This window comes from Bactrocera tryoni, chromosome 1 (genome assembly GCF_016617805.1).
Source record: "Bactrocera tryoni isolate S06 chromosome 1, CSIRO_BtryS06_freeze2, whole genome shotgun sequence".
In the NCBI taxonomy this organism is placed as follows: Eukaryota; Metazoa; Arthropoda; class Insecta; order Diptera; family Tephritidae; genus Bactrocera; species Bactrocera tryoni.
In genome coordinates this window covers 24,691,760-24,949,647 of record NC_052499.1, presented here as the reverse complement: position 1 = coordinate 24,949,647, position 257,888 = coordinate 24,691,760, and the positions used below count along the sequence as shown (strand labels likewise).

Genomic DNA, 257,888 nt, shown 5'->3' with positions numbered 1-257,888 from the left:
TTTAAAAAATATTAATTATTAAATCAGTGTTTCAAATTCTGAAACAGTCATTTTAAAAGCAATTTCAAAAATAATTTTTTAAATATTAATATAATATACAGTTTATACAAGAGTTTTGAAATTCGAAAATTCGTTTGATTTTCAAGGGAATATGATAAAAGTGGAAGCAAATACTAAAAAAATGTTGAACAAGATTTCTATAATATTTTTAAACATAAATATAATATATAAAATACCATATAAATACCATATATAATATATTAAATACTAATAATATATTTCTAAAAATGTACTTGAATTTAATTTTTTTAGCATATGCTTTCTTTTTAAGTATATTCTATTCGAAAACCAAATGAATTTGGGTATTTCAAAACTTGTTGCTAAATTTCGCTGCAATAAAATAATACATAAAACCTCCTAACTTCAATAGAGAAACAAATTGTTAAAATATCTCAATTCTAGCTCGCATAGTGTAGTGTTGTTTTTTTTTTTTTTTTTGATATTTACAACAACAACAATTAAATATCAAGTTGGTATGTTTGTATGTAAATAATGTCTAAACAAAACTAGAGTCTATTTTTTAAAACCGGCCACGTAAAGTCGCTGAACACACAAACGCAAGCAGTGATTGATATTGTTAATATGCTTAAATTACTATGGTGGCTGCTATGGTATTTGATTTGAATGAAAATACAACTAATTGAAATAGCAAAGTATATTTTCTTTTTTTAGCTATTCGAGCTACATTAGTCCATATTTTAATATTGTATATTACGTACATTTAAATATTAAAAATTATGCGGATTTTAGTGCAGTTTTCACAATTTTAATCGATAGCTGTTAGTTATAGTGAACGGTAATTATGCCTAAATGCATTAGATTTCACTATTTTCGTGAAATTTTCGAGAGTAAATAAACTCCAAAAAAAAAACAAATAAGATATTTTAAAATACACAGTTTTTGTATGTTGTATTTAAGTGAAGTGGCAAGTGTGTGATGAAAAAATGCGTAGATTTGATTTGGAGTTTGCGTAAAACGGCCTAAAAGTTTTAGTTCTTCAAAAAAAAAAAAAACTCGCATGAAATAATTTTTTACGACACTAAGTATTTATAGCGTGATTATTTTCTTATGATTAAAAAAGATATCTCGAAAACTGTAAAAGAAAAATGTAGCATATTGAATATTTAATGAAAATAGTTTTTATTCTGCCCAACTACGAATATCCACAAACCTTATTGAATACCAACTTTAATTACATACTACACACATACATATATTTTAATTATTATTTTTTATTACTCTTTGTATTACAAAAACATAACTAGGAATGAAAAAATTATAAATAAATAAATGAAAATTTATATTAAAATATATTGATCTGAATAAACGGATAAAATAATACTATACTCCATAATTGACTTTAATTGCTGGTGTGCCAAATGACATGTGCTTCTGTGTTTAATTGCTCTCAATCGCTCTCTACCTTGCTCTCTCTGTGGGGTGTATGCTGACCATGAAATGAAAGTATTTAAAGTAATCCACTTCAATCAAATGGCGAAAGTATTCTTTCACTTAAAGACATGCTAATAGGGTAACAGATGTTTGATTCTCACACAGTTAAAATAATTTGCTTTTAATTTTAGAAAAGTTTATAAATACTGGTAAGTATGTGACTGTCGCGGTAGAAGATTTAAGGAGTGTGCAATTTTTTTTAAATTGCCAACAGCATGAAGCTACAAATGCATTTGTATATACAATATGTAAGTATATCTTGACTGGAAATGTAAATTGGCGTTGCAAGCAGTTGTTGTTGTATCGGGTACCTAATTCCGTTAGGATGGTAAGGATTAGATAAGTTGTCATCGATGTCATCCAACGGTAGGCCCAGGAAACGTGCTGTTTCGGCTAGGTTGGACCAAATGGAGAAGGGTGTCAGATGTGTGGGGTTAGCAGGGCATACAAAGAGGTGGCTAGTGTCATGCGGGGACTCATTACACGCCGGACATATAATGTTTTTAATATGTCAGTGTCTATTCTGGATAAGTAAGAGTTTAACCTGCTCCAGAACGACCTCTTCGTCTGCAATGGGTGGTGGTTTGACTCCAACTACGCCATTCACTGAGAGGGAGTCGGTCAAGGTGTTAATGGCACCACTGTGAATGGCGTTAGTACATGTATAAAGTTAGTTGCGCCCGAAGTCTCATCGGCGTATTGTTTTATGTCGTCGACGTAGTTGAGGAAAGATCTCTTGATGCTCTTAGGAGGCGATTCCGCTCCAAGTAGGTGGCTCCAGGGATGATTTCTGTGAAAGCACCCCAGCAGGTACTGTTTGGAGGAGTTCATTATACTCCTTAACTTGAAGCATGCGGGCCTCACTATGCAGGTGTTCGATAGGAGATATCAAGAGGCATCTGACTAGTCTGGAGCTTTCTCGTCTGACTTTCACTGCAACCAGGCGACCATATTGCCTTGTATGTTGCCAACAACCTTTCTTTGTCTTTTCCCCATGTGCTGCCGGCTAGAGACTTGAGGATTTTGTTGCGGCTCTGTATTTTGGCAATAATCTTGGAAATGTAAGGAGGAAAGGAGCATAGGCAGTAGAGCGATTTAAGCTATGAAACTGCTGAAAACTGCGTATTTGAAAATTTGTATCTTCAAGCATAAAAAAACATAAAAATGTGCAAAATTATTCTTATTCAAACTCTTACTGACGAGTTGGATAGCAAAAATTGTCGATTTTTATTAGAAAGGTACAAAAAGAACCAATTAGAGATTCCAAGCGAAGCCAGTTCTTTGTCCACCTGGTCTTTCCAACGGAGTGGAGGTCTTCCTCTGCTTCCTCCGGCGGGTACCGCGTCGAGTACTGCTGGAGTGTTTCCATCCATTTGGACGACATCAATGTCGTCATATATCTCGTACGGCTCGTTGCATCGACTGCGGTATTCGCCGTTACCAATGCCCAAAGGACCATAAATCTTCCACAGAACCTTTCTCTCGAAAACTCGTAGCGCCGACTCATCAGATATTGTCAACATCAATGCCTAGGCACCGTATAGCAAGGCGGAGATAATGAGTGACTTGTGCGGTTCGGTCTTTGTTCGTCGAGAGAGGACTTTAGTTCTCAATTACCTACTCAGTCCGAAGGAGCACCTGCTGACGAAAGTTCTTCTGCGTTGAATTTCGAGGTTGACTGTTGATGTTAATGCTGGTTCCAAGATAGACGAAATTATCTACGACTTCGAAGATATGATTATCAACAGTAATGAAGGAGCCAATTTGCGAGCGTAACGACTATTTGTTTGATGACAAGTTTCCTCTTGCCGTCGTTCACTGTCAGACCCATTTGCTTCGTTTCCTTATCCAGTCTGGAGAAAGCAGAACCAACGGCGCGGTTGTTGAGACCAATGATATCAACATCATCCCTGGGGAGGGATGGTTCACCTTCCTTCAGAGAACTTTCCTCACTTGCGTGAACTTTCACACATGACTCCAACCTCCAATCTCTTTCTAGTATATCACACAAACATAATAAAACAATAATACTAAATTATATTTAACATAAATAACTTACAATGACATTTTAGGTAGCACAGTTATTTTTGGTGTAAGAGCCAATTCAACGACTGCACTAGAAAGCTTACTCAACCATCAATCGACATTGCAGTGACGGCGCAAGAGGAATTTTCCATAAGAACTTTCGAGTGTATTAAAACTAAAGATGGTAAATGACGCGACCCAGCAAAACTGCCAACATCTACACAGACGGTCGTCTGCATCTGTTGTGCAGAGCTAAAGCTCAGGCGACGCTTAAAGCTTACGGAATACTGCAATATCTTCCAGGAGGGACTTTCACCATTCTTATAGCGTCAGAGAATGTCCTTAGAAGCAGGGAGGCAGTAGTGGCTGCCGAAAATCGGCACATACTGGATTCTAAGCCGCAAGGGCTTTCTAGGAAATGAAATAGCTAATGACATTGCTAAAAGTGACATCCGGAAATACGCAAGTCGCTAAAAACAATTCATAATGAAATTTTCGAAAGGGCTGCGAGATGGATCAGGCTTAGGTAGAATGCCATGATCGCCAAGATCATGTGCAAGGGCCCCGAAAGAAAACGAGCATGCTTTTTACTGACCCGGTCTCGAAAATGCTGCAGGAGGGTTGTTGGCCTAGTGACATCTTACAACTTACTGCCATTACATGGAATCGAATGGGCATTAGTAACGATGTAAGTAGCAAGAACGACTCTGGAACCCATCCTTCGCTGTTTGTCCGGCTGAAACTCACCTTAGTTAACTAGAAGTTTCGCAATTTTAGGGACTAGATAAAGTATTAAAACCATTTGGGTCCGGTATGACGAATGCTTCAGCAATAAATTTTGACAGGATTTTTACTTAGTGATTTCGTGTTATTACAATGCTATAGTTGGTAACCTTAAATTAAATTTATTGAGTGAATGAAACTGAACCTCTCTCTGGCATTAAAATGACAAGAAGATCTATGTATGGCTGGACAATCAGCTCGTGCAACCAAACCTATTCTAACCTTCGTTTCTCTCGACGTATACAAACAAAAGTGGTTTCATATTAAAAAAAAATATATATATTAAGTTTTGCTTCACCTAGTACATATTTATTGGTATATGACACGAAAAGTTACTCTTTTCTGCGGGCCCACCACCTTTTTTTATAAGAATCGTAAAAAAATTTTCGAAGTTTTTTTGGATTCAAGATCATTGACATATTGAATATTAATAAAAAATGTACAAAAGTTAAAAGCCATGGTTAAAATGTTTTTTTTTTTTTCTTATTTTAACGGCAGGGCAATCACGAGCCTACATCTGTTTCATATATCAAAGCTTATAAAAGCACATAATCTTTCATTCCATTTGTTTTTAAAGCTTATGACATCACTTGGAAATTTGGTACAACAATTATTTTATTTATTTATTATTGCTCATTTGTTTAAACCGACAAGATCGGATCCATACAATCGATTTTTCAGATAGACGATTTTTATTTATGACATTTCAGATTTTTTGCATAAAACGTATCCTCGTTTGGAAAATTTTTAGATTTAAAATTTTAGGCAGTTAATTTAGATTTTCAAATTTTTCCTATAAACTAGGGGTAATAAAAAGTCAGGGGTTTATTTGGAATACCATATTAGTCATTAATTCATGTATTTTGTTGTTGGAACATTTTATATTTACATTTCACAATTGACGTGATCTCTTAGGTCACGCTAAAAGTTTGATAATATTTTTCCTTAATAATTTCATATTATTACAATGCTATAGTTGGTAACCTTAAGTTAAATCTATTGCATACGTTAAATCACAAACATCATGTATATTATGTGAGTTGAAGGTGTTGAAAATTTATTAAAAAAAAATACTAAACAAACGGAAATACAAAATTAAAACAACCCAATAAAAGCTGTACGATGCAAGAAATATAAAACTTCTTATACAGATGTATGTATGTAAATAATAGATTGGTACAAATTTGTTCTGCAGATGCGTGTGTAAATTTGCTAATATTGAAAAAATTGAGTTAGAGCCAAACGTAATTTTTGTACACCAGAAGAAATTGTAGAAATTGGTTGTATTTGCTATTTAAAATGCTTTGGGAAGCTTATAGCTTGAACTTTTTGTTCAAAAATGCGCTAATAGTTCGACCAAAGTATAGTAGTTGTCAATATTTGTGGCATAAAATGTAGGCAATAATCAAAATCTCATGTTATTTATAAAACTGCATAAAAAGCTTAACTTTCGACGCAACGAAATGGTAAAAATGAAAGAATACAAATGTCTTTGTTTTAATTAACTAAAAATAGATTATAATTGTAAAAATATATATGTATATATGTTTGTATACAGTTCCTTATATAATTATATATTATTAGATAGACGTATGTAGACAATTTGGTTGCTGTGGTGATATTATAATAGTTACTGCTTACACATTTAAGTTTTACTTGCAACCGTTTATTTTCCATTAATTTTATTTTTTTGTTAAACATTTGTTTTCTTTTTTATCAAGGTTATTGCAGTACGTATTTTGCATTTTCTTCTATGCTTACATGTACTTACATAGCGTTAGATGATAAAAGTTACATTCGTATTTTCCTATAACTAAGTATTGTTTGTATGTATGTGTGTCTGCAAGCATGCACACAAATTACCGATGCCAATATTAAATCACATTTTATGTATACACATTTTGTAAAATTCTAATCAAATAATTAAAAATTAATAAAACTATCAAATTTACAGTTGTTTCCACACACTCAGAGTCGCACAATTTCTTGTAGCTGCATCAATAAGCGTTAACATCTGCTGTGGGCTAGCAAGCAGCATTAGCACCTGACGCTGTGACGCGCTCCCACGCTCGTGGTCGCTTCTTTTGCACGCACGCACACACACACATAGTAATGACCACAGCTGTATATGCATTCAACTCACTTATTTCTACAGATCATTTTATTTAAAATATAAACGTTGCTATTCTCACTCCACCACACTTCGAAGGCTATGTCTGATTTGGTGCTAGCTCTTGTTGTTTGTGACGGCCACATCTGTGGAGTTCACACTCATATGCGTTGCGTGCGTGTGGCTGGTGCTGTTGCCTGTGTTTGCTGCTGCTGCTGTTGTTGTTGCTGTCGTCTTGGTGCAGCTGTTTCGCTGCTGTTCGTATTATTATTTTCATTACGTGTTATAACTGTGACTGGCTCATAAATCGACTGCTGCGGTAACTCATCATCGTCGTCGTCGTCATCATCGCATTCTTTAAAGGAACCAGCTAAATTCGGATTGAGAATGTTGTTCGAAGAATGGGCCACTGCTAGGGGGGCTGTGTTAACTAGTGGTGCACTACTGGCTGCATTAGCACGTGTTGTTGTTGGTGCTGTTGCTGTTGCAGCATCTATAGCTATGGCAACATTCATAAGTGGCTGAGGGACAACCTCCTCGAGGAAGGGAGGTGCTGCAACGCTTATAGACTGTGGTCGGCGGAAGAAGCTAAAAAATAAATGATTTCAGTATTTGTTGAAATATAATTAATCAAAAGATGTAATGCGCTCATACACACCTGAATAGTGGTAGCCGCCAGAAAGAGCGTCTAGTTGTGGTCAATTGCTCGACAACGTGCGGTGGAATATTCGGTCTACGATCGAAAGGATTTACACGACGTACACTACGGGCGGGGGAGTTTTGTGACGATAGTACTGAATATGGTAAAAGAAGAAGAAAAAATTGAAAATGCATTATAAACTATTACTGGAATTCAATTCATATTTATTAAATTAGTATATTAAACGAAATAAAAACAAGATATTTTTTTGTGATTTTATAAAAAAAAATATATATAAGATACTTAAAAAAGAATATTTCATAAACAACGTATTTTCTTTATACGAGGGAGTTTTATGTGTGAAGAATTTTCCACAAAATTAATATTTTATTATATTAGTTGGGTAATTCCGTTTTTTTTCTTATAAAAAAATCTTTAAACATTTTTCTACTAAACTAATATTTTTATAAAAAATTTGTTCTGAGCAACTACATATCTTTACCAATATTATAAAAAATAACGATTTGATTCTTTGTTTTTTTTTTAATTGAATATGCTTCCAAACTACTTAACAGATTGAAAAATTGGGATATACACAAAGTATAAAAACATTTCCTAAAAATTTCTTACATAGCAGGCAATGCGAATACTATTGGTTATAGAACAAAAAAAGTACTACGACTTTGCAGAATATATATGTTAATTATCTACAAAAAAATAAGTGTTATTTTATTAAAAAAAAGAAGGGCGTGGGACGGAGCAAGGACTAAGACGAGTAGGTCTTAGTAGCATTTACTACAGTGGCCATATAAAGGAGCGCAAGTTTGGTGTGGGATTACCCGTCTGTAGAACAACAAAGCGGCGGGGGCCGATGGATTACCGGCCGTTCTATTCAAACACGGCGGCGAAGAACTGATAAGGAGCATGCATCAGCTTCTTTGTAAAATATGGTCGGACGAAAGCATGCCCAACGATTGGAATTTAAGTGTGCTATGCCCAATCCATAAAAAAGGAGACCCCACAATCTGGGCCAACTACCGTGGGATTAGCCTCCTCAACATCGCATATAAGGTTCTATCGAGCGCATTGTGTGAAAGATTAAAGCCCACCGTCAACAAACTGATTGGACCTTATCAGTGTGGCTTTAGACCTGGCAAATCAACAACCGACCAGATATTCACCATGCGCCAAATCTTGGAAAAGACCCGTGAAAGGAAAATCGACACACACCACCTCTTCGTCAATTTTAAAGCTGCTTTCGACAGCACGAAAAGCAGCTGCTTTTATGCCGCGATGTCTGAATTTGGTATCCCCGCAAAACTAATACGGCTGTGTAAACTCACGTTGAGCGACACGAAAAGCTCCGTCAGGACCGGGAAGGACCTCTCCGAGCCGTTCGATACCAAATGAGGTTTCAAGCAAGACGACTCCCTATCGTGCGACTTTTTCAACCTGCTTCTGGAAAAAATAGTTCGAGCTGCAGAACTAAATGGAGTAGGTACCATCTTCTATGAGAGTATACAGCTGCTGGCGTATGCCGATGATATTGATATCATCGGCCTCAAAACCCGCGTCGTTAGTTCTGCTTTCTCCAGGCTGGACAAGGAAGCACAGAAAATGGGTCTGGCAGTGAACGAGGGCAAGACGAAATATCTCCTGTCATCGCACTCGCGGCTTGGCTCTCACGTCACTGTTGGCAACTGTCAAATGTGTTTTACGTGGGATCCTGCTTATGAAAAGCTTAATTCCACGGTGCTCAAAAGCACAACGGATCAATACAATGCGTCGATCAGCGCCCTGAAAATTGGGTAAGGATTTTCAGTACCAATTGGCAGTGCGGTAAGGACACACTAACCACCTTGGTAGGGCTCGAGGCCCATCTAAAACCTCTGCCGTACTTTGGGGTCCGGCACCCGGTTGCAATGCAACTCCACATTCGACTGACAAAGTCAGTTCTTCCCGCGATTTGGGTTTTAACCACAGCCACCACCACGAATCTCCACAAAGGGCCAAACCCAATGAGCAGACTGGAGCAGAACTCCAGGCTACTGCTCCCCGTGGTACCACAGGTTAAAGTCTTTGGTATTGACCTTGTAGCCGAAACTACGACCAGTTGAGCCTCCATACAGCCCTGGACTGGTGGCCAGGATCTTAGTCGCCTCTTACGACAGGCATGCCTTACCGCGGGTATATTCGGTTTCCCCTCGAACCCGGAGGGGCCCCCCGTACCCGCAGGGGGACATCACTGTTGACAGTCATAACTTTGAAGTTGCAGATAATTTCGTCTATTTAAGAACCAGTATTAACACCACCAACAATGTCAGCCTAGAAATCCAACGCAGGATAACTCTTGCCAACAGGTGCTACTTCGGACTGAGTAGGCAATTGAAAAGCAAAGTCCTCTCTCGACAAACAAAAACCAAACTCTATAAGTCACTCATAATTCCCGTCCTGCTATATGGTGCAGAGGCTTGGACGATGTTTCTTCCACTGAATAATGTTTTTAGGATCCTATAGCGCACATTAAGCAAAAAATCGAGTCTTTAAAAATCGTATACCAGCTAAACGTCATAATAACTGGTTGTGCCAAATTTCACATCCATTTTTTTAGCTAAAATGTTATTAATTTAGTTCATTTCAGCCTACTTTATTAAACTAAGCAAAAATAAGTTCAGAATGCTTTAATTGAACTAAATAGGAAAAATTACTTGAAAAAAATTAAATAAAAATTTAAAATGTGACGATTTTAAGTAAAATATTTTAAGGTAAGGCAGAATTAACAAACAAAAAAAATCAAATACCCCCAATAAAAATATGAGAAAAGCTTTTTGGAATCGGTCACTTACCATTCTCTTCATCGGAAGTGACATCGGTGACATAGTGGCTATCGTTCGTTGGTGCACGTCTAAAGGTGCCATGCCGTGTAGTTGTAGTGTTACGACCATTACGTCGACCACCAGCTGATCCAGCGCTGCGTGCACTACTAGCTGCACTATTGCTGCTTGTCGCATTGCCACTAGTCTGCCTGCTACCGCCGACCCGCGCCGGTTGTGTGGCGGGCAGCAGAGGTGTTGTGTCGTCGTCTGTATCAGTTACACTATCCAATGAAGATTGTCGATTCGTCCTGCTTGCGCGCGGCTGGCGTTTCGTAAAAACCTTCCGTTTACAAATGGGGCAAACGCGACGATTTTCCGTTAGCCAAGGATCAATGCAGTGACTATGATAAGCTGTAAGCATATGAAATTAAAAGTAAGGTTTTCGTTTCCTATATGGAGTACCAATCGGAGCTTGGAAGACTGCACTTACGATGCTTGCATGGCAACACACGCAATTTGTCGCCCTCGGCAAATTCATCCAGACAGATGACGCAAGTGTCCTGTGAGAGATCACAATTTTTTGTGTACTTCAATATCGGCAGTTTCTTAAGCATATTCTTTGGTAGGCGATGCCGGCGCAAGCGACGTTCTTCACGCACACACTTGTAAATCATGTAGAAGATCTGTGGGGACGAGCAGAAGATTATTATTATGATTATTTTTTGTTTGTTTTGTTTTGCTTTCGAAAAGTTAAATATTTAATGGAATTAATTGCGAATTTTAGCTGAAATCAGTTTTATGTTCAGTGACTATAGTTTATAAAAAAAATTATATTTTTATTCTTTTATAACATAATACAAATAGGGACTTAATATTTTTACGCTGATTAAATTATTTTTTACATTTTAATTTAATTTCAGTAAAATTTAAATATTTAACACAAAAACAAATTTTTATGTTTTAGAAAAAATTAACTAATTATCAAGCACCCTTTGAACAATTTCTGAGAAATTTACAATTTTATTAAAATGAAATCGCACTTTAAATGAATTCTATGAATTAAGTGAAATATCCTACAAATACAAACAAGTATACGTACATTAAGCAAACCAAAAATATAATTTTAACAGTTTTCTAAATTAAAATTTTATAAATTAGAAATATTAATAAATATAATAAACCTTCATTACAAAAAATAATAAAAAGGATAAAAAAAAATAAAAAAACAAAAAAAATAAAAAAATATTCTTAACCAATAAATTAAATTAAAGGGTTGGGGAAGTCAGAATTTTCAAAAAAATAAATTTTTCTTTTTGCATTTGTCGTTAAGTCTTGAAAATATTCTCTGAAAATTTCACGTTGATCCGATAATTAGTTTTTGAGTTATTCGACAAATAACAAAGAGAGCTCGGTCACTTCAAAGCGCTAGTGTGAAACTTTAAACGTGTTTTTCTCAAAACTATATTTTTTGAACTGATGACAACTGTAACTCGAAAACCGTTCAGTAGATTTTAATGAAATTTATACAGCTTTTAGAATACATAATAAATTCGGACCTGATGGAAGGATTTTTTTTTTCAAAAATTTCGATTTTTTCAGATCAATTAACTGTTAATTTTTTCCCAAAAGCTTAGACAAAAATTTCCTGAGCCCGCCATTTTGTTAATTTTTGAAAAAAAAAAAAACAAATCCTTCGATCAGACCCATGACTATTTTTTTAATAAAACTATTTTTTTTTGTACGATTGATTTTAGATGAATCTCCAAGGACTTACGGTTGTCACTGCAACTATAACTTTGGAAATTTAATTTTTTTTTTTAATTTTCGTGACTTCAAGTCAACACATTCTATAATAATGCCATATTACTACTTTTGTAAAATTACTCGATTTAATAGCAAAAAAATACTGAAAATTCTTATTTTTTCGTGGCTCTGACTACCCCTAACTCCTTAACCTTTTTTTTCAAAAATACACTACAACTTTCAGACATTATTGTTAACGATTATAGATGCTCTACTTGATCTGATATACATTCTTATAAAAATTATAGAAAATTATAATTCTAATAAAATATTCTGACAACGACGGTATATCAACTGAAAAAAAAATTTAAGTGAGATACATCGTGGATTACCATTATGAGGAAACAAAGCCCAATTAAAATCGAAAATGGTAAAATCAATTGCGTATTGATGTTGAATGGCAGCTCATCGTTTATCACCAATATCACTTCTGGCGTATAGAACGTCATCAAATTTATGCCGGTTGTGTGGCCAACAAACACTGCCGGTATATAGATGCCGCTCGAATTTTTCGCTGACATTTGCTCTGCAAATAAATGCGTAAATATTAAAAACATAAGGTTTGCTTGGAGATTATGCCAATTAACAAAGCGTTAATGAATGCAACTCACCCAAATCATCGCCATCATTATTGAATACGATGGCGGCATCGAAACCAGCCGCCTGCGCATTGCGCACTTTCTTTTCAAAAGTACAGTTTATGCCGCCTCCTCTGCAAATTTAATAAGTCGTATGATTTGTGATTTTCTTTGAATTAATGCAATTCATTTTGTTACCTCTCGATTATTATGACGAATTTTGCATTATTGGGATATTCTTTGCGTGGTGGCCCGGACACTGCACCGCAGGCGTATTCATCTTTAGCTGCTGGTATGGCGAAGACTTTTATGCCATTCGCCGGTAGACTCGGACCAAATTGCGCTGGCAGATCGTTATACTGTTCGATTAGCTGCGAAAAAGAGAAAAACTGAAAAATATTAATACAAGCATATTAGAAACCATGCAAACAAAAAGAAACTAAACAAAAAATGAGAAAATGAACACACACAAATATTAAAGAAACTTTAACATTCAATAAGCGAACATGCATTTAAATTAAATATTATGGTATTTACCAAACTATTTATTCTGCGATAGACTAGCACATGTGCCGCCGCCTCCTGGGTAAACAGCGAGAGTCCGCAAAATGCGAACAATTCCAAAAGCATCCACTTTGAACGCGTTCGGAGCTCCATCGTTGACTGCACTCGGTTTACGGTGTTTCGTATTTACTTTCGTTTATTCTGATTGTGATTGTCTGTTAGTTTTCTATTTTCCTGGTAATTTCATAGAATGCAGTGAAACCGTCAACCAGACTTCACACTATATTTTTCTTTGTTGATTTGGTTTTATTTCCAAACTTTAGTTATTAGACTTAAAGTGGATCGTATATTCGTTTCAGAAAGCGTTGATGTAGTTGTCGCTGCTGTCCCGCAAAACGATTTGCATGTCTCATTGGTAATGCGAATCGATCTGTATGTCGCGATGAATCTGAGTAATAAGACAAAAATGTTAGTTACAACAACAAATACAAATTGCTATCATTATTTAAGTAATACTTTTATTAACATTATTCCTATTATTATTAAGGAAGAATGCTTTCAGCCTGGACAAATAATTAAACAGTCCTGAAGACTTGAAGAATTGATCAACGTCAAATATATTTTTGCTAACTATAATTTCAAACGAGTGGATGCCCTCAACAGCCCTTATCTATCGGGCACATCTCTAGCGTTTACAGCGCTAAGTGAATGGGAAGTACCAAATAAGATAACCACAGGGTGGAATTCTGGAATTTTAGAAATTAAATCCGCTTAATGAATTACGAGTTTACTATTGATAAAATGAAAAAAGGAACTTAATTTTTCTATGAAATGAAAAAAATAAATCAACTTTTCTGATATCAATATGTAGATGTTTTATAAATTTTGAAAAAAAAAACAATTATAAAAAAAAATATTTATGTATATTATTTCTTATTTTTTTCCAAACAAATAACCCTGACCGATCTAGCAGCAGGATGTTCTTAGTTTTTTCGCAAAAAAACTCCTTTCTGGTTTAAGATAATGTGATGGCGTGCTTGGAATAGTTGTTACAGAGTATATTTTTATTCACCTAACGGTTGTTTGTATCATCTAAATATATCTATGTAGTTAAGATATAGGATAATATACATATGTACTTATGTATGAGCAAGATGAAGAGAGTCCGCCCTTCTAATTGAGATATCGTAATGAAACTTGGTACACGTGTTCCTTGGCAAAAAAACATTAAGGAATAGTTTGTAGATGGTCGTAATCGGACCACAGCCGCGCCAAAAAAACACCATTAAACGATAACCTGTAAAGTGCCATAACTAAACACTAATTAAGGCAAATAACAGTGATTTGGTATCGCAGTTGGGCAAAAAATTTTAAAAAGGGCGTAGTCACACCATCTAAAAGGTTTAAGCACCCTTACCAACATTGTAAGAATGCATGAAAGCCAATCCATCCAAAAGCGCGATAAATCAATAAATAAATTCGTCATAAATTTTACAGCCGAGATCATAAGAGAGGACTCTATAAGAGCCGCTGTCAAAATTTGACTATGGGCGTTGCAGCGCCAACATTTAAGCGAAAAGCCATATCTCGGAACCATCTCACATTCTATATTACAGTGCCAAAAAGGGGCCAAATCATGTCTGTTTATCATATAATATAATTTTAAATTCCATCTGATTTTTTTCATTTTCCAGTAATCAAATTAAGCACCAATGAATGTATTGAGCTAAAAGTTTGTCCGAATATTGCCCTTGAAGTATGCCAGTCTATGACCAAAAATTATCTATATCGGGTACCCGAATAAACAGTTGGTTTCATTGCTATAAAGACATTATATTTCTGCGAAATACTGAAACAACAGTGCTCACATTCCAAAAACGAATGATGTTATTTTAAAGCTCTATGGTATCTCTAACAATTCTACAAAAAAAAGTCTAACGGTACTTTTCCTACTATGGTAGGTAGTAAGCGGAATGCACTGAAAATATATAATGCAGTTTTCCTTTTTATTATATGTTTTAAAATCGCTATGGCATCAGAGTGATAGCAGAGGATCCTAACAACTCTTATAGATGGACTCAACACATTTGTGTTAATATTTTGCCTACGAAGGGTGTGCTAGACTCAAACTGAGTGTTTTGCAAAAAGGACGTCGAGGTCCCAGAAGAGATGCTTGGCATCGTAGCTAAAAGCACTACATTCATCAAATGCAGCCTTACTGGTGACGAAACGTTGCTTAATTTGTATTGTTATTATTATCTTTTGCATATGACATCGAAACTGTGCAACAGTCACGCGAATGGTGTTTCAAAAATGAGCCGAAACCGTACAATCAAAATTTGTTGACGGCACTGAAGACCATACCAACCGAGGCTTTTATTGGCTCAGCAGCTCATTTTTAAGGCGACAACAAAGATTTGTATTCAAATACTTGAAAATGCTGTTTTTTTTGCTAGCCCGTCAAAATCATACCAGCCAATAGTTCATAAAAATATTTGAAGAATGTATATTAGAGACCTTTCTTGCATTTACTTATAATGACTTCAGACATTCGGTCAGTTTTAAGCATTAACATACTTACAAATAACCAAGAAGAATATATATTTTCAGTATGAATACAAGTTTCAATGTCGCGTTTGTACTTTTATTAATATTTTTATATTAAATTACATACATTGTTATTAATTATTACTGATATGGAATTCCTTTATATGTGTCCACAAATAACACTTTGATGACAATGACCCTCTTGAAAATCATGTGCCTTATCACATATTCACAATCAAATATATGTAGATACATTGTTACATTGGAGTTATCAGACTAAGTAAGGTTTGGGACAAAATTTGATATTTTACATGTGCATATTATATTAAAACCCATTATTACTATTATAATAGGTAGAAAGTTGTCAACAGGTTCCTGGCCATAAAACATTGCAGTCATCCCTCTGGTTCCTCTGGTTCAAAAAGGTGGCATAAGCAATCGAATATTAGTGCACTCATGAGAAGCTACGGTGTATCTTTGAATATTGTGATACCCCGGTTATGCACATGTGTACAACAAACTAATGCTAAACGGTCTACAGAAGCACCCTCTATAAATTGCATTATTTTTCATGTAATTTGTTATCTATCTAGAGCTTAACTGATTACAAATGCAATCATTGAACGACCGAAGGCAACGATCCAATCAGCTTTTTGCTGAGTTGACAAAATTCAAAAATTACTACATATGACTGTTTAGATTTTATGCATACACATTTATGTTTTTATTATAAGAATTTCTATTTATTTGCATATTTACTACCACCAGTGCTGCATTGCAACATTGTTATTTGTTTATATTTTCGAGAACTTTTTATTTTAACTACATTATTAAAAATGAAGATTGTTATAAAAATATTGTTTTTTTATTTTATAAAATATTAGACAATCATAAAAAATAGTTTGTGTTTCTGATTGATCTCTTAAAATAATTAACATTTTTCATTTGTGTTAAAAGTAAAAAATTATTTGTCAATTTTTTTTTAGTTTTAATTATTTCTAAATTCAAGCAAGTCTTCTTTTACTGGCGTGGAAACAGCTTACGCGGTTATAGCCGAGTTAACAACAGCGCGCGTTCTTTTCGCTACGTGGCGCCAATTGGATATTCCATGCGAAACCAGGTCCTTCTACACCTGGTCCTTCCAAAGGGTACTGCGTCTAATACTTTCAGAGCTGGAGTGTTTTCGTCCATTTGGACGACATAACCCAGCCAGCATAGCCGCTGTCTTTTAATTCACTGAACTATTTCAATGTCGTCGTATATCTCATACAGCTCATCGTTCCATCGAATGCGATATTCGCCGTTGCTAATGCGCAAAGGACCATAAATATTTCGCAGAACTTTTCTCTCGAAAACTCGCAACGTCCACTCATCAGTTGTTGTCATCGTCGAAGCCTCTGCACCATATAGCAGGACGGGAATAATAAGTGACTTATAGAGTTTTGTTTTTGCTCGTCGAGAGAGGACTTTACTTCTCAATTGCCTACTTAGTCCGAAGTAGCACCTGTTGGCAAGAGATATCCTGCGTTGGATTTCGAGGCTGACATTGTTGCTGGTGTTGATGCTGGTTCCTAAATAGACGAAATTATCGAACAAAATGTTGATGCCTCCAGAATGCAACTTTTAAGATGAACTCCGTCATATCAAAAGTAAGTCCACCGTACAATATCCCTCCAAACTTACTCATATGAAATATCTTTCATCTGGTTCGATGACGTCGATTTTCGATTACTTTACGATTTTGATTCTTTTTCGGCTCGCCAGCTTTGGGATCTGCACTTTTGTCAAGGAGTATATATAAAGAAGGACAGTGAGTGGAACTCTGTACAAGAGAGTACGTAGATACATTATTAAACAATTATAATCGCTTTTGACAAAATTACCAAGTTTTTTATACCTAGAGCAAGTTATACCGGGGGTTTCAATAGGGCGGCTACAAAAGTATACCAATAGGGGCAGCAAACGGCGCCATATTCTTTCCCGCTCTTTGGACATATCTCTTCAATAGGATTTGCCATTTCATCATGGAAAGATATACGATCCAACAACGAGTCGAAATTATTACAATTTACTACCGAAATTCGGAGTCAGTGGCCTCAATTTTAAGAGGGCTACGTCCAATTTATGGTCGTCATAATCGTCCAGTCAGATCAACAATTGAGCGTATAGTGGCACAGTACAAAATGTCCCCGTGCCGGTGAGACAACGAAGTGCCCGTAGTGTCAAGAATATTGCTGCCGCTAGCGCATCAATTGAGGAAGATCCAAATCAATCTCTCACACGTCGTTCTCAATCGTAGGGCATCTCTGTGACGTCGTTGTGACGAATTTTGCGAAAAGATCTTGGCCTACCTCTTTACAAGATCAAATTGACGTAAGAAATGAAGCCGCTTGACCACCAGAACAACTTAAAAATAATCCGGATTTTCATCGAAAAATCATCTTCGGCGATGAGACTCATTTCAATAACCAAAATATGCGTTTTTGTCAGGCAGCAATTCACACTTACTCCATTCTATAGTCTACACCAACAAGCCAGCAATTGATTGATGAACTTCGTACGAATATTGAACGTGAAATTGCAGGAGTATCGGCCGATTTATGCTTGAAAACAGTCGAAAATTGGGTTCAGCATCTTGGCTTCTACAAACGTGCCGTGGTGGCCATGCCGAAAAGAACCGAGTTCTTTACATAAAAGCATCGAATGTACTTTCACAGGAATAAAGAATTTCATTGATATCCTAAACCGTTTTTATTTTATTTAAACTTTTGTAGCGGTCTTATTGATAAGTTTGTCAAGAAGTTTTTAACACCCAGAAATGTACATATAAATGATCAGCGTGATACTATAGGTAGCTGCTATACAAACTGAGCGATCGAAATCAAGTTGTATGGAAAACGTTTATATCTGATTAAATATCTTGACAAAATTTGGCAAGGATTCTTCTCCAAACCATTACTACAATATGGAGGACGGAGCCAAGTGTAGAAGTTCACGCAAGTGAGGAAAGTTCGAATTTTAAGAGTTCCGCCAGTATTTTTAAACACTTGGCTTAATATTTCAAGACCACTACTTTAACTCGAGGAATGGTGCACTGTCCCTCATTGATAACTCGTCACATGGCTAATGACATTCAGCACCCTTCATAATGTCCCCTTCATTTCATATGTCAAAACGACATATAGTTCGTGTTCTCTATTTTTAAGAGGCTTTCTACTACTCAATACAACAACGCCAAATTCCTTAAATTATCTTCCAGACCTTTACGTAACCCCCACAAAGGGCTTGTCATAAATACACAAATACATACATTGTGACAAAAAATTACCCGGAAATTCTAAATAAAACGCAAAAGTCTTCAAAGTAATCCCCACCAGACGTAGTACGCTTATGTCAACGATTTTTCCAGTCCTCGAAACACTTTTCATAAGCACTTTTTAGGATGGTCTTCAGCTCATTCAGCGAATTTTGTTTTATCTCTTCGATCGACTAAAAACGGATATCCACGGAGCGGCAATTTCAGTTTGAGGAATAAGAAAAAATCACACGAAGTCAAATCTGGTGATCGATAGTTCATTGCGTTTTTGGCTTAAAATTCGGTTATTTACTGAACTCTTTGAAAAAAGTTCACAAAATCATTCGAACGGACTCGCGAAGATGTCGAGCTTTCTTGCCACCTCTCTAACACTTGCCTTCCGATTTTCAAACACCATATCTTTGACCTTTCTAATATTTTCATCAGTTGAAGAGGTCGAAGGTCGTCCAGAACGTGGCATGTCTTCTACGATTTTCTCTTTCAAGGCCACTCGCAGGCTTGTGTTCTTCATAAAACTGAACCATAGTACGCCTTTTTCAACATTCGCATCGATTTCGCACATGATATTTGATTACAAATACAAAATTACTATCGACTTAAGCAGCTGTTGTAAACAAAATGGTTGACAGATCGCGCTCATGCTTGGCATAGTAATTAAGGACAGTCCTAACAACTTAGCAAAATATATTTTTTGAAATATCATTTACCAGAGGAATTTAAATTATTATTTCCGGAAACCTTTTTGTCTTAATGTATGAAATGGTTTATGTAAACAACGAACATTGAGTTTCAAGCGATTGCCTGATAGACGTCTCAATAAGCTAAATAAGTCTTAGAACTTGAATTTAATCTCACACTACATATTTATCATATAAATACACACATACATACTTATGTAATATATAGCTATATGCTGTAGAGTATTAGAAAACATAGCTGATAACAAAATTTACTGATTTTCTCGATTCATTTTATTTTATTTTGCACTAACATTGGAGTGGAAAGGAAAAAATTAGCTCATAGCGTTGATACTCACATGAAACTAAAAATGACGGCTCAACTACTCGTAAATTCATAAATGAGGATCGTAAATTGTGTTGCTATTGTGGACAAATCGGTTTGTTTATTCGACGCAATGAATCATGAAAATGTGTTATGGTGTACCTACCAAATCGCCATTCTAAACACATATTCACACAAAGTTACAATTAATGTTGAATTTATGATTGCAGAACTGAAAGTTGGTTACAATCGATATTAGAGCTGAACGTACGGCTAGAATTCAATGACTAGAGGCAATTAATATCGGACGAGAGTATACAAAAATTATGAAAGAGGTTTCGACAGACAAAATATAGATGGCTGGCATATTTCTGAACTGTAGAAGCTCCATCTAATATCAATTGACCTTCGGAAATGGGGAGACGGCTTAAAACTGCCAAAACAGAACAGATAAGAGTAAGAAGCTGCGCCCTAGTGTCTAAAATGTGTAAACACCAATAATATAGTAAATACACGTGCACATATAATAATACAAGCGAAAGTGAGACATAATAAAAACATAATTTTGACTGAAAAGTAATTCAATACGAAATTTTAAATGAATTAAAAAAGAAAATTATTAATCCAATTAGCAACAGAATTAAGTATAAACACTATTTATTGTAATTTTTACAAAATGATAGAACATATGTATATAAAAAGATTACCAGAGTGACAACGGAAGAAGAGAAAGAGCTAGTGAACTATAGTCCCATAACTGTAGGTTAAAGAAACGAGCTAGGCTTTAATCCCTTAGAGAGTGCTTGATGAATCCGTTTGAATATGAAGAAAAAGTTGTGGCTCTAGGTTGCGATCCCGTACTTAGTCATAATCGCATCATAATGATTTAAGTGAAATTCACTGTGATAGTTGCAGGAATTTTCAAAACTTAGAACCCCTTGACTAATTCTACTAAATTTCTAGGATTATTCTCGACTGAAGTTGACCGAATGTGAAGGAATTATAAAAAGTGATTTTCATCCTGATAAATACGGCAGAATAACTTAAAATTTTTTAGGGGAAGTTTTCTGCTGCTACATCAATAGGAATCTATAAATTTAATGCAAACCTAATATTTAAACTAAAACTTTTGCAATTTTTCTTAAATAAAAAAACTTCTAAAATAAAAAAGCTTCGCTCAACTTATGGTCAACAAAATCGGCTTATTGGTGTACTATTCGCAACACCATCACCCATCTTGAGACCAATTCATTGTTGGGTAATATTCGACCGAATAGACCACGTCCAGCACGCAGTGAAAAAAAATATAGCAGTCGTATCTGGGAGAGTAAACGAAAACCTTGGAGAGTCGATTCGGCGCCGTTCGCAGCAACTCGGTCTGACGTATGGAACGACTTGGCGTATTTTACGTCGAGATCCTAAATGAAAGCGTACAAAATACAGCTTCTGCAATAACTGAAGCCGCTCGACCTTCCCAAGCGGCATCACTTCTCTCTATGGGCTCTTTAAAAGTTCTCAGAAGATCCGACGTTTTGAAGCCAAATTTTTTCCAGCGATAAGGACCATTTCAGGTCCAATGGGTACGTAAACAACCAAATTCCCACATTTGGGATGAAGAGCAACCTGAAGAGATAACAATTCGCTGATACAGCCAAGTATGCTGGTTATGAAAGCGGTAAAAAATAAGCGCTGAAGTTATTTTTGGCAAAGTTAAGATATTAAAGTGGTTTTTCGACAAGAGAAGTGTGAAAAGCATTAGTTTAAATGCACAGTCCTTTGACATACGAGGACATGTTTTCAAATTACACATCGTCATATTTATATAAATATGTATACATACATATACTTTTTTTTTGCAGTGGATACAACTACACTATATTGGAATGCTTTCAGCCAAAACGCCTACATTTGGTATCATTTGGAAATACTCAAATCTAAAAGTTAATTATTATAGTGGAGTTTGTAAGTATTAAAACGGTTTTAATTTCTCCCCTTTATAAGAATGTACTTATGTATGTAGTATGTATGTACATATGTACGTGGGCACCGCCATCACTGTGAGTAATGCATTCAAGCAATGCAAATAAAATTAAATTAGAATCTGTTGCGTGATTACAAAGAAATTTATAAACACATACATATGTACATATATTTTTGTACATATGTCACCAACGAATATTTTCATTTAGCGTGGAGGTTTTAACTGGGCCTATGAATAAAATTATATTGCATATCAATTAAAACCGGATTAGTGAATTCAGTGACCTGCAAATAAAAAAGGCGAATATTTTGATTTACAGATTTACACCACAAAGACAATTAAACATGGAGGCACAAACATAATGGTGGTCCTGTCAAGGCGTTGGTCTTTTATTTTGGATAAAGGACACAATACCGCCTTTGGGTACAGATATATTTAGCAAAACATTACATCTACTACCATATGCTGAAGAAAACATGCCGCTGAGGTGGTGTTATCAACAAGATAACGACCCGAAACATAGATCGAGCTTGGTTTCTGAGTTGTATCAGGGATACAAATATGACCTGTATGTAATGGCCGAGATCCCAACCCATTGAGAACTAGTGGAGTGACCTTAAGAGGAGATTGGCAGCCTTTTCTTTGCAAAATAGGGAGCGATTGTGGCGAAAAGCAAAGGAAATTTGCGATGATACCTCATTGGAAGCCTGCCAAAAACTAATTCAATCCATGCGAATACAATTGGAAAACTTATGAAAAACCATATACAGATTAATAAAAACACGTGGACGGAATAAAGGATAGCTTGAATTTTTTTATTTAGAAAAAAATGTTTTACCCCTATTATTAGGACCAATGCTATTTCATATTTTGGAAAAACTGCCAGTTTTAATATTCGGAATGAAAGATTTCTGACAAATTTAGGTTTAATAAAACAAGAAAAAAATTATTTTACCTGCAACTATTTCAAAGTTATTAAGTAAAAACTGTTTACACCTACTATTTTGTCTATAGGTGTACATACATACATATATATGTACATACATACATATGTGTATACATTTGTGTATACATATGTATTTCAGCCTACATATGTATGTAGTTTTTTTCGAACTGTTCAAACAAAATTGAAATTTGTGCTTATTGATTGATGATTTGTTTATCATATACAATTCATTAATAGGGTGGTACACTATTTTTTTTTTTTTGATAACTATTTTTACAATGGCACCAAACTCATATTTATTTGTTTGTTTACGTAATTAAATTTGCGACAAATGTTCGTAGGCTGGCAAATTGTTACATTTAATTGGTCTTAAAAGCCATATGAAAAAAGCCATAGCTACAATACAGACAATAGATCCGCATATACATATGTACATACATATATACAAATCGATGAATTCTAATAAGTGACAGCATAACAACTTAGATTTTCTTTCTGTGTATTTTACCGAATCGTTTGTCACATTAACAACACGCTAAATTAAAAATGCAAACTACACATATACCCGAATAATAGATTTAAACACTCAAAAGATATAGACGAGCAGACGAGATCAGCACAATATTATATCAATATTACACACAGGTGGTTGGCACGATGGGTTAAGTGAGAATGTGGTAGCAATAGCTCATAGCTTTGTTGTGAAATGATACAAAAACATTTTTATTTTGAAAAAATCAGCGTATTCAGCGCTATTGTATAAAAAACGGGTAACACTTTAGGGCCAGGGAGAACTTGAACTTAAAACTACACAATTACAAGCGAAGCCCTTGTACTTGATATTACATGAATATTCCACGCTAGTTCAATAGCACGTCGCACCAACGGGTCATTTCATAATTGTCAAAGCAAATCAGCCATTAGCAGACATGGTGCTCATTGTGGTCATATGTTTTAACGATTGTTCTCTAAACTAAGAGAGACTATTACATACAATTTTCAGAGGAAATAAAAGATATATTAATTATTATTTTTCGAACATGAAAAATCCTTTAAATTTATATTGTACACATTTGTGCAAACTTCATTGTGGTAGAAAGCTAATCCAAAACACAAAGCAAAATTTTGTACGTGCTTGTTAAGACCACTTTTAATGCGTTGTACGATTTGCGAAGAAAGAATCACAAAATAGAGTAGAAACATGTTAAAAAATAATGTTGCTAAATAATATTATGCAAGATTCATGAACGTAAACGATTTGGAATGTAACATTTTGTACAGCATGCTTTTGTTTATTTTCATTTACTTCATCACTAATTTAATAATTGTATACCGTGTGTGCACAAAGATTAAACATATATCAAAACTTACAAAAACAATATCAAATGTTTTATCCTCCACTATGTCTCTAAAAGATTCAGTTTTATTTCCTTATCAGCTGCCTTACCTGTCCTTTTGTTCTATGACATTTTTAAATTTTAAGGCTTTTTGCTTTGTTCACTTTTTGCCCACCTTCAATTCCAAAAACGCCTTCCTGCCTATTTTGGTTTTCTTTAGCTTTTAGCAAATATTTCGTTGTTCTCACTTCACTCACTTTTCTTTATTATTATTTTTTAATTGTGGATTTGCTTGCGTTTTGACAAACACTTTAAACTTTTTCGCTTTTATTCGATTATCCACCGCACAATCGCAGACACCTACTCATATGTTTTCGTCTCTCTTATTATTATATTTCTGGGCTTTTGTTTTTGACTTTTCTCTTTACTCTCTACTTCGTGGATGTCTCCTTTGATGTAGCCTTGTTGTGTGAGCCCATTCGCAGCCGATAAATATATATATGGGCCATATATATATGTCTACCTTCTCTAATTCACGTGAATTTGATCTTTTAATTTTAATTTACTTTAGAAAAATTAAAGTTTTCACTCTTGCGGCCTTTTCTATATCGAGCAGGCTGCATTTTTATTAGCATCGCCTTTTTTACCACGATTAGAACACAATTGCTAAGATTTTTTAAGAATCTTTCGTTCCGTATGAAAAAGTGGATAACTTTATGCTTCTTCTCATTCGATTGACTGTGCGAGATTTTCATGGCTCATTCACAATGAATATAAGTATAAGATGCAGATATGTTACACAAACTTGAAATACTTTTTGTATTATTAAAAAACGAATGAGTTCGTTACTATATAATCCGTATATATTTACCATGAAAATAATTTTTTCATGTTGAACAACCAAGCCTATGTTTTAAGTTAAAATTCCAATTTTCTTAAAAAAACTATTTTATTTAGCATTGTTTACTGATTAACACAGCATAAAACAACTAAATAGTTTAACAGCTAATATGTTGCACATTCTTAACTATACAATTTTACGGCATGCTTTATCAAACCACGATCGTTGCACACTTCAATCACTTTGTTGGCTTGATGCTCAAGTACATCTTGTTTTGAATAGTTTGTTTAACAGGATTGATCTTCTTTAGGATTTGGGTCATTGTTTCGACAAGACGATCGCTGGAGACACCAGTCTTTTTATTTTTAAACTTCGTCAAGAGCTCTGTCGGTGTCATGGGTTTGCGCATTAAATAACGACGAACAGCTTCTTCAGTTATACCGTAATCACTGAAAATAAACAATAAAATAAAGATATTACTTTATCAAAATTGAAAAATCCTTTTAGAGCACTTACTCTTTATTGTTAGCATTTACTACACCGGCGAATGTTGATGGCACTATGGGTGTAGTATCTGTTTTCGTACGCTTCGCAGGTGTGCTTACAGGGCTGTTGCTGTTCTCCGAAGCTGTAAGATCACTAGGCATGCTATTGTTGACTTTCCGTTTAGTTGCGCTATTAGGCGATGTTCCAGTTGGTGTTGCAGAACGTGAATTATTGTTAACTGTATTCTTGATATTTGGCGTCTCCTTTGCCTTTTTCTTGCTACTGTTACTTTCATCTTCAGAGTCGCTACTATCTGAACTAAAATCACTGGATGATTCTGAAAAACAATAATATTTTAGTTGGCGATATAATCATTTTGGTATTTAGTACTGTCTACATTTATTATTAATTATAATTATCTTAATGTACCTTTCTTTTCGTCTTTCGAGACTTTCTTTGTTTTCTTTTTTTCTTTGCTACTTCCTTCTTCTTTAGTTTTATCCTTTTCCTTATCAGATTCATCCGATTTCTTCTCCTCTTCTTCGTCTTCTTCATCCGATGTCAGCAATTTGCGTAGGGCATCCTCCTCAGCTACCGATTTCATATCCTTGTCCAATTTAGACTCTGGATCTGGCTCACTATAAACACGAAAAATTAAGTTCGAACTCGTTTAAAATTTTTTTTAAACAAAAATTGAGCGTACTCTTCGCTAGACTCCGTATCATAGTCCATTTCTCGTCCTTCCTCATCACCATCATCTGATTCCTCAAAGGCTTCGTCATCTACGTCACGTTTTTTCTTTGGCTTCTTCTGCAGACCTTTTTTCCCCTTTTTCTTGCCACCGTCCTCATCGCTATCTTCTTCTTTCTTCTTCTTCTCTTCATCTTCATCCGAGTCAGACTCTTCATCAGAATCAATCCATTCATCCATTTCACTGATCTTCAATTCTTTCGGTTTCTTGGCTGCTCCTTTAATTTTCACTTCCTCTGGATCCTGTTCTTCTTCCTCGTCGCCCTTCAAACGCTTACGCAACATAAGCGAAAAATAATTCATAACTTTCTTTCTTCGTCCAAATTCCTGTTCTGCTTCTTCAGCGGATAGAGATTTATAACGCTGTATCGGTTGAAAATTATACCATTCATTCAATGGATATGCTTCTATTGCACCATCTGGAGCATGAGTGAACACATAGAATGCTGCATTTTCACTGACACCACCCTCACGAATTCCTTTAAATTTTTTACCACTTTTGCCACCGACTTTTAAAATCCAAGGTTGCGCTTCGGGTCTATATTTTTTGGCAATTATTCCGAATTTTTTTCTTCGTACTTCTTCGCGAAGATCGCGATTATATTCGGATCCTGCTCCAAATTTTGGAGTATCTTCCTCCATACCACGAAATTCCTTCATATTATTTTCACGTTCCATTTTAACGCCCCGCCATTGCGCAAAGTCGACGTTCAATGTGGCATTAAAACGCATAACATGATGCTTCTTTCGCAAATTTTTAGGCACACGAATATTGAATTCCTGTATGTTACTTGGAGGGGCAGGTGTCGACGTGGATGCTGTTGTACTGCTGGCATTGGAGCCGCTTGACTGAAAAGAGATCAGAGTATTTATGTTTGAATATTTCAGATTATATTATTTCTTTATTTACTCCAGGTTTAGCAATAGACGCCATAGTTAAAATGGCTAAATAAAACGAAAATTTGTGGCTTTTATTGCAAAATATTTCGAAATGCAGATGATTTGTGCAGCACGATGAAGCAATAAAGAATGCAAAATAATGAAATATGAAAAGAAGCCGAAGTAAACAATGTGTATAGTGTTGTCAAGTGTTTTTAGTTATTGAATCATAATTTTGTAATTACCAAGGATATAAAAATTCGTAAGTGTGCAGTTTTAGGAATAGAAATAAATAAAATTTATCAGAAAGCTTTATATAATTCTTACTAATTACAAAATATATTTGTATTAGCATATATTCGAAATTTTTAAAATTTGAGAAGTTAATTTGATGATTATATAACAATATTTATTATAAACACATTTCGCAGAATTTAAGACTTGTGTTGAGATGAAAACAATTATCTTTCAAACTAGTAAATATTTAGTTAATTTTTTTCGGTATCTTGATGAATTAAAATATTTAATGTAACTTAGCAATATTGTTTTGTAACAGCTGTTGTGAGAAGAAATGTCAAAAATAGGGTCATATTATTTTTTGCTTATTCTATCAAATTTAACTTTTGGACATACGTTAGCTTTGTCAATATACGTTTGTTCATCTAAACTTTTTATGTTGAAAAAGTTAAATCTCCAAAAAATAAAGTTTTTAAAATAGTTTTTAATTGGCTTCATTTTTATTTTAATTCAACTAATAGATATGGATTCTTTAAATGAAGATTGCTTGATTCAAATTTTACGATATTTATCATTGAAAGAACAAATAGCACTTTTACTCTCTAATAAAAGTTTAATTGATATTATTGGGAGTATGTGGAAAACAAAATATAAAAGGCAATTACGTTTAAAGTTACCACCTGAAATGCCACTCGAATTCCATGAGCTTAAACAATTTATATGCGTCGTGCATCAACATGTAGAAAATCTACAACTCGAACTTGACTCCAAAGATATGATTAGTCTGCTAAATGGATATAAATTTATCAAAACAAACAACCTCTGTATAACTGTGACAGGTTCAGAGATGTTGGAACACGAATTTGTAACTATCTTATATGATACTTTCCCAAACCTAAGACATCTGCGACCAAATGGAAAATTTACAGGTGCAGGCTTTGTATTGTGGAAACACTTGGAACAACTAACACTTAGTTCCTGTTATACATTTCAATTTAACTACTTAGAGCGGATACTGCAAGAATTGCCATTACATACATTAGTCTTGAAAAGTTTTAAAATGAAGGATCCACACCTAGCAGAGGATTCTCTGCAATGTTGTACTCTAAGCCATTTGGTTGTTAATTCTTATGAGTTGGCTTATTTTACGCCACAATTAAAGAATTTGCATTATTTGAAGGAGTTAAATATAACTGATTTATACTCGACAGCCAATTTGGATTCACTCCACAATAAGCTCGGAGAGCTGCACAACACACGGCACATTGAGGGGATATATTCACGTGACATTACAGCAATATTTCCAAAAATTATTAACTTTCAGATGCATACCCATTTGAGGCAATTAGTTTTGGCCTTCGATCCTTTGGCATTTTCCGATATGCTTGTTTACATCTCTTTATTACCTACGTTACGTGTGTTGCACTTTCATGCATGCTATGTACGTAGCGAGTTGGAATTTGAAAAATTGTTTTTGCTCTCTGTACATTTGGATGAAATAAGTTTAGAAGATTGCATTATCAGTTACGGTAGTAATCCGTGTCTAGATGTCAACGACGTTGTCGTGAACCGTACAAAGGCGCTTATATTAAATTTTTATGCAAATAAATTAGATTGTGACAACAAAATGGTAAATGCTTTCATACAAATGAGCCGCTTACATATGTATATCTAATAATTAACTTATTTCAACAAAAATATTTTCAAGGCTCAGCTGCAATTGAAAGGTAGTAGCAATTTGTTTCGACTGGAGTGTGAACAAAAATTGATGAAACGTTGTGGATACTTAGTTTATGGATTTAGTTAATTAAATATATCATAAATCATAGGAAAATGTGTTTTTATATTAAAAATGAAATGAATTTAGGCTCGAATACGTATTATATACATATATGTTTGTATGTATATAATTGTAAGCTTCAATTAAAAAAAACTTCATTATTTCCTACTATCAAAAAATCAACATATATATTTTAAATATACAAATTATTGAAAAACTTAAAATATATATAATTTCCATTAGGAGATCTAACCTATACATTTACCAAAAATATTTTTTTATAAATATTACTACAGTAACTGAAATAATAGAGTAAACAGTAAAGTAATTATCTTTATTAAAAAAAGTACTCATTTTTAGCAGAAAATGGTTAAAAATTAATGATTGGTAGACGTTGCGAAAATTATTTAATATAACTATTTTTCATTACAGTATGGGGATTCTCTTGCTCTTACAAGATTGCAGATTGCAAAAATCCTATACCGAAATATACAAGAGCACCAGAGCACCTATTGCAGAGTCTAGTGATATATGAACGGCTGATTCGGTCAATTTATTGTAAAAGACTATTGAAAAAAAACTGTAACAAATCTTTATAATTTAAATAGAAATTGTAAAATCCATTTAAAATCTACCTTCCTCAACAATTCAACGTCAAAATATGTATTTAAGTAAAATGACAGCTAGCACAGGGTTGCAATTATTTTTTAAGTGTGATTGCACGAAAATAAACATGGGTTTTGCTCTGACATATTTTACATCCATTGCAAATAATTTTTTGCGTCATTCACCGTCGAACTGTCATCGTAACCGGTTGCTTTTCGCTCTGTGCTTATTGAGTTTGTTAAAACGGTATAACGGTTTGTTCTGCGTTTATATTACGCTCGTGCTTTGTTTGTGAATTAATTTTTTATCGTTTTATATCTTTTCAATCACTTAATTTCTTAATTTGTTAAACTAAAATTCGCGTTTACTATGGCCCCTGGGGCCACCAAATTAGGGGATAATAGGTTTTCCCTATTATCTCCAATAATGAAAAAGAAAAGAAAAAAACCAAATCCGATCCCGTTAGACCAATTTCCAGAATTACCAGTCTCAAACACGGATGATCCAAAATTTTTGGTCATGTCATCGCTGGACGACAACAAGCCACTTAATTCGTCATCATGCTTCGCTACGTATAAAGGTATTCAAGCAATCAGTAAGGAAGTAAGTAAAGTTACTGAGCTACGTGATGGTAGCCTACTGCTCTTTGTAAATAACAACAAAACAGCTAGCAAATTTCTTTCTGCAAAAATTTTACCTGGCGGAGGTCATATCAATGTCAAGCTTCATAATACTTTGAATACGGTTAAAGGCACCATATACGCCCCATTCCTGAATAACTTATCAGAAGAAGATATTGTTGATGGTCTAAAGGAGCAGGGTGTTTCTGCTGTACATAAGTTTTCACGAATTGCTGACGGCTCCCGTAATCCTACGGGTGTAGTTTTATTAACTTTTGATAAATACAAACTTCCTGAAAGAATTGATGTTGCCTGGAGGAACCTCACTGTCCGTCCGTATTACCCTAATCCTATGCGTTGTAAGCAATGTCAATTAATTGGCCACACAGCAAAATACTGCCGTAATTCACCTTCTTGTGTCTCATGCAACCTCCCTTCCGATCATACCTCACCTACTGAATGTAAGAGAATAATGTGTGCAAATTGCTCGGGCGACCACCCGGCATCATCTAATACTTGCCCTAAATATCAACAATCCAAAGAAATATTAAAAATTAAAACTATTTATAAATGTAGTATGCGTGAAGCTGTTACCAAGTATAAAATTCAATTTTCTCATACAACTTCTAATGCAAACTCTTTTGCCTCTATAGCTAAAATTTCTAACAATACTAATCAAATCAATAATGAAACAACACCTAATAACAAATCCAACAATCCTACCAAAACTAATCTAACAACAACTACAGACATCAATTCATCTAAACAATCCCTTCCAACCCATCCTACCTCCTCTTCTGTCACTTCTCCTTCCCCTCTCTTTTCCCCTTTATCCATCTCTGACTCTCCTCTCAATATCCTTTCCTCCTGTCCTATCACACCCTCCCCCACCCTCTCCTGCTCGCAAGATCCTCTTGCATTACCCAATTTTCCTTCTTACAATGAAGACATTTAGTTTAAATAAAATATTCGTAGCTTAACTTTTTTCTTTTATAAGTTTACATATGATATGATTACACTTCTTCAATGGAACATTAACGGTTATGTTAATAATTATATTAACTTAGAGTTACTTATGGGATCGTACAATCCATCTATTATCCTGTTGAATGAAACTCACCTATCTTATAATGCCTCAGCTTTTACCCCTAGGGCTTATGTGGGATATTTTATTAATCTCCCACATAACACCACCAACAAGCAGGAAGTTGCCATCCTAGTTAAAAGAAATCTACCTCACGTATTACTTCCCATACCCCTTTCAATTTTTTCTTCTGTAGCTATTGAGATCCTCGCCCCCTATAAAATTTCAATCATCTGTGCTTATTCCCCTCCTGATCAATCATTTTCTACTACTGAATTTTTAAATCTTATTCCTTCCGGTTCAAATCCTTTTATCTTGTGTGGTGACTTCAATGCTAGGAGTCCCCTTTGGGGCTCTGCTTCGGCTAACTCCAAGGGACGTAGCATTGAGGATGCCTTACTAAGATCCAACTGCATTGTTTTAAATGATGGTTCCCCCACCCATTTTTCCACTCACTCTACCTTCACTAATATTGATCTTTCCATATGTTCTGCCTCCCTCTCCTCAAAAATATCTTGGTGTTGTATTGATGATCTCCATGGCAGTGATCATTTTCCCATCCTTTCCAAAATATCTACTTCTCGCCCTCATTCATTTTTTAAGCCCAGGATTCGGTTTAAAACTGATTCGGCTGATTGGGATAGGTTTGAAGAAGCCTGTTTTTCGCATTCACGTTATTTCCCCTTTTCTTCCAATATAAATCAAGAGGCTTCTAGAATCCAAAAAATTATACGTTCTGCTTCTAACTATTCTTTTCCCCTTTCTTCTTCTAAACCAGTCAAGCTTGCTCCTCTTTGGTGGAATAATGAGCTTTCTGCACTAAGAAATCTGAAACAGAACGCATGGCATCAATTTAAACGTTTACGTTCTAGTGCAAACTTAATAGCTTACAAAAAATCCAATGCACTTTTTCGCCATAAAGCTAAGGCTGCTAAGGTTCATTGTTTCCAAGAATTTACGAATAATATCACTTCTTCTTCGGATTCTAGAAAAATCTGGACTGATATGAAAAGACTGGCTGGTTTATCACCTTCTTCTCCTATCACTTATTTAAATACTCCTCGGGGCACTCTACTATATCCCAAAGATATAGCCTTAGAGTTTGCCACCCACTTTTCCAATATTTCTTTGGACTCCAATTTCTCTTCTGATTTTTCCTCTAGTAAACTTTCTTCTCTTTGCTCTCCTTACCTTCCTCCTTCCACCTTATCTCAATCAGCTGAATATTTAGATGCCGATATATCTGAACTTGATTTTAATTTAGCCCTCTCGTCAGTCAAGGGCAAAACTCCTGGCATTGATAAAATCTCTTACCTTATCATCAAGCACCTTCCTCCATTCCTTATATCCCGTCTAGTCAAACTTTACAATAGTATTTTTCTCAGTGGCAACTACCCTGTCCTCTGGAAGACTAGCGCGATTATTCCTATTTTAAAACCTGGTAAACCTCCTGGTGTGGTCAGCAGTTATCGTCCCATTTCCCTTCTTCCTTGCCTTGGTAAATTGATTGAAAAGATTATTGCTACTAGACTCGCCTGGTATGCTCAATCTAATAATCTCATTTCGCACAACCAAGTTGCGTTCAAGAAGGGGCAGGGTACGGTGGATGAAGATCTTCTCATGCATGGATCTATGTCTCTCGATACTATGTCCCACAAAGATCATGTTTCTATTCTTTCTTTAGTTTCCTCACGGCATTGGACAGGATTGGGATCATGTTAGAAATGGTGTTGGAGCAGCTTAGTAAGTCGGAGATTAAGGTTCTCGTATTTTTAACTTTGTCAAATCTTTCCTATCCAACCATCAGTCTAAGTGTTATCATGTCCAATGTTTTAATCCTCTGTTCTACCGTTAGATAATCTGGTACTTTACAAGAGTCTGCGCTCTCGGTGATCCTATTTACTATTAAATTTGATGAAATCAGTGCCATTCTATCCAGATTTTATTGCTATCCGGCATCAGATTTATGCTGATGATTTAATTATGTTCTCAAAAACTTCAAATTTGACTTCAGTAACAGTTACTATCTCTGAAATTTTATTGCGTCTTTCTCGTTGGTCCTCTACTTCAGGCACATCAATATCTTTTCCTAAATCGAAACTTTTTCATATTTGTAAAAAACATCAATGTACTATCCCAACGCTCACATTTGATAATACAAACATTTTGTGTACAGATAGTATTAAGTTCCTTGGTATTGTATTAGACTCTAAGTATACATTTAAGAAACATTGTCAGTATATAAGAAAAAGACTCTTTGTTAATTTAAATATTATTAAATACCTCTCATGTAAGCGCTCACTCATCGGCTCGGCTTTACTGGTCAACGTCACTAAAGCCCTCATCTCATCTGTAATTAATTATGGCTTGGAAATTTATGGACATCATTCTAAGAATCATCTAAAGATGCTTGCTGCGCCCTATCATTCTTCAGTTCGTTGTTCTCTTCGAGTGTTTCCAACATCGCCAATTAAAAACATACTGACGGAAGCTGGCCTACCTTCTCTAAAAGATGCAGTGGAAGATAGCTTAAATAAGCTTTATTCAAAACTCATACTCAGCACGAACTTTACTATAAAAAAGGACTTTCAATCATCACTTTGCAGAAAGAGGTCTCCTAAAATACCGTCTTCTATTTTTAAAAGTGCTTTGTTTGCAAAAACCAATGAGTTGCAAGACTTAAAATATTGCTGCCTTGCAGTAAATATATTCCACCGTGGAAAGTAAATGAATCTTCTTTCATTAGTGTCTTACTTTTCTTCATAAATCCATCACTCCAAGCACTGTGTATAAATCTCGATTTTTGGAATTATCTGCGCACTTCAAATCTTTTGGTTGGCAGTTTATATATACTGATGGCTCCAAATCGTCGCATACATCTTTTGCTGTAGTTGATGATAACCAACAAAGAATATCGTATGGTTTATTATTTCCATTTTGTTCAATTTTACCGCTGAAGCTACGGGTATTCTCAAAGCTGTCCAGTATGCCCAACAAAACCTTGGTAAATTCATCATCTGTACAGATAGTCTATCGTGTTTTCAAGCTTTAAAAAACCGCAGTAACTACAATGACGTCATTATTGGCATTAGATCGCTGTTGTTTTCGTTAGCACATAGACTAAAAATAATGTGGATACCCGGTCACTCTGGAATCATTGGAAATACTTTTGCGGACTCGGTGGCTAAGGAGGTGTGCATCACTCCAACAACTACATCTGCCTTTGTTTGTTAAGAGTGATATAAAACGGCTTATTATTCAACAAAGATCCACTAAATTGGCGCTTGATTGGATGAATTACAGACACCACTACTCTAAAATAAATTCAAATCGTATCAAACCATCCTTTCCGTCATCGCTTTCATCTAATTATATCATTCCATATATCAGACTTCGCATTGGCCACTCCATTATCACACACGCTCACATACTAAATGGCACTCAGATCAACCAATGCCCATTTTGTGATTCAGATTTAAATCTATTGCATCTTCTGCAACATTGTCCAGCACTTCAAACTCATAGACTGTCAAACTTCAATAATTGAAAGACAGCGACCTTCTTCGACGCATATAACATAACCAGTCGGCCGATAGCCCATGATGCTAGTGCTGCGTATTTTCTTAAATAATTTTTTGCGTTTATAAAATCAAAAATAAAAAAAAAAAATAAAAATAATAAAAAAAAATTTTCTGTGTTTGTTGTTGTGCCGTGGCACCTAGAGGAAAATTCTGCAATTCGTGCACCGTGCAAGGGTTTTGCAAGAGCAAGAAAATACCCCTAGTATAAAATAGCGTATAAATTATGAATTATAACATTTCAAGAATAAATTTTTGTTGGAAAGTCAACAAATATCATTTTATGTAAGATTTGGCAGCCCTGCTGATGATCCGCTGAATACACCTTTCTCTATCGATTAGTAATTTACGAAAGAGAAGGTAAAATAGACAACAAAGATTTCATCGAAGTTAAGAAAAAATTAGTAATTCCTTTACAAAACAAGGCTGTAAATTCCTTTATATCGATTTCGTTTTCTGTAATTTTTGTTATCTGTAGATAGCCAATTGGATATGGCCATGGACGTAATAAATAAATTCTACTCAACAGTACATACGACAGTATCACAGCTGTCTGGTGTTCTTCCAGGGAACAACGTCACCAGAGAATATGAAGTGCTGGAGCAGGTGTGTACAGCAGGTGTAGGTGAGTAATTTATTATGTAAAAAGGCTAATATACAATTTATTAACAACTAACTATTATTCAGGGCTTATGTGGAAGGTGTACAATGGCTACAAGAAGAGCACGAAACAGGAAGTCTCTGTATTTGTATTCGAAAAGAAAATGCTGGAGCGCTGGTCGAAAGATGATCGAGAAACAATGTTGGAAACATTAAGACGTGGGGTGCAACAGTTAACAAAAATACGACATCCACACGTGTTAACTGTTCAACATCCGCTTGAGGAGTCACGCGATTCCTTGGCGTTCGCAACAGAGCCAGTATTCGCTTCGTTGGCCAATGTTGTGGGTGATTCAGTACGTTCGGATAAAAAACTCTATGATGTTGAGATACGTCATGGACTATTGCAACTATTTGACGGTTTGTCATTTTTACATAATGATGCCAAAATCGTGCACCGTAATATATGCGCAGAAACTATTGTGATCAATAAAAATAGGAGCTGGAAATTATTTGGTTTTGACTTCTGCATAACTAATCAACCTGCGACCGATGGTAAACCCTTTTGGCCATGCCGCGAGTACTCTACTTCTGTTCATGTCCTAGCTCAACCGAGTTTGGAGTACTGTGCGCCTGAAGTAGCGTTAAATACTATAAATAGCACCGAAAGTGACCTATTCTCTTTAGGTATGTATCTATATGTAGTTGTTTTAGCAATAGTACAAAAAATTAAACATTCCCGTTACTTTGCTAGGTGTATTAATATTCACAATTTATTCGGGTAAACCGTTAAAAATGTTTGGTAGTGATTATAGTTCATTTCGTCGATATGCCGCCGATCTTAACCAACGAAAGTACCCGCCAATGAATAGTATTCCCAGCGATTTGAATGAAAGTTTAAGAGCTTTGTTGCATCCAAGTCCGCATATGCGCCCACAATTGCACGAAATGAAACAGGTAGGAAATAAATATACATCTACAAATATTAAATTTATAATATAAATTATTTAAATTTATAATATAAAATTGTATATAAATGCAACAGATAGTATATTTCCAAGACGTTGGAGTTAAGACACTGAGCTACTTGGATTCCCTTTATCAATGGGATAATTTACAAAAATCCAAATTCTACAAAGGACTTCCACAAATCATACCAACACTACCGCATCGCGTTAACTTACATTCCATATTGCCATATTTGGTAAAAGAATTCGTGAATTCGCCAATGATACCTTTTGTTTTACCTAATGTATTGCTCATCGCTGAGATGAGTAGTCAGAAAGAGTATTGCGAACACATACTTACGCATCTGAAACCCATTTTCAAATTGACAGATCCCATACAAATACTTTTAATTTTCATGCAAAAAATGGATCTCTTACTAAAGTTGACACCTGCTGAAGAAGTTAAGCTACACGTTCTACCACTGCTTTATCGCTCATTGGAATGTGATATGCCGCAAATACAAGAGTTATGCTTAGGTGTGTTACCGACGTTTTCCAATTTGATTGACTACAACGCCATGAAAAACGCTGTGATACCACGAATTAAGAAACTCTGCTTGCACAGCAGTAATGTGTCGGTGAAAGTAAATTGTTTGATATCGATTGGTAAACTACTAGAAGATCTTGACAAGTGGCTGGTGTTGGATGAAATATTGCCCTTCCTGCAGCAGATACAAAGCCGCGAACCTGCAATTATTATGGCTATAATTGGAATTTATAAAATCGCCATGACCAACACTAAGTTAGGCATAACTAAAGATGTAATGGCGCATAAATGTATACCGTTTTTAATGCCACTCTGCGTTGAGAACGGTCTCACTATCGCGCAGTTCAACACGATTGTGACACTAATTAGGGAAATGTTCAGTCGGGTGGAGAAGGAACAACGTGAGAAATTGGAGCAACTCTCAACTATCCAAAGGGAAAACAAGTATGTTTTTCAGTAATGCAGTTTTATGTTTATGATGTGTTTATGATCATGTACTCTTTCCGCAGGCCACGTGATGCTTCCGAGATTTTGACTACAGAATTGGAACAAAGTACAAAAACAAACACAAGTCTTAACAGCAGTGTAAACAGCGACGATGACATGTTTTCGGGCTTCTCCATAACGCAACCAACGAAAAAAATAAATACAACACAAGCAGGTCAACAACAAAAATTTAAAACAAACAACGATGTGCTTAAGTGAGTTTTAAGTATTTCGCTGCTATATTTTACTATTTCAATAATCTTTTATAGAATATCACACAACGCACCGCCCAAACCGGACATTCTTTCCTCTTTGATGAATTCGAATCTGACCAATTTGAGCAACTCCCCATCGCCAAAGTCTGCTGCTACAGCTACTACTGCAGTTTCACCCATTGTAAATCCGTATGCACTTAGTGGTGGTGGCAACCACTTGACCAGTCCCAACCAAGCGCGCTCAAATGATAGTTGGACCAACAACTGGCATAGCGCAAATCCTTTAGTTATGAACCATCAATTAGCCTCGCCTCAGGCTATTAGCAGTAATAGTAATAACAATGCATCGTCTTTAGACAATTTGGATCCCTTCGGCGGTAGTAATAAAATCGTTAACGCCAGCATGCAAAGACCGGCAGTGAATTATATTTATCCGTCTGGATATAATGGTGGTGGTGGCGGCGGTGTTGGTGCCAGTAATGGCAACGCTTTGAATAGTATGAATAATTTAACACCACTGCTACCACAGCAGAATGCCACGCAGCAACAGTCACAGGATAATAAGAATCTGAATACATTATCACAACAAGATATTTTAAGTTTTCTGAATTAGTTGACCATGCTAACCAATGCGGATTGGTGCAATTATTATACGGTGTCAGCTGCAATGCTTCGCATAGCATACGTTTGAAGCTGTGTAGACTTTTATAATGACAAGTGTAATAATTAATTCGCATGTATTGTTCATGCAAGTTTAAGTTATTTCACGTAGGCATATTTCAGTGTAAAAAGTGCAATTTTATTTTGTTGTAGTTTGTCTGTTAAATTTGTTGTATTCCGACTAAAGGGCAAATTACGCATGTCATTTTTATTTCTGTAGCTGAGGTTTCATTAATTTTACGAAAGAACTTCTTTAGCGTTTTTAAATGCCAAAGTATTCGTACTGAAATCCTAATAAACAAAAAAATAATAATTGTAGATTCGATTATAATTACATTACAATTTGCGGTGTGGTTTCATATGCATGTAACTTCGAATGGTGTAAAGAAAGTTGAAATTCGATTATGACGTTTGATTGCAAACAATAATATTTACAATTCCATTACACATGTTGCCAAAGTATTGGCAGTTTAAGGAGAACAAATTAAAGAACGTAAATAAATAAAAAGTCATGAACTGATTGTTGTATTAGACTAAGGAAAACTATTCAGCTATTGTAGTATATTATGTCTATGACGCAACGGGTACATGATCCTATGTGTGAATCCAATAATTTTACTGTTTTTAGACTATCATCGTGTGTGTGTTGAACATTAAATGAAATTGTAATTGCAAAACTTAACCCTTTTTAAATATCCCTACATCTTTTACCTGTTCATGTGTTATCATTTTTAAATAATTGTAATCTATAGTGTATACAAATAACTAAAGACATAAAAATAATTTCTTTATATTAATAAAATTTATAGATATATAACATATCTAAGAAATATCCCCATATATAATTATGAATATAAACCTATAACAAGAATGTACTGAACTTGCGCTCAAATAAATGCAACAAATGCGTTTAAAATGCTTATTTTGTTATAGATTTGTACGTTGGGACCTCATGAAGTTAGCAGTTACTCATTGCTAATTGTCATCCCTTCCGCATTTTATTGCTTTGTCGCCTTATAACTAAAGTCAGTTATTTTGAAAATAATTTACTATTCACTAGTTGAAATGTATGCCTTCGGAATTGAAAGCCAACAGCAATTTCATAAAATCGTCCAAATCCATTGAACGTGCACGCGAATTTTCCATTTCCAACTTCTGTAATATGGCTGAAACTTTGGCTTGCATATTGAAATCTGACTCTAGTGGCTGTAAAAAAAAATTAGATTTATATTATTTAATTACGTGTTTAGGATAATTCAAACTTACTTTATTATGCAACGACAGATGTAATTTGTAATTTTTTTCTAACATCTCAAGCACCGAATTGATTTTAAACGCCGCACCTAGTGTTTTATTCTTCCGCAGGAATGCGATACGTGTTAAGCCATCCCATTCTGTGAAATTGACAGGTGGTGGTGGATTCTTTGGTTCCAAGCGCACAACACTTGACTCAACCTTTGGGGGTGGTTTAAAATTATTTTTCCCAACTTTCATTAACATATCGACGCGTGCTAATAACTGAGTATTGATGCTTAGGCGACAATACAGCTTATCACCCGGTTTGGCAACTAAACGTTGAGCGAACTCTCGCTGAAACATTAGGACTGCACATCGAAATAGTGGCCGGTGTAGCAATAATTTGAAAATCAGTGGAGAACTGATTTGATAAGGCACGTTGGCAATACACAAATCGAAGAAAGGCAACTCCGCTTTGAGGAAATCGCCGATGAGCACTTGCAATTTCGGTTGCAATGGTGTAGCTTGCACACGTTTTTGCAATTCCGCAGCTAATCTTGTATCGATTTCACAGGCAATGACTTTTTTTGCTCGCTCCAACATGCGTACCGTCATATTACCAGTACCGGGACCGATTTCCAATACGGTATCTGTGTTGCGCAATGCAGCCTTCTCTAGCATACTCTGTATGACAAGAGGATTTTTTAGTATATGTTGGCCAAAATCTTTATTGAACACGATGCCTGGATGGAAATAAGTGTAAAGTAAACATCAATAAAACTGTGAGGAAGGCATTATATCTTTTATCACACTTACCTTGCTTTTGCACCTCTTGGTGTGTGCGAGTTTTCTTTTCAGTTTTTATTTTCGGCATTGTGTTACTATTTATTTATTGGTAAAACTATTATTCAGTTAATCTTTGACGGTGAAGGAATTTCATTTATTTCCGTCGATTGATTTGTTTTGATTTTTGACCATGTGTTGCTGGAGAGGAGTTCCCTGCTGAGTGTAACGAAAACAGAGTGGCCAACATTCTAATTTATTGACAATATGTTGGCGCTAGATGACGCCAAAATCAGTAAGTATTATTTTTAAAAACAGCGACCGTAAAATAATGCAGAGAACGTATATGATATACGGTATCTGCATCAGAGAACATAAAACATAGAGAAGGCAGAGAACTTAAAAACATAGAGAAGGTGCATGTTCGACTGCGAACATTTGATAGATTCAGATGGAGGAATTCGCCGCATTTGTTAACATTGTAGGTCGGAATTCGCCTCGCAATTTTAACATTTTTTACAATTCTCTCACATATTCTAACCGAGAATATGAAGAGACAGAAATATATGTATTTACGGCATATGATGACAAGGCATACTTATATGCCGAAGCAGAGAATATGAAGAGACTCCCAACGAAGAATTTCGTTTTGTTTGTTTATATTTTGTTTCATTTTTGACACCAAAAAATGTGTACAAAACACACCTCTCACACAGAGAACAAAAACAAATTTTTTATGTTCTTGTCTCAAATGCCCAAGAATATGCATGCTCCTTATGATGCTCCCAACAACAGCATTGTGATATTTTCATGCTTCAATTTTTCTTTCAACTTGGGAATCGCAATGTATGCAAATATGTATGCTTTTGCGTTTTGCCGTCGGCAATTCAATATTGACATGTAAACATAATTATGATATGAGTATATTTTGTACGAATGCATGCATAGTATAGTAATATTTATAGTCAATTTGGACTTGCATATATACATATGTATGTATGTTTGCATGTATGTATATCTTCTATCATATTAATCTTATGTCTCTGCACATGCTCATATCATAATTTTATTATGTATATGTACGCATGTGCGCATTCAGAAATTCAAATCATGATTTTATCACTTATCAATATAATATATTACATGCGCGCGCATTAATTTGCATGTTCATGCATTCATATACATATATTTATATGTACATCTGTATATTTGTATACACTTCCGAACAAATAATGCATAAGCATACAAACATACATATGCGTACACATGTGAATATGTCACCAACAAAAAATTGAAGCATTGCTCTACAAGAACAACAATTGTCTAAATAGCAAAAGCACCACAAGTCAATATGGCTGCCAAATTGGCGAAGTTCAAATGTAGTAAATTTTACAACAAAAACGATTTCATTCATAAACGCAGGCGCAAATTCTACAAGCGACCTCAATTCATTCATAAAAACAGACGCCGTAACATCTCCCCGAGCATGCCTTTGCCAACAAGCGTCTTTTCGCGACGATGGCAAAAGCTAAAAATCATAAATTGAACAACTTTCTGAAGAAGAAGTGAAGTGAAAAGCATCTCACAGAAAGAAGTGACAAAAGTGGCAACATAGCCGTTGTCGATTTACAATATTTGTCTAAAATATTTTTCCGTGACTCGCAAAAATCTGCGTCGATATGTATGCACGCGCATACATCTTCATACATATTTACGCTGGTTTGTGGGCGACGCTGTTCGAGCAGCAAGGGAAGCGGTAACAATCGGCGATCGTTTGTTAGTTTCTTTCGGCACAGCTCGGATTTTCTACCAACAACACAATGTTGTGGGGCTTTACCGTCGCGTCTGTGTTTCGACACATAGAAGTACTGAACGCAATGAGCGCGCCCGACTGCAAACGAATATATTAGAATACACACGTTCTTAGGGACACAGTTATTGAGCCAGCTGCACAACTACATAACTGTGTCCATAAGAACGTGTGTATTTGACAGATGTCGCTTGCAGTCTGTCGTGCTCAATTTGTTCAGCACTTGACTCTTTGACAAAACGCAAGTTTCGGCCATTGGTTGACCGTGACAACGGAGATGCGAAAGAAGCTTGCGACACTTGTTATTATGAATGTATGTACATATGTATGTATATGGCTCGCATTTGTTTTCGTAAACATACAGACAAATGTGCCAAATAAATATTATATGTACATACATATGTATGTAGGTATACGCCATAGAAATTCTATTGGTACAAATATGGAAATGATAACGAAATAATGCGAATATGCAAATTTCATCAAGGTCATTAATTTTTTTTAAGAAATGAAGTTCATTTGACACATCTTCGCTTTGTAATAGACGAAATAAATATAACTTTTTTGAAGTAATTAAAAAATTAAAAAATAAAATTAATTATTTTTTATCTAATTTTTTACGATTTTGTAAAAAACTAAAATTTTTACAATTTTTTTGAAAAAAATGGTTCATATGATACAAGATCACGCATGTGTATGTGTCTCAGAGAATGCTTCTTTACATTCTTTGTGTGACTTTGCATATTTTTCTTCAAAGCATTTCTCTTTATTCATTCTCGCATGAATTCAGTCGTTTTACATATATTTCTGCCACTGCACGTGCTCAATTCTGCTAAATAGCAGCGGGAACGGCGAATTCCCCTTTGTGGTTCTATCAGGTCTGTTAGCCGCGCAATCGAACCGTCATACAGATTTCGATTTGCACCTTCTCTATGTTTTAAGTTCTCTGGATTTGCACAGTTCTCTGTGCAAATAAAACATAGAAAGGCGCAAATTCTGTATGATGTTCGATTGGACGGCTAACAGAGCTTATAAGATTTTGGAACGGAATTCACCATTCTCGCTGCTATTTAGCAGAATTGAGCACGTGCAGTGGCAGAAATATATGTAAAACGACTGAATTCATGCGAGAATGAATAAAGAGAAATGCTTTGAAGAAAAATATGCAAAGCCACACAAAGAATGTAAAGAAGTATTCTCTGAGACACATATGCGTGATCTTGTACCATATGAACCATTTTTTCAGAAAAATTGTAAAAATTTTAGTTTTTTACAAAATCATCGTAAAAAATTAGATAAATATAATTAATTTTATTTTTTAATTTTTTAATTATTTCAAAAAAGTTACATATATTTATTTCGTCTATTACAAAGCGAAGATGTGTCAAATGAACTTCATTTCTTCAAAGAAAATTGATGACCTTCATGAAATATGCATATTCGCATTATTTCGTTATCATTATATGTATGAACATATATTATTTCTTTGGCACATTTGTCTGTATGTTTACGAAAGCAAATGCGAGCCATATACATACATATGTACATTCATAATAACAAGTGTCGCACGCTTCTTCCGTATCTCCGTTGTCACGGTCAACCAATGGCCGAAACTTGCGTTTTGTCAAAGAGTCAAGTGCTGAACAAATTGAGCACGACAGACTGCAAGCGACATCTGTCAAATACACACGTTCTTATGGACACAGTTATGTAGTTGTGCAGCTGGTTCAATAACTGTGTCCCTAAGAACGTGTGTATTCTAATATATTCGTTTGCAGTCGGTCGCGCTCATTGTGTTCAGTACTTCTATGTGCCGAAACACTGACGCGACGGTACAGCGCCACAACATTGTGTTGTTGGTAGAAAATCCGAGCTGTGCCAAAAAAAAATAACAAACGATCGCCGATTGTTACCGCTTCCCTTGCTGCTCGAACAGCGTTGCCTACAAACCAGCGTAAATATGTATGAAGATGTATGAGCGTGCATACATATCGACGCAGATTTTTGCGAGTCACGGAAAAATATTTTAGACAAATATTGTAAATCGACAACGGCTATGTTGCCACTTTTGTCACTTCTTTCTGTGAAGAATCATCAGAAAGTTGTTCAATTTATGATTTTTAGCTTTTGCCATCGTCGCGAAAAGACGCTTGTAGGCGAAGGCATGCTTTTATGAATGAAGCGAGGTTGCTTGTGGAATTTGCGCCTGCGTTTATGAATGAAAATGTTTTTGTTGTAAGATTTACTACATTTGTTCTTCGCCAATTTGGCAGCCATATTGACTTGTGCTTATGCTAGTTAGGCAATTGTTGTTTTTGTAGAACAATGCTTCAATTTTTGTTGGTAACATATTCACATGTGTACGCATATGTATGTATGTTTGTAAGCTTGTGCATTATTTGTTCGGAAGTGTATACAAATATATGTACATAAGTATAAGCATAAATGAATGTACATATGTACATATATGAATATGCAGATTAATCTGCGCACATGTAATGTGTGTATTGATAAGTGATAAAATCATGATTTGAATTTCTGAATGCGCACATGCGTATACATGTAATCATATGGGCAGATAATAAGATTAATATGATAGACGATATATTTATGTATACATTTTTGTTATAAATTCAATTTCTATTACTAAGAAACATAATACAAAAATATTTATATATAATTTTATATTATGTAAAAATCAAATAAAATTATTAAATATACAAGTCTAAATAGACTGTAAATAGTACTATGCATGCATTCATACAAAACTATACTCATATCATAATTATTGCATGCCAATATGTAAATGCCGACGGCAAAACGCAAAAGCATACATACATATTTGCATACATTGCGAAAGCAAAAATTGAAGCATGGAAATATCACAATGCTGTTGTTGGGAGTATCATAAGGAGCATGTATACATATTTATGTCTCTTCATATTCTTGAGTATGTGAGAGAGCTGTATTTGTAAACATTTTTCGCTGTTAAAAATGGAATATCAAAGAACTTATTTTTCTTCAATATTCCCTGATTGCGCATACATGCTATGGCATCATAAGCCGTACGTATATTATTTCTCTTCATATTCTCTGTTTGAGTATGTTTAGAACTGTTAAAAATGTTAACATTTCACATCGGCAATTCTGAGGTTGTGAGGTGAATTCCGTTCCAAAATCCTATAAAATGTTCGCTGTCGAACCTGCACCTTCTCTATGTTTTACAGTAGATCACAGCCAAAATGATGCAGCCATTTGAGAAATTTTAAAGCATGCTTAACTAAAAATAGAAAGCCAAAACTTGTTTGTTTATGAGTGCCAATTATTAGTGGCAGATTCATTTTTAAATATTATTTTTTAAAACTCACATTTTACACTTATTTCATTAAATAAAAATAAAAAAAACGAATTCAGCCTTAAATTTTACCTCACAGCGAAAATGATGCAATCTCTAAATAAGCAAATACATAAATAAATAAATAGATTTTGTTTTAACAAAACTTAAATTTTCGGTTGATCAATACTTCGTAGGATAACCTTTGTTATCTATGACAGCTTTCATGCGTCTAGGCATCGATTCTACCAATTTGTTTGTGTAGTTTGTGGATATTTTGTTTGTTTGTCAACTTCCAAAGCAGTTTTCAGATCAGCCGGATTTCGAATTTCATATTTTCGAATCTCTCGCTCCAAAACTGACCACAGATTCTCAATAACATTTAAATCTGGAGATTGTGCTGGCGGTTGTACCACATGTGGGCAGTTCCAAATAAGCCAACTTTGGACAACGCCTGATTTATGCTTTGGATCGTTGTCCTGGTAGAATCGAAAACCTTCTCTAATATTTAATTTTGAGGGCACTTTGTAACACATTTGCTTTCAGATATTCAAATACATAGTTTTATCCATAGTACTGTCAATGAAAGCCAAATTTCCAACACCAGCAGAGGACATGCAACCCCACACCATTACATGCCCTCCACCGTGTTTTACAGTGCTCCGCAAATTCTGTGGATGAAGCTCTGTATTTGGCTTTCTCCATACGTAGCTCTTACCATCTAATCGAAAAAGGTTGAATTTACTTTCATCTGCAAAAATTACGCTAGTCCAGAAGCTTTTATCCTTACATAAATGCTCTTTAGCAAATTTTAGTCGTGCACTTCGATTTTTTGCGCTGATATATGGCTTATTACGAGCTGTGCGTCCATTGAAGTCGGCTTCCCTAAGGATTCTTCGCACGGTTTCCGGGTGGCACTTCTTTCCGAGATACTTTTCCACATCATTTGTCAATGCTGGAGCACTTAAATGAGGGTTTTCCCGTATTTTGCGAACTATCCAACGAGAATCAACTTCATTAAAACTTTTATTATGGGCCTTTTTAGTTTTATTTTCTATACGATTTTCACGAATGTAGAGTTCAATGATATGTTGAACAGCTCCGTGGCTCAATTTCACTGCTTCTGCGATTTTTCGTTGACTTTTGCCATCTTTATAATGTTTTAAAACGAATTCGCGCACTTCAACTGTTGTTTGACGACCCATTTTGATCTGCACTGTGTAAATGTCGACACTTGAATGCAAAAACTATCAAATATTGTTTCTAATTCAGTTATTTTAATGTTACATAATAGCTGACATTCGGAAATTCCCGCCAAGCCGTCGCCACTAACGGTAAACTTCAGGGCATCACTTTCGCTGTGAGCTTGATTTTCTGCAAGTGTGTGAATTTTTGCTAACCGTTTCCGAAAAAATTTTAATTTGAGTTGATTTTGTGTTTTACAAGAAAATACATGCTTATATCAAATAACAAAATAGCTAAATTTTCCATTTTTTTAAGATGAAATTGTTTTTTTTGTCAAGTGCTACTACAAATCAGTGCTGCATCATTTTGGCTGTGAGACATTGTACTGTGGGAGCGTCCTCCTTAATATCGCATATAGGGTCTTATCGTGCGTAGTGTGTGAAAGGCTGAAGCCCACCGTCAACAAACTGATTGGACCTTAATAGTGTAGCTTTAGACCTGGAAAATCTACTATCGACCAGCTTTTCACCATGAGCCAAATCTTGAAAAAGACTCGTGAAAGAAAGATCGACGCACACCACCTTTTCGTCAATTTTAAAGCATTCGCGACTTGACTCACACGTCACTGTTGACAGTCATAACATTGAAGTCGTAGATAATTTTGTCTATCAAGGCCTTGAAATTCAACGCAGAATCACTCTTGCCAATGAGTGCTACTTTGGACCGAGTAGGCAGTTGAAAAGTAAAGTCCTCTCTCGACAAACAAAGACCAAACTGCGGAGGCATGGAATGACATCATCTGATCAGTCAGCCATAGGAGTATTCTGAAAAATGTGCGAAAAATTTATGGTTCTCTGCGCATTGGCAAAGGTGAATATCTCATTCGATGGAACGTTGAGCTGTTCGGCGACACTGACATACAGTGGTGGTCATATACTTAGCACACATCACTCTACCTAAATGCAAACGATGTTTTCTTCGTAATGTTACAAAATTCAAAGGCGCCACTTTGTCTAGACATGATCAAGGCGCCAAGCTAAGACATCGCAAAGTTTCGTCGCTTTTTTTTTGCTACTGTCTTAAATAGAAGGATTATTCAACGATCAACAGCTTTTGGGAGTGGACACATATTTAGCACACTTCTTAGACTGTCGAATTTTTTTAAAGTTTTAAGAAATATTTATTTTCGAATACAAAAAATTTTGTTGGTGAGAGATTATTTAATATAAAAACTGTGGTTTTGAATTAAATTTAAATTTAAATTTACTGATTGGATATGGCTAGAGGTTTGTGTTGCACGGAAGAAAAGCGGGCTATAATTGTGAAGTTAAGAAGTGAAGGGCAGTCGGTAACCCAGATTGCAAAAACGCTTGGGTGTTCAAGGAAGCTCATTTATAACGCAATTAAACATTTTGACGAATTTGGGACAGTTAAATCCGCGGTGCGAGCTCCTAGGCCTCGAAAAACCACCTCCAAAGAAGACAGTCTAATTCGTTGGATTTCAAAAAACGACCCATTCAAGAGCTCTAAACAAATTAAAACCGAAGTTTACGCAGTATACGGAATAGAGGTTTCATCTAAAACGATCAGACGTCGTTTGAATGAAGGCGGACTGCGTGGATGCATTTCACAGAAGAACCCGTTTGTCTCTAAGAAAAACTTGGAGGCACGCCTTTCATTCGCACGAGCCCACATCAACAAACCACTTTCTTTTTGGAAGAACGTTCTCTGGAGTGATGAATCTAAGTTTTGTAGATTTAGATCTGACGGTAAACGTTACGTCTGGCGCCCGAGTGACCAGCAGCACAATTCTAGGTATACACAAAAAACAGTGAAACATGGAGGAGGAAATATTATAGTGTGGGCGGCCTTTTCTTGGCACGGTGTTGGACCTATCGTTAGGATAACGTCAAAAATGAATCAATTTGTTTACAAGAACATGTTAACAGAACACATGATTCCATTTTTCGACGACCATATGCCTCTAAGGTGGCACTTCATGCATGATAATGACCCCAAACATACTTCGCGTTTGGTGAAAACTTTCTTGGAGGAGCAATGCGTTCCCATTCTGCAGTGGCCAGCTCAGTCACCTGATCTCAATCCAATTGAGCATTTGTGGAGTGAAGTTTAGAGAAGGATTGAGGGCAAAAAACCCAAAAATTTAGAAGAATTGTGGCAGAACATCAAAAGTGTATGGTTGAGTATACCTGTGGAACAATGAAGACGTTTGGTGGAGAGTTTGCCTAAAAGATGTTCTGAAGTGATCTAAATAAATGTTTTCCAACGAAATATTGTGGTAAAATTTGGTTCGGAGCGGATTGCCAAAGTTTTTGTAGGTAAACCTGAAATGTGCTAAGTATGTGTCCAACGTAGTAATCATTTATTCTTACTTTTTTTTTGTAGGTTTTGATTACATCGTCCTTTATGTTATTATTTAAGTTAATCTATCTCTGAAATATGAATATATGTGAAAATATTTAAGTTTTTAGTAAAGAAATGAATTTTATGGAACATTTTTTCTTAAAAGTACGAGTGTGCTAAGTATATGACCACCACTGTATATAGTCCAGCGAATCAAGAGATGTAGAACATGTCGTTCTGATGGAAAAGAACACTCCAGCTTTGATGGTTTTCGATTCAGTACCCGCCGGTGGAAGCAGAGGAAGGAGAAGAACTTCACTCCGTAGAAGAGGTCAGTTGGAGAAGGACTGAAATTGTTATTTTGAATTGGCTCCAAAAAGTTTTAAAACGGCTATAATTGCGTAAGCGGTGCCTACGCCAGTAAAAAAGAAGAATAATTTAGAGTTTACATCCCTAGTCGTCTGTGTTGCAGCATTTGAGTCTCACACAATTCACTTGATCTCTGACATGCGGTTTTTAAGAAGGAGTAAAACGTATATAATTTAATGCTACGGTCAAGCATTTTTTGAGTGATTTTCGGTCAAGAATTTATCTATATTATAAAGATAAGAGCTTGACATTATGTTTTAATAATGATTTCGAGTATAAATCATGTAATAGCTATCAAAAATACTGAAAGAGTATTGTCTCTTTAAAACCCGCATACCTAAAAAAACAACCCTTATATCTAATAATATGCATAAACAATGGAGAATCGGCAAAGATATGTAAGTACGAGCCGAGCATGGTTGGTGACCTTTTATCGAAAAGTTTAATATTTTCAGAAGTTGTAAGTAGGAAGTGAATATCCTAGACTGACCAAACTCTCTAAGGAATAAGTTTAGAGTTCAACAGAGGTCAAAATCTTTAGTTTTAGCTTTCGAAGTTGGCATAGTAATTCATCTATAAAGGTGGTAAAAATTTTCACCGCTACGTTGGTATCAATATTTCCGCCCATACTGTCTTCGATAACACTAGTTTACATTTGTTGCCGAAGAAATTTTAGCTGTTGCTAACTCCATATAATATGCTATTTCCAAAAATATAATTTAAATATTTTTATCAGCTCTAGTTTCAAAGTTTCAGCCATGTACATAGGTATTACACAGAAAAAAACCTGTATTTATTAAGAAACATTTTATTAATTAATAAATTAATAATTAATCATTAAGTTTTAATAAACTTCGTTTTAAAGCTCTTCTCCGATGTGTAGACTTTGGAAAATGACGTATTAGAGACCAACAATATTTAGTCAGACATCATATTTGTATCCCAGAAACCCTGATAGCGCTCGTTCATGACGCGCAAGTCTTGATGAATACGTTCTCCCTGCTCCTCGCTCATATCTCTTAAATTTTCCGGAAAACTCTCTATGTGACTATGGAGGAAGTGGAGTTTTATACTCATATTGCATCCCATATTTTTTAATTGTAGCAGAAGGTCTTCTACAAGTTCAATATAATTTTCAGATTTTTTATTTCCGAGAAAATTCTGTATCACAGATACGAATGCTGTCCAAGCTTTTGGTTCTGACTCAGTCATAGAATTTCTAAATTGAGTATCTTTCGAAAGTTGTCTAATTTGGGGGCCATCAAAAATTCCAGCTTTAATCTTTTCCATAGTGAGCTGAGGAAATTTTTGGCAAATGTAAGAAAAGCAGTTCCCATCTTTATCTAGTGCTTTTCCAGACTGTTTCATGATGCCCAGTTTTATATGTAATGGTGGAAGGTGTTCCAAATTTAAAGGCACTTCTTTTACCACTTTTCCATAATCCTAAATATTCCACACAAGATTTAGTATAAACAATTGGGAGCCCAAGAATTCTTATTCCCAAAATATTCAAAATATGTAGGTATTTTTCACCAACTCTGTTATAACTTTTCTACAATTTTTAAACACAAAAATGATCTGGTTTATTTAAACAACGTCTTCTTGAACTACTCATGACGCAAAAACTTGAGAAACTAATCTTAACACAGTATAATACGCCTGTTTTCGATTAATAGATATGTATATATGCTTAAATGATAAAAATCTAAAACAAAGTAACTCGAGCTGCTCAAAAATTTTTGAGGGTAGCTTTGACAAAAACAAGTAATAAGTGAACAATATCAATCGCAGAATTCGCGGCAACAGACAAAAAGTTCAATTCTGTAAACTAGTGTAATGAGTTAAAAATATATTTTTAAAATGTGTGTTGTGATAGACTTAAAGATTCCAAAATGTGCTAATTGAAGCTCAAATATACGCAAGAGTAGGTTTATATCATACATACATACACATAAGTCGTCGTTATTTTCGCAAAATTCAATTTCACTACTATCAATAGGCTTCTTTGTATAAGCTTTGATTTTATTCCAAAAAGTTGACGAACAGAAAGTGCAAACAAGCAAAAGAAAGAGGAAAAAATATTTATGTCCATTGTGAAGCGCAATCCGAGGAGAAATGACAAAATATAAACATTTTTGAAATATATGAATATGAATGTAGAAGAAAGCTATAAAAACATGCAAAATAGTAAATAAATAATTAACTGATGAAACAAACTTGCGGTGGAATATCTCAGTTTTTACCTTCCCCGAATTAACTTGCCTTAGAATTAATTAAAAAACGGATTATGTTAAATCTAGTCAACGAATAACTGTTTCGGTAATCGGAGAAGAAAAATAAACAAATATAATATTTTAAACACAGTGGATTGCGGACGATGAAAATGTTAACGGTTCTATTATTTGATTGAAACTAAACGCAAAACACTCTCTTACGAAGTTGAGAAAGATTTGATTTTAAAGCAAAATGCGATCGATTGAAAACGAATTGATCTCAATTTGAAGAACTTACAGCCATGATTCAATTATAAAAGGTCGTGTCGTTAGTCTCCTTACAACAACAAATTGTTCAAAGTGTTTTTACTGATAATGTCAAAATCAGCTGTTTTGTACTCCTTTAATAATTTAGCATGATAATTATACCCTGAAGAGGGTTTGTAACACCTCAAAGAAAAAGTCAGAGGGCCTATGAAATATATTTGTATGTATCCAGGGTTTGTCCGGAAAATAATAGGACTGAGTCGATTTAAAAAAATTTATTGAACCAATCGTTACAATTCTTTAAAAACTTTCAAAATAGGCTCCTTCTGCGTCGATGCAGTACTGCCAGCGCGATTTCCAAGCATTGAAGGCGTTCCGGATGGCATTCTCCGGAATAGCCTTGAGAGCCGAGGTGTATGTTGCTTGGATCGTCTGTCGTCTCAAAATACTCGGAAGATTGCCTCTTTGTTTCGGGATTATAATCAAAGATCCATGATTCGTCAAGTGTGGTTACGTTATTCAAAACTTGGGGGTAACTTTCACACATGTTCCAATTTTCTTGGCACACTTCTACTCGATGCAATTTCTGGTCGTCAGTGAGCACTTTGGGGACAATCTTCGCGCACACCTTGCGCAATTTCATGTGCTCCGTTACAGTGTCATGAACCACAGAACTTGATACATTTAACATCTGTGCAATTATACGAATATTTAGTGGACGGTCGGAGTTCACAACTTTGCGCACACGTGTCACATTGTCGGTGTTTGTCGAAGTTGCAGGTCTCCCAGCACGGTCTTTATCAGCGAACTCTTCCCGACTCTCCAAAAAGATCTGGTGCCACCGAAACACACCACTTCTTGCTAAAACCACATCTGGGTAAGCCTGCTTGATCATATCAAACGTCTCTGTCGCAGATTTACCGAGTTTCACACAGAATTTAATCGCGTACCTCTGCTCTAACGAACGCTGCATTTTCGGCTTGCACCACTCACAGAAACACGTCGCGCGAAAATGTTTGTCCTGACTCTCCAGGTGCTCGGAGACAACTGACCAGCCGCTCGTTCGTTAGCTAGGAACGCCCTCTACCGAATCCAGTCGGTGCGCGCACACTCCGAAGTACAGTCGCGGCGGAAGAAAATCAGTCCTATTACTTTCCGGACAAGCACTGTGTGTACATATATAAATGATCATCATGCAGAGCTGAGTCGATTTGGCCATATTTGTGAGTCCGTCTGTATATACGCGAACTCAGTCTTTGAGATATACATAGCTGCTATACAAACTGAGGGCTGTAATACAAGCCAGGGCTGTAAACCGGTTCCTGTTACGAACCGCTTTTGTCGAACCGAAAAACACTCAAAAATTGGTTCGGTTCAAAATAAAAATACTCAATAAAAATTTTAAGTTAACGAATACATGACGTGTTTAAAAATACATTCCTTATGATAAGCTGCTGCAAATTTGCTTGATTTTTTGAAGGAAATGAAAGCCAGAGCAAAATGAAAACCGTTGTATAGAAACTTAGAACATCTACATTGTTGAGTCTGTTCTGATTAGAAAACTTACTTTAGAGAGCTATAGAACGATCGTGATTCGATGGGTGTCAACGTAGAACACTTTTGAACGTTTACTTGATTTAAAATATTTTTGCCGAAAAAGTGCTGACGATATAAAAGAATTGCATAAGTCTCATAACGATTGGTAGCTATATGTTGGGCAACTCTCATCTTTTTACTCTTTGTCAAGCAGCCGTAACCATTTTTTTTTAGAGAGAAACACTGAAAGCAAAGCCTTCATTGTGGCTTACCCTTTGCTTTCCGCGTTTCGTTCTTGCAAAATGAACTGTTACGCGAAGCGAGGTAAGTGCCTTAAAAAGCAAAAAAAAAATTGCTAGTTTTGTGAGAGTAAATTGCATTATCTTTCTCCTGGCTACATATCCGCTAATGCTGTTTTGAAACAAGCCTAATGATGAAGAGGTTGCGAAAGTCCCAAAATCATAAAAATGTAAATAAGAAAGTTTTGAGAAAATATGAACATATTTATTTGACATTAACTATTAAAAACAAGTAGGGAAGAGCTAAGTTTGTTAATAAAGGTTAAGCTGTTTTGCTTCACTTATTCCTTACCTCGGGTGGGGGGCAATAAATGATAGCTAACGGCTCCTTTATTTGAAATATTTCCTTTTTAATTCTTCTTTTACCCCTTACCACTGGTGGGGGAAGTAAAATTTGTAAATAAAAGGAATGTTTTCGATTGAGATTTTCTTTCAAATCTGATCTTTATTTCGTATTTTTCTTGCTTATATACAATTTGTAAAACTATCTTATCTATCTAAATATATGCGTATGTGTGTATATTATATGTATTGCAGCATATTGTTTATTGCTGCTTGACATGGGGTTGTTTTGATACATATGTGTGTGTATGATAATCTTATCTCTTCTCTAAATTTATGACATGTGTCCCTATGCATTTTTGTTTTTATTGCATGCGCATTGCATGTAAATGCATTATGTATGTACATATATATGTTTATTAATATATAAATAGATATTTGTATTCAGTAGAATTTCGGCTTTGCTGATAAATAAGCATGTTCAATGATATTTGAACATATTGCCGAGGGAAAGAAATGATTATTAGTGGACTGTATTTTTTATGTAATTAATATTCTACCGGTTGGGAATATTGACAATGATTCTATCAGCATGATTCGCTTTACATTTATAACGGAAATATAGTATTAAAAGGCATAATATTACAATTACTACTAACACTAAAGATATATGTCCGCTATGGTTTCTTAAATTTAACTCACTTAATTTTAATTCGTTGTTGCTGATCTTGTCAATGTCTTCTCGTAGCTTTCTCTGCTCTTCGTTGTCGTCTATTCTGCTTATTTGAAGAGTAGTTATATGGTCCTCTGCTATTTCCTTTATAGTTGTCACGATCGGGTCCAACGTCGGTTTGATGTCGCTCTGCATTTTAAATATTTGCATACCGATTAAGGTGATACTTTCATATCTTGCAGTACAGCCAGCTTTGATTGAAAGAATTCCTTGTGCCGGAATATCCAATATCTGCGTTTTGCCCTTTTGACAGTCTAGATGGATCGTAGAATTTTTGAACACTTTAAAGATCCAGGTATTTTCTTCAAAGAGTTCTGACCAAAATATTGATTTAGTCACTTCCTCATATTTACAGTTGGTGTGTCCGCTTTTTAACAACGCTGAAAGTTCGCATGTTTGATCTAAAGCAGGTTGCCATGGAGATTTTCCTTTGCATATTAAATGGTTGTTGAGGCTTTTTGTACATTTATTTAATTCTGCTTGTGACATCAAAAATATGAGTTAAGTCCAAAGTTGTAAACTAAAAATTCGTTTCTTAGTTTTGCTTTTAATAGTCTTCCATTATATTCATGTGGAATTACTATTAGTTTGTATATTTCAGATGATTCACTTTGAATTAAAGGTAGTTCTGCCTTTATGACTAATTTATCGTCCACAATTAATCCTCGTGTTTTCATCAAATTGTATACATCTCTTAGTTGTGTGTTGGTTTGTTGTCCAGGTATTAACAACTTTGCTGGCAGTTTGTCCTTTATTAACATCAGTTCTGTTTGTAATTGTGTTGGAGTCAAAAGTGTTGGATTTATTCTTCCTTGGTTTAAATCTATCAGCAATTCTATTACTGCATTTTGTATTTTTTCACATTCACTCAATAATATGGTAATTTGAGTAACTAACATTTGAAATTGAATCGCCATTTTATCACGATTTATGTCCTTTATAATTTCGGATTGATATTTGTTTATTTGTGTTTGGATTTTAAAGAACTGCGAATTGACTTCATTCAAATTTTTATTTATAATGTTGGCTGTAGAGTTTATTAAGATATTTGAGATTTTAGCCTGTTCTTGATCTGATGTTGATTAGAAAGTAACGTTTTAAAATTACTTTCTATTACTTCTTGATCATCTGTATCCATTAATCCAAACAGCATGTTGTAAATTGAACCGACCCATTCTAATGGAGCTCTTTTTTGCCTTTTATTGTATACAATCAAATTATGATTGTGAGTTAAATCTTCGTAACGTTTGCCTAGTGATAATGATATGACATTACATGCTTCTTCAAACTGGGATAATAGCTGGCAATGATTTTTTATTCTTTGAATGCAATTTGGCAACATATTATACTGTTCGAAATATGCATTAAGATCATAATATATAAGCAAATCCCAGGTAGATGTGATTACATCCATTTTTCCCAGTGAGTCCAGATAAATTGTAGTATTTTCAGGAAGTTTGCTCACTGTTGCACTTCTTTCTTGAGGAATGTGTATGTTCATACCAAGAGTACTTGTTGCCATGTAAAGAAACGCTAAGATCAAGAGCGCAAACATACTTACAGGTTGCTTCTTCATAGGTTTGGTTGTGATTGCAGAAGTTCTTACGTCATTTCTTTCTTCATTATTGTCTGCTTGTTTTATAAGTGGACATAATTTGTGGATTGGTCTTTTCAATGTGTTGTTGGAAAGCTTTAACGTCACAACTCGAACACGTCCATCATTTCCTGCATGCGTTTCTATAACTTTTCCAAGAGGCCATTTGGTAGGCTGTGTATTTTCATCTTTTACAATGACAATATCTCCTTCTTTTATATTATTCGCTGGAATTTTCCACTTATTCCTTTGTTGAAGTGTATGTAAATACTCATCTTTCCACCGATTCCAAAAATCTCGGTGAATTTTTTGTATTAATTTCCATTTATTTAACGAGGAAATGTTTACATCTGCACCCGAAGAGGGAATTGATAACATAGGTTTTCCTATTAAAAAGTGTCCTGGTGTTAACGCATCTATTCCATTATCATCGTTTATAGCATATAATGGACGCGAATTTAACGAAGCTTCTATTTGTGCTAAAACTGTTGACATTTCTTCAAAAGTTAGCTTAGTGTCTCCAACTGCTCTTTTTAAGTGGTATTTCATTCCCTTTACTCCTGCTTCCCACATTCCTCCAAAATGTGGGCCTGCCGGGGGAGAAAAATGCCAAGATATTTGTTCATTCGCTAAAATTGATGATACTTCATTGTTATTTTTTACTGCATGTTTGAACTCCTTATCAATACATCTGCTGGCTCCAACAAAATTTGTTCCATTATCGGAGTACATATGAAGACTCTTTCCTCTTCTGGCAAAAAATCGTCTTAACGCTGCTAGAAAAGCTTCAGTCGATAAATCGCTTACAGCTTCTAGATGTATTGCTTTTGTTGAAAGACATACAAAAACTGCTACATATCCTTTGAATGATTTTTGCCCACGGCCTTTAGAACATCTCATCTGAAACGGTCCAGCATAGTCAACTCCGGCGTAGGTAAAAGGACTTGATGGTGACACTCTGAATTCTGGTAAATTGCCCATTATTTGTTTTGCTGTGACTTGGTTGTATCTTATGCATTTGCAACATTTTCGTATACAACTTTTGATTGCATTTTTCAACCCTATGATCCAGTATTGTCTCCTTATTATTGCTTCTGTTAATCTGTTTCCACCATGTAGGGTGGAATGGTGAGCATCTTTAATTATCAACGAACTCAAATAGGATTTGGAAAGAATTATAGGATGTTTTTTGCAATACGGTAATTCTGCGTTTGTTAGTCGTCCTCCCACTCTCATAATGCCATTTTTATCTAAAAATGGATTGAGGTTGACGATTTGACTTGTATTGCTAATGTGTTTTTCACTCATTAACTTATTTATTTCATTTTTAAATAACTGTTTCTGAGTTTGTCGAATGATTATGTTTCTAGCTGATTGGAGTTCCTCTGCAGATAAGTTTACGGTTTGATAATTTCTTTGTTTTTTCCCAAATCGTAGTATATATGCCACAACCCTTTGTAATTTCAACCAACTAGAATATCTGCTAATTAAATTATCAATAAATTCGTTCTGATCCTTTGATGTTAACAATATTCTTGCTGAGTTGTTTGTTTTGACTTCTGGCCATTGACTTTCAGATAATTTCAGCCATTTTGGTCCATACCACCAAATGTCTAGATTTGATATTTTCTCCACAGAAATACCTCTTGATGCAACGTCTGCTGGGTTGTCTTTAGAGCTTACATGTTTCCACTTTACTTTAGAAGTAAGCATTTTGATGTCTTCAATTCGATTTCTTATAAATTTGTCTTTATTTTTTGAATTTTCAATCCAGCTTAGAGTTATAGTTGAATCACTCCATGCATAGATTGCTTGACATAAGCTTATTGTTTTTATCACTTTACTGATCAATTTAGCTAACAAGTGTGCTGCGCAGAGTTCTAATTTCGGAATTGTTTTTCGGTTTTTGAGCGGGTTTACTTTTGTTTTTGCCGTTAAAAGTTTAACATTATTACCCTTTTTTATGTATATAACTGCGGCATAAGCTCTTTCTGAAGCATCGCAGAAACCATGCATTTGAATTTGAGAGCCCATACAAGTTCCTATCCATCGTGGAATTCGTACATTTTCTATTAAATGCAATTTCTCTATGAATTGCATCCATTCCTTCTGAAGGTCTTCTGATAGTTGATTATCCCAGCTAGATTGCAGTGTCCAAAGTTTTTGAATGTATAACTTTGCAATTATAATTATGGGAGAAAGCCAACCCAATGGGTCAAATATTTGTGCAAGCTGAGAAAGAACACTTCCTTTTGTAATAGTTTTTGAATTTTTTAAATTAATTTCAAATTGGAATTGATCTTCCTGTGGATCCCAATGCAGTCCAAGTGTTTTTACAGCTTCATTTTCCCTTATTTGTATGACTTCATTGTCTGCAGTATTAGATATGTTATTAGTAATGCTGGTTTGATTTGGTAACCACTTCCTTAGATGAAATCCAAATTCCTGAAGATGATTGCTGATGTTTCGTTGTATATATTCACATTCTTCTACTGAATTTGCACCGGTCATAAGATCATCCATGTAGAAGTCCTCTTTAATTATTTTTTGTAACTTTTCAATTGGACACTTATTAGCGATTTCAAATAATGTACGCACTGCTAGATATGGCGCAGATGCGGTCCCGTATGTTACTGTTGTTAACTCATATTCATCTATTTTTTGCATATTACTTTCACGCCATACAATCCTGTGATATTCCTGATCCTTTTTGGCTATTTTAATTTGCCTGAACATTTTTTCAACATCAGCGGTGATGACAACTTCCCAAAGCCTCCATTTAAGTAAGATATCGAATATGTCTCTTTGTAATTTGGGTCCAGTACATATGATATCATTAAGACTTCTACCATTTGATGTTTTTGCTGATGCATCAAATACCACTCGAAGTTTTGTTGTTATATTATTTTCCCGAATAACAGCTTGATGAGGTAAATAATATTTACCTCTTTGTTTGTCATCAACTTTTCTCATATGGCCAAGGTCTATATATTCTTTGATGAATTTGCTGTATTCTTCTTTTGAGTTTACTGTTGCTCTTGAATCTGTTTTCCATTGATATTAGACGCGCTACTGCCTTCTTACGTGATTCTCCTAATTCTTTATCTTTTTGAATGGAATTTCCACAATAAATCTGCCATCTGCATCTCTTTTGGTAGTTTCTTCGTACTGCTTCAAGGTGGTGTCATCTTCTTGTACATCATCATCAGTTGATATGTCTTCGATTTCCCAAAATCGTTCCAAATTAGTTACCGCTGTCGTTATTTTGCCAGTAACTTTTGCTTTAATTATGCCAGATAATATCCAGCCGAATTTCGTCGCTTGACCAAGAACACCGTGATCTTTTTTAATTCCGTTTTCAATTATACTGCTGAATATATCTCCTCCAATTATCATATCAATTCTGTCTGATTTGTTGAATAACGGATCAGCAAGAGTATAATTTTCCCAAATTTTAAAGTTGTAATTAAATGAGATATCCGGTTGTGCACTGGTTAGAACTGGTAAAACTACGGCATTTACCTTTTCTTTGTAGTTACTTAAAAATCTTGGTTTAATTTCAACTTGAATTGTAGCTTTTGATTCACCAACTACAGCGTCACTTAAACCATATAGTTTTGTTTTTGTTTTCATCCTCGGCAGTTTTAATATCTGTGCTGCTTCTTCGGATATTGTGGTTATTTGTGATCCTTGATCTATAAGTGCGCGTAGCAATATATATTCTCCACTTGCTGTCTTTGCTCTTATTTGAGCTGTAGCTAGTATAACAGCTTTTGAGCTATTTGTTGTGGACATAACTTTTTTGCTCTCTTCGGATTCAACATGTAGGGTGTCATGATGATTTCGAGAACATTTCGTACACTTGATGTTGCTGTTGCAAATTTCTCCCCAATTATGATTTAGGCACCTGTAACAGATTTTGTTGTCTTTTACATATTTACGTCTATCATCAATGGTTATGCTTTTGAATCTTCTGCATTGCAGTAAAGTGTGACCTATAATTTTACAATAGGAACACATCTGCTTGATTGGCTGTCTTGTATTATTGAAGGTATTATTGACTTTGAACATATGTTGTTTACGATTTTTATTAAGATGTTCTTTATCAGCCACTGCTTTCAATGTTTGAAAATGTTGATCCAAAAAATCTCTGATGTCCGATAATTGTTGAATTTCTCTCGTCTTTTTCACTGTTTGCTCATATAACTTCAGTCCTTCTTTGTCTAACTTCCGGACAATTACACGCGCAATAAATGGATCAGCTTGTTCAATGCTTATTCCCAGTGACTCTATAGCATTAAGACACTCATTTGTTGTATCTAATAGTTGTCTCACGCTTTCAGCATTGTCACTATTTATATTTGGTTGATCCATTATTCTATCCCACTGTGTTGTGAACAGAATTCTTTGGTTGTCATACCTTTGTTTTAACAGACTCCATGCAGCTTCATAATTTCTTGTTGAAATTTGTAGGCGCTGAATTAATCGCGCAGCTTCGCCTTTTAAGCAGAGACGAAGACGCAGCGCTCGGCAACTGCTCGTTATTGTGTACCATTTCTTGGAACACGTTATAAAAATTTGCCCATTCTTTAATATCGCCATAGAATATTGGAATTTTTAATTTTTTAAATCCAAGTTAGGGCGATAAGAAATGTTAAGCTCTTCTTTTTTTAATTTCCTTTTTAAATTCTGAAGCTCCTCGTAATATTCGTCACATATTTTTTCGAATATGTCTTCAATTTCAACATTAAAATCTAATTTGCTTTTTAGATTTTGGATGTCATTGAATAAGCAGTCTAAGCCTTTTATTTGATCGTTGTCAATCGTTAGTTCCATGCTTAGATCTTCCATTTTTCTTCTGAGGTTTTCAATTTCCTCATGAATATGGAAGTTTTTTGATCTGGATTAGTGCATCGTATTTGAACTGTTTCAATTTGCCGATCAAATTCGACTAGAGGCTTATCTTTTAAAATGCTCATCTTTAATGCATTGATTGCCTCTTCGATTTTAATCATAGTGTTATTGTATTCATTCTTCTTGAAGTAATCTTCTTCTCCTATGCCATCTGCCATTAACTTTTCGTGGTTGGTATCGAATTCTTTTTGGTACTTTTCAAGAATTTTAATGTTTTCTTCAATTTTTGCTTTCTTTAATGCCTTTCCTGAAATAGTGTTGGATGTGGAAAACACTTTTTCGGCTAAATCTGCCTGGGCATCCAGAATTTTCTTTCTGTTTATACCCATTTCGAGAATTTTTTCGCAAAACTTCTCCTATTTATTGATGAACTGCTTGCTTTTCTCCAAAGAAATCGTTGGAGGTATTTGATTTGGTCGCCTAGTTGACCTTGCTGTGCCTCGACTCACAGCCGCTGAATATTTTTTGGATAGCAGTTAGATCACTGCGTTTAGTCTCTGCTAAAACGGCTTATGCGATCGGTTTTAATGCGGGAATATACACCCGTCTTACAATTATTATTTTTATTTTGTCAATATGCGGGAATATACACCCGTCTTACAATTATTATTTTTATTTTGTCAATATGCGGGAATATACACCCGTCTTACAATTTAATTTTGCCTGTATTTGTATTAATAACAGGGCTTCTTTAATTTTGGCTGAGCTCTTTTTTTTTTAGGCTCGATTGGACCAAATATATGTTAATAAAGGTTAAGCGTTTTGCTTCACTTATTCCTTACCTCGGGTGGGGGGCAATAAATGATAGCTAACGGCTCCTTTATTTGAAATATTTCCTTTTAATTCTTCTTTTACCCCTTACCACTGGTGGGGGGAAGTAAAATTTGTAAATAAAAGGAATGTTTTCGATTGAGATTTTCTTTCAAATCTGATCTTTATTTCGCATTTTTCTTGCTTATATACAATTTGTAAAACTATCTTATCTATCTAAATATATGCGTATGTGAGTATTTTATATGTATTGGAGCATATTGTTTATTGCTGCTTGACATGGGGTTGTTTTGATACATATGTGTGTGTATGATAATCTTATCTCTTCTCTAAATTTATGACATGTGTCCCTATGCATTTTTGTTTTTATTGCATGCGCATTGCATGTAAATGCATTATGTATGTACATATATATGTTTATTAATATATAAATAGATATTTGTATTCAATAGAATTTCATTTGCTGATAAATAAGCATGTTCAATGATATTTGAACATCGGGTATACCCAAACATACTCTGGCAACTTGCAAGGATTAAAGCCAGAGAAGTACCAACAGTTTCTGTTGATTTTATTCATTCTAACTACAAATATGTACCGTTATAAGAAAAACACGTTTTCTCAATTTTATTAAGATAACTCACATATTGACCCAAGTATGTATATGCGGTATAAAGTCACCTGGAAGTTCGAAATTAGGTATATGGGGGCTAAGTGAAGCATTAAAGCGATTCAATCCATTTGTAATACACAGACATACTACTATAAGGAAAGAAATCTCTCTGAATTTCAGTTATCAATCTGACACATTAACCAATATTTTAGACAAAAAGTCAACCATAAGTACCGGGTTCCAAATATTCGGTACTTAGGGGCTTGAACAATTTTAGTTGGATTTGAACAATTTTTGGCCATAAGGTGGCATACCCTAAAGGCATTATTTTTGCAAAGTTTTATCCGGTTATATTACTTGCTTCTTGATTTGTATACCGGAAAGTGAAAGAACCAACTTGAATTTAAATTTGTTCTATATGGTAAGTAGGCGTGGCTATAGTCCGATTTTACACTGTAACATAAAAATGTTATAAGAATGTCACGTACCAAAATTTGATGAAAAATATGATGCATTTGAAATCAGTCTGGCGGGTCTCGGTGATAGAAGCTTTCACCTAAAAGTGGTTGGTGTCATGCCCATAGTCCTATTTTGACCTCGTTCCATTAAAGCCCTGTCATACCATCTCGAGGTTAAATTTAATGTCTCTGGAGTATTTAGCTATTGATTTATCGCGCTTTTAGTAGTTTTTAACAGTACCGTTATATGGTTAGTGAGCGGGGTTAACAATCGATGTCATCCATTTTCACACTGTCGGTAGGAGTTCTTCTAAAATTTAGGCTAGGCGAATTTGATTGTTGAAATTTGTTAGAGAGCGGGGCCACGTCCACTTTTTCAAAAAAAAATTTAGCGATGGAACGTGCTTACCATGATTCATCAAGATATCTCAATTTTTACTCAAGTTACAGCTTGCACGGACGGACGAAGAGACAGTCACTCGACTCGTTTCGTCATCCTCATCATTTATATAATGTATATAACGCTGTATCTACATATATCGATTAGTTTTTGGTGATACATAAACCGTTAAGTGAACAAAACTATTATACTCTGTAGCAACACCTTGCAAGAGCATAAAAATTCATAAAAATAAGCAGGCTCTCTTGTAACATAACTTTATATAATTGAAATATGGTGCATATATGGTTTACTATATTTATTTGGATGGATATTCGTGAATCACTTCAGGATAAACATTTGAAAAATAAAATTTTAACAATATTTGATACCGATAGCATGACCACCTAGATCACATAGCTTCCAATAACACTACTCAAACTATTGAATAAATATTTGGTTTCTGGAAGGTTTTTTTCTCTCAAAAAATCTGCTAGCATGATTACGCTCCATTTTCCTTGATATTACTTCTCCATTAACAATATAATATTCTGATGGAGGCTCTCGCCATCTACATCACTCATAGCACCCAAATTTGCCAGAATGAACTCCAGATCCAGAGCGTGCGTGAGAGTTCAGCATATGTACATTTAAGGCTATATTACACCCCAAAGCTATATACAAGGTGCGTTCCAAAGTAAACAGCTAAAAAACAAAAACAGAACAAATGTTTTTTCGGCAAAATCAATTTATTTTATTCAAAATAGTCTCCTTCTGCTTCTATACAGCTTTTTGCACGGTCTAAAAGCATGTCGAACGAGTGTTTTAGCTCGTTGGCCGGTATGACCGCCAGTGTGCCGGTGCAAGTCTTTTGAATGGCCTCTACGTCTGCATAACGCTTTCCTTTCGTGGGCAAATGCATTTTTCCGAAAAGGCAGAAGTCGCACGGTGCCATATCAGGTGAATACGGGGAGTGGTTAATGGTTAAAATGTGATTTTTGGTCAAATAATCGGTCACAAACGTCGATCGGATGTTGGATTCTGAGCAATTTTTGGTCGGCAGTCAATTTCATTTCCATGAATTTCAATACTGATTTCGGTTGATTTTTGATGAATCCACGCATTCGATGAAATTTCCGATGGTCACGGATTTTGAAATTATTTGATTAAATAAAACGTTCTGTTTTCCTAACCATTGAAAAAATTTGAGGATATTGAATGTGATCTCACACCACTGTGCTTCGTTTCTTCCCACGTTCACCTGCCGCTAAAGTAAGATTTGCTCTATATGTTCGTCTTAACATACTGGTATGTATGTATGTGCACATGTGCACGCACTTACATATGCGTACACATTTTGCGCGAAGTAAACGTTCGTCCATCGGTTGCACCTTCGAAACCGGCTTAACGACAAGGCGTGCGCGTAAGCTTAAGCGCCGAACACAAAGACTTACTGGCCATCGACTGGCGTTTATGCCTTATGCCACTGTTGTTGTTATTGGTTGTTGATGATGTTGATATCGGTAGTCATGAGCGACCATATGTACTACAGAAATCGCTAACTGTGTTCTTCATTCGTTTGAGTAGCGCCGAAACGTGAACACGTTGTGGAGTCTTTTTTGCATGTGTATGCGAAAGTGATTTGTTTTAACGGTACCTTAACATGATCTAATAGAATTGGAAACACAAAGCTTTTCCAAAAATTAACAAAATATTTGTTTGCTCGTTTACGCGAAATTAATTCAAATTTGCTGTGTTTTATGCGCTCTCACGTAGCAGTGAACTCATACAAAACAAAAAATAGAAAAAATTCAAATAAAATAACTACTCCAAGACGGATGCTCGTAAATCTTAGCTGCTCATTAAGCTTATAAGAACTCGGCTAGTGCTCGCTAAAGAAACTCGTCGCAATGCTGAAAACCGAAATTAAATGGTCCGTGCTTTTATTGCTCCAATTCGTGTTTGTTGTATCAACGGGCGCACAAGGCGGCCAAAGCGTTGCTGCAGACAAGGTAGAGGCGTGAAAATTTCGTAAAATAAATATGTATCTGATTTTAATTATGAGCGCATTAGACCGCAACGATTTCTAACGCTTTTTTATAAAAAAATTGATAATGATTGCGAAAAAATAAATTTATAGGAAAACCGTTATTATAAAGTGGAAACTATAAGTGCTAAAGTCTTTACAACCCTTATTATATGCATAAGAATTTTGAAAATTCGAGTTTAAACAAGTTCAGCAACTGATCAAATTCATCAACTTTGTGTTTTTGAGAATTTAAGTACCTCAAGAACTCTGTTGTGATAGCGTTGTGCATTCATCAAATTCCGGATTTATGTAAAATATCGATGTCATATCATCTTAATTTAATTCCAGTTGGACAAAATACAAATTTACAAATTTAAGGAAAGACAAATTTTCTATTAAATTTTTACGTGAAAGATTTTCTAGAGGACTTTTTGAGAAGACTAAAAAATATCGCTTTTTCTTATTGAAGAACATCCAGACGAATAAAAAAAATTAAGAAAAATTTTAAATACATTTGAAACACAGTTCTCAATTGGGCTGGTAGACTTAAGCTGCGCGAGCAAACCGCAAATATTATTTCCTAGATTGCTGAAACTGTTTTTATGTCCGTGTGAAATTTGATCTCCATATGTCAATTAGTGTGTGTTTATCAGCTGTTTGCTCATGAAGCGAACAGATTGTCTGGCGATATATGTAAATTGGTTCAATGGACTCGTGGCGCGTTCCCCAAAGCGTATTTTTCAATTTCGAAAAAAACAAAAAACTCACAGGTAGAAAAATCTGTCGTATATGGTGGCTGAGTCATGACTCTAGTTTCGTCTTTGGCCAAAAAATCAGTCTCAAAGTAACGCTAGAATGTGACGGCCTATTCAATTTGTGTGGTACGAGTCTACTATTTGACACGCTCCATACTCAAAACATTCACCAAAATAGTTGTGGTTGAGTCGATTCATATGAGATGTTCAGATCCGTTACTATCTCTCTCATTGTTTAAAAACTGTTTCTTTAACTTTATCTTAACTTATCAGAAGGACTTCACCTTCTTCAATGCCCAAATACGGTATAATTTAAACCCACATACTGGATTAAATCCCGGAAACTGGAGTAAAATTTTATTATGGATTTTTAAATATAAAAAAAGTAAAAAGAAAAGTTTAAATCCCCAGCATATATAAGGAATGAAAAGCAAATAAAAAAATAGAAATTGTTTTCGAATTCACATTTTTTGCGTTTGTGTACTGCATTCATATTAAAAAAAATTTTAGTCCCAACATTAAAAAATGGAAATTAATGAATAAATGTATAGTATGATTAGTTAAGGGAATGGTATTGACTAACTTCTGGTGTGATTAGTTTACAATTTCTGACGGCATCTGTAAAGAAGTTCTTTCATAAGTATTCCAATAATTACGTTATGATTATTTACCGATTGCGGCCATTTTTACGTCAGTAGGTAACTACCCTAAAAGATGTGCAAACAGATATATAATAATTTATTTTGAAAGTGAAAAACAATTTTTTTTTAGTAATAAGTCTTACAATGATACAGGCCGGCAGGAAAATTATATCACGGAAAAGTGTCTGAAAATAAGGCTGTATCCACTAACCCTTATGTTGGTACAGAACTTAATCCATTAGGGCTTACAAATTCGTCATTAACTAAATAAAATCAATGTCCTTTTCACATATTTGTTTTTAATTCCAGCTTGACGTTACCATTTTGTATGAATCTCTTTGTCCGGACAGCATTCGATTCATGGGCAGGCAGCTGGCGCCAGCCTATGGAAATCTCAAACAAAACTTAAATGTAAATCTGGTGCCGTTCGGGAAATCACGTGTAAGTTATTTTGATTAATTCTTATTTTTTAACTAATTTATATTAAAAAATGTGAGAATAAGCCGTCATATTAAGGGGGTTTATACAGGTAGAAGCCGAAAAAACGAAATTTTCAGAATTTTATCTGAGAAAACTTTTGAATTTATTGATCCAAAAATTATTACACATATCTTTTGACTGTATTTTAAGACTTAGTATTGTAAAAATATTTATTTAGAAAGGAACTACAGCTGATCTCTGAGAGCTCTGAATTGGATCCTCTGAAATTAAGGGGTTACATGGGTTTCCTTGGGTAAAAAACAACCTTTTTCAACAATTTTTTTCTCATATAAAAAATGAAATATTTTATTTTCTTCGTCCCAGTCTTTAAGAATTGTATCTCAAAGACCTTCGTAAAACTTCATAAAGATCGGTTTAGTAGTTCTCGAGAAATCTTGCCAACCGACTTCAAAAGCACAGTTTCGTGAAAAACGTCTTTAAAGACGGCGCACGGCGTAATAAGTCAATAATTTCATATTATGTTTTTCAACGACAATTTTATGTATGGACTAGATTTAGGAGCTTTGGTGAGTATTTTGTATGATCTTCTGCTCTCTTAGGGATGGATTTAAATAAATTGAAGGGTTTCCTTAGCATCTTTTTGATCATACAAGTCAATTAGCAATTAAGGTGTAAATTAACTCGACGCGTTTTATGTTCAAACGAATTTAGATTAGCCTAAACAGTTAAAACCAAAAATTTTATTTGAAAATTTTGCACAAGAGACAAGAGGATAAAACTAAGCAAATCTAAACAGGCATTTTGATTTTGACACCTTGGTTAAATTATATTGTAGGAATTTTGAACAAAATCTGCAAAAAGGAACTTCAAATATTTACAGGTTTATAATTAATGATTATATAAGACCGCCTTTTGAAGTCTGTCTAAAAAAATGTATTTTTTTATCTGTCGTATTTTGCAATATCCGTAATGATCTCACATCAATTTATTTTATTCGCATGATTTTTCCTACAGGGCATCTACGAATGAATTAAAGTTGATTAATTATACACTGTATTGTTCGATTTTTCTTCAACAGTCTGTCAACCATGGCAGCGAGTTCTATTGCCAGCATGGACCCGCAGAATGTGCTGGAAATCGTTTGCAGTCGTGTGTCTTGAATCAGCCAAGTACGCAGGATCAGCGTGTGCGCTTTGCCATCTGTCAAATGTTGGCGAACGATAAACAGAATGTGGAAGAAGTAAGGGCAGACAAGTTTTACATTTCCCAAAATAATTTTTATTCATAACGTACTATTTACGGTAATTCCATGGATTTCAAGTGCACCGACTTGGTGGGCCTCAGCAGCGACGTTGACGGTTGTGTGAAAACGAACGTGGGCACGCAGTTGCAGTTATTGGCAGAGCAGGTGACAAACCAGTATTCGCCCTCATTTGTGCCGACCATCATTTACGATGGCGTAAGTGCATATTTGCGGTTATATAATATTTTTAAATAACAACTTTTGTTGACTTATCTTAAAAAATTTGGTTTTCCCACGACAGGTTTTCAATCAACAACTTCAGGATGCTTCGCAGTACGACTTCCGTGGTACCGTTTGTGCGCTGCTGCAGAAACGCGGCATCGTCAACGAATCGTGCAGCGAATGAGTCCATCGTGGAGCAGCGGCAAGGGGAGTGAGCAGTGTGTTTGACGCTACATAGTTTTGAAAATGTGTACAGAAACGTTTTTAACGGCGTACTATATTATATGTACTATTATAAATTTTTATAGTGAAATAATGTCATTTGTTTATAAACAAAATAAAATAATTGAAACTGTTTTTATAAACATAAAATATCATGCTAATTCCATAAAAAAAAATAGTAAAATTTCGTTAATAATTTTAAAATTCTTAATTTATTCCTCAAATTCTGTGTCGTCTTCCCCAAAGTAATCTCCCTTGGCCTCCTCTCCGGTTATACGTTTTTTCCAATCCTCCAAGCAGTTGTTAAAGTCAATTTCAGGAACAGCCTTCAATGCGTGTACTGATCCACGTTTAATGAATTAACTCAAACAGGCTTACACGTAGCGGTCGTTTGAATTTGCTGAAAGCCAGAAGTTACACGGAGCCCAGTCAGGCGAATACGGTGGTTGTGACACGATATTAGTTGAAATTTTGATAAACTCACGAAGAATCAATGCAGAACCCGATGTTGCATTATCGTGGTGGCAAAACCAAGAGTTGTGGGTCTCTTAATACTAATAGCTTCGCACAAACGAAGCATAACATTTAAATAGTATTCCTTGTTGACGGTTTGGCCGGTCGAAAGGAATTCGGAGTGCACCGCACATTGATAATCGAAGAAAGCTGTCAATATAACATTGATGTTTGACCTGCTTTGACGTGGTTTTTTCGGCTTCGGTTCACCTTTGCCACGTTAATCGGCCGATTGATAGTCTGTTTCCGGTTCGTAAGCATAGATCCAAGACTTATCGCTAGTAATAATACGTTTCATGACATTCAGGTAGTCGGAAAGCATTGTTTCACAGACGTTAACGCGACGCTGTTTTTCGATAAAATTTAGTGATTTTAGAACGATTCGTGCTTTCACTTTTTTAGGCCCAAATGATCTTTCAAAATGGATTCCAACGATGGCCGTAAGATCTCTGATTGTTAGTCTTCGATTCTCAAGCACCCATTCCTTTATTGCATTGACGTGTTGACCATCAGTTGATGTTGATGACCGTCGTCAATACGTACTCGACACTCTTTGAATAATTTGTACCAATCGAAAATACTTGCTCGCGACAAACGATTATCATCGAAGGCAAACTTGCTGAACCTTTTGGCACCAGAAATTTGATTCCATACACAAAATCGAATGGAATTTCTTTGTTGTATAATTTCACTCGTCGTAAAAATCGCCGAATGCTTTTTATTTACATCAGAAAGACAAGCGTGTACTAAATGTTAAATATTTTTTTGATGTGACATTTCTGATGAAGATAATGTCATAGAAAAAAAATTTCATTGAATGGCTTTTACCATATACCCATATCCAATATGTGTATGTATGTATATACATATATCTATATAATTAGGGGTTTCATATAGTCTCATAAAGATAGTATAAGTTACAACGAAAATATTTTTTTATGTAATCCAACAATAATTTTTTTAAACAAGTGTAAAAATTTACCATTTTATGATTTTACGATGCGTTATGACAGGTTGTAAGTGCCCTTAATATAATTATTGTCATAAGTTGTGCAAAAGGCCGGTATAATCTTACTCAATTCTTGTTTGTCTCTTTATAATACGCTGAAACCGCAAACAAAAATGTTTAAACAAGCTGTGGCCGTGTGCGCGTGAATTCATATGAGAGAGAGACAGAGAGAGAGAGAGAGAGGGAGTTGTGCAACATGCTGCAAAATATCGCAACAATATTGCAAAAAAAATATTGAGTAATTGAAAGAATGTGTCGATGAAATTGAGAAACCACAAAATGTTTATGAATTTGGTTATGAACATTTCAAAATTTTCTATAATTATTACATTATGCTTTTATCATCTATTCACGGCATTTACGTAGCAATTAACATTAGCAGAATTATTGCACAAACTAAAGAGGTTAGGAAAGTCCAAAAATTATTAAACTCTTTAATTTTTTGTTTTTGTTTTATAAGATTCAGGTTTTACTATACACAATATAGATATCAAATTTCTCACCTGAACAATTTGAAATCAATAAATATATTAAAATAAGGGAGTGAAAATACATGGCCTTAAGACATATTTCTGTACTAGATATTTTACTGGAGTAATGTATTTCCCTGGTAGTAAACGAGGGCAAGACAACCAACAACAATGTCAGCCTCAAAATTCAACGCAGAATAACCCTTGCCAGCAGGTGCTACATCGGACTGAGTAAGCAATTGAGAAGCAAAGTCCTCTCTCGACGAACAAAAACCAAACTCTATAAGTCACTTATAATTGCCTTCCTGCTATATGGTGCAGAGGCTTGGACGATGACCACAACTGATGAGTCGACGGTGCGAGTTTTCGAAAGAAAAGTTCTGCGAAAGATTTATGGTCCTATGCGCGTGGGCCACGGCGAATATCGCATTCGATGGAACGATGAGCTGTACGAGATATACGATGACATTGACATAGTTCAGCGAATTAAAAGGCATCGGCTACGCTGGCTAGGTCATGTTGCCCGAATGGATGAAAACACTCCAGCTCTGAAAGTATTCGACGCAGTACCCGCCGGAGGAAGCAGAGGAAGAGGAAGACCTCCACTCCGTTGGAAGGACCAGGTAGAGAAGGACCTGGCTACGCTTGGAATATCCAATTGGCGCCACGTAGCGAAAAGAAGAAACGACTGGCGCGCTGTTGTTAACTCAGCTATAATCGCGTAAGCGGTGTCTACGCCAATTAAGAAGAAGAAGTAAGGAACATTTTGTATTTAACAAGATGTCTTCAGTGAAGGCTATTATAGCTTCAGTGCAGCCGAAGTTAACGTTTCTTCTTGTTCCAATATGCCATTTTTCGAAACTTTGACATAAATTTGAAAAAATGTTATGTGCAAGTCTAATGTAGATAGAATACCGTTTTTTTGTTTCAGAAAGCTCGAGTTCCTTGCACGTTTAGCAGGCATCTTAAAAGATGTGATTCTAAAGATTGGTTCACTAATGATAAAATGTCAATAAAATTTTTGTAGATACTCAAATAATTATGTTTCTCAGGGCTGAAAGAACTAATTATTTTCTAATTTTCCTAATCAAAAAATAAATTGTTAAAATTAGACATTTTTACAGGGCTCTAGACTGACCTAACTACTTAAATATTCGCAAATAGTAATTTTTGGTGGCTTTAAAGTTTGTCATTATTCATTGTACTTGGTTTGAATACATCCTTTTATAAACAAGTGGAAATAACTTTTATAATTTGTCCTTTGACCAAAATTTTTGATCTACTTATTTAAAAAGTTTATTTGTAAAGAAAAAGTATGCTTACCTTGTTGGGTCAGAAGAAAATCGCTCGCTTTGAAAACTTTCTTTTTCTTTTTATACCCGATATAGAGATATACATATATAATAGGGTGTCCGTTATTTCCCAAGTTGATTTTTTTTCGCCCATCAACTGGGCTACAACGTCATTATCATCATTATAAAAATTAATTTATCTCACAGGGTCAAACGAAACTATCTTTGCTGTTTCGAGGCGTCTACTTGAAGCAACTCACCGTAATTGACCGGATTTGTGGACAGAAGTTCCTGGGACTTTCACGAGGAAAATGCGCCATCACATTCTAGTGTGATTGTTATTGCCTTTTTGGCCTTTATTTGGATTTGGCTTTATGTGACTTTTTTACTTTTGAAAGAGTCCGGCATGAGGGGTTGCTATTTAAAATAGAAATTAAACTATCAGCTCCACTCTACCTATTTCTTAGGTCAAACATAGATTACAAACAATTTTACGTTACAATAATTGATGACAAATGATGACACATCCGACACTACGAAGTCAAAGCAGGTGTTCCGCAAGTCAGTGTGCTTGACCCAACATTAAAACGATTTTCACTGCCGACATGTCAATAATAAACGACGAAAATATACATAACTGTTGCCACATATGCAGGCGACACCGCCATTCTTGCATCTGCTTACTCTGCAAACGAAGCCTGTGAAACTGTTCAACTACTGAACGGAATAGAATCCTGAAATCAGCGCTTGTCACCTTCGCCATGAAAACAGGAGGCCTGCCATAGCCTCAATCTCAATCGAACAATTATTCCAAAATGCACTAATGCTAAGTACCTCGGGCTGCACTTGGACACAAGAGTGTCACATAAAAACCGAAGAAGATCAGCTTACAATCAAGTCGAGAAAAATTTACTAATTACTAGGTCCTAAATCGAACCTAAGTCTTAAGAATAAGCTGATCTTATATACAAGCATTTCAAAACCTATTTGTGCATAGGGAAAACAAATTTGGGGAACTGCAATTAAATCTAACGTCGAACTAATTCAAGGATCAAAAACCTCAGGTTCACTGCAAACGCTCCGTGGAACATCAAAGGTATTAACGTGCACAAAGGCCTTGAAATACAAATAGTGATGTGCGAGATTCAGAAAATCAGTTCAAAATATCTTAATAACCTAAAGCGGTCTAACTGCGGGAGAGTTCGTCCCTAGTGATACGACAGATTGTAAATAATATGAATATGCAATAAAAAATATATTTTGTTCGTCACGAACTAATATTATCAATATAAAACTAAACTATATATTAGGAGGTTTCCAAATAATCAATCAATGTTTACATATTGCCGTAAAAGACTACGCAGCGAGAATCTTTATCAATCTTTGTATTCAAAGTTTGTTATATTTTGCTTAACGGTCTGTTGTCTGTCCAAGCTTTTACCTACCACTCATAAATAAAATTACCACTTCCATACAAATGGATAACTTTAAAGTATATATTTTTTATAAAAATCCTGGGGGTTGTCTCCCTCTCTCATGCACTGGTGCTACACAGCTATTGCTAGACCAATTCTGCTCTACGGTGCAGTAGTATGGTGGACAGGCGTACGGAAATCCGCCTATCGGAAGCCAATAGAAAGGATTCAGAACCTCGCTGCGATGTGCATAACGGGAGCTTTAAGAACAACTGCAACTCAAGCAAAATCAGTAGGACGATTACTGGCTGTAGAGGAATTTACATATAGAACCTTCGGGGATAGCTCGGTGGATAATGGCGGTTAGGTGGGTTGGGTTGGGTTGACTCCACTTTTCAATTGGTAAAAAAGGTTAAAAGTAAACATAGGAAAAAATACCTGGCGCAAAAGTATGTTAGCTACACGCAACATTCTTAAAATCTATACGGATGGCTGTCCAGATATACTGTCCAGAGTTAGGCTTAAGACAACCTTTTAAGTTGCTAGACCACTGTAGTATATTTCAAGCTGAGGTCTTTGTTATTGCGAAAGCCGCGGAGTTGGCCTCTAATGCACCTGCAGCCATATTTAGACTCAACATGTACTTAGACAGCCAAACAGCAATCAAAGCAGAAGCTCATATGGCAACCTTGGGAAACCCATGCATTGTCTATACGACGATCTTGACAGAAGCATTGTAAAAAAATCAAAACCCCGTGGAATAAACAATAATTTAAACAAAATTTCTATTGACACTAGGTAGAAGAGATTGTAGTAACATGATGGGAATACTGACTGGTCACAGCCCGGTGGTGACACACGCCCGTAGGATGGGGCGGACAGACCGAGAAGACTGCAGAAAATGTCGAGCGCAAGGCACCTGGGCAACATTGAAGCATCTCTTGTGCAGTTGTCTCGCATTGGCAAGACTACGCTAAAAGCATTTGTGGTCCCCACGGTATGATACACTGAAGGAGATATTTATAGTGAGGCTGCAGAGTCTGTTAAAATTCGCATCAAGCGCAACCATCATAAAGGATCACTACTCCTCTTGGAACTAGCAAGTAAACTCCATCTGGTATCGCAAGAGACCAGACTGGTCTATGCGTGGCCCTACCAGATTTATCTAACCCAACTTTTATAAAAATCCAGATAATTTAAATACTTAATTAATAAATTAATCGTTCAAATATAAGTGCTATCGAGTAACAATTCGGAAAACATTTACCTCAAGTAATACCTTATCAAGGTGTAAAGTGCGTATACGTAACAAGTGCTAATTATACTCTCGCAACAATGTTGCTAAGGAGAGTATTATAGTCTTGTTCACATAACGGTTGTTTGTAAGTCCTAAAACTAAAAAAGTCAGATATAGGGTTATATATACCAAAGTGATCAGGGTGACGAGTAGAGTTGAAATCCGGATGTCTGTCCGTCCGTCCGTCCGTGCAAACTGTAACTTGAGTAAAAATTGAGATATCATGATGAAACTTGGTACACGTATTCCTTGGCTCCATAAGAAGGTTAAAGTTCGAAGATGGGCAAAATGTGGCCCTACCACGCCCACAAAATGGCGGAAACCGTAAAACCTATAAAGTGTCATAACTAAGCCATAAATAAAGATATTAAAGTGAAATTTGGCACAAAGGATCGCATTAGGGAGGGGCATATTTGGACGTAATTTTTTTGGTAAACTGGGCGTGGCCCCGCCCCCTACTAAGTTTTTTGTACATATCTCGGAAACTACTATAGCTATGTCAACCAAACTCTACAGAGTCGTTTTCTTTCGAAGGCATTTCCATATACGGTTCAAAAATGGAAGAAATCGGATAATAACCACGCCCACCTCCCATACAAAGGTTATGTTGAAAATCACTAAAAGTGCGTTAACCGACTAACAAAAAACGTCAGAAACACTAAATTTTACGGAAGAAATGGCAGATGAAAGCTGCACCCAGGCTTTTTAAAAAATTGAAAATGGGCATGGCGTCGCCCACTTATGGACCAAAAACCATATCTCAGGAACTACTCTACCGACTTCAATGAAATTCGGTATTTAATATTTTCTTAACACCCTGATGACATGTACGAAATATGGGTGAAATCGGTTGACAACCACGCCTTCTTCCAATATAACGCTATTTTGAATTCCATCTGATGCCTTCTCTGTATAATATATAGTACATTAGGAACCAATGATGATAGCGGAATAAAACTTTACACAAATACGGTATTTGAAAAATATGTAAATGACGTATAATGAAATCTCGATTATCACTTTATCATGCGAGAGTGTAAAATGTTCGGTGACAACCGAACTTAGCCCTTCCTTACTTGTTTTAAATTTATTTTTTTTTCTTATATTATTTATGTTTTGTATTCTTAGAATATCAATAAAAAGCATGTAGAAAATGGATAGTAAAAATAATTTTTGATTTTTTTTTATGGCGACAAAAAAATACCTAAAATTCGGGCTTCTAAACCAGAATATTCAATTATCTTCGTATTCATTTTCTTCTATTCTCTTTCCGAGCGGGTGAAGATTACATATACATGTTAGTAAATAGAATATCGTTCTTATCATTGATATAAAAGCATATCGGGCTCAAGTTGGGCTCAAGTTGGGCATGGTAAATGTGAATTATCTGTGAATTAAGGACATTAATAATTAGTTATGAAACAATAGTTATTTTTAAATTATTAATGTTGTTTGCAAATAAGGAATAATTATAATGACCTGATGCTCATGAAATTTTAAAATGAACAACGTCTTCGCTTTGAATTTACCACCGATGATTGTGGCTTCGACTAAGTTCGGTGTCAATTTTTTAATTGTTAATCTGATTCCGTTGCATAACTATATATGGATAATATGGATGATAAAATTTTCAATTTTAGTGTGCGTGGCGGCATTCCTGATGCCTCCAATGAGTTTAAAAATTCAACTGGATATTGACAGCTTGTTCTTCGTCCATTACCGTGTCGACGATTTTTCTCAAGGCGTAACTCACGTTGATCAGCTGTTTCATTTGCTCTTTTTCTTTGACATTCTTTGATTTGGAGGTCTTTTTTTTAACAAGTACTTGCTTTTTGGGTGTCATTTTTTTATTACAATGATTCTGTGAAGAAACATGATTGGTGAAGAAAAATACAATTTTCCGTTGTAACAATCAATCGAAAAGGCATGAGTAAACGGATACATTAGCGGCGCTACAACTTACCTTGAATTCCTAAAAATCCTTAATTACGAGTATTTACTTTAATATACTTCAGCATACTTCAATATACTCAATTGTATTAAAATATGTATGTTTCATATTGACATATATGTATATCCACAACGCATGTGTCAACACAAATTTGGGTTATAAAACAATAGAATATCATCATAGTAAATAAAAACTGTATTTGACAGTTAAACAAAAGTGCTCCGATCGTCACCAAACTTTACAGGATTACTCGTCAAGTCAATTTAAAGATTTCCTGAAACTTTCATTGAAATTGGTATAGCCGTTTCGGAGCCTACCCGGAACATACAGACACACTTTCTTTTTATACCCTAAACAGGGTATATTAAGTTTGTCACGAAGTTTGTAACACCCAGAACGAATCGTCGGAGACCCTATAATGTATGTGTATATATAAATGATCAGTAAGTCGAGCTGAGTCGATTTAGCCATGTCCGTCTGTCTGTCCGTCAGTCTGTCTGTCTGTATATATACGAACTAGTCCCTCAGTTTTTAAGATATCGTTTTGAAATTTTGCAAACGTCATTTTCACTTCAAGAAGCTGCTCATTTGTCGGAACGGCCGATATCGGACCACTATAACATATAGCTGCCATACAAACTGAAGGATCGGTATCAAGTTCTTGTATGGACAACTTTTACATTTGACAAGATATAGTAGATATAGTATAGATAGTTACTAACAGAAATGCACCTGTAAAGGGTATTTAGCTTCGGTGCAACCGAAGTTAACGTTTTTTCTTGTTTTTATATATAGATGCTTGTATGTATGTAAAAGTGAAGCAAATTCTGATTACAGTTAAAATCGTCAAAATGTCTGCGGTTAAGCGTTTTATATGTTTTCCTGTAATCAACAAGGGATAATTGTTTTTTTTTTGGTACTTTATTATACAATTTGATAGGACAATCATTTGAAGTTTCTAAACTAAAGAAGATGTTGGACATTTGGATAGCGATAGCGTTTAATCGAATCCAAAGAATGGCAGCAACAGCCAGCTAGTAAGTGAGGCAAAAACGTGTGTTTTTATTTGGAAAATATCTGTTAGATATGAAATGAGTTTTGAGACATACTAGTCAATTCTCGGAAATCAAAATAAAAACCATTTTTATTTTAATTCAAATAATAGTTTTATTGATTCGTTTCAAAATTATTCACTTATTTCATTAATCATTCATTTAACTTAATTTGTGTATATGTCTCTTTAAATTTATAATATTTAGATATAATATTTAATAATAAAATACCTATGTATGTATGTATGTACACATGTATACGTGCATTTTTTATAAAGAATTCTTGCAATAATTTACTTTAAATTAATTTACAAACAAATTAGTAAATAAAATATGTAGAGTTTTGTATACATGTTACAGAAATAACAACAATGCAGACATACATACATATGTTCATACATACGTGCGTAAATACATATTTCCCTAACATTTATATAGTATAGTAGATGTAAATGTACACATTCTAAGCTACGCAATCACCTTTAACAATAATTGACATAGAAATTTCATTATTCATATATACAACTATGCATATCTATGTTTGTATGTGTAAAAGTTAAATTAAATAATGTTTCAAGCCTTAACTTTAATGGTAAAGCTGTTGCATATATGTATGTAGAGCTATGTATAATGTGATAAAATGTTTTTTTTTATGTACAAATGGGTGATAAGGAAAAATAATAATTTGTATGCATTTGAATGTACATACGTTGTGGTATTTATATTTTATAAATTTATATATTTAATGTGAAAGTGCGATAAAAAATGATTAGACGGTAAATGCTTGCATTTCCATAGAAATAACTGATTAATTCATTGTTTTCATCTTTACATAGTGCGTGCATTAGAGTGGCTCCCTGAAACTGTTATATGTTTGTATGTATTTTTTTTTGTTTTATATATTGCTATTTAACAATTTCTCATTTTGAGGCAATTTTCACTTTTTTATATATTTTTTATTCAAAATGCGCTTCATGCTTCGAAAATATATAACTAAAAAATTTATTTATTTAATTTTGCTAATTTTGCACAAAATTGAAAAGTTATTTAATAGAATTAGTTTTGTAAAGTATAAAATGAATTTTTAATAAATTTAAACAAAAATAGCCCAATTTGTGCAAAAGTGTGTATGTGATTATTTTAATATAAATATGTACATATGTACAAATATACATACGTATATACGTATGTATATAAATATTCAATATATAGAATATAAAATATATTCACAACTTATTAATTATATAAAAAAATAAAGCACTAGTAGATTAAAAAAATAAATATTGTTTAAAAAAATTGATTAATATTAATTTTGGCGCCAAACGGATTTATGTAACAATGCAGGCGCATACTGCTTGTGTATACATATGTAAGTGCCTAAAAAACATTTCGTCCCCTAAACTGCAAAAAAACGAAATTACATATATGTATGTATGTATGTACATATGTATCATAAAATTTTCAGCTTCCGCTGTCAGATATAACCAATATATAACCTTTTTATAACCAAAACTCAAATTTCGTTTCAATATGTGTGGTTTCTATTATATCGTTTTTCCTTCGTCTGTAAAGTTATGAAAATTGATGTTAGGTTATTTTGCATTTTAGTTGACGATATATTCATTTTGTATAAATTTCCAAGCACATGTGCATATGTATACTTTCATAAAATAATAATTTGTACAAATCCATAATGTGTTTGTTGATATTTGGAATAATTGTTTTAAATTAAATATTTTTAAGTATTCGCAATGCAATTGCAGTAAAAATTTTGGTAGATATACATATAGTACATACATACATATACATATATATGTACAAATGATATATATACATATATATGAAAGTAAAGAAAAATATTGAAAAAAATTACATTTCACTAAAATAATTCTAAATAGGTGCCAAAAGGCTATATTTTTCGTTTTGTATATAATAATAATAAAAATAATATATTATCTTATAGAATTTTCCATAAAAATAGACGAATTTCGCATTCGAAAGCAAGGCTTTAAATTTTGAATACTCAACATTTTGTAACATGCGCTTAACACATAGCCACAACCATGTACATGTAAGCAATGAAAAACGCTAGCCGCTAGGTTCCAAACTCTTATCGCGCTATGCTGCAGCGCATACACTTAACTTCGAATTCAAAATTACAAGCACGCCTTATCTGCTCAGCAAAATCATCACTGCCTTAGTCAGCCGGCCAGTTACGTCTGACCGATATTCACACTGTGGTACTGTTACTTGTACGCTGAGCGTCTGCCAAGGACACGGCCGCGCTGGCGCCGCTGAGAGTGCGACGCGGCAACGGTTTCGGCGGCAATTGTGGCTTGAGTTGGCGTTTTTGTGCAATAGGTTGATGTTGTTGCTGTTCTTGCAGTTGTTGCTGTTGCAACTGACGCCTTTCGACATCGCCAATCTTCTCACGCACTGTTTTCTCGCGCTCTTGATACTCCACATAGCCGGATTCGTCGCTGCACTCCGAGTCCGTGTCGTCGGCGTTACAGTCGGGTGGCGGTGGTGTTGCTGCCACCATTTGACGTTGCCGTTGACGGCGTACACGCGTTGTACTATTCATTAAAGCATTCGCAGGTTGTTCACTTATGGACTGTTGGGTGATTGGCTCATTCGGCGACTGGGGCGTAGAGCCGTCACTGCCTGTGCTCATCTTCAGTGTTATTGTGCTCGAACTGCTGAATGTGGTGGCGTCGCTGTTTTGACGACGCTGCAGACGCGCTTCGAGTCTTTGGTAGATTTCATCGGCTGTGATGGGTGATTCATTCGCGTCGGCCATGTTGAAAAAGTGTGCATCGTCGCTGTACTGCAATGCTGATTGTTGTTGCTGCAGCAGCTGTTTGTCGTGACGGTATTGTAATGATAGATCATCTTGGTTGGCCGTCACGGTGCTGGCCGTCTCACAGCCGCTCGATATGGAGCCTTCATCGCTATCGGCGCCACTGTGACGTTTACCGGTTGAGGAACCGTTGTGTCCATCCTGCAACGAGCTGCTGGTGGTGGCGTTCGAAGACGCGTTTGACGATATGGAAGATTGTGTTTGGTGACGGTATTGGAGCGGCGCCGAAGCATTCGTTTCCAAGCTGCTACCCTCGTCGCTGCTCAGCGAAATTTGTGCCATTTTGCGCATTGAGTTGCGGTGTAAAATATTTAAGATTCTCGACTGTCGAAAGTACATATCATCGGCGTCTAGATAATCCTCCTCACCATCGCTACAGACACCATTGCGTCGGAGGCCAACATGCGATTCCTCCTCCTCTATGTCGCCGTTCATTCCTTGCGCACAATCACTGGGCAGCAGATCACCCTCGGGATGTGCCATAGGATCATTATTGATGGTTGGCAGTAAGCTGAGCGGCTCCTCGTCATCCTTCAGCGCACACAAATCGCTGAGACTGCTGCTGGTGTTCTTGTGCAGTTGCATATCGAAGTAAGGCAAAAGTTCTGTTGCTAGCGATGTATTAGCATCGTAGTCATTGTATTTCAGCAACTTCTCAAAGTCATCCGAGTCATCGGAACCATAACTATTACGCTGCTCTTCGGTTAACCCAGTGGTTGGCGTAGTTTCTTTCTGTTGGCTGGCGCATTCTTTGGTTAATTGCTTGTCATGACAGCAAGTGTCTACTTTCATGTCTCCGGCTAAAATATGCTTAAGCTTTTGTGATTCATCGAAAGAAACGCCACATAATGGACGTGGTTTGCCTGTGCGTCTTATTGAGTGACCACGTCGACAGCGTCTGCGACCCAAAGTCATGGCAGGGTATAGTGAATCCTTTTGGCAACACGGCTTCATTTCGGGCTCATTAGTGTCCTCAGCATCCTCGCCCTCTTCCTCACCGATAGCCTCTTCGATGGCCATTAACTTCGGTGCGGACTTGGAACGCTCTAGCGGTGGTCGATAATTGTTACCACCGACACTGAGTAGTATTTTACGTCGGGGCAAACTGGGATTTTCATATGCTGCATTGGCCAGGCTGAGACGAGCGTTCTGCTTGAGAATTTTTTCACGTTTAAATTCGCGCAGTGCACGCTCCAGATTCTCCTGCAAGGAAGAAAAGAATTTAGTTTTTTTTTTAGAACGCTTATCTAATAGAAAGACAGTCTGATCGCACCTTCAATGTATTGCAAATATCTTGCACCACCTTCTCCTTGCTGCAGAGCACTGCGTGACAGCGCAGCTCATGTTTTAGTTTACGCCCCTCATGTCGATACACCCAACAGAAGATGCGCGGGTAGTTCTTTGGTGCACAACAATGCGTGATACGATTGGCCCAGTACTCGGTGAGTCCATGTTGACGTGTGGTGGCTTTAAGTCCACTGGCGCATACCTTAATGCGCATGATCATGTCGGGCTTGTTGTTTTGGGTATAGTTGCGCCACAGTGTGTTCAGTTGCTTTTCAACGCAACCCTCACCTAGTATGTCAGGGAATAAAATACATTTTAAGTAAATATTTATTCATTATTTTACAAAACCTTATTAGGAGGGTGAATTCATGTGTAGCAGTTCACGCAAATGGGAAAAGTTCTCTGAGCGCCATTCACTTGGGAGTGGCCAGAAACGATGCTTTTACATATGGCTCAAGCAACTCACGACTTCCGGTCTTATATCAAGTATCCTCTGCGTAGCCAAAGAACATCCGTTTGAAAGTGAGTTAAAGTGAGAAGGCGAACACTCACTCCCAGGGTCGTGCGCTAGGTTTGTGACCCGTGACGTAAAAAACGCCTCCAGTGAAAAGGAAACAACAGTCTCGGATGTGAGACCTTCCTTATGAAGGCGACCATGCAAACAGATGGGATAGATACATTGCCTTTGCAGACAAAAAAGAGAGAGGGCGAAATACTCTTGTATGGTAAAACCATCAGAGGTAATCTATGGACTGATGCCCAGAGCATACTAAAATTATGGAGAAACATTTCTAAAGACTGCTGAATGGCAGTAAAAGCGTAACGCCAGGGACTGACAGTAATGCCACATTGCTTAAACTTGTTGGCTACATATTCGGAACAACTATCTTAACTTCGTTAGCAATTGGTATGATTCTTATGAAAATTAAGTGCTAAGGTCAACATTCGGTACCACATTTTTTTTAACTTTGACTCACCTTTGGCCCAACCGGTTAGCACGTTGCCCAAATATGATACCTTATACTCAGGATCTGGCGTGCTTATGTCCACACTATGCAAACGTTTGCCCCACAGCCGTCCGAGGCTGCGCGACAGCGTACGCATCGTTTTGCTGCCCAATTCCGCGGCGGCCTCGTCCTCACCAGCCGCCACCGTGCTATGATCACAAAAGCGTTCCAAACCGCTAGAAGCGCGTTGCAGTTCATCGGCGGTATCTGCTTCTAACTCCAGCACATCGGTGAAGTCCATTGCTTGCTCTGCATCTTCTTCGTTATTGTGGTTATTTGAGGTAACATCAGCATCGTCTTTGGAATAGCGTTTGAAGCGATCCAAATAGGGACCGTTGGTGCGACGTCTGCCGCCATATGTATGGAATTTACCATCTAACGGTGTTTTACCTTTCTCTATGTTTAACTGGGGCTTTTCCAGCTTTTTGGCGTGCTGCTGATAGGTGTTGCCTAAAAGACGGACAATTGAAGAGCTCTTGACAAACGTACGCTGGCGGGGAGACGTGTTGTTGTTGGTAGCAGCATTTTTAGCTACCGTGTTTGTTATTGTTGTTGACGGAGTAGCCGTAGCTGTAGATTTTTCGTGCGCTGTGCTGGATTCGTTAGCATTAGAGTCCTTCTGTTTCAACGTCTTCTGGCTGATGCGCCGCCCGAGTGTGGAGAACAAGGAGAGGCGCTCTTTTGGTGAACTCTTTTTCTTTGGTTCTTCATTTGTGACAACTTTCTTTTTGTTCTTTGCCATTTCTTTATGTTGTTGTTGTTGTTGATATTGTAAATGTTCATTGGTTGACGTTTTCGAGTTCGTGAAAATTGTCGAAGTTGTATTCGAATTCGAATGCAATCCGTTGCTCATTGTTTTGTTGTCGAAAATGCTATTGTTGTTGTTGTTGTGCGCAGCGACAGCAATAAAATCGACCTCATCACGCGCTGGCAACATTTCATTGTTGCCATTGGAAACACTGTCCATGTTGCTGCTATGTTTTGTAGCCGCTGTTTTGACGTCCATCATGTTGTCGTCAATGCAGTTGTGTTTGTTGTTGTTGTGTGGTTGTTGTGGTTATCGGCTTTATTATTGGCAATTAGAACACCGGTATAGTATGAAGCGCAATGTTGTTGTTGTTACCACTTATTTGTTATTACTAATAACAAACAATGTTATTAATGCTATTCGCTATTAATTGATTGTTTTTTTGCTGTTGTTGTTGTTTTTGTTGTTTTTTGATGTTGTTGCTTTCTAATGTGTTTTCATTGCTTTCATTGTCGGGTTTGACGACTCAATCTTTACGATTTCCGATTTCGTTTCTAATTTGTTCACCATAAAAAATTGTAAATTGTTGTTGCTTTTTTAATATCAATCGTTTTCGCCTTCTTATATGGGTTTCTTTATTTTTCCACCGGCTATTCTTCCGACCATGCGTACAAATCACTTTTCTTTTCTATCATTTATATTTGGTTGTTGTTTTTTTGTCTGTCTGTTGTACGCATATTCATTGACCTGCAAAAGAAAATTAATCAATATTAATATGGTTGAATACAGCAATAAAAGCAAGATAAGATAACATATTTATATAGGCTCATATATTTATGTAAATATAAACGTTTCTGAAATTGTAGTATTCTATATTATTGTTTTAAGATAACTAGTACATAATTAAGTCCATATTTTATTACAATGAATAATAATAAAATTAGTTGCGATTTGAGAGAATCGCACTATTTTTAGATTATAGACTTGCTAGAGTAATATGCTTTTTAGACAGCTCCTTAATTGAGTTCAATAGTGCTCTTTTCAATGTAGATAATTATCTAATTAACTAAATTTGCAAGCTGTATGTACATATACTTAACGCCAGACTGTTTACGTCTAAACTCTCATCGCGATGCAAAGACAAATACAGTTCTGTCTACATATTCTAGTTGATTTTAAGAAAAACGTTTATTTTTAGCTTCTCCAAGGTTATGGAGCTTTACTTGAGCATCTCTTCAAAATGTCAGTACCGGAGATGATATATCAGGTCCATGAAACATGCGGTATGACGATTCTATGATCGTACGAATATTTTTGGTTTTCATCGTCAAATTTTATATATTTTATATGATTGTTTATTTACTAACTGATAGTCGTTTGCCTAATACATACTTTTAAACAGCGAAATGTACAATGCTTTTGTGGAGCGCATGCTAATAATGTTTTATTTTCATGGAATTTATGCTTACTGAACATACATAATTCCTCAAAATTTATGTAGTCCCCCTCAAAGTGATCTCCCTTGTCCCCAAAACATTGTGCCAACCGCTTTTCCAATCCTCGAAACAGTTAAAGTCAATTTCCGGAATAACCTTCAATGCGCGTAGCGTTTCACGTTTAATGTCTTCAATTGATTCAAAAAAGTTTCCCCGGTGTGGTCATGTGAACTTTCTGAATAGCCAGAAGTTACAAGAAGGTAAATCAGGTGAATGCGGTGGTTGCAGCCCGATATTGGTGGAAAATTTAACGAAAAACTCACGAAGAATCAATGCAGTATGCGACGGTGCATTATCGCATAACCCTCACATAGTACTCTTTGTTGATAGTTTGGCCGGTCGAAAGGAATTCGGAGTGCACCACACCTTGATAATCGAATAAAGCTGTCAACATAACCTTAATTTTTTACCTGATTTGACGTGTTTTTTCAGCTTCGGATCACCTTTGACACGATATTCACCCGATTTATCGTTTGATTCTGAGTCGTGAGTATAGATCCAAGACTCATGACCGGTAATAATACATTTCATGACATTCTGGTAGTCGGACAGTATTATTTCACAGACGTTAACGCTAAGCTGTTTTTCGAAAAAAATTTGTGACTATGGAACCAATCGTGCTTTCTTTTTCCTTAGTCCTAAATATTCTTTTAAAATGGTTGCTTTCTTTTTTCTTAGTGGTAAATGATCTTTCAAAATGGTTGTCACTGATCCTTTCGATTTACCAACGATGCCAGAAATTTGATTCCGCACAAAAAATTTAATGGCACTTCTTTATTGAATGATTTCACTTATCACAAATATCGCCGAATGCACTTTACTTTAGAGAGACAAACGTAGACTAAAAACCAATGATTATTTTGAAGTGACTTTTGACACGATGCACATGACAAATAATTTTTCATTAAACAGATGATACTCACTTATTCGTATCGTATTTTCTTATTTTGATTTTCAGTGATTTTTTCGAACACAAGAGATTGACAAGAAGTACTGGACGAAGAAGAAAGATTCGCCTTTAATTAATTACCATTCTGGAATATAACTGACGCTATTGCAGAATGTTGCTCAGAAAATAATATATATCTGTAACTGGTTTATTTGAAAGCCCGCAAGAACTGGACAATAATCGATTCAATATCAAAATACTTGTAAACAAGCATTTTCGAAGCATTTCATATTTTAAGAATTTCTGACATATTGTTGTAATTGGTATACAGTTGCATATACTCGTATTATTAGTGAAAGCAATTTAAGTTTTTACAGCGATATTATCTAGGTTTTATAGGGTAATAAAAATGTTTGTACGTCACGTATGAATTAATCATAAAGAGTTGAGCAATTTTACAATTAACTTGAATACATAAGATGAATCCTATGAATTCAATAAAACGATAAGATAGATTTAGGTATTAATATGCTAACCAAGGCGCATATCTTTGATAAGCAACTGCCGACCTTTGAGGGGAAGAATGAGAGTTCTATAAATACACGCCTGATTCAAAGAGTAATTAAATCATAAAGCTGAATTATTAAGGTAATGTTAATATCGTATGATTCATATATGCTTATCTTGGTGAGCTATGGCCTTTTCGGCATTTTAATATGAAATGGTTCTTTTGAATTCCATCAGCATTATAGATATACATAGCTTATTGTCGAACAAAATTAATTCCATTCTGTGTTGATTTATGCAAATTTCTGTCCCAAATATTCCAACTATGTATTTATTTTCATGTTGCATTTACTTATAGAACCCGGAAGAAAAAGTTTCAATCACTTCTAAAAATTTGTGTCTTGATTTAAGTGACAATCAACCCAAACGTTAGTTTTTTCTAGTGTATTGGTATTACTGTCGAGGCTCCATTAACCGATCTTTTTATATATTTAAGGTTCGCATTTGATACAAGTTGCAAAATTAATTTATTATGGTTTCGATCTAATAGTAATAGTAATAGTAAAAAAAAGTGTGAAAAAAGCGCAGGCGAAATTTAAGAGCTTCTATTGATCGTTTTCTCTAAATGTTTGCAGCTAATCACAGAAAGAGAAGTGGTCGTCTTCGCGTAATTAGATCCCATTCAGCCATAAAAATAGTTCGCGAACGCTTTCGCTAAATTTGACTTAGAAAACAGATAATCATGTCAAGTGAAATTCATATATCGACCAGATCAATGTCAAGACTAATTCGAGATGATTTCCACATGACATCCTGCCGTCGGTCAATTGGGTCAACTGGGCATCTTGTGGCGACGCGCTTGAAGTAAATTAGTATAAATTTCTTCAGTGGCGCGCGGCCAAAGGCCATGATAGTATCCTTTTTCAGATGAAATCATTTTTTCAGTAGACATTTTTAATAGACAAAAGAGACCAATGATGGAAAAAATGTTATTCCAACCATTCAACGTTTTCACCGTTCAGCTGTTATAATGGTTTGGTCAACTGTAAAGTTGTTACATCTCTATACTTCTTTGGGGAAGGGGTTCAAATTGGGGTAAAAGTGTAGCAGCAGTGTGTTTTTAGAAGACATGATAAAGCAATCAAGCAATAATCTATTCAATGGAGAGCATTGGATCGTCTAACAAGATTCTGTCCCATCACATAAAACAAAAACCACCCAGCAGTGGCTTAAGAGCAATGTTCTTGGGTTTAAAGCTGCAGATGATTTCAATCCATTAGACTACAGTTTATGGTCTGAGTTAAAGAATATGTCCTTTCGAATATCACATAGAAATTTGGAGAGTCAAAAAATCTTTGTCAAAATCAAAAGAAACTGTGCGTGTTTGTTGTTATTGATCAATGTCCGAATCGTATGAGGTTTTGTCGAATAAAACCTTGAATATCGCCCATTTAAAATATGCATTATTAAATAAAATTAACTTTATAAAAAAAATGTATTATAGCTTTACTTTTAAATAGTCTGAATTTGTAACAGAAGCTATGGCATACTAAGTACAGAATATATGACATGGAAAATTACTTCTAAATCAGTATCTCTTTCCGGTAATATGATACTTAACAATAAAAGACTACACTAGGACTGCACTTATTGTATTTCTCAAGAGGGTTGCAAAACAAACACGAAATAAATTGTTGAGATCTTTATCTATCTTGACCAGTTACATATTTAGAAATTAAGTAATTTAAGATAACAAACACAGAAGAGCTTCTAGGATTGATAGTGGCTTTGCAACAATCACAATGGGAATTACGTTTTACATTGTTTTTATGGCCGGTGAAGTGACAATCGCTTTTTCAGAATTTTTTCACCTATCTCACTATTTTCTACCACATTCGTTGATATTACAACAGATCTCGTATACTTATTCATCTTCAGTGGAACATAGATTACAATTTTTCCCGGGCCCGTATTTTTCAGGAGCGCTGGATGATCTAAACACATTCTTTTGTAGTTTTTTTCGCCAACAATTCACTAGCATCATTCCGGTGCCCCGGTTTCCACGCCCCTGCCCATATTTTTTAAAAGACAATCGCAATCATAATTTCAAAAGTATTAGGGAGCCACTTGCTTGGTTCTCACAGTGTGAATGACTAAAAAGCACTTAAAATTTTCTGAAGTCAAAATTGAAATTAAAAATTCGTTAATAAACGTTACTTCACATGACTGCGATCACTTTTCAATATTCATTAGATTGACAAGCCGATAGGCTTCTTTCTACTTAGCACGTCTAACATAACTCGAGTTGTACTTAGATAGCGAGTAAACTAAATACGTAATAATATAATTAAAATTAACACAATTAGTTTAATTATAGCATTTGGATTTATGTAAATAAGTTTTTCATGATATAAACGTCGTACCTTTTTTTAGCAAAATTTGCAGTTTATTTTTAAACTCACGTTCTGACGATTTAAATATGTACATACATATACATATACTAAATAAAAAAACTATTTCTAGCGACTTTCACGTTTCATCTCAAATCAGTATTTACACTTTTGGATTAGCACACAGCACACGAGTAGTTAATGCAAAACCGTTAAACAATATTTTAAATATTTGCAAAACGCTCAAGCGCATTTAAAAAATTACGGCATTTTTTAATAAAAAGAAATCACTCGAATTGCGAACAAATGACAGCATTCAATGATATATTTAAAACTTTCGTTCGTTTTTAGTTTCTTTAATTATTTTCCCGAAACTTTTTTTTTTTGCTTTGCTGCTTTGCGTAAAAATTCAATTTGCAAATATCCCGTTACACAGTTACGCTCGCCCATCGACGCGTCGGCTTGCGAGGAAAGTGAATGACTAAAATGGCTAATAAGCCGCCAGTGAGCACTCGTTCGTTGAGCACAATACTGGAGTAATTCGCTTATTTTCATTTTTCGCATGTGCTTTTTTTGCATAAATAAATACGAAGGTACGCAACTACATACGGACGCGAAGGCATTTATTTGATTGTGTAGGCACCACTTATTTATGCATGCATGTATGCAGGTGTGTGTGTGTGTGTGACGCGATTTAAGTGTGTTAAATGTGATAAATCGCTCAACTACACGACGATATCAACAGCTGTACTTATATGTATGGGCGCAACTGTATTGTAGAAAATAAACAAAGCACTTGCCATTGCAATTATTTTTTGGTGCGAAGATTTTGATAAGATAATATATATGAATGTTTGTATGTTTAAATATACATATATATATTTATTCAGCATTTAATAGAGGTTGAATGAAAGAGAGTTTGATTGATGGAACTTATGCGGTTCCGATTTGTTAAGATGGTGTTAATTGAATTGCTGATGGATTTTGGCGTTTTGATATAGAAAATTTGGATTGCAAATTATACAGAATTTCTGATATTTTAATTGGTTAAGATATTGAAAGTATATACATTGGGAAAGAAAACAAGAAAAAACGTTAACTTTGGCTGCACCGAAGCTAATATACCCTTCACAGGTGCATTTCTTTTAGTAACTATGTGTTCAGTTTATATGGAAGCTATGTGCTATAGTAATCCGATCTAAACAATTTTGATTTTCGTGAAGATACCACGTCAAATGCAAAAGTTTTCCATACAAACCCTTGATTCCGATCGTTCGGTTTGTATGGCAACTATATGCTATAGTCAGCCGATCTGAACAATTTCATCCGATATTACATTATTTCTATGAACAATAACTCATACCAAATTTCGTGAAGATTTCCCATGCAAACATTTGATTCCGATCATTCAGTTTGTATGGCAGCTATATGTTATAGGTAACCGATTTGCACAATTTCTTCGGAGATTACATTGTTGCTTTAGAAAATAATCTATATCAAATTTGGTGAAGATACATTCTCAAATGTGAAAGTTTTCCATACAAGAACTTGATTCCGATCGTTCAGTTTGTATGGCAGCTATATGTTATAGTGGTCCGATATCGGCAGTTCCGAAAAATGAGCAGCTTCTTGAAGAGAAAATGACGTTTGCAAAATTTCAAAACGATATCTTAAAAACTGAGGGACTAGTTCGTATATATACAGACAGACGGACGGACAGACAGACAGACGGACGGACGGGCTAAATCGACTCAGCTCAACATACAGATCATTTATATATATACTTTATAGGGTCCCCGACGCTTCCTTCTGGGTGTTACAAACTTCGTGACAAACTTAATATACCCTGTTCAGGGCATAAAAATGTGCTTTGTGAGACATCAGCTTATACATCTTTATTTATTAGGATTTCATTTATACCGTAACCTCTTTTACATTGTGACAAAACAACATCCGGAAATTGTAATGTAAATGAGTTAAAGTCTTCTAAATTGTAACAGCTTAGTTCAAGCAGCTCCAACAGTTTACCTTTAAATGTGTTTTTTTTTTCAAAACTAGATTTTGCAAAAACAAAAGATAAAAGATCCAATTACATTAAAATTTCTGCGTGTTCCGTATATACATACAAGTTTTTTGACAAGGAATCCCCAATAATATTTAATTTACAATGTTAAAACTTTGAAAAAATTGATAAAGTAATTTGTTTTTTTGGGGTGCTCCTTAGCGGCGATTCCGTTAATATTCGTGTTCCGATATTATTCATAACTTTTATAACATGACAGGTCGTTTTTAAAAATGCTTTTAGGCAAGGTATGAATATTTATTTTTATTATATATGTACATTACATCATTTAATGCGTAGTCTATTCTAAATTAAAATTTATTACGATCCAAATAACTTAATTATTCATAACATTTCCCCTCATTTGCATTGTAAACATTTCTGAGATTCGCATATTCAAGCACTTACTTGTATGTATTTTATTTGTAACATATACTCGAATATTTTACGGTTTTCGTACATACATATACATATATGTATATGTAAAATGTTGCAGTATATAAAAAATATGTAGTATAAATGAACTGGATTTTCAAAAATCTTTATATTAGGTATATAGGGGATAAAGGAAGTATTGACCCGATTCAAACCAGTTTTGAGAAAAGAAACATTTTATCCGAGTTTCAGTAATATATCTCACAGATAGACCGATATTTTCGGCAAAAAGTCAACCATACGCACTGGGGTCCACTTATTCGAAATATGAGGACTTAAACAGTTGTGATACGATTTTGGCAATTTTTAGGCTCGATAGCGCCTCAAAGGCGCTATTTGTGCAAAGTTTTATCCGAACATCTTCATTGGTGCTTATTTTGTGTACTGCAAAGGTAAAAAATCATATGGAATTTAAAATTGTGCTATATGGGAAGTAGGCGTGGTTGCAGTCCGGCTATTTTCGCAGTGTGGGATCGGCAGGATAATGTTATGCACCAAATTTGGTTGAAATTGGTCGAGTAGGTCGGAAGAATGCCCTTCTTTTAATTTTGACCCCGACTCTTATAAAGCCCGCTTGTATCATTCTAGGTGTAAAAATTTAATGTCTCTGGCGTATTTATTTTTTGATTTATTGGGTTTTTAGTAGTTTTTAAGAAAACCGTTATATGTGGGAGGGTCAAGTTATAACGCGATCTTCCATATTTTTCCAGTCGGTATTGGTTGTTATAGGATTTGTCCATAGCGAGTTTCGTTATTGTGGTTTTAGTGGTTTATTAGATACTTACATTAAACATATCAGACGGCGTGACTGCGCCTCTTTAGGTGCCACTTGCTACTGCATTCCCTTGTGCCAAATTACAGTTTCATATCTTAATTGACAGGATTAATGACGTTTTGTGGGCATCACAGACAGACGAAAGGACAGACAGGCAGTCACTCGAAATTCAACTTGTCTCATAATCCGGATCATTATATATGTATATACAACTCTTATATATAACTCCATATCTATCACAATTAAAAATATTAAACTCTGTAGCCACATGTTGCCGGAGTATAAAAATCTTAGCAAAAATACCAATTAAGCAATAAAATCCCTTAACAATGTGTGATCTTAAAAGCTCATACAGAATGTGTTGAAGGTTAAGTTTTTGCGGTCCAAAAAAAGGTAAAGAAATATACGTCATTAACTGGATAATGTTTGCTCACTTTGTTGTTTTTAAAATTATAAAAATTCTCATTTTAATTATAAGCAATAATGCAATTAAATCGAGTGTACATTGCTAACATGCATACATATGTGTAATAATAATATGTATGAATAGAGTACTTATACGGCTATAGATATACATACATATGTATATGAGTTCATATTGCGTAAAGCAAACTCATTTTATCTTTATACATTCATAAATATTTTGCAAACGTTTATTGCTGGCATCGTGAGTGGGACGCGTGTGTTCTGGAATAAAAAATTTTACCAACCGCAAAGTTTGCTTAAAATCCTGAAGATTTGTGCAAATTTATGTCTGTATCCATATAAAAAACTTTAGAGACATGCTTTAATCGGTTGGCATGTGACCAAAAATATTTGTGGGGTTTTCACATTCATCAAACGCATGTAGAATTATACATACATATGTATATATTTTTAGATGTTTGTTTAAGTAGTAGAACATTGGTAAAAATATTTATATAGATTTCGCTATTTTACTGTGTATGATTTGACTTACATAATAATCAAAATCAAAAAGTATGTATTCCATAACAGAGTTCCAACATACGTTGAAAAAATGTTGCATTGGACGCAGGAAAACTCAACCGTGGTTGGTGTAATGTAATAAGTATTTACGGCGGAGTCAACTTTTGTATTGAGACGAGTTTGGCTAAAAGCTTCCCAAAAAAGGTGCTGGTTTACCGAAGTTGCCCTGCTAATGGCTTTGAGTTTTTGAAGTGTTCCACAGAAAACCTCAACGCCGTTAGAATAATAAAAATTTATTGAAAGTGTTTACTGAAGTCAGCTGAAATGCTTTATGGCTTATTATAGATTGATCATAACAGACAACTGACACCAGACGCCAATCCAATAGAGAATATTTGGGCCTTATTGAAAGAAAACACGTAACGTGAACGAAAAGACTTCATTCAGCTAATCCAGCATACCTGGAGATCGCTTTCCGTGAAATACAAGTATATAGACAATTGAGGAGCAAGTTGCTTTAAAGTTGTCAGGCTATTCAAGACAACGCGAGAGATGATCTCTATAATTAAAAAATTTTTTCCATCAAACCATGTAATTAAATAAATTATGTATATTGGACGGCCGAAGATTGTCAAAATGTACTAAATTTACGACACTTACATATGTGCTAATTAAATTTGTGCTTTCGAACATTTATTTTTCACATCTAATTATTTTATAATGCTCCGATCCCGGAATTCCGGATTGCATGACTTAATGCATAAACAATTAATTCTGTTTTTGTATTTATTATTATATCTAATCTTCAATTAATCAGTGCAAAATTTGATAATCTCGATGTGAGTACCAATTAATCACAACAAAAAAAGCTTGTTCACATGACTTTCATTTAAAAAAAAATAAGTAAAATGCTTTAAAGTACTTAGATAAGTAAATATAATGAAGATCTTGATTAATTAATAATGTTTTAGTTTGTTTATAAATGAAGTATATAATAATTGGCAAATATTTCTGTCATTCAAATTGATAACAAGCACCTTACAAATGTGATTTTTTGATTTTCAATTCACGAACCTGACGTTTTTCGAAGGTTAAACAACATTAAGAAATTCAAGCATGCAAAACAACATGTAACATTACCACGGAAAAATTGAGGAAGTAGACGCGTTGATATTCAACAACTGAGTACATGTATAATATAGAATCAATTTTTACAAAAAAAACATAACAATACAAGCTGACAAATAAATATGTACATAGCTCCGCTTAATCCTTACGAACAAAACCAAGTGTTCGGAATCACACAAATCATACAGTGCACCATAAACATGTGGGAACAGAAACAAGTCCATGGCAAACGTTCATACATTGTTGAAAATTAGAATATAAATAAACCACATTCATACATTCGGTTAAATAAGGAGAATTGCAAACAGAAACATAGAATTTTAAAAGGGCTATTCAGGATCAATGATAGGGAAAAGAAACAATTGTAAATTCACTATAAACAAGAAAAAACGTTAACTTCGGCTGCACCGAAGCTAATATACCCTTCACAGGTGCATTTCTTTTAGTAACTATGCGTTTAGTATGTATGGAAGCTATAACTGAACAATTTTTTCGGAGATTACCTTAAGCAGTAATCCACGTCAAATTTCGTGAAGATACCACGTCAAATGCAAAAGTTTTCCATACGAGCCCTTGATTCCGATCGTTCGGTTTGTATGGCAGCTACATGCTATAGTGAGCCGATCTGAACAATTTCATCCGATATTACATTATTTCTATGAGCAATAACTCAGACCAAATTTCGTGAATATATCTTGTCAAATGGGAGAGTTTTCCATACAAGCCCTTGATTCCGATCGTTCGATTTGTATGGTAGCTATATGCTACAGTTAACCGCTCTGAACAATTTCTTCGAAAATTACATTGTTGCCTTAGAAAATACATAGTCTGTACCAAATTTTGTGAATATATCTTGTCAAATGTGAAAGTTTTCCATACAAGAACTTGATTCCGATTTGTATGGTAGCTATATGTTATAGTGGTCCGATATCGGCAGTTCCGACAAATGAGCAGCTTCTTGAAGAGAAAATGACGTTTGCAAAACTTCAAAACGATATCTCAAAAACTGAGGGACTCGCTCGATATACTGATCATTTATATACATATATACTTTATAGGGTCTCCGACGCTTCCTTCTGGGTGTCACAAACTTCGTGACAAACCTGTTCAGGGTATAAAAATCCAAACGATGTACCAAACAAAATTGGTAAATAGAACATACACACGGAAACCTTGAACCATGCAATATTAGTATGTATGTATAATACTTGAAGGAACACAATACCTAGAATGTCACGAAATTTTAGCTACATTTACATATACATATATAAATAAATAGAAAATATTTAACCGAGAACATATATATATATATATATTCAGCACAAACAATACTTGAAAAGCAAAACTTCAAACTATACTGGGATAAAAATATACTACATACATATACAGGCATAAAAATAGCGTGAAATGCACTAGATGTAACATTAATTAACAAGAAACTATACAATTTATTGAAATAATGACAGTAATATGCACAGCAGGTAGGTAGAAAAAAAGAAGAAAAATACACCGAACTCACCCAAGAAATTAAAAGGCTGCGTAGCAATAGTGATAATAATAATACTATAATATTTATTCCATATTTTAATTTTTAGCTTTCAGCTTTTTAAATATTTTAAGATTCAGCAAGCTTATTTTTTTGCTGAAAAAATCTTTGTCTGTCCGCTGTATACATATGCACGAAATATTTACGATTATTATAAAAATTAAAAATAAATAAATATTATATTATAGATTTAGAGTTTTTAATTTGTAGCTTTCTTCATTATGTACTCTAATAATAAGTGCCATTATCTTATCATTCCTACATCTCAGTGTCACTTTAATTAAATATTTTTACAGCCCTTTATCATTAATGCTAAAAGTGTGGGCAAGTTATTAAAGTATAATCCAGACAGTTTTTTTGCAGTTCATATAATATAACGGTAAATTAATACTACTTCGAGGCAATCATATTTATGTGTTTATGTTGCTTACACGCAAATAACCTTTCGTGCGATTACGCATACTCGCCAAGTAGTCAGACATGACCTTTATGTAAGTACTGAGCTGAGGCGCAGCACAAATAACGGTGTAAAACAAAACGGTGCAAAGCAAAGAGAAATGAGTTTAATTTTGAGCGCCAGCTTGTCTTCCTTATGCGGCACATTAAATTGAAGGCAATAATTCTCGATAAAATTGCGGGGAAATCAGTTGACTGTTTGGCTTGATTTTGGAAGTGACGAAGTACGCAAGACACACGACTTTGTTATCAGCATTTTATGATGCTCTTTTGTTTTAATGATATGTCATAAAGTGGCATTGTTACGCGATTTGTGTTTTGTAGAAGTACATAATATATTCTCCTAGATATAGTCAAGTGTTTGCGCACATTTGATTGACAGCAGTAGATTTTTGTGATTTACGTAGAAAATTTTTTTTCGAAATACCACCTATACTTAATAAAATTAAATAAATATATTTATCATAAATGAGTGATGCAGAAAAATATTGCTTTGTATTTGTCTACATCACACCATGAGTGTGAAGTCATACGTGCAAACACAGAACTGCCATCAAATGTAATGTTGCACATTCGAGTTCAAGGGAATCGATTGCGGTTTTAGTAAAGCTCTTTGTGATAAATTGAATGACTTATTTTCCGCAGAAATGGATTAATATTAATAGAACTTTGATATATTTCATACGAACCTATTTATCTTACTGCTAATAAGTTTTAATTTCCAATATTTACTTCAACAAAGTTCAAATAAATTAAACTCTCAGCGACCGATCGTGGCCTCCTAGTTGTCGCAAAGACCTTATGAGCAAAAGCAAGCAAAAGTTTTCTGCATCGTTTCAGATGTTGCTTTCAGAAACATATTAACAAAACAAGCCAAATTTTATTATCAGACGTCTACTATTTGCCCCTTGTAAGATATTATTATTTGGCAGTATCTATCTCATTAGCCTTTCCAGATCTTCGAGATGAACAAATCCATTTCGAGGTCCCCTGCTGTTTTAAAGAAAAAACACGGAAGCTTCAAATTAAATGAAGAAGGTTTATTAACACTCAAAAGAATATTCTTTTTCATTTATTTTTTGAAGATTATCTCTTCCAAATATTGGCCGCGGCTACGTCTCAGATAGTTCATCCGTTGAGTCCAATTTTCGTTTACTTGTTCGAGCATTTTTACGGGAAACTAGCGAATGACACGCGTGATATTTTGCTCCAAGACCTGAATCGAATCGGGATTGTTCACATAAGCTTTAGACTTTACACATCTCTACAGGAAAAAGTCTAACGGTGTGATATCATACGATCTTGGTGAACAATCGAGCAGCCCAAAATATGAAATTATCTGCTCATCGAAGTGTTCTCTGATGAAATCCATTTACTGACGCAATGTTTGGGAAGTGACACCGTCTTGTTGAAACCAAATGTCACGAGCTTGAACTTCAGGTATCAAATAGTTGGTTATCATGGTGCCATAACTGTTGCTATTGACGTTTACGTTCTCACCGGTATCAGTTTTGAAGTAATATAGACCGATGATTCCACCGCACTGCGGCAAACAGACCACACCAAACTATTGTTTTTTCTGGATGAAATGGGGGCTCCTGAATCTCTTCAGGTAGGACAGGTAGGCGGTATTTGAAAATGGGAAGGAAGAAATTGTGGATGGTTTAAGTGGACGGTCTAAAGAAAAAGAAATTGGTGCAATGCCAAAAGGCTTGAGTTTGATCTTATCTGTTCCAGGTAATTTTTGCTGTTCGTAGACCTGTTGAAAATGCTTGATCAAAAGAAATTAGGGACAATGAAGAGCTAATCGCTATGAACTTTGATGTAGTATGCCAGCGAATTAGTCCAAGATTAAGAGCCTAACGAGCAAAATACAACTTGCACAATATTATTTGCTAATTCGATAGCAATTTTCAATAAATATAGCATTAATACAAAAGACGAAAATATATATATAGTATAGTATATGCATAGCATATGCACTCTGACAACATCTATATAAATAAATTCAAGATTAGCATATTGGTAATACCACAAGATCAACAATTCGCGACGGCACGAGACTGAATTTTATGCGCATTTATTCTGATAAACGACGTCGTATGTGCCTTCTGGTAGTGGTGTATTGACTCCTTGGACATGCGTGTGTATGTTTGATGCAGCAGCTGCACAACTCAACTCATTTGCTTATAAAACAACTAAATAAATCATAATCAAAAGTGAAATCCAACGCTTACATTTGTTTGCAATAATATTTTCTTGCAGCTTAGCACCCCATCGAGCAAACACTAACTGCCCATAAACATTCAACTTGTAAGCACTTGAGTATAAGCGATTAGAACGCGCCAATATATGAGCAATTAAAATGCAAGACGACGTCAATCAGTTGTATGTCACCGATAGGAAGAACGTGCCAAACGAATACATGCATTTATATACTTATATATACACATATATGGTATGTATCTGTGCGCATGTGTGCATTCCGATATCAGAACGGATTTTGTGGCTCGAATCATGACCGCATGCGATCGCACGTGATATTGAGTCATTGCCGACGCGCGGAAAGCAGCAAAGGAGGAAATATGCAGCACGTACTTGCACTGCGGAAGTTAAGGCCTTTGTGCTAAGGACTTTGAGCTTTTGAAATTGGGCGTGCGCATACATTTTTTTGGGCTTATTCACATTTTTATGAATTTTTTTTAAAGCATAGCTTATTTATGGCCGTGATCAGCGTGTCCGTGCTACGTGCGTGCGACTAACTGAAAGCTTATACATTTCTGCATACCCTTCTACATTCTTTTGTCGTAAAGTTTATGCTTTCTTAGGAATTACTCTTACTGATTTGTACTTATGAATTTAATTTTTTTACTTTTAAATTACCCATTGCTGCGACGAGAGCATCTGATAATTAAGATTAAGCGCTTGCATTTACGTTTTAGCATTGGCCTTGTTTTTTGCAGTCAATTAAGTTACGAGTTTATATAATGTTTAGGTATTTATATCGCGGTTAGAAAATGTTTTCCTCATACTTTTGCTTTACTTGGAAAAGTGTATGTCTTTTTAATATAAACTAACCACAAACTAACTAATATTGCTTTTCTACTGAGTAATTAATTCTCTGGCATCACTTTGCTTCTAAGCTTTACTTAAAGTTATCAATTATGGTGAAATACTATTGTGAAATAAACTTAAAAATTAAAAAAGTAATAATAACAGTTATAATTGAAACCTTATGCTTAAGCATGATAAAACTATTATTTTAATGTACAATAACAACTATAATAACATACATATATTCCTATGTTATAGTTTCGTTTTAACAAAGCGTTCCAAGAAATTGTCGCTAAAGTAACAATATGTTTCTAAACCAGCAAAATAAATTTTAATATTTTTTCAGGGTTAAGTTAAGCTAGTTTAAATAAAAGAATTCAATCGTAGGTTGTTCAAACACACCGTCGTTTAACTGCCACAGATTAATTTTGATTAATTTGTATTTTTATTTTTATAAAAAAATCAACAAAAAACAAATACAAAAGGTTCCAAACAAGAACTTGATTCCGATCTTTCAGTATGTTTGCTATAATTAGCTATAGTGATCCGATCTGAACAATTTCTTTGAAATTTACGTTATTGCCTTAGACAGTAGCCCATGCCAAACTTCGTGAATATATCATGTCAAATGAAAAAGTTTTCGGTACAATCACTTTTTTCGGATAGTTCAGTTTGTATGGCAGCTATATGCTATACTAGTCCAATATCGGGGGTTCCAACCAACGGGCAGCTTTTTAGGGAGAAAAGGCCGTGTGCAAAATGTCATGGCTAAAGCTACTCATCATCCTAATCATTTATATATATATATACTAGAGGACCCGCCCACGTTTTACTGTGGCTGATACATATGTAGGTAGTACCACTAATACCATCTATATGGTTTCTATTAGTTAGATTATAAGTATTAGTTAAGGAATAATCGCATTTTTGGTGAAGCAACAAAAATGAGTCGAAAAGCATTTCGTGCGTTAAGAAAGAATTGGTTTTTGGGGTAAAAATACAATTGAATTTTGGCTGTGCATCAGTGAAATCAATCGAGTCCAATCGATTGTCAGCCTGGTGGACTGCATATTGAGAAACGGTTCTCAATCGTGGAAAGACAAAAAAATCGGCTGGCAAGGTTAAGGCATCAGTCTTGCAATGCTTCGAAAAGATTTCTGTATATCTCAAATTTTAATAGAACTTTTAATCAACACTTCAGTTATGCCGCTATTTTTTGATGCCAGATCTTTTGCAATTTTAAATTGCCTGTCAAGATACCCCCTCCAATAATTAGCAGGTATGAAAAAAATGTTATAGCTACCCATAGATGTATTGAATCACCCAATTTATTACTTAAGAACGAACAACTCTGTCCACGTTATGAAAACTTGTCTACAGATGTCACCTTTTATTTCGGCATCGTTTTGTTTATTGCACGTTTACGCCAATTTAAGGTTTGAATATTGGATACTGCGATGGTAGCGCAATCTATCGGTCAAACATTCCAAAATTAACAATTAATTACAAATGAAAAATTAATTAACAAAAACATTTTCCAGTGGACCAAATTGTGAATCTAAACCATTCTCAAATTTCCTTGAACACACACAAAAAATTTCATCGAAATCGGTCCAGCCGTTTAGGAGCAGTTCAATTACAAACACACGGTCAGAAGGTTTATATATATAAAGATTTTATTGAAATTCTGGCATCCCTGGGTGTTGCAAACTTCGTGACAAACTTAATGTACTTTATTCAGGGTATAAAACATTCTTTTAGTCATCAGATCTCACCTTTATCAAGCAGGGAAATGGTTAATAAAGAAATCGTATTCAGTATCTAAAAGGAATGCACTAAAATTTAAGCCAATGATGTTGAATAGAGACATCAATTCGACCACAGTATCAACGCTTGCTTTTTTGAATAAAATCAATTCTGTTATGTAACTGAAAAACTATACACATGTCTGTATTATGGGTTAGGTTAGATTAATCTGGTAGGCCAATAACCTACGTATAGACCAGTTTTCGTCCTTTGCGATACCAGATGGAGTTCAGTTGCTAGGTCCAGGGGGAGTAGTTATCCCTTAGAATGCCTGTGCTTGATGCGAATTTAGACAGACTCTGCCGCCTCACTATCGATACCTCCTCCAGTGTATCATACCGTGGAATAATTCGAGGCAATTGCACAAGAGATTCTCCTTTGTTATCCAGGTGCCCTGCTATAGACATTTCCTGCAGTCTTTTAGTTCTGTCAGCCCATTCTGCGGTCGTGTGTCCTCACCATACAGTGACCAGTTATTATTCCCATCATGTTCCTACAGTCTCTTCTATCGAGCGCCAATAGTATTTTGTATACTCCCGATCTACCATTTTGCACATGACGTTTTTAGTTTTGTACTGAAGTAGCTCGCTCGGGTTTAATTATTTTTACCATGCTGCTGTGGCGATCGTCGTATAGAGAATGCATGGATTTCCCAATGTTAATTACGTTTTCGGATGTTAGGCGTAGACGATTCTTGGCAATACTGCCTTGATTGCTGCAACAGCAAAGACCTCAGCTTGAAATATACTGTAGTGATTCGGCCTTATTGCTAAGTCTGGACAGTACATTCCCGCACCTGTATTATAAGATATTCCTGTATATGATGTTTGACGCTTTATCAATTAAATCTTTATGTAATTCTAATATAGAAATTCGATCCTTCCAATATTTGAGTTAAAAATAACTATATTAGACCAACACATGGCCTTGGTTTATTCGTTATTTTTCCTCTACTTCAAGAAATTTTTAATGAAAAAAATTCTGCGGATTAGCTTAGAGTAAGTGGAATCTACCATCAAAATTAATAAACAATCGTCTTGTGATAAAGCTGATTGAAAGAAATTAATCCAATTCGTGTACTTACAATTTAATTCCATAAAAATGGTTTCAATTTAGAACAATTCTTGATTGAGGCTACTAGTATTTAAACATATTCTTTCAAAATACGGTTGGGAAAACGTTAAAAATTTTATTTTTAAATTTATTTTTAAATTCTTTTCCTTCTAATCTAATTAGCAAGCATTTCTCTCCCAAATAATAATAGTTACTAAGCCCCTTAGAATTAATCCATTCAAAAACACTTCTTCAGTGAATTTTGTCCATAAAATTGTTCGGATAAATAATGGCAGTTGTTGGATACAGGTGACATAATATGTAATTTGGACCATTTAAGAACGGAATAGAAAAAAGTTAGAATAGGATTATAGTTGTATGTACGCAATGATTGCAAATTGCTTCTAATTAGACAAAAAACACACAGATAAATGCATACATTTTATTCACGTTTATAAGTAATTGAATATGTGTGTGCGTGAGTTCAGCCAAGTTGACTGAACTTCGCTTGCACAACTTCCTGCCGTCAACAGTTCTTTTCCGGTACAAAGTCAAGGCGGCGGCAGAGGAAAAGCACTTGGCAGAGGAAAAACACTTGGCTTAGGTCATTTCAATCTTGTTTATAAACAAATTATTTAGCAATTTTATGAGAGTAAATTAAAAGTGTTAAAATTGTTGTTGTACCGAGAAATTTTGTAGAATACATATAAAAAGTTAATTGTGTAAAAGTATAATAGAAAGCTGCTAATTTTTACTTATTTTGCGCAAGACTATTATTAACTTTCACACATTAGAATGACCTTTAACGCGTTTTATTCTTTATGAAAAATAAAGAATAACATATTATTCATATATTCTTTATACGTTAGTACGCATATACATATGCATATACACATATTTTCGTTTTTCCCATCTACGTATTGATATATTACTTATTTCTCTTTTTTTGTGAGAGCGCAATCCTCGTTAACACCTATTTTCATTAATCCTGCATGCTTAGCTGATTTTATTCGTACTTATTTGCACTTATTTGCTCGCTGATTTGCCATGTTTGATAGAGTTAATAAATCGGTAAACATAAAAATTGCTTTTCATTCTCTGCAAAGTATAGTTGGAAAAATTCCACTCATTATAAGAAATTTCAATATTGGTTTTGATAAATTTTAACAGTTTCTTTTTTGTTGAAAACTACGTCAGGAGTTTAGCTTGAATGAATATAGTAAGTGAATGTACGCAAATAATGACTTTTTCATGCTGCTCTTGCTGAATTGCTGTCAAAACAACTAAAAAGTGGAACTAATTAATAGTCACTTTATTAATATTAGCAAACTATTAAGTAGATGTATAATAAATGCTAATCATTTTCATATTAAATGAGAAGTGTTAAAGCAAGTAATAAATATTTACAAAAAATACATAAAACTGGGGGACACACATAGTCACAAAGTGCCACCATTACTAGAAAAAAACGCTCTCAATTGTATTAAGATAACTCATATGTTAGTTATAATGGGAACCAAGAGAATTACTGATTAAATTCAATCAATTTTTGACATTCATGTCAGACATTCTATTAACAGAAAAGGGTTATCTCCAAATTTCTATAATATACACGGTTTGACCAATATTTTCGATAAAATGTTCGCAAAAGAAACTGTGGTCCACATATTCGGTATCTGGGAGCATGAATAGTTTAGTCCGATTTCGACAATTTTTGATCTTAAGGTGGCACACAAAAGCACTATTCGTGTAAATTTTTGTGTTGTTCGAGTTGTTCGTGTTGATTGGTTCTTGATTTGCATACTGGAAAGTGCAAGAATCAAATGGAGTTTAAGGTTATAGTCCGATTTCGCCTATTTTCACACTACTTAGCAAATTTGGTTGAAATCAGCCAAGCTGGTAGCGAGATATAGGTATTCATCTAAATGTGAGCGGTGCTACATCCATCGTTCAAATTTAACAACGGCTGTTATGAAACACTCTCGTATCATCTTGGCTGTAAATATTTATCTATATTTATCTTTTTATTTTTATTTTTATTTTTTTATTTTTAACAAAACAGCTATATATAAGGAGTGGGCGGAGTTATAAACCGAATTCACAACAGATGAGTAGGGATGCCAAAAAGATTTGCCCTTGGCGAGTTTGGTTATTATAGCTTAAATGATTGAGGAGATATGTACTTTAAACCTATTACAGAATTGGACTACGCTCACTTTTACCTTTTATCTACTAGAATTAAATCCACATGTTTTTAGTTAGCCCTAACCTACAAAATGCGGGTGTTTATATTTGGCAGCTGTTGAATATTTAGTTTGTGAATCATATCATTTTGAGTGCAGCCTTTGTTAATGTGAAAAATTGATCAAAATCGATTTCGTGTGTTGTGCTTTTTTTGGGAAAAAATACTGTTAACGTCAAGATTTGGATTGATCAACATTATTTGAACTCAGTACCAGGGAAATCAGCCTTTGAAAATAACGACAAGGTGACGATTCGGAGCAGTATTTAGAGATGTTTGATCTAGATCCCTATTCGAGTTTTTGCGTCCATATGTAACAATGCATGAAACATTTCTCCATCATTTCACTCTGAAGTCCAGTCGACAATCATCCGAGTGAACTGCAAACGACGAGCACGCTCCAAAGCGTGGAAAAATGCAACAGTTGGCTGGCAAGGTTAAGGCGTCTGTATTTTGGGATGCGCATGGAGTACTTTTTATTGACTACCTTGAAAAAACCAGCAACAGTGACTATTACATAACGTTATTCGACCGTTTGAGGGACAAAATCGTCGAAAAATGACCGCATTTGAAGAAAAATAAAGTGCTTTTTCACCAAAACAATGCACCATGTCCCAGGTCCGTGAAAACGATGGCAAAACTCTATAAATTGGGCTTTGCATTCACCGTATTCTGCCGATCTGGCCACCAGCGACTGTTTCCTGTTCTCAGAGCTCAAAAGAGTGCTCGCTGGAAAGAAATATTCGTCGAATGAAGAGGTGTTCGCCGAAACTGAGGCCTATTTTGAAGCAAAAGACAGATCGTACTACAAAAATGGTATCTTAAAGTTGGAGATCCGTTATAATCAGTGTATCACCCTTGAAGAGAATTATGTTGAATAAAAAAATGAATTTTGTAAAAAACCATGAGAAAAATTGTTCCCGATCTTGCCCCCGCAGTTCACTGTTCGTATGACAGTCTAAAATAGCTCGGTAGAAAATATATGTAACTGCATAGAAGTTTGAATAAAATCAAGCAAGGTTGTTTAAAGTTATACTATTGTTACTGTTATATTACATTATAACTATGTACATATGTATGTAGTTGATAGCTGTACATATGTATGTATTGTGGTTTGAGGCGGACTTGCGACCTCTTTAACAAATATGTTGTTAGCAATTATACACCGAAGTAGCAACAGTTTTGCATATAACAACTAAGTCACATACATACATATGTATATATTTAAGTAAATACATATGTGCGTGTATAGCAGTGCTGGTATCAACTTAGATCAAGCAGATGTTTTGCGCTTCACGCTGCTGTTACAGCCATCGAAATCATTGCAAAGAAGCGCTTGTGTGTGCTTCATCTTTTGTTCTTGTTGTTGTGCTAGTAACAGTTCCTTGTAGTTTTTTTCTGAACAACATTGTAACGAGCGTAACCGTTAATTATCATCGCCAACTGATGGAGTCTCCTGTCCCCTCGTCAAATTTCATTTTTACTTTCGCTGTCACGCCATTAATTGCTGTTACGCTGCAAACCGATTACATATTGACATTTCGCCCTCGGATGGAGTCAAAAGGTGAGTGAAAAGATATTTTATTCCGGGTCGTTTGTGGCGTTCGATTCGATTTCGTTTCGTTTCGGTCGATTCATTCGATCATTTTCGTTCATTTTGTTCATTTTCGTCCATTTCGTCCATTCGCTGTTGTGCGGTTGTCTTGTTGGCGCTATTGTTGAGGTTGTTTTTGTTTTGTTTAAGTTTTCAACTACAAAATATTTGCATACAGAAGCCACTGCGTTGCGCTCTACGACGGCGACATATATCTTTCTAGCGTCTAGAGTCCGGCTGTTCGTCGCCGCTTTGCCCAATCGCACTTTGTGCCACTCAGCTTGGTGGCCGGTGTAATGTTGCAGGTGCCATATTGCTTTTTGTTCCTTTTTTATTGTTGTTGTCACACACACAATGCGCAGTAATCATTAATATTGCACAAAGCGCAGATATTGAGTATGAAAAGGAAAACTGAGGACGAGTAAGCACAACAAAAAAAATAATAAAAAAAAAATTAAAAATTACAAAAAAAAATTACAAATACACAGTTTGCCACATTTGTTCATTGTGTGCTTTGTAAGGTGGTGTTTGAATAAAGTTTACACAGGTTGTGTGATTTTTTGCTCATTTGCAGCGTTTTTGTGATTCGCCTTTTTGCTTCTTGCCTTTCTGCCTATTAATTACTCAATTATTTTCATTTTATTTGTATTTGCGCCCTTTTATCAGTCACTCTTCCAATTAAAAACATTTATCATTGTGTTCAAGTCATGTTTATGTTGTTGCTATTGCGTAATTACAACCACGGCAGCAACATACATATATTCAACAAATTCGCAAAAATTCCACACAACTGCGTTGCCATCGTTGGCAGGTTGCTCGCTTAAGTCTTTTGATTTACTTACTTTTTCTCAGCGCATTATCGGGCATCATCATACAGCTTTGTTTGTGGTTGCTGTACTTTTATATTTATGTGTTGCTGATTTCTTTTACAAAAATAACATTTAAGAAATTATTTTTTTGTATTTGGTAGAAAATTTGTCTTCAATTTTGATTTACTACAACTTTTGTTTTTTTTACTAATAATTATTCACGTTTTTCGGTATTTATTGCTGACGACAAGTCGTATTTAACATCATCTATGAGGAAATAAATTAAAAATTCTTTAGAGTTGAAAAACCCTATCAACTAAGAGTGTTGCCACCTGAAAGGCTGCCATTTAGCTTCGATTTTTATTTCGATAAAATTGGATAAAATTGATAAGATAAACGGATTATTATGCTATGTTTATAAAAGTAAAAGGACTTAAGAAAGATGTCTGTCTAAAACTACGGTCTATAACTTTGATAGGAGTTAACACATGCTTTAAAATTATTAAGTTGAATGAAATTAATGATATAAAATCTAGCACCTTTTAGAAACTCTGCGTTACCAAGAATTATTTTAAATAAAATCATTATTTTATATAATTAAGCGGTTACATGAGTTTACGGTTTAAAAAAATGTATTTTTTTATTGTCATATTAAATTCTACAACTCCTCTACGAGGGCTGCTATATATATTTCTGGCCTAATAATGAAAATAGGAACATTTATCAACGAAAATGGTTTTATTGTCTTTCAAAAAAAGGCTGTACGGCGGATGACCCATCAATTCGACGTTTTGGCCGGTCAAAAAGACGGCGGTTTGAGCCGATGTGTGAGAGCTCGCATTGTCATGGTGCACAATGATTTGTCGTCTCATGTTCATTTTTCGAATTTCTCCGAAGATTTCAGGTAAACAAATGGTGGTGTACCACTCAGAATTGACCGTCCTACGTTGCTCCAGCGGAACAGTCGCCACATGACCAGTTTTGCCGAAGAAACAGGCGACCATTTGCTTCAGTGCTTCTTCCATGAACAACTTTCGTTGTGGTTGGCTCGTCTTAGAGACCCACACGGTCGATTGCTGTTTCGTCTCAGGCTCATACGCATAGATCCATGATTCGTCACCTGTGACGATCTTATGAACGTCTTTTGAAGCACCGCGATCATATTTTTTCAGCATTTCTTTACACCAATCCACACGAGTCTTTTTTTAAGCGATTGTCAAATTGTGCGGGATCCAACGAGAACAAATCTGCCAGGTGTTCATGCAATATCGAATGTATGCTGGTGGGAGAAATGCATAGGCATTCCTCTATTTGAAGGTATGTTACAGACGGTCTTGCATTATCAGTTCACGTACGGCATCGATGTTTTCTGGCAAAACGGCTGTTTTTGGACGACCTTCACGGAATTCGTCTTTGAGCGAGCGTCGGCCACGATTGAATTCGTTGTACCAGTTTTTCACAGTGCTATAGGATGGTGCTTCATAGCCATACAAAGATTTTAGTTCATCGATGCACTCTTGTCGTGATAATCCACGTCGAAAGTTGTGAAAAATGATCGCACGAAAATGTTCACGAGTTAATTCTATTTTTTAGCCGAGATGAATTTTTTAATTCCCTGTAAATAAAACAATTTACGATTAAATGGTAAAACGTTCTGAGTGATGTTATGCTAAAAAATGTCAAACTTTCCAATGGAAATGTCAGATTGCACTTGGCAACACTTAGTGTTGCCCTAGGCCAGAAATATATATAGCAGGCTCTGTATTTTAATTCAAAATAAATTTTATAAAATATTAAGGTTTTCAATTTATAGAGTTCGACTGGTAATTAGCAATGAAATTAGTTTGCAAATTTCACGGACTACCATATCCTCAATTATTCCTTCGCGATTAATTAAAAAATACTTGTCAGCTTTGGTGTATCGTGTTTTCGATAACCGTAAAATATTGCAAAAAACAAGCACACATTTTCAATTTCGGCAGTTCGCCGCAATTTCATATTTCGTAGTTTTATAGTGACATTTATGTAGGTATATCTGTTATGTCTGTGTTTTGTGCATGTAGAAAAATGCACTGCAAATTAAAATTAGCAGCGCAAATAAAAAAGCACATTCACTTTATTAGCCGCTTCATTGCACTGTCCTAATTGCTTTTTGCTCTCTCACCAATGCCTTATTTTTTCGTTGGCGATTTGCTTTCTTTTCCAGCATTTCACCAGCTAGCAGTGAGAGAAATGCAATCACCCAATGCAAGTTGCTGATTTTTATTTGCATTTATCAAGTTTGCACTGTTGATTACTTTTTTGTTACAAAAAAATGTAAAATTTTTCTCACACCAAAACAAATTGCGGGGTTTTGCTGCAAAAGCTGTGCTGGCATCACATTTTCATAAATCTTAATTTTAAATGCTTTTGAAAAATTGCATTTAAATGCAATTTAATTTCTTAAAAATTATAGAGATAGCCTTGCAATCTTTAATTTAATCGATGAGTGTGAGAAAAATTGCCTGCACACCTCTTCATATTGCAAAGATTAGAAAAAATTAACTAAATGACTTTATATAGTACATATAAAGAGCAAAGTGTTACTCATTTGAAAGAAATAAAATATTTTGATGTAATAATTACGTTGCAAAGATTATAGAATAACAAATAAAGCTCTACATATGTACGTTCTATAAAAATAGTATGTATGTATATCAATTTGAAGAGGTCTAAAGAGCTTACAATTGAAAGCTTTGATATCAGAAAGTGATATTTTTTGTAAGATTTCATCACATGTACTAAAAAAATGGTGTCCATATTATTAATGACACTTCGTTGAATAAAAACAGAAGCCAGTGAAGGGAAAACCAATGCCATTTTGGCGTTAGCACTTGCCTGTCTCAACACTATTTTATAGTTTTAAAGCTATATCAACCCAAAAGTTATATATTGTCACCTAAAAATGCAAAATAACGTAACATCAGTTTTCATAAGTTTGCAGGCGAAGGAAAAACGATATAATAGAAATCACTCATTTTGAGACAAAATTTAAGTTGGTCATAAAATGGTTATGTATTGGTTATATCTGACAGCGGAAGCTGAAAATTTTATACTACATACATATATCTAATATGATAAGTAATAAAACAGTAAATTAAAATTTTTTTTTGATGATACGTTGATTTGCATTTTAGGTGACCTTATAGATGTTTACAATTCTTTCTTAAGTAAAAAAGAAAACTATAAATATTTTTGTGCAATATCTATCTCTATGTGCAATACTTTTGTACAGTTACAGGATATGTTAAACTGGCAGAACGACCTCACAAAAACAGAGGAGTAACGCGCATAATGAGTACAGAAGGGTATTGTTTGTGAAGCACATAATTATTGTGATGCGCATTTTGGAGAAGGAAGATGGGGACACGAACTTTTATCATGAAGCTTTAGAACATTACAAAAGTGATTATTTTTGTTTATTTAAATTTCTTAAAATGAAATGCTAGACCTTGAAAAAAGTTTGGAATGGCTTTGGTGTAGAAAGTATGAAAGGTGAATGAATCGAAGAGGAGGAAAAGAAAATATAATGGAAAAAGAGTTTTATTTTTTTCAGGGCCAGATATAGCAATAACTGAAAATATAAATTAATTAATTCTTATTTATTATTATTTATTATTATAGATTAAGAATACAAAGTATATATATATTTCGAAAGCTAAATTTTAATTAACTCGAATATTATAAAATAAAATTGACCAAAATAAAAATTTTATTCCTACAGGCGGCACTAAGGCAAATTTTTTCTTTAGTAACCTAGCTGCTCGTTTGCTCTCCCCAAAAAATAACATGAATAACTTTGGTATATTAATAATATGATATCTTATAGCTGTCATTTCAAACTGATCGGACAAAATCAGAATCAAAATTTTGTATGCCATTTTATGCTATAAAAATGCAACTAAAAAAGGTATTATAGCTTCGATGGAGGCGGAAGTGAAAGTGTTTTAATCGTACCAAACGAAGTCTTTCCTGCACTGGAACCTCTGGATGTAGCCTTATGTATATTTGTATGAATGATCATAAATTAACCCAATGCTCTCTTTCAAAAGCTTAAGAAGCTTGTATACTTTATAATGGGTTTTCAAAAAAGTCTTGCGGTATTTTTATTGAATTTTTTTTTTATTGAAATTGAAATGACTTTTTGATGACTCATGCCTAGCTCTTGACGGATGCTACGGCTGTTACTATGCCGGTCTCTTTCGACCAATTCAGCGATTTTATCGCAATTTTCGACGACAGGCCTTCCGGGCGCATCTTCGACCACCTCTACACCAGAACGAAAACGTTGAAACCATCGTTGTGCGGTGGAAATAGAAACTGTATCGGGTCCATAAACTGCACAAATTTTATTGGCGGCTTGAGATGCATTTTTGCCTTTATCGTAGTAGTGCTGTAAAATATGCCGTATTTTCTCTTTATTTTGCTCCATGTTTGCGACGCTATAACTCACGAACGACTCAAAAGAAAGGACAATCAATCAAACACGTGTTAGCGCGTGAAATGAGCTTTTCAAAAAGGTATAGCATGGACCGGATGCGGCGAATAAAACTAGAACTACGCGCTTTCAGCGCCAACTAGCGAAAATACCGCAAGACTTTTTTGACAACGTAATATTTGTTCTCTTCTTGTCAAACACTTGACTGATTTGTGACCAAATTTTAGCAAAAATATTTTATTTCGCGCTCCTGAGAAGCTACAACTTTCCAACTATATTTTCGCTCCTGCATCCCTACCGTACAAGTTATGCTAAGTTTTGAGCTACCAAGTTCGTTATTTCGATAGCGCTTATAATAACTACTTCACAGCAGCACACAGTGAAATGCCCAACACACGCTTACAAATTGCAAATATATGTACGTACATACATATAAGTGAAATAAATTGGGCAAAACAAAGTAATATAAACAACAAAATATGACAGAAACGATAAAACAATATCAAAACAAGAAACGCCGCGAGAAAAATGAAGAAAAAACTAAAAATCCGCATTCTGCACATGCCTGAAATCGCAATTGTTTTCTCTTTAATGTACTTTCAATTTTAACATGAGTGTCTTAGCGCGCCGCCCGAATACACTGGCGCTCTCACAGCAACTACCAAAAATTGTGTGCGAACTTTGCTGCTGCCCATTCACCGATTTTGCCAGCGAAGGGTTTTCACTTGGTGTGTATTATTTTTTTATTTTCGTTTTTGAGGTTTTTACATTTTTTGCTGGCGCTGTTGAGTGGTCATTATTTTGTATTAAAGACGGCATATATCTTTGTACTACATATGAATTACATATTGTACAAGTTTATGTATGTACCAATGTATACTCGTTTATACAAATGTATAAATGTATGTATAAAAAAGTGTGCACGATTTTTGGCTTGCCGTTCAACAATTGCAAAATTTAAGCAGTCAAGTGCTTGTAGGCTCGCAATCACAAGTGTCAACGTATGCTCATATGTGTATAGGTACTTGCACCGGAGGAAAAATTACAGGTATAAGGAAAAGTGTTTTAATAGAATTCTTACTGGGAAAGTAAAAATTGCTTTAAGACGTTATATACTGTTAGAATTTTCAAAAAATCGTTTTTTTATTTTATTTTCTTTATGTACATATATTTAAGAATACACACATAAAATTTCATATCGTTCCGGTGAATTCTTTCGAAGTTACACGCAAATTTTAAAAGACGTTTCAGAATGCTTCCAAACTTTAAACGGGTCTCTCTCAAAATAGTGTTTTCAAAGTCGGTGACCAAAAATACTCGAAAACAGCTGAGCCATTTGGTCTCAAATTTTAATATGAGCTTCTTAAATATATTATTTTAAATAATCTTAGACTTTTTCTCACCTATAATAATATTTTTTTATAAACAATTTCAAGCCGAAATTTTGGTTAACAATTAATTTTTTTTTGAGAAACCGTCACTTTGTCAAAAAATTTTATGTTGCTTGCTCCTTAGGTTTGCTTTACAAGCTTTAATATTACTTTAATATTACTTTAGAAAAAATTTCAGAGGATCCAGTTCATAGATATAGTGGTCACCACAAAACGTCTTTTTTGATGAGTTGTAGTTCCTTTCCAAATAAATATTTTCCCTAATACTAAGTCTTAAAATACAGTTAAAAGATACCATAATATGTGTACAAATTTTTTATGCAATAAATTTTTCTCAGAAAACATGCTGGAATGTTCGTTTTTTTCGGTCTTCTAACTGTATATAACCCCTTAAGTAGACCGTTGAAATTATTTTTAAAGAGAATTTTTTAATGCCTTCAGTTTGATACCATTGCAAGTTAATGCAGTTTATATCAGCAAATTAATTGAATACACATTTTTCTTAAATAGCAACTCTATAAAAAAATATTATTTACGTTTACTGTTTACTTTAGCTTACATTTGGAAATTTTTTTTAACTTAAACAACTTTTGACTCGAAATTTAAAATAAATTTACAAATTCTTTGCCTCTAAACAAAAAAAATCTGTTACAAAAAATTCACAAATATTTATTTTTTATTTTTTTATAACCAGATCGCTTAAATTTTTAATTCGCTGACGCTTTGATACTAAGAATATGACGGAATTCTGCTGCTAAGAAACCTTTTATAATAGACAAGAATTTTAATATGAATGGGAAGAAATCTTCATTCATATATTTACAAATGTACATGCTCGTACACATGTACATATGTAAATACTACTGAGCTCTGCACCTGAATTAGTTTGCTTTGAGCATTTTGAGAAGCTTAAAATTTCTCACGCTAGAATGGCACAGCGTCGCAGATGCAGAATTTGATGTGTGGGTTTAGCTTAAAATATTTCGTAAACTGTTTGCTATGAAAAGACTAACCTAAATACAACCCAAAACTTAAAACAACAACAAATAAACACACTAGCGTAATTTATGCTCAGCGCTTGAGCACAATTTGTTTGCTTGCCTTATTTGCCGCCAAAATGGAAACAAAAACTCACTGGCGACTTATCCGGTTTGAAGAAAAATACTAAAAAAATAAATTTGCAACTAAATAAATCAAATCTGAATTGCTAAATTCACTAAAAGCGCAGACGGCACGAGAAAAAAACGCGAGAATATATGCAATCAACAAACAAGTGCAGAGCCAACAACAACAACAACACACGAAAACGCATATTTAGCCGAAAATGGATTTGGCAATTGCCAAAAGTGCACACAGCACGCAACGGAGGCAGTCGCCAAGAAGTGGGTCAACATTACGCTGGCCAAAAAGTGCGACTGTTGAGCCAAAAAACACGAACAAAAACCCAAATCAATTGAAGTGAAATGATACAGTAAAACAACTGCACCAGCGACGCGAAAGAGAACATGTTTTATAAGGTTTTAGTCTTTTTGCCACAACAAAAACAAAGCGTGCATGCATTCGTTTTCATAAAAGCGGTGGACGCTGCCGCAGGGCATTCCAAAGCGCGTTGCTCGGCGGCGCTGGGTGTCACAGCTCCCAAGAAGTGTTTACGTGCGAGTTGCCGTTGCAGCAACACACCTTTCCACTGACCAGTTTTCGCTGAATGACCAAACGTGCGGATATGCAATCCATTGGTAGCGGCAACAGCAGCAGCGGCGCGTTGCAACATGCCACGAAAACACAAAGAGAAAAAATAAAATCGCGAAAATGCAAACAATTTCGAAAAATGGGCACAAAAAAAGAGAACGCAATGTCGCCGATTATTGCACGCGCAGTGGAAAATTGCTTTGCTTGCCAGCGGCGGGCGTGTTGTGTGCCAACAACATGTTGCACAGGCGCAATTGCCAGCAAAGTGGTATGCAAGATGCGCCCATGTAGGAAATGTGGAGTCAAAAACGAAATAGGGCCATGTCAAAGGTTATATGTATAGGCGCGGGAAAACTGGGTTTGATGCATTTATCACGGCTTCATATGGTATAGCTATAGTGGTAAAAAAAACATGTAAGCTTGAAGTATAATGTTAACAGTCAAAGTTTTAAATTATCCATGTTACCTTTCTATGGTTTAACTCGACAGAAGATCTTTAAATTCCATTCAAATAAAGTGGTTTTAAGCTCAGAGTCCCAATGTTCCCGAGTTGGAGTAGCAGATAATCAATCGAACATACTGTGTGAAAGATTAAAGCCCATCGTCAACAAACTTTACGCCTGGAAAATCAACAACTGACCAGATATTCACCATGCGTCAAATCTTGGGAAAAGACCCATAGAAAAAGGATCGAAACACACCATCTCTTCGTTGATTTCAAAACTGCTTTTGACAGCACAAAAAGAAGCTGCCTTTATGCCGCTATGTCTGAATTTGGTTTCCCCTAATACGGCTGTGTAAACAGACGTTGAGTCAAAAAAAGCTCCGTCAGCAACGGGAAGCATCTCTTCCAGCTGTTCGATACCAAACGATGCTTCAGACAAGGCAACATCGTTCAACTTCTTTAATCTACTCCTGGAGCAAATAATTCGAGCTGCAGATGTGAACAGAGAAGGTACAATCTTCTATAAGAGTGTACAGCTGCTGGCCGCCGATGATATTGTTGTCATTGCTTAGTTAGTTTTGCTTTCTCCAGACTGGATAAGGAAATGAAGCAATTGGGTCTGGCAGTGAACGAGGGAACGACGAAATATCTTCTGTCGTCAAACAAATAGTCGTCGCACCAGCGACTTGACTCCTACGGCGTTGTTGACATTCATAACTTCGATGTCGTAGATAATTTCGTCTGTCTCGAAATCAGTATTAACATAGAAGGTCGAAGCCTCGAAATCCAACGAAGTATAACTATTGCCAATAAATAAAATACTCTCTCGGCGAACAAAAACCAAACTCTATAAATCACTCATTATTCCCGTCCGGCTCTACGTTGCAAAAGTATGGACGTCGACAACATCTGATGAGTTGGCGATACGACTTTTTGAGAGAAAGGTTCTGCGAGAGGTTTATGGTTATTTGCGCATTGGCAACTGCGAATATCGCATTCGATGAAACTATGAGATGTACGAGTTACACGACCTCATTGACATACATAGTTCAGCGAATGAAGTGACAGCGGCTACGATGGCTAGGTTTTGACGTCCAAATGGATGAAAACACTTCAACTCCGTCAGTTTTAGTCGCAGTACCCGCCGGGAGAGCGAGAGAAAGAGGAAGACCTCCACTCCGTTGGAAAGACCAGGTAGAGAGAGGCTTCACTACACTTGGAATCTCGAATTGGCGCCAAACAGCGAAAAGGAAGAACGACTGGCGCGATGTTGTAAACTCGACTATAACCGCGTAAGTGGTGTCTATGCCAATCAAGGAAAAGAAGAAGTAGCAGATGATACAAGAATGCTTAAAAAATGCCAATTTACACTATTCAAACGGAATCTACCGATTTTTTAACTTTCTTAGTTATCACATATTAGACATTTGATTGACCTAAGTTTGATAGTTCCATCGCTACCTTAGTTCTATCTATAAGCCAGCTAAGAGGCATATCTTGGCAAACTTCTAAAGAAACACAGTAAAATTTGGAATGTGTCAGCAGGTTACATACTACTGTGATCAAATTGAAAGGTGAATTTTTAATTTATACTTCGCGTGTTTTTCGAAACGCAAACTTTTTTTTTTAATTTTTTTCTGTAAGTTGGTAGTACTGTTTGTAACATCTATGCCAAATTTCACGTCAAACCATTTAGTATTTCAGATACGCGTCGCTTTGTGAGGCTCTAAAAGTGAATCCTTCGATTTTTACCATGTCTGAATTTATTGAACAAAGAAGTGCGATAATGCACCACCTCATACTGCATTGGTTCTTCGTGATAATTTCGCCACATTTTCAACTTATATCGTGCCGCAACCACCACATTCGCCTGATTTACGAATTTGTGAAGATTCTGGCTAGTTCAGCAAGTGTGCAAGGTTTGACAACCGAGGACGCATTTTTTTTGATAATAAAAAAGCTGAATCGAAGAAGGTCTGATGGCCATCACGACGGTTTTAGGTATTCGGAGAAAAACTAACGAAGTTACAGCAGGTTGAATAACGGGTTGTGCTGGTCACCGCACAAAAACTTCTTTTCGAGGTGCCTGCAGAGATCGACGATAAATCCGTTATTCCTCGCTGTTTTTCGATAAAACTTTTTTTAAGTATCCTTCGAATGTTGTGCTTTCATATAATAATAAGTAAAATAAACCTACAGCAATAATTTTTTCTAAAAAAAATTCATTAAAAAAGGTCTTTTTTCGACGAAACAAACCTATACATATGTAATATTATGTATATATAATTTGAAGTAGTGAATCGTAATGTCAGCCTGGAAATCCAACGCAGGATTGCTCTTGCCAACAGGAGCTACTTCGGACTGAGTAGGCAATTGAAAAGTAAAGTCCTCTCTCGACGAACAAAAGCTAAACTCTATAATTCACTCATAATTCCCGTCCTGCTATATGGTGCAGAGGCTTGGTCGATGACAGCAACCGATGAGTCGACGTTACGAGTTTTCGGGAGAAAGGTTCTGCGAAAGATTTATGGTCCTTAGCGCAATGGCCACGGCGAATATCGCATTCGATGGAACGATGAGCTGTACGAGATATACGACGACATTGACATAGTTCAGCGAATTTAAAGACAGCGGCTACGCTAGCTAGGTCATGTTGTCCGAATGGACGAAAACACTCCAGCTCTGAAAATATTCGACGCAGTACCCGCCGGGGGAAGCAGAGGAAGGGGAAGACCTCCACTCCGTTGGAAGGACCAAGTGGAGAAGGACCTGGCTTCGCTTGGAATATCCAATTGGCGCCACGCAGCGAAAAGAAGAAACGACTGGCGCGCTGTTGTTAACTCGGCTATAATCGCGTAAGCGGTGTCTACGCCAATTAAGAAGAAGAAGAATCGTAATCAATAAGACACTCAATTTAGATTTTTTGATGATACGTTATTTTGCATTTCAGGTGACGATATAGAATATTATTTGTGAGTTAAAACAATTCTATGTACTCACATTTTTGTTGTGAAGTTCCAGCAAAAAATTATTTTTGAAAGTATCTCGCAAAACACTAGTGGAACTTTGGAAGGCGAACTCAGTGGCAATCTTTCAGGTCTGAAAATAAGAAAATGAAAACGTTTTCCATCAGAAATACCGGTATTTGGGGTTAAAAATGAAAATTAATTTTTTAATTAAATTTTTGAAACAAAAAGTTTTTTTCTTTAATACTTTAGTCCAGTACTTGGTATTAAAAATTTAAAAATTATTTTTAATTAAGATTTTTGGTATTACAAAAATAAGGCAACTGGCAATAAAAAATGGAAAATCTCTTAACGCTTAGAAGTTTTTATATTATTGCCATCTTCTTTTCATTGCGGATGTGGTTACAGAAAAAATAGCATAATTTTTATTTCAAGAATATATAAAAAACATAGAAATTTATAATAAAGATATCAGCAGCAAAAGTGCAGCATACACATAGAAGTATACAAATATTATTTATTTTTATTATATTTTAATGCTCTTTTCTTAAGAATTAACATGTGAAGATATGCAATTAAAAATTAATAGAAATATTCAATTATAATCCAAAGCTTCAAAGTGAAATTTCTCGATTGGCTCGTTACGACCCTGTTGGAGATCGTTAGCTAGCAACGAGAAAAAGCAATAAAATCTTAAATTAATAATGAAGTAAAAATGCAAGCTGAAAAATAATTCACACACTGATCGCAGCGATTAAAATGAAAAATAAAAAAAGAATGCATGTACATATGTATATGTATATGTATGTATGCCATTCAAGTTGCCTACACGCTGCTGCTGCTGACCGAGCGTTCATTCATTCAAATCTTGGCCGGTCGATAATCAGTGGCGTGGTCAACAAAAGCCTGAGAAACAAAAGAGCTGCTTGTAAGCCAAAGAAGTTGGACGCTGCAGATTGAATTCGGCCAAGCGCTTGGCCTTACTAAATTTTCACAACAACACGGGTAGCGCGCGTTAAGTCAAAAGTCAAATTTCTAAGCGCGAGCAAACACTTACAAGCGTACACACATACACACTTAGGTCTATTAGTTTGGAAGTGTGAAGAGCTTGTGAGCAGCCAAAGGCTAGAATTATTATTGCAGCAACAATTTTTAGCAACACTTGTGTGCTTATATACATATGTACATATATGCAATTTTATGCACATATACATACATACATATATACCATATATGTATGTATGTATGTATGTTTGTATGCATGTATGCTATGTGAGTATATCATATTAAGAAATATCCAGAATTTTTGCTATGACTAGGAAAAACACTTTGGCACAAACGTAAGCAAGTACTTTCAACAACAACAACAATTACAACAACATCAGTGATTTGATATGTAATAAAGTGCAGCGAAACTTTGGCATTAAATTACCAATGAGAAACAACAGTAAACAGAGCAATTGATATGTACAACAACAATGACAATTATATACATACATACTTACATACATACATAAGTATACATATACATATTTGCATGCATTTGGTTAAGTATGCCTAAAAGGTTCGAGCGAAAAATTGCCACAGCCGCGCGTTTGAGTAAATGAATTGCATACCAAAGAGTTAACGAAGCAACCAAAACGATCGACCGTTCGACCGCCGTACAGTCACCAACCCACCAGCGAATGCAGCAGAAGGCAGACACATACACACACATGTACATATCACGGTTACTTGATTCGATTGGCGCTCGCCACACATTTGCCAATAGAAAAGCCGCTAGTGCCAAAAAAGAACAATAACAACAACGACAAATGGAACAATGAGGCGTAAATAGTAAACAATGTATTGCAACAAGAAAAACAATCACCATTAGACGCCATTAAGTTATTTGGCATGCAGCTGCTGTTGCCGTTGCTGTTGTTGGTGCAGCAAGTGTTGCTGCCCATACGAGTACCTTGGCACACATACATGTATCGTATATGTATTATATAGTTTGTATATATATATGTACGTCATCTGGGCCATTTGAGCCTTCATACGTTCCATTATGTAAACAATAAATATTTATGTATGTATGTGTGTTTGTAAATGCTTCTCACAACTGCCATTTGGCGCATGGATGCCGCCGTCTACAAACAACGACAAATATGTGCATAGATATATACCCCAGATACACATACAATGTAAATATGTATGTATATATGTATGTATATAGTAGCACTGAACGAAGGAGGTAATGGTCATTTGGACGACATTATTTTGCAATGCCGCTATGTCAGCTTTGGAAGACTAAAATGTTCAGCAAAGAGTACAATTTAAAAGGTGCAAATACACAAGCGGCTTGATGGATTTGAAAACTAACTTTTTTACAATGAGTTATGTGCCTTGAAAAGGTTAAACTCGTCGTGTTGACATCAGAAAGATAGCAGAGGATATCAATATCTCTTATAAATCGATGGATCGACTCAAACATTTCCATGGTAAAACTACTAGTTTCCTTAAGCCGTGCTACAGTGCACTGCACAGGAAATCGTTTCTTTGCTCCGAAAAGTATGTTAACAAATTTTCTCAATTGTCTAGAAAAAATAAGCAAACATTTCAGCCGTTTGTTTCGCTTTAAGATGTATTGATTCAATATTTTTAATCGTCAATCATAAATACCAAACCAACAAGTACGGACGGGCTAAGTTCGGGTGTCACCGAACATTTTATACTCTCGCATGATAAAGTGGTAATCGAGATTTCATTATCCGTCATTTACATATTTTTTATTCGTCAAAATATTTTCTTCAAATACCGTATTTTTGTAAAGTTTTATTCCGCTATCATCATTGGTTCCTAATGTTTATACTGTATTATACATTATAGAAGGCAAGCATCAGATGGAATTCAAAATAGCGTTATATTAGAAGAAGGCGTGATGTCAACCGATTTCCCCCATATTTCGTACATGTCATCAGGGTGTGAAGAAAATATTATGTACGAAATTTCATTGAAATCGGTCTAGTAGTTCCCGAGATATGATTCTTGGTCCATAAGTGAGCGACGCCACGCCCATTTTAAATTAAAAAAAAAAAGTCTGGGTGCAGCTTCCTTCTGCCATTTTTTCCGTAAAATTTAGTGTTTCTGACGTTTTTTGTTAGTCGGTTAACGCACTTTTAGTGATTTTCAACATAACCTTTGTATGGGAGGTGGGCGTGGTTATTATCCGATTTCTTCCATTTTTGAACTGTATATGGAAATGCCTTAAAAAAACGGCTCTGTAGAGTTTGGTTGACATAGCTGTAGTAGTTTCCGAGATATGTACAAAAAACTTAGAAGGGGGCGGGGCCACGCCCACTTTTCCAAAAAAATTACGTCCAAATATGCTTTTCCCTCCCCACGCGATCCTTTGTGCCAAATTTCACTTTAATATCTTTATTTATGGCTTAGTTATGACACTTTATAGGTTTTCGGTTTTCCGCCATTTTGTGGGCGTGGCAGTGGGTCGATTTGCCCATCTTCGAACTTAACCTTTCTTATGGAGCCAAGAAATACGTGTACCAAGTTTCATCATGATATCACAATTTTTACTCAAGTTACAGCTTGCACGGACGGACAGACGGACGGACAGACGGACAGACATCCGGATTTCGACTCTACTCGTCACCCTGATCACTTTGGTATATATAACCCTATATCTGACTCTTTTAGTTTTAGGACTTACAAACAACCGTTATGTGAACAAAACTATAATACTCTCCTTATCAACTTTGTTGCGAGAGTATAAAAATGTCATGGAATTTCTTGCGGGGTATGCAATTTGCAAAATACAAGTATTGTGTTTGCTGTTGCTCCGCTTTGTTGTTGTGGCAAATACTCGCAAATAACTGCTGTTGTTGTTGGCACTGCAAACCAAATATTTGGCCGTAGAATATTGCGTTACGCTGGAATGGAAGCTAAAACCCTGTTGCGCATGTTGCTTTGGCTTAACGCCATACCATGCCTGTTGTTGTTGCATAGTATGAACACCAACAACAGCAGCAAGAATTGGCAATTGAAGTTTTTGCTAAGCTAAAACACTGCTAAGCTGCGCGATTTGGGCCACGCTTCACCGACTTGTGCCGCTCTTGGTTGTCTATTGCATGGTTGTAATAAGTGTTCGTTGTTGTTGTTGTTATTTCATGTTACCTAAACCACTTGTACGCTCAATTGGTTCGGTTTGGTTTGGTATTTTGAAAGCATTGGCTTTTTGTATGCATATTTTTATTTACTTTGGGCATTGAAATTGTTGTTATTGTAGTTTGTTTTTTCCACCGGTGCCTTGGTTTTGTCTTAATTATGTTTGTTGTTGTGGTGACCAAGTTTTTGCTGCTCGTTCTTTGTCCATTTTGTTGCACTACTTTAACGATCACTATTGCCACCGAGACTGTTGTTGTTGTTGTTGTTGTAGTTGCTGTTGCAAATGTGTTATTAGTGTCGCATCGTTCGCCTGTTACGTGAGAAAATTTTTAAGTCAACATTTTCGTTGAGTTTGCAACAAAAAAGCAAATTGCTCTTGCGCTGCCACTAAGATGCATGTTTGTCTATGTTTGTGTGTATGTAAAGGTACGAATTTGGCCAACGGCTTAGCCAGGTTTTCGTTGCACATTTGTAGTTGTTGGTGTTGTTGTTGTTTATTTCTCGCTATATTGTTCTAGCTGTGCGCTGAACTTACCGCAATCGCTTGGCTCCTTCACTTCGTGCTTGGCGTTTGATTCTTTGTTGTGGTTTTTCTACGTTGTTGCTGCTTTATAATTTAGTTTTTGTTTTGTTTTTGTGATTTTTTCTAGCTATTAGCCATTTATTGATTTAAATACGTTTGCACAACTTAGCTGAGTGATGCAAACTGAAGTTCGTCCAAACTTGGGCTTGCCTCACTCTGGTATTTGGGTGTAGACACACACATGCTTACATACATATGTACATACTTATCTGCATATTTGCGTGGATGTGTTTATTAAGAGTGTGGAAAATGCGCCAAAGCACTACATACATAGATTTCACAAATATTAACCGCGACTGCAATTTAGCACGAATTGCTCGTAAATATTTTTCAAAAACACTAAATGTTGGTGTCAATCGTAATTGCATAGGTGCATACGTACATATATTACCTATAAATTATAGTTATTTTTCCATATTTTTAATAAGTACATACATAAAAACGTAATTAGTTTTTCGAAGCAAATTGGGAAAATTATGCTGAATAACACATGAATTTACTTATTATAAAGATTAAAAACAACCATTCAACCACTAATTGCTTAGTGGCGGTCGGACCGAATTATGGAATGACTTGGTGCATTTTACGTCGAGATCTCAAACTAAAAGCGCACTAAATACAGCTTTTGCAAGAACTGAAGCCGGTCGACCTTCCCAGGCGATGTTACATTGCTCTGAGAAAAGATCCAAGAAGACCCGACGTTTTCGAGCTCAATGGGTATGTAAAAAAGCAAAATTGCCACACAAAGAGCAACGTGAAGATTCAAGAGCTGTCATTTTGTGGGCCGGTGGAATCATCGGTCCATATTTCTTCAAAAATGATGCCGGTGAGAACGTAACCGTCTTTGGCAACCGTTATTGCGCCCTGATAACAGACTGTTTGATGTTTGAAATTGAAGCTCGTGATCTCTGTGACATTTGGTTTCAACAAGACGGCGCCACTCCCACACATCGTTTCAATCAATGGATTTATTGAAAGAACACTTCGGTCAGCAGATAATTTCACGTTTTGGGTCGGTCGATTGGCCCACAAAATCGTGTGATATCACACCGTTACACTTTTTCCTGTGGAGATATGTAAAGTCTAAAGTCTATGCGGACAATCCCGCTTCGATTCAGACCGTGGATCGAAACAGGCATGTCATTCGCCAGTTACAAGTCGATATGCTCCAACGAGCCATCGAAAATGGTACTCAACGGATGGACCATCTAAGTCGTAACCGCGGCCAACATTTTGAAGAGTTAATCTTCAAAACATAAACGCCAAATAATGTGCTTTCGAATGATAATAATTATTCCCCATAAAATTTGAAGTTTCTGTGTTTTTTCTTTTAAAAAGTAGGTCACATCGAAATGGATCACTCTTTATATTATATATAATAGATATTCAAAATCAAAATATTATTATTGTTTTATTGAATAATGAAAAGTTGTATATAGAGCTAGCTATCCAAAAGTCCAACTATTATACCCAAATAATTAGAGTTTAAGAATAAAACTACAATTCTGCTAAAAATAAATATAGCAATAGAAATTATCCTACTCTGCGACTCAAGCACAAAACGAAGCCCCTTGCCGGAGCAAAGAGCTCTAGTCTTCTAAGGGACTTCAAAAAGATGCTGCGTAAAGCGACAGTCTTGGAAGAATTTTTGTAGCAGCTTTGAAAAGAAAAATAAGGTGGCGAGGCTTAGAAAACTATTATTCAAAAGCTCCGCCTCGCTTGGTTTAATTCGTCAGCGTGGACGGACAATTGTTAGGACTAATTAGGCCTTGATCTGTTGACCAGACCAAAATTAGATTTTCAGTTTCAATGCGATATCTTGCATTAAAAATAATTTTTTTAATTTTCAATTTCAATTTCGAGATTAAGCATTATAAATCGAATTTTAAATCCAAGATTAAAGATCCATTTTTTTAATTTTCAATGCTAAAATCAAAATAAGAAAAATGTTCAAATATAAATCGTTTGAGTGTGTAAGTTTGACGACCAGCGTTCTAGAGTATTTGCGATTAATATTTTAGAAATAGATTTTTTTTAACTTAGTTTTTAATATGTATATTTTTTCAATCTGGTCTTTAGGATTAAAGGTTAAAAACTAAAGATTTTCCGGATCGCAAAACAAAAAATAACAATTCAAAAGTTTAATAATTTTTTAATGCATCATTGACCGCAAAAATAAATCAAAAACGTTATGATCCCTTTAAGAGTTTTCCGTTTTCGTTTGATAACGAATATTAACATGTGAAATTGAACTGGATATCTAAACAGTTAGTTACATTCAGTGTCTGAGTACAGTTATTCACGCTCGGAAGTTGCGTCTTGCGATTAGTTGCCCTTATATGGCATACATTCAAGCGCGAAATAGTTACATTGTGTGCGTAAAAATGTAAAAATGCGCTTTTGACAATATTACGATCTCAATTAAAAACCAAATGCGTTCACAAAAACTATAACAATTTAATTTATTTGTTTATTGACTTCCTTATTCAATTGCTATGACATATAAACTAAAATAAACAGAATGTTTATAAACAATTTGTTGACTTCTAGAAAATTTATGCTAAATTGAGACATTGATGTAATTATTTTTCATGCGTTTATACATATATATATATAATTATATATTATACATATATATATATAATATAAACTCTTACTACTAACTATTGCATATAAAAGATATGTGTCGCATTATTTTTTGTTTTTATTAAGCAATAGTAGTTGTCTAAGTGCGGCACAATGTTGCCAACGACGAATGAACGGAATTCGATTAGAATATAATCATATAAAATCAATAAAGTGAGCTGGAAGCACAGGTACATACATACCTATATACATAAATTAATATGAAATCAATTATCAAAGGAAATACTGTATTCATTTGCATATTATACGTAGTATATACATACATACATATGTATACATATATGAGGATGTGATGTGATTATGAGCGAGTATATTAATCATCCTATACACGTCTAACGGATGTCTGCATATTTGTACTTATAAACGACAAAGTCGAGCACGTCGCGCATATAAATACATTTATGAGATGCGGAGTTGTTATAATATATACATTATGATATACTTATATATATAATATATATACATATATGTATATATAGATGATCGTAGGCTTATCTAGAACTTTTCATACATTGACATGGCAGCACTGGTGCAATTAGAATCTCTTTAAAAGGGGCTTTCTGAAAGTTTTAGAAATGGCTCAAGTCGCGAACTTTGTGAAGAATTACGTACCTAGAAAATATTTATTGTGAAAAAGAGCTTTCTTTAAACCCCAAATATTTCCGAATTCGTCAAAAAAGTGATTAATTAATTTTTCTGTATTCATGGAATCTTATCGGGTTCGGAAGTACACATGAGAGTTGAAGAGAGAAGCGAGTCGAGGAAGAGAAATGCATGAGTATGAAGAGCTTGACAAGCTGGCCGACAGAAGTAATACTCGGAAATTCTACGAAAAGATGCGGTGACTAACAGAAGGTTTCAAGACCGGAGCATGCTCTTGTAGAGCCCCCAGCGGTGATCTAGTGAACGACACCCAGAGCATACTAAAATTATAGAGGGAACACTTCTCCAACCTGCTGAATGGCAGTAAAAGCATAACATCAGGAGATGGCGAACCCGATTCTCCAACCGATGACGATGCAGCAGACATTACATTACCCGACCATGGAGAAGTTCGAGTAGCAATTATCCGCCTAAAGAACAATAAGGCAGCGAGTGCCGATGGATTGCCGGCGGAGCTATTCAAACACGGTGGCGAAGAAATGGTAAGAAACATGCATCAGCTTCTTTGTAGAATATGGTTGGACGAAAGCAATCCCGACGATTGGAATTTAAGTGTGCTCTACCCAAACCACAAAATGGGAGACCTTACAATCTGCGTCAACTACTGTGGCATAAGCCTCCTTAACATCGCATATAAGGTTCTATGAAGCGTATTGTGTGAAAGATTAAAGCCCATCGTCTACAAACTGATTTGACTTTATCAGTGTGGCTTTAGGCCTGGAAAATCACCGCGAAAAGAGAATCGACACGCACCACCTCTTCGTTGATTTCAAAGCTGCATGTTCTGAAAGTATTCGACGAAGTACCCGCCATTGGAAAAATCAGGTGGTGAAGGGCCTGGCTACACTTGGAATCTTAAATCAGCGCCAAACAGCGAAAAGTACGAACGACTGGCGCGCTGTTGTAAACTCGGCCGGTTTCCATCAAGTAGCAATTATTATACGAATTCTTCTAACTCACAAATTCTATAGTTAATGTAGTTGTAGAGACAGAAGTAAAATGAGACGAACATTTATTCTCAAACTATCCATTTATCTTATATTTTAGAATTTCTCGTTTAACTTACTTAATAAGAAAGGATTATTAATAAAATCAAGAAACTATTATATCTCCCATGTATGTAATGTACTTGTATAGTATTCGTTAAACATATAAAATGGAGTATACTATATACATATATGCCTGTGTATTAAATTCGATTTCTTTGACTTAATTTGAAAAGACTGCAAAGCACTGATATTCATCGAAATCAAATAAATAGAAGGTGAAGTGGTGTAATAATAATTGGTTTAGGATTTAATGATCACAAGAGTGGAAGTGCATATTAACGGATATGGGCAGAGAACGGAAATGCGCTGTCATGGGTGATTACATAACATAATATGTACATACATATGTATGTTGGTGTATGCAAGTGACAAACATGTATTCTAGTATACGCCTGAGCACATACTTTTGCATATATACGACATGAAATGAACATAAGAATATATATAAATATATATCAAAATCTATAATAAGCTTATATATACAAGGTCAGTCGCAAAAGGAACAGAACTTTTTAAATATAACTGTTTCTGGTGGCGCCACCTATTGGTGGGTATATGAAATAAAAAGTTTGATCTCTTGTTGACATTTCGTAAAGATTTTAAGACAATTGGATAACTACAATCGATGTTATCGATCAAAAAGTGACAACAGCTTTTGGTCATCGGACGTAAAATGCATTTTGAACAAAGAACAAATATTAAATTTGGTTTTAAACTTGGGAAAACGTTTACTGAAACATTTCAAATGATGAAAAAAGTTTTTGGTGATCAGTGCCTATCCCGTAGTAATGTGCATGAGTGGTTTAAGCGATTCCAAGAAGGTCGTGAGGACCTTTGTGATGATCAGAATTCGGTCGTCTTCAGAAGTCAAAAATAAAGACAATGCTGATTTGTTTTTACGATTCCGAGGGTACTGTACACCGAGAGTTCGTCCCACTTGGCCAAACGATTCATGCTGAATTTTACCTTGGTGTTATGAAGCGCCTTTTGTCACGCATTCGTCGTGCTCGACCACAATACCGTGAGGCAGGGTCCTGGCGCCTGTTGCACGATAATGCGCCGTGTCATCGGTCGACACTTGTCATTGATTTTTTGACAAAAAACTCCATATTAACCATTAATCACTCACCCTACTCACCTGATCTGGCACCCTGTGATTTTTACCAATTTGGAAAATTTCATTTGCCCATGAAAGGACACTGGTTTCAGGACATTTCAGCTATCCAAAAGAAATGACCTTAAACACTCATTTTAAATGCTAATTGACCGGCCTAAACGCTGTATCGAAGCACAAGGAAACTACTTTGAATAAAAAATATAACTTTTGAAAAATATTAATTGTTATTAATATTAACCTCCCATACAAAGGTTATGTTGAAATTATCACTAAAAGTGCGTTAACCGAATAACAAAAAACGTCAGAAACACTAAATGTTAAAATGAAATGAAATTGAAACGAAATGTCATTAAAATTCGGTTGAAACTTAAATGAAATGCACGAAATTGGCCAAAAATTACTACAATGCTGTTACAACAACAAGAAAAAACCCAATGGTTAGGACTGTCTGTAGCCTTTATGCAAAAATGCATAAGTCAGCAATTTAGATAATAAACTGCCTACATGACACCTTAATGACATGTGACAATGAAATATGGGTGAAATCGGTTCACAAACACGCCTTCTTCCAATATAACGCTACTTTGAATTCCATCTGATGCCTTCTCTGTATAATATATATGTATGTACATTAGGAACCAATGATGAAAGCGGAATAAAACTTTACACAAATACGGTATTTGAAAAATATGTAAAAGACGGATAATGAAATCTCGATTATCACTTTATCATGCGAGAGTATAAAATGTTCGGTGACACCCGAACTTAGCTCTTCATAACTTGTGTTTCTTGTTCTTAGTCCAATGATCGCTTTCTTTTGCATATTTCAAGCAATAATTCTTCAGTGAGTTTTTGAATGCAATTAAGTATAGTGATGTCTACAATCGATAATTAAGCCAAATCATGCCGAGATTTCTGGGAAATCAGTGCTAAAAAAAGTGGTATTTGACTCAAAAATGTTCAAAGTACCGTATTCAAATAGAATGAAAAATGCTAAATGATCCAAATTATTAAAAACAAACAAAAAGTTCAAAATTCCTTATGACCACTGCCTCCAAAGTCCGTTCCCATCACAGTCGAGTTTTTATAGCCGGAAAGGACATGAATTTTTAATCGACTAAGGACGGTCTATTCGGCAGCATTCCTCAAAATTTACATCCGGGAATTTTCTTGCCGCTACAACAACAACTATTTTAAAAGTAAAGAATTGAACTGTCTCGTTCATCTCGTAAAACATATTATTTATTTTGGAGTTTTACGCCCTTCCCTTATGGTAAGCGAAAACGGCATGTAAAAAGGATCTATCTGATTGTCAGTACGTTTCAAAGCTTGCTATCTCACCCATCTTAAATTTGGTACTAATACAGTACTTGTAGAAAGGAGTAAAGTGGCATAACTGCTTGCTATTCGGTTTGTACTACGATTATGCCAGTCTATTTGTATTATACCAGTTGTTTGATCTATTCGACACCCGACACGATTTGGTGAATCGAAGACAATTACCTTTCACTTTGTAAAAAGTTATTTGCTTTATTAGTTCTTGTTGCATTGCGTACACTTCGGGCGACGCGATTTCTGCCAATTATTTTTCAGCAGTCTGGTTTTCCTTTGGCACGATTGTCAATGGCAATCGTCACATATACCTTCATGAACGCTTAAGTCTACACGTCGGCCTTTGTGTGTTAAATATAAAAATTCCAATCACCTCGATTTGGTAACAATATCTATTTTTTTTAGTGCGCGCATGCGCTATGAATTTCAATTATCCAAACGCATGAATATACTTTCGTATATATGTACGTATGTACATATATGATATTAATGCTGAAAGCAGACCTAGCCCCTCGAAAATAACACACATATAGTATATACATACATACATAATATGTATATACATGTATGAGTCTGCAGCTAGAACATATTAGAGCAAACATATAGAAAATACGAGTCCAATAATCTAAGCTAACTCATTCATCTGGAGCTAATTATTATTGCGCCTTACAATGATTCAAGCAGTCGTCATGATTTCTATGTAGTCGCCGAGCTATTTCGTGGTTATGGGTGTCAATGTGCTAAATTGCTAGACGAGTTTTGTCAAGTTATCGAGCAATTAATATTCACCTTGAGCCAGCCATTCCTGACTTTATGAAGGTACGTGACGAGCTACACGAGTTGTAGCTTGCAAAAATAAAATCCAAAAAAATCGTTTTGAATTATTGTTTCTTATCGATTTATATTTTTTTCTAAATGAATTTCAAAGTATTTTCAAGCAAAGGGCTTAGAAATGTCCAATCACTCGGTTACTTAGAAATTGTATGCCAATAATAATGCTAATATGGGGATCACTGTGAGTAAATTTATAATCTATTGGGGGCACATATGGTTTTTGAGACTTTAAACCTTATTTGAAAACAAATAGCTATGGACAAATACTTAAGTAGGCCTCACGAAAGAATATGATATTAAGGGGGTATTCTGGTATAGACGCATGAATTTTAGGCATTTTTTAAACTTAAGAATTCATACCCATTTTGAAGAAATACAATTTGAAAGTGTTGTACGAAATTAATTTTAAAGAGGGTTCGACTGGTTTCGTCAGTCCTTGTATCGTGAATTGCGGTAAGATGAAAGATACTTGATATTGATATATATCTTAAAAATAAAAACGCAAAAGATCTTTCTTGAAAACTATTATATTCGAGTCAAATGATATTGGAAGGCTTCGAACTCCATAGAGTATCAGAACGGCATTATTGCACTCTTTAACCCTATAAAAAGTTGGATCCAACGATATCTATGAAACACATTTTGAAGGAAGTATATACAACCGTTTGAAGTGCATACTTTATATGAACCCCTGTAATACCATCAGATGTCAAATCGAATATATCTGTTCTCACCATCACTACAAGCACTATCAAGTTCTTCGACAATTTCAATTGACTTCTACAAAAATTTGCAAGGGCTTCGGGCGCATTAATCGGTAATTAAATTGCCTGCAGCTCTCAAACCAATGGCTGTTGTGCGTTCCTATACTGTTCCGTACGTCAAAAGCTTAAAGACAACAACATACATATATTTATACACGAGAGATGCTACTCATAATTGAGGCAAAACATTCTCCGTTTATCAACGAGACTCCTGTTTGTTCCGCGCTTTGGGCCACTTTTATTTATATAAGTTAAGAGTTCACAAAAGTGTGCAGGATCTTTTCGAAATAGGCAGACAAGGGAGCAAATTTCCACCAGAATTTATTAGGTGTTTGAAATTGTTTCAGACTGGAGTTGAGTACAGAGTCGAAATGCTGCTACTTGCAACTTACAAAGATTAAAGTCAGAGAAGTGCTTTCAGTACATAAGGCTTATTAATGATTTGGGGTCTAGGGCGAGTTTTCACCCGGTTTTGTTCATTCTAAACATAAATAATTTATTAAGATAACTCACATATTGTCTGATGTATGCGGTATAAAGTCACCCGGTAATTCTTTATATAAGAAATATATTCTTCATATTTCACCATTTTTGTCAAACAGACATACTACTATCAGGAAAGGCTCCTCTCTGAATTTCAATTCTATATCTCACACATTGACCGATGTTTTCAATACAAAGTCAAATGTAAGCACTCAATAAGTAGAGAGTACCTATTCCTTTATTTGGAGTAAAATTGGCAAAGATAATGTGACGTTAAGAGCAATACCCATTGATCTAAAAATCTGCGTTCAGTAGCGAATAAGTAGGTAAGCCAAGGACATTACCTACATGGCAAATGTATTTTATTTGTAAAATGTCAAAAGATCGATAAAAGATAAAAATTTAAAGAACGACAATAATTTGTTACGTAAACAGCAATATCATACAATAATAGCAAAAAAATCCGTTTTGCGGTTTGCGGTTTGCTTCAAGTTAATATACCTCAAAATAGTACAATGCGTTAAGGCGCATGGCTGCACGCTCCAACACCAGCTTGTCAGCATTTAAAATCAGCTGTAAACGCTTAAAATAATATTTACACACGTTTGTGGTTATTGACTTACATAACTGCTTATTATGACAAAAGTTTGGCTTTTTTACAGAAAATTGCAAAATTTTACGCAGAAGGACAACTACCCGCCGGCTGTCCCACTTACCACCCGATCGCCGATAGTCACGTGCGCACTGTTGTGCCAACAATAATTACCATAATATATGTGCGTGCATACACACCTACATATAAATATTTATGCATTTTTACATTTTCATTCCGATGAATAAATATATTTTTTCAATTATTGTATTGACGTTAAAAATAGCGTTTGCAATAAATTATTGCCACGGCTGCTGGTGTTATTGTTGTTGTTGTTACTGCATTGTTACATATTAAATATAATATGAATATGTTAAATAGTTGCAGATAAACATTTAAACTTGCAACGGCAGCAAATACCACAAATGACACAACAATTTGCATACAATGCTGTTGGTTTTACACTGAGACGTGGTTGCCACCTGCTTTAGTTGCCAATTAAGAAATAAAAAAAGAAACACATTAACTTAATTTTTATTTTAGCTAGAATACCCTTCACAGCTGCAGTTTTTAAACCATAAAACGGTATAAAACTCATTAACTTGACTCCGATCGTTCAGTTTGTATGGCAGCTATATGCTGAAGTAGTCCGATTTTAATGATTTCTTCACTAATTGCACCATTGCTTTAAATAATAACGCATACTAATTTTCTTGAAGTTATCGCGTCAAATGCAAAAGTTTTCCACACATATGCTATAGTAATCGGAGATCGGCGATTCCGACAAATTAGCAGCTTCTTGAAGAGAAAATGGCAGGTGCAAAAATTCAGATCGATATCTCAAAAACTGAGAGACTACTTCGCGTATATAGAGACAGACGAACTTGGCTAAATCAACTCCGCTCATCATGCTGTTCATTTATATGGTATGTTTATTTTATAGATTCTCCGACGTTTTCTTTTCGGTGTTACAAACTTCGTGGCATACTTAATGTACTACGCTGTTCGGGATATACTTGTTCTTGTAAATATCTTCAAACTCAAATAATATTTCAGTTGTCGCTGTTTTAAGTCATTACCGCGCAAAAAACGCTTTGTAGTGTAAAAAAACTATGAGGATTTAATAAAAGTTAGACGCTATTTCGTACCTTGATAAACCATTTTTAAGAATAGCTTAATTCTTAGTTGCGTGTTAAGGGGTTACATGGGTTTACGGGTTTCAAAAAATCGATCTTTTTTAATATTTTATTAAATTCTACAACACCTCTAGAATATTGTCCCAAATTTTCAAGTTGATCCGAGTAATAGTTTCGCGCCGTCTTTAAACACGTTTTTCTCGAAACTGTGTTTTTGAAGTCGGTGAACCGATCTCATGAAATTTTACATAGGTTTGTGAGTTACAATTCTTAAAGATTTGGATGAAGTATTTTTACTCAATTACAACTATTTGAAAAAAAAAATCGCGAAATTTTTACTGAAATTTTCATTTTTTTTGTTAAAATGTCTGCAAAAAATCCAATTTTAAGTTTTCGTCCAAGTTCTAAGTTAAGGTTTTAACTTAAGCACGTATTTTTTCATTTTAGATGACCTTGTAATGAGTTATACTGCTAACGCGGGCGCATTTTTTCTCCGAGTGGTCACCAGAAATGGCGTCGCAATGGCCGAGTTCAAAATATTTTTTTCCAAAAATTTCAGAATTTTTTTGTTGATAATGAAAATAAAAAAAATCTAATAAAATATTTCATTTTTTATATGAGAAAAAAAGTTTTCAAAAGAGGCTGTTTCTTACCCAAAGGGCACTGATGTAAGCCCTTAACAGGCAAAAACTTTTTAATTCACGTTATTCCACCAAATCGTTTATACGAAGAATATATTTGGTACGTTTTTCTTAAGTCACTGCTGATTCCATAATTGTCGTTGCTGTAAAATGTCATCACAATTAAATTTGTCAGTTGTCATTTGAACATTCTTTGTAAATTTAGCTTTTGTGAATAAATTTGACATCTCATATTTAATTTCTTCGAAATCTCTCATAAACTAATTCAGTTTTTATAATCTTCGCATTATGTTGCTAATTAGATTATTATAGTTTCGAGTTAATTAACGGTTGGTTTGTGTAAGTTAAAACTAAAATTGAGTCAGATATAGTAATTATATAGTACCTCAAGTGTGATTTAGGGTAATTAGTTACGAGTTTTCATATCGAAACTGGATAAATTGTTCGTCCGTCCGTGCGTCCGTCTTGTCCTTACGTCCGTGCAAGCTGTAAAACTTGAGTAAAAATTGAGATATCATGATGAAACTTGCTACACGTATTTCTTGGCTCTATAAGAAGGTTAAGTTCGAAGATGAGCACAATCGGCCCACTGCCACGCACACAAAATGGCGAAAACCGAAAACCTATAAGGTTTCATAATTAAGCCATAAATAAAGATATTAAATTGAATTTTGGCACAAAGGATCGCATTAGGGAGGGGCATATTTGAACGTATTTTTTTGGAAAAGTGGGCATGGTCCCGCTCCCTACCAAGTTCTTTGTACATATCTCAGAAACTACTGCTGCTATGTCAACCAAACTCTATAGAGTCGTTTCCTTCAGGCATTTCCATATACAGTTCAAAAATGGAAGAAATCGGATAATAACCACGCCCACCTCCCATACAAAGGTTATGTTGAAAATCACTAGAAGTGCGTTAACCGACTAACAAAAAACGTTAAAAACACTAAATTTTACGGAAGAAATGGCAGAAGGAAGCTGCACCCAGGCCTTTTTTAAAAATTGAAAATGGGCGTGGCAAAAAACTTTTTAATTCACGTTATTCCACCAAATCGTTTATACGAAGAATATATTTGGTACGTTTTTCTTAAGTCACTGCTGATTCCATAATTGTCGTTGCTGTAAAATGTCATCACAATTAAATTTGTCAGTTGTCATTTGAACATTCTTTGTAAATTTAGCTTTTGTGAATAAATTTGACATCTCATATTTAATTTCTTCGAAATCTCTCATAAACTAATTCAGTTTTTATATATAAAATGTTATGCTTTGACAATTTATTGACTAATCACAACTACTCACCCTTCATTTGGTACTCTAAACTGACTTAAATTGCAGCACTGGTAAAAAGTAAAAACAAAGTACCGAAACTGAAGAGTGTCAAAACACAAATGTTATAATTTTCTATATCTTCACCATTTTTTTCTATTTAGTACTATATTTTTTTATAACCAAAGTGTCATACTAAACTTAAATAATTTCAATATTTATATTTATCTTAGTCTACACCAAACTTGAGTGTCTTAATTCATTTAATTGTCAATTCAATTATATTCTTGCCCTTTACCTGTGTTTACCTTTCTGCAGAATAATTTAATTCAATATGTGAATATGCTAATAGCACGGCTGTTCCATATGTATGTGTATACATGTACATATGCAGATTTTCAAATTGCAAATTAAGTAAACAGAATTATAATTTGTTTGATTGAGTGAAATATTCATTGTTATCGGCATACTACAAATGCTTTTAGCACTTGTCCGCGAAAAAGTCTTTCGTTTTGTTTGCGCAGAATCTGCAAATATTTTGAGAGTTTTTTTGATCAAAAGTAATGTGTCGAGAATTGCTTTGCAAATTCAAATATGCTTTTGAAGCTTAGCGCAAAAGTACCGTCTGCATTGAAAATAAATAAATAGGAAAGCAAAAATTTAAGTTAAGAAAAAATGTTTGCTTTATATGTACATCGAATATTGCATATGCAGAAAAAAGCTTACATCAGCAAAAAATAGTAAGACTTTGAACATCATTTTTAAAATCTTAATCTATCGTGATGCAAAATCCAAGGTTGTTGGCCCCTTTTTACTAATAGCTTCGCGCAAAGACCCATAACACTCAATTAGTATTCCTTGTTGACAGTTCGGCAGATCGGAGTGAATTCGGAGTGCACCATACCTCGATAATCGAAGAAAACTGTCAACATAACCTTGATTTTTGACCTGCTTTGACGTGGTTTTTTCAGGTTCGGCTCACCTTTGCCACGATAATCGGCCGATTGATAGTCTGTTTCTCGGTCGTAAGCATAGATCCAAGACTCATCGCCAGTAATAATATGTTTCATGACATCCTGGTAGTCAGAAAGCATTGTTTCACAGGCATTAACGGGACGCTGTTCTTTGAAACAATTTAGTGTTTTTGAAACCAATCGTGCTTTAACTTTTCTTAGGCCCAAATGATCTTTCAAAATGGTTTTCATAGTTATTTCCTATGTTCTAACGATGCCAGTAAGATCTCTGAATATTAATTGTCGATTCTCACGACGTGTTGACCATCAGTTGATGTTGATGGCCGTCCTGGACGGGATTCTCGACTCTTTTTAAATAATTTGTAAATATCGCCGAATGCTTTTTATGTTATTCAGACAAGACAAGCGTATACTAAACGTTAAATATTAATTTGAAGCAACATTTGGCGCAGATGTCACTGACGGTCATACTAAGCTAGAAAAAAAATATGTCAACGAATGGTTTTTCGCGCGAAGTTTATATTACAAAGTCTTGCAATTTTTTGTCCACAGTAGTGTATTTAGTGGTGTGATCAGTTAGACTTGATCCTTTCGAAGACTGAGTAAGTGCTAGTATCAGATGTATTGATTCAGCTAAATAGTTTTTCGACGATTGTAACCTCAAAATGTGGCATGCCAAAGGAAGTTTGTTCATAGGATTACCAAAATTGAATAAGATTCACGGAAAATCCTGCAGGACAACTATACCCAGCTCAAAAACTTTCCATAGTTGAAATCTGAAACAAAACTATTTTCTGTAATTTTGGGTAATGGCAGCCGTCGTTAACGAATTTTGTTGGAAATGAGGAAAAGAGAGTAACCGCATTACGACACTCACAAAATAAATGGTGACTAAACTGTTGGCAATATTATTTGCTCGTTACTATTATACAATTTTCGAGTAATTTCTGCGCACCCAACTCCACTTGGCAGCACTGCCAATGCCCGCCAATCGTAATTACCGCCATGCATGTAACAGTAATGAGCGTTACCCGGCGTCATGCAATGCGTTTACTCAGCCAAGCTGTCCGCAACTTTTTGATTTGTTTCATTATTTTCTGGCAATTATAATTTTAAAATAATTTTTATTGCAGAAAACTATTTTCAAGTAATTACTTTTCGTTACATACTCATAGTATATGTACAATATTGTTGTTGTTTACGTTTTGTTAAAATCTGATTTATGATTTTTTGCGCAAATTACCATTATTTCGTTGACAACTTCCTGTGTTTCATTCACTTGCATGCGAGCGTTTTTCGCAATTGCATGGAAAATTCTAACTCGCCAACGAATCACACATACATATGCATAGTATAAGTGCGCAGCACTGAGCCCGTTGCTGCGGCGTATTTTTAGGCGGGTTTGCATGCGCTATATTTTTCATATTCGTCAATGAGTTATGACTCCGTGTAATGACTGTGTTGCTTCCTGTTTGAAAATTATTTGTATGGCTTCTGCTTTGGAAACAAAATTTTTAATTTTAGAAAAAGCTTTTGTCACTTTATTTAATATTTATTTGCAACGCACAAATGGCTCAACAGAGAACATTACAAGCGAATATGTAGTCACATGGCATGCCATAAAAATTCTGCTACAATTTATTTTTGAACAATTGTCCAAAACTATGACAAATTTCATTCATAACCAGTCAAACAGGCGGTCATAAAGGTATGCAAATTAGGTGAGCACAAAATTTCACTGCAACGCGTGTACTTTTTCGGACGTAAATATGCAAGCAAATGCTATATATGTGAGTTATCGGGGTTCGTTTAAACCAGTGGTTTGTAACCGTAAAATATGCTACGTACTTAAGTAAAAGCCAATAAAAGTGAAAACTCTCACTTGGCAAATGACAATTCAAAACGAAAAAGAAAATAAAGTCCAGCAACAATTAGACTTCTTCATTACATTTCGTTTTTGAAGCGCATTGTGTGATTTCAACCATTTGGTTGGCAGTCTGGCAAACGGAATGACGGATTGCTGACAAGTCGTCACTGCGCTGCCTAGTCACTCATATGTATGTATGTATGTATGTAGGTATATGCGTCTATACTCTTTATACGCGTATAAATCGGTGTGGTTTGGGACGTGCCAAGTGAAATTCCTGACAAACAGCTAACCGGTCACCAGCATTCTCGAAAAGTTGCAGTCAAAAGCAAACAGTAGTCAAAAGTAGTTAAGACGTCTGTGGAAATTTGCAACCAATTTTTTTAATTTATGTATTTTGGTAGAGAAAGTGTCGCTTAAATTACAAAGGTCAACGTACATTTTGTGACGACTGTTACATATCTTTGTAAACGGATAGTTCAAAAGTCCACAAAATGATTATTATATGAACTTGGCATAAATTGCATATATTTATTAGAAGTTTTTCTGAAGACTAGGCAACAATATCTTCTTAACAAATCTCAAAAAAAGACAAAACAAGAATCGTACGTTACGTTACGTACGGAAAGTTTGCTAGACCGTGTGTCCTATATACAACCGCCGATATTGGACCACTGTAATATATTGCTGCTATACACACTGAACAATCAAAATCAAGCTCTTTTATGGAAGGATTTTTTATTTGAGAAGATATCTTCACGAAATTTGGCACGAATCAATCTAAAGCAACAGTTCAATCTCCAAAAAATGTTTTTCGATCGAACTACTATTGAATATATGTAGCTGTTATACATAGAATACATATTTTTGAAGGTTATTATAGCTTCTCTGCAAACGAATGTAAATATGTTTTCTATTAATGGGAGCTTAAAAATAAAGCCATTACCTTCTCATAAGGGGTTATATAAGGTTAGACTTTTCAAAAAATCGGTTTTTTATTTTATTTTCTTAATGTATATACATACATATATTAAAGACACAGGAAATTTCATATCGTTCTGGTGGATATTTTTGAAGTTGCACCGACATTTGAAAAGGCGTATCAAAGTGCTTGGAAGTTCATTCCAATCTTTAAACGCGTTTTACTCGAATTGTTTTTTTTTTGCTTTTTTTAAGTCGGTGACCAACACTACTCGAAAACGGCAAAACCGATTAGTCTCAAATTTTAATACGAGCTTTTTAAATATATTTTTTAGTAGTTAATCGAAGATTTTTCTAACCGATAATTTTTTTATAAACAATTTAAGGCCGAAATTTTGGTCAAAACTCAATTTTTTTTTTTGAGAAAGCACCATTTTGTCAAAAAACTTAATTTTCCTTATTCCTCCAATTAATTACTAGATTTAATAGAACTTTTAGAAAATTAGTTTGGTTTTTTAATTTCAGAGAATCCAGTTCAGTATAGTGGTCACCGCAAAACGTCTTTTTTCGGAGGAGCTCCCGGAGATCAGCTGTAGTTCCTTTCCAAATAAATATTTTTACTAATGCTAAGTCTGAAAATACATTTGATACCAGTTAATACCACAATATGTGTACAAATTTTTGGATCAATAAATTTAAAAGTTTTCTCAGAAAAATTCTGAAATATTCGCTTTTTTGACCTTCTAACTGTATATAACCCTATAAGTTATTGTAAAAAGCGATAAATGTTAAGTGTGAACGCCAAATTAAACGAGACAGAAAGAATTACTCGACAATCTATGAAGAGAGTTTACCAAAATTCATTTTGTTTTGAAAATGTATTAAAATACAAACGATAATGACCACTTTCTGTTTGTATTTTTATATTATAGTATAAAAAATTTAGTTCATGAAATTCGGACAAGTAATTAGCTGAAATCAATCTCAGTTTATATTTCAGGCATCGGAAAATTATCAGATAAATAGCTTTCAAGTAATTAATTTTAATTACACTAATAATTCAAATATGTGCATATTGTATATGCCAGACTGTTTTAACACCTCTGAGACAATAAACTTTACTGTACTATTTTTTGCGACATTGTGTAACTCTTTATTTTAAGTTTTTACTCACCGCCCACGCTCCAGCCATAAACACGGTATTGCGCATTTCATAATAATAGGATGACAAAACTGGTACATAATCTTCTGTAATCTCGCACAGATCGTCAAAATATTAAACAACACACTTTTTGCTAAAAACCTCAAAACAGCTATTAAAGGCATGCAAAATTCTCATCTATCTGTTTCGCTTAAAAAGCTTTCGTGCTTTTCATTGTTCCCGCTTAATTGCTGCCAATTTCATTCTAAGTAGAAAATAACCACGTAATAGCGGGTAATATTGTCACACTTATTATTTAACAAGTTAAGTTTAAAGTTACTCTCTTGTCGGTGACACGAAGTCACTTACACACGATGATTGCAGTCATTTCGGCGGGTCTATATACATACATACATATGTACATATTTTGTATTTAAGTGACCCTTCGTCTAAACTTCCACACGACTCTTTAAGGTGTCACAAATTTAATTTTTGTATTATCTTATTATACATTTTCTCAAAAAACGCACGTCGACCTTTGCGGAAAAAATAAACATTTAATGGCCACTTAATTAAACTACATGTTTTGTTTCTTTTGAAAGTCTGGGACTTTTTCGACCTTTGTACATAATGCAAGAGTAAACTTTGATTATAATAATCCGTATACTTAAGGAAAGTTTGACGTCATATATTTGCGTTGTCTCACAGCTCTTATGTTGCAGTGCCAAAAGCAACACTTTATCAGTGAATTTCCAAATCTTGTAATTATAGGTAAGTAACTAAAGACTTTTTAACATTGGAGGATAGCAGCTCTACCTGTCTCCAAACGTCGACGTTAGCAACAGCAAAAAACGCCACATTTTTTCCCACTCTTTTGACATTTATTTTCAGTAAGGCTTCATCATGGAAATATATACGATCCAACAACGAGTCAAAATTATTAAAAAATTAAATTAAATAATTTGCTATCGAAATTCGGTTTCAGTGGCCTCAACTTTAATAGCGGATTTTTCAATAAGAGCGCTACGAAGGTTTTTTTTTTTAATAAAACAAACGGTTTGGAATATCAATGAAATTCTTTATTCCTGTAAAAGTACAGTCTGTCAAGTAAGAGCGTGGTCGTGTTAATTTATAAAAAAAAAATATTTTATGAAACTTTCATATTTATACATACATTGTACATATTACAAACAATGATGCAATTTGGTCAATAATATGTCGTCACCACCGGCGTCGATAATTGCCTGGCATCGCCGAGGCATGCTTTCTACTAATTTGACGGCGTATTCTAGTGGCAAGAATCTCCAGATCCGACAAATTTCGCAAGAACACTGCTTCAGAGTGTATCGAAGTGTCCACGAAGCTTCTGTTTAATATATGCCCACACATTTTCAATAGGGTTTGCATCTTGCGACTACGACGGCCAATCCAATGTAACGGTGCCAGATTGAGTTTCCACTGAGTACAGAGTTGCTGCGGTGTTTAGGATCGTTGTCCTCCTGCAGAATCCAATCTTCATTTTTTCTGATGAACCATCGTTTGGCAGATAGCAGTAAAGCTTTTTTGTAGATTTTAATCATTTTCTCGGCATGTTGGTTGTCAGTAAAGAGGTGCAAAATGCCGAAATGCTTTGAGAAGCAGCCCCAAAAATGCACCTTTATTCCATGTTTTACGATCCGCTGAATAAGCCTATTGGTGGAAGTTGGCCAAGCTCGCTTGAGGACAGAACATGCCCATATAGAACATTGATCAGTAAAAATGACATTTTCAAAATCTCTATCAATATTCTCATGCGCCCAAGCAAGTCGCTTTGTCACAAGTTTTTCAGTCAACAGAGGCTTCTTCATTGTGTTGCGCCATTTCAGATCATGAGTATGAAGAAGGGTTCGGATAGTTTCTTAGGATATATCTAAACCTTTTGCCATTAATTTTACTTGTCCTTGCCGCAGTGTTAAAGCAGGATTCCGCGAAAACAGACTCACTATTCTTTTTTCACCTTTTTTTGTTCGTTTTTCCTATCGAACCACGTTCTGGTAAATCATCGACATTTTTAGCCACTATACATATATCGCTGTATCCACTTCTGTACAAATGCCTTCGACTTTCTCATATATTTAGCAACCGCTGATTGCGACATTTTGGGACCTTTCGGCTGGATGCAAAGGAACACAGCTTCGTAGCGCGACGTGTGCTTAGCACTCATGGCGTTTAACGTGATTCTCTTTCACAAGATCAACGACAACTGAACCTTTGTTGGCAATGCATCAAGGACAAAGCTTCACTCTATCGGCTCGCGAAGGAATTAGAGCGAAATCTTTCATTAACTGTCGGTAAAGTCGACCACGCTCTTACTTGACAGACTGTACATTCGTACGTGCTCCATGAGTCACCATTGCATCCCGAAAAAATACGGTTTTGTGTGGTTTATGCGCCGGCGGCGTCATTGGGCCATACTTCTTTCGTGATGATCAAGACCGACAAGTTACTGGAATTGCTACCGCTCACTGACAACCGAATATTTTTGACCGGATGTGTAGGAAAGGAATTGGACAGTATGTGGTTCCAAAAGGGCAGTGCCACAAGCCACAAAGCGAATGTCACAATCGATTTATTGAAAACCAAGTTTGCTGAACGTGTTATCTCACGAAATGGCTCAGTCAATTGACGCATTGGTCGTGCGATTTGACGCCGATAGAATATTTTCTGTGGGGCTACGTTAATTGTATGGTATATTCCAACAAGCCAGCGACGATTGAGGAACTTCGTACAAATATAGAACGTGAAATTGCAGCAGTATATGCCGATTTATGCTTGCCCGTGGTAGCCATACAAAAGAAATCGAGTTTCATATACTACATACACTAACTTTTGTAGCGATCTTATTGAAAACCCCATTATTTGTATAGGAGATAAGACTAAAGTATACATTTGCATATGTTGTTGGTTTCAACATAGTAGTTCTAAAGCAAAATCCCGATCAAACAGTGATTTTAAGGCAAAATTTTAATAGCAATTTCTCTCATCAGTTAGTGCCTTGTAGATGTAAGTAGATGTAGGCTCGCAGAAACATCTATCAGTCTTTCATAGAGAGGTTATGTACATACTCGTACATACATATGTATAAACCCATTGAATATGTAAGCGTTAGAAATAAATTTTTAGCAAAAATTAAAACGCGTATTATGACGATAATTTATATAAAAAAAACACCAAAAAAAGTTAAAAGACTTTGGATTGGAAATAACGTAAAAATACGACAAAATGATTGAGTAATTTGCGATTCAAAAAGCATTTTGATAAAAAATCAACAAACTGGCTGAAACATTAAATTCCAGATATCAGAAAGATTACAAAAAACTGTTACATGCAAAAAAGGGCGCTCATAACAAACAATTAACAGCGAAAACAACTTGATTGCTTTTTTTTTGTTTTATAAACCTAAACTTTTTACATCACCTAACCAGCGAAAGCACGAAAACAAAACATTAAATAACATGAGAAGAAATTATAAACAATAAAACTATGAAAACCAGCAAAAAATTCAATAAAATATTTTGCTAATAATGACAACAAATCAACAAAAAAAGGAAAAAGAAAAATAAACAAACAAAGATAGTAAAATAAAACTATCGCTGTCATATCGAGTTGCTTTTTCAAAATTAAGCGCAAGTTTTTTACTTACAGATGGAAGATGCATGTACATACACTTGTATATATATATACATATGTACAGCCTGCAGATATATATGTTTTTATATGGATAAATGGAATCATTGGAGCCTGGCCAGCCAGTCGGGCATCTCTTCATACATAAACTATGTTATATGCTCGTACTACTGTTCACGTAGAGTCCACGATTTGCGGCCACAACAAAACAAGCTTTGTCTATAGGCGTCAGCATACTAAATTAATTTAGCTGCTAATGCGCAGCGGCAGCAACAACAAGTAGAAGTCGATAAAAAATATTGAGCGATGAGCTGGAACACTCAGTGACAGGAATAGAAATACAATATGGTCACTACTCATACAAACATATGTATATACGAGGAGTAGAGAGGCAATAAAGTAGAGACTATTGTGAAGAAAACACATATGTATGTAAGTATATTCATATTCATTACCATTTCTGTGATATTTATTACAAAGCGTGTTGATGGCAGCAGCAAAAGTTGCGTACGCCTTTGAAAAAGCCTTTTTTCTGAACACACACATACATAAGTATGTTTGTATGTATGTAATTTAGAAATGTTCTATGATAAAAGCAAAATCTATCGGAGCCACATATCGCATGATTATGTAAGTTTACTGGCTATAAAAATTAATGAAACTATGTATGTATGTATTTGTTGGTATTCTATATTGTAAACATATATAGATATGGCAACCCCGTAAACACAACAAACAATAATTACAAAGTTCGATAAATTCAAGTTAAGTTTCGACAATATATTATCTCAAAGCTTATTCCTCGATTTGTTCTCAAAATATTGAGGAATTAATGAGTCGATGGGCGTGCCACTGCCCACTTTTAAATGAAATCACATATCTTGGGACCCGACTGACCGATCGCGACTAAATTTAGTACGTGGAATTCCTCTCACTGACTTATATCACAGTGTGAAAATGGTTGAAATTGGAGTACAACGACGCCTACTTCTTATCCATCAAAATTTTAAATTTCATTTGATTCTTCACTTTCCAATATACATACAAACCAAGTAGCAATTGCCGGTATACAACTTTGCATTAATAATTCCTTTAAAGAATGCCACCCTATGACTAAAAATTGTCCAAATCCAAGCAAAACTGTTCAAGCCCTTAGGTACCGAATTAGTGGACCCCCGTAACTATAGTTGAATTTTGACCGAAAATTTCAATCAATATATGGGAAATATAATAGAAATTCAGTGATAATCTCTTCCACCCAATGGTAATTCTGTGTATCAAAACTGACTTGAATAACATATGATTGGTGATGGTATGGCGTGTGTGTCACCTTAATGAAACCCAGGAAACTATTTTTTGTATGTGGCATGTTAATAGTATGTAGTATTGGCAAAAAAATAAATAAAATTGACACAATACTATCCCAACTCCCATATTTTCCTAAAGGAATTTCTCGGACTTTCATTTTGGTACACCCGTACTTAAGCCTTCCTTACTCATTGTTTTTTTTACCATTTTTGTCAGAAAGCTACTTAATATCAAATGTGGCTTAAGTTGTTCTCAAACTAAAAAGCTTACTGGGTAATGCTTAAATAAGGAAGATCAATGAGTCTGATGACTTGGCGTTGAGTTGGTGAGCGACGTGATTAGCATACTAAAATTCAATCGATGCGTCTGTTGATTTGGAATGTGAATAAGATTAAAGGAATAAAGGTAAGTCATTTGTATAACTTGAATTCCAAGAAAAAAGATGAAGAAAAAACTAGAAATTCACAAATACATACATACTTATATATTTTGTATTACCTCCACAATAAGGAAATCATTATAGCAAACATATGAACAAAGGAGAAAGAAAAGTGATCAGTAAACAAACACAAACGCAATAATCAATAATAAAAGTCTGACTATTCATTTGTAGCATATTAGAGTATTATAGAATTTTCTCCATTCGAAAACTATGCTGAATATTTTGTTGAAGTGCTTAAAACGAACTTCAAACTAATTTAACTAATTTCAAAAAACATTGAGCAACAAACATACATTTTTAACACCTTAAAATAATCTATATTATATAAGACTTACAAAATGTATTTAAAGTAAAATATTTCGTAGTTCAACATTTGACCTCATGGATCTCCTCAGTCGCATTGTCAATATAGCCTGAGTTCATTAACGAGGTCGTGTATAATACATTTTATATGGAAAAATCTAATTGGAAAATTGTTTATTCAAAGTTTTTTCGAAGTTTGATTCGCGCTTATGATTTTAGGATTAAGTTTGAAAGATAGAACTGACTTCGTTTATTATTAGCACTATCATTCCAAAATAGAAAGAAGTAAACATTTCTGCTCTAAAAACAACGGAATTGTATTTTTGAAGTCGGTTGGCAAGATTTCTTCCGAACTACTCAACCGATCTTCATGAAATTTTTCATGATATTTAACATATAACTTTCAAAGACTTGAGCGAAGCATTTTTTTGTTCGATTCCAACTATTTGAAAAAAAATGTCGCGAAATTTTCACTGAATTTTTTTTTTTTTTTTTAATGTCTGCCCAAAATGCAATTTTCAGTTTTTTTTCTTTCGTCCAAGTTCTAAGTTAAGGTTTTAACTAAAACATCCTTAACCAAGACTCGTTCTTTCCGTAAAGAATTGTTTTTTTTACCAGAACTTAACTTATTTAAATTTTGCATATATAATTTTTATATATATACAATACATACATATAATATACCTATACATACATATATACAGCTGCGTAGCGTAATGTTGTAAACGAAATCAGAAACAGGAAATCAAACAATTCATGAACAGGTATTTGGAGCGAAATTGCTCTATAATTAATGGTAATACTTTGCTGCACCGAAATTGGAGTGATTTGAATTGCACCAACCTCAGGCGTTGGATTTCCGCACTCGCTTACATAAATTGCATAAAGTGCAACGGCTGACAAATTCGCAATTGGCAGTCACTGAACTTTTCCGCAATTAATAACGTTTTTGTATGCAGCCAAGCGACATAATCCTGCAATAAAAATTTGTGGTATGCACTAACAAACACACACCCATACACATGTACATAACTACACTTGAAGTGCGCTTTTACTACAATTTTATAAAATATATATATTTAGATCCAGTTATTTACTCGTAAAGTTTTCGATTATCTTAAGCTGCGAAAATTATAATCAAATTTGCCATTAGGTAATTTTGAGTGCACACTTTGTCGTTTTTTTGCCGCAAACATTTCCAAATATTTACGCTACTTACAACATTTTACACATTTATTTGCTTAATTGACGTATATCTATATTTCTTATGCGACATAATTGTGTTTATAGCTAAATTAATACAACGAAGAAGACGTGGAGACAGTAACAGTTTTACTTAGGCTGCAGAAGTATTTCCGCATTTCTCTTCTTAATTACATTAATCAATTCTTAATTGCCGAAAAAGTAACCGAACTTACTTTATAGTTTCAAATAATAGTACTTTGGCGATTTCAGTGGAAATAATCAACGCTCAAGTCGAATTAAGGTGATTTATTAAGGAACAATTTTTTAGCTTGATTTTGATCGGTCAGTTTGAATGGCAGCTGTATGGCAGCTGTATGGGAAATTTCAGATCCCTATCTCTAGTTGTGAGACTAAACATTTTTAAGAACGGCAATTGTGAAAGTTTTCTTGAAGAAAGATATATTCTTCTGAACTCCGGTTTTTTCCGAAGCTAGAGTTTAAACATCTTGAATGACGCACCTTCAGTCAAATATTTCTGCAAATTGGCAGCAATCAAAACTAGTTGCGCCAACAGATTTGTGATAGGTTCAGCGATATTTCTTGGTTTTATAACGCAGTTTCAACAATTTTTCTGGTATAACAAATGAGCCGTGTTTTAATGGGTTTTGTCCATCACATTGAAAATAGTTTAAATTTTCTTCCAAACAATTTATATTGATTTTGTGAAAACTGTCAGCTCTGATCCCCACCAAGAGTTAAATTTTGGTGGGATTTTAAAAAATCGAGCCATTAGCCATTCATGTGGAATCGATTTTTGAAAGAATTTGAATTATTCGACTAAGAGGTAAAGAAGAAAGCCTAAGTTTGTGGATCTTCTTGCTAACTCTATCAATAAAACAAGCACTACCAGTTTGATGCATAGTGTAATGGAAATGAATATTTATGGCATCTAATTTGATACTATTTACATTCACTCAAAATTACTTAATATGGCAACATTGCTCAATAAACCATCCATTATATAAAAATTTTCTGTTTTTATCTGCTTGGATGATACAAATTTAATATTTGTGAAATGAAGCAAGTGTGCTGATTATATTTAAATATATCAAATATAGTAATAAATGTTAAATAAAATACAAAACTTACGAGTTTATCGCGGATTCATTACGCTTTTATTGCTGACCTGTAAAGACATAAAAATTAAATGGTTAGCGGTTAGGCTTTATGGCAAAATATGAAGAAATTTATTTAAATTTTATTACGAAAAGCATTAATAGAAAATTAACGGTTTATAGGCAATGAATGATGTTTATATAAATTAGATAATATTCTATCTGATTCCGTAGTTTTTTGTTTTTAAAGGGATTGCACTTACAGTAGTAATGTTATTAAGTCACAAATACCCGTTAGATAGTCAGATTATCCTGAAATAAAATGCTAATCGATTTAGCTCTTCTTAGAGTATTAGAAAATATGCAAAGTATTTAATTACGAGTTGTATATGGTATTTGTAAAAAGGTATTCTGACCATTATGGAGAAACTGGGAACGCAGATAACAAGCCGGGAAGAGGCAGGAATCAAGTGACATTAAAAAAACGGACAAAGCTATTGTTCTCCCTTTTGAGAACAAAAAACTGCGCAGTTCAACAGAAGCTAAAAAAATGTTTAAATTCGATATTTGGAGGACGAAGAACGTCCTGGGCGACCAAAAACATTTGAAGATGAAGTAATGAATGTATATGAAAATGATTGTGAAACACATGAAGAGCTCGCAGAATTTTTGGGAGTCACATCCCTTTCAAAGTGTTTAAAAACAATTGGCATTCAAAAGCTATTAAGGGTGTATTCTGGTCTAGGATTTTGAAAAAATCGATTTTTTTTTGCATATTTTGCAAGTTTAGACTTTCAAAAATATGACCTTGGAAGGATTTTTCAAAATTCGACTTATTTTCGGAGATACAGCCGATTTTGTGACATGGCGTCCGTGTTCACTAGAATTGTCTCCTAAACTTTAAACGCGTTTTTCTCGAAACTACTTTTTTTAAGGTGGTTGACATGATATCTCAAGTTCTACTTAACCGAATCCTTTTGAAATTTGGTATATATCTTCTTTACACAATTCTCTATCGTGTCGTGTATATATCTTCTTTACACAATGCTCTTTCGTGTCTGCCTTGGATTTCCAAAAATTTTGATTTGAAGTATTTTTAAAAAATTCGAAAATGTCGAAAAAATTCGAAAATGTCGAAAAAATTGGGTAAAAAAAATTTTTTTTTCAAGTCGACGCCATTTTGTTTTTTTTTTTTGTTTAAATGGTCAACCCTTTAACGACATTCTTACTAATGAAGAATATTCTTGTTTTTTGTGTTTTAAAGCTCTACAAAGGTTGAAATCACGTCAACCAGGAGGCACCGTTTTTTGGAAGCCCCCACTCTACCGGCCCGTATCTCGACGAATCTTGTTTTTTTTTCTTGCAATTTTTTTTATATTATTAAAATGTCAATAAAAAACATAAAAAAAATAGATAGTAAAAATGTTTTTAATTTTTTTTATCTTAGTTTACAAAATGCCTAAAATACCCCCTTAGTCGCTGAAATATGATTTTGCATGTCGGAAATGCTGCTTGAACGCCATAAAAAGTAGCTTTTGCAACGGATAAAAAATATATTCTGATATATTCCGTGTGCAAGAATGTGTGTTTGAAACCTGGCCAACCAGCCAATCCAACGATCGAATATTCATAATGCCTATTTGGTGGAATCAGAAGTGTCTGCTATATTGTAACCTTATTAAACGGGATGAAACCTTTAAACAACACTGCCCACAATTCGCGACTAGAAAAACTATAAAATTTTGCTTTACCCGGCCTGACTTCTTCACTACTGACTGGCGCGGTTATGGTTTCAAATAGGCAATAAGGTCCCTACTTTTTTATAGAAAAAACACAAAAACTTCAAAGTTAATGGGGAAGGTTTATTATCATTCGAAAGAACATTCTTCATCATTTATTTTTTGAAAATTATGACCTTCAAATGTTGCCCTCGGTTACGTCTCAGATGGTCCATCTGCTGCGTCTAATTTTCGTTGATTTGTTCGAGTATTTCGAGTGCCGAATGACACACGTGATATTTTGCTCCAAGGCCTGAATCGAAGAGGTGTTGTCCCTATAAACTTTAGGCTTTACATATCCCCACAAGAAAAAGTCTAACGGTGTGATATCACACAACCTTGGCGATCAATCGAACGGCCCAAAACGTGAAATTATCTGCTCACCGAAGTGTTTTCTCAATAAATCCATTGATTGATGGGATGTGTGGGAAGTGGCGCCGTCTTCTTGAAACCAAATGTCGCCGAGATCACGAACTCAATTTCAGGCATGAAATAGTCGGTTATTATGGCGCGACAACGGTCGCCATTGACGGTTACGTTTTCACTGGCATCGCTTTTGAAGAAATATCGACCGATGATTGCACCCAAATCATTTTTTTTCTGTAGTTGTAGTGACAGCTACCTCTCAAATGCGACAAATTGTGCTTGTGTACATACCTATTGAACCAGAAATGGGCCTAATCGCTGATTAAAATTTTGCTCGAAAACGTCGGGTCTTCCTGGAACGTTTCAAAGCCCATAGAGCGATGTAACGTCGCTTGGGAAGATCAAACAGCTTTAGTTCTTACATAAGCTGTATTTTGTACGCTTTCAATTTAAGATCTCGACGTAAAATGCGTCAAGTCGTGCCATATTTCAGTCCGATTTGCTGCGAACGGCGCCAAATCGACTCTCACCTACGACTGCTATATTTTCTTCACTGCGTGCTGGATGTGGCTTATTCGTCGAATATCATCCAATAATGAATGCTGGGTCTTAAGATGAGTGATGGTGATGGCGAATAGTATGCACAGCAGGCCGATTATGTTGACGATAAGTTGAGCGAAGCGCGCGAAACACATTCTTCACAGAAAGTGAATTTTCCTAAAAAAGTTGGGCGAATTGGAAACGTTGTTTAGACATAAATGTTTCCATGTTGAAATGTCAAATAATATTGAACAAAAATAACACAACGGCTTGACACGACTTACGCGTGATCTGTCAAAAAATGGCTATTGATAAAAGTACCTCTACTTGGATCACCTGTTAAAAGAAAGAGAGTAATTTTGGAAAAGTTAACCGGTAGAATGACTATCGGTTAAAGTTCACAAAAGATTAAAGACAATTTTTTTCGCGATTAAGGTGAAGCTCTTAAAACCTTTACTGCAAATATCCAAATTCGTTAGCCAATCGCTTCATACATACGTATGTATGTGAATTTCAGCGACTGAACTTACATTTTTATATATGTATAATAAATTAGAGACATTTATATATTCTACAAATCAACTTCCGGGTAAAGCAGGTGGTCTATTTTTGTTGTAATGCTCAACTAGCTACGATTAAATGAAACGGCAAAAGAAATTTTACAAATCAAAGTGAGAGTTTTTCACTTTCTGCTCATTGGATACAAAAACAAGAAAAAATAACAAATAATAACATTAACTGTTGGATATCAATGAGTCTGAAATGATAGCAATCAAGCAAACGAGACCCATGCTAAGGCGAAAATACTTCCTGTATAAATTGTTTAACACAAATTGGGCGAAATGAAGGCAAGCGCGTGTGTGTATGAATGTTTATGTGCGCAGCGGGTAAAAGCGAAACGTGTTGTGGCAGTGGACCCACAAAGCTTCATTTTTCTAGTGGATAATTATTTATTTGTGATGGAAAATGAAAACAAAATTGATTTCTATTTTTATTTCCCAGCTGCTCACACGCACACACATACCCGAAATCAAAACAATTTGGTGAAAAGACATCAAAATCAATCAGCAGAATGAAAGAAAATTAAGCTGGAAGCTATGAGAAAAGCAAATCAGTTAATAAGTAGTGAAGTTTTGCCCAAAGCGGGGCAAGCGAAGCATTTTTCGGGCGCATAGTGAGATGTGTATGCATGTGTGTACGCTTTGTAAACATTTGTGCAACTGAAACGCTTTGTATTCAATATTTTTAGAATAAATAAAGCGTTAAAGAAAACAAGTATAGACAAGTCAACGAATAAAAATGTGAAAAATTAAAAGAAAATAAAAAAAGGTCGTTCCAGAAAGCAATGCTAGAAAGTATGCCTCCACATAGAAGACACGCTGATAATTATGTTACAAACATACACACGATAACGATCTCAAAGAAAGGGCGCAAGCAGTGCAGCCACAAACAAAAGCACAAAAGCACCACACTTGAAAAGTAAACCACAGACCAGCAACAATGCGGCCGCAAAGAGGTTAGACACGGTAAATGCGCTGAGATAGTGTCTAGAACGCGGCGACAACGTCGGAATGTGAGGTGAGGCATGAAAAATGGGATAAAGAAATAATAATCTATTACACATATACACACAAATATAAAGCATAGCAGCGGCGCAGAGGTGATGAGGCGCAGAAGGTAGAGTGCATGAAGTGCGCAAGCGTAAAGAATAAGGGCAATTGTTGCAGTCAAGGCTCCGACAATGGACAGACACTTGAATGTCGCATTCAGCGTCGTGCCCCTTAGGCTGGTAATGGCGCTCAATGGCTACATTGGAAGCGCTGAGACTCGTAAATATGTATATACTATATACAGTTGTGATCGTAAAAACAGAACATTCATAATAAAAATTTAAACTGTGCTACACAAAGTTAGCATATTTGAAATACAAGTCGCAACTTTTCTTAAACTTTACTCGCACATTCGCACTTATTATAGAGATGGTATAGTGTTTTGGAGGATGGATTCATGTGTAGAAGTTCACGCAAGTGATGAAGGTTCTCTAATCGCCATTCACTTGAGAGTGGCCGGGAACGAATCTTTTACATATGGCTCAAGCAGCTCACGACTTCCGATCCTAGACGTAAGTATCCTCTGGGTACTAAAGAACATCCGTTTGAATGCAAGCTAAAGTGAGAAGGCAAAACATCCCCTCCACAGAGTTGTGCGCCGGATTTGGGACCGTCCACGTAAAAAACACCACCAATGAAAACTAATCGACAGGCTTGGATAAGATACTCTTCTTTTGATGACGACCATGGCAAACGAATTCAGGATTACCATCTTCTATAAGAGTGTACAGCTGCTGGCGTATGCTGAAGATATTGATATCATTTGGCCTTAACCACCGCGCCGTTAGTTCTGCTTTCTCCCGAATGGATAAGGCAGCGAAGCTAATGGTTCTGGTGGTGAACGCGGGCAAGACGAAATATCGCCTGTCATCAACTCACTTCACTGTTGACAGTCATAACTTCTAAGTCGTAGATAATTTCGTCTATCTTGGAACTAGCATCAACACAGAATATCTCTAGCCAACAAGTGCTACTTCGGACTAAGTAGACAATTGAGAAGTAAAGTCCTCTCTCGACTAACAAAAACAAAACTCTATAAGTCATTCATTATTCCTGCATGGACGATGACAACATCAGATGAGTCGACGTTACGAGTTTTCGAGAGAAAGGTTTTGCGGAAGATTTATGGTCCTTTGCACGTTGGCCACGGCGAATATCGAATTCGATGGAACGATGAGCTGTATCAGATATACGACAACATTGACATAAATAGTTCAGCAAATTAAAAGAGCTACGCTGGTTGGGTCATGTCGTCCGAATGAACGAAAACATTCCAGCTCGGAAAGTATAATATTCGACGCAGTACTTGCCGGGGAAAGTAGAGGAAGAGGAAGACCTCCACTCCGTTGGAGCGATCAGATGGAGAAGGACCTGGCTTCGCTTCGAATCTCCAATTAGCGCCACCTTGCGAAAAGAAAAAACGACGCATAAGCGGTTACTACAGCAATAAAGAAAGTGTGTTTTGGTATATACAAAACATGGTTTGAAAGTTATCGTGTGCGCACACTTGGTTCATTCTTTGCAATGTGTCATGCTAAAATATTCTTTCTATGATGATATTTTTAATTGGCTTTCCAATAAGTTTTGACGAAAGCATGCCCGGTGATTGGAATTTAAGTGCGCTCTATCCAATCCACAAAAATGGAGAGCCCACAAACTGCGCCAACTATCGTGGAGTAGTAACAGGTTCGTATTTTTGCACACCTGACTGTAGGCACCTTCACATGTGATGAGCTTATCTTTTATCCAGCGCAGCATCTCGAAGAAATTAAAGTAGAGACGCGCATGAAGCGCACATACCCATCTGTATTAAATAAATTTCTGGCTGTTGCTTTTTTAGCACAAAATATTTTTACGAAACTTTTTCCTTTTATTCTATACACATTTTTTGTTGCTTAGCATTCCTTCCGTCTACTGCCCCTTTGCTGTTGTCTATATGGTCTTTTTAACTGTCTTTATTCAATAAGTTTTGTATTTCTCTTTTTTGTTTTCGCAGCCAAATAGTGGGTACATGTAAGCGTTTTGCTCTCTTCGCTTCACACCGACTTCCTTTGTTGGTGGCGTCCGTCGTGGCAGTGGGAAAAAGCGATTCTGTTAATTGCCCTAAACAGGTTAGCAGACACTTGTATGCCATGTTTACAAGTGGTTCCACACACTCTATATTGTTTTTGAATGTTTCTTTTATATTTGTAATTCTTTATTATTGTTTTAATGGCTGAAAATTTTCACAATATTTTATTATTTTGTTGAGCACAACTAGAAGTAAAAGTGGTTGGCCATGTGGGTAATTCTGTTAAAAATTATTTTTTTGTTGTAATACTCGTATAACGATTTAGTCACACATTGACACGATTTACATTTGTAAATGTAGAAGGGTTTCTCTGCTTCGTTGACGCATGCCCAAGGTAAAAATTTCATGACCACATGATTCTCTCTTCTATCTTTCTATGTAGAGTCATTGAAAATGTTGACAAACTTTTCTGAATATAAGACTGAGTTTACTTGAATTTCGGTGGCTTGTAGATTTTTAAAATCTGAAATCGAAAAATTGCTGGAGCAAGGCATGACATAAATTTGAAAGAGTTAAGAACGCAGCCATTAGATTCGGTTAGGTTAATCTGGTAGGCCAATAAGCCACTCATAGACCAGTTTGGTCCTTTGCAATACGAGATGGAGTTCAGTTGCTAAGCCCACGAGGAGTAGTCGTGCTTTAGGATACCTGCGGACATGTGTCGCCACCAGACAATAACCAGTTAGTATTCCCCACATATTCCTACAGTCTCAACGATCAAGTGCCAATAGGAATTTTGTATACTTCTGAACTACCGTTTTGCATATGATTTTGCAGTTTTGCGCCCAAGTAGATCATTCCATCGGGTTTTGATTTTCTTTACCATGCTTCTGTCGAGATCGTCGTATAGATAATGCATGGATTTCCCAATGTTAATCTCGTTTTCGGATATTAACCATACACCATTTTTGGCAATCTCGTCCACTATTTTATTGCCCTCGATGCCCCAGTAACAGTGCAGTTGCTTCTGGCAAAACCTTGCACTGCCGCCCTGCTTCCCCAGACACTTTTGGCCAAAATGCAATGTTGCTAGATGTTGACTATGGAATTGCCTGTAGGTACATTAAAGGCCAGCTCCGTGGATTTCGCAATATCAAAGACCTCAGCTAGAAATATACCGCAGTGGTCCGGCAACTTGGACTGAAACCACGTCGTAGCCCCATTTCTCTAAATTTAGAAGAAGCTCGGCAGAGGCAATCTTAATCTTGTGAAGGTTCACTTGGTGTACCCTCAGCTCTTGGATTTGGACCATCAAACTGCTGAATGAGTTCTTTCTCCACCTGCACAAGTATGCATATGTAATATGACAGCTGTCAGGGCTTCAGAAAACTTTGCAATCCCTGCAAGGGTTTCATTAGACTTAGAGCGTCCTCCTAACATTTACAATGCACCCAAGACACACTACTGCCACGCAGTTTTCATGAAGAAACGCAATTCATTAACAATTTTGACTTTGGAATATCTACGTAATGATTTCAATTTAGAACAAAATTCGCTCGTCAATGTAAGTTCAAAAAACAAAACCAAACACAGCTAAATACAAAATATCTATAACTACATACAACAATTTGCAAAATATTCGAATACTTGTTGTACAGTGGCAACATACCAGACAATTAGCGAAATAACACACAATTAAGAGAATTAATACAGTTATTATAAATCCAAATAAATACATACTTATATTCAACACAATAGCAATCTGTTATTACAAATATAATATGTGGCAAAGGGAAAAGTAAACAAAGGCTAAAGGAAAAGCACTATAGTTTTGTTGTACTACAACTTTACTGACATTGAAAACTTCAAATAACTGCAATAATTATCACGGCTGCAATGCCGACTAGTAAAACAACAAATACCTTAATCTATCTTCATGAAACAGGAAATAAACGGGCATATCAAATTTGGACATAAAAAGGGCCACTGAAAGGAAGAGAATATTGATTTTAGAAACATAATTAGCATAAAGTTTTACTACATGTTATGAATTAATAGCAAGTAAGCAAGGGCTAATTCGGGTAAAACCGCACATTTCATACTCTTGCTACTTGCAAGAATGAAAGCCCCGGAACTATTATACTTTGTTGCAACATGTTGGAAGAGTAAAATAATTATGGTTAATAACTTTCAAAAAAAATTTTTAAAGTAAACCAAAATTGTGAACGAATTTCAGTTATAGATTATTTCAGAAACTAATGAAGAAACACCACAGCTGATTCATAGGATTCTCACTTCGCATTGGTAGCATAGAGAGCTTAACCGAAATAGTACTTACAAGTAAAACTTTCTCAAATTACTTCGAAAAATAGAAAACATCAACGAAAATGAAAACGTTCTCGTTCTCACCCTGCTGTCAAGCCCAAAGACTACCATAAAGCAAGCAAATATTTGAACAACTGTGCCAATAAAGAAAAGCTTAAATAAACACTTTCAATGAAGAAACAACAGTTGTTTTCGAGTAAGCTGAAATCTTTGACCTAAATTATGACAATTTGACATTTCGACTATTCTGCGCCGTAAGCCCGTTTGCATGCGTACTAATGAAACTCTGTGAATAGGTATTAGATGTTTCTACAAAATGCTTTCAAATTTAAGCAGTGTTAAGAGAAACCAAAAATCTCATCATCAAAACATTGTGAAAATGTCATGAAATTGGAGAGAATTTATTAAATTTAAAATAGAGTTCAAGCAATGCCAATAACTTCTAACGAGGTCAAGGGTTTAATGTTGCACCGTTCCTGGTATTTACACCGTTCCTGGTATTTTATTACACTGTTCCAAACCACAATAGAGTTGTGTTTCGAGCTTGATACTCTAAGGAAAAATGCAGTTCCTGTGATATATTATATCAACCCGCTCATAACACCACCAAAATTAATATTGCAGAAAAGCACCAAGGCTATGCTCGCTATTTATAACTGTACGACACGTGGAGCCTAGGAAAAAGAACCCGGTGGGACTAGAGATTAAATTATTTTCGTGGAGGAAAGGCGTCATCTTTGGTAGTAACACTTTTACAAATATTTTAGAAATACGAGGTAAGAGACTTATTGGTCTGTAGGTTGGCGGTTGTGTTAAGGTAGTAGTCTGGTAACTTTTGCATATTTTGGGGGGTGGTTTTTTATAGGAAAATAAAAGTTAATTATCTTGAATATTAAGAGTGTTTTTATTTACATATTGAAATTAAAAAAAAAAAATTTATTTGAAAAAATTTAATACTTTATTACTATTATTATTGTCACTCGAAGTAGGAAACTCAAAAAAAAATGCATGTGTGTGGCCCGGGTGATTTTGGCTCTTGATGTTATCTGAAATCAAATATTCTTGATTATTCTTAATCTATAGACATGCCATTCTGGTCGGAACAACTGTAGTTAAATTTCAAGGGTAAATAACAAAATGGCGGACTTTAAAAAAAAAGTCATTTTATTCGGTTCAGTAGAAAAAAAGTTTGGACCCGGGCCGACCACAAAAACAATGTTTTGAGAAAGACACGTTTTAAGTTCAACAATCCGAGAGAGAGGACTCCAAAGCGCTCTAGGAAACTCGTTATAACCGCAATATTTCGAATTTCTGTCTGAAATTTTCACAGTAAATTCTCAAGATATTGCACTTTCCAGTTAAGCAAAGAAAAAATTTCGATTTTTTGAACCCAAGTTACCAGGCTACTACCTTAAGTCTTCCCCAGTTTTATTTATCATCTGCGACTTTTCCACAAAGTTGGAAAGTATCCGAAACCTAGAATTGCATTAAAGAGCATGGAGAGCACAGTTATACCAATATTTGGTAACTCAATTCGCATTTTTGGAGTAATATTATCTTGTCCTATTGCCTTTTTCAGATTTAGGTCTCTTATGATTCTAGTAACTTCAGAAGTAGAAGTCCTAATAGACACAAGCGACTCGTTAGCGGCATTGGGCAAAGTTGGATACTTAAAGTCAGAATATTAATCGAAATTTTTCCAAATGTACACCGCCTCAAAAGTTTTACAACCAAAACCCTTTAAGAATGTTCAGAGCTGAGATGTATTCGAACTGTACAACACATTCAATAACAAATTTTGACTTCGTTTAAATCATGGCATCGTCTGTTCATAAACCAAGAAGGAGTACAACGAGACCGGGAAGCGAATGGGCCCACCACGAAAATATAGTACAGAACTTTAACTACACCAGCATTCCGTGAGAAATCGAAATGAACATTGTAAGTTCTATTTAATTTAACGGATGAATAGACATTTTTCTTACCTGTTCGACCACCAATTTCACGAGCTGAAACAAAGTCGCCAAAAACATAGCAATCAAGCCGAGTAGAACCAAATCAGATGCTGCATCCAACAGAGCGAATCTCATTGTTAAGGGAAACATAGCACCAAAGCGGCTCAATTTATTTTTACTGTGATCCACAGATTATTTCAAATACACGCGAAAGACTAGTTTTCTTTAATTTCTAACGCATTGTCGAGAATTTGGAAGCGGTTTTGTTGAAAATTTTGTTTTGTAATTACTTTCTTACAAACTTTGACATTTAGTACGTAGATGTTGTTCATTTATTATTTTTATTTTCAGTTTTATTTTTTTTTTTCAATGTTTCAATTCTCTCCTCTTATATGTTTGCGTCTCTTGCCTGCCATTTAACCCTCGACTTGCACAAACTTTTTTTATCAGGTATTTATTAGCCCAACGGCAACCAAGTGAATGCATGTATGTGTGTGTGAAAGAATTCTCTAATAGAAATTCAATGTGTATTGCTCAATTGCACTACATACAGTTTATTTATTATACGCCGGCAGCGGTTATCTGTTTCATTGCTGCTTGTTGTTACACCGTGGCTTTTATTATTGCGGTAATTAGAGGCACCTATACATGCACACATTGATAGGTGCATTTTCGAACAGCTCACACTCATGAACAACTCCAACTGCATCCGTTCTTTGACTCTCACAAATTATTTCCGTACACGCACATGCATATTTCTTGTTAGCTCTAATAGCGCAATCAGACTTAAATAAGCACTTACTTGGCACCACTTCAAGCACCTAATCCTGTCTGTCTGTCTGCCCTGCTGACTTGGCCACCTTCGTTATTACCTCATAAGCAGTTCTCTTCCAAACCAACTTCCTTTCTTACACAGAGAACCACGGAAATCGATTAGAAAGAAGCTTCCAAGCGCCCATTTAATTGGTCCATTTGCTGTTGTTATTGTTACTGTAGACTTGGTATAAATGTATTTATATGCACATGGTAGCAGAAAAAATCTTCACTACCGCTCACACCGACCCCATCATAATTGTTGCAGTACACACCTCCTTCATTTGTACCTTATACATACGAGGTGTGTTCAAAAAGTTTCGCGAATTTTGTGTTTTTTCAAAAATTATTTATTTATTCATGAATATCTATTTTGTCCCCTTCAAAGTAATCCCCAAGAGATATTATACACTTGTGCCAAAGGTTTTTCCAATCTTCGAAGCACTTCAAAAAATCATTTTTTTTTTTTATCTTCTTCAGCTCCTCCTTCGATGCCGTCTTTATCTCGTCAAGAGAAGCGTAACGTCGTCCTTTCATGGGCCTCTTCAGTTTAGGGAACAAGAAAAAGTCACGGGGGGCCAGATCTGGGGAATACGGTGGCTGCGGCATCATTAGTGTGTTGTTTTTGGCCAAAAAGTCGCGCACAAGCAACGATGTGTGAGCAGGGGCGTTATCGTGGTGCAAAAGCCAATTTTTGTTCTTCCACACATCCGGGCGTTTCTGGCGGATTGCTTCGCGCAAATTGCGCATAACTTGCAGGTAATATTCCTTATTGACCGTTCTTCCCTGTGGCAAGAACTCATGAGGCACCACGCCCCTGCAATCGAAGAAAACTGTCAGCAAAACTTTCATATTCGACCGAACTTGGCGCGCTTTTTTCGGTTTTGGTTCGTGCGGCAGCTTCCATTGAGATGATTGAGCTTTGGTTTCCACGTCATAACCATAAGCCCACGATTCGTCACCAGTTATGATCCTCTGCGGCAAATTTGGGTCGTCGCGGACAGAATTTAACATTTCATTAGCAATGTTCATCCGATGCTGTTTGAACATTCAAAATGGCCGAGCTTGTCGGCATAAGTGAGAGACATGAGTGCCAACATAACGCCACAAAAAATTCGAAATTCGAATATACGTAACCCGCGAAAATTCAAAATTCGCGATACTTTTTGAACACACCTCGTATTTTCTGATTTATGCGTGCTCCCTATTTAATTATCAACGCCAGTTCCGAAAAGCTACATCGATAAATACGCCGATATGTTATTAATAGGGTTAAAGCATTTCCATATGTCCGTCCCGACATTGTGATTGCCACTGTCTTATTTATCCAGCTTTACAGCTGTTATTTAATAGACCCTAGACGGGTGACCCCGTGAATATATATATGTAGTACATGAACCGCTGGTTTTTGTGGAGTTTTGAAAATAATAGTAATACGAGATTTTGAGCTCTGGCTTTAACTTGAGAAATAGTAATGTCTCGTCTTATATATTAGGATCTACATTATTACTTTTATTCAACAAGTTTCCTCTCTCGCTCATGCCTATGCAAGATGCGTTCTAAAGTAAACAGGACTTTAAAAACAAAATAAATTTATTTTATTCAGTCAACTTGTGCGGAACAAGCCGTGCACACACCTTTCAATTCCATTTCCATTAATTTCAACGATGATTTCGGCTGATTTTTGATGAATTTACGCACAGTTTTGATGGAATTTTCAGTGATCACGGATGATCGTCATTTATGTCTTCACGACCACTTTGAAAACGTTGAAACCACTCGTGCTTTCTGATACGGGATAGGCAATCATCGCCATAAACTTGTTTCATTACTTGAAACGTTTCGGTAAAAGTTTTACCAATTTTAAAACAAAATTTAATGTTGGCTCTTTGTTCGAAGCTCATTTTCGCACCAATAACACAAACATACTGACACTTAAAACGCAATAACTTCACTACACCAATAGATGAAATGTTATGAAATTCTCACTGGAAAATTGTTAAAGATAGCAGATTCTAACGCACCAGTCGACATTAGATGGCGCCAAAAGGGGGCGCTAGATTCAAAAAGTCCTATTTACTTTGGAACGCACATTGTAGTTATTTCAGTCAAACTATGTACATATATTGACGAATATTTTACCCATACATAACTGGTAAGACATACAACAAAAAAATTAAAAAAAAATACTAAGTTCAGATGGTATTCCTAGGTGAATCCAGACACCTTGTTGTTAATGAAGTACAATATTGCGTGTGTTTAGAGCGCCTGTGAGATCTTTCTAGCCATGCAGAGAACGTAGGAGATCTACTGTAGTACTTCCCCTTAGCAAAGTTCATCTTGCCACAATCGCAGAAGTTCTTACTGAACATTTTATAGAAGTTCTAGGTACCACAACGGACCAACGTTATAAGCCGTGTTACATATATGTATTCAAATGAGTGGGAATGTTTATATGGAGCTTACAGGGTAGAACTCAACATCGTATCGGTTTTCAGCATAAAATGTCCAATAAAAAGTGAAATTTTAATAAATCATCTCGAAATAAGAAAAATACGTTGGAGCTAGGAATCTAGCTATGGTGATCACAATCGTCATTGCAGACAACTGTCACAACAAATAATAATTAAATGCTGATTGTTATTTGTTCTCTTTTTGGAAGTTCAAAAGTACGGAAAAAGGTTTGTATAGAACTTTGGTTTAACCCGCCATTTTCTAGAACGATTTATGAGCTAGTGGTTTGTATATTTTCTCAACACTTTAATATTGAGGTAAAACTTAGAGACTGAGAACATGGATAGCTTTCTCTTGTGGAAATGACATAAAGTGGGCACCAAGATCGTGTCACCTCAAATTTTTCTTAAGTGAGAATATATTAAATAATATAAATTCCGACTACATAAATATATATGGATCATATACAATACTTATAAAGTGGAATAAAATAGAATTATGGGAACGATTCTACTGAACAAAATATGAACCGCTTCCCCAAACTCTTTCAACCAACAAGCACACGATCAAAAATCTAAAATAAAATAATGTTGTTCAACCCAATTTAGTATTAAAGTTACAACGGAAATGTATTCTAATCACCGTTTCAAAGAAAGATAACCCACACATGGCCACAACTAACCAAACATATTTTCAATTTCGATAATAATTGATGAAGAGTGAGATAAACATAGATTATATACATACCTAAGTATGTATGGACATTGTCTAAGCTAACAATTAAAATGTTGAAAGAAGCGCCTTAAGTAATAAATCGGCATAGGTGGTTATTATGCTTTTGTCGGAATATGCTTTGAATCTGCATGGTTCCTAGCTGCATCATTTATTATAGGCTAATTAAAAAGGAAACACAATGTGATGTAAGAAAATTTTTTAGCCAACGGTGTGCCTCCTAACACTTGAAATGTTAATTATTTTGTAATTCGATTTTCTTAAATCTGTTCCAAGACTGCAGACACTTAACGAAAGATGCCTAAAGCGCGTTTTCCTACTGGAAAATATTATGAAAAAGGTGCGTGCTTACATAACGAAGGAAAAAGAAAAGGTCACTGCACTATAGATCAATGAACTACCCATCAGACGGCTTATCTGCTTGCGATGCCTTGAAGAAAGTAACCAACGTAAGTCTCATTGTGCAATGTCGAATTTAGAATGAAGGGAATTCATTAATTCTCGAAGGGATAAGCGCATCTTGTAGGGTTAACACTTTATTGTTATGATTTTTAGTTGTTTAAGTGTTTAATCTTTGTGTAAATTTCTAGTAGAGAGAGCATTGGAATACCAGAACTCAATGGACGCCATACACCAAATAGCAATTATAGAAAATCGGAAAGTTAGAAGGAGATAATTCAAACACGATGAACTTTATGCACTTCACAAAAACTACAGTCTGACCTCGTTACTATATGAATCGCTCACATATATGGTAGATATTTATATGCACGTTGTATATAATTTCGAACAGTTAGCTGGCAATATTTCAGGGGTTATTGGGAAAAACAGGAAATTCCATTATATCTTACCTAAGAGATGGTAACAAGAGATGCTACTAAGTTTAGAGCGATCTAGGTACAGGTGGTTTTTTCAATACGTATTTTTGTTCAGTATTGTTTGCCATTTCATCATGGAAAGACTTACGCCTGAACAAGGTTCACAATTCATTAAACTTTATTACGAAAATTCGCTCAACTTATGGTCAACATAATCGGCGTACTGAGTGTACTACAAGTATTTTATTGTATTTGCAACGCCATTACCCATCTTGAGACCCAACATCCATTATTGGATAATATTCGATCGAATAGACCACGTTCAACACGCAGTAAAAAAATATAGCAGCCGTAGCTAAGGGTGTACACGAAGACCATGGAGAGTTGATTCGACCCCGTTCGCAGCAACTTGTACTGACGTATGGAACGACTTGGCACATCTTACGTGGAGATCTTAAATTGAAAGCATACAAAATACAGCTTGTGCAAGAACCGACTTTCCCTACATCGCTCCGCTCTATGGACTCTTGAAAAGTTACAAGAAGATCCGACGTTTTCGAACCGAATTTTGTTCAGTTATGAGTCCCTTTTCTCGCTCAACGGGTATGTAAACAAGCCGCAATTGCCGCATTATGGACGAAAAGCCACCTGAAGAGCTGCCATTTCATTCAGAAAAAACAACGGCTTGATGTGGTTTATAGGCCGGTGGAATTATCGGTCCATATTTTTTCAAAAATGATGCTTTTGAGAACGTAACCGTCAATGAAGACCGTTATCGCACCATGATAACCAACTATTTAGTGACTCGTGATATCGTCGACATTTGGTTTCAACAAGATGGTGCCACTTCCCACACATCGCATTAATTAATGGATTTATTGAGATAACACTTCGGTGAGCAAATAAGTCTTAATAAGAATTCTTAATTAATTGCCATTGTATTTATGTTTTTTACGAAGAAAGGTACGATATTCTAACTAAAGCCTGTCACCCCCCAATCCGCTGACAGATCACTGGTTTATATACTATTTGAACTTGAATGCAGAACCCAAATTTATCTGATATGAATTCTTGAAAGTTTTTCAAAAATAAAGTCCCGAATTAGAACTTCATCAAACTCATTTTGCTACGTAGCAATTTTAAATGCCTAGAGAATTCGTAAGAGAAAAGAGTTAAAAACTGTTTCATGGCGAGATAAAATGTACGAATATATGTACATATGTATTACTATATGGTTTAACTAACTTAATTCTTAAAAAACGGATTAGAACCCGTTTTCTTGAGCGGTTTGTGAGCTAGTGGTTTGTATATTTTCGAAAAACTTTAATATTGAGATAAAAATTAGCGACTGAGAACATGTATAGATTTCTCTTGTGGAAATGACATAAAGTGGGCACCAAGATCGTGCCGCCTCAATTTTTTCTTAAGCGAGAATACCATAGCTGCGTTCTCGTTGAAGTCAATAAAGTCAATTTTATGCCCAAATGAAGAATAATAAACCACTTTATTTCTTTCTTTTGCGAAAAAATTTGTTTTAAATATAGTCACTTAAATGTCAATATTTTTAATAATAAATATATAAATACCTTTGTTGACTTCAAATCTAACTGTGATGATGTAGAAAATTGTGGAAAATCTGAAAATAAAAAACAAATTATATTTAGTTATTGTGTTTAAACTGTAATTTTGTTTATAAAATATTTTTCTGTAAAACTTTTATTTATTTTTCTAACCTTTAAAAGAATAAGACTAAAAAATTCGGTGGAGGTGCAGTTCTAACTCCAATTAACAGTAAAATAGACTTGAAATGTTTTCCAAATGCCAGTATCTCACATTATCTCACCAACAACAACAATTTATAGTTCTTTTAAACAATAAAAGAAACTCATTAAATTGAAAATATTCAAGAAACAAGTATTTCAAAGCAACACACTGTTTACATAGTAAAACAACAACAAAAGTATATATGTATATTTGCATATGTATAATATGTATGCATTGGAAACTTTTTTAATTAATTACAACAACTACTATACAACAATACATTTTTACTGCCAGCCAACGTTGTAGTTTTAGTAGCGTGTATACAAAATAAGAAGTATAAACAAAATGAAATAGAAAAAGAATTACTAATGGAGATTGACATACAAGACAACAACTAACAATAATCAAAAGCACAAAAACAGCAATAAAATTTATTAAAGAATTTGGCTTGTATGCATCATTTTTCAATTTCTTAAGCAGCTGCGGCATTTGAGGAATTTCCAAAAACAAATAATAATAATAAAACTGAATATCGAATCATGAAGTAGCATGGGTTAAAGAATAGAGAAGCAAGTTAAGACTCAAATACGAAACTTGCACTTGAGCTGCAGTCTGATTGTGTCGTGTTTAGCGAAGAATCGAACGCGAGTTCTAAACACAATGTAACTCTGCATTTACATACATATGTAAATATGATGTGAATACATAAGTATGTGTGCGTGATTATTGAGTATAAGCTGCGCTTTACCACTCTCTACCAAGCAGACCTTCACATTTTGATTTAATTACACTTAACCTTAATCATACCGAAACTCGTTGCCACGGGCAGAGCCTCAGCTTAGAAAAATGTGAGATTTTGGAATTTCAATTATATGCTTTGGATCACTAGACTAAAGGAGAATAGCACTAACACAGTGAAATAGAATTAATAAACAATATTGTGGCGTGTTTGGTCTTTGGCTTCTTCTTCCATGTAAAGTGTGTGTGTGATATGAGGCAATTAACCCTTGACAATGCTGCTAGCGAGTTTATAACAAAGCAACGTGGGTCAAAGCGTTTGGGAAACGAGATTAAGTTGAAGGCATGTAAAGAACAAGTTACAAACAACATACTATGTATTTAGATTACAATAATTTCACAATGAGACATAAAGCAGAGGTTGCCGGAAGCAAATGAGAGCACAAGCTAATGTATTTCATTATAATTTATAATTCTTCATAAACTCATTACTTGCATAATCCTGTTGCTTGGAATCGTTGATATTAAAACATTTTTCTAAAAAATTTCCAAACTGTGGCAACCTTTTTTTCAAATAATACCTCAATAATTTTTCATAAACTCATTACTTGCATAATTCTATTGTATGAAATCGTTTATCTTAGAATTTTTTTTAAATTTCTAAAATGTGGCAACCTTTTTTTTCAAATAATATAGTACCTCAAGGAATTCTTCTAAGCTCGTTAGAATTATTGTTATTATTTCAATATTTCATTTTAATTAATTTAACAGAAGAAAATATGGCAAAAAGATAGCAACTCTCATAAAAACTGTTAGCTCTCAGCATATATCATATGGTAGTTTAGATTTCTTAGACCGAATGATCTAAAAGAATTATTTAAATCGATTCAGAGTCTGAATTTCAGATATAATTATGCCTGCGTTCGGCATATGGAAAAAATGAAAAATTGGTTTTTGTGTCACACGACTTTTTTGCATTTAATCGATCAAAAAAAGAAACAAAGAAAATTGAAAAGAGGTAAGATGTTTCTTCTTTTTTGCTGACATTCCTTTTGGTTAATCGCACTACTCACTCACAAACCCTACATAGCTACTCACTCATCTGAGCGGAAAATCGCCAAAGTCCGCCCAAAACCCATTAGTTACTCATCTGCTTGACAATCAGTTTTCTTTGTAAATATTTGTATTATTTTCTTAATAAATTGCAGTGACTGCACCCACTCTCATTAAATTCCATTATTCGCACACAATCATTGTGTATATTTACAGAGAGGAAAAGAGTCCCTCACAGTTAGGCAATTGACGTAATGTGATGACGACTGCAAGCAATTAAAATTTATTCAGACAATTCAAATGACATTTGTGCAAACAAAAAAAAACGCTCGTTTGCCGGGCTTGTGTGCTTAATGAATGAGTGAATTATGAAAAGAAATGTTTTGATTCTAATGGCGAATTGCTAATTTCACGATGAAGATACAATTTTAAGCAACAGTGACAACTCTTAATTAATATATTTTTAGCTCTGCTTTTGACCTTATTTCTAAAGCGTCTCATACTAGTGTTAGTTAATATATAATTATTAATTTGTTTAATAAAGGTTATGAAAAGCTACAGGGTTAGAGGTGCAGAGTGTAACTAACAATACAGGTAAGGTTTTGCTTCCATTCCATCTCTATTTCATTTATGTCAGTTGTTTGTTCGATTCATCACTCTCCAAGTTTTGGTGAATCGTAGTAAATACATACATACATCGCGTGCAATAGCAAATGCATAACCGTGCATAAATGAATACAAAATTATGATTATGAGTAATAATATATGCAGTGTGTTGTTGTGCCACAAAATACAATGCGACGACTTTATTATCAAGCAAACAATGTGAACTAAGTTTTGTTTTTGTTTCGCTTAATTTTAAATTAACTCATCACTGCGGTTTATTTTTATGCCACGCACTGGCTTTATTGGCTATGGCGGTCAAAGGTGACTGACAGTCATTGGCAATGTAGACAAAAGATTTGATGTCGCTAAAGGTGCACAGACACATGCAGTTGTACATATACATATGTATATAAACCCATAAGCATATGTAAATGTTATGATTTATGGGCTGTACTATGCTTATATAGATTACCGAGTTATATATGTATGTACGTACGTTAAATTTATATAGAAATATATTTGTATGTATATTTGTAACGCATACAATACATACATACAAGTACTATAATATATGTATATGTATTACATATACATACATTTGCATATGTACATATAGTCACCTAAAATGCAAAATAACCTAACATCACTTTTCATAAGCTTACAGGCGAAGGAAAAACGATATAATAGAAACCGCACATATTGAAACGAAATTTGAGTTTTGGTTATAAAAAGGTTATATATTGGTTATAAAAAGGTTATATATTGGTTATAAAATGGTTATATATTGGTTATAAAATGGTTATATATTGGTTATAAAAAGGTTATATATTGGGTATATCTTAGTTTTAACTGAGAGTGGAAGCTGAATATTTTATGCTACAATTGTATATGTAATATAACCTTTTTGATGATACATTGTTTTGCATTTTAGGTGACGATGTGGACTTACGTATGTATGTATCCGCAGTAATTAATATTCCGCCTCATGAATGTTGCCGCTAACCCGTTTTAACTCAACCCTCAATTGTGACAATTTTTAATTTTTTTATTTGTTTTAAATTCGTTAATTCGTTTCAGCGCATAGAGATTGCAACAATTACAACTGCTTAAGAATAAGAAATAAATGATTTTCTTAAAATAACCACACGTCACTCTTATTTTATCATATTTGTATTTGCATGGCGAGCGTGCATGAAATTATGCCTCAATTGAGAGTTGACTCAGACGCCGCCGAGCACAAACATTTTTCACACATATGTAAACATTTATGTACGTTTCCATATGATTAAATACTCCAAAATACAGCTCAAGTACATAGTCTCATACTTGGAAATAATCATATATGTATTCTACAAGTATATACATATGTATGTAACTATGTGTATGTATTTATTTCTGTAAGTTCACGTCTGTACAATCACTAGTCTAGTTCGTAGATATAATAAGTAGAATTGTTCTCAATTTTCACTCTGCTAGGAAAAAACGCTAATTAAAAGTTCAAAATATTGACCTTCCTGCCACCGATACTCCTTTGGCCGTTAGCAAATTATGACTGTCATAAACTCGACCTGTAATTGGCTTTTATTGGACAAAACGTGCGAGTGACGAATCGAACAAACGGCTGCCATAAATCAAGAATACTGACATAATCAAATAGAGATGAAAAAGAAAGAAAAAGTTGTAACACTTCAATGAGATAAGCACACACATCTCTTCAGAAATTATTTTATTTTAACAAGAGAACAAGTACAATTAATGCAGAGAAACGACTTAAGATATAAACTGTCTTTATACGAGTAAGGTCTTAAGTTTGCGTATTAGTAATATATTATCTTTTCTTTGCTTGATTTCTCTATAAAGTGATATTAATTCATAAAATATTGCGAGCGAAGCTATTTTTTAGCTTTCTATGTGAAGTTGGTCAACACCTCGCTTGTCGAACAACTCGCTTGAACTCCTGGCGAGGAATCACCACATAGAGTCACCGTTTTTCGAATAATGCGAGCTCATCAATTCATAAGATTTGAATAATTTTATAATAACAATATACAACAAGATGCTCAATGTATGGTACGAATGTTGTTCTATCAAAAACGAAATTGTTCTTAAACAACTTTTTCTTTGACAACTTTTTCATTGCTTTTACATAACACCAACATTGAATTTTGCAAATATCCTTCAGCATTTCAAATCGTTTTACAATTTAGTTAAATGTCCTTAGCTTCATAGGAGAGGTGTCATATAACGTTTTGTGTATAACTAATTAGTCAACTTGTAATCGAACAATACCATAAATCAGTGTAATTCCCATCTTCCACGCAACGAAGAGTGCAAATACTGTAATAATTAAAACACAGCTGATATGCTGATGAAGGAATCGAATTCTAAACTCCCTATGTGTAAGAATTATGTATTCAGCCCATGTCATATGGTATAACCTATAAGTTTTGAAAAAATACCAACGTAGAAATTTATTAGAAAGATATAAGAAAAATTTAAGACTAATACATATAAAGGGTGATCCCTTTCGAGGTTCCCTACTTTCTAAAGAAAAAAGAAAGAAACTTCAAATTTAATGGAAAACGTTTATAAGCATTCGAAAGAACATTCCTTGGCCGCGGCACGTCTAGATGGTCCGTCCGTTGAATACAATTTTCAATGACCCGATGGTAACTAGCGAATGACTCTCTTAATGTTTTGCTCCAAGGCCTGAATCGGGATTGTCCACATAGATTTTAGGCTTTACTTATCTCAACAGGAAAGAATCTAACAGTGTGATATCACACAAACTTGGTGGCCAATCGGCCGACACTCACCGAAGTGTTCTCTCAATAAATCCATTGATTGATACGACTTGTGGAAAGTCTTGTTGAAACCAAATATCGCCGAGATCACGAGCTCAATTTCAGGTATCAAATAGTTGGTTATCATGGCGCTATAATGGTCGCCATTGGCGGTTACGGCACCAGCATCATTTCTGAAGAAATATGGATCGATGATCCCACAGGACCACAAACCACACCAAACCGTTGTTTTTTCTAGATGAAGTGGCAGCTCTTGAATCTTTTCAGGTTGCTCTTCGTCCCCAATGCGGCAATTTTGCTTGTTTACATGCCCATTAAGCCAGAAAGGAACATCATCGCTGCACAAAATTCGAATCGAAAACGTCGAATCTTTTCGAAACTTTTCCATGGTACGATCGATTTAAGGTCTCAAAGTAGAATGCGCCATGTCGTTCCATAGTCTGTGTTCGTATACACTCTCAGCTACGGCTGCTATATTTTCTTCACTGCGTGCTGGATGTGGTCTATTCGGTCGAATACTATCCAATAATGAATACTGGGTCTCAAGATGAGTGATGGTGTTGCGATTAGTATGATTAGTATGGCCGATTATGTTGACCATAAATTGAGCGAAACACATTATTTACAGCACGTGATTTTTCGTAATAAATTCCACGATTTGTAATCGTTGTTCAAGCGTAAGTCTGTCCATGATGAAATGTCAAACAAAAACTGAACAAAAATAAACTGACAGCTTGACACGACTCACATACTTCTACTGGGATCACCCGTTAATTCCAAGTGAGATCCATAGAGTTTGGTTCAACCCTACGACCTACCTATATTACCTAAACCTAACTTAAATAAAATCGTTCGAAATATAAAAATATTATTATTATTAGGGAACGGTAAAAAGATAAGATATTATTTAATCTAGAATCTAGAAGAATATAACAACGGTTAAAGGCCATACAATTTTGTTTTCTGGAACGGACCGTATAGTTTGAATAATAACGGAATGTATGTAATAATGCGATGCACTAAAGTTAAAAAAACAAAAAAAACTAGACTATAATGTTGTTTATTTGTTAGTGTGTATAAATGTATAGTGAAGTGCATTAGTTGACTTTATTGCAGCAAGTAGTCACCACCCACGAAAGCAACAGTGTTTAATCAACGAGTAGTTGCAGCAGCTACTGCGTTACGTTAAGCCACACGAGTATGTACATATGTAAATATATGTACATATAGAAATATGTGCTGTTCATGGTGCTGAGTTTGTAATGCATCAACGCACAGAACTCACATTACACAAGCCCGCACAGCACAGTTATTTTCATTAAGGCAGACTGAGAGCCAGTTAGTCCGTCAGTAAATCAGGCAGCCGTTCCAATCAAATCAGTTGTTGAATTAGTCATTTGGACAAACCCATGGCATGCAACTTGTCGCCACCACTAGTTGAGACAATATATTACATATATACATACATACTTTTGTATTTGTATGTAGTTATGTATGCATGGATATTTGTGGGCAGTCAAGCGCGCAGGCATGCCGGCAGCTGCGGACACAAGTGGCAGAGGTTGCCAACACCCGCATATTTCTCCTCTTTCCATTATTAACTATTAATTGAATAATATTATATTGTACACTCGTGTGCAAATAAAGTTGACAAAACTTTTTTGCATAAGATAAAAAAATATAATAAAATATCAAACACTTCTTTGCAGTGAAATAGCATAATTATACATTAAACCAAAGTACCAGTGCTAATCAAATTGTTGTTGTTCAACATGTCCGTTCATTTTTTTTTTGTAATTTACATTTGAGAGCAAAAATCTAGCTGTAAACACTTTACTGTTGACACAAAACGCAGACGGTTTTTGTAAAAAAAAGGTGCGCTCATCTTCATGACTTCATTTTTCGAAACTTCACATAAAACTGTGTACGCAAATATTTCAAACATGTCAAATTGAAATTCAAAAAAATTAGCAAGTTGTGTTGACATTTATTTTATTTTTATTTTTTCGCAATTGTCTTCTATCGCCACTACTGTGCCGTTATATGCGCATGACTTTTGAAGGCCAATCGTAATTTTGTAATGATATTTTGCACTAGTGAATGCATACCAAATTACACAAATACATAAAAATGCAAAAAGAAAATAAATAAAATGAAATAATAAAAAATAATGCCGCATAACAAATCATTACAAGTATGTACCACCAAGCAATCACAAACAATCTTACAAAAATATTTGCAGCACCGTAAATAATTTATTTCGAAAGCAGTACATACATACGTACATACACAAACGATTTTATGAATACTGTGAATCAGAGGCGTAAGGGGTGTGCCACGTACTTATGTATATGCACAACAGCGATACCTGCCCCTAGCAATGCCCTCCATTAGTGCAAAAAGCCGTGAGCATCACGAAAGCGCCTAATGACTTTTGATTTATTGCGAAGAAAATTATTATTAATATTTTCACACATACATACACAAAAATAAAAAATATTATATAAACAATCAGTCAAATTTTTAACTGCCATTTGAATTGTTTTGACAACGATTTTGACAAAGTTTCGCCGTAAGCATTTGTCAGCTGTCAGTCATAAAAATATTTGTGTTTTCTACGCTTTACACTTTGTTTATTATTTACTATAAATTATTTGATAATAGTTTTTATTTATTTTACTATATGACTAATTAAAATTCACGAAAATTGTCTAGAAAGAAAGTAAACTTTTTTTTAAATTTGATTTGACATATTTTCCTGCATATAACTGAGTTGTAGTCCGTTTAAGGTTAAATTTGGCATTCTTTTGTTTATTATTCTTTATTTTAATTTCACCATTCTTTTATTGTCTGTTTGAAATGTCTCACCCGTCAATGGCGCAGTTTTATTTAAATTTTTTTTTTCAGTTCAAATACCTTTAAAGTGATGTATGTATGTCTACTTAATAGCTTATTATTCACTGCCTGTTTTTTGACCCACCCACGCAGATATTAACGAAACGTGTGAAATCTTCGAAATATGCAGACATATTTTTGACGTAAAACAACAAAAAAAAAATATATAAACAAATTTCTTAAACGATTTTTGAATCATTTCGAAATATGTAAGTACGATTTTCATTACTTTATTTTACTCTCAAATCAAAAAAATCAGATAAACAAATAGCTTAAACGATTTTTGAATCATTTCTAAACATGTAAGTACGTTTTTCATTACTTTTTTTTACTCTCATGGCAAAATATGTACATATGTATGTATATGCATGCATATGTACATGTACGAATATATACTGGCTTTTCTAGGGCTTATTATAGTCGGAAGCAGATTACTTAATTATAAGTCGTATATGTAAATATGTACATATATAGTAAAAACGTCGGTAAAACGTCGAAAACGTTTCTATTGCAGCTGTAAACATCGAATTACATCGAGAGGCAACGAAAAATGACGAAAAAAAGTATGGCAAGTTGGAAGTAAATTTAATTAAAATTGAAAAGCGCATTCCAGAATTTTAATATGACATTTTGAATTGAATTAATAATTAATATCATATATAATTAAAAAATCGATAGCAAAAATCTAAGAAAATTTTCGAAAAATGCATGAAATTGCAGTGAGAAAACGGTAAAGTGGTTCCTACAGGATCTACCACATATCAAGGTAAAAGGAATCGTCTGATGGTGACAGATTACTGCTGATTCATAAAAACAGATTGTCAACTAGGAAATTATATATACACTAATTGCTCAAAAGATCTTTCATTGAAACATAACATATGATTTAGACATTTTTCTATCTATTTTTGGTCTGTTACAAACGATTTGTGATCACAAATATATCCAAACCCACGCTTAAAAATAGCACAAAAAAATTACTAAAGACTAGTGTTATCATCTTTCCTATTATGTCTTGTTGTTTCTATAAGTATTTATGGAAGAATGACGTCAAGTTTACAAAAGTTGTATAAAAAACCGGGAATAACGCGTGTGTTTTCTGATGAATCAGGAGCCCAACAAATTTTGAGACAACTGCTAAGCACTAAAAGAATGTCAGAAATGAACTCGATGTCTTAAGATGTATTCGCATATAAAATCAATGATCTATCAAGTGACAGTCAAACAATAAAGAAGATTTCACCTTTTATTCGCTACTATTTCTTGTAGATATGTACTTAATGCAATTTTCAAACCGAAACGGGAATCGAAAGCGATGGTATCATATACAACTTTGTTTATTTCGATCTACATATAAACTTTCTCTCATCCAGACATTAAAAAAACCGCAGAAGAGACCAAAAGTGCTACAAAAATTTATGTCAAAATCAGATAGATAAGAAGGTTTAATTCACTTTCCGATTGGCCACAATTTTGCACGGCAAATGATATAATATTCACTAAAGATAAGAGAAAAGTGTGAAAAAAATATCTATGAAAGGTGAGGATCGTTAGAGCTTAGAAGTATCTCGAGGATTGGTAGAAGTGATTAAGCAAATGTAGTATATCTGAACCAGTTTCTATTAGACAATTCTTCGGAGATCTAGTTTCCTACAAAACAATTACAAGTTGTTGCAGTGTGAGTATATATGTATATCTTCATACATATATCTTCCAGTTAATTTAGTCATGCAACACAAATGCAATGTTAAATGAAACAAATAACGTGAAAATAAACGGAAAATTAGACAACAAACTAAATACATATAAAAAAATGCCAGAAGTAGAATCAAAACAAAAAACAACACACTAAAAGAACACCCACGCCAATTTACAACCGTTCCCCAAGCCGAGTATGCAGCTCACACAAATATACAATGCCCGGCCGGCTTACCGCCTTCCTGATTTTACTCGCTGTTGCACGGTCAATTGTTTAACAGCTCCAGCAATTGTAATCAAACGCACACATTTACATATACATATACATAAGTACATTTGTGCAAGCCACATATTTACATTTCTAAAATCGGAATAAAGGTCAAGTTTAAATGGCAAGCCCCAAGCTAAATAAGCCGAGCAGACGGCGTTACAACAGCTGGCAGCAGCTCAGTGTTCGGCATTCAAGCGATCGATCGCGCCAGAGCATACATTTACGAGCAGACTGGAGGCACAAAGAGGCGAAAGATCACATTCCAGTGGGCAATAAATAGATAAGTATGTATGTAAAAATCGGCAAACTTGTAGTTATTTGTTCGAAGATGTGAAGGTTTAAATGAATGAACGACTGAATGTGGAATTAGTGAATGAATGGCCAAGTGTGTGGGAGTTTATCGAAAAGAAAATAGAAGTGTACAATGGTGGCTACTTTTGTTGGCTTTTATTACAAGAGCCGCAAAATAAATTGCAACGAAGCCTCGTAGCAGTGCTTCCTCTTCTTCATTTCCGAATAATACAAAAAATATTACTTTTCTTACTTAGACGACATTCGCTTCGCAGCAGGTGGTTGATAAATTCCTCTTCCTATTCGACAAATAGAAGCTTCTACATAATTAGACAGATTGAATTATGGCTGAAACTCTCAGAGGTTGCCCTTTCATAAAGAAGAGCGTCCAACTAGATTGATGTTTGTCAGAACGTGGGTTCGAACTTTACGGCCAGAGTCGATTGCTACTAAGAGGTCTCAACATTCGATTTCTAAAATAATTTAACAATGTTTTTTATAAGTAATTGCATGCCCACTCAACTAATCAGTATTTTTTATATTTTTTATATTGTCTTCTTTAATTTGAAATCTTTTGATGATCGTCTAATTTTTTAATATCAAATAAACTACGATGGGGCTCATCAAAATATAAGTAGTTCGACATAGAAAAACTTGAGAGTAAGCTTGAGACTAGCAAAGCAACCCAAACTGATCCTAGAATCGATTATCAACTTTCAACCAAAAAAGTTACTAACCTATGAAAAAATAGTCAAACAATTTTCAGCAATCATCCTCAGCCAGAATTATCCTATTGATAAACCATGTAATCGAAACTCTTCTTTCTTCATTAGCCTTCTTTCTATGGGCTATAGGTAGCAGTTTCCTAGAGAAAAGTAGAATCTCTGCGAATATTTATAGCATTATACAATTTATAGTACAAAAGGTATGTACTTCTATGAATTCGCCACCAGTGTATACAGCCAAATGATAATAAATATTTGTTGAAGATGATCATTTCTGCCAGCAGTTCAAGCTTAAAAAGTAGCAACAAAAAACCAAATATGCCAATTATTAAATTTTTGAAATTGTATGCCACGGAAATACCGCTATGTGCCGCAGACACGCCCATTCGTAAGAAACAAAACCCACAAATTCAAATAAACTGGCATTTGACATGATGATTAGTCACTCCGAGGCAAGCTGCAGCACTACAACACCCGCACATAACCGCTAACTCTCTGCTCAATGGAGCCAAAAGTAACGTGAGTACGCCTTGTACCCATTTGTATGTAAGTACGTTTGTACCTACATATGTATGTATATAACCCTCATGTAACCTTAGACGCCATTCGAGTGTCTGATTTTGCCATTATTTCTCAAATTTATTTATTTTATTTTTTTATTTTCTCTTGAATCGCGCATGCTAAGGTTTCTTTGTGGCTTGCGATTTAAGTGTGTTTTTTGTTGGTGGTTTTCTTGGTAGCCACCCCCAATTCGTTTTGCGCTTGTGGGTGCTAATTATTATCAATGCAATTGCTATTATTATTATTTGTTTCTCTTCTTTTATAAATGCTTTTTTAGGTTCACAAATATTTTATAATGATTACTTTATACACAAAAGTCAAATAGTGGAGTTTGCATTAGGGTGATCGTTATAAACCGAGAAGAAGGAAATATATACATATGTAGTAGAATACATTTACCTATGAGAACGGGAATATCAGTCACTTGTCAAAGTGATGCTTACCGGTGAGAATGTTAGGGCACCCCTTATGAGTAAAATATAAATAACGCGGTCAGCTTCTAACGGAACTCTAATTTAATTCTAAAAGTCTTTATTTTCGAAATTGCATTATGAAAGCTAAAAGTACTTGGTTTTTCATCGGATATTCAACACTGTACGTAGTGATTAAAAAGTTGATTTGATTTCTAAAGCAGCTCCCTAATATTTTCATTAACGTCGCGCTATTGAGCTGTGTGGCATTTGTGTTACTTAATATGTATGTATATTATGGTATTTTATATGCGTTTGTTTCGCACGCAGTCGAAGGCAAACTGCCGCACTGTATTAAAGTGTCTAATAAGTTTATTTAAGGCTATCATATTGAAAGGTTTAAGTGAATTTGCAAATGTTTATACACGAGTATTATACATTTTAACATGTGAAGCAGACGATAAGGGATTATTTCATATTAATTACCACATTAGCACAACATTGTGTGAAAAAGTGCAAAATACATTTCAAATGGAGAATTATACCGTTTACTATTGCGTTTTGTAATCATTATAAGTATGTATCTATTTAAAGTTGTATGAGAATTAAGTAAGTATAATAAGAATAAAGAATATAATATAAAATATATAAAGAATAATTTTTTCAATTTTTGTATTTTAAATGCTAATTTTTATTATAAAATTGTTTTTGCTTGCAGCGTTGTAGCTGTCACAGCTAAGGGTGCCTGCAGAGTGCTCGCGTCCACAAGAATGTGTGAGACTACAAATGAGCCTATTATGTACACTAACAGTTCTGTCTCCCAACTTTGGGGAAGATATAATGTAACGGGTAATGATGTCAATTTTCACCATTCAAATATGAATTCTTAAAAGTACAGTTATTCAGGGATTGAAAAATTCATTGAGACCAAATTTTGATAGTCTATGACACTAGACACTCATATGAAAGCAGCTCTCAACTACATACATATGTACTATGTAGGTCATAAGAGTTTTCAAGACTGTAGTGGAGAGTCAAATGATACAGTATTTCAAAAAGTGCCCTGCACCGCCTTTAATCGCATATTTTGACAACAGGAAGCAGTTTGAGCTAATCAGATTTTTCGTTTACTATCAATGGAGTTAAAACTATTAAGCAGCCTGAACATTATTTACTAATGTTTCGCAATATTGGCCTTCGTGGGTTAATTACCAAAAAGAGAGCAATCAGACATATTGAAATACTTTACGAAAAATTAAAAGTCTAAGTAAGACAGTAACGAAATCTCAGCTGTCATGCTCCATTTTGCATCCTTTTTATAGATTAATAAAGTAAAGTCAAATTTGATACAATCAATCTTATCAAAGCAATTCAACACACCACAAATATGTAAATATGTAAATTAAAAATTTCGGGCCCAGAGTACTGTACTTTTAACACCAACAACAACATAAGCCTCGAAATCGAACGCAGAATAACTCTTGCCAACAGCTGCTACTTCGGACTGAGTAGGCAGTTGAGAAGTAAAATCCTCGACAACTAAAGACCAAACTCTATAAGTCACATATGGTGCAAAGGCTTTCCAGTTGTCAGTGGACTGACACAAGAGTGTCGTCAAATTATCCACCGTAAAACTACGCAGGAGTGTAGTTTTAAGTTTTTCAAAACACTCTGAACACATCACTATTCGGACTAATGTCGTGCTGGAATCTGTACAGATAGCTTCTAGTGCACCCATGTTCACTTAGTATTTGGGTTAGATGGAAATCCTGGTCCCCATGTCGTCTCTCGATCCACGTATGGATGTCTAGTATCAGTCTAATGGTCCAGTGTCCTTTGAGTGTGGTTTGACACCGCCACTGCCATATTGTTAAGATTTTGACCGTCTCTCTTCTCTTTTGGCTCCTATAGACGGCTCTGATAACTTTTATACTGGCTATTACTTCAGCAGCGTCACCTGATATTGTTCGGAAAGCACTGATAACACTTACTGCCAACAGCCTATGAACTGTGCTTATTTGTCTGACATATGTTTTAATGCCCAGCGCCTGCATCCATATTGGAGCCGCACCTTTGCTATGGTATACATATGTATACATACTTATGTACTTGTATGTAGGTATTATTTTGAATTGCTTCAGAGTGTTTATTATACTTGTCTCAATGAAATAATATCGTAGATTTCTCGTGTGTTTTTTCCCGCCTATTCTCCTGAATGAATTTCAATTAAATATACATAAACCTAAAAAAACGATACTTTTTGGAACCGTGTGAGTTTGCTTGTTTCAATTCACAAATATTAAATGAGATAAACATCAAACAAGAATTCCGATTCGATTTACGAATACTTATTAGAGCAGCAGCGTCTCATTGCGACACTTCGAAGACATTACAATCGCGTTCAGCGGCGCTAGCAAGCGAGAACATTGTTAAAGAGTAAAGAAAAAAACTGATAAATACATAGCAAAATAAAAAATAAATAAGAAGTTAGCTTGAAAACCGGTGTAAAAATGCTATCTGCGTAATACTCGTATCATCAGGCAAAGTGGATTCGATTTCACCTGCGCCGCAATATTTACACACTTCAGCACATACTTACGTACTTACTGACAAGTGTTTGCTTTTCAAGGTGACCGCATATTGAGTCTTCAAGAATGAATATTTCCGAACTTATGACAATGCGGTGTGTAATCAGCGCGATGGCAATCAAAAGACACAATATTTTACATGCTTAATTCCTTACATTATTAATGAAATACAATTTAAATATTTAATTACTTTTTTTTTTGCAGAAACGAAATAAATTGCAACACCACATACATATGTACATATGTTAGGGTATTAATGTGATTTTGAGAACTTGAATTTTTGAATATTTTAAAATTATTTTATTTATAGAATTTTTTGGAAGTAATCAAGACACAGCTGTATGTATAAAATGAATAATTGCCCAAATTTTGCAAAGAATGAAACAGCTACTTAATTGATTATCCTTTACTAAGCATGGTTATAAAATCAATCGACATCAACTAGAGCTCGTCACGATCTTTGTATATAAAGCACCATTTACCAACGTAAATGTTGGACCAACTTGATTTGTTTCTTAAGCAAGATTTTGATTCTAATAAAAAATAAATACAGTTAAACAAAAAAAGGTAGTTATGTATTAATATTTTATTTGCGATATAATTTAGTTATTGCAAACTAATAATCTCAACACAATGCAATAATTATAATTTAAAAAACAATAATAATCACAAAAAAAAAATTAAACTCTCTTTTAATACAGAAATTTTTTAATTATAAAATAATATACAAAATAATAAAAACCTAAATATCTTAACTACGAACAAAAATAATTGGAACAAGTAAGAAAGGGCTAAGTTCGGGCGTCACCGAACATTTTATACTCTCGCATGATAAAGTGGTAATCGAGATTTCATTGTCCGTCATTTACATATTTTTCAAATACCGTATTTGTGTAAAGTTTTATTCCGCTATCATCATTGGTTCCTAATGTACTATATATTATACAGAGAAGGCATCAGACGGAATTCAAAATAGCGTTATATTGGAAGAAGGCGTGGTTGTGAACCGATTTCATCCATATTTCGTACATGTCATCGGGGTGTTAAGAAAATATTATGTACCGAATTTCATTGAAATCGGTTGAGTAGTCCCTGAGATATGGTTTTTGGTCCATAAGTGGGCGACGCCACGCCCATTTTCAACTTTTAAAAAAAGCCTGGGTGCAGCTTCCTTCTGCCATTTCTTCCGTAAAATTTTGTGTTCCTGACGTTTTTTGTTAGCCGGTTAACGCACTTTTAGTGATTTTCAACATAACTTTTGTATGGGAGGTGGGCGTGGTTATTATCCGATTTCTTCCATTTTTGAACTGTATATGGGACTGCCTGAAGAAAACGACTCTGTAGATATGTACAAAAAACTTAGTAGGGGCGGGGCCACGCCCACTTTTCCAAAAAAATTGCGTGCAAATATGCCCCTCCCTAATGCAATCCTTTGTTGCAAATTTCATTTTAATATCTTTATTTATGGCTTAGTTATGACACTTTATAGGTTTTCGGTTTTCGCCATTTTGTGGGCGTGGCAGATTTTGCCCATTAACCTTCTTATGGAGTCAAGAAATCCGTGTACCAAGTTTCATCATGATATCTCAATTTTTACTCAAGTTACAGCTTGCACGGACGGACGGACAGACAGACAGACATCCGGATTTCAACTCTACTCGTCACCCTGATCACTTTGGTATGTATAACCCTATATCTGACTCTTTTAGTTTTAGGACTTACAAACAACCGTTATGTGAACAAAACTATAATACTCTCCTTAGCAACTTTGTTGCGAGAGTATAAAAAGTTTGAATGTGAACATAGCCTTATTAATACACATTAATTTACAAACAAATTAATATAAAATGCGCCAAGTTAGCAAAAATTTGCATAATTCATTTATAATTCTCCGAAGCGATAACTCCTCAATATCTTTATATATAAAAATTACGTGTCACGTTGTTTGTCCGCGATGAACTCCTAAACTACTGAGCCGATTTTACCAAAATTTAGAACACTGTGTCCAGTTCAAACCAACTTAGAAAATATGTAGGATAATAAAAACAATCCATAAATAAAAAATACGGTGAAAACTCTATTAAATGGACACTCTATTAAGCGGACATCATGCACATTGGCCGGGACCACAATTTGTTGATGTTTATTTAGAACAATCGATTAAGCGGACAACTCTATTACTCTATTTTTGGATAGAAAGGCTGGTAACCAGACATTTAGAAAGCATCTTTAAATTCGTTATTTTTTCCAATGAAATTTATTTGCATGAACATATTCAAAATTAAACCTCAAGTACAATCCCTTATATTCTTATACCGACCAAAACATTTTCGCCTTTATTGGTAAATAAAACTGTACTGAATAGTTTATTATATGAATAACAGTATAAAATGTATACCACAGCAACGCGTGATCGGATCCCCTAGTATTTGTATAGTATATAATATGTTTTTGCTTATTACACAATCCAAAAAGTGCAATAAACTTTTCGAGTTTCAAGTTCGCCGAAAGCTATCTTCACTTTCATTTATGACAGTTCCATTTAAGTCTCTTACCTCATGAAAATCGCCTACGCAATTTGACTGTGCAAATATTTTGAATATGAAGAAAATTATGTAAACACTGATTTAACTTGACACCGTTGTCTGTCGCTTGCTTTATCGGTTCACTGGTGCAGCGTAATACCATATAAGAACTTAATGTAATATTACTGTCAGACGAAATCAATTTCCTTATCAGAATGTTGTTGAACTCAATAACTGTTATGGAATGGCAATAATCCCAACAACTCAATTCATTCTCAACTCTCTTAGCTCCGACCTACTTCAGTCTTTCTGTGTTGACATTGGCAACTGGTTATTGAGAGGAACTGCCAAACTAAGGACTGAACTCTTGATGATAAAATATCGTCCAGCCATTTATGCTACACTGTATATCTAATAACAAGGGAATTCTTTCAATTTATTTAATAAGAAACGGGTTCGTTTTGATTTTCTTCTTGATAACATATTCTGTTTAAGAACTTTTTCGTAGGTTGACGGGACCTGTTGGAAGACGAAATTATAAAGATTTTAATTCAAATGCTCAGAAATACCAACAAACCTCGGCTAACATAACTAAAACCCAAAAGATAAACAAAAAAATAGCAGTTCCGAAAGGCATTAATACTAGCAGAACGCAAAAACATATCGCTAAGTTAAATAGAGAAAAGCTGAGGTCTGTTCCATGATTAAATCAAACGTCAGAATCTTATAGAAGATGGTTTCACAATGTCACGTTAAAGAGATCGATGGATGGTCCATGCCGAAAATGGCAATCCTACTTCCACCGCTTCACATTGTAGTTGTACATGTTGACTCCTCATTGCTGTTGTTGTAAACAGGAAAAATCGTTAACTTTGGCTGCACCGAAGCTAATATACCCTTCACAGGTGCATTTCTTTTAGTAACTATGTGTTCAGTTTGTATGGCAGCTATATGCTATAGTGAGCCGATCTGAACAATTTCTTCCGATATTACATTATTTCTATGAACAATAACTCATACCAAATTTCGTGAAGATATATCGTGGAATGAGGAAGTTTTCCATGCAGGCATTTGATTCCGATCATTCAGTTTGTATGGCAGCTATATGCTATAGTGAGCCGATTTGAAGAATTTCTTCGGAGATTACATTGTTGCCTTAGGAAGTAACCTTTGCAAACTTTTGTGAAGATATGTACATTGTCAAATGTGAAAGTTTTCCATACAAGAACTTGATTCCGATCGTTAAGTTGTTTGTTATAGTGGTCTAATATCGGCAGTTCCGACAAATGAGCAGCGTCTTGAAGAGAAAATGATATTGTCAAATTGTTGAGAAGGTTTGAGTCAGACTATAATATAAATATACTAGAGGACCCGCCCACGTTTTACTGTGGCTGATACATAGGTAGTACAACTAATACCATCTATATGATTTCTATTAGTTAGATTATAAGTATTAGTTAAGGAACAAAAATGAATCAAAAAACATTTCGTGCGTTAGGAAAGAATTGGTTTTTTGGGTAAAAATACTATTGAATTTTACATCAGTAAAATCAATCGAGTCCAATCGATTGTCAGCCTGGTGGACTGCATATTAAGAAACGGTTCTCAAGCATGGAAAGACAAAAAATGGGCTGGCAAGGTTATGGCATCAGTCTTGCAATGCTTCGAAAAGATTTCTGTATCTCTCTAATTTTAAAAGACCTTCTTATCAACACTTCAGTTATGCCGCTATTTTTTTATGCCAGATCTTTTGCAATTTTAAATTGCCTGTCAAGATACCCCCTCCAATAGTTAGCAGGTAGGAAAAAAATGTTATAGCTACCCATAGATGTATTGAATTAGCCAATTTATTACTTAAGAACGAACAACTCTGTCCACGTTATGAAAACTTGTCTACAGATGTCGCCGTTTACTTTGGCATCGTTTTGTTTATTGCATGTTTACGCCAATTTAAGGTTTGAATATTGGATACTGCGATGGTAGCCCAATCTATCGGTCAAACATTCCAAAATTAGCAATTAATTACAAATGAAAAATTAATTTAAAAAAACATTTTCCAGTGGACCAAATTGTTAATCTAAACCATACTCGAATCTCCTTGAACACACACAAAAAGTTTCATAAAAATCGGTCCAGACGTTTAGGAGCAGTTCAATTACAAACACACGGTCAGAAGCTTTATATATATAAAGATATATATATATGTAAAGTTTTGTGCAGGGCTGCGTGCGAACCAAGTTCAGTATATTTACGAAAAATATCATTAATGAAAGCAACTTTAAGCAAAATTGCATAAGAGACACTTACAACGCGCATGCAAACAAGAAATACATGCATTTATGCGACGAAATAAAAAGTATAAAGTAAACAGTAACAGTATATTACAGCATTTACTGCAGAGGCGTGTGTCCAAGCACCGCGGCGTATACGCAACCCATAAATTCGCAGCTTTGCAGACAAGTTGCATAACTCGACAACAAAAACAACAGTTTGCGTACACAAAAGACGATACTAACTTTTACCCATTGATAATTCGCTTTATCATTATGTACACTTGGGTAATTTGTTTTTTTTTTTTTAATTTTTTTTTGTTTTTGCCTCGACTTTCCAAACGCTCAATGGGGCGGTTCGTTGACGGTTCGCGCTTGCTGCCTGCTACAGTTTTTGTTGTCAAACGTCAGCGCAATGTCTTTAACCTCCACTTTGCTAGCAGTCAGTCATCAACAACTGCTATTGTATTACCGGAAACTTTGATATGACCGAGACAATATCGCGCTAGCGCCGGCTAAATAAACGTGCTGCAGTTGCGGTTTTTGCGGCCACGAAGTTGCAGGCAATGAAACACAAGCGAAAAGAAGAAGTGCAGGAAGGTGCGGATAAGCAAGCTAAGATGCAGGCAACTTAATAAGTTCAAAGAGTGGGTTAAGAAGGTCTTAAGGGGTAACTCATGTGGTGAGCAAAAATATAAACAAATTAAAGAAAAACATATATTTATTAATAAAACGCCGCACAGCAAGCATACATACATATGTATGTTTATTTTTTATGTTTAACAGCAAAAAAAGTGCCACAAACCCCAAACCATCCAACTCACATATGTATGTACATCATCAACAGTTCGCCGGTATCTCATTTCTAACAGCGCCCGCAGCAACAACACTGGCGCAGCAGCATTAAAAGGTATGCATGTGGAAAGTAAAAACGCAATAAAACAACTTTAAAACAAAGCCATTGCACACAAAGGCATGACGGCTGCAGACTGACGTTGACAGCAACGCCGCAGCATTGTCTTTTCGACTTCCGCGATGCACACTGCCACTAAACAGCAGGGCAATTGAGTTTAGGGTTGCCACCTTATCGAGTGCAACTAAAAATTACCACGAATGACGCTTTATGAAAAACTTCTCTAGCCATTAAGCGCTGTTGACTACAGTTCCCCTAAATATACAGTTCCCCTAAATACTTAGCATAGCTAAGATTTATGCAAGGTGAATGTGGTTGATAAATGATTAGGATATTAAAAAGTTGAATCCACAAATTGTTGCAGATTGTTAGGTGGGCTACGGAAATTGCATCAATAACATATATTCTCTTCTTTACTATCATCAATACTACTGGCACCAGCGGTCTTCATATCTAAATGTTATTAACATTTTCGTAATCATAAATATATCATTTTGACAGTGACTCTTCGATATTAAGAATGTTGGTATCTAGTAATCCAGTGTATATTTTACAAGAGCTTTTTAGGGACTAAAGCGTTGGTCGCCATATTTGGGTAAAGGTAAAATTACTTGTTATCAGCTAGAAGTGTATATTGTAATCTAAAATGAGAACTAGCGTTTCATCAAAAAAAGTTCGAAAATCGCTGTTTGATATAATACCTATTTTATAACCATTTTATAACCAAAACTCAAATTTTGTAGCAATGTGATCGTTTTTCTTTCGCCTATAAACTTATGAAAAGTGAAAGTACGTTATTTTGCATTTTAGTTGACGATATAGTCCATATGAATTCTCATAGTATGAAATTTCTATGAAGATTTTGAAACGAAGGCAATTATTTAAACCAAAAATTGCGTCTACAGAAACATTTTTGTTTTATAAATATTTCGATTCAACAGAATGATGTGTCTTGCCACACAGAGCTTACCACAACCAATCTTAGGTACGCCAAGTATACTAAACTCCTTATCAACCGACTCGATGTTAATAAAATGCTGTCAGGTACTATCAATAATTACATCGCAATTGTAATTTATTTCTGAAGTTGAATGTGACTCAATTACATGACTTTACTTTTTACTTTACTTTTTTACGCATATATTTCTTTTTTTTTTTGTTGTCATACTCATAACGAGCGGTTCTTCAAGCATCGTTTTTAAAGCAATGCAAATACTAGTGGTAATTATCAAAGAGTAAATTGTAATTTAGCAAATAATATAAGTAATGCGTCAATAGAAGACACGCTGATGCTGACGCAGCGGAAATTTGAGGAAAAACTCGCTGAAAATGATTGTCAGACTCTGGCGAAATCATGAAAAATTATACAAAATTTCAAACTTCCACTACTATTACATAAGCTTGATGCAAATAAGCTCAATGAAATAAGTTTTTATTGAAACTCGCAGAATGTTCAAGCCAGATCGCGCTGAATTCTCTCAAAACTGACTATTTTTCAATCACTTCAAAAGCTCAGGGTTAAGAGCTATATCCTTTACTTAAAAAAATTTTCAGTGTCTACAACGCTGCCAACATAAAACAAGTAAGGAAGGGCTGAGTTCGGGTGTCACCGAACATTTTATACTCTCGCATGATAAAGTGATAATCGAGATTTCATTATCCCTCATTTACATATTTTTCAAATACCGTATTTGTGTAAAGTTTTATTCCGCTATCATCATTGATTATATGATAATGTATGTACATATATATTATACAGAGAAGGCATCAGATGGAATTCAAAATAGCGTTATATTAGAAGAAGGCGTGGTTGTCAACCGAGTTCACCCATATTTCGTACATGTCATTAAGGTGTTAAGAAAATATTATATACCGAATTTCATTGAAATCGGTAGAGTAGTTCCTGAGATATGGTTTTTGGTCCATAAGTGGGCGACGCCACTCCCATTTTCAATTTAAAAAAAAAAAACCGGGTGCAGCTTCCTTCTACCATTTCTTGCGTAAAATTTAGTGTTTCTGACGTTTTTTCTTAGTCGGTTAACGCACTTTTAGTGATTTTCAACATAAACTTTGTATGGGAAATGGGCGTAGTTATTATCCGATTTCTTCCGTTTTTGAACTGTATATGGAAATGCCGAAGGAAATGACTCCATAGAGTTTGGTTGACATAGCTATAGTAGTTTCCGAGATATGTACAAAAAACTTAGTAGGGGGCGGGGCCACGCCCACTTTTCCAAAAAAATTACGTACAAATATGCCACTCCCTAATGTGATCCTTTGTGCCAAATTTCACTTTAATATCTTTATTTATGGCTTAGTTATGACACTTTATAGGTTTTCGGTTTTCGCCATTTGCGGGCGTGGCAGTGAGCCGATTTTGCCCATCTTCGAACTTAGCCTTCTTATGGAGCCAAGAAATACGTGTACCAAGTTTCATCATGATATCTCAATTTTTACTAAAGTCACAGCTTGCACGGACGGACGGCCAGACGGACGGACGGACAGACAGACATCCGGATTTCAACTCTACTCGTCACCCTGATCACTTTGGTATATTTAACCCTATATCTGACTCTTTTAGTTTTAGGACTTACAAACAACCGTTATGTGAACAAAACTATAATACTCTCCTTAGCAACTTTGTTGCGAGAGTATAAAAATTACATACATACATATTATGTACCCATGCTTTATTGCTGCGCTGTCGAATCCATTTTCAAATGACTGCCTGCTACGCTGAGTGACGGAGTGAGTGAGTGAGTGACTGCCACTAGTATGCACTGAGCGAATGGCTACCAAGCTGGCGGTGACATGCGCCTGCCGGTAGTTGCGCACAGCTAATAAATTAATAAATATACTTATTAGTTTAACAGCAGTTAAGTAGCGCGCAGTAAACAGCTTTGAGAAAAAAACGCAAAACCAGCAACAACATAATCGCACTGAGAGCCAACATCGTAATTGCTGTAAAAAGTAATTTCTTTTTGTTTTCGTGTGAGTGCAGTGAAATGCAATTTGTCATTTTGTTTTTGTATTATAACTAAGTGAACTTTTGCTTATGTTGTTGTTGTCGGTTCACACCGCCATCAACTAGTAAAAGTAACCAGTTATGGCAAGTCGCCATTAGATGGCAGTATTTTTTTTTTATTTTTCATATTTTTTATATTTTTTTCACTTAAATCGGTTGTGCAAGCAGCAACAGTAAAAAATGCTTTGCGTTTTTGCAGCTTTTTTCGAAGAGTTTATTGCATTTAGCTACGTGAATGGTGCCACATGTGTTGTTGTTTTCTTTTTGGTTGTTTTTTCTTAAATTTTTTTAAACTATTTTTGTAAATGATTGTTTTTGTTTTTGTTTTTTTCTTACTATTCGGCCGCTGCTCATTTACCTTTTAAGCGCAGCATAGCTAGGCAACGCTTAAACTACTTGAGCTCTAAAAAAGGTAAAATGTAAAAATATAACAAATTTGTAATCAACACCAAGTCAACTATGCGCACATACAGTGCATTGCAAAAGTCAATGTACAAGCATGCAGAGTACATATTTAAATTTGGTTCAAGTAAAAAATCCCATTTGCGAACGCGCAGCATTGACTCTTACTTATTGACTCTCACGATACTATTTGAGCTGTGTAGTCGTCCATATTAGTAGTTATTGCACATACTTGAGCTTATGTAAAGCCACACGAACTCATATGTAATACGTATGTATGTAGGTATTTGCATCGCACTTTCATGCTTTCACAATTTTATTTAAATGTGTATCTTTCGTGTCTAGCCTTATTGATTTTTAATCGCATTAAGATAGTAAGATTACGCTCACAATAGTTATTGAATTAACAGAGGAATGTGATCATACGCTACGAACTCATTTACTTCTTTAGGTTCTGATTCTGTCTCAAAATTGACTTAAACAATAACTGCTGGTATCTGTTAGGTAACCACTATAATTTCTACAACTTGCTAATATATGCAGCGGGAGTACGCAAAACGCAATCATCGATAAGATCAACTGTTCCATAAAACTAACTATGCTGATGACCAGCGGCGTACGCGAAAACAAATTTCAGGGGTGGTTTCACTTCAAATTTTGAATCATGTTAAACAACGGATGGGAGAAATTAAACTAGTTAATGTTGCCAACGTATATTTTTCTATTGCACTACGTGAGTTAATCTTTAAATTATATTGACTTCTCAACTGAACAAAATTTGTCGCGAATGCAAAAAGTGCTCATAAAACGATATCTAGTCTTCTGAGCTGTAAAGCCGTGATGTTCAAAAATTCTTCGCTCGAAACATCAATATCTTTATAATCGCATTCCACAAGTAAATTTTCAGCCTGCAAAGAGTCGAAAATGGTCTTTCACTGGGAGCAGCTAATACTGGTAGAATTGCAGTAACGTGCAGATATCGATGCACAGTTGGGTAGAACGTTTTGCCACAAAGATTAGTGATATAGACATATGCACGTGCGAACTGTTCTGTCAGGGTACTATCTACTGACACACCCGCGCAAGAATCATTCAGAAATCTTGTAATAATAAGTTTTTGCGGCTGCATATGAGCTAGAAGTCATCCTGCACATAACCATTTTCTGGTGTTGGATAGTATCCGTACCGAAAGTGGCGATAACTCGGCACTTAAACCCGACAATGCACAATTTCCAAATATATGGTTACTGAATACTCATTATGCCCAACTCTACAAAAGTTTTTAAGAATACACACAATTGCGCGGAGATCGAAAACTTAAAGAACTCTGAAAAAAAAACATATACTCAGTAATGATGCTAAATCTTAGAGACTATTGTGAAGAATGAGTCAAAATTATCAATTTTAATAAATAACAAAAATTCTTAAAAGTCACACCAGAATGAATACTCCAAAACTAGCTGATTTTTAAATGTATCGATAACGATGAACCCAATACTTTTTTTCAGTGGAAAAATTCATGATTACAGCAAAACTCCAATAGTTGTTTACTTCTCATTTTAAGTTCTGCAAAGAATGTTATCTGAACTATCTACGAGGTGTGTTCAAAACGTATCGCGAATTTTGTGTTTTTTCAAAAATTATTTATTTATTCATGAATATCTATTTTGTTCCCTTCAAAGTAATCCCCAAGACCCCCTTGTGCCAACGGTTTTTCCAATCTTCGATGCACTTCAAAAAATCATTTTTTTTTTATCTTCTTCAGCTCCTCCTTTGATGCCGTCTTTATCTCGTCAAGAGAAGCGTAACGTCGTCCTTTCAGGGGCCTCTTCAGTTTAGGGAACAAGAAAAAGTCACAGGGGGCCAGATCTGGGGAATACGGTGGCTGCGGCATCATTAGTGTGTTGTTTTTGGCCAAAAAGTCGCGCACAAGCAACGATGTGTGAGCAGGGTCGTTATCGTGGTGCAAAAGCCAATTTTTGTTCTTCCACAAATCCGGGCGTTTCTGGCGGATTGCTTCGCGCAAATTGTGCATAACTTGCAGGTAATATTCCTTATTGACCGTTCTTCCCTGTGGCAGGAACTCATAATGCACCACGCCCCTGCAATCGAAGAAAACTGTCAGCAAACTGTCGCAATACTTTTTGAACACACCTCGTATAAAGGAAGGGAATTTCTGAACTGTCAGTAAATGAGACAAACGGATTTATGGCTTCGGGAAAATAGCATTGAACATTGATAAAAAATATTCGTATATACAAAGCTCTATTTTATATGCAATTTTCTTACAAAGAAAATATTGAAGACAAATACTTAATGGTAACAAAGTAAAAAGTTGAAAATAACTGGCTTCTAGACTTATTAATAGTTTCAAAGTGGCTTTTCTTCTCTCTACGCTTCCTGCTCCTGAAATCATATCTTCCCTCTCTTAAGTACATATACATAAGTATTTATCCATTTGAGGGCAGAGTTTATTCATACTATGCAGATCTATCTTTATTTATACAGTTATTCAAATATCTTTACAAAATTAAATAGGAAATTCATTGAAAGGATTTACGTAGTATTTCAGTCAGTACCAAACTGAGATAAAGTTCGTTGGTGACTTTTCAACGTTGTATTTGTCGCTTAATTGCACTTGCCTAATAGTTCATATTTCATATAATTAAGCTGGGAATCAATTAAACGGTTAATGTGTGCAATTGGGTGATTTGCTTAATTGCTGGAATTTCGCATTATATATATGAACATCTAATCAATTAATTATATAATATACGTATATATTCGCCTTACGCATTTACCTGATTTTTAAACCCTGAACAGCGCCCGATGGTGAGAAAAATTAGCATATTGACTTATTAATAGATTCACCAAGCAGTTTTCAAAAAAGCGAAACTTACTATAGCAAGATATAGAGTGTTCTGCGAAGAAAAATACTGCTATAGAAGCAATGTTAGTTTGTAAAAGAGCATACTGTTGAAAGTGAAAATATTAATAAGATAATCCAACTCAAAATATTCCTTGTAGCGTATAACATTACTTGCTTTACTTTACTTGCTTTATTCGCATTTGTCCTTGGGGAAAACCAACAAAGGCCGTCTAAAATTAAGCTTTACTTTGTGGCGAAATGGAATCTTTTATAAGCGCTAACTAGTAATTAGCGAAAGCGTTAATTAGCAAATACGATTGCAAATATATATTAATATTCATGCATATACATACTTATGTATTTGTTTCTGTGCTCCAGAAAGTAGTCACTCTAAGCCGCACAATTTACAGTTCATTAAAAGCGCATCAGTATTTACAAATAGGGCATTAGGACCGTTTATTTAGCGAGTAATTAGTTTGCTTTGTGAATATTGTATGTTTGTTTGTTTGTAAAGAAAGCACAGCATGTGTAGGCAGTAGAGTGACGCTGGTAACACACATTATTCACATGTGTGTGTCAATTAGAGACTCGCTTGCCATGACCAAGTAATCATTATACCAAGTAATCATTAACTGGGAGCAAAGGGTTATAGCGTCTCTAATGGATTTACATTTATAAAAATCTAAGTTTCTCCATATGTCTCTAATCGTTTATTTGTATATATTAGAATGTGTAGTAATCTACCTAAACAATTCTAGTCTTCAAATATTGTATAATATTATTTTATTGCTTTCTTTTAATTTATATGTTTATAACGGGTTTTTCTCATAACACATGTTTTTCTATCTGTAATTAATTAAGAAGTTCAAGTTTTATTTTTATACAAACTGTTTAAAAATTAATGGCGCTTAATTACATAGTGATTCTCGTACATATGTATGTACATATGTAAGTACATATTTACTTGGACTCAATAAGTTCACGTTTTTTATCATTCCAAATACTTGTTTGTATTTGTTTTTATATCGTCGCTTTATTGCACCGGTGCTCACCGGTAATCAGTAATCGCTGAAGGCATACCGTTAATTAACACAAAGCCGCTTGCACATCACAGTAGCGGTGAGAATTGCTCACGGTTGGTGGTCAATGGCGAGTTTATGAGTTCATTAATGCAAGTATTTGTTGTATTTGCATTCGTTAGTTTTTGTTTTGTATAGATGCCTCTTGCTGGTGCATTGTTCACCGTTATGGTATAATTATATTTTTGCTAAAATGCAGCTTGTACTTGCAAAATAGTCACAGCTGTTTGGTGCGAGCTTCTTCTAGAGTTGTGAGCTGCATGGAGAAGTTTCTTATAAATTTAAAACTCTACAGTTTGCTGTTATTTTCTGTGACAACTCTCCGTCAAGTTCGCCAATTTAGTAAACAAATAATCAGAATATTTCGATATAACATTTAAGAACACCATTTTTTTTTCTTTTTAAGTGCTTAATCTGTTAGTCAGCATACATTCTTAATAAATTTAAAAATGATTCGATGGGTATACGAGTATATAGTATGAATGTGCCCTTCTAATTAACCCCTTGACCTTGAACTGCATATAACAATGATGAAACATAAAACAAACATGTTGTTGAAATCTTTAATTTAAAAACTTTATTCAATCACACGCAGCTCATAATGCGAGAAGAAGGCATTTGTCAAATTTTTAACAGCAAAAGAGCAAAAAATAAAAGAGAATCTAAAACTGTTTAATCTGTTTATTATTAATTCTCATTAGATTTAGTTTTTAATACATTTTTAATTTTTAATACAAAGTTTAGTTTTTGTTAAAAGCTTCTTAATAGAGCTTTTATTGGTTTATTATTTTTATAAATTATGATAAATATTGCTTGTTAGTACTTTTGTAACTAGTTGCAATTCGAATGACGTTTAAATAAAAAAAAAACAAGAAAAAACGTTAACTTCGGTTGCACCGAAGCTAAATACCCTTCACAGGTGCATTTCTGTTAGTAACTATGTGTTCAGTTTGTATGGAAACTATATGCTATAGTTAACCGATCTGAACAATTTCTTCGGAGATTACATTGTTGCCTTAGAAAATAACATATACCAAATTTCTTGAATATATCATGTCAAATGTGAAAGTTTTCCATACAAGCATTTGATTCCGATCGTTCAGTTTGTATGGCAGCTATATGCTATAGTTAACCGATCTGAACAATTTCTGCGGAGATTACATTGTTGCCTCAGAAAATAACATATACCAAATTTCGTGAATATATCTTGTCAACTGTGAAAGTTTTCCATACAAGAACTTGATTCCGATCGTTCAGTTTGTATGGCAGCTATATGTTATAGTGGCCCGATATCGGCCGTTCCGACAAATGAGCAGCTTCTTGAAGAGAAAATGACGTTTGCAAAATTTCAAAACGATATCTGAAAAACTGAGAGACTAGTTCGTATATATACAGACAGACAGACAGACTGACATGGGTAAATCGACTCAGCTCGACATACTGATCATTTATATATATATTTTAGAGGGTACCCGACGATTTCTTCTGGGTGTTACAAACTTCGTGACAAACTTAATATACCCTGTTCAGGGTATAATTAGCTCTTCCAAAAATCAAATTATTCTCAAACATCATATTCATTTCACTCAATATATTGTATATTAGAAAGAATTTCATCTTCTCGGTTGTTAATTCGAACCTTTTCTGATCTTAGTTTGATCTCTATTCTACTATAGCTAGTCTATCATTAGTCGACGTTTTTGAAGCGACGAAATAACCAGTTTGGTTAGCAATTGAAATCATCAAGTAACTACTTCTTGCAAGCAAAAAAACATGGTCTTAAAAAAATTCGCAAAATTAGAATAAAATATTAGACTTACTTACGACGTTCATTTCACTTGCAATAACATCAAACCTAGTCAACACACCGCCAATTCCAATGTCTACAAATTGAAAAAAGAGAGTTTTATAAACTGGAGACGATATATACTTATATATACATATGTAATTACATTAGAGTGATTAAAAAAAAAAATTTTTTTTTTTATTTGGTACTCGGAAAAATAGGTTCCTAGACACCTCTAAGAAAGCCTCTCCAAACATGAATTTTTAATTGTAATGGGAAGGTCCTCCTACAAACAATTTTCTATTTTTTCTTATTATCAGATAGAAAAATTTATATCTCGCTTCCAACTACTTGAAAAAATATCTTGTTCCTTAGATTTTGTAGGAAATTGAATGCTCTACAAAAAAGGTCTATGATGTTTTTTTCGTAAACCCAAACGTTTAAAAGATATTAACAATTCAAGTTTGATTATTTTTGGGAAAATTTTGTATTTCCTATGAATTTTATAACTCAATGAAAAAAAATTATTATGAATGATGAAACTTATAGGCTTTCTTAGAGGTGTCTAGGAACCTATTTTTCCGAGTACCAAACGAAAAAAAAAAATTTTTTTTTGAATCACTCTAATATATGTACATACATATATATAAAAGGTGATCCATTTGCAGGTTCCTTACTTTTTTAAGGAAAAAGTTGATTAGAGAGGAACTTAACTTAATTTAGCTTAACTCAGTTTTTGAAAAGCACGTCAAGCTGCGAGAGAGGTCCCTTACAGAACTGACAACTACTAACTGAGTCATTAATAAGATGGAACAGTAACAACTGTATTCCTCAATGAGTATAGGTTCAAACAGCATCGTATACAATGAGAAAATCGTTTATAAATGTCTACAGAGATTCAAGAACTCTATTTATCTAACACAAGTGGCGGTTAAGCATAGTATGTGAAAGATGATCGGTTTTGTTCTGATATTAAACAAGCGAGGATCATAAAATCGCTGCAAAATTTTCGGTTTCTATTTTTTAAGTTAATCGGTTTTTTAGGCAAGTTTATGTAAGCGATAAACGCTCAGTCCCCTACATATGCTTATTCTTTGTGGACAGTATTATGAAAGTTTTGGATTTTAAACGTTTGTTTATTTCCAGTCACTTATGTTGAACCTACCTTGTTGAACCGCGAAACAAAGCCGAGTTTGTGTTGTTGCTTTACATGCGTTTGTAGTGTTAGTTGGTATTATTTTGCAACTTGCTGGCAATATAAGGGCACCATTTTCATTTATTCGATACTCCTGATTAAAGTACTAAAAACTTTTAATTTCGAAAATTCCACTTCCTTACTATATATTGCAAATATACGTACATATCAGAGAGCTGCAACGAGCACGATTAAATCAGAACAAACACTCGTGCGAAAAACACAATGAAACCAATTCAGTTCATCATAGACAACATTGTTGATCAATTCGCAATATACCCGCCAGCGTCAACTGATTTGATGTAACACGAACAATCTGTTCTTCGGCAATCACGTTCGAGTAAACGGTATGGCTGGCTTCGGTTCCAATCGTATCATGTCAGTTCATATCGTTACGATTAGGCGATGATTTACAAACCGAACGCTGTCGATCATTTCAATCATTGAAGCATAAGTATGCATCATTTCGGGTATTTTCTGCTAATGCGAACGTTCATAAACAAATCAGATATAAGTTGATCGCTAATGATTCAAAGTTGTTCTCTGTCGCTGATTTGTAGACAAACGGTTCGACTCGTGTACATGAATCGAATTGACAGAATCAGACAGAGTAACGGATCAATACCCGATTATGAACACAATTTTATTACTCGATGCAGTTCTCTGGTACATATGTATATACGACAACAGACATATGTAAGTATATGATATAAACATATGCACTTCTCACTTTACACAGCATTTAGCTCCATCTCACTGCTATCACCCGCTGTGCCGTGGGACTCGTTTCGCTGCCTCGATGATTAACCAGAATTTGTGTCAAACTCTTGGCGCCGGAAGGCAAGTGGTTTTAACGTTCTTCTTTAATTACCTCATAAGTTGTAGCCTCTTTTGCATATTCACAATTATAACGAGTAACTGAGCAATATCTGGTATTAGACGCAAGCGCGAAAACCAATCAGTAACAACGTGCTGGAACAAAGAGTAAAGTGATCGTGCTTTTCGCGCAAACAATGCTTAGAATAAATAAACAAATATACATATGTATGTATACATAAATATGAACATATATACATATATGTATATGTATGTATCGCTGTGGATTTTAGGGAATTATTCAACCCGTTTGCAAACACATTTCGGCCTGAGAAACTAATTTGAAACCTCGGTCACCGCGCCGCATCCGAAAGCTACTCCCGACTCGTTTTGCTGAGTCTAGTCTCACTGCTAGCCGCTAACAGGTGGAGTTGGCTAAGCTGCTTGTCGGCGTCAACATTGTTGCTCCAGTGCGCATTTGCGCCGCGACGAATGCTGAACTAACCAGCTGAGTTCGAGTGGACAGCCATTCACTCGGTCAGACCAAAAAATTTATTTGTTTTGCCATAGCTAAATATTTACAAGCTCTAAAGTGTTTTGAACATTGTTGTAGTTGTGTGCTGGATTTCGGTGGAATGTCGGCGAATGACGACGAGCTGCAGCAAAAGCCTCACTTGCAACTTGCGAGTCAACACTTTGTTTATTTGTACGTTCGAGTTGAGTTTATTTCTGCAACTGTTGTTTACTATTTACGGCTATTGTAATTTTTATTGGATTTTCTTGTAGGTGTTGTTGTTGTGATATTTCGTTACGTCCGCTGCATATTTGCTAGTGGGTTTGTTGTTTTTATTGTTATTATCGATTATATGGTCAATTGCTGTTGCAATTGTTGCATTTTTTTAGATGCGTTGGTCGAATAGTTATTGTTGCTTTTGTCGCTGTTGTGATTACGTGATTTTGTCGCCACATTCACTTTGTTTGTCATATTATTTAACACTTATAGAAATCGTTTTCAGTTAATTTAAAAAGTCGAAATTTTATACAAAACAATTTAGTGGAGAGAAGTCGAGTCAAAAATAACAAATTTAAGGTCAATCTGTCAGTGAGAGTTCTTTTTTGTATTTATAGATCCTCAATCGACAGATAAGTATGTATGTATATGTAGACACAGGAAAACTAAAAAAGACACGTCCTTTTGACTGTTTTTGTTGATGTGTAGTGAGAAGACACGAGCTTTTGCCATCCAAAAACCTCTAGTTCAGATATAAGTACATACATTCATATATAAATCACTCATTGTGTAAAACATGACAACTCTATCGCTAGGATTTACTACGCGAAATCGCTTAGAGCTTAGATTGTTATTTTCGAATATAGAGAGAGTGAGACTCTAACATTGACTTTAAGATCGTGTGCTCCAGATGTCACAAAACATAGGCTCGGTTTAGTCTTTTGTGTAAGGGGGGGTTTTGAAAAAATACTGTTATTTGGAAGTGAATTTTGTAACAGCAGATGTTAATGAAAATGTGGACTAGTACAAGTAATTGAATATAAAAGACTAAAAACTCGAAAAATTGTACGGAAAAACTTTAATTGCTCTAAGTCAATTTTAATTTATAAAGTCAGAGGCCAAATCTACGGTCAAAATATCAATAGATGGAAGCATCTCGAATAATATCTCATCACAATTATCTGAAATTTAAACATTCGATATTCTAATATTTCGTAATTCTTCCACAAAACCAAACATTAAGTTCAACATCATTCCAGTTTTAATTTAAGAGGTTACATGGGTTTACGGGTTTCAAATTGATCCGAGTAGGCTAAGTACGCCGTCTTTAAAGTAGTGTTTTTCGAAACTGTATTTTTGAAGTCGATTAGCAAGATTTTTCGAGAACTACTAAACCGATCTTCATGAAATTTTACACAGATCTTTGAGATAAAATTCCTAAAAACTTGGACGAAGAATTTTTTTGATTACAACTATTTAAAAAAATAAAAATAAAAAGGTCGCGAGATTTTCATTTTTTTTTGTAAAAATGTTTGCCAAAAATCTAATTTTCTAGTTTTTTTTTGGTTTTAACAAAGTTCTACGTGAATTTTCCACTAAAACACGTATTTTTTATACTTTATCTCTGTAAGGAGTTATAAAATGGCGTCTCTTTCCGAGTATAAAATATTTTATTTTTCCAAAAATTACCGAATTTCTTTGTTAATAGTGTATCTTTATAACAATAAAAAATTCTAATAAAATATTTATTTTTTTATATGAGAAAAAAAATGTTGCAAGAGGCTGTTTTTTACCAGAGGAAACCCATGTAACCCCTTAAAATTATAAAATACCGAAAAAAAATGTAATATTAAGCAATATAAAATAGTTTCCTTTTTCATTGAAGTTGAAGTCAACGAAAATTACATTCAAGCAACAAATTTAATGCTACAAGCTAATCCAGTGATCTCTAATGAAAGTGAACTTCAGTCAAAGAGTCAAGCTAGAATTTTAATTTCAGGTAATTTTTTATTTTAATGATACACGAAATTGCTCGCAACGCACTTAAGTTTGCAAGCAATTAGTAATTACTGTGAAGACGCAAATAACTAAAAATAGAAAAGAAAGACAAAAACAAATGGAAACAAGCCAGAATTTTGAACAAATTAAGACTTAGACACTGATAAAAAGGCGGACTCACGTCATTCGAAGCTATTAGCCACAAGCCATTCAAGTCAACAAATGATCGTGGTTTTTTCAACATTTATTTCTCTACTTGTCAGTCAGTGAACGAAATTTGTATTGCAAATCCAATAATAATAATAAAATAACGTTGCGCTATTATGTAAGTATATACGAGTGTAGTTAAGCCTGAATCATATCGATCATCGCACAGATAGTGGAGAAAACCAACAATAGACAAAAACGCGTTTGACCGCTAGTTATCACATGCTCATCCATCATGAGACAGCGACTATATTAAAAAGCAGACAACATACCTGGTAGAGACGAGTTGTGGTGCTGGAAAAATGGTGCAAATGCATGGAAATATGAATTACATTTGCTGGTGTGGAAGCATGTCGAAAAACAAATATTTAGTAAACGGTAATGGTAAAAATAAGTTAAATTTTTCTTTTAGAATTCTCAAGAGCCTCACTTAAGAATACTAAATTTCATGCTCATCGACTATCCAAGGCACAAAATTATTTTTTTTGTTTTTTACTTCAATCGATTTATTTTACAAAGGTTGTTTTCGATCGAACTTATATACTATTAAGGAAAATGTAAGTCTTTCAAAGAAAAAAAAAATAAAAAATAAAGTATTTTAAATCACCTAAACTTTTGTACTTACAAATATTTCCCAAATTTTCCTACAGGGTTCTCATATATTTTTATTTGATAATATATTTGTAAAATTGGATATGTGTGCAGTAAGGGCAGCCAAAATATCTATTAGGCAAATAAAAACATACTACATACAACACGATTTTTATTTACAACAACAACACTAATAAGAACATAATTATACCGAGTCATGATTGGTTGAAATAATAATTACACGAGTTTACGAGCTTTACATTCCATTAATGATAAAAGAAATGTGTATACAAGGCAAAAAATTTGACAAATATAAAGTGCACAAATCAAAAACAAAAAATATTAAAATAAAATTGTTTTAACAAACTACTTTCAAGAATTTAGAAGTCTTAAATAAAAATCTTGAAATCATCTTTGAACAAATTAGATAACTTTATTATATGTATGTACATTAGAGTGATTCAAAAAAAAAATTATTTTCGTTTGGTACTCTGAAAAATAGGTTCCTAGACACCTCTAAGAAAGCCTATAAGTTTCATCATTCATAATAATTTTTTTTTCATTGAGTTATAAAATTCATAAGAAATAAAAAATTTTCCCAAAAATAATCAAACTTCAACCGTTAATATCTTTTAAACGGTTGGGTTTACGAAAAAATCATAATGTACCTTTTTTGTAGAGCATTCAATTTCCTACAAAACCTAATTAACAAGATATTTTTTCAAGTAGTTGGAAGCGAGATATAAATTTTTCTATCTGATAATAAGAAAAAATAGAAAACTGTTTGTAGGAGGACCTTCCCGTTACAATTAAAAACTCATGTTTTGAGAGGCTTTCGTAGAGGTGTCTAGGAACCTATTTTTCCGAGTACCAAACGAAAAAAAAAAAATTTTTTTTTTTGAATCACTCTAATGTACATATGTATGTATGTTTCTATATCCACAACATTGTATTAAAGTTTGCGCCGAAGTTTGTAAGACCCAAAAGGATGCATCGGAGACCTTATACATAGCCCACTTTTAGGTTAAATCTTTCTCTTTCCAGTACAAAAATCAAGAAGCAATTAATAGAACAGGATAAAACTTTGCTCGAATGATGGCTTTAGAGTATGTTACCTTATGACCAAAACTGTTCAAGCCCCTGGGGACCGAATGTGTGGACTCCAGTATCTACAGTTGAATTTTTATCGAAAATTTCGGTCAATTTGTGAGATATCCAATTGACGATAGTAACTCTGTGTGTCAATAAATATAGTTTAAAAAAACTAAAAAACACGCTTTTAAAGCATATCAAACTAAAAAGTGAAAAATAATTCTTTGTATAAACTAAGAATAATAATGAAGGAAAAATTCCTGCATTACCTTTTGAGGCCAAGCATTGTCATGCTGGAGAATGACTTTATCGTGTCTTTCCTCGTACTGTGACCGTTTTTCTTTTAGTGCTCGGCTCAAACGTATCAATTGCGTTCGATATCGATCTCCTGCGATGGTTTCACTTGGCTTTAGCAGCTCATGAGCGCCGTTCGACATCTCTTGGTTTCAAGGCGTAAGGAACCCAGTTTCCTTGTTTCTGAATCATCCCCATGGCTTTGAGGCGTTTTGATAGGGCTTGCTGTGTCACTCGCAACGATTCGGCCAATTCTGCTTGGGTTTGAAACGCATCTTGGTCGAATAATGCTTCCAATTCAGTATCTACGAAAATCTTCTCCACCACGATGCCGGTCTTCGAATTCATAATCACCATTCTTAAAACGTTGAAAGCATTCGCGACATGTTCTTTCACTTAGGACAGCCTCAGCGTACGTATCCGAAAGCATTCGATGAGCCTCAGCCGCACTTTTCTTAGAGTGAAAAAAGAAAACCAAAATTTCCCGCAAATGTCGAGAATTCGACTCAAAAAGTGACATTTTCAGTTGAGAATAAATTTTGGATGCAAACAGATCTCTACAAATATTTTGTTGGGTTAGTGTTGACACAAATGTCCAAGATCGATATAAAAACGATTTAATCGACCAGTGCTTGACCCTAGAGACATCTATTGGAAAACGGAAGCAAAGTTGTAGACCTAATAATGTAATATACTTATATCTGTATAAAGTTTACTTCAAAGTATTAAGTAATAACGGAGTTGGCGAATGAAGCAGAAAACAAGTAAAATACAAATAAATTTGTTAACAAATGTAACGCGTTTCTATGTGTGCATGCATAAAAAATACGCAATTCACCGTTATTACAATGTGTGGTAAGAGCTTGTATATATAAATGAATATACATACATATGTATGTACATATATATATAAACATACATATGTATATGTATATGTATTGATTAAATAATTATCAGCAATATCGTGTCTTTTCATTTTTTTTACATTTTTATCTTCACAAATAAACTTTATTCATTTTATATTTGATTAAAGTCAATTAAATTTGTGATTAGTCATGAGTAAACACATGTACATACTTACATACATATAAGTATGTAATATGTGATGTTTATGAGACATCATGCATTATAGGGTTAACAAAATGACAGATTTTGGTATTTATTACCAAAATTGAATAACATTTGACTTATGATAAACAGTTATGTATGAACGGTCATATGCACACATACATACATATGTACATATGTATGTATATAGTCACCTAAAATTCAACATAACGTAACATCACTTTTTTATAAGTTTACAGACCCATATTGAAACAAAATTTGAGTTTTGGTTATAAAGTGGTTATATATTGGTTATATCTATAATACGATGTGGTGAATCGTAAACAATAAAATACTAAATTCAATTTTTTTTCTTCAATTTTTTTTGTTGATACGTTGTTTTGCATTTTAGGTGACGACATACATATACATACATATATGAAATCAATCTAAATACTTATCTTCTCTGGCTATCAGCAAAAGTAGCGTCTCAGTTGCGCATATCTTTTTAATTAAAATTTCGAGGAAAATCAATTATATACATACATACGAACATATGTACATATGTTCATACATATGTATGTATATAATTTTAATTATTTATTACTTATTTTTGATCCGCAACGAATTCCAAGTGTGCTTTGCTTTGGGTAAAATAATGCACCGCCGTTTATTACAAAACTAGCGCTAGTATCCGCTATTTTATATGCCAACTCGTAAATAGGAGCAGCTACATACATACATACATACATACATATATACTTACTTACATGCATACCAGATGTATGTTTGCATATGGCCATCACCGTTACGTATTAGCTTTTAAACAGTGTTGTTGCGGCCACCACCACTATAACCGTTAGCTGGCAGCTACTACATGCGCGTATAAATTGTTACCGCCAATCTTGCTGTCCAGCGGCAACTTAAACTAGCAGCTACTAAACTAGTTAGCAAGCCAGCTAGCCATCAGCTGTGTATGTATGTATGTATGTATGTGTGCTTTAGCTGGTCAGACATCAAGCCAGCTTCGTCGTAATCCTCATACTAGCGGTGCGGAGTGTATTTTAGCGCATGCGTGCGTCACTCATGAACGCGTTTCGCTAGCGTTGACGCTCATACTGATATATGTACATATGTACATATGTATGTATGTATACATACATATGTGGTAGCTACTCTTTCTTGGCGGCGCTTATTTTTATTAACCCGCAATCAACTTGTTTTAGTGAAAATTGCAGTTTCAGTTTTTTTTTTTCAATTTCTTTAATTTTTTTGTACGCGTCTGTTTTGGTCAGCCACCGTTCAGGCTCATTATCCACTTGTACTTATTAAAATTTATTAATTTGGTGTGTTATTTAATTTTATAATATTCAGTTTTTTTTTTAATTTTTTATTGGGCATAATTACATACACACTTACTTATATGTACATATTTATGTGTATAATACTGGTATAGTAAATATGTACATATGTATATTTACTTTGAATTTGCATAATTTAAACATTGGAGATTTTTTGGAGCTTTTGCATATTTCTTTAAGTGGTTTCTGTTTGCTTTTTAATGTTGGCATAAATAATTTGGCAATTTAGAATTCGTGATTTTTAAATAGTTCTTAAGAGAAAAGTGTTAAAAGAAGCAAAAAAATTTCTTGCAAGACCAGGCTGGCTTTTGTATCTACCCAAGACTATATCTATGCGAGTCTATTAACTAAAGCGATGAAGTTTTAAATTGTCTCATTAAGTTCTCTATTCATACAAACTCAATTAGCACACAGTTAAAGTTTGATGCTGACAAAAAAATGTTTTGAGTTTGCTTGGGTGTGTAAAGAAAAACAACAACGTATGATTTCTTGGGTTTAAGTAGACAGCTACGATTGTATATTTTTCTTCGCTTCAATGTTTAGTATTGTTTAAAATTCTTTAAGGGGGTATTCTCATGTAATCACTTCGAAAAATCGATTTTTTTTTTAATTTGACAGTAAAACCTATTGAAAACATGCTGTGAAAAATTTAGACCGAAATTCATAGTATTTGATAAGTTACAGCTCATAGTCGCCAACGTGTCGTAAGCGACTGTCTACCTCTCTTGAAACTTACAGCGCATTTTTCTCGAATCATCATTTTCTGAAACTGTCATGGTCCTAAAATCAAAGTATTCAACCGATTGCTTTAAAATTTACATATGTTCTTCTACTCATTTATAGTTATCGTCCCTACCAGAATTGTCTATTTTCGAAAATATTTTCATATTTTTTTTAAACGATTTTTAACGAAAAAACAAGATTTTCGTTACTTTTTTTTTGATGTTCGACATTTGTTTTTAATGAAATTACTAATTAAAATTAATGATTATATTTGGCAGGGACGACAGCCGCAGAACTACTGAATAATAATCCATTCGATTTTTTTATTTCAGACAACATGAACAGCCGCTATCACCAGTGACCAGTGAACTACTTTTTTTTTGGGACTACTTTGATTTAAAAAAAAATATATTTGAATATTAAAAATGTAAAAAACGACAAAAAAAAATGTTTTTGTACATTTCAAAATACAAATAACAATATACATATTAAAAAATTAAAATGATTGAATTTGTTGTCGCATAAAAAAAAATTTCCTAAAAAGTGGTAAAATGTATGTGTTTAGACATATTGTAGGAATCTTTATGTTTAAATAAACTGGCAATTACGCTTTAGATTAGATCATAGGATAGGACAGCTGTTGGTTCTTTGTGTTACCCATAAACTTCTAAAAGTGTATTACCATAGATCGACGAAGAATTTTGAGCTTACCACAAATTTTTTAATGCAATTAATCTCAATCCCAACCTCGTAACGCATATTGACAATATGTATCTTGGAAAGCAGGGCAGCAGTGGAAAGTGTTACCTGAAGTAAGCACATTCACCTCTACTGGGTGCTAGATCACAAAGACATCGAGGGCAATGAAATAGTGGACGAGATTGCCAAGAATGGTGAACGGCTAACAACCGAAACGAGCTACCTGGGTGCAAAACTGCAAAAGTCATTTACTATGCGGTAGGTCGGAAGTACACAAAATTCCTCAATAGAAAAGCCTGTAGGAACACTGTAAAGAAGGTGGCGACTTACGCCCGCTGGGTGGGCTAACAGGTCGTGAAGACTGCAGGAAATGTCTAGACCAGGCCACCAGGGAAATCATGGAGCATCTCTTGTGCACTTGTCCCGCATTGGCAAAACTACGCTGTAATCATCTGTGGACCCCACGGTATGATACACTGAAGGAGTTATTGATAGTGAAGCCGCTGAGTCTGTTAAAATTCGAGTCAAGGCCAGACATCGTAAAGGATGACTACTTCTCTTGGACCTAGGAACTGAACTCCATCTGGTTTCGCAAAGGAACTGGTCTTTACGCGGCTTATTGACCTACCAGATTAACCTAACCTAACCTAATCTGAATCCTAATCACTATGCTAGGTTCTTGCAAAATCCGGCAAATTGAGGAGAAAGTAACAAAATGATACCACCTCGACTATCTCCATACAGATTTGGCAACAAGCGTCCGACAAAATATTTAGCGACTATTGCAGAGTATCCAGTCAGAACATCGGTAGGGCCAAGTAGTCGAAGAACATGTTACAATTCACTCTGGCCCACAATTGCAGCGAGAATGACTTTGCTAAGGTCAAGTAGTTCGAAGAGTCTATTACGGTTCACTCTGGGTCAGCAGGATTTCGCAGTGACACAAGTTCTCGTTGTTGTTGCATTCATTGACTCGTTTTGAGCGCGCTGTCTGTGCCAATATACTCACTCGACTTTAGGAGTGAATGCACACCGCCTACCCCTGCTTAAAATCGATCCCTACGTGAAAAAAACTCACTGCAACTCGTCTTCAACGGCTTTGCGCCGCCTACAAATCCGCCGCAGGTGTGTGAGCAAAGAAAGCCAGGACCGCCAGGAGAAGGTTCTCCAATACTTTATTTGTATATAGTACATATATGCATGCGGTCATTTATCACATTTGGATCATTAGATACTTTGTTAACTTTTCTTGCAATAACAACGGAATATTTCGATCATAAATATTAGGTGTACCGAATGGGGCGGGTTTTTATACTATGTAGAACGGGTGAAATCATGAAATTTTCAGCAAAGATATTACTTTGAAAAATATACGAGTTCCATCGAGAAACCCTATAAAACACGTAGCCGTTATTCAGCTAAATCTGCTCGGCGAATACGTCACCTATGTTCAGCTCTAAGTTTAATAGTCTATAATATTTCACTGTATTGAAGATTGGAGTGCGTTTACAGAGATTTTCAGAAGCTTAATGAGTTTCCGATATTTATAGCATTTATAGAAATACTATTTAAATACATAATTTCAATACTTCTTCTTCTTAACTGGCGTAGACATCACTTATGCGGTTATAGCCGAGTTAATCTAATCGTCATCGCTGTCTAATCTCTCCAACGGAGTGGAGGTCTTCCTCTTCTTCTCTCCTCCGGCGGGCAGTGCGTCGAATACTTTCAGAGCTAAAATGTTTTCATCCATACGGTCGACATGATCTAGCCAGCGTAACTGTTGTCTCTTAATTCGCTGAACTATGCGAACTATAACTCGTACAGCTCATCGATCCATCGGCTACGGTATTCCTCGTTGCCAATGCACAAAGGACCATAAATCTTCCTCAAAACCTTTCTCTCGAAAACTCGTAACATCGACTCAGCATCGTCCATGCCTCTGTACCATATAGAAGGACGGGAATAATGAGTGTCTTATAGAGTTTGGTCTTTATTCGTCGCGAGAGGACTTTACTTCTCAATTGCTTACACAGTCCGAAGTAACACCTGTTGCCAAGAGTTATTCTGCGTTGGATTTCGAAGCTGACATTGTTGTTGATGTTAATACTGGTTCAAAGATAGACGAAATTATCTACGACTTCGAAGTTATGACTGTCAACAGTGACATGGGAGTCAAGTCTTGTCACCTTGTCTGAAACCTCGTTTGATATCGAACGGCTCGGATAAGTCCTTCCCGATTCTGACGGAGCTTTTGGTATTGCTCAACGTCACTTTACACATCCGTTTTAGTTTTGCGGGGATAAGTTAAGTTCAATTCCACTAAACTTTTTGAATCCAAAAGTGGTCCAAAGCAATCGAAAATATATGTTTAAGATATAGAAGTCGATTTTGTTAGGTTTGAAACACACAAATAGACGCTATCCATTACATACGTATGAAGTATGTAGTTAAACAGCTGCATCTATACATATGTACATACTTACATATACATATGAATACCAGTAAGATGAAAAAGTGCAACCGCCTCAACAAGTTGCAAAATCGCTGAAAAAGATCAGCGCGCAAAGAGCAAATGAAAAACTGGTAGAATTTACAATTGCTAAAGCGCCAATAACAGCAATATTTAACAGCAACTGACAGCCAGGCGTAAACATAGGTACATACATACATATATATTTTTATACATACATACGTATGTGCACACCTACAAGCATTACAGCATTCATGCACATGCATACAGACATTAATATCTGACAATCGATTTGCCGTTGTACTTGAATATGTTCAACACGCCGGTGCAGCCAAACAGCATGCGGCATATTTATATGATCGCATACATATCTGAATTGACGACCGCTCTGGCCGAGGGCTCTGCTGCCACTCTTTAAAGACCTTGTATAGAAGTATTTCCATACATATGTATGTATGTATGTATGCAAACATGTTGAACTGTGCATTGTACTTACATATGAATATGTGTATTTCTTTGTAATCATTCCACTTCCGATTTCTACAACTACATAATATACAACTATATAAAAGTGCATACATACATATACATATTTATGTACTCGAATCAATGATTGCCAACCATATATCGAACGAATGTTTAGTTGAGTGAAGGCAGTGCTGTTGTTCAGAACATATCCTCGATTGTTGTTGTAATATGTATGCGCTTCCTTTCGTTTAATACGGCTTATCCTGTTTGTCTCTTCCCTTGAATACTTATATAGTAGCGTATACATACATACATACATATGTACGTATGTAGGTGATTAGTTGTACGAGAATGCAATTCGCTTCGCAGATTGTTGTTGGTTGATTGGTCCAACTCACTTGGCTTGTTGCAAGTAGGCCGAATGTTGTGCATACAAATTCATATTCTCAGGCACACTGGGGTGGTACAGTGTGTAAGGAGTGTGTAATATCTAGGAGCAATTTCGGAAGATACAAGTCTTACTGGGTAAGTCAAGAAATAATATTTTTCTACAGAACAAAAAAAACGTAGAGGAGGGATTAACCAACGCCAGCATATGTTTGTATGGAATAGTTTAAAAACTTAAAAAAAACTTTGAAACAATATCTGAATTCAAGAGCAAAATCAAAGTGGATTAGAGAGCCTGCGGAATCTAAGATGAGAGAAACCCTCGTATATTTCTGAAAAACTAAACTGCGCTTAGTAAACTAGTCGAATTCTGACCCCTCTAAAGTTATTAACTATTTGCTGAGGTACTCTCCCTATAAGGATTGTTTTGATTTTCCAGATATATGGGGTAACTCTTTTCGCGGTTCCCAACATTTTTAAAGAAAAAACATAGAAACTTCAAATTTAATGAGGATTTCTTTATCATTCGAAAGAACATTCTTTTTTGAGAATTATCTCTTTCAAATGTTGGCCGCGGCGTTCTTAGATGCTCCATCTGTTGAGTACCATTTTCAATGACTCGTTCGAGGCGGGATTCTCCGCATAAGCTTTTGACTTTAAATACGCTTACAGGAAAATGTCTAACGGTATGATATCACACGATCTTCTTGGCCAATCGACCGTCACAAAACGTGAAATTATCTGCTCCTTGAAGTGTTCTGTCAATAAACGCATTGATTGATGCGATGTGTGGGAAGTGGTGCCGTCTAACTGAAACCAAATGTCGCCGAGATCGCGAGCTTCAATTTCAGCCATCCAATGATTCCAACGGCCCACAAACCACACCAAACCATTGTTTCTTTCTAGCTTGCGTACAAACCGACAGGACATATCTTAATCGTCTCAATGTGCGAGATTTTATTTTTTAAATTCTAAATAAATGTTAAAATTGCATTTCAATTTTTGTACAAATGTAAAATTTAACATTTTATTATTATTTATATAATCCGAAATGGTATATTATATAATCCGAATTGAGATATCGATCTGAAATTTTGCTGTTATCCGCCGATATATGTTATAGCCGATATATAGCAATCATACAAACTGACCTATAAAAATGAAGATAAAAATCTTTATAATGGATATCTTTGCCTTATTAAGTAGCCTTAAACGAAAGATATTTACATAAAGCAAGAGGTCCACTGTGCAGCCGACACTGCTTTCGTATTTCGCTTAACTGCTGTGTTCAATCATTTTTTCGGCAGGTAATAATCATTCGCTTGTTGCACTGCTCACATATTGCTATTGTACAATTTGTTGGTGCAATGCATGGTGTGCGCGTCGCACCATCAAAGCGGCGACATTGACTTCAATTTGCGAAAATTGATCGGTGTTGCTGATGCAAGTGGCCGGGGCAAGTTGCTGTGGTTGCCAATTTTTCTTTTCTTTTGTAATTTTCTGTTGTGTTTTTCTGTCATGCAACTTCAGCAAATCGCTTGTTACAGCGCACTCGCTTCATATACGAGTACAAGTATAGAGAAGTAATTGCGGTGTTCAAGCGCATTGCATATACAAATGAATATGGTGTACATGCTGCATGTCTGTAATTATATACTTATGTATGCACATATGTGTGGACGTACTGAAATTGGTGTAAACTCGTAATTCTTTGGTAGCAGCTTCTCATTAAAAGCAAACACCCAAGTGTTTTAGTGTTTACTGCACCATTTTAGATGAGCCTTTTTTGATTTTTTTTGATTTTTTTTAAATTCATTTTGTTTGAATTAAGGGGTTAGGGGCTGCCAGAATTTTCAAAAAATAATTTTTTTTTCTGCATTTTCGTTAAGTGTAATATCTTAAAAATATTCTCTGAAAATTTCATTATTATTAATAAGTAGTTTTTGAGTTATTCGACAAATAACAAAGAGAGCTCGGACACTTTAAAGCGCTCGGGTGAAACTTTAAACTCGTTTTTCTCAAAACTTTGTTTTTTGAACTGGTGACAACTGTAACTCGAAAACCGCTCAGTAGATTTTAATGAATTTATACAGCTTTTAGAATTCATAATTAACTCGGGCCTGATCGAAGGATTTTTTTTTCAAAAATTAGCAAAATGGCGGCCGCAGGAAATTTTTGTCTACATTTTTGGGAAAAAATCAACAGTAAATTGGTCTTATAAAATCGAAATTTATCGGATTATCTATTTATAAAACAAATTTTTTCTATCTCATTAATTTTAGATGAATCTCCAAGGACTTACGGTTGTCACCGCAAGTACCTTTTTTGAAACTGGGTCAACACAAACAACTATAACTTTGGAAATTAAATTTTTTTTTTAATTTTGGTGACTTCAAGTCAATACATTCTATAATAATGCCATATTACTACTTTTGTAAAATAACACGATTTAATAGCAAAAAAAATACTGAAAATTCTCATTTTTTCGTGCCTCTGACTACCCCTAACCCCTTAAGAGTTTAGTGGAAGATTCTTGGTCGTATAAAAATCTGACTATCACGGAAACGAGATTGAATTTGCTCGTCCGCTGGCTTGTTTTGATTGCTGGTGCCTTAAGATCAGTATTGGCTTTAAGATAGATTTAGTAGGTTAATTGGAATTGTTGTTATTGTAAATTTGTTTTACACAAATCTACCCAACTACTAACCTAAGAATATCAATTTGAAATGAATAGCAAGCTGTTAACAACAAAATAATCCTCAGCTGTTTATTAAGCAAATAATTGTTGCTGGTATGTTGGGGGCCGTCGCCCCGGGCGCAACGTCTTGTCAAAACGATCTTCGCTGTTTTTTAATATTCAAATAAATACTTTTTGAGAAACCAATGGATATGTCACAGTTGAAGCATAAGGCCAACTGTGAGAGCGACACATTGCGACGTAGGAGTGACAAAAAAAACAGTATCTTTATTTTTACTCCGTCGTCGCGACGTATCACTCTCACAGTTACCCTATGCTTTGAATCTAACAAATACTTTTATTTCTCCAAATTTTCAAAAATGGTATTTAAAAACTCCAATTCGGGCAAAATTCCTGCAAATTGTGTCGAAAGTGTACAAGATATAGGGTGAAAATGGGTTTTTTTCTATAGCTTTTAATAAGATGTCTTGTAAATTTACTATCAATTTCCTCAAAAACCGTATTGTGAGAATTTTGGAACTTTAGAATTTGCGTGGCTTCTAATTCCTAAATTTTATATACTTAATATCGAATATATTTTGTGAAAATTCACTTTTGTTCGAACCACCTCATTAAACTTGTTGGTAGGTAGATAAAGGGGGGCGGCAGAACATCCTTGGCCCCGGGCGCTCGAAGTTGTAGCTACGCCACTGATTATCCCATTAGTTTCCATTGAGCGCAAGGCACCGGCGCAAGTTGTTGTTGTTTTAACGGTTTATCAGTCCCCGTTAGGATGGTAAGGGTTAACTATGTTGTCATCGACGTCATCTAACGGGAGGCTCAGGAAACGTGCTGTTTCGACAGGCTCGGACCAAAGGGAAGGTGGTGTTAGATGAGTGGGGTTGGTAGGGAATGCAAAGAGGTGGTCAGTATCATGCGGAGACTCGTTGCATGCAGGACATACGATGGATTCAATTCCCACGACAGCCGGTTCTACGTACCGGAATTGACTCCGACCAAAGGCTGTTTTTTCGGCGATCTAACCGCGTTTGGATCGGTGAGTGTTAATTTGTGTTTGTCACCAGCGCAAGTCAATTTGCTGTGACGATTTTACTTATTGTTCTTAAAAACAATGGCACAAAATATCAAAAATTAGTTAGAATTTAAAAAAACGGGAAATAAAAATTTTACGCAATTTTCTTGACACATTTTAGGAAATCTTGTCCGTTTGTCAGAAATAATTTGACTGAAATATTTAAAAAAAAGTGTCCATGTCCGGTCATCTGAACGTTTTGTATGAAAATATTAATGAAAACGTTGTGTTTATGGAACTTGTCCGGTTATAAGAGCTGTCTGGTTATGAGGACGGTCCATAGTGGGTAGTTTCACTGTACATATTTTTATGAACAAAAGTTTTTTATTAGTTGCAAGTCATTAACTATTGATGGCATCACATTAAATTAACAGTAAGCTGGCGTTCTACTCACCTTTATTGCTGTTGATGAGTTGAGTTGCGTTAATATTTCCACATTCTCGTTATAATAAACAAATTCTGCAACTGAATTCTTTACTTTTTTACACTTGTGTCGTGCGTTTGCATTTATACATACATATATTTAATATTTTAATTTCACAAAACTGTATTTCCACTTAAAGTCACAGCAAATAAAGTAATATGTATTTTACATATTCATACATACATATGTACGTACATATGTGCATGTGTGCCGACTTTCTTTTTAATTAAAAATCAATTAACCTTTTGAATTAACTGCGCAGCTTCGCGTGTCATTGAATTTGCAACGGATTTTAATGCAGCAGAACGTATATAAATATTTACACATCTACTTACACATACATACATACATATGTACATATAGGAACACTTGTTCGTATTGAGCGTTGATGTTTTTGGTGCCGCAAACAAAGCTTTTGCACTTGCCGTTGACACAGTTGTTGTAGTTGCTTGCAGACTTTATTTGTTCACGTATGTTGTTGTTGTTTTCCCACTATATTTCGGAATTAAATCGTGTTGGTACTTTAATAATTTTTTGTTGTTGCTGTTATGCCTTCAATTGAGATATTTTGTTTGTGTGCATTTTTTCGTATTTCATTGTTTTGAATTTTTTAGCGCAAAACTATCTTAACTTATTTTGTTATTACAGATTTTTCTTTTCTCGCCACTGGCTTTTATGGCTTCTTTCATTGGGAGAACCGCACACAGCAACACTTACCTACTTATTTGAAATATTTACGCTATTTGTTGGGGAGCAATAACCGGTTTCTAGCAACAACAAATGCACTGACATAAACGACCGACCGTATGTCCGACGAGTACACGTACATTCACACATATATATGTGGTATATACATATGTATTTATGTATGCATGTAGAGTATGTAAATAAAAAGGTAAGCCAGAAAGCCAAGCAACGAATAACGTTGGGAAGCCAAACGTAAAATAAATAGATAGGTGAAAATCAAAACACTACGTAATGCAACTAGGCAACGGTTTTTGGGGGGTAGGACTTGTGGGCACTTTGATGGTAGTAAGCAAAATTCCAATGCGCGCGCCCTGTGACAACAAAGAATGCTGCTGCACTGCAACTTCGTTCAGGGATAAGAGCACAACACACAAAAGAGCAGCGCGCCGAAGGCTTACCAGCAAAAATCGCACTGAAAGCACACAAAATATTTCACTGGAAGGTGAATATGCACTGCAACACCAATTGGCTCGTAATCACTAACATTTGCTTTGGAACAGATGCAGTTTTCTTGTTTACATTTATTTTCTCCTTTTAATTGCACAATTCACTAATTGGGTTGGTGGCGAGCACACAAAATGGTTTGCGTAGATAAAAGCAACAGTTGCTAGCAATATTTTGTATGGTTGCTATATTGTTTCGTGCGTATGTCGGCTTGCAAGTGAACGACGACAATCGGATTCAACAACTCAAAGAGAACTGAAGCTATGAGAGCGCGTACAAGTGGTGAAGTACCTGTTTGATTCAACAGCTCTGCAGCTGGTGAGCCGGCTCAGCGGTTGACGCACTGGATGGCTAGTTAACTAGCTGCTTAGTGGATTGGTGACTTACATTGGAAATGTAAACTGGAAATTTATTTGTGGATATTGGAATATTTCGAATTGGAAGACCTTAGCGGAAATGGCCACTGGGCGGTTATTAAAAGAGTTAAATATCTGCGCTTTGCTTGGCAGATTCGAACTGCGGAAACATTATGAACAAAAAACTTAATTAAAGTTAAAATGGTTTATAACACACGTACGCATACATACATATATATGTATTTATGTATGCGTACGTGTGTTATAAACCATTTTAACTTATATATGTATTTATGTATGTATATGTTTGTTGGCAGTTTATTGTTTTATTTTGCTGAGTAGCAACGAGAAAATTGGCGTTGCCATATGCATTAATGATTAAAATTCAATTAATTCAATTATAAATGCAAATATTGTGAAATACTATGATACCTATGTATGTATGTACTATGTATATGTAACCATTAATTGTAACAAATATTATTTACAGCAGTTCAGTATTAATGCGCTTATTAAAAAACTTCTCATTGTAAACTAATCAGAACGGATCTTACCGATTTCATATCCGCCATTTTCTTGTTCGAAAATTCGAAAAAGAAGCAGCACGCCATCTTGATGCTAAAATGGATTAGGTGTAAAGGAAACAAGTCGATAACAAAATTAGGCAAACCAACTTATAAAAAACTCGAAGTCTAGTTAATTTATTGATACAGTTACACTATATCATATATGCTTCTGCTATCAGATTTAGCCAAACTTTAAACCAAAATTGAATATTAATATTAACTTTGGAAAGTTATATTTTTATTTTATTTTACTATTTATAATAAAAACTATTTTAAATATGATCTCATTATTTAAGTAACATACATATGACTTAAAATTTCACTTTCTCAAAATCAGAAATATGCAAAATAATAAATTAAAATAAATTAAAAATCGGCTGTTTTCTAATTTCAATAACCATACAAAAGTACTTATATAGTATATACACAACAGATGCTTATGTTCGTGTAAACATGCAAATGTGAATTGTTGTAAAATATAAAAAGAAAATTTTATCGTTCATTTTGCAGCGGTTGCAGTAAAAATTATAAATTGATAAATGCTACTGGGACCGATCCTTCGTAAGATATCAATTGCAGTAATTCTCTTTACCTTGACGATTTGGCGATACTCTCCATAACAATAAGTCAACTTTAAACTTGTACGAATAGAAAAAATTTAAATTACTACGAAAGAGTGAATAAATAATATCACCATCTTCATTTTGTGAAAGAATCTGTTGAAATAAAAGTTTTTCATACCAGAAACTTGACTTTGAACGATTTTAACTTACCGATCCAAACGGGGTTAGATTGCCGAAAAAACAGCCCTTGGTCGGATGAAATCCGAGTCAATTCCGGTGCGTAGAACCGGCTGTCGTGGGAATCGTTGACTTTGAACGATAGTTTGTCCCGCTGATCATATGCGCATACATACATATACATATGTATGTATATACAAGTATATACTTTCTAGGGTCTCCCCCTATGCATACTAGCGTCATCACCCTGATAAATTAAAGGATCATATTAGGGGAATCCGAAAATTTTACTCAGTGAGTGCTACGCATTCCAAGGGCTTCTTAGCTTTTGTCTCCATCACGCAGAAGCAAAACATATCTCACTATTTTTTTTTTTATTTCAAGCAGTAAATGGAAGTATGTATTGTTATATTTTCAACTTACTGAGTCAAAGAATATCTTAGAAGAATCTTAAGAGTAAATAAGTGGTCCCATTAAGCTTATTGTGTCTAAATGACTCCTGTCCTCGAAACCTGAACAGATTTTATCCGGTCATCGCCTGTAAACTCGTCAGCAATACTCAAATTATTTGAGGCATTTTTTACCACCGCTTCCACAACAAAATATCAATGTGTCAGCATTTCAAAGAATTGTTTAAAAGACAGCGCAAAGGAAGGAACAGATTTGGGAATAAATTCACAATCGCACTGCAGGATTCTCACAACTCATTAGTCGGATATTTCTAACTCTGTTGGATCGGTGAGTAGCAACATACTAACTGGACTATATTTTGACGAACAAGCATATTTGCTTTTTTTGTGCATTTTGTATTCGTAGTAAACGATGTTTTGAAATAATAGAGTACTTAACTGCCGAGGATTATATTAATTGAGTCTAATACAAAAGCCTATTTTTATTTTTTGGCACGTCTTGATCCACCCCCAATCAACACTCCACGCCATATATTTAAATTTAAAGATAATTTTTTATTTGTTTAAAAAACAGGTTTGCAGGTCAGATTAAAGTTAATTATTAACATAATCACTTAAATTCTCGATGGGTACAACATCTGTAAATAAAAGACCATTATTAATTAAAAAACAATATTCTCTTAATACCAAATTTCATTTCGGCACTTACAATGCGAATGCGGTGACCCATGGCGTGACCAGGCAAATTTCTGTTGAAACGTGCACGCACAGATCCAGTGTTTCCATGCAGGCGAGTCACTTTACCCCAGATGGCGCGAATTCTGGTCTTGCGTTCTGGGTGTTGTGGCACGCACTTCTTTGTCTTAGCTTTGTAAACATACACACAACGCTTGCCAATGTAGAATTGACCGTGTTCCTTACGACGAGCACCTTCAATCTACGAATTAAAATTATTTATTATTTATAAATAAACGTTACACCTTCAATTCATTTGCTACACATACCTTCAAGATAGCCTGGCTTTCGTGTTGGTTGCGGAGACCACGCTTATAACCAGTGAACACTGCCTTGGCAAAAAGACGGCCATGACGCTTATATTTGGGTGCAGCCACAGGGGTAGTAGGTTTCTCAAATTTGGGGGCTTTAGCTTTGGGTGCCTTAGCCACTTTTGGAGCTTTTGACGCTGGTGCAGCAGCGGGTTTTGCTTGTGTGTCAGCCATCGTTAACTACAATTTATTTAGAAGAAATATGTAATTTATCACGTCTTGTTATTGAACTGCCTAAATAAATTATACGCAAGTAGTCGACCATACTAAAAGCAAACACTTTCTTCAAACCATAAACTTATGCACAAATAAACCACTACACAATTGGTATTCAAAGTATGAATTTTAATCCAAGAACATCAGACTTCTCTGTTTAGCTTTCACATAGCCAACTACTTGCGTGCACAGAAAAACATTTAATTTCTTGTTTTCCGTGCACATTTTAACAAATTAGAAAAGTTTTTCCATATTTAAAAAATATTTTAATTGAGAGAAATAAAATTCGCGTACGTACCGGAAACTTGACAAATGGAAAGAAAGGAAAAGAGAAGGCATGAAAGCAGCAATGAAATGTCAAAATCACACATTCGATGGGAAATTTTTTTCCTCATCTCAAATGCCTCAAAAAATTCATTACGAATGAGATGCCAATATGTAAAATTTAACCTTATATTGTTGTGTTGAAGTTTACTTCATATATTTGTGTATCTACGTGTAATAGTTTTTAAATATTTCATAACATAACAGGTGTTCAATAATTTCAAAGATATATTTTAAAAGTCAGTATGTAAGGCGTGAAGTTGAAAGACATATTACAACATAAATCGCTGCCGTAAAAGCCACAAGCGAAGAGTTTATTTCAATTTATAATTTCTATACCCTGTACGCAAATTCTTTCAGTTTCAATATTTCGATTATCACACAAAATTGTTTACTTCGTTCTGTCGTAACGAACGTGTTTAATGAATATCTCCAAAAATATATTCAATTAACTTTGGCTTAGGATGAAGAAGAACACACATATTTACCAAAAACAAAATATTCCTAAAATGTTGGGAGCTGAATAATGCTGATAGTAAGACAACAGAATATACTTATCTTTTTCCGTTTCTGAAATAAATAAAATTTATTAATTAATTCTTAAATTACATATGTATATTGAGTTATATAATAAGACGGCAACACTGCTGACTTGCTTAAATCTTTTAATATGCCAGATCAGAAAAAAGTGAAATTTTAGGGAAATTTCCATATTTTATTTAACATTTAAATAATAGTTGAAAGTTATATATTTTTTTTTAACTATAAAAATTTGTATTAAGTGAAAAAAATTCAAAATATTGCTGCCAAAATATTATTTATAATTATAATAATTTTTTGTATTACCAATGACTTATATTTTTTTTGGACCTGACAATACCTCATAAATATCCACGAAAGACAACAATAAGAAAACAAAACAAAAGCATTTCACCATTCTAAATAAAAAATTTGTGTTGTGTGGTTGTATCTGAAAGTTTGCCTTGCTAATATAAGTAAAGTTGCACTTTAACTAGGTGAAACTGCGTAGTAAATCGATTTAATACAAATATGAGCAAAAAAGTTGATCATCCAGAGCTGCGTGCACAGTTAGAAACTCTGAACAACAAAGAATTGCATTACAAGTGCGTTGAACATGGCATGAATGTACCAGTTGCCGACTCAACACGCGATGTCATCATACGCAAATTAATAAAATCGATCACCGGTGATTCGAACTTACCTTCGCCCAAGGCCAGTAAAAAGCAAGTTGCTTCGCCAAGTGAGCGTCGTAAGACCGTAAATGTGACCGTGCATGTATCCAGCGATGAGGAAGAAGCGGGAAGACAAAAGCAACGATCAGCAATTAAAAATAAAACGCGCACCCAATCCCCAAAAGGCCACAACGTAACATTTGATTCAGTGCTGAATAATAATCGCAGTAATATAACTGCTACAAAAGCAACAACGGTACATCAAATAGCCAAAAGTGCTGATACAAATGCCAATATCGGAATCGGATTTGGGAACAGGGCAAGAAATGTGCCTCTTGAAGTACATAATCTAAATAATATTAATCACGATATTGATGAAATAGAAATTATTCCCAGTAATCTCGATGATGGATATAAATCTACTTCAACTAATTTGAACTTTAGTCAAACACGTACTTATGGGCAAGATCGGAGAGAGATTCCTATCAGTACCTACAAATCATCATTACCAAATTTGGGATTCAGCCAAACACGCACTCTGAACACTACTCAACAACAAAATGACGCAGAGATACCTAGACAAGGATTCTTTTCAACTCCTCCGGAACATACCATTAATAGACCAGTTGGTTTCTATAGTTCAGGATCCCCAACTAATTCTTTCAATATTGAAAATATGGCCAGTCATTCTTCGACACTTGGTGGTAGTTTGGGAGGCTCATACTCAAAGGATCCAGTATTTAAGCGTCCAACGGCAATTTCTAAATCCAATGTAACTAATACCACTTACAATCAGGCGGATGCACAACGTTTATATCCGCGGTTACCAACTGATTTGCCTACGCCCTCGTTGTACACAGTTTCACCGCCGTCTACACCGGATTCTCAAATGTCTACTGAGCGCGGTCGAGCGCCTTCACTAACAAAGTCAGGTGTGATGACGACTTCATATTACCAGGAAATTACACCTGTAAAGGAAGTAAAGCATTTTGAAGTAGAAAGTGAAGAAGAGCCCTCGATAGGTGGTGGTGGCGATTATAACCGTAGAACAATCCCTGTGACTACGAATTACGATCGAAGCAGCAGTGTTGCGGGCAATAAACATGGCTCAGAAGCGCATTTACCTTTTGAACCTCATTTACAGCCCTCTTTAAACTTTTCCTCGCGCTATACGAGCGCGCCTTTAAATAAAGAATCAAATATTCCAAGTAATTTATCACCCAAAGCACAGTCGTCACCAAGTGTGAAACGCTATTCAACAACAGCACGTGCAAACACCAGTTACACACGCAGTGTTGACGAACCTGACAGCTGTTCGGATGGTGAACAATTGTCCGGCGATGAGATATATGTACAGGATAGCGAGGAGGAGGAATACTTGGCTGAGGGTAGGAAAATATACAGCAGCTATGGCAGTAATAAAATACAAGAGCGTGTACCATATCGCCGCAGCAATTCAGGGAGGCTAAGCGCATCACCCGGTCCACGTTACAGTGCAGCCGCAATGGGACGACACTCACTGAATCCTGACGACGATGACGATGATGTTAACGCTTCGTTAAGAAACTTTCTAACGACATTGGATCGCAAATATCATATTAAACAAATGTTATATATGTTTGCCGTATTCGCACTTGCCGTATTTATATATGTAGTTTTCTTTGAGAAAACTGCAGTTGATGAAGACAGTTCTTGATGTGTAGGCAATGTTAGAAGAATGAAACTACAAACCGGTCGTTATAAACTGCTATGCTAAACCGGCTAGTTCGAAAAGTAGAAAATATTAATTTAAATCTAAATATTCATCTATAAACCATCAAAATTGCTTATATTCGAAATTAGTTGTGTATTTTGTTATGTGTAATGACAATTTAGTTTTTCGTATAAACAAATCTAATTTTTATATACATATGTATGTGATTAAAAAGTAAGAGAAAGAAACTTTTTCGTTTGTCAAATAAATAAATAAATAACAATTTATGTACATAAATCTTAATGGTACTCAAATTCAAAAAATATATACATACATATAATTAATTAATCTAAATAACTCAAGGGGAATATTACAGATTTTTTCATTATGTTCTTATTTGCTGCTAATTCTATTTAAGTACATTTATGTATTCGTATTTATCTATGTTTGTATGTACTGCACAATATTTATATATTTCGTTTTCGTTCAAAGTAATAAAGCGCTAAGGCGCACACAGAAAGCAAACTGAAATGTGTTTATTATTATTTTAGTATTGCTGACGTCATCGATTTTTTTTGGACTTGGTAATATGCTACTTATACTACGTCATCACAATAGAAGAACTGGTTAACGTTTAAAGCTGAGAGCGAGTGATTTTTGAGTGGATAATTTTTAATTTCCAATTTTCGTGGTGTTATTTATTCATGACCACACATTTTACATTAAAATCCATTTTGTATGTAAGTTTATACATGCGTATGGATTAATATAAATGTTCTGAAAGAAAGAATTTGGTGAAAGTTTCTCCTATTGTACAAAATTATCATTTAATAAACAGCTATGAGACTTGTACGAAGCTCAAAATTAGAATTTTACTCCCCAAGATGTAAGCAAAATAAATGAATATTTTTAATGCTTTGAAACTCATGAAATACTGCGACGAAATAATGAATAATTATACAGATATTCCAAATTTGCACCAAACAAGGTAAAATAATAAAAAAACGTACAAATAAATGTTTAAATGTTCAAAGTTATAAATTTGTTTTATTTTGTAATAAACATTCTTCATTTTATTTTCATAACCTTAAAATGCTTTTGATTTTATATAAATATCCAATTTAATTGTTAATTGTATAAATACATATTTTCTTTTTAACATAAAAAATAGGAGAAAAAGTTCATTATTTAGCCTACTATTTACAAATTGAAATTAGAGTAGAAATTTAGATATCATTAGATTTAGTTTAAGCGGCGTGACACTGTTATGGAAAAGCTTTCGTGTACCCGTAAAATTCTTTGAGCGTTTAATGTGTTACAGCGTTAAGAGTTTACAGCTAACTTTACAAATATTGTACAAAACCATATCGATTTTCAATTTTGCAAACTGCTATGCATTAAATTAAGAAAATAAAATATATATATCCACAATCGAGAGTACATGCAAACAATGTACACGCACTACTCGTATGATCACATGGCAACATCAACGCATGCTCTTCACACAGACTTAATATTATTACTAATTAAATAAAATAGAAGAGACCTAACAACAAACCGACTAAGGCTAGGTATGTGCTAATGTTTTTTACTCGTAACTTTTGCCTGAGAATTATGGTACGTCTAGTTGAAGTGGAATTTGAATTGGAACGGTGACCCGTGATGGAAGTGTGCAAATGGACTGCCGCCGCGGAAGCCCCCTTGCTGTTGATTTGCTTCGGGATCAAGAGGATCTTGACCCATGTCGAATTGTTTCCGTTTCTCAGGATCAGTCAGTACTTCTTTGGCCGCCGCGATATCAATAAATTTTTTTTCTGCGATCTTCTTCTCATCATCTTTGAAATTATCGGGATGCCATTTTTGTGCCGCTTTTCGGTACGCCTTGATAATTTCTTGCTTGTTGGCGGTTCGTTTAACGCCGAGTATTTTGTAATAATCCCGTCGCTCCGCTTGTTTTTGCAGTCTTTTCGCTTTTTCAATACCTTCCTTAGCACGTTGCAGACTTTCGTCCATTTCCAATGCTCTTTGGTAATCATGGACCGCATCGTCGTACATTTCTGAGCCAATATAGGCGTCAGCGCGTTCACAATATAATTGCGGATCTTTCAATACATCGAGCGCTTCTTTACAATAACTTAAAGCTTTGGCAAACTGTTCGTCTCTTGTATAACACGTGCAGAGAAGTCGCTTAGCCTCGTATATGACCATTTTTTCGTTTTTCTCCTGCTTTAGCACAGACTCAGCAGAGTTAATACAATCTGCATATTGTTTCTCCTCGCGAGAATTCTCCGCATTTGCCAAACTTTTTTCTACTTTTCTAAGCTTCTTATAGAAGGGGAAGCAGTCTTTATGTTCTGGATCAAGATGTAAACATTCACGTATCTCTTTCAACGCATTTGTAGCTTGACCCATTTTGTATAATAACAATGCAATATTATAATAACCTTCTGTGCTGTCTTGTGAGAGTTTGTTCACTGAGCGGAGATCGGATATGGCAGATGGTAGTTCATCTATGGCAATGTAAGCGTCAGCGCGTGCTTGACGGAACTCAATAGACCATGGAGAGATTTCGAGTAATTGTGTAATCATTGGAATGATATTACGTGAATCGCCCCTATACCGAAGATCCTTCACAATTTCCCACTGTTCAATAGCAGCCTCAATCCTTCGGAAATGCTCATTGACACTCTCATTATAAGGATCTTCTTGCAACTGTTGAATGTAAAAACGTGTGAGTAAAAGTTTAAAATTATGCTTGTTTCTGTACTCACCACATGCTCGAAGTCGTCGCTGGCTTGTTCATATTCTCCACTTTTTAAATGCACAATACCACGCTGAATCCGCGCAGCTACAAAATCGGGCTTCAATTCCAACACCCGTGTGAAATCTTGTATGGCGAAACGGGCCTTGCCAAGCGCCAGGTAAACGGTGCCCCTTTTGAATAGCGTCAAGTAGTTGTTAGGATCGCCCTCTGGAATAGTAATGATTACCAAGTAAAATAATCAATTACTTCCTATCTAATAAAATTTTGTTACCCACCTACAGCTGCGTGATAATGTGTTAGCGCATCGGCCAGCTGGCCTCTCGCTAAAAACTCTTTACCGAGCTCCAGATGGTTTTCAATGTCAGCTTGATTTGGCACAGCGTCTGCACCTGCAAATGTTAAGGTTATGTTAGAATTAATGTTATCGCTTTTGGTAAGAACATCAAATATAGTTTATTTGCACAGTTGGCATAATGTCAATCAAATTTATGGTATAATTATATAAACAAAAATCTCATACTGCTTTCCTTTATTTAATTATTAAGCCAATGGACAGTAAATATTGATTTCAAGGTTAAAATCCATTTGTGCGTTAACAACAATACTTACCTTCTAGAAATAGTTCTAATAACAACAACAAAACACAAGCTGCCAGCTTTCTTTCTCCGGTGGCGAAAGGTAGCATATCATACAGCGGCACTACCATTGTTGTGGCCTAACTCTAATTTAGCTTCCACCAGTAGTTGTTGTTAAATGTATTTAATCTCCAGATATAATGTATAAGTGATACGTGTTGCAGCCACTTTCTAAATATTCTTTGCTTTGCAGTTTCAACAACTGCATAAAGATATGTATGCTCCCAAAACTTTGATTTGGAGTTTTCTATTGACGACAAATTTTATAACTAAATAGTTTCATACGCCCACTTTATATAAATTTGCTCCCTAATATAATAAATTAACTCTTGTTGTTGTGCTTCTTCTTTGGCTAACGACTTTACCAAATGATTACGTTTAATAAAATAAATACTGCTTAACTAAATTTTTTTCTACTTCTTTTGAGTAGCTTCTTGTCAAACACACGTCAGTCGATTATATTTTTAGTTCCTGCGCAACAGCTCGATGCTGCATGGCTTTAATAGTTGTGTGCGAGACAGAAATAGTAGGTATACAACTGATTATCCGGCATTAAACAGTGTTGCATTCTTTATGTGGTTCTCGCTGATTGGTTGTTGGAACTTGAATTGTTATCAACTCTGGCGAATTTACCTTTCTCGACAATAGCTGGTATAGGTGCATCACATACTGTTATTTCACAAAGTTATTTCCGGTAAGATTTTTATTAAAACTTTATAATGCAGTAGTAACGACTAAAATAGAAAAATGGGCTGGAACAAATCTATTTGTTTATACATATATCTTTTTGATCTAAAAAGTAAAATATATAAAGTGGAAAATAAGTACAAAACTAAAGAAATTTTGTAATTCTCCACTAAACATTTACTACAGTAATGGAGGTTTTAGCAGATGAGAATTAGTTTAAGTACAAAAATTACTCATATTTTTTTAAAAAAACTACTCTTTTCATTTAAAATAATATTTTATGAATATGATTATGAATGTTTTTATATACACTGGCTGTGTGAACAAAATTCCTTTTATTTATAAACACACATTTGCAATGCAACCTGAGCCAACACTATTTAAAATCGTTAACAATTAAAAAAGATATAGAGCGTGGTACCCGCTTCTATTTCAATGCTCGCAACTGTATATAAATTACTTACCTTAATCGAATCTTAAAGTAATACAAATTTTTATTTAAACAGTTATTTCATATATTTCAAATTTTCAACAATGTACAATTTATTGTTTCGATCGAGTTTTTTTTTACTTGTGTAAATACATTTCAGAAAGTTTGGCCCATCTGTTTTTGGTGTTACTAATTTTTTAAAGTAATAAATTAAAATATGATAAAAGTAATTGTGACTTGTAAAAGTTAAAAAACTAATAAAAATACAAAAACAAAGTAGTTATTTTCAAGTATGGATTAATTATATATTAAATATTTTTACTAAAACATTTGTAAATATTATGGCATTGCTAAAATAATTTTAATTAATACTGATTTTCATAATTTATAATTACATCGTTCTGAACATGATAAACTAATTTTATAACACTATTTCGTGCCTTTCAGCTTATATTTTTCTTTGCTCCACATCAGGGAAATCCTTTTTTATTTTGAAATAGGACAAATGTTTATTTTGCATTTTTGCATTTTTTCTTTTAAAGCTTCGTTACAGAGAACTTTCATATTACTTATAGTTATATTAAAATACGTACATATTTTTTCATAAGATAGGGCATTTTCAAGATATATGTATGTCTGTATATAAATATATTTTTAAATAGTCATAGATTATAAATAATTCTTTTCGGACAATTTTGAGCATTGACAGCACAACTAAAATTTGTTTAATCATTAATAGACAAATATCTGTTATATGTACATACATACATATGTACATACATATGTATATATTAATTAAGTTCATTTTATAACAAATTCTAATAGTTTTTTATAATCTCTAATATATAATTTTACTAATTATTAAATACATATAATATCTATTTTTTACTTGTTTGCTGCAATAAGTTTAAAATAAACTATAAATACATACAATATATTGATGATATTTTTTCCTCACGAAATTATATTTTTCCACTAAAAACTACGATTAATATCATTTCAGAGTTACATTATCACCATCGTTAAAATTCACAAACTACCGCTACAAAATATTGCTATTAATTTCCCTTTTATAAAACTACGGTTATCTAAATAATTTCATAAAATACAATAAATGCTTTTTACTAAATTATTCAATATGGTACCAAAAGAATTGAGCATTCATGCTAGTAGTTGCTCTTAGTCTCTATGTGTATGTGTAAGTATACATAGTTGCTTATGCATGTATGTGTTTCTTTTAAATTTTTGTTTATTTGATCAGTTTTAAATGTGTAACATACATATGTTCGTGTATATTTCCGCTACTGTTTGCGTTAACGGTGAGCCATTGTGTGCGTATTATTGTGTTTGTGCATATCCCTTTTCGTAAATATAAATATATGTATGTGTACGAAGTACACGTCAATGTCATTTAAATTGAAACATTTTCTTTAGTGAATTCCCTTGAATGGCTTCTAGTTGTGGAACAACTGCTGCAGTATTCTTATTTCAATATAATTTTCAAGGGTGTAGAAGGGGGGTGTTAATTAATTAATAAATATTTACCCAGTTCATAATGTGAATCCAATTGACTGGAATTTTATGAGCTACTTTTAAGTAGTCCAATTTGAGATTAGCCCATAGAGGAGTGGGGTTAAATATTTTTTGGCCAAAAACTTAATTTTACAGCTTTCAAACTAAGAAATATTGATCAGCAATACAATTTAGAGCTCATATATATTATATATGAGTTAAATAAAATACTGTAAATTGCAAATGAACCACGCTTTGTGACAAAAATACCATAGGCGAATTTTGCGTTGCATACTACTGTGGGCAAAAAATAGTAAGACTTTTTAATTTAATTTTCCGCCGAAAACCCATTCGTCGAAATATTTTTTTTCTAGTTTAATATGTATATCAGTTACATCATTAGTGAAATTATTCAACAAAGAAGTTCCATTAAATCGTTTGTGAGCAATTAAATTTCTGGTGCCGAAAAGTTCAGATTAGTGGAAAAAGCCGTGGGTGATAGTTATTTGTCGCGAGCAAGTGTTTTTGATTGGTACAAATTATTCAAAAAGTATCGAGAACGCGTTGACCATCAACAAGGAATTGGTGCTTGAGAATCGACGATTAACAGTCAGAGATCTTATTGGCATCTTTGGAATATCGGAAGAATCAGTGAAACCCATTTTGAAAGATCATTTGGGCATAAGAAAAGTGATAGCACGATTGGTTCCAAAATCACTAAATTTTTTCGAAAAATAGCGTCGCTTTATTATCAGGAATGTCAGGAAACATATTATTACTGGCTATGAGTCTTGGATCTCTGCTGGAGACCCGGAAACAGAGGATCAATCGACCGAATATCATGACAAATGTGAGCCAAAGCCGAAAAAACCATGTCAAAACAGGTCAAAAATCATGGGTATGTCGACAGTTTTCTTCAATTATCGACGTGGCCGGTCAAACCGTCAACAATAAACACTATTAGTGTGTTATGCGTTGTTTGCGCGAAAGATAATCGTAAAAAGAGACCGAATTGTGGGTCAATAACTCTTAGATTTTGTACCACGATGATGCACCGTCGCATGCATTGATTCTTCGTGAGTTTTTCGCCAAATTTTCAACCAATATCGTGCCGCAATTAGCTCTGTGTGACTTCCGGCTAGTCAGCAAACTCAAAGCACCGCTCCGGGGCCCCGCGGGGAAACCGTTTTGAGTCAATTGAAGACAATAAACGTGAATTGCTACGCGCATTGAAGACCGCAAATTGACTTTAACAACTGTTTCGAGAATTCGAAAAAACGTTGGCATAAGTGTATTGGTATCAATATGCATTACTTTGAAGGGGACGACATATATTTTCAAGAATAAATTAATAATTTTAAAATTAAGAATAAAGTCTTACTATTTTTTGCTCAGTAGTTAATGCATATAAAATAATTCTAGTCCATCTACTGTTCATATAGCTGTTCTTCAAAGGCATCCAAATTGTAATCCTCAAGATTTGTTGTCTCCGGATCATGCTTTTTCATCATATGCGCTGAAATTAATATATTTTAAGCTCGTACAGTAATGCATAGCCGCTTTTATGAATAACTCACTTTTGAATTTCATGTGCGTAACAAAGTTTTCGCCACACAAATCGCAGCGGTAGTAGGTATCGCCCGTGTGAACTCGTTCATGCACACGCAGTGATTTCTCAAAGAGGTAGGCACGTCCGCAGATCACACATTTGAAATTTTTCTCAAGAACTACAAAAAGAAGTAAATTATAATAAAGCATAGCAATCGTGATAACTTTAATGTAAACATATACATATGTTAATGAAGAAACTTTAACTTTGTTCATATTGAAGCTTTAAGATTCCACACAAGAGATTGATTTTGAACGGTCCGATTATATGGCACCTATATGCTATAGTGGTCCGATCTAAACAATTTCTTCGGTGATTGTACCATTGCATTGAAGAATGGGTTAGGTTAGGTTAGATGACTGATCGAAGATCGCACGTGGACTCGTATATGTAGTTCTTTGTGAATCCATAAAATAGTAGAACTCCTGTGTTCGGACTTATGATAAGCAAAACGCTTAGTAGCCAATACAAATTCGCAGAGAAGGAGCCGCCGGAGTTCGGTTTGGTAACTCCATGATCTAGGTGATCCAGGATGAAGTCAAAGCGTGTGAGGATATTCGAGTTTCAGCCACGCGTTCTTGTAAGAACCCAGATTCTCTGAGTCTAATAGCCACTTTCGCGGCCATACACCTTCCGGCGATGTCTACGGGCACTATGTTCAAAATGGCGTTAATTGCCATGGTTGGAATGGACCTTAGTGCACCACACATTTTGATGAGCGCCACCTGTTTAATGCTCTCGAGTTTCTTTGCAAGGGTGGTTTTTCTAGAGCCCTCCTCCACATAAAAACACTATAGAACATAATGGGCTTAACTATGGTGTCATAGAGCCAGAGGATCACTTTCGGTGAGAGACCTCACCTCTTACCAATGGCTCCACTACAGCAGTATAGGGCAATCGATGCCTTTTTTGCTCTCTCTTCGATATTCGGCTCCATGAAAGCTTCCTATACAGGATGAGCCCTAGATATTTCACTGAATCCTCTGATGTCTCTCATTTGCGGTGCCACTGGGATCTTATATCTTCTAGTGAATAAAACCATCTCGGTTTTACTCGAGTTGATGTCGAGACCACTTCCGACCGCCCAGTTTGTTACGACGCTGAGATACCCTGAGTCAACTCGTACACGGTACTCAAGAACTTTCCTTTCATCATAAGTGCAATATCGTCTGCATAGGCAATCACCCGGCCGCCACGATCCTCAAATTTTGTAAGCCCGTCGTTAACGTCCTGGATCCATAAAAGAGGAAAGAGAACTTCATCCTGTGGGGTACCCTACTTACATTTGGTAGCGCGCGCGTTTTGACCTATTCCGTTTCAATTCGTCTTTCGTCCAGAACGACTGCCTCTGGCAGCACGTGGTTGAAAGCTCCCCCAATATTAAGGAAGGTTCCAACAGCGAAATCCTTAACCTTAGTGCCCCGATAGTATGCAGGGCAGTATCCACTGACTTGCCTTTACAATAAGCATGTTGCGTTCGTGATAGATAGTCTCTTTGAATGCGCCTCTTTAGGTACCAGTCCATTAGTCTCTCCAAAATTTTTAGTAAGAGGAGGAGAGCTTTGAAGACATCTCGATAAAAAAGGATTCTATACAAACACATCAATTTGATCATTCAGTTTGTATGGCGATTCCGACAAATAAGCAGCTTCTTGATTCCACCTCAAAAAATTTCTGATCGATATCACAAAAACTGAGGTACTAGACGCACGGACAGACGTACATAGCAAAATCGACGCAGCTCATCATGCTAATCATTTATATATAATATATACATTATAGGGTCTCCGAAGGTGTTACAAACTTCGTGGCAAACTTATATAACCTACCCTGACAAAAAAATAACACTTTTTTCATAAACAATGTGGCAGTTCTCTTTATTACAATGCAATTAACAAATGCAAAAATATGAGGTAGAAGGCCGGTCAAAACCCCTCCTAATAACAGCTTTTAATTTGATATTTTGATCAGAGAGGTGGCTGTCATCTTTCTTGTTTTTTTTTAGCAAGTAAGGAGAGTTTAAGCTACTAAAGAACTTATGGAGTGCAATCGGCTAGCTGGTAGATACTGGGGTTGCAAGCCAAGAATTGGCAGGTGGTTGTATACTATGATCGTGAACCGATTATCGCATATGGAGCGGTGGCTTGGGACTCGAAAACATCGCAGACTTCGTTAGGATAGTTATAATCAGAGACGTTCAAGGGGCACAAAAAGCGATCCCTGCTTATGAGATCAAATCGCTACTGTTGCAGGATGAGTATGGAACGACAGGGTTCTCGGTCACAAAGGTATAGTCGGGAACGAACTGGCTGATGAGCTCGGCTGCTCCGCCACATCCACAAACATATTAGGACCCAAACTTTCGATTGCGGGTGGTTGCCTTACCGCAAGTATGAAGGAGTTTACAACCTTAAAAGATTTAAATATGTAATCAACCTCCCAAGGGAAAAACTCAGGTTACTTGTCGCCTTATACACTGGCCATTGTAAGCTCAAGAAGCAATTATAAAACATGGACTTAGCTTGTGCGAATTGCCGGTTCTGCGATATGGAGCCTGAAACTCCAGAACACTTGTTAATTAACTGCACAGCAGTCTGTAGGCGCAGGATAAAGGCCTTTGGCTTCATTTTTCCAAATAGGGGTCACATCGTTTCAATAGCATCTAGCAGTATATTGGAATTTATCAGAATGCTGGGTAATGACTTAGGAGATGGCACAATAGACCTTAGGTCGCCGTACAATCCTCATTTATTTATTTAATTATTTATTTATATAAGGTGTGTTTGTTGTTATTGCAGCATGTAAAGAACGCATAAATTGCCATATTGCTTATCTATTGGAGAATGTGATTTATTGAATATCTGCAATTATTTTCAATACAATTGTTCATTTGCAGTCGGCCACCGGAATGCATGTATACGATATGCGCTTAAACGTTAAAATGATCAAAGACATTTTCGGATAATACGAATGTACACTGATTCCTATTCTGATGGAGAAATTTATGAATAAAATTTGTCAATTAAACCCAAAATAATTTAGAAGAAAACCGATATAATTTCACTTATCTATTTGAAATCAGCCAAACAGCCCTCATTACTCACCTTCATGGCTCCGCTTGTGCTGATTCAGCACATATTTCAGAGCAAATCCTTTGCCGCATACATCGCAAATGTTCGGCTTCTCGTTCGAATGCGTCTTCATGTGCCAATTCATATCCTGCGCACGCTTGAAACGCTTCGCACACGACTCCACCGGGCATTTGTGCGGTCTGCCAATACTTGAATGCACCGCCGCGTGTCGCTCCAACGCCGATTTCATATTGAAACGCTGCGCGCAAATATCACACTGGAAGATTCCACTATAATTCTTCTGTCGCTTACTGCGCACCACTCGTTTATTGTTCGCTATTAGCAGCACGGAAGACTTCGGCCTTTCAACATGTTTGCTACGTATGTGTTCGCTCAGCTCGCGTTCATCTTCGTAGCGTTCTCGGCAGAGCATGCATTCGGTGCGTTCGATGGTGGTGAGGTTCTCCAAATGATTCTCCAGCATGTGTATACGCTTCTCCAGGTACGAGGCGAAAACTGGGTAGATATTGCATAAGAGTTAGGTTAATTTTTATTGCACCGACTTGAAATTTAAGTAAGTACACAAATATTTGTATGATTGCTGCTTATGATATGAACAATATGGGAATGGCTGGTGATGGTTGTTTTTGTGTTGGGAGTGATGTAAACTTTTTGTTTAAGTGTGTATTCAAGGTAAGTGCTGCATGACTAAGTTATCTAGGTTATATTTCTAGCCTCAGGATTTCTTCAATCTGATCAGTTTCGTAAATTTAGAAAGGATTAGGAAAAATTGGTCATAGAGTTATGTAAAAAGTTAAAAATAATAACTTTTCTTGGAAACACCCGTTATTTTTAGATGTGACGGCGCAAAAACAAATTGCATTTTGTCAGATTTTTTTTGGTTGCATCAGAAAGCAGAATTTATAAAGAGCAAAAATGTTAAAAACTTAGGTCTTTCTGAAAGTAAAATTGATAAATTTAAATATAAACAAGAAAACACGTTAACTTCGACTGCACCGAAGCTAATATACCCTTCACAGGCACATTTCTTTTAGTAACTATGTGTTCAGTTTGTATGGAAGCTATATGCTATAGTTAGCCGATCTGAACCATTTCTTCGGAGATTACATTGTTGCTTTAGAAAATAATCTGTACCAAATTTGGTGAAGATACAATGTCAAATGTAAAAGTTTTCCATACAAGAACTTGGTTCGGGTCGTTCAGTTTATATGGCAGCTATATGTTATAGTGGTCCGATATCGGCCGTTCCGACAAATGAGCAGCTTCTTGAAGAGAAAATGACATTTGCAAATTTTCAAAAGGATATCTTAAAAACTGAGGGACTAGTTCGTATATATACAGACGGACGGACGGACGGATAGACAGACAGACGGACATGGTTAAATCGACTCAGCTCAACATACTGATCATTTATATATATACTTTATAGGGTCTCCGACGCTTCTTTCTGGGTGTTACAAACATCGTGACAAACTTAATATACCCTGTCCAGGGTATAAAAATTTCATTATCCTTAATATCTATGTAACGATAAATGAAAATTGCGAGAGTAGTAGATATAGGAGGATGGAGTCATGTGTAGAAGTTTACGCCGGTTGATGTCCTCGTAAAAATAAAGGCTGACATCACCGCCATTTAAGAAGTGCGATGGATGGGACAAGAACTGAGACGAGTAGGTCCTTCTGGCATTTACTAGAGTGGCCATATAAAGAAGCGCAAATTCGGTGTGGGATTCGTGATGAGAGAGAGACTCTGTCGCCTAGTCTTGGCACTCATACCGGTGGATGAATGCCTAGCAACAATCCGCATGGAAGAGAAGTTTGTGAAAAAAGATGGCCTCTAGAGCGCTTGGAGCGCACCTATGAAAGCTGCCCAAATCGTGCTTGGCGACTTTTACGTCAGGGTGAGCAAAGAAGGTAACATCTCCAAATGGGTTGAAGCTGATCGACTTCGCCGGGACCCGAAATATGGTTATATGTAATACTAGATTCCAGCATAAGAAAATTCATCAAGCTACCTGGCAGTCTCCGATCAATAACGTTGTGATAGACGGAGGACACGTTTCCAGTATTTTAGCTGTGCGTACGCTCCGAGGTCCTAACATCGACTCAGGCCACTATCTTGCTGTAGCCAAGATACGCACCCACCTCAGTGCAGCAAAAACGCACGTCAATAAACACAAGGAAGGTTTAACGTCAAGAAGCTGCAATCACAATAGACAGCCGAACGATTTCCAACTCGACTTGAACTTCTGCTCTCTCAGAAACTCGGTATAAAGGAACTGTGGAACGGCATATCAAGCTTCTTACGTACAGCTGCAAACGAAACCATTGGTTTTCGGAAAATACTAAAGAATACGCGGAGAGAAAACAGACTGCCTACCTCGCAACGTTACAATCGACTACAACACGTGTGGGTTGGGATAGATACCGAGAGCTGAAGAGGAAAGCGAGATGCATTTACAGGCAAAAAAAGAGAAAGACCGAAATGAATGAGAATCAAGAGCTTGACCAGCTGTCCGACAATGTTAATGCTCGAAAACTCTACGAAAAGATGCTGCGAGTAACAGAAGGTTTCAAGACCGGAGCTTACTCTTGCAGAACCCTAAGAGGTGATCTAGTGACTGATGACCAGAGCATACTAAAATTAGGGAGGCAACAATTCTCACAGCCTACTGAACGGCAGTGAAAACATAACACCAGGAGATGTCAAACCTGATTCCCCAATCGATGACGATGTACCAGACGTTCCATTGCCCGAGCATGAAAAAATTCGTATAGCAATTACCCGTCTGAAGAAAAAGAACTATTCAAACACGGCGGCGAAGAACTAATAAGGAGCATGCATCAGCTTCTTTGTAAAATATGGTCGGTCGAAGGCATGCCCAACGATTGGAATTTAAGTGTGTTCTGCCCAATCCACAAAAAGGGAGACCCCACAATCTGCGCCAACTACCGTGGGATAAGTCTCCTAAACATCGCATATATGGTTATATCGAGCATATTTTCTGAAAGATTAAAGCCCACCGTCAACAACGGATTGGACCTTATCAAGTTGGCTTTAAGCCTGGCAAACACATCAGCTCTTCGTCGATTTTAAAGCTGCTTTTGACAGCACGAAAAGATGCTGCCTCTATGCCGCTATGTCTGAATTTCGAATCCCCGCAAAACTAATACGGCTGTGTAAACTGACGTTGAGCAATACCAAAAGCTCCGTCTTGGAGAGAAAATATATGTGGAAATTGTCAGACAGATATTTTGAAAACTGAAGTGTGAAAGTTTTCCGATCGATATTTCAAAAACTCAAGGTGAAAAAAGTTTGGAAAGTTTTGAGGTTTCAGTCATGTAAATTTTAATATCGTTTAGCAGAATCTTTAATATTTTATGTTCAAAAAAAATTATAATAATAGATAAAACTAAATCATCAAACGCTTAAAGCAAAAACATGATTAGATATTGGGACTCCGGATGACACAAGCAAAATATTCAATCGAGTTTTAGAATTTTTCATCAGGATCCAGATGCAGATTTAATATTTTTGTTTTTTCAATATGTACGATAAATTCACAATTGTTTTACCGTTATGCTCGTACATACATATAAATAAAGCCGTAAATCGATGTTTCAAAGTGCACGGGGCAAAGTTTCGGCATGCAAGATGCATATGTACATAAATATTTGTAAATAATACATTAAAGAAATATAAAAAATGTGATTATTACATAACACAGAATGATTATTTTTACCGTTGTCTATATTTGAAACGAAGTTCTATACTATTCTCACTGCAACTGTTTTCAAAAATGTATCCTTTGTGTTGATAAAAAGTTGCGTACACATACACGCACACATACATATGTGATGAACGGTAAATGAATTTGAAAAGTATGTATGTATGAATGAACGTATGAATGCAAAATGTTGTCTTAAATGAGTTGCGAAAGCCGGGTAAAGCTTTGCTTACCCTCAGTGCAGTGGCCGCACTTGTATGGTTTTTCGCCGCCATGTTGCCGATACAAATGCCAACGCAAAGTTTTCAAGTGAATGAATGCTAGGGAGAGATTTTTATTTGAATAAAAAGTGAGAATAAGTGGTGCATATATATATGAACAATGATTATACGATCCTCCGAAAAGTATCTTTATTTCTTAACAACCCTATTGTCAAGCTAGATCAAATTATTTTATCTTTACACCAGCAAAAAATAATAAGGAAATATACAAAATTTAAGAATTCGCATTATTATTAACTAAATGCGTTCACAATTATTAAATTTTCAACCTTAACGGTTCGTTGTAAAAACAAAAAAAAAATTTCTAAAATAACCAACCAAATGGAATGCACCGACTGGGCATCAATTGCGTTAATTCAATACAATTAAAAACAAATAAATTATTAGCATAATGAAATAATCAAAGATCTCATGTGAATAATGTAGTTTAAATTTAAACATATAAATATGTGAAGTAATAAATAATATGTTATCGCTGTTATCTAAGATTTTCCATCGTTTTCACAATCAAAGAGCCCCAAATATTTTTTGCATAAGTATAATAACGGGATTATTTATTTTAGCTCATGTTTGATTAAAACATTTAGTGTAACAACAACAGCATTACCGTTGCGTACAGTTATACATAAGCGCCTATCCATTCTTATAAACGCCTCACTTCTGGAGGCACGGAGGAAGGAGCAGGAAAGAATCAGTCTAATATTAAGCATACAAATTATCTAAAAATCCGTAATCAATAAAAAGAAGGTCTTAAAGTAAATTTCGACATTGGTGTGAATGAAAGAAAGCTATATGCATATATGACTAACAAATTTATTTCTTTACTTACTTTAAAGGCTTCTAAAATACTTTTACATTACATATACAACCAACCAGTTTTTCAGTAATTTTGTAATTTATAACCGCTTAAGTATTTACTTATACATGCGTATTAATTAATTGTGGATAATTTAATTAAAAATGTTTACTTACTTTTACCACAAAACGTACAAAATTCACTATTCCTCACCCCGTTGTGCGTTTCTTCGTGACACTTCAAGTGTCGCTGATTAATAAACAAACGATCGCAGTGACTGCAGTGCAACAACAATTCCGGATTGTGCCACTTCATATGGTAGTTAAGACTTTTACGCGAATAGAAACGCTTATCGCAAGTGTCACACCCAAAATCGGTCTCGCTGTGGAACTTCTCGTAGTGATGGCGTAAGTTAAAGCGATCGGCATACTTTTTGCCGCACACATCACACTCATAATGTTTGGCCACGTGCTCGCTTTTTATGTGGACCGTGCGTGAGGCGGCGTCGCGAAAACCCTCCGTACAACCGCGTTGCGGGCATGTAAATGGATATTCGGCGTTGTGCGTGTTTGTTATGTGCTCGAGTAGTGTCTGTTGAGTTTCGAAATGAGTGCTTGGCGTGTCTTTGGTTTTGTGGCAGTATTTACACTCATAAACAATGCTAACATCCGGTGGTTGGCCCACTGTATGACTGTAGCCATTGTTCGTAGCAGACGAGTGAAAGACATATTGTGATGCTAAAATAGTATTGTTATTTGTATGGTAGGTATTCGTTGGGAGTGTGACGGGTTCGAATGCTTCCAATACTCCTTCATCTTCTTCATAAAGGTCATTCTCATCTTCAACAGCTTCCGCAAAAGGCACACTTTCTTCGGCATAACCTTCAGGTTGTGACACATTTCCGCTCATTACATTTAAATAGCAGCCATCTTGAGCAAGGACACGGTCCAATGATCTGTCTGCACTTAATGTTGTCTCTGCCTTCTCCTCCACCAGTTGATCATCGAGCGTAAAATCTTCTTCAATTATATCATCTACGTGTAAATGTATTTGCTCGCTTATATCGTCCTCTTCGTGTTCCATTTTTAATTCTATTTCATTTTCGTTTTTATTTCCTTCTTCTACTATTACCTCTTCCACTTCTTTATCGACTGCCATTGTTTTAACAGTTACAGTCGTCACCTTTGTCATTTGCATTTCCGCTTCACTTTGACATTCAACGCCGGCAGTGTAAATGTTAGCTTCAGTTATGGCGGCAGCAGTTGCATTATTTTCGTTTGTTATTGAAATTGTTTTTGCCAAGAAAGAGTCTTCGATTGTTTTAGGTGAAACCTCTGTTTGAGCTGCTAAAATGTCATCAGTATACTGTTCGACTCTCTCACACACTCCACTGGATCTAGTCGTTGCCGTGGCGGTGGTGGTGTAATTGTTAGCACAATTTTCATCAAGCATATCCAACATCACTATGGCAGCTGCTGAAGGAGTGGCATTGGGCAAAACGGTGGTGTCAACACCAGCGGCAGTACAATCAACTATTTGGCAGTTTTGTTCGTTATAAGATGAATTCGTTATTTGTCGTTCATTTTCCTCTACAATTCGCAACAGCTGAGCACTTAATTCTTCAAGATTATCCTCGAAGCGGTCATCGTCCATACTTTGTGTTTCGATCTTATCGAATATATTATTTAGCTTCACTTGTGCTTGCTGGCATTGCATCCGAAAGGTAAACACATTACAAAATTTCGAAAAGCAATCGGAACAGATTTTCTGTGGCAATCCGTCGTTGGGTGAAATCTTTTGAAAGCGTCACAAAAAAGAATGGTATATTTAATGCAAAGGTTTTATATATTTGTGGGTATTAAATTTTTCCACAATGCGATGAAAATAAGTATAGTTAAGTGTATTAATGCGCACTAAGATAACAAGAAAGAAGGGTATCTATGGTTGAAATCATATATTCTCAAAAGTCTTCATTATATTTATGTAGAAGCGGTAGAAAAAGTTTTAGTTTTTGGTTGTTGCGAAAATTCACTTATTTTCGCATATTGGAAAATCTGTTCAGAGATAAGTAAAATTGTTATGTCGTTTAAAGTAGTACGTTAAATAACATCTGTTGTTTGTTTGTAAACAAATAAGAATGTATACACATATATAGATATACATATACATAATACTTTTCGCATCACACATAGCAGCGAACTAAGTACGTCCGAAGAGAAAACGAATAGTCTCTACAGGAGGCGCCCAATATTAAATTAAAACAAAAATCAGAATTATCGACCATTTATTTTCCAATTACATGTTATGTGTCCTCGAGTGTTTTTCTACTATTTTACGGCAACATGATTTAACATATTGACTAAAACAAATGCTACGCCCTATCGAGCTATAGCGTCTGCCTACCAGAGTTTCAGTCAATGCATATGGTGAATATCATGTTCTTCAAAAACATGCTAATTAGTGCTTCCATTAGATCGATATATAATATTTGTATACCTGCAAATGCCAATTATTGAACTCCACACGCATCTCTTCAATTTCTCTCGTACAACGCGTTGTGTGAAATAAGTCGAACCATTTGGTTTCGTCCTCAAAATCACATCTCGCACAGGTTCTGCATGTCTCCATCGTAGCACCAACATAAATACACACTATTACTCGCCGTTATTCACGATGCAATGACGCAGTGGTTACACCCTATTATTTCAGCTTGTTGACCGCAAAAGCATTAAGCACACATTTGCATTTTCGTCATCAATTTTACCAAAACCAAAATGTTCACCTGTCGGGGCATTTGCACTATTGCTATCCCTAACACTCTAACTATGTACATACAGCATGAAATTTATCACATTAAATTCTACTATAACTTAATTGCTTTTCCGAACGACAAACCTAAAGATTAATTATCATTTTTTTTTTTCATTTATTTATTTAGCACACATTTTTCGCAAAATAGAATATTGCACAAGACACCTGCAAAATTTTCATTGCTGCCACTCGCGCTTCCAAATGCACACTGTTCTTTCTGCTATTTTCACTATTTGCTCCAGCGAATTTTCGCATCTTTACAACTGTCGTCCATTTGTATCTACACTCGGGCGCAGCACAAATCCTGTGGGAGGAAATCTGTGAAAAAAAATCTCATCCCCCACCTCCTTGGTTGGGCATGTGGCATGCTTGCTCAGCATGGTGCTTCGCCATCTCATCGTTCGCAGCGAATTGTTGTTGATTTATCGAAGCATATTTACAGGCGTACATGCAGTCGTCGACCTTCAATGTGTTTACCTTGTGTATGTGTATGCGTATTGTACCGCATTTGTTATTGCTTTTTACTGTCTCTCTTTTGTGTTTCTTCGCAAAAACACAAAACAACAAAAACAATAATAACGCATATGGGAGCAAAACAAAACTGCCGATTAACTAAACAAACATTTGAAGCGCTCAAATGTCACAGCGAAATCGTCCTCCTTGCACACATCTGGAAGGTAGCAGTGTTCATTTTGTAGAATGAGGCCGCTTGTTTACAAACACATTGCGTAGCGGCAAAAGGATGGAAATATCATGGGAGGAACTTTTGAAATTCACTTTAGCCAAAAAATCAAACGATATTCGTGATTGTTTTCGAACAATATGAACAAAATCCAAATTGACTTAAGACTATTATAACGCTAATAAGTTATCAAATATAAATAAAAAATAAATGTTGAAACCTCCCTTTTTTACTGTCAGTTTCAAGAAAATGCAAAGAAATTGTGTATTAAAACTAACATACCACACAAAATTCCATTCAAGTTATTTGTTAATACAAATTTATTTTTAACTACAAATAAAATGCAATTATCTGTGAATTTTATAGAAGAAACGATATAAGACCTCATGTTGAAAATAGTAAAACCTTTGGAATATATAATTAGTCGCTAACAGGGATCAAACCCGAAATCTAAAATTTAACCTAAATCAAGAAACAAGGCTTTAATGATAATAAGAATTGCTTTAGTTATCAGTACTTGTAGTTGCCCCGAAGACAGTCGATTCATCTCGTAATCCAACCAAGAAATGTCAACTCGGCTTCGTCTTCTTCTTGAAAACTAGTCTTATGTTTAGGCGGGGTTGCAAATTTTATTCGAGCATATAAACTTAATTTTTAAACCAAAATTTATTACATAAAAAATTCAATTAAATTTAAAATCAAATTTCAAATTAACAGAAATAATCCATGACGTTTGGGATTAGAAACTACAAAAAAAAATATTTTTTTTTTTTACCGAACGCGAAAAAATGTTTATTCTAAAATAATTTCTTCTTTAGTTCTTAATTAAATGCATGGGATGAAAATTTTCTGGATTACAAAATAAAAAGAAAGTTAAATCATTTACTTTAAACATAATTCGCTACCCTGTATTGGGGGAAGGCTTTAAGGTATTTAAAGAATTTATAATATAAATAAATTTATTTATTTTCAATTTATTAATTTCTAGTTTAAAGTTATTTGTGTTCACTTTTTACAGAATTTTACATTTATAGTAATGGAATTGATATTAAGTAAAGTCTGTAATAGAAATTACATTTTCAAAGATTCAATGCTTAGAGCAAGTTGATAAACTACATTGGTAAGATACCCATTTGTTGTAGACAATGGCGTGCTGAAATCAATTTTGCTTCCTTTTTCGTATTTGAACCCTGAGTCGGTGTATATGTGTGCCCATTTATTGATACTGAGAATAAAAACATTCTGCTATGCGAAGGTCCGGCCTCGTTAACAAGCGTATACAATGGTGGCGTCCACTTGCGTTTTGATGTCAACTCGTTTAGCAGACAAACTGGGTGTTTTTCTAATAACTCTTGTTGCGGTTGTTGTATATTATTTTGCGCTCGTTGTTTTTTACACGGTTTTTGTTTGTAGCCGTTATTGTCGTCGCGTGCGACTAGTCCATGTTTGTCTAACTTCACGTCAAGAAGTAATGGTTGCAAAGACCCAGATTTGTCACGCCCCAGTCCCTCACCAGGTTTCCAACCCATTTTTTGTAGTAACTGCATGCCCATACCTCCACTCACTGGACGCGATGTTATTAACTGATCCCGTCGCGCCCACGCTTGTGGCCCCGAATTCAATTCGCGCATTGAAAGTATATTGGCGCCGGTACTACCAGTGAATTGGCCTGGTAAATGTTTCGATGACGCCCATGAAGACATGTCCTTTTGTGAGTTGTACATCATTTTAATAGCTTCAGGGTCCATAGGATTTTCCTGGCAAAGTAGATATTTTAATTTATATTATTTAGCACAAATATAAGCAAATTTTTCAAAACACATCACTTATTCATATATGCGAATTTTACCTGTAATCTTCTCATTGCTTGTAAGCGTTTAGATATAATACTGGACACGTCTAGTTGTGGTCCCGAGAGTTCGGGAAACACTTTTGCAGCACCGACAGGTATATCTGAACTAGATGGAACTGGCACATCTGGAACAAATTTCTGTTGAATAGGTGGAGGTTGTAAAGAAACCGGCGGCAACGCAGTTGGCTGTATTGGAGGACAGCTGGAGATAGGTGCAGAAACCCCAGTAGTCGCAGATGGAGGCGCCACTGAATAGAATGGTTTTACACCGATTGATGCATCTGCGATGGGTTTAGCAAGAGGCACCTGCGTTGGTATTTGTATTTTTGTTGGCATATTTGGGATTGTTGCTAGAGTCGCACAATTATCAACTGTATTTGGCACCGCACAATTACTTTCTCCATTACTATTTACAGATGGTTGTTGCACTGATTTGAAGGCGGGTTCCTGTTGTTCTTCAGGGATGGCTTTTTCAAATACGTTCTTAACGACGCCTGTTTTAAATATGGTGGTTGATTGTGTAACTGCAGGCAAAGTCGGCAAAGGTGGTAAATTATCTTTCTGTACCACGGGAACCCATGTTTCAGTCATGCGATGCTGTTGGCCAGATGAAACTGGGAATTGCATCGTTATGGCTTTTACAGCGTCGTTTGAAGTGGGCCGCAATGGCAAAGTAGTAGCATTGCGTATGTGCATTACTATCGGTTCGCGTTCTTTTAGCTGGAAGGGATGGTGAAATGCTTTCGTGTTACCACTCTTATCAACGTCGGAATCTTCGTCGGAGCTGAGATCTGACAGATTTTCACCGTTCGAAATTTTCTTACAAAAATCTGTAAGATCCTGCACAGTCTTTCCACCGTATCGCATTTTTAACAACACTTTGTCCTTGACTTCCTGTGACATACTGTCACAGCCGGGCAAGTTTCCGCGTTTGAACATGCTGATGGCGTTTTTACGTGCTATTTCGAGTAGTCTCTTCTTGTCGATACCTAAATCACGTGAACGGGAGCGCGAACGACCACGGCTGCGGCTTCGCCGCTTGCTATGGCTTCGTCCGTCTCCACGGTAGTTTCTATCGCGCTCTCGTTCACGATCACGATTTCGATTTCTATCTCGATCTCGGCTCCGACTTCGTTTTATTCCCGCGTAGAAATTATTTGAGGGTCGTTCATTGGCGTAATCATGTCCAAATCGACGATTCTTCGGGTCTTCGCTGACATGACGATCTTTAAGATAATCCTCCTCTTCGTCAGAGAGAGATATTTCCGAAATGTGGCCGTCATGTGTGTCTTGCTTGATAGTTGATTCGTTTGGTTCTTTCTTGATATAAACTGTTTTAGAGTTGGACTCATACTCCGCAAAACCATTATAAAAACTGTTATGTTTCCGGTCTTTTATTTTATTCTTTTCTCTATCTTTCTCAAGTATTTGTACCCTACTTTTGTCTTTATCTCGATCTCTCTCCCTGTATTTTTCAATTTCATCACCTTTATCTCTCGAATGACTGCGGTCATTTTCTGTACGAGCTTTTTTGGCATTTGTTGCACCAGTACCAAGTGTATCGGATTGTCTTTTATGTGATCGACTATCCTGTTGATGTACATGTTTTGGCTCAGTTCTAGAGTGCTTCGGTGAAGATGGCTTTGAAATATCCTTTGCTGCATCAATAAACTTCTCTTTGCTTTTTTGACTTTCTTTAGACTTTCCTTTATCCTTCTTACCTTTATCATTAAATTTTTCCCGTACCTCATCCTTTGAATCTTTGTGTTTATGTTTCTTTTTCTTCTTATGTTTGTGTTTATATTTTTTTTCTTTATCATGATCTGGAAGGTTGGACTCAGCACTGTCACTACAACTCCCTTTTCCTGTCAAAACATCTTTTTCACTCTTAATTTTTTTCTTCTTTTCTTTTTTGTGTTTTTTATGCTTATGACTCTTCTTAAGTAGACTTTTATCATCCAACAATTCCTCAGGAGGCGCTGCATTAAACACTTGGAAGAGCTCAGCGAGTATTTCATTGGATGATTTTACCGGTGTAATGGATTTTTTATCTTCATCTACACTAGTTTCTTTTCTATTAGCATCGTGTCTATCAATTATGTTGTTATTACCAGAATCACTATCGTCTACGCTACTGTCACCATCATCACCACTCTCATCACCATCTCCATTATCATCAGCATCAGTTTTGTTGAATTTATCTTCTTCATTATTTGATTTCAAACTATTGTTTTCTTTTTCAAATTCACGCTTTATTACAACATTAGCTATGGAGAGTGCATTAATTTTCGCTTCCACCTCCGGATCGAATTTTTCTTGCTTAACTTTAATTTGGGGCACAGTCAATTGGATGTCTGTAGGCTTATCTGGCACAATCTGTTCTTCAGACATATTTATGCACTAAATAATATACTACTTATACACTTATTTTTACATTTGAATTCTTACACATTTTAATTGTAAAATTAATTATATTGGTAATTCCAATTTTTTCGCAGAACATAAACTCTAAAACACCTTTACTATAACGAAATGTCAAGAATGTTACAGAGTTGCCAGTAGTCTATATTACATAAGGGTACTCATTTGAAACTCTTCTAAATTTTTGCAACACCTACTGCATTTGTTTGAATAACTATTATAATAATGATTTCATACGGCACACTTTATCCTAAAAAATTGATTGACATCTTAAAAAACAAACTATTCCACATCACTACCGAAATGTGTACATGACATTTCTCTATTTCTTTTAACCTCACTTACCTTACTGTTATATGTTACTGTTTCTTGTACACTAATAATATCTGAGATATACAAATTTCGGAATAAAAGGAAATTGAAATAAGTTTAGTGAAGGGTGTGTTGAATAATTTTGTAAATATGGCATCACAGTACAAAGAAGGTAATAAAAGAGGCAACACACCGGATATGCTATTCGTTGCTAGTTGATCACTCGTTGGTGTTTTAATTTTTCGTTCCTTTACATCGAGTTATGAAAAGATTTTTTAAACCTCTTCGAGGACGGTCGTGACATTTTATATATTTTAACTATTTTAGAAAAAAGTAAAAATTTGAAAAATCACATAAAAGTGATCTGAAAATAAACGAGCAAAGTATTTCGATTGCAAATCACTGAAAAAGTAAGAGGTTATAGTGTAAGAAAGTTCCACATTTTTGTGCTAATTTTCGTATCTTGCTTATTTCTCGGTGGTTTTCCTTTGTCTTCGCCCTTCGTCATTGAAATCGTTGGTTCGTCATCATCACGTCGGCTCCAACTCGTGTTTCCGAATCACACGAATTCATCTCAACGTGCTGGTGTTTCTGCATATTTGTGTGTAAACCTTTGTGATTTTTGCCAAAAACTCGTCGTATGTCTGCAATTCGTTTATCGCTACTCGCTGAACGTCTGACGATTGCTGTCTACATTTTCTTTTGCTTAATGTGGTACTGAAAATTTATTTCAGAAAAATTACTTCATTACTAAATTTGTACAGAGAGATATAAGACAAAGTAAAGAAAAGCTGAATAACTAAGACGTACAACAGCGATAGATATCGTTGTAATCTAAGAAAGAAAGGAAAGTGAGAAGCTATTTAACAGAGGAAAAAATAATAATATAAAAAATGACATCGCTGGAACCGAATGTGAACCGCCTGCAGAATTTCAAAAATAAGGGCAAGGATCAAGATGTAAGTAACTAATTCCATCGTATCTACAAATAATTAAAAAAAATTTAAAGTTACTTGAGAGACATGTGCAAGCATTTTTAAAATATTCATTAAGTGTGAAGTTATGAGACGCAATTATTTTTTGAGTATTGTGATTAGCACATGGGCAGTGACAGAAATGCGGGGCAGGCACATGTATAGTGTATCACTGCAACGGGGCTTAAAGTACGCTACATGTCGCCTTGCACCCACTGCCTCCGTTACCATCATCACCTTTGCTGAGTGCGCCGTGTGTCGTGTTGTTGGCCATTCGCCCGCCACTCGCCATTTCCATTTGCTTAAATTTCGTCGTGCCGTGCTCTGGCGCAGTGCAATTATTGATTTTCACAATCTCTACAGTTCTCTTCTTGTGAACCGCACGTCAGCTAGTATTGGTGGGGATACTACTTGTGTCCGCATGAAAGAAATGTAACACCCTTTGTTTTCTAAATTTTGTCATTTGAATAACGTGTGTCGAATTGCATGTCTAGATATTTGATACAAATATATTAAAAAATTAACTTTAATTTAACACATTGTTTATATGTATAGTCAACTTGCGATCTGTCATTACTTCATACAAGTGTGAAGGTGTATAAAGTACACGCTGCGCTCTTTAGTATTTTTCTCCCAATATATGTACAAATATTCATCCGACTGTGCTGTTATTCGCTCACTTGTGTATATCACGTGTATAAAATACATATAGGTATTGGGTCTTCTCCCATATATTTGTTCTGCTATTTTCTATTTATTATTGTTTCCTTAATTATGACGCATTTGTTGCTAGATTCATTTTGTGGATCACTTTTGTGATTTTATTGTTTCTTGAACTAAACATTCGCACTATTTACATACGCCTAGCTTCTATGATTGATTCATCCTTTTAAAGTAATATTCTCTTCAGAAAATATCGCAACTCAATCAAAGATATAGAGAACAAATTTTTATTAAAGCTTTGATTTTCTTCATAATAACATTAAACTATATTTACTTGGTCTAATGTCAATTAAGATTCAAATAGTTTGTTGTACAAGTGAATTTATTGTAGGGAGAAGAGATATTGTTTTCTTTTTTACTTAATGATAAAAAAGATCAGGTATGATTGTAATATTTTGACAGAAACGTTTTAACTGCACTACCAATTTTTATTTTTCTACCTAGAAAATAGCTAATTCTGAAGTTACTTACTATGTATCTTTTGATATATTAATAGGAAATGCGACGTCGCCGAAATGAAGTAACAGTGGAGCTACGCAAAAACAAACGCGAAGAGACGATCCTGAAACGTCGCAATGTCCCCAATATGGATTCGAATACAGATGAGGATGATCAGCTGCCAAATACAATCAATCTGAAGAAATTGGCTGAGGCTGCTGCTGATTCTTCAAAACCTGAGCAACAGTTGGCCGCAGTACAGGCTGCACGTAAACTTCTCTCCTCGGATAAGAATCCGCCAATCAACGACCTCATCAAGAGTGACATTCTGCCGATTTTGGTAGATTGTCTAAAACAACACGATCACACAATGTTACAGTTCGAAGCCGCCTGGGCATTGACCAATATTGCTTCTGGTACATCAGATCAAACTAATCAGGTAAGGTGTATTTAATAATTTGAAGAATTTGCTTTGCACACTGAAAATATTATTAATTTACATTATTCAAAAATGCACTGAGTATCACCAACAATATCTTTCAATAATGTATATATCAATTCTTCAAGGTTGTCGCTGCTGGTGCAGTACCGCTCTTCCTGGAGTTGCTCTCTTCGCCCGCACCCAATGTTTGCGAACAGGCCGTTTGGGCTTTGGGTAATATCATTGGTGATGGACCGGAATTGCGTGACTTTGTCATTAAGCATGGCGTTGTTCAGCCCTTGCTGTCGTTTATTAAGCCAGACATACCAATTTCATTTTTGCGTAACGTCACATGGGTGATTGTGAATTTATGCCGTAATAAGGATCCACCACCACCAGCCGCCACCATAAACGACATCCTGCCCGCACTCAATGTGCTGATCCATCACACGGATACCAACATATTGGTAGATACCGTTTGGGCTATCAGCTATTTGACCGACGGTGGCAATGAACAAATCCAAATGGTGATTGAAAGCGGTGTCGTACCCAAGTTGATACCATTGTTGGGACATGCGGAAGTTAAGGTGCAAACGGCGGCCCTTCGTGCTGTCGGCAACATTGTAACCGGATCGGATGAACAAACACAAGTGGTGCTCAACTACGACGCGTTGTCGTACTTCCCAGCTTTGTTGTCCCATCAAAAAGAGAAAATCCGCAAGGAGGCTGTATGGTTCCTTTCCAATATTACGGCCGGTAATCAATCACAAGTGCAAGCGGTCATCAATGTCGGTCTATTGCCGAAAATTATTGAAAATTTGAGTAAAGGTGAATTCCAGACACAAAAGGAGGCTGCCTGGGCAATTAGTAATCTAACTATTAGCGGTAATCGCGATCAGGTGTTCACATTAATAAAGGAAGGTGTCATACCACCCTTCTGCGATTTGCTCACCTGCATGGACACACAAGTTCTTAACGTAAGCTCACTTTCTATTTTCACATTTGAACTAAGCAATAAGATATGTATATTAAAAAATGCTATTTCGTTTTTATAGGTTGTGCTTGATGGTCTAAATAATATGCTCAAAATGGCCGAAAATCACGTACAAGAAGTTGCCAATTTAATTGAAGAATGTGATGGTTTGGAGAAAATCGAAAAACTACAAAATCATGAAAATGTCGAGATTTACAAATTGGCATACGAAATTATTGAACAATACTTCTCCGACGAGGTAAGATCTCTTTGCTTATTAAGCGCGACAAATATAATAAATGTGTTTTTCTTTGTTAATTAACAGACGGTACAGAGCAGCCTCGCACCCACCAACGATGGCACACAATTCCAATTTGATCCAAACGCCGATAGCAAATTACCAATGAATTCTTTCAACTTTTCAAATTAGCACGGCTGCTGTGGATATAACATTAGTTTATCAGTAAAGCTACCACCACCAACACGACCGCGACTAGCACCTAAACAACTACCACCACCAATTACAAATAAAACAACAACACGACATACTGTTAAGCCATTATTCGCCAGCCTATTGACGTATCAAATATTGAAAACGACAACACTGGTAGCGAAGGCCAAGTGTTGAACTGACTGACTGACAGCAAAGTTAAATTTGCAAAACAAAAATACAAGATGAAAAAACGAAGGAAATGAAACAAAAAAAAATTAAAAAATTATAAAAAATAATTAAAATACACAGACAACAACAAAACAGGATTATTAGTAGAGAAGAAAATCAACAGTACCAGCAGCAAATGAAATATTAAGGAATATGAAACACAAGAACTGACATCGGCAAAATATCAATAGAATTGTATTTTATATGTTGTTGTTAGCTAACATCACATTCACAAAACGAGCATTTTCATAGAAATTGAAGTGAAATGCAGGGGAGCAGCAACGTGACAACGTAACGTTTACAACATTTAGCGGCAAAGATTAGTGAAAATGTGCGACAAACAACAAAAACACGTACGAAATGAAATATTAGCAGAAGCAACAACAACAGCAATCATTAAATAGTTCGCAAGTCCAAGTTGATTATAATTATAATTAATATTATATGAAACAAAATTATATACATACATATATATGCATATATATACATGGAATTTTTTGAGTTTAAGGATTATAGAGAAAAACGATATGAAACATAACAACAAACAAAACGTCTACTGTCACATCAACAACATCGGCATTCAAAAGTATTCCAATCAAATAGAGAAATAGCAATTGCATTGTCATAATTATAAAATTCGAGAACGCAAAAATGATAAATGTAGATTGTAAACAGACATTGAAGGGTCCTTATGCAGAATGTGTGAAAGTGATGGAGTTGATGTGCTCTGTTGTAAGCATAGGATTCACTTGTAAAGCAAGTGAAATTATAAAATATTTAAATAGGTTTCTCGATTTATTTTTATAGTTTTAGTTTTTTTTGTGTATTTTAATTACTTTATGAAAATTGCTTATTAAAATTTATTTAACTCTTAACGCGTAACATGATTTATTTTCATTTTAAACGACTCGCATTATAACTAAGTACGCGATTTTGTTGTATCGTGTTTGAAAAGGTTTTTATTGGCACAGTGCTCCTTTTTTATGACGAAACGCTTTTTGAAATTTGACCGTATAAATAAAATAAATATATAGCAGCCTTTCAAATTTTTGAAATGACTTTTTCAGATCCGGTGCTAGCATACTCGTTTTGCAAGTAGAAGTTAGAACGGAACCTAAAACCGGCCAAATCAAAAATTATAAAATTTTTTCAGAGTTAAAAAAAAATTTCATTACAATTTTTCCAAAAGGAAAAAAGGCGCAGACATTGAGACGATTTATAGAACGGTTTTCATGTCATAATATTTCCGCCCTTGTTTTTTGTAAAAAAAACAATACAAATACAAGTCAGTTAGTGCGTCCAAACGTGGCTGCAAATGCCTTTTTTATATATTATTTATTTTATTTTTTTATTTTTTATTTATTTTTTTTTATTTTTTTATTTTTTTTTTTTATTTTTTTAATTTTTTTTTTATTTATTTTTTTATTTTTTTATTTATTTTTTTTTATTTATTTTTTTTTATTTATTTATTTTTATTTTATTTTATTTTATTTTATTTTATTTCTTTTTATTTTATTTTATTCTTTTTATTTTATTTTATTCTTTTTTTTTTTATTTATATTTTTTTTTATCTATATTTTTTTATTTTTTTATTTATATTTTTTTATATATTTTTTTTATTTTATAATCATATCTACTTTTCGTTGCTCACATAAAGAATTTCGAAAACTTAAGCATATCCGGGGTAAGGAATGTACATGCCCTGATTTCGAATATTAATAATTTTTTGGTGAAAAGTTTTGAAATTTAATATGGTTTACTCGTATTTTTTAATCCATTTGAATGTTTTGAAATTTTTCTTGTTGTTAATATATATGTACATAAATATCATTACAGTTTTATTATAACATTAATTTTCTTATTATAATAATGTTGTTATTATTTTTATAACATCTACTTTACCCCTATGCAAATATTGCACTTCTTTTGTTAAACGATCTATTGAGTTTCCGTCTGACATCGTTTGCACATCAACTCCTCACGTTTGCGGCCATGATCCTGCAACTTTACTCAACACTCATGACATTCTTCGAGTTTTCATGGTCCATTTTAACTAATTAAGGAATCTTTTTTCGATTGCCGCACGAACATTTTTAAGGATGTATACATATACGTGACCTGGTCTACGAAAAGGGGGCTTAGGTGTCAAAAAAAGGAGAACAATTAATGAGATAACGAGAAACTGACGATTATTTTTAACAGCTTTTCCCAGAAAACTAGTTTTCGCACGTTAGCCCCCTTTTCGTAGACCAGGTCACATATGTATGTGTATTGTTCATACTAATAGGAACTCAATGCCATTACATTTACATTTGTCAGTGTAAAAATAAACCAGTTGCAGTATGTTTCTACGATTAACTGACCCATCTTGCTGGCTTATTTGCAAGTAATTGTTTTTTTTTTTTTTTTGATTTTACAAAATTTTGTTGAAAATGTTACGGTTTTATAATATATAAAACGAGTATGAGTGGCCATTTAACAAATAAATGGTTTCTCCCCTTTTATTATTATGAGCATAAAGAACCATACATACATTCGTTCTGCTGCCATTATTTTCAGATCCTCAGATCTTGTTTTTTTTGTTGTTTAAATTGAAAAAAGAGAATTTTCATACGTTTGTAACAAATTGTAAGTATTATTTGTAGCCACTTTGTTTAATTATTTCCTTATATTTAATATACTTATTACATGCAAATGTGTATGTATGTATAATTTGACCCCTAACAACATTTTCCAAACGGCTGTGGCCATATTCCATACTAGCGACCTCTTCTCCACCCACTCAACGTACACACACATATATACATATATGTATGTATATTGCTGACTATTTTTTTTTGTTACGTCTTACGATTTTAATTAAATTATTTTTTACTTCGCCTTAATAAATATAATTTTAGCTTGCTCGAAATCGTTTATTCGTAAATGTTCTTTTTCTATTGAATTCAAACTTAAATTAAAAAAAAACGGCTTTTATTTAAAACAATTTGACGTCAAAAATATTAAAAGATAAAACAACTTCAGATTGAATGAAATATAATTACAATTTTTACTATATACATAGTACATATTAAATGTATGTAAAACTACTGACATACTTATGTACATGCAGTCTGTGGATCCCTTAAATCAAAATCAATTCCCGCCAACATTATTTATTAAATTATTAACTTTTTGCCAATATTTTTATTGCGGGTATCCAACATTACATTACAGCAATACATACACAAACACAGATACATCCAATGACCACCAACAATAACAGCAAGGGCAGCAAGAAGAACTGGCACCGACAACGCCTACACCCACATTTGCATACATGCATACATGCTTATGTAAATGCATACACAAATGTTTGTATGCATAAGCGTACGAGAAGGAAAAGTTAATAAGAAGTATATAAATAAAAAATGAAAAAAAAAACAAATCAAAGCAAAGCAAAGATAAGAATTAGGCAGTAAGCTACGTAAAATCGTCAGAATTTTCGGTATAGAATTTAATTCACATAAAAAGATACCGAAACAAATAGGTATATACATACATATATATATTTTTTTTTTAATCTCGTACAGTGCAGAAAATAATAAGAAATCAAATTAATTAATATGAAAGCATAAGAAGATTAATATTAATATTAGTGGAGCAAGCGTATATTTAAAAAATATAACACCTGCATTCGACAATTACGAAATAAAGTAATTATTTAAATTAAATTTTATTAAAAAGAAAACAGAAAGTGAAGTATAATTATAACAAAATGCATTTTCTTTTCAATTTTACTGTTTTATATGTACATATGTTTACGTGTGTGGCTGTGGGTGGATTGAGTGTGAAGAAGTATAGTTTGAGTTTTTGCTGTTTATTAAACGATTGTTATCCAGCAACTATTTTCATATTTGTAGGGGATCTTAAGAATTAAAATTTTCAGAAGGGTTTTCGTCAAATATTTGTATCGAATAAGTTTTTAATATCAGTCACGGTCAATTTCTAGAATGATTTACCTGTCAGCCGGTTCTTGAATTGTTTCAGAATATCCCGTCGTTTTGAATGGACACATCTGTGTTGAGAGCTAATTTGGACGTCATATTGGAGAAACGACTTGTCTGGCTTCGATAGTTTTTGATAGTAGAAGTAAGCGTTAAAATCAATCCAATTCAGTCTGCTACGTATTCTCATTTCATGTCATTGTATAAAACTTGTAGAGTCCGAAGATTTTCCAAAATGATATTTGGGGAAAGGTGCCGAGTTGACTGGATAAAGATTTAGATGTCTTTATAGCTCAGGCAACAACAATATTATTATTATACCATCGAATTTAAACTAAAATATCCTCTTGCTTCCGCGTTTTCTTGAATATAATACGGTTTGGCTCCTTCCGTTAACCCACATTTTTAAATATACTGTAGTTTCTTGCAAAAAGTAAGTTAAATCTCTCATAAACACCTCTCTCTGGTTTTATACCGTACATATCCGTTAGAGGTAGATATTTCAAAAGAATAAAAAGAGAATATTTTGCTTAGTATAATGTAGTTTTGTAACAAAATTGAGTGGTATCAGTCTATACTTTCTATGTACATATGTACATATATACCACTATGTAATAATTAAGATGACTTAGAAGAATATATTTCGCATAAACAAAATATAAGATTGAAGCTACCTGTACTCGTGATCCATAGTGAAAATTAGTGCACCAGAATGTCAACGAACATTTTGAAGGCATGCGAAATATTGTATGCGTTTAGTTTCTAACCTTCTACTGTACTCGATCTTATGCTTACATAATTGTTTTATATATAATAAGTTTTTGCAGATGTCTCGATATACAAGTATTTGTACTCTTTCCGTAAGCGAAAGTATTTACTATTAAATTCCACACGGGCCTAGTCTTCCTTAAGCTTACCAACGAAATGAAAGAGAAACACAATCATAAATAACATTTTTTATACTTTTATATCTAAATGTGATCTAGTGTTTATTTTGACAAACACTGTACGTTCCAGATCCTTCAACCTTTTTCATAAGCATGTGTTAATGGTGTAACAGTTACCTGAATAGAAGTAGCGTTTCAGCAGGTCATAAAGGATTTCGAAACCTTTCTTACCTGTGGGAAAATCCACTTCAACTTCACTTCACTCAACAGTTCACTCGTTCGTAGTTTGATGTGTGAATAGTGCCGTTTTTCGAAACATCAACTTTAATTTGTTTACAATAACCTCTTTAATTACACCGCACTTCCTAGAAATTCCATAAATTTCAATAACTTCGTTAAATAGTTCCAGACTGTACAAACTGACTGAAGGAGATAGCGAATAAAGGGGAAACTACGATCCAGAACATTATCAACTCTTGAAATGAAACTTGTAATATCATAAAATTAATTTCAAATGGTTTTCGTTTAAACCAGCGAGAACAGAGGACAAGAAATTTAAAAAAATGCATTCGCTTGCCACTCGCTTACAAAAAGGATAAGTCTTTTAATATAGTTTTTACTGCAAATTTGATCATTTATAAGCTTGAAGTTTCAATTTTATTGCGTTTTTTAACGCAAACTAAGTTTTTCAAATGCTTCAACGTCCGCTGGATGATTTCACTTCATTTATTTTACAAAAAATGCTGCGTTAGCTCCTCTCTTCACTACTACTAACTTTTCGAAACGATTTTTTGAAAGTGTAGATTCCAGTGGACTGGAAGAAACTTCCATTTCCAAATGACGACCATTTGAAAACTTATATTTGTGTATCCACTTTTTAAAATAAAACTCACATGTCTTACATACTTTTAGGCGCACGAAGTTTATACTGAAACACTGCACACTCATTCGATTCGATTCATTTCCGATTTCCAAAGCTTTCAATCACATTTAATTTCAAATATTTCGAAAAATTCAATTATGTAAGCAATTTTCGCCAGCCAAAATCAAACAAAACAATTGTTAATAAAATTAAATATAAAAAAATAAAAATTGCATTGACCATCAAACGTTTCGACTATGAGCGGAAAAGTAGGACCACTCTCGCGTATCTACAATGGTATGATAGGCACCGCAGATAAATTTGTACCGACGTCTATGCGTCCGCTGTGGGAACATCCAGCAGGTGAGCATACCCGACTAAAGCAAAAAATTGTTTACAATTGTACAATTGTACATATTTGGGGAATTTGACTTCTTGATAACATTTTCAACTCTTCGTTTTGTCAATCGAAGGGTGGAAGTATGATGTTCGCATTAAATTATAACACGATTATCAAGATATCACGAATTAAACAATGATCGTTGTTCAGATCTTACTCATACCCGTGGATTGGGCACAAGATCCAATCCGATTCCGAGGGTCCACCGGGTTTAAGGTGGCGCTCATTTGCTAAGCCTGGGGTGTCGGCCCAGAAGTTGGAGCATCCGCAGTTCCTCAATTCTACGGAACTGACCTTCGGCAACCATTACGTTCACACAAATGTTTGAAACCAATAAAGTTAGTTTAGCGCTGCGATTGCCCACAAAAATAAAGACATGTGGTATCTCAATCGAGATAATTGAGGCCAGATAGTGTGTTAAAAGAGTTAGCATAGACTATGCTATTTATCGGACGCACTAGCGCTGGCAATATCGAGTGAGGAATTTGTCATTCATTGTGAAGAATACTGAAAATCAAAAAGGGGTATCTGTAGAGTATAGTCTTCTCCAATCTACTTTACACTTAACTTTCAAATCTCGAAGCTCCCCCAACCACCAATTGTATGATATTGAAATATGTTTGTCAGTAAATGACTATCACTGCGCCGCTTTTCGCTTTTTCATTGTCAGTAGCCTTAGTCTCTCGTCTGGTAAATCCAGACGCATAGCCCAGAACCGCCTCCAAGGACATTTCTACAGTACGTCATTCATTACGTAACTGACCAAATCTCGAATGAAATCAACACGAAACGCCATTCACGGTGGAGCTATCAACACCAACTCCCATTGCTAAACAAGAACTCGAGTTACGAATACTACAAGAATTCACTCAGACATACTGAACTTATGTATGTCTTGCATGCAAAGAGTTTTCACATAACACTAACCACCTCTTTTCTTGCGCTATAAAACCAACTAATCTAACACCCTTCTACATATGATCCGACCCCGTCAAAACCGCTCGTTCCCTGGGCATACCCTTGCTTGACTCCGATTATATTTAATTTGCACTCCCCTCTCAGCAGTACAACAACAATAATAACTCGAATAAAACCTGCTTGTATGTTCTAAAATAACGTTCGTTTGCTAACATTTTAGGTCCGAAAACAGTATTCTTCTGGGCACCGATATGCAAATGGGTAACTCAATATTTGATTATATGTGACCTGGTCTACGAAAAGGAAGCTAACGTGCGAAAACTTTTTGGATTCTATCACGTGAAAAAGCATCTCATCTTCCATCCGAATCAACTAAACAGTGAAAATTGATTTTTTGACACCTAGGCCCCCCCCCCTTTCCGTAGACCAGGTCACATATGTTATTATACGTATATTTTATAACAAATGTATGTGTGAAACATTCCAGGCACTCGTCATTGCTGGCATTGGAGATATGAATCGTCCCGCACATTCTTTATCATTGAATCAATGTGCAGTTATAGCCACAACTGGTATAATTTGGTCTCGGTACTCGTTGGTCATAATCCCTAAGAACTATTCCTTATTCATGGTAAATATGTTTGTCGCAACTACACAGCTATATCAAGTGGCACGCGCCTTAAATTATCAGTATGGCTTGAAAGATAAACCGGAGTGAAGAGTATTTTATAAAAAATTAATATTTGTTGTTCAAGTCTAGTGGGAATGAAAATGAGCAGTTTGGTATCACCAAATTTTTGGTCGTCAAATAGAAGCCAAGTTCAAAACAAGATGAACAAAAAACATCGCATTATATAAATCTTGTTTTACGTACTTGGATTAGGTAATTTTAGTAAGTTGTGCTGTCCTCAATGTTTTATACTTAATCGGCTTCGAGAAAACTTAAACTTAGAATGTACTTTTCAGTAATAGCGACTATTCCTTAAGTAAATTATTTTTTAAATTGTATTTTATAAACAAAAGTAAAAGGTAAATTTCAATTAAATATCAGTGTTTAAATCGATGAATCGATCTTTTGTAGATGTTTAATTTCATTTCCATGAATTTTAATGATACATAATTTCGGCTGATTTTTGATGAATTCACGCACAGTTTCGATGGAATTTCCGGTGATCGCGGATTTTGATTGGCCCACATGTTGATCGTCATTTATGTCTTCACGACCACTTTGAAAACGTTGAAACCACTCACGCACTCTGATACGGGATAGGCAATCATGGTCATAAACTTGTTTCATTAATTGAAACGTTTCGGTAAAAGTTTTACCAATTTTAAAACAAAATTTAATGTTGGCTCTTTGTTCAAAGCTCATTTTCGCACCAATAACCCAAACATACTGACACTTAAAATGCAATAACTTCATTTCCAATTAATGAAATGTCATGAAATTCTCACTGGACAATCGATATAGTTAGCAGATTCTAACGCACCAGTCCACATATAGATGGATTCAAAAGTCCTGTTGACTGTGCTATACTGTACCTGTTTAAAAATCGATTTTTTTATTTTATTTTTTTAATATACATATATTTAAGAATACACACAGAAAATTGTATATCGTTCCGGAGAATATTTTCGATGTTACACGCAAGCTTGAAAAGGCGTTTCAGAGTGCTTGAGAGTGCACTCGCGTTTTTCTTAAAATTAGGTTTTTAAAGTCGGTGACCAATATTACTCGAAAACGACTAAGCCGATTAGTCTCAAATTTTAACACGAGCTTCTAACATGTATTTTTTAGAAATTAATCTAATATTTTTCTTCAAAGATATTGTTTATAAATAATTTAAACCCGAAATTTTGCTTTTTTTTATTAAACAAATTTATTTTACTTGTTCTTTCGATAAATTACAAAGTCATAATCCAACTTTTTTATTACTGATACTATTTAACAAAAGTGTAGCGCACATATAAATAATTGGTTCCATTGTCGTGAGTCTCGTAAACACAGCCACGTGTAGCAATAATCTTGGCGTTATACTCGCCTTTATGGGGATAAAGCATAGTTTTTGCATGTACATACATACACACATATGTTCATATATTAAATATTTATAATAGTAACCCTAAGATTCAAAGTGTATTACGTTTCAAGGTAGTCGGTTTACCGATCATAACTTTTACTTTTTTACTTTTACTGAGTAGATAATAACATGTCTGGTTAGTAGCCATCTGTCAGTTAAGTTCTGATTAACTTAACCTAGACTCCTTTTTTCGGCAAAGAACCTGTTTTCAATTAGAACTTAACTGACAGATTGCCGCTGACCAGACATTGAGAAATAAATTATCACAAGTTGAAACACTTTGAATTTCTGCTTCAACCAAAAAAAAGCTAATTTATTTATTAAAGAATGAAATATTCGCAA

General features: G+C 35.0%; 14 protein-coding genes across 24 annotated transcripts; 6 read left to right on the top strand and 8 right to left on the bottom strand.

Moving 5' to 3' along the window:
• Nucleotides 1-5,144: 5,144 nt before the first annotated feature.
• Nucleotides 5,145-24,619, bottom strand: LOC120770618 (E3 ubiquitin-protein ligase RNF13). 4 transcript variants are annotated; one of them, XM_040098230.1, is made up of 9 exons: nucleotides 24,011-24,619; nucleotides 12,805-13,219; nucleotides 12,466-12,656; nucleotides 12,301-12,401; nucleotides 12,022-12,215; nucleotides 10,377-10,569; nucleotides 9,917-10,297; nucleotides 7,089-7,224; nucleotides 5,145-7,018 (listed from the first exon to the last, which is right to left on the bottom strand). In XM_040098230.1, the coding sequence occupies exons 2-9, from the start codon at nucleotides 12,922-12,924 to the stop codon at nucleotides 6,592-6,594; spliced, it is 1,743 nt and encodes a 580-aa protein (XP_039954164.1). In that variant the 5' UTR covers nucleotides 12,925-13,219; nucleotides 24,011-24,619; the 3' UTR covers nucleotides 5,145-6,591. The 4 variants fall into 4 exon arrangements, with proteins under 4 accessions (XP_039954164.1, XP_039954157.1, XP_039954169.1 ...); XM_040098223.1 differs by having other exon boundaries at nucleotides 24,076-24,619; XM_040098235.1 differs by having other exon boundaries at nucleotides 12,466-12,638; nucleotides 24,076-24,619.
• Nucleotides 24,620-24,830: 211 nt separating this feature from the next.
• Nucleotides 24,831-26,999, bottom strand: LOC120782824 (general transcription factor IIF subunit 1). Its single transcript, XM_040115343.1, has 5 exons — nucleotides 26,888-26,999; nucleotides 25,931-26,826; nucleotides 25,657-25,865; nucleotides 25,258-25,564; nucleotides 24,831-25,190 (listed from the first exon to the last, which is right to left on the bottom strand). Exons 1-5 carry the CDS (start codon nucleotides 26,909-26,911, stop codon nucleotides 24,980-24,982), a joined length of 1,647 nt encoding a protein of 548 aa, XP_039971277.1. The 5' UTR covers nucleotides 26,912-26,999; the 3' UTR covers nucleotides 24,831-24,979.
• A 580-nt stretch (nucleotides 27,000-27,579) lies between these two features.
• LOC120777623 lies at nucleotides 27,580-28,959 on the top strand. Its single transcript, XM_040109078.1, has 2 exons — nucleotides 27,580-28,723; nucleotides 28,802-28,959. Exons 1-2 carry the CDS (start codon nucleotides 27,617-27,619, stop codon nucleotides 28,898-28,900), a joined length of 1,206 nt encoding a protein of 401 aa, XP_039965012.1. The 5' UTR covers nucleotides 27,580-27,616; the 3' UTR covers nucleotides 28,901-28,959.
• Nucleotides 28,960-35,122: 6,163 nt separating this feature from the next.
• LOC120772931 (SCY1-like protein 2) lies at nucleotides 35,123-38,826 on the top strand. The gene is made up of 7 exons (XM_040101835.1): nucleotides 35,123-35,165; nucleotides 35,240-35,386; nucleotides 35,449-36,048; nucleotides 36,116-36,318; nucleotides 36,407-37,299; nucleotides 37,365-37,556; nucleotides 37,611-38,826. Exons 2-7 carry the CDS (start codon nucleotides 35,254-35,256, stop codon nucleotides 38,167-38,169), a joined length of 2,580 nt encoding a protein of 859 aa, XP_039957769.1. The 5' UTR covers nucleotides 35,123-35,165; nucleotides 35,240-35,253; the 3' UTR covers nucleotides 38,170-38,826.
• A 299-nt stretch (nucleotides 38,827-39,125) lies between these two features.
• LOC120772940 (probable dimethyladenosine transferase) lies at nucleotides 39,126-40,463 on the bottom strand. The gene is made up of 3 exons (XM_040101846.1): nucleotides 40,269-40,463; nucleotides 39,483-40,195; nucleotides 39,126-39,422 (listed from the first exon to the last, which is right to left on the bottom strand). The coding sequence occupies exons 1-3, from the start codon at nucleotides 40,324-40,326 to the stop codon at nucleotides 39,273-39,275; spliced, it is 921 nt and encodes a 306-aa protein (XP_039957780.1). The 5' UTR covers nucleotides 40,327-40,463; the 3' UTR covers nucleotides 39,126-39,272.
• Nucleotides 40,464-64,948: 24,485 nt separating this feature from the next.
• On the top strand, nucleotides 64,949-68,954 carry LOC120782051 (GILT-like protein 1). Its single transcript, XM_040114205.1, has 5 exons — nucleotides 64,949-65,368; nucleotides 67,091-67,222; nucleotides 68,301-68,462; nucleotides 68,544-68,681; nucleotides 68,767-68,954. The coding sequence occupies exons 1-5, from the start codon at nucleotides 65,267-65,269 to the stop codon at nucleotides 68,869-68,871; spliced, it is 639 nt and encodes a 212-aa protein (XP_039970139.1). The 5' UTR covers nucleotides 64,949-65,266; the 3' UTR covers nucleotides 68,872-68,954.
• A 10,826-nt stretch (nucleotides 68,955-79,780) lies between these two features.
• LOC120772612 lies at nucleotides 79,781-212,959 on the bottom strand. 7 transcript variants are annotated; one of them, XM_040101338.1, is made up of 8 exons: nucleotides 212,844-212,959; nucleotides 194,852-194,914; nucleotides 165,131-165,180; nucleotides 148,177-148,213; nucleotides 117,982-118,080; nucleotides 83,033-84,557; nucleotides 82,042-82,343; nucleotides 79,781-81,971 (listed from the first exon to the last, which is right to left on the bottom strand). In XM_040101338.1, the coding sequence occupies exons 6-8, from the start codon at nucleotides 84,069-84,071 to the stop codon at nucleotides 80,139-80,141; spliced, it is 3,174 nt and encodes a 1,057-aa protein (XP_039957272.1). In that variant the 5' UTR covers nucleotides 84,072-84,557; nucleotides 117,982-118,080; nucleotides 148,177-148,213; nucleotides 165,131-165,180; nucleotides 194,852-194,914; nucleotides 212,844-212,959; the 3' UTR covers nucleotides 79,781-80,138. The 7 variants fall into 7 exon arrangements, with proteins under 7 accessions (XP_039957272.1, XP_039957304.1, XP_039957264.1 ...); XM_040101370.1 differs by lacking the exon at nucleotides 148,177-148,213; XM_040101330.1 differs by lacking the exon at nucleotides 194,852-194,914.
• A 3,711-nt stretch (nucleotides 212,960-216,670) lies between these two features.
• On the bottom strand, nucleotides 216,671-217,740 carry LOC120766552 (60S ribosomal protein L35a). The gene is made up of 4 exons (XM_040092136.1): nucleotides 217,697-217,740; nucleotides 217,141-217,362; nucleotides 216,846-217,073; nucleotides 216,671-216,774 (listed from the first exon to the last, which is right to left on the bottom strand). Exons 2-4 carry the CDS (start codon nucleotides 217,354-217,356, stop codon nucleotides 216,751-216,753), a joined length of 468 nt encoding a protein of 155 aa, XP_039948070.1. The 5' UTR covers nucleotides 217,357-217,362; nucleotides 217,697-217,740; the 3' UTR covers nucleotides 216,671-216,750.
• Nucleotides 217,741-218,654: 914 nt separating this feature from the next.
• Nucleotides 218,655-221,139, top strand: LOC120781418. The gene has a single exon (XM_040113635.1). The coding sequence runs from the start codon at nucleotides 218,773-218,775 to the stop codon at nucleotides 220,609-220,611; it is 1,839 nt and encodes a 612-aa protein (XP_039969569.1). The 5' UTR covers nucleotides 218,655-218,772; the 3' UTR covers nucleotides 220,612-221,139.
• Nucleotides 221,140-221,826: 687 nt separating this feature from the next.
• On the bottom strand, nucleotides 221,827-224,454 carry LOC120782224 (dnaJ homolog subfamily C member 3). The gene is made up of 4 exons (XM_040114388.1): nucleotides 223,982-224,454; nucleotides 223,648-223,761; nucleotides 223,380-223,579; nucleotides 221,827-223,320 (listed from the first exon to the last, which is right to left on the bottom strand). Exons 1-4 carry the CDS (start codon nucleotides 224,076-224,078, stop codon nucleotides 222,232-222,234), a joined length of 1,500 nt encoding a protein of 499 aa, XP_039970322.1. The 5' UTR covers nucleotides 224,079-224,454; the 3' UTR covers nucleotides 221,827-222,231.
• Nucleotides 224,455-227,978: 3,524 nt separating this feature from the next.
• On the bottom strand, nucleotides 227,979-239,083 carry LOC120782638 (zinc finger protein 616). Its single transcript, XM_040115006.1, has 6 exons — nucleotides 238,641-239,083; nucleotides 236,321-237,938; nucleotides 235,301-235,387; nucleotides 231,350-231,832; nucleotides 228,214-228,363; nucleotides 227,979-228,152 (listed from the first exon to the last, which is right to left on the bottom strand). Exons 1-6 carry the CDS (start codon nucleotides 238,770-238,772, stop codon nucleotides 228,064-228,066), a joined length of 2,559 nt encoding a protein of 852 aa, XP_039970940.1. The 5' UTR covers nucleotides 238,773-239,083; the 3' UTR covers nucleotides 227,979-228,063.
• A 1,410-nt stretch (nucleotides 239,084-240,493) lies between these two features.
• LOC120777975 (protein Son) lies at nucleotides 240,494-243,930 on the bottom strand. The gene is made up of 2 exons (XM_040109615.1): nucleotides 241,487-243,930; nucleotides 240,494-241,394 (listed from the first exon to the last, which is right to left on the bottom strand). The coding sequence occupies exons 1-2, from the start codon at nucleotides 243,878-243,880 to the stop codon at nucleotides 240,750-240,752; spliced, it is 3,039 nt and encodes a 1,012-aa protein (XP_039965549.1). The 5' UTR covers nucleotides 243,881-243,930; the 3' UTR covers nucleotides 240,494-240,749.
• A 543-nt stretch (nucleotides 243,931-244,473) lies between these two features.
• LOC120777983 (importin subunit alpha-3) lies at nucleotides 244,474-248,898 on the top strand. Of its 2 annotated transcripts, none has more exons than XM_040109634.1 (6): nucleotides 244,474-244,632; nucleotides 244,987-245,181; nucleotides 246,416-246,796; nucleotides 246,925-247,755; nucleotides 247,834-248,010; nucleotides 248,077-248,898. In XM_040109634.1, the coding sequence occupies exons 2-6, from the start codon at nucleotides 245,116-245,118 to the stop codon at nucleotides 248,179-248,181; spliced, it is 1,560 nt and encodes a 519-aa protein (XP_039965568.1). In that variant the 5' UTR covers nucleotides 244,474-244,632; nucleotides 244,987-245,115; the 3' UTR covers nucleotides 248,182-248,898. The 2 variants fall into 2 exon arrangements, with proteins under 2 accessions (XP_039965568.1, XP_039965560.1); XM_040109626.1 differs by having other exon boundaries at nucleotides 244,957-245,181.
• A 1,711-nt stretch (nucleotides 248,899-250,609) lies between these two features.
• LOC120778004 (mitochondrial pyruvate carrier 2-like) lies at nucleotides 250,610-256,436 on the top strand. The gene is made up of 3 exons (XM_040109671.1): nucleotides 250,610-254,510; nucleotides 255,686-255,726; nucleotides 255,953-256,436. Exons 1-3 carry the CDS (start codon nucleotides 254,405-254,407, stop codon nucleotides 256,181-256,183), a joined length of 378 nt encoding a protein of 125 aa, XP_039965605.1. The 5' UTR covers nucleotides 250,610-254,404; the 3' UTR covers nucleotides 256,184-256,436.
• The last annotated feature ends 1,452 nt before the right edge of the window (nucleotides 256,437-257,888 follow it).

Bases quoted from the DNA above. Each gene is read 5' to 3' on its own strand.
- LOC120770618 (XM_040098230.1), bottom strand. From the start codon at position 12,924: ATGGAGCTCCGAACGCGTTCAAAGTGGATGCTTTTGGAATTGTTCGCA. The intron at 10,298-10,376 runs GTAAGTGCAGTC...ATATGCTTACAG, and splicing joins TGTGTTGCCATGCAAGCATC to CTTATCATAGTCACTGCATT. The intron at 7,019-7,088 runs GTGTGTATGAGC...TTTATTTTTTAG, and splicing joins TGGCGGCTACCACTATTCAG to CTTCTTCCGCCGACCACAGT.
- LOC120782824 (XM_040115343.1), bottom strand. From the start codon at position 26,911: ATGGCGTCTATTGCTAAACCTGGA. The intron at 25,565-25,656 runs GTACATTAAGAT...ATTGTTTTTCAG, and splicing joins CTCGAAAGACGAAAAGAAAG to AATCATCCAGTGATTTTAGT. The intron at 25,191-25,257 runs GTAAGTGCTCTA...GTTTATTTTCAG, and splicing joins GTAAATGCTAACAATAAAGA to TGATTACGGTATAACTGAAG.
- LOC120777623 (XM_040109078.1), top strand. From the start codon at position 27,617: ATGGATTCTTTAAATGAAGATTGCTTGATTCAAATTTTACGATATTTA. The intron at 28,724-28,801 runs GTAAATGCTTTC...AATATTTTCAAG, and splicing joins TAGATTGTGACAACAAAATG to GCTCAGCTGCAATTGAAAGG.
- LOC120772931 (XM_040101835.1), top strand. From the start codon at position 35,254: ATGGCCATGGACGTAATAAATAAATTCTACTCAACAGTACATACGACA. The intron at 35,387-35,448 runs GTGAGTAATTTA...ACTATTATTCAG, and splicing joins GGTGTGTACAGCAGGTGTAG to GGCTTATGTGGAAGGTGTAC. The intron at 36,319-36,406 runs GTAGGAAATAAA...TAAATGCAACAG, and splicing joins AATTGCACGAAATGAAACAG to ATAGTATATTTCCAAGACGT.
- LOC120772940 (XM_040101846.1), bottom strand. From the start codon at position 40,326: ATGCCGAAAATAAAAACTGAAAAGAAAACTCGCACACACCAAGAGGTG. The intron at 40,196-40,268 runs GTAAGTGTGATA...ATTTCCATCCAG, and splicing joins CCAAGAGGTGCAAAAGCAAG to GCATCGTGTTCAATAAAGAT. The intron at 39,423-39,482 runs GTAAGTTTGAAT...TTTTTTTTACAG, and splicing joins ATCTGTCGTTGCATAATAAA to CCACTAGAGTCAGATTTCAA.
- LOC120782051 (XM_040114205.1), top strand. From the start codon at position 65,267: ATGCTGAAAACCGAAATTAAATGGTCCGTGCTTTTATTGCTCCAATTC. The intron at 67,223-68,300 runs GTAAGTTATTTT...TTTCTTCAACAG, and splicing joins TGCCGTTCGGGAAATCACGT to TCTGTCAACCATGGCAGCGA. The intron at 68,463-68,543 runs GTAAGGGCAGAC...ATGGATTTCAAG, and splicing joins ATAAACAGAATGTGGAAGAA to TGCACCGACTTGGTGGGCCT.
- LOC120772612 (XM_040101338.1), bottom strand. From the start codon at position 84,071: ATGATGGACGTCAAAACAGCGGCTACAAAACATAGCAGCAACATGGAC. The intron at 82,344-83,032 runs GTGAGTCAAAGT...CTGACATACTAG, and splicing joins GCTAACCGGTTGGGCCAAAG to GTGAGGGTTGCGTTGAAAAG. The intron at 81,972-82,041 runs GTGCGATCAGAC...TCTTCCTTGCAG, and splicing joins ATATTTGCAATACATTGAAG to GAGAATCTGGAGCGTGCACT.
- LOC120766552 (XM_040092136.1), bottom strand. From the start codon at position 217,356: ATGGCTGACACACAAGCAAAACCCGCTGCTGCACCAGCGTCAAAAGCT. The intron at 217,074-217,140 runs GTATGTGTAGCA...TTTAATTCGTAG, and splicing joins AAAGCCAGGCTATCTTGAAG to ATTGAAGGTGCTCGTCGTAA. The intron at 216,775-216,845 runs GTAAGTGCCGAA...TTTTATTTACAG, and splicing joins TGGGTCACCGCATTCGCATT to ATGTTGTACCCATCGAGAAT.
- LOC120781418 (XM_040113635.1), top strand. From the start codon at position 218,773: ATGAGCAAAAAAGTTGATCATCCAGAGCTGCGTGCACAGTTAGAAACT.
- LOC120782224 (XM_040114388.1), bottom strand. From the start codon at position 224,078: ATGGTAGTGCCGCTGTATGATATGCTACCTTTCGCCACCGGAGAAAGA. The intron at 223,580-223,647 runs GTGGGTAACAAA...TTACTATTCCAG, and splicing joins ACATTATCACGCAGCTGTAG to AGGGCGATCCTAACAACTAC. The intron at 223,321-223,379 runs GTGAGTACAGAA...TACATTCAACAG, and splicing joins GCGACGACTTCGAGCATGTG to TTGCAAGAAGATCCTTATAA.
- LOC120782638 (XM_040115006.1), bottom strand. From the start codon at position 238,772: ATGGAGACATGCAGAACCTGTGCGAGATGTGATTTTGAGGACGAAACC. The intron at 235,388-236,320 runs GTAAGTAAACAT...ATCTCTCCCTAG, and splicing joins TTGTACGTTTTGTGGTAAAA to CATTCATTCACTTGAAAACT. The intron at 228,364-231,349 runs GTGAGTAATGAG...TTCTTTTTGTAG, and splicing joins GCACAAGCGGAGCCATGAAG to TTCTTGAGAAAAATTTCAAA.
- LOC120777975 (XM_040109615.1), bottom strand. From the start codon at position 243,880: ATGTCTGAAGAACAGATTGTGCCAGATAAGCCTACAGACATCCAATTG. The intron at 241,395-241,486 runs GTAAAATTCGCA...CTACTTTGCCAG, and splicing joins AAGCAATGAGAAGATTACAG to GAAAATCCTATGGACCCTGA.
- LOC120777983 (XM_040109634.1), top strand. From the start codon at position 245,116: ATGACATCGCTGGAACCGAATGTGAACCGCCTGCAGAATTTCAAAAAT. The intron at 245,182-246,415 runs GTAAGTAACTAA...ATATATTAATAG, and splicing joins ATAAGGGCAAGGATCAAGAT to GAAATGCGACGTCGCCGAAA. The intron at 247,756-247,833 runs GTAAGCTCACTT...TCGTTTTTATAG, and splicing joins TGGACACACAAGTTCTTAAC to GTTGTGCTTGATGGTCTAAA.
- LOC120778004 (XM_040109671.1), top strand. From the start codon at position 254,405: ATGAGCGGAAAAGTAGGACCACTCTCGCGTATCTACAATGGTATGATA. The intron at 254,511-255,685 runs GTGAGCATACCC...CTAACATTTTAG, and splicing joins GCTGTGGGAACATCCAGCAG to GTCCGAAAACAGTATTCTTC. The intron at 255,727-255,952 runs GTAACTCAATAT...GAAACATTCCAG, and splicing joins GGGCACCGATATGCAAATGG to GCACTCGTCATTGCTGGCAT.